Source organism: Ctenopharyngodon idella, chromosome 13, assembly GCF_019924925.1.
Source record: "Ctenopharyngodon idella isolate HZGC_01 chromosome 13, HZGC01, whole genome shotgun sequence".
Classification (NCBI taxonomy): Eukaryota; Metazoa; Chordata; class Actinopteri; order Cypriniformes; family Xenocyprididae; genus Ctenopharyngodon; species Ctenopharyngodon idella.
Genome location: NC_067232.1, coordinates 32,881,317 through 33,145,389, shown reverse-complemented (window position 1 = coordinate 33,145,389; position 264,073 = coordinate 32,881,317). Strand labels below are relative to the sequence as shown.

The 264,073-nt window shown below is 37.5% G+C and overlaps 4 protein-coding genes and 1 long non-coding RNA gene across 7 annotated transcripts; 1 reads left to right on the top strand and 4 right to left on the bottom strand.

Moving 5' to 3' along the window:
• Positions 1–4,662: 4,662 nt before the first annotated feature.
• wu:fj16a03 (uncharacterized protein LOC335475 homolog) lies at positions 4,663–7,991 on the bottom strand. The gene is made up of 3 exons (XM_051916222.1): positions 7,828–7,991; positions 6,281–6,379; positions 4,663–5,085 (listed from the first exon to the last, which is right to left on the bottom strand). The coding sequence occupies exons 1-3, from the start codon at positions 7,871–7,873 to the stop codon at positions 5,000–5,002; spliced, it is 231 nt and encodes a 76-aa protein (XP_051772182.1). The 5' UTR covers positions 7,874–7,991; the 3' UTR covers positions 4,663–4,999.
• An 18,951-nt stretch (positions 7,992–26,942) lies between these two features.
• LOC127524563 (exportin-5-like) lies at positions 26,943–67,504 on the bottom strand. Its single transcript, XM_051916181.1, has 33 exons — positions 67,261–67,504; positions 66,144–66,265; positions 65,017–65,089; positions 64,784–64,921; positions 61,855–62,037; positions 61,713–61,739; positions 56,868–57,053; positions 55,911–55,987; positions 55,577–55,606; positions 55,391–55,484; positions 55,216–55,299; positions 54,980–55,105; positions 54,800–54,890; positions 49,688–49,816; positions 46,940–47,055; positions 46,696–46,851; positions 45,930–45,971; positions 45,758–45,847; positions 45,410–45,609; positions 45,204–45,303; positions 43,209–43,390; positions 42,967–43,067; positions 41,783–41,879; positions 41,518–41,653; positions 40,875–40,973; positions 39,385–39,431; positions 37,165–37,268; positions 37,016–37,075; positions 34,181–34,281; positions 33,980–34,087; positions 32,366–32,503; positions 31,450–31,614; positions 26,943–27,573 (listed from the first exon to the last, which is right to left on the bottom strand). Exons 1-33 carry the CDS (start codon positions 67,360–67,362, stop codon positions 27,424–27,426), a joined length of 3,654 nt encoding a protein of 1,217 aa, XP_051772141.1. The 5' UTR covers positions 67,363–67,504; the 3' UTR covers positions 26,943–27,423.
• Positions 67,505–71,429: 3,925 nt separating this feature from the next.
• LOC127524584 (uncharacterized) lies at positions 71,430–74,462 on the top strand. Its single transcript, XR_007933097.1, has 4 exons — positions 71,430–71,643; positions 72,576–72,718; positions 73,101–73,232; positions 74,272–74,462. It is a non-coding gene; the product is annotated as an uncharacterized LOC127524584 (long non-coding RNA).
• Positions 74,463–82,110: 7,648 nt separating this feature from the next.
• On the bottom strand, positions 82,111–243,569 carry wdr11 (WD repeat domain 11). 3 transcript variants are annotated; one of them, XM_051916179.1, is made up of 29 exons: positions 243,353–243,569; positions 239,751–239,862; positions 231,561–231,714; positions 225,916–226,089; positions 225,235–225,427; positions 212,608–212,773; positions 206,355–206,514; positions 203,598–203,802; positions 198,434–198,534; positions 197,249–197,428; positions 189,575–189,659; positions 182,165–182,271; positions 174,420–174,495; positions 172,226–172,334; positions 169,758–169,882; positions 168,664–168,811; positions 166,734–166,840; positions 166,432–166,546; positions 163,090–163,261; positions 159,897–160,005; positions 158,076–158,138; positions 157,775–157,840; positions 157,382–157,571; positions 153,055–153,150; positions 149,993–150,158; positions 149,279–149,376; positions 148,373–148,518; positions 147,132–147,211; positions 82,111–82,348 (listed from the first exon to the last, which is right to left on the bottom strand). In XM_051916179.1, the coding sequence occupies exons 1-29, from the start codon at positions 243,448–243,450 to the stop codon at positions 82,146–82,148; spliced, it is 3,804 nt and encodes a 1,267-aa protein (XP_051772139.1). In that variant the 5' UTR covers positions 243,451–243,569; the 3' UTR covers positions 82,111–82,145. The 3 variants fall into 3 exon arrangements, with proteins under 3 accessions (XP_051772139.1, XP_051772138.1, XP_051772140.1); XM_051916178.1 differs by lacking the exon at positions 82,111–82,348 and adding an exon at positions 144,160–145,914; XM_051916180.1 differs by lacking the exon at positions 82,111–82,348 and adding an exon at positions 144,160–145,914 and having other exon boundaries at positions 206,412–206,514.
• On the bottom strand, positions 85,585–143,794 carry LOC127524564 (exportin-5-like). Its single transcript, XM_051916183.1, has 33 exons — positions 143,110–143,794; positions 141,488–141,609; positions 140,208–140,280; positions 139,979–140,116; positions 133,037–133,225; positions 132,872–132,898; positions 131,076–131,261; positions 128,051–128,127; positions 127,735–127,764; positions 127,541–127,634; positions 127,378–127,449; positions 127,142–127,267; positions 126,962–127,052; positions 123,197–123,325; positions 121,948–122,063; positions 121,708–121,863; positions 117,803–117,844; positions 117,631–117,720; positions 117,205–117,404; positions 116,999–117,098; positions 114,927–115,108; positions 114,693–114,793; positions 114,141–114,231; positions 113,847–113,982; positions 107,537–107,635; positions 107,128–107,174; positions 104,247–104,350; positions 104,094–104,153; positions 93,405–93,487; positions 93,207–93,314; positions 92,572–92,709; positions 91,803–91,967; positions 85,585–86,995 (listed from the first exon to the last, which is right to left on the bottom strand). The coding sequence occupies exons 1-33, from the start codon at positions 143,209–143,211 to the stop codon at positions 86,846–86,848; spliced, it is 3,624 nt and encodes a 1,207-aa protein (XP_051772143.1). The 5' UTR covers positions 143,212–143,794; the 3' UTR covers positions 85,585–86,845.
• Positions 243,570–264,073: the final 20,504 nt, after the last annotated feature.

Sequence of the window (264,073 nt, the reverse complement as noted above, 5' to 3'; positions counted from 1 at the left end):
TCAGAGAAAAAGAATCAATATCAAAGAAACGTGAGCGCAGCTGCTGAAACAGATTCCTCTAGTGCTGCTTGATGAACGAGAACCTAAATCATCAATATTACACCAGAAGAGACATTAAAACAGCTCTCAAACCAGCTTGAAATGCTTTGTATGTGCAGTCTCTGTGTACAAAGGCATGGTTTACACACTCAGATTTTAGGATGCTGTATTGGCGTATGGGATTGAGAAACCTGGTACAAATACACATTTACAGTCATTTGGGTTTCCTTCCTTTTTTATTGTGAAAGAATGACAATCTTGTGATGTGTATAATACAATACACATCAGCATTCAGATACTCAGTATTGAAGGATGTCAAGACTCAACTGCCTCACATTCATATGTGTCTGATCCAGGTGATTTTAAAGTGCATGAAATGGATGTAATAGTCGATTAGATGGCTTTAGCAATGTTTAGATGGGTAGATGGAATGATACCTGATTGTTTCTGTGGTGTTGGTGTGTTTATGCAACATTTGCGCTGTAGACGGTGAGTTGAACGCCCCTCAGCTGGTCTGCAGTTAACTTTTTATACCTTTTTTATGTACGCTTTATGGACTACTCCTGTTTTTTAAGCAAGTGGGAAGGTTTTCACTGAGATTGCCTTAGTTAGATTGTCCACGGACTTCCATGTTGTTTTTAATGTTTTTGTCTTGTCCTATACACTTAAGTCACACTTAAAATGTATGAATTTCAAAGCATTAGTTAGGGAAGTGTCAAGTAAATACAAGTGGCGTTTGTGATTCTCATACATCCACTAAAGTCACCAGCTGATGAAAAGTCATTGATAAATGCCTCAGAAAAGCGATGATTCATATTAATGCATCTAATGTAATGGCATTCAGACCATTTTTAGTATGACTTAAGTATCGAAATACTTTTGGGGCCACTTGCCTGAACGTCTGGCCTCTTAAAACTTCAGCACACCATTGAAATCAAAAAGGAAACTCTCAGAATCTTTACACAAGTTGCAGGCGAGTGTGTCACTCTTTCACAGACCTTTGTTGCCATCTTTGTTGTTGCATTCAGGGCTGGCTTTATTGTGTATATATCGGTGTACCTGTATGTATATAACTATTTTGTGGGGAGGGCAGTGCTCTGAAATGCAAGGGAAATGCTTCATGTTATTTAGAGATTTAGGAGCTTGTTTTCATCCATGAGAAAAGTGAGGGATTGTTCGCCTTGTGGCATGAGTTCAGATGCGCTGTGGCCGGCGTCGCTCGGTTTGGAGACTCCAGGGCTTTTCACTTCCAAGAACATATTCGTTTATCTGAAAGCGGTTAGCCGAATGGAGCGTTGCTTACAGTAATGATTTTTGAATGTCACAGATGATTTCCCTTTGAAAAGAATGGTGTGTTGGAAGTAGTAATGGTGAAGGGTTTGGGTATTTTGAGAGAGTATCCAAAAACACAAGAGTGAAGCTACACAGAAACCATTGATATCAATGTATTGCCATTTGCCATTGAGATGTTTTTATATCTGCTAATATCCAAGAGCTAATTTCCAAAACCTACACGGGGAGAGAGAGGAAATGCAAACATCCAGGTCTAGGTTCCCAGCTGGTGATTGTGTCTACAATGTTGGAGAACAGTTCTGGACTTCCAAATGCTTTGCTGTTTGCAGGGTGTTTGATTATATACTCAACGAATAAAGGTGCGGAGAAAAAGCTAAACTTTTTTTGATGAAAAGAATGACCGTTATGAAAACCACAATGATGATCCTGATTATGCAAATGATGCAATGATGTTAACGAAATATGAAAAGACAAAACTTTTTTTTTTTTTTTTTTTTCTTGTGACAAAGTTTGAGCCAATCTGTCTCTTATGCATTCCTGCCAATGGGCAGAAAATACTGAAGAATTTAGAAAATAAAGAAACATTTTAAAAACTGTTGTTGTGTTTTTTCTTCTGGAGTCGCCTTCAGAAATGTATCCATTTAAAGATCTTTCATTAATGTTTTACACCTAAATTAAAAAAAATACTTTTGACAAATGTTTAAAATAGTGTACACTCATGATCAGCTGAATATTACGTTAGCTCTTTAACACACTATAATTCAACACTTTGGTTATGTTATAAATTGGTCATGGGCGACAAATGCACCTGTGTGTAGCGTATTTCCACAGTGGCATGTGTAACCGAAAACCTCAGCAAGAAATGCTTTTGCGTGTTTCTACATCCACACCAGTAGGTGTCAGTATAAAGTCCAACACCACTGTTGTTTCCACAGAAGTCTACAATAGTTGTTTTCTTATTTTCACAACCCAGGGCTGCATTTGAAATCGCATACTCTCTTGAGTAGGTACTTATTTTGAATAGGTAATTACGGTGGCCCAGTAGTGCACAACACAACGAAATTAAAAAAGCAAACATAAGTTCACAACACAACGGAAACAAGCCACAACACAACGGAAATGCTCCCGACCACTAGGGGGCTCTCAGAGCTCGGTAAAGTTAGTTTTCCTTGCCAATGTTCTCTAGGGTCGGCAGTGATATCAATACCACGATTAGTTTCAACAGTATATAACCACTGTATATCGACATGAAATATTAATTCAAAATCAACTATGTGCTCAATAGCTTCATATTTATACCTGTGAATGATTTGACGCGCTACCACGGCGCATGATGAAGGGAACGTCTGCCAATTCCACCAAGTGGTTAAAACGTATAATTTGTATTGATTAAAATTACTTTTAACATTTAAAAACAGACATGTTTAAATTCCAAAGCTTGTCAGTCTTACCGACAGGAACTAACAAGCTTTGGAATTTGGACATGTCTGTTTTTAAATGTTAAACAAAGTAATTGTAATGAATACAAATTATTCGTTTTAACCACTTGGTGGAATTGGCAGACGTTCCCTTAAATCATTCACATGTATAAATATGAAGCTATTGAGCAAGTAGTTGATTTTGAATTAATATTTCATGTCGATATACAGTGGTTACATACTTAAAACTAATCATGGTATTGATATCTTTGTAAGACTGTCGACTTTATAGAACAGTGCCAAGGAAAACTAACTTTACCGAGCTCTGAGAGCCCCCTAGTGGTCGGGATCATTTCCGTTGTGTTGTGGCTTGATTTCGTTGTGTTGTGAACTTATGTTTGTTTTTTTAATTTCGTTGTGTTGTGCACAACTGGGCCACCGTATGTAATTACTTCTCGACCGCTAAAAAAGTACATTCTATATAGTATGTGTGTGTAGAATGAATGTAATCCGGATTTACTACAGTTATCATGCTGTCATTATCACGTGACCTACCAGCATCAGTTACGTCGCTTCACTGCCATTCACAAATCCTCTCCTGTGGCCTCATATGCACACTTCAGAATCTCAGTGGAAGTAGTAGGTCATCAGGTACTTTCTTATGTCACATACTGTTTCTTATGTCACATACTGTTTTTCACCTACTATCTAGTACTTAAGGAAGTATGCAATTTTGGATGCAGCCACGGTAAACTCAAACCCCACACCGCCCCTGATATCACGGAATATTATGTATGCAATAATTATAATAACTACGTCATAATATATACCATTACTGTAATTATTAATTACAGTTTATGATGTTTTGTTGACTAAGTTTGGGAGGAGCACGTTCAGATAACCTAATTAACACGAGTGGAGTGCATTCAGTTCCATTATCAATGTTAGAAACAGTTGTGCTGCTTAATATTATTTTATAACCTGTGATACTTTTTCAGGATTCTTTGATGAATAAAAAGTAAAAAAAAATATCAGCATTTATTTAAAATAAAAATCTTTTGTAACAGTATACACTACCGTTCAAAAGTTTGGGGTCAGTCATTTTTTTTTTTTCTTTCTTTTTTTTTTGAAAGAAATTAATACTTGTATTCAGCACAGATGTGTTAAATTGATAAAAAGTGATAGTAAAGATTTATATTGTTAGAATAAATATTAATATTTTGAATAAATGCTGTTCTTTTTAACCTTTTATTCATCAATGGATCCTGAAAAAAGTATCACAGGTTCCAAAAAAATAATAAGCAGCACAACTGTTTCAAACATTGATAATAACTGAGTATCAAATCATCATATCAGAATGATTTCTGAAGGATCATGTGACACTGAAGACTGGAGTAATGATGCTGAAAATTCATCTTTGCCATCACTGGAATAAATTATATTTTAAACTATATTAAAAAAGAAAACCATAATTTTAAATTGTAATAATATTTCACAATATTATTGTTTTTTCTGAATTTATTATGAAATAAATGCAGCCTTAATGAGCCTAAGAGACTTCATTCAAAAACATTAAAAATAGTAATGTTTCCAAACTTTTGACTGGTAGTGTATGTAAGTGTGAACTCATGAATCATAATTAGTGTTAATGTGCTTTGTGCCCTTTGAGATTTTCACTCGAGTAGCTGTAACTAAAATTTATGATACACGTTGCTTGCAAAAACAAAAATTGTAATATGCAGCTAATTTTGAATGACCGTCAATGGAGAAAAATACTTTTTCATAGTCATTCCAGCCAAACCTTGACCCCTCAGCTGTAAATTAAACAGACATAAAAAAAAAAAAAAATGTTTGATGTACCTGTAAACTTTGAAGTTTGGACCAGTAAACAAGCAACATTGCAGACCTTGAATGATGTTTATGTTCTTTAGTGATTGCTTCAGTCAGTGTTACAGAGTGAGGTTGTGTTGTGTGCACATTTCTCTCTGACTCAGAAAAACTGCCTGTTCTCTTCTGTACAAATAAACCTTGATTTATTGATTTCAGGATGACTAATATCATTTCGTCATGCTGTATTATAAGCATGCATGTAAACATAGACAATTTCTATCTACATTAAAGAGCACAAACTCACAGTCTAATTATCATAATTGATTTTTTTCCTACTTTTTTTTCATGTTGTTGCATTGGTGTTAATTATAAAATGTAAATGAAGATGACAGGATAAAGGAAGCTGGCTGTTAGCAGGATCAAGCGTTGCACCGGTTTTCATGACAGCATTTCCAGCCTTTCCTTTGACAGAATTCCACGCTGACGCAGCCTTTCTCTCCAGTCCCTGTGGAAGAAATGTCACATTTTTAACGAAGATTTGGAACGTTTCAAATTTGTATCACAGTATTATCTTCCTTTTCCCAGATGATGTGTTTGAAATATCTAGAGTAGAGGGAGGCCAAGGGCAACTGTCATGCGATTAATGTCCTAAAATCAGTTAAGAGCGATGACGAATCAGATTTTTCTTTTCAGTAGTTCAAAGTTTTGATGACTTTGAAGTTGATGTTTTAGTACACTGGGTTGTTGGTTAAAATTTAATATGATTGTGAAAAGGTACACTTTAGTTACTTGTTATGGAAATAATATACTTTAATTGAGTCCAAACTGAATGTAATGTTTTTTTGGACACTTACTTGCATGTTAATTACTATTAAAAGAAAATGCATTATAGTTTAAATTGATAATAAGTTAGCTGAACTGATCCACTTAGAAGTACATCTTTGTTTGTAATTTCATTCTATTGTCTTTGAAATATGGTTAAAGTTTTCTGCTGAATTTACTGATAAACACTGATGGTAAACCAAAATATATGTAATTTCTATTTAAATATATTTTTAATTACACATTTAAAGATTAAGTTGCAATTTAGCACATTTATAATATATTAACTTTAAATGTAATATTGAATAACAGAATACAGTTAAAATTATAAGAAAGCACTTTACACATGCTTTACAATATGTGCGTTAAGAAACATTCATCAAAGTGTACACTTAAGCAGCCTTTTATTTAATTAATATTTTCTGCAAGTACAGTTTTTTGAAAAGAAAAATTGATTTGTATTGCACTACAAGCGCACACTACAAGGATCTCCCTAGGATTTCTGCTTTAAACACATGTGATCCTGACAGTTTACAGGATCAGGACCACAGGGATGCAGATCATTACTCTGAGGTGTTTTTATTTGAGATACAGTTACAGTTGCCATTCAACCATTACTTCTGACTTCAATAGTATGATCATCAATAGTATGATCAAGTCTTTCTCAATGGAAATATTTTAATGGTGTTATTATTGTTGGTACATATAAGTGTTTCTATAAAGATGGCAACATTTTAAAATGTTACAGTTGCCCCTGATCTCCCTTACAACTTTGATGTTTCCAACAGAAGTCACACTGTGATGAAATCGTTCCATTCTGATTGCACTGATTGTGTAATGCGGAATCAAGCCGCCCTTGAGTCTGCGCACTTGTTTACCTCTGGTATAGCAGGCCTGAGGAACTTTACTCCTGCAGTACAGCACCATGTTCCTCACCATCAGGAAATCCTCCCCATAGCACTCGATGTTATAATCCGCTGCACCACAAACAGACAAATGGACCTTTAGTTTGTTTAGTTTGTTATCAAAACTGTACAATGATGTCAGGAAGGTTTCAGACTTTAAACAATGTTACTACATTAAAATACCAAATAAACACTGTACCATGCCACAGGAATATATTATTCTTGATGTAAATAAGCTAATCTGATGTTCAAAGGTTTGTTTTACAAAAAAAAAAAAAAATTCAAATAAATGTTGTTCTTTTGAACTTTCTATTAATCAAAGAATTTTAAAATAAGACGCATAGACGTGAAAAATGTACTATCCGACCTTAAATAGTTGTAATTCATGACCTAAGACCTAAGGTTGAGCTCAATTTAAAGAAGCACTCGGCAGATTAATGTGAAAACACCTGAAAAAATGAAAGTGTAAATAAAAGTTATAGAAGTTTAAGTTTACTGTAAGGTAAATGTACTGTATTTTAAACTATATGTAAATTGAAATAAACAAATAAACAAATATCAAAATAAACTGGTCTCTAAAATTGCTATAAAATCAAAGCCATATGTCTAACCAAGTTGTGTTCCAAGTTGATATCGCAAAAATGTATTTTCCTATGAGAATTTGTTTGCCCGTTGTTCCAAAAATATCCTCCATTGAATTTTTCTCCATTGAATTGTCCTCCTGTCACAAATGAATACATTTCTGTCACAATATCACTTCTATCACAAAACATTCACCAAATATGGAACCTTGTATCTCAGACCTTTCCAATGATATATTTTGTCAAAATTAGAAAAAGTTTTGCTTATAAAATAATGCAGTAAATTTTGTAATATGAAACATGACACTGGAGCCGCTAAAAGGGTTTAAAGTATCGTTTCCATTGTGACGTGATGTCCAATTTCAAAACGGCTTTCACAGGATGAATTTTGAGTTTTTAAGCCCTTCGAATGATAAATTATGATGATTTATAAAGGCAATAAAAAATTCCAAGTTTCCTGCTAAGCATTAAAAATCTTACGCACCACAAACTTTTGAACAGTAGTGTTTATCCTAAATTACTATGGCATTTTTCCCCCACTTATCATCTTAACTATTACATTTTTAACTCTTAATGGTCACACTTTACATTCATGTTTCTGTGTATACACATACATACTGATTAATACTTAATGGTGAAATTTTGAATTTACACTGCAGTTTTTCATTACTTTGTTGTAATATCACATTAATTCACCTGACCTGACCGTTTTTGGATTGTGGGGAAACAGCAGCACCTATAGTAACATGCAATATTTCAAATAAACTTGACGCAGTAATATAAAGAAAGAGAGTGTGCAAGAGAAAAACCAGCTGATGCTGTAAAAATCCACATCATTTCATCTATTCTCAGCAAGTTCAGCAACAAAGTTCCTTCAGCGGACAGCAAACGATCTGATGTGATTTATCAAACAAGAAATGCAAGCAGTTTCTGACTTACCCATGCAGAGAGGCAGCAACAGCAACAGAACGAACCAGGCCTTCATTGTGGATCTGTGTTTTGGGGATGCTGTGTCACTGTTGTCCAGCTCCTTTGAAATGTCTGTTGGAATCTGAACTTTTGGTCTTTTATAGTGTTGTTGTGGATACGCAAGGGCGACGTGTTTCAAACACACCCATACACACAGTGTGCAAAGTGTAAACAGTCTTATCTCCTGGGATACTTTTAGAAACAAATAATGACGTGTGATGAATGAACAATGAACAAAGAGTCACATATACATTGAAAACAAATTGGTGTAAAAAAATTAACTCAGAAATTGCAGGTAAATTTCACAAACAATTACAAAGAAACAGCAAGTAACACATTGAATTAAACAAGACATTTTGAAGTAGACAGACTCACTGTCTTCTATCTCTACGAACTAACATTTAAATAATTCATTTGATATGATGCACTTATTGTGTACATACATGTTTTTATACTGTACTTTAAAAATACCTGCATGTAATTACAGCTGCATTCATTTCAGTGATTACATCTATAATTACACTGTTGACCTTCCCTTATCCCACTCTTAACCTACCCATACCACCAAACCTGTCCTAACCTTACCTGTTACCTCATTAGCAGCCCAAGTGTTTTACAATAGTACAATAGAATAATTACATTGTAACAAACAATTAATTTGAACACAAGTACATAGTTAAACACATCTTTTTTTGTAAAACATACTCCAACAGGCTTTGCTTTATTTAGTTCAACAACTGTACTGATAAACCCTGCTTTGTTGTTCACATCACACTTTTTTTAATTTATTTATTCTTTTTTTTTTTTTAAAGTTGCATAATTATGTAATATGAATAAAACTGATCTATTGGTGTATACAGAGCAGTTAAAATAAAACCATTTAAAGGCACAATATGCAAGCTTTGGACGCGCCGAGAGCCGTGGCCCGTGGGAGCGAACGCTAATGAGAGACACCTGTGATTCACACCGGCCTCGGGAACATCTGAGCTTTTATTATGCTGCAGTCAATCACTTCTGCTCTTTTCATTGCATATGTGGGGTAACACAGCGCTATTTTAAACAATAATACTAAATACTATTGACTGTTTTGAAAGTTGTGTTAATGTGACTCACTCACGTCACACCTGTTGAGACACTCGTTGCACATTGCAGTAAGCTAGATCGATATTAGAATATTATTAAAGGGGACATCGGATGCCAATTTTCCACAAGTTAGTATGATTCTTTAAGGTCTTCATGAAAAGTCTATAACATACTTTGATTAAAATTTCTTAATGGTTGTGTAAAAAAAAACACCCTTTTTACCTCGTCAAAAACAGCTCTGTTCACAGCAAGCTGTTCCAGTGCATGTCCCTTTAAATGATAATGAGCTACTGTTCACCCCACCCCTATCTTCCGCGGGCGGGCTGTAAACACTATTTGGCAGGTATTGCATTGAACTCACCATTCTTATTTATGCAGTTATAAATGCTCAAAATACTTGTTAGTCATTAACTAACACCTTTATAAACCTTATTGTAGTGTTACCATGTTATCTTTACATAAAATGTACACAGTTTGTAAGACAATCACCTTAATGCATTGTTCATTATAAACATGCAGTTATGAATTACAGTGAGAAGGTTCTAAATAGAAATGACGACATATGTTTGTTCGACTGTATTATTTTGATAATGAACAAACTGCGATGTCACGTTTGCAGCGCTTTGCTGTGCGTGCGTGAGGCGCCGGCGCGATCAAACAGCAGTCTTTGCAGGGGACTTGCTCATCATCATAGCAATAGTTCGTGGCCAGGTCAGATTACGTCAGAGTTTGTTGGAAAATCATACCACACTGCTCAGACATTCCCCGACCCAACAAACGCCAATTAAACATGTTCAGTCGGGTGAAAACAAACTCCAAACAACGGCAACAGATGCCGACAGGGGAATCACACTGGCTGCGTCTCATTTCGGAGGCTGCGTCCTGATCCAACAAACATGTTTGTTGGTGTTTATCTGTGCGGTGTGAACTGGCCTTTAACTTTAGCCGCATTTGTCGTGGAACTTGCTAACTAGCACATTATTAGGAAAGGAAATTTGCAAAGATTCAAAAAAAAAAACCTATACCTATACATTACTCACGTCTTCTGGAGGAACTGATCCATCCTTCAGGAACTTTTTAGCAAAACATAAACTTTTTAGCGCAGCCCAGACAGCAACATAGTTTGGCCCAGATCTGGCCCACATCTGGTACACACCACATCATACTAACTTGTGGATTACACACGGACCAGATGTGGGCCAGATCTGGGCCGACACTATTTTGCTGTCAGGGAGACATAAATGCATATAGGTAGATCCGGGAGCGCATTCCCTTCAAAAACAAAATTAATCCACTGCGTCTTCAGCGGCTCGAGAGTAAAGGACGACTGCTATGTTCATTCTTATATCCAATAACAAAACGCCTCAGTTTGGAGACATTCTTGTCTACACCTGCGCTCACTCAGGGCAGGTCTATGCTAAAATGGTCAACAGTCGTGGGAGGAGCCTGTGCAAATTTACGTCACTTAGCCAAGAATCTGTGAACAGCTTGATCTGACAAAGTGCTTATGATTTGTGGGGATTAAAAAAAGCACTGGGTGGATTTTTATCATTATAAGGTGGTTGTGTAGACACACTGCCAACACACATTTATGTCCAAACTTGAATTTTGAAAAGTGAATTTTGCATCCGATGTCCCCTTTAATAAAAGCTGGATGTCTAAATGACTGTTGCTAAATGACATGCAATTAATTATAAAATGCATGATGGAGAAAGCTCTCTCTGATTATGCAATGTTAGCCACCTGACAAAATAGTGTTGTCTCTGAGGCGTGGTAAAACATAGTAAATCAAGAAAACAATTCAAAACTAACCGTGTTGAGCTGTATAACAATGATCAGTTTGTTGATAAATGTATCCATTATTGCTCACCTGCCTAATAAAACACAATATATTAAAGCGTCTTTGTTGTTTCTATGGTTTCTTTGAAAGTAAATCTGGAAATCGAGGCACGGATATGATGTCAGTGACAGGCGATGCAGTTACACGGTTCATGTCCTGGTTAAAATTGCTGATTTCTCTGGATTTAAACGTTGGAAACATTTGAGATAATGTAAGTACACAAATTATATAACACTGTTCTAGTAGTTTTTGAATATTTTCATCTACAAATCTTACATATTGGGCCTTTAAGTAACAAGCAGATTTAATGCTTGGATGATTTAACGTTGATGATTGCAAGAGTTTCACTTTGATCGATGAGAACACCAGCACTTCCTACTGTTGACACTTCTGTGGTGTGTGAAGCCAGACTGATGACAGAGACAGCTGCCCTTCACTATCTCTGTCACTGCTCACATTTCTGAGATCTTCAGCACTACAGAGTGATAACATTGTGTTTATCTGTGTTTACTCTAAACACAACACTTTGATGCAGCGTCATTTAAAAACACCTCTGATGCGGGACGTCCTGTGCTGTGTGAGATATATCTGTGCTTATGTGAATCCAGTACATGATGATCAGATAATGAATGAGCTGCTTGTAACTGGGAGTTAAAAAGGTTAAGATGTGCCTGCTGAGGTAACCCTTATTAAAGGATTAGTTCACTTTAAAATGAAAATTACCCCATGATTTACTCACCCTCAAGTGTATATGACTTTCTTTTTTCAGATGATCAATCGGAGTTATATTAATAATCACCCTGATGTCAGTTACGCTTGTTTTGTAACTCAAATATGGAAGGTGTGGGACGTAGTGTAAGCGTTTTGAACTGCTAGAGGCGTTACACTTTCTTCGTAAGTTAAATACAGAAGGCAGTCTGGCAGAAGCTATTTATTTTACTTTATAACTTGTTAAATATGGATATTTTTTTACACAAACACATCGCTTCACTTCAGAAGGCCTTTATTAACCCCCCGGAGCCGGAGCTGCTTGGTTAACTTCAAAGTCATTTAAATAGCCTATAATGTTTAATGAATCATGTACATTCCCCTATAGTGAGACAAGTGGGAACAACACTTTTGGAAATTTTTTGACTCTGATTTGAGAAGAAATGTTGGATAATGAAATACCATCTAGGTGCATTGCTTTAAAGGCCATATAAATGGTCATGAGACAATAAATGTTATGCGATGTTAACAGAGTGTGCTTGCACAATAGCCTATAGAAGACAATGTTAGCATGTTTATTTTAAATTTTTTGGAGCAAAATAATTTTGCAAATTTTGGCTATTTTGGTCGTACGGGAATGTTACCAACACCAAGCGTCACGTGCTATCAGAAATTTCCTACTTCCCACTTCTGAAGTTGTGACTACGAGCTCATCGCGTTCAAGTGATTTGTTATCAGAAAGAATAAGAATATTTCTAGGGGAAATCTTATTAAAGCCCAAATGCATTGAAAATATTTAATTTTGATTAAAATGTAGTTTACGATATAAACATTCACCGATAGCCAGCTTGCTGATGATTCTGGAATTTTGGTCAAATTTATGCTATTTTAACTGTGTATATGCTTCAAATGGTTATTCATATATGTAAATACTGTATGGACTACCTTAACAACAAGACAAGGCAAAGTAGCTGATGTGGAAAAAACTAATAAAGAATATCAGTCACAGCAGTGATCGTTCTCCCCTCCGCCATGTTTAAAGTTTATGGTTCGCCCAACTCTGAAACTCGAATAACCTTTCAAAATGATCTCAGAGTTTTCCAGTAGTAAATACGACTTGAGAGGGTATTCATGTCCAAATTCTGATTAGGAAACTCATATTTACAACAATTCCAATTGCCACAAGTGCGTCACTTACAATAGGCTTTGAAATCTAGGTTATGTTTACCCAAATCACTTCAAATTTGATCAGAATGATGTCAAGACTTTTTTAAACATGCTTTTCAAATGCCAGGTGTTAAAAATTATTCCAAGGTATTGAAAATCTGGGATCATTTGTAGTTTACTGCCATTAACTAAAATATCATGTTGAACTTCTACTCTTTTTACTTGTACTAAACATGTATGCAGTTTTATGAACATTTAACATTAAACAGCACTGAGTGAGCCAGTCAGAGATTTTTGTTGTTGCAGAAGATAACTTAAGCACCACCTAGTCTCTAGTTTTACCGTTCATGTGAATTATGGTATCGTCTGCATACAATTGGATTTTTTAAATCTGGACAGGCTTCTGTAAGATAATTTACAGTAGATACAAACTATTAGGGGTCCAAGGACAGAACCCTGAGGAACTTCGTTCGAACAGACTCTTGAGAAGGATACATGCGTTTCAACCCAAATATATTAAATGAATCCATTACTTTGCATTAGTGTCACAGGACTCAGAGAAGGAGACATTAGAGAAGAAGATGAACTTAATGATGTGGTTTATTGACAGGTAAATGGATATACAGGAAGAGCAGGTGAGTAGCAAATGATGGAGCACACAGGGGAAACACTTCTTAAGAATTACAGTTCTCTGTATTGCAGGACAGATAAGCTCACAAAGATGCTGGGCAATAGGGGTGAATACACCACACAGGGGGAGGGATCAAAGGCGATGATGCAGATGTAGGAGCAACAAGGCAAGTATCCACAGGTAAATGGTGAAGGTAGCCTTAAGCTGATGCCTAAACAATGACATACCCAGACCATGTGTTTGTCTGAAGGTTGAGCTTAGATGCAGTCCTTGATGAGAGTGATTGGGAAATAGGTGCTGCTGATTAGAGTCCAGGGAGTGTGAGCAGAGTGTGCTGGGAATATTGATGTTCGATTCTTGAACAAATTGTTTTTTAAGCCGGTAACCGGTCGAGCCGGTTCACAGAATCAAATGTTAGTTTTGGGTTGATGTCGCAAGACACACATTCAAAGTAGCACACAAGCTCCTTGTGAAGCACCAAATGAGCCAATAAGCATGCCCAGACGGGTTATTGAACCAAGGAACCAGAGTGCGAAGAAACCGTCCTACATTTCATCTTACAATCGTTTCTGAAATGTGTGTACGTGTGATTCAGAGAACAAACGTACACACAAAAATCGTGCATACGCGTCTCTTCCAGAAGTGAAATTTATAAATCGCAAATTATCGTGAAATTGTGCACAGATGAATGGTTTCAGATCTCCATGTTGTAAATGGCGCCTAATTAATGTCATTAACATATTAAAGAGCACCAGTTAACATCCAAATCCTTCACTTGAGAACGGCGAGTGGCAAGAATTGCTTAGATTTCCAAATACCTGCAGTAAAGTGAGTACGTCTGCAAATCATGATCATGTTCATGGATGAGCTAAAGTATTAAAGTTTTATTAATGTTACTGTGGTTGGAAGCAGGGTGGGCCGAGAGCCGTGGGAGTAGAACGAGGACGGTTGAGCGAATGCTAATGAGGGACACCTGTGCGACACACCGGTCTCGAGTCCAGTGGAATGACGGCAGTGAAGGGGAAGAAAGGTCCCGGGCCTGGGACATTTTACATAGCTGTTATTTATTATACAGAGTTTAGCTCCAACCCTGAAAAACTTAACTGCCTGTAGCCTTCTAGTAATCATGAACACCTTGATTAGCTTGTTCACATGTATTGGATTAGGGTTGGAGCTAAACTCTGAGGACAGTGGCCCTCCAGGACCGAAGTTGCCCATCCCTGGCCTACAGTCAACAAGCCGGACAACTTTCAATATTAAAAACATAAGATCCTCCAACTGGGATTCTGCCACTTTTATTTATTCTTCTCCTTCAAGGGGATTCATACATTTCTCACCAAACTTGGTCAACATTATGACAAGATAGCAATGAATGGTGTTGGCCTGGTGACAGATTAAATAATTAAATAAAAAATGAAGAAGGAAGAATTTCATATCTTACAAGAACATTATCTGATTTAAAACCGGTGTTGTATGTTTTGTCATGGGGGCTGATTATTCTGAGAATAAAATGGAGAATAAAGCTGTCACTGGGGCAGTACCCTTTCAAAAGGTAGGGTGAATTCAGGTTGATTGGGACACTTTTTCCAAGTCATCTCAATGGAAAAAAGTGTCCCAATCACCCTGAATTCACCCTCTACACATTTGTACCTTATTAACCCCTAAAGGGTGCAAATTAGTGCCTTAAATGTACATATTATTACCTAAATGGTACATATTAGAACCTTTTGAAAGGATACCGTCCCAGTGACGGGGGTGGGGGGTGTTGGGTGCTGTGAATTACCACTTGTAATATACTATGGGTTCAAGTGTACTACAAGTGGTAACTAAATACATTTTTTAAATACAGAGATAGTATGATAAAAGCACATTTTAGTTCATATTTCATGGTGTCTCAAAATAGCACAGTTGAGTACACTTAGATGTTCTTAAGATTATCTTAAGAAGTACTAAAGAAGAATTTTTAGTATATTAAGTACAAAATTTAGTATATAAATTAAAAAAATTACAAAACTGGTTAAATACTTATCAAAACTTGTCAAAAAATGTTGGATAATAAACGATGTTCATTCATATCACCACTGAGCTGCATTAAACAGTCTGTGTAAATACATTAAATGCCACTTCAGATTAATGTTAATTTAGTTAACTATAGATTGGTGCAGGGATGATGCATTTTTGTAGGCCAAAACCCGAAAACGAGTTAGCATTTTAGCACTTCTGTTTCCATCGCCTGAAGTCAATGGGTTTTTTGTTAAATGGCTAAAAGAAGGTCTGTGGTGAGCACAAGCTCAAGACACTTTAATGTTTTATTCTATGACATAAAATACACTTGTTATCCCACTCGTGTCTTGAAAAAGGTGGTTGCTAAAAAGTGGGACTACAGAGGCTGTCGGGGACATTAAACGTCATCACGCTGAACAGGTAAACTCAGTCTACTTTTACAGCCTCACTGTGCTTATAATCGTGATCTTACAAACTATTCTAACTCAAACTTTAAGGGAAAAATGTTTTTTTAGATTAAAACTGAAAGTGTTGTGGAAGCTTAATGGTGGTAATGTTGGGACCATGGTTTAGTTTGTTTATAGCCTACCTTTAGCTTTTTACTTCTGGTGATTGTATTCATAAAAGTTTATTATCTTGATCAACAAAACGTAAATATCATGAACTTTTGTTGATCACAGCGCTTTTTTTTTTTTTTTTTTTTTTTTTGTGATAATCCAAAAGCCTATGGAGAAATCCTATTGGGATTTTGTTGAGGGAACCAGTGTGATGCTAACTGCTGATTGGCCTACAAATTTACATCATCCCTGCACCACTCTATATCAACATAGAATATCATAGACTAAAATGTAAAAAATAAAAACGTTACAGATTTCTCTCTTTGATTTTGTCAAAGTAAAAAGAGGAGACAAAATATCACAGACTGTTTTTAACAAGCCTCTACTATGAGCTTTAATGCCAGCGGTTAAATCCCCCAATCTGAGCTTTTATCTTAAAAAGATACATTTTCTGCCCAGAAACTTACTTAATCCTTGCAATCTGGCAACCATGTGCACATGCCTAAATCTGCGATCAAACCTTCTCAGCGATGAACTGTAATAAATCCAAACATGGATCTTGACTGAATGCACTTGTAATAAATAAATGCAAAAAAAAAAAAGAAAAGTTTTTTGTTATGTTATGTTTGTAATGTTATTTGGAATTATTGGAATTTCTAATTAGGATTTTCACTCTTTCAATTTTTGAGAGAAGCTTCTTGTTTTCATAATGTAGAGAGCAAGGGCCTCATTTATAAAATGTTGCACAGAAACCGTCCTAAATTTGATCTTACGATCATTTTTCAGATGTGCGTACATGTGATTCATAGAATGAACGTACACACAGAAAACGAGCGTACGCCTCTCTTTCAGATGTGAAATCTATAAAACACAAATGATCTGGAACTAAATGGTTTCAGTTCCCCGCATTGTAAACGACACCTAATTAATGTCGAGGGCATGCCATGATTTTTTTTTTTTACAAACACAGCACCAAAATTCTAGCAACTTTAGGAGTCATATTTATTGATTGATTTTTTAAAATCAGAATATGTAACAAACATTAATTCAGTTAGGACCACTTTCGTCAAATGTACATTTCATTATTCAATATTTCATTGACTAAAACTAGACAAAATGCTCAGACATTTACCCCCAGTTTCACTGACAAGGCGAAAAGGTCCCAGACTAAATTGCATGTTTGAGCAGTTTTAACTGAAAGCATATTTTAAAATATGTCAGTGAAATTGTTTTGTCTCAAGATGTACCAGTAATGTTTTTTTTTTTTTTTCTAAGGCACGTTTATAAAAGCTACTAAATGTCTTAATTGAACTAAGGCCTAATCCTGGCTTAATCTAAGCCCTGTCTTTGAAACCAAGCCCTTGTCGACTAAAACTTGACTAAACGGAAACAGCACAAGGTTGACTAAATTTGATATAAACTAAAAAGTACTTTTGACACAGGACTAAGAATAAAAAATAGCTGAGGAAATTACCACTAGTTTTAGATGCAGCTTCTGTGCCACCTCTGCATTGCAATGATGGATTTTACTGATACTAGTTTCAGTTGATTGGTAGAGTCACTGAAAGTTCACTATTAATGTCTATTCACTACATATGATATATGTTGTGAATTCCTTGTTTTTTCCCTTTTATGTTTTGTATCATTTTAAATGTCTCTGTGTGATTGGTAAAATGGTCCCAATTTCACAGAAGTAGAACTGATCATGACGAATATTTAAAAATTAAAATTCTATTCTCCTGTTATGGGTGGTGTCGCTTTAAAGTCTAATCCCTGATCCTCGCCCCCGAAATCAGGTGCAACGCTTTGGGGCATATTAATACAAAATTCCAATAATATTTGGGTAGTAAATATTTACAGCTCTTTAATCTGGTCTGGGTATGGAAAAGTGACGGTAACACTTAAGTATGGGGAACAATTCTCACTTTTAACTAGCTGCTTATTAGCTTGCATATTGGCTGTTTTTCAGTACTTATAAAGCACATATTAATGCCTTATATTATTATATATTAATGCCTGTATTCTTCTGAAATTATTATGGCTAGTAGATTAAGTGGAGTCTGTAATCGGATTTCACGTGGTTTATGTGACTTTCTCACGCCACGTAAAATGTAAACATGTCAGACGTTGTTGGAAACATGCTGAAAGTCGCTGCAGAAACAAGGTTGTGTTGTTGCAAAGTGCCGGTGTCATGACAAATCGGGTCCTCCTTCGAAATCGGGTCTCTATCAACTAACAGTTAATTATTATACCAAGTACATACAAACTATCTTAATTTAAAATAAAGCTTACCATATAGTGCAAAAAACAAATTGAACGTAATTTATTTCATTTGATAAACTGTTAATTAATAACAACAACAATAAAAAGTAGCAAATTAAGTGAATAAATTAAAATCATTACATTCTTTTTATAACTGATATATTTGGACATTTAACACTTAATTCAACATGTAATTACATTAAAGATGATTGTGAATACATGTAAGTGCAAATGCGTGTATAAACTAAGGCTAATCGGGTATCTATGCTATGCTAGTACATAAGCTAACTAATACAGACATTAATGGTCATTATAACGTAGTTCAAACAGCTTTATCATAACATGATTTTGTAGGAATTGTAATCAGGCACTAAAGAGAGTATGTATTGAAAGTAAATTGTGCCAATGGGATCACTTGATCTCCATGTTGTTGTTGTTGTTGTTGTTTTTGGCGTATGCCTACCAAAGCAAAGTCATTGCCATAGAAACAAATGCAGATATTGTGGAAAACATAAGAGCACCATGCGACAAATCCGATCTGGACAGTTGCGATGCACAGTGTGGACAGGCAATAATTTAGATCAGATTCTAATCGGATACATTCGGATTTGGACTTGCAGTGTAAACATAGCCCTTGATTTTGGTCTATCATGGACTTAGCAAGTTGCTTGAATGCGACTAAGAAAACTACACTTTTTGTTATGAGCAAGCATGAGGCAGCCAACTTAAAGGTATTAGTTAAGTAGTTAGGTAAAAGACCATTTGTCAAAAGCTGGGTGCACACTGTGCAATTTATAATAGTCCTTTACGATTGTTGCTTGTCAGACTGTACAAACATGATCCTCATGTCACACTGGGATCTCAGCTGTCATTTACAGTATGTCATTTACAGTATGTGAGACTGTACGATAGTCAAGACGCTTTAAAAACGGACGTGCGCATCCGGAGTTTTACATCATTAACCCATACACGTTCGGTGACTGTGAGCTGCATTACACGCGGGACCGAAATGGTGGCTAACAAAAAAATCTCTTGAAAAAAAGTCAATTTGACGTTTGTCATAGGAGAAGTCACACTGCAGGACTGTGCGCCAAATCTTCTGATACTGCCAGAATTTTGTCGGAGATGAATCACTGGTCATTAACTGGCTGTTGGTGAACATGTCAAAGTAATGACCAAAGACTACAGATTTTAAGATCAGAGAAATTTTTTAAGATTTTCAAAATCTGTTTCAGATGACCAAATCATGGCCAAAATCGTACAGTGTGCACCCAGCCAAAGAACAGACTGGCGAGATCCGCGACCGGCCAGTGTTGTGCCGAATTCTGACCCCCGCCAAATTATTACCCCCCTAGTATTGGTAGGTTTAGGATTAGGTGTGGGGGAGGTGTTTAGATTAGGGGTGAGGTTAGGATTAGGCAGAGGGTAGCAACTTAAAAGAGGGGGGTAATAATTTGGGAGGGAGTCGAAATTCGGCACAACACTGGTGTTAGACATTGAGTCCCTAAAGAACGGATAATTAAAGATTAAGAAAATACAAGAATAATCAAATATCCAAATCACAACTAGACTAAGTTAATAATCACAGTATAAATTTTAGAATCATTTGAAATTGTAGTCAGATTAACCCTTGTGCATCAATCTAAAAACGAACAAAAATCATTTTTGTTTACATAATGCTACTGTTGTTATATATATATATACAAACCCGATTCCAAAAAAGTTGGGACACTGTACAAACTGTGAATAAAAAAGGAATGCAATGATGTTCAAGTTTCAAATTTCAATATTTTATTCAGAATACAACATAGATGACATATCAAATGTTAAAACTGAGAAAATGTATCATTTTAAGGGAAAAATAAGTTGATTTTAAATTTCATGGCATCAACACATCTCAAAAAAGTTGGGACAAGGCCATGTTTACCACTGTGTGGCATCCCCTCTTCTTTTTATAACAGTCTGCAAACGTCTGGGGACTGAGGAGACAAGTTGCTCAAGTTTAGGAATAGGAATGTTGTCCCATTCTTGTCTAATACAGGCTTCTAGTTGCTCAACTGTCTTAGGTCTTCTTTGTCGCATCTTCCTCTTTATGATGCACCAAATGTTTTCTATGGGTGAAAGATCTGGACTGCAGGCTGGCCATTTCAGTACCCGGATCCTTCTTCTACACAGCCATGATGTTGTAATTGATGCAGTATGTGGTCTGGCATTGTCATGTTGGAAAATGCAAGGTCTTCCCTGAAAGAGACGACGTCTGGATGGGAGCATATGTTGTTCTAGAACTTGGATATACCTTTCAGCATTGATGGTGCCTTTCCAGATGTGTAAGCTGCCCATGCCACACGCACTCATGCAACCCCATACCATCAGAGATGCAGGCTTCTGAACTGAGCGCTGATAACAACTTGGGTTGTCCTTGTCCTCTTTAGTCCGGATGACATGGCGTCCCAGTTTTCCAAAAAGAACTTCAAATTTTGATTCGTCTGACCACAGAACAGTTTTCCACTTTGCCACAGTCCATTTTAAATGAGCCTTGGCCCAGAGAAAACGCCTGCGCTTCTGGATCATGTTTAGATATGGCTTCTTTTTTGACCTATAGAGTTTTAGCCTTTACATTTAACTTTTCCGGCCTCTTATTGCTACCTGTCCCAACTTTTTTGGAATGTGTAGCTCTCATGAAATCCAAAATGAGCCAATATTTGGCATGACATTTCAAAATGTCTCACTTTCAACATTTGATATGATTCAACATCTATTGTGAATAAAATATACGTTTATGAGATTTGTAAATTATTGCATTCCTTTTTTATTCACAATTTGTACAGTACTTTTTTGGAATCGGGTTTGTATATATATATATATATATATATATATATATCAGTTATTTTACATACACTACGTGCTAAGCAGAATTTTTGGGGATTCTTACAGTTTTGGATATGTCAATGATTAGCAACAACATTACTTTTGATGCATTAGTATTATTATTTTGTACAGTGTCAGATAAAGACAAACAAACAAACAAAAACTACCATTCACATACACACATTTCTCACTACACACATACCAACACACCCACACAATTACAGCTGCATCATTTATTCAACTAGCCTGCAGTGCTCTATAATACAACAGAAGCAGAAAACAGGAAAAAGAAAGAATTTACTCCATAGGCCAAACCTGAGAAATGGCGCCATCTAGTAGAAAATAATTTAATAAAAATTTAATAAAAATTTGAAGCCTTGCCAACAGAATGAAAGCCTAAAAAAAATCATGATTTTATGCTTAAATGGTACTGGGATTCAATTGTTCAGTTTTAATTGGTTTAAATGGGGACATTTCAAGGTCCTGAGTGTAACTATTTTGTGTACCTAGTGTAAAATAGATTTATGTAAGGAAATTAGGGTGAAATATTAAAATTCCAATGAAAATACACACTTTTGGCAAAATGTACACCATTTACATTAACACAGGCAAAAAAAAAAAAAAAGAAAAAAAAAAAAAAAAAGAAGTCTCTGAGGACACATAAGGGTTAAGCAGAGCCAGAATCAAATTTAAACTAAATTGTAATAAATGAAGGGAATTTTACTGAAGCGGAAGTAAAAGTCATACAGGCAGTGCATGTTCACCCATGCCACTGGATTCTGTCATTGGGCCAATAGGAAGTCCTTACAGCCCTATTATCAATAAAATGCATTTATTATTTAAATGAAAGAATTTGACAAGATAAGCTTAGAACAAATTGCCCTTATGAAGGATGAAGGTAAAAATGCCTCTGGAAAACAATTTAATTCTTAATTGCGTTAAAACAATTACATGGATTCTATGTGAAGAAATGTCTTTATCCATCTATTATGCTGTGCAGACTAAATGCTCAGCTGCACTGACACACACACACACACACACACACACACACACATATATACAGGTGCTGGTCATATAATTAGAATATCATCAAAAAGTTAATTTATTTCACCAATTCCATTCAAAAAGTGAAACTTGTATATTATATTCATTCATTACACACAGACTGATATATTTCAAATGTTTATTTCTTTTAATTTTGATGATTATAACTGACAACTAAGGAAAATCCCAAATTCAGTATCTCAGAAAATTAGAATATTGTGAAAAGGTTCAATATTGAAGACACCTGGTGCCACACTCTAATCAGCTAGTTAACTCAAAACACCTGCAAAGGCCTTTAAATGGTCTCTCAGTCTAGTTCTGTAGGCTACACAATCATGGGGAAGACTGCTGACTTGACAGTTGTCCAAAAGACGACCATTGACACCTTGCACAAGGAGGGCAAGACACAAAAGTTCATTGCAAAAGAGGCTGGCTGTTCACAGAGCTCTGTGTCCAAGCACATTAATAGAGAGGCGAAGGGAAGGAAAAGATGTGGTAGAAAAAAGTGTACAAGCAATAGGGATAACCGCACCCTGGAAAGGATTGTGAAACAAAACCCATTCAAAAATGTGGGGGAGATTCACAAAGAGTGGACTGCAGCTGGAGTCAGTGCTTCAAGAACCACTACGCACAGACGTATGCAAGACATGGGTTTCAGCTGTCGCATTCCTTGTGTCAAGCCACTCTTGAACAACAGACAGCGTCAGAAGCGTCTCACCTGGGCTAAAGACAAAAAGGACTGGACTGCTGCTGAGTGGTCCAAAGTTATGTTCTCTGATGAAAGTAAATTTTGCATTTCCTTTGGAAATCAGGGTCCCAGAGTCTGGAGGAAGAGAGGAGAGGCACACAATCCACGTTGCTTGAGGTCCAGTGTAAAGTTTCCACAGTCAGTGATGGTTTGGGATGCCATGTCATCTGCTGGTGTTGGTCCACTGTGTTTTCTGAGGTCCAAGGTCAACGCAGTCGTATACCAGGAAGTTTTAGAGCACTTCATGCTTCCTGCTGCTGACCAACTTTATGGAGATGCAGATTTCATTTTCCAACAGGACTTGGCACCTGCACACAGTGCCAAAGCTACCAGTACCTGGTTTAAGGACCATGGTATCCCTGTTCTTAATTGGCCAGCAAACTTGCCTGACCTTAACCCCATAGAAAATCTATGGGGTATTGTGAAGAGGAAGATGCGATATGCCAGACCCAACAATGCAGAAGAGCTGAAGGCCACTATCAGAGCAACCTGGGCTCTTATAACACCTGAGCAGTGCCACAGACTGATCGACTCCGTGCCACGCCGCATTGCTGCAGTAATTCAGGCAAAAGGAGCCCCAACTAAGTATTGAGTGCTGTACATGCTCATACTTTTCATGTTCATACTTTTTAGTTGGCCAAGATTTCTAAAAATCCTTTCTTTGTATTGGTCTTAAGTAATATTCTAATTTTCTGAGATACTAAATTTGGGATTTTCCTAGTTGTCAGTTATAATCATCAAAATTAAAAGAAATAAACATTTGAAATATATCAGTCTGTGTGTAATGAATGAATATAATATACAAGTTTCACTTTTTGAATAGAATTAGTGAAATAAATCAACTTTTTGATGATATTCTAATTATATGACCAGCACCTGTATATTTATTTATATTGTGCCCCTCCACTAATATTGGCACCCTTGGTAAATATGAGCAAAGGTGGCTGTGAAAATAAATCTGCATTGTTTATCCTTTTGATCATACATTAAAAAAAAAAAAAAAAAAAAAAAAAAAATCACAAAACTCTAAGCTTTCATTTAAATAAAACAATTGAAAATGGGGGAAAAGCTCATTATGAAATAAATGTTTTTCATACTTCACGTATGAAATGTTTTTCATACTTCACGTTGGCCACAATTATTGGCACCCAATTATTGCAACATCCTTTTCCCAAGAGAACAGCTCTGAGTCTTCTCCTATAATGCCTGATGAGTTTGGAGAACACCTGACAAGAGATCAGAGACAATTCCTTCATGCAGAATCTCTACAGATCCTTGTTGGTGCTTCTTCTCTTCAGTTCACTCCACTCATTTTCTTTAGGGTTCAAGCGGGTGTGCCTCATACGTCCTGAAAAGTGAAGCTGCGGGCTTTTTGATCGCCCCCCTGGTGGCTGGATGCAGTACAGGTCCTAAACCTCGCCCTCTCCATGCAAGCGAACGGGACTTGAGTCAAAACAAAAAAATAAATTACGCTTCAAATAAAATTTTCTGAAAGATGGTTTTGGTCATTTAAGGTAGTTATCATGCTGATATATATTCAATTGTTCGTTTTTGTGATAAGTTTGATTTTAGCTAGCAATTTGATACTATAGAAACGGAGGGTGTCGTCATGATTGACAGTTGTGATTGACAGCTTCTCTGAGGACTGTTGGAGCTTCAAGGGGAGATTGAAGATATATAACTAACTAATAATTTTTGATTTCTGTGTTATTTCACACAGACAAAATGAGTTGTTCAGCAGTAAACTGTCCTAACCGACCTACAGGCTCTGACGGATCACTGAACTTTTTTCGGTAATGGTAAATGTGGGCTTTATAAGCGAATTAATAAATGTTAGTTAAGATAACACACCTGACGTTAGCCATGATGGGAAAAAGCAGGTGATTGTTATCTGGCAGTTACTAATTATTTTTATGGGTATAAAATAATAACTAGCAGGACAAAACTAATAATAGCCTACTGTAATTAATTATAGAGCACTGTCTACAGCAATCGATCTCCTGTAACATTAGTTCAACTTTATTTAAAATGGCAGGACCGTTTCTGACATTTTAGAGTTGTTTCTAGTGGCATATTATATTGAGTTTATCTACTGAATTTGCTGTTTCAAAAATATTATTGCTCTAGAAACAGAATAGCCTATTATTTTATAGGTAGAATTTTAAATTGTGTATAATTTATATAGTCTATTTAAAATAAATCAATGATGACGCAGTGGTCCGGGCGGAAGTTTGATACTGCGACTCCGCCTCCGCGCTCCACTGACGATTCCTTCTGCGCATGCCCAGGCTCCAAACTGACTTTTTTTTGCGTGACATGTCAATGCCCATCGTCGTACGTTTTACATTCATTTCATTACAATGGAAGGAAGCGGCGTCACGTCGTCCATCTTTTTTTACAGTCTATGGGTTCAAGTCAGGGGACTGGGATGGCCATGGCAGAAGCTTAATTTTGTGCTCAGTGACACATTTTTGTGTTGGTTTTGATCTTTGTTTTGGATCATTGTCCTGGTGGAAGATCCAACCACGGCCCATTATTGGATTTCTATTTCAGGTTTTGATTTTTTTTATCTGTTGGTATTTGATAGAATCCATGATATCATGTATCTGAACAAGATGTCCAGGACCTCCATCAGAAAAATAGGCCCACAGCATTAAAGATCCAGCAGTATATTTAACCGTGGGCATGGGGTACTTTTTATCCATGTGTGCACCAAACCCATCTGGTGGGTTTGCTGCCAAAAAGCTCTTTTTTTAGTTTCATCTGACCATAGAAGCCGGTCCCGTTTGAAGTTCCAGTCTTGTCTGACAACTGAATATGCTGGAGATTGTTTCTGGATGAGAGCAGAGGATTTTTCTTAAAACCCTCCTGTACAACTTTTTTGGGATGTAGGTGCTGTTTGATAATTTTTTTTAGGCTTTCTGAGACTCAAGACTCAACTAATCTCTGCAGTTCTCCAGCTGTGATCCTTGGAGAGTCTTTGGACATTCAAACTCTCCTCCTCACCGCGCATTAGAATGATTTAGACACATGTACTCTTCCAGGCAGATTTGTAACATCTTTAGTTTATTGGAACTTCTTAATTATTGCCCTGATTGTGGAAATGGGGATTTTCAATGCGTTAACTTTTTTCTTATAGCCATTTTCTATTTTGTGAAGCTCAACAATCTTTTGCTGCACATCAGAACTATATTCTTTGGTTTTACTCATTGTGATGAATGATTAGGGGAATTTGGCCTTTGTGTTTACACATATTTGTACTCCTGTGGAACAGGAAGTCATGGCTGGACAATTTCATGCTCCTAGGCACCCTGGTGTGCTAACAAAAAAAAAAAAAAAAAAAAGGGAATATACTTCAGAGGTATTTTACTCATAAGAATTTCTAGGGGTTCCAATAATTGTGGCCAACATGTATTGAAGAAAAACATTTATTTTATGTGATTTTCCCCCCATTTTCAATTGTTTTATATAAATGAAAGGTTAGAATTTTGTACATTTTTTGAATGAAAGATCAAAAGCATAAACAATGCAGATTTATTTTCACAGCCACCTTTGCTCATATTTACCAAGGATGCCTATATATATTTCTGTCATGACAACTCTCGGAGTGTTTGGCATGGTAATGGGTATGACAATGTAGGTATGTTTGGTCTTGGCGGAATAGATCTGCTACGCTGCTGCTGCTTTATTGCTGCTGCTACTGCTGCAGAGCAAGTACGGGACTTTCTACTGCCAATACATACACGACACGCTGCTGTGAGCAAGTAAGACATGCTGCTGCTGTACAATATGCGTACATGAAGTACCCGTAGCAGATCTATACAGGTGGAGCTGGGGAAGGTGGAGGGTTTCTGAAGCACGCTGCGCTGCTAAGCAAATGCTAACTCATGTATTTAATGATTAAGCACGCAAGCTCATTGGCTACTAATACAGTAGGAACCAATCATCTGTGACCTATAGATAATGATGTGATTAATAGTAGGTTGAGTTAAAGGACCTATTAGCCTGCCCATTAGAGTATGTGTGTGTATATATACATATATATATATATATATATATATATACACACACACACACACACACACACACACAGGCTTGTCACAGTAATTAAATATTTTATGTAGACTTTACCTTTTTTCACAACTGAGAAAAAGAGTCTATTCAATCACTGAAAACTGTCCAGGTATACATTTATTAAAAACTGCAGAGTATAAATCACAACACTTTTTACATAATCTGTACACAGACATGTCAAATTAGTGTCGAGTTTGTTATTTATTTAAAAATAGCTCATTGTCTCCTATTGGAATGTAGTGCTGGATGCTGGTTTTGCACATCAGATCTCCAGAACAGATATGATACTGTATAATTAACAAGACTTCTCAATCTTTTTTTTTTAAAGTTTTTTTTTTTTTTTTTTGAATGAGGTGCTCCGACAGCAAGATTTTATTATTCTTTAAATAACAATTATACAGATCCATTACATAGATCCATACAAAAGAAGAGAAACAATGTACACCCAAATGACAAAACACAAATGTCCTTGCTGTATTTCCTCATTTCAATAAACCATCCATGTCCATAAAAAGGACTTGCAGACTGGATACTGTACTACACACAAGAGTAGTGAGGGTGTCGTGGAGCTGTGGTTCCCTCAGCAATTGTCACGGTCAGGAGAGAATAGAGAGATCAGACCTGCAGAATCAGTGTTCTCCAGCACATCTTTCGTAGGCTTTGGCTTCTTAAACAGAGATGGAAGGTTTCGGATGTGTACTTCCTTCTTGAACTGCTGTCCAAGGGGTTTCTATCAGCACACACACAAATGGACCAATTGATTAAATATTGTTAATCAAATGTCAACATTTTAATCAAATGCAATTGTGTATAATAAATCAAAGATATTACACCATTTTAGCAAACCAGGAAATTATTTTTATGCAAATTTTAGACCAATTTTGTCATAAAAAAAATAAAACGTTCATATTTTATGTTTATTTTATTAGCAAGGTTTACTAGGTTGAACTGTATGAATGATTAGAGCTGAGCAATACAGGATAAAATCATCAGGGTCCAAGCACCAATGGTCCATGTGGATGATTAGGTGATCCCTTCATTTTTCCCATAGGGATTTTTAAAAAATATTTAAGTATTTTGAGAGCATAGGGAGATCAACTCCATTACGTCATTCTCTGTGCTCAGTTTACCTGCAGAGCTCTTTTGGCGTGATTTGCTCACCACAATTCTTTGATTGGTGGAATTTTCGTTACAGCATCATTGGTAGATTTTCACCAAGAATTCCACTGTAAAACACGATTATTAGTGGAAATAATGTAAACTGAATGGATTAAAAAAGAACCTCAGAGCTCAAAGCAGTTCTGTCTTTAAAGGTTTATAAGGGATTGTTAAGAATCAATTCCCCTATAAAGAAAATGAATGGAACCTGAATGTTGCACTCTTCGGGTTTCAGCCTATTCCTGTATTGCTGCTAAGGTGTTCTGTGTGATTTCAAGGATGTTGCTCTATAATTCATGTGTTCTTACATATTTCTGGGTGGTTGCATAAAGGCCCCAGTCAAAACAGCCCACTCCCACCTTCATGTTGTTTTGGATTACACTGACTTTTATTGTATTGACAAAACAGTTAAAACATTCATCAAAATAACTTTATTTTGCAAATTCAAATTTGGAACAACACAAAGTGAGTAAATGATAGAAGAAGCCAAACACAGGGCAGTGTGTGGCATCCCCAGCCTAGGATGTGGAAATGTTTTGTATTGCCTTAGAGTGGGGCTTAAGACCTTTCCGTCCTGCAAGGTTTGAAAAGGCCTTCAATGGAACTATTGGAGTCAGCTTCTAAAAGAAGTCTGACTCTTCAGTTGATTTTGTTGCTCTTAACATGCTTTAAGTCAGGGTTGTCCAATCCTGCTACTGGAGGGCCAACGTCCTGCAGAGTTCAGCTCCAACCCCAAATAAACACACCCAAACCAGCTAATCAAGGTCTTGCTTGGCATACTAGAAACTTCTAGGCAGGTGTGTTGAGGCAAGTTGGAGCTAAACTCAGCAGGACAGTGGCCCTCCAAGACCGAGTTTGGACACCCCTGCTTTAAGTGAATTGATGATTTGCATGCCTTCTCGATGAGCTCATCTTATATGGATTTTTCTTCCGGTTAAGTTGTTGCAACCATATGTTGGGGCATGTTCCTGAGGTCGGTTCTACTTTTCACTCTCAGTTTTTGGAATTCCAGTCATTTTCTCCTTTACCTTATCAGTTGCAGGGGGATGAGAGACTGCCCATAGCTTTGTCCTGTGAGGATTTTATTGTAGTCTAATGGTAGTCGGACTTGTAACCCGAAGGTCGCGGGTTCGAGTCTCAGTACCGGCAGGAATTGTAGGTGGGGGGAGGGAATGAACAGCGCTCTCTTCCACTCTCATTACCCACAACTGAGATGCCCTTGAACCCCCAATCACTCCCCAGGCACCGCAGTAAAAAATGGCTGCCCACTGCTCCGGGTGTGTGTGTGTGTGCACTTGGATGGATGAAATGCAGAGCACAAATTCCAAGTATGGGACACCATACTTGGCTACACATCACGTCATTTACCTCAATCACACAGGACAGTCGCTTAAATCAGATCAGTGGTTGTAAATAAGGTGTTGCGGCTACAAAACAAAGGATGTGGTTCCTCTTGCCTGTGAGGCATGCGGACGGTCTTCACATCTTGGTGTTCAGGCTCAATCTACTAGTTTCCTCATAGGTGTTATCTAAGGGTGCACCTTTGGAAGATATTTGTGTGGTGGCAGGCTGGGCATTTTCACACACTTACCAGGTTTTATAATTTGGATGTGTGACTCCTGATGCAGCGTCGAGTGAACCCATGAAAGGGAACATCTCGGTTATATAGGTTTCCTGATGGTGTGGCGTCTGAGAGGGCGGTGTTATCACCATCAGCAAATGAGCTGATGTTGTTCTATACCAGCTTCAGACAATCATCACACCTGGAGGATATTCCTATAACATCAGCTACTGACGTATCGTATCATTCCCTACTCAGGACTTTGTAGACTAGACAGCCTTTGACACAGATGCTAAGAAGACCATGAGAACCAGACAAATACCCCTATGGCCAGCTTCAACTCCCCTCCCACTAAATGCTGGTATAATGAATCCTGATCTTCAAGCAGAAGGAACTGGAGGAAATATTCTGAATGATATCAATCCACAATCTGACTTGTGTGATGCAGCCTGCAATCATCACCACACCATGTTCATTCACCTGGCCAGAGGAGAACTGGTTCCCCGACTGAGCCTGGTTTCTCCCAAAGTTTTTCCCCCCCCCCTCCATTTCTGTCACCTGATGGAGTTTAGGTTCCCTCCTACTGTCACCTTTTGGCTTGCTTAGTTGGGGCCAGCTAATATTCTGCGATATTATAGACCTGACTGCACTAACACTACCGGATGAGAACTGAATTGAGCTGGATGATGACATCACTGTCTTCTCCAGAGCTGCTTTATAGATGAATTAAACTCAATCCGTAATTGATGAACACAGTTATTGAACCAAATCGAATCAACACTGAACTGATTTCAACTGAATAATGACTTCACTATTCTTTTTACAGCTTTTTGCTTTACTGAATCATTATATTCCTGTTTATCACTGTAAAGCTGCTTTGAAACAATCTATATTGTATAAAGCACTATACAAATAAAGGTCACTTGACTTGATTTGACTCAGGAAACCAGGGTTACGTATGCAACCGAGACATTATAGGCCCGTAGGTTTTATTGAATGCAGAAATAATTTTAGAGAAAACAAAAAGGGCTTATTAGGAGACGTCAATGTCATCAGACATAAGGGATTGCTGAATATGATTCTTAATCAACTCCCTCTGCAAGTGTTAGAACTCAGGCCCTCTTTCACCTCAATGGCTAAAGACGGCACCCTCAATTTCTCTGAAGCCATCCCTATTAACATCTGGTCTCAACAGGGTAGGCTTGGTTTCACTCTATGCAAAGGACTTGTGGTTGTTCACTCGGGACCCAGGAGGCCAAAAATGATGCAGCTAAGAAAATTCTTGTAAGTGCCCTACTCTTTCATTTTACTGTTTTAGGGGTTGTCATTTATGTGTTGATATTCTTATAAGAGAGCTGAGAGACTGGAATAATTTCTCAAAATTGGTTGAATAACACTTCCTTTAAAATGCTAGGACAGCTTACCAGTTTTGTTTTGTTGTTTTTTTTTTAATAAACGTTTTGCCATGGCTTATTTCTTTTGCAGTCTCTCCCTCTTCTTGTTCTTAAATCTCTTTAAAAAAGTGTTTTGACACCATCTTTTCCTTATTTATGTGGGAAGGCAGGATCCCCAAAGTGCAGGATCCCATAAATCTATCCTTGAACAGCATAAATGTAATGGAGTTTTCCAAATGCCATAACACTGCTTCGGTTGGGAACAAGAACATTCAAGCTGTATTTCCAATGATAATCTCAGGTATTGATTATGCGCTTAGTTTAATTTAAGTTTGAATATAATCAAGCATGACTTCAATAGCCATAATGAAATTCACAAGAGATTATATACCTCTTGAAAATAAATTATTTTTGAACAAACAAGTGTATTCCATGAAAAAAAAAAAAAAAAAAATTGTCTATGTATTTATAAGAATGTTAAAAGTGGCCATACCCCGACAGCGCCTGCAATGAGCCGTCTAAACTGCTCTTTCTTTTTCTTCTCTCCTGCCTTTGTTACAGCGGGTTGGATGGCCTTCTGATCAAACTGCTCCAGGGCATCAACTTGGATATCAGGGATCTGATTCATGACGAAACGCAGCTCAGCATATCGAGGCCTCTGTAGAGAAATATCAGAATGAAAATGTCACTTCATTGTTAATGCATTACATTTTCTCACCAATGCATTCAGTCACTACTATGGTCATTTAAAGGTGCATTCTTTAAGTACTTTTGTGTACATGAAGTACCAATAACAGTGTGTTAAGACACTGCACTTCAATCGACGTGGATCAGCATGATCGTCTTTAACTATTATCAGTTTAATTTTCATAAAAGTCATAGAGTGCGTTGTTTCAACATGGAGAAATAAAGGGGGGGGGGGGGGGGGGGTGGAGCGTACACAGTTAAGACTTGGATAAGACTTTACAAAAACACCAAAGTTTAAATTCCATCTGGCTAGCGTGCGTCCTATAACGTTTACGCATTAGGTCAGTAGATGGAGAGTAGGCGGTCTTTAGTAGCTGTTTGAACACATTTGACCACGAGTGCTTCCACTATGAAAGCAATCCGGTCCAATGCGTTTTCCACTACCTCTGGAAGTGGTCGAAACTGGACAAGTTCAAAACATTTTAGACCCCGTTTACACTTATATTTAGCATCGTTCACTTGTGATCCGATCGACCAAAACAAAATCTTAATACCAGGTGTAAACAGGCCTGATATTCAGCAGTTTAGCTGCTTTGGGCACCAGTAACACTGACAAAAAGTGAACTTTTTACTGTGGATCTGCACTGATATATGTACAAATGCACTTCTCATACTCCACTGAGAAATGTGCAAGTTATGATAGCTAGGCTGGAATGACGCACTAGAGACTCGTAGATGAGAAAGGCCAGCTGAGTTAGCGCAGCATTGCAGCCTTCGTGTTGTCCATGCATCTGCAGACCCTTCAGTACACTGGTGTAGATCCACGTCACAGCCTCCGGGAGCAGGTTACCACCAAGCACCTGCATAAGAATTCATTCACATACACAAAAGTATTTTCAAAAGGCAAAGGATTCAAATATAAAATAGCTGGCATCTTTATTGCGGTTAACTGTATATGTTTGAAAATTTGGTAACACTTTAGAATAACTCACGCTATGAAGCATTAGTTAAGCATTAGTAAATAGTTAGTTCATCATTTATAAAGCATTAATAGACATTAGTAAGCAGTTTATAAATACACCTATAAATACTTTGTTCTTGATTTATAAGCATATCTATAATGTGTTTAATAAATGTATTTTCATACTTAATTTAGAAATTATAAATTGATCATTAATAAAGTATTACATTATTTACAAACCAGTTATTTAGGAGTTGACAGTGGTTCATAAGATCATTTATAAAATGTAAGTAAATGATTAATAAACAATTTAAATGTACATTTATACATCTTATTATTTAGACATATAGTAATAGTTACTCAGTGTGTTAATAAATGCTTTATTAATACATATTCCTACTGTAATTCATGATTAATTTGGGTAGTTAACTATTTTTGTGAGCTCATCTAAAGTGAGGACTATTCATGCCTCGTAAAGCTTTTATAAAGGAGATTTAAAGGATACAGAACATAGAAATATTTATTTCAAGGAAAAAAATGAAACTTTACGATGGGTAACTTGATATAAAATTAAAAGTAAACCTCCGCAATTTCACAGAAAGTAAAAATCTCTGTACTCCTCCAGAAAACATAACTGTGCAGTAAAATGAAACTAAGCTTTTGCAATCTGATATAAAAATACATTTCTGTAAAGTCTAAAAATTGCTGAATAAAATTTTACCAGTGCCAACACTGGATTACAGGAGTGCCAAAATACAACAAATAATGTTTTTATAAAACTTTATTTTTTCACAAAACTACCTTAGTACTAACTTTAAAACATCACTTTAAAAGATCACTGAGCCTTTAAATCTTCTTTGTAAAGCTTTACGAGGCATGAATAGTGCTCACTTTAGATAAGCTCACAACAATAATTAACTGACAACTACTCAATGTTTTATAACTACCTGAATTAATCATGAATTACAGTAGGAATATGTATTAATAAAGCATTTATTAACACACTGAGTAACTATTACTATATGTCTAAATAATAAGATGTATAAATGTATGTTTTAATAGTTTATTAATCATTTACTTACACTTTATAAATGATCTTATGAACCACTGACAACTCCTAAATAACTGGTTTGTAAATAATGTAATACTTAATTTAGAAATGATAAATTGATCATTAATAAAGTATGAAAATATAATTATTAAACATTATAGATATGCTTATAAATCAAGAACAAAGCATTTATAGGTATATTTATAAACGGCTTATTAATGTCTATTAATGCTTTATAAATGATGAATTGACTGTTTACTAATGCTTCATAGTGTGCAGTTATTATAAAGTGTTACTGAAAATTTTATTAAGAGGGACAGACACCTGTTTTAGCAAAGTCCAGCAGAGCACACCAGCAGTCCGTTGACAGTTTATAGTGTCTTTCCAGGAAAGGGAGTTAAAACATATAGTCAGGAGGTTCATATAAATATCCTGAAAAGGAGATGAGAAAATGTTTTTTATTCTGATCACAGAGCTCAGCTGTAGAAGCCACCTGATGGAGCTCACAAAGAAATGTTTAGTTACCTCACTTCGGAGAAGGCACTTGCCCAATTCTGAGAGCTCATCTGTAGGTGTATTCATTTGAACCCCCTGTGAGGAATCCATCGACACCATCTCCTCGTCTCCTGAACAGAAGAAAAAAAAAAACTTGCATCACAGTACTCAGTAGGCTTTCATTCTACTAGTTTAGTCTGAAACAGAGCATGGTTCATATGAAAAAAATGGTAATGTGACTGCTTTCCTGTGGACTAGTGAGTACTGGAACTGTGGCATGATGCACATGAAAACAACACACTCTGGTCCACACTTGTTCAGACAGTAAAATAACCTGTGAATCAGGGGCATTTCCTCTGAGGATGCAAGGGAGGCAGTGCCTCCTCAAAAAAAATATGAGAAAATAGACGATGTTACAAAAATAAAACAATGCAAATATTACAAAATGTGACATTAAAAAGTGTATGAATGACTCTTTTTCTAAAGTAAAACTGTCCAACAGTGACACCAGCAGGCAAAGTTACAGCGGGACGCCGCATCTCTCTTGCCTCCCCTGATACCATTACATTTCAACAGACCCCCTAAAGCGTGCGCTGGGTTTAGTGGGAGGTAATTGAGAATGAATGGGGGAAAGTCACGAGAGAGAAGGCAATGCCTACATCGTGCTATGACTGGATAGGATTGGTTCACGCAATAAATCCCTCCTCTTGTTTTCGTGCGCTAATGGGAAAACTAACTGAAAAGTAAGTAAACAGCTCAGCGACAGAGATATCACCACTTTATGTCACATCAAAATCAAACTTAAAATGGCCTGAAAACATGATGATGTTTGAGTTCTTTTCAGTGAGCAATCAGCTTGGTGAAATTAAAGTTACGTCTTCGTGTCTTGACAGTGTTTACCGAGTTTGATGACTGATGATCCGAAAATAAGTTTACTATTAAAAAGAACAGCTGAACATCAGTTCACAAATAAAATTATTGTTTAAATTGTTATTGCCTTTAGTTATTTAGGAATAAATGTAAAAATACTTAACGAACACTAACTTGATGAGATTTATACTTGATTTTAATAAATAGAACATTAATTACATTAAATTGTTAGTTCACCCAAAAAATGAAATTTCTGTCATTTCTTTCTCATGTCGTTCCAAACCCGCATGACCTTCATTCATCTTCAGAACACAAATTAAGAGATTTTTTGATGAAATCCGAGAAGTTTTATCATCCCCCATTGAAAAGCCACGTAATTACCGTCATTCAATAACGAGCTGGCGTTCTGACGTAGAACCTAGAAGCGCTGCACTGTCTACACAACGTAAACAGCGTAGGAGACATGGACGAGAAGAAATTGTTGAATAAAGTCATTATTTTTGTTTTGTTTTTGCACACAAAAAGTATTCTCGTCACTTCATAACATTAAGGTTTAACCACTGTAGTCACATGGACTATTTAACGATGTCTTTAATACCTTTCTGGACCTCAAAATTTGCAATGACGTTGCTGCCCATGTGTGGTTCAGAAACCCTTGGATTTTATCAAAAATATATTCGTGTTCCGAAGATGAACAAAGGTCTTACGGGTTTGGGTCAACTTGAGGGTGAGTAATTAATTACAGAAATTTCATTTTTGGGTGAACTGAACCTTTAAGGTTGAACCACTGTAGTTACGTGGACCATTTTAATGATGTCTTTACTACTTTTCTGAGGCTTGAATGTGGTAATTACATTGCTTTCTATGCGAGATAAAAAAAAAAAAAAAAAAACACCTCTCGGATTTCATAAAAATATCTTAATTTGTCTCCTCAAAGCAGCAGAAAGCCACATTCAATGTGATGCAGTGTTATTCACTCTGGACCAAATAATGGTACCAAATTAATTAAAAACACAGCTAAATTCGGTTGTCAATTCACCTTTTAGTGCTTAATCCTGTTCTGTATACACACAGCTCAGTAATTTACAGGCGTGACAACCGCATTCTACAACCCAATTAACTCCCAAGAAATACAGGTAGTGACAACCGCATTTACAAAAATTCTGCACAGTGTGTACAGAACCGAACTGAACAACTAGTTGTTGATAACGCAGTTTAACGTGCATCAGAAATGTTTCTTCTTTATGTGCAGTGCAAGAAATCACAGGGAAAGTGGTACAAGCCTCATTCGTGTTGCCAGATGTAGTTAGATAAACAACGAAGAAGAACAAGCTCAAAATGAACTGAAATAAATCCAAATGCTTTATGCTGAAAATAAGACCAAAATATCAGGACCAGCACCGGCTCACTTTAATAACTCACTAAACTTGATAGCTTTATGAGCCAAGCTTAAACAACAAGCCCAAAAACGCTTATAATAAGTGGACATGGCAACACTGTGAGAGACGCTCTGCAAAGCAGCCTTTAAGCATAAGAAAAACACGACGCCTCCGTCGACTGTGCTTTAGTTAAAATTGCTGGATTTCACAAGTCTTTTGTTGCTGTAATATTTCTTTGGTCAGAAAAGCAGATACCAAACACGTGAGATGGCAGAGCGTTGCCATGGTTACCACGGTGTCAATCATCGCAGTTTCGGGAGTTTCCGTACACGCACATACTTTCAAAAGGATTCTAACTTTATAGATTTTTTTTTATATAAAAATACCAAAAACATTTGCACAATACTGTACCTAATGCTGATTAAATTCGGTAATTGTGTCCTTAAAGCAAATATTAAATGGTTTTCTCTTTCTATCCTCATAACTGAAAAGAGCTCAAACTAAAATCTCTACAGACAACAGCAAGAGACAATGAACTATTTTGTGTTTTGTTATTAAATTACCTTATTAGTTCAATAATGAACAGAATACAGGGAGAATGTGATCATTAACTCACCATCTGCGTCCTCTTTGTTTGCAGATAGCTCTGGACATTTTCTTGTAATGCAAGTCACACCTGAAAACACATTTACAAAGTTTTTTTTTCTTTTGTATTAAAAAAGTTAAGCAAAGTTGAAAGGCTTCACATGCATAAGAGAAACTCACTTAGCAGGTCAATGACCTCTCGCGTGACCAACCGCAACAGCTGCTCCTCCACCATTTCCTGAGTCACATGGTTCTCCTCATAGGCCTCCTCCTCCTCCTGAGCACTAAAAAAAAATAAAAAATAATAATTAATATAACAAGAGTATTAATAATAATGTTGACTTGAGAAACCTAATATATTCTATTTAAACTTACAACTAGGGCTGTCAAGCGATTAAAGTTTTTAATCTAATTAATTACACAATGTGGCAATTAAACTAATTAACCCCAAAAGATAACTTAAAGTCATTATTGTGTTAAATGAGAAAAGCATCAAATAGACATTACAAAAAGTAGCTTTAGAAAAGAAAAAAAAACATGTATTTGATTCAACATTTGATTGGCTACAACGACCATGAGGCCATGAGGGTGAGTAAATGATGACAGAATTTTCATTTTTGGTGAACTATACCTTTAATGGGTTTTTTATTAATATGGAAATATGATTTTTTTCTTTTTAATGAAATGATACTCTAAATAAGAAACTAACTGCCAGTAGGTGGCAGTAAAAATGTCTTAATGAGTAAGTCCTTGAGTCATTCATTCATTTGATTCGTTCAAACAGCTGATTCATTCAGGAATTAAATAATTGACTCTTTATGAATGGGCCATTGAATCATTGGTTCACCTGATTGATTCGTTTAAAACTTGGATTTATTCAGAAAGGAAACAGCACTGTGTGTTGCTCGGAGACGCACAACAGTTCTGCTCTGGATTTATAGGTAATATTTTGTTTGGCAAAATTGAGCAAAACAGAATATTGTCGTCTAAAATATAACACAATATATTAACTTATTTATTGAACTGTTGTATGAAATCAATATCACATTTGCACTCGTACTATTCGGGACAAAAACAGCACTCATGTGATACTGCACTTGTTACCCATGTGATATTGCCTAACTATATCATGATATAAATATAAGACAAAAACTCATACAAGGGCATTTTTGCCCTGATATCTTGAATTTTAGGGGCATTTAACTGCATTATATAGGTTCCATCACGCAGCTAGTTGTTGGCCTGCCTCATGTTCATCACCAATCAATTTTATTAAATGTATGATGAAGTACATAGGTCTGGGGCGGGTCGAGTGTGTTTAATGCATGATTTTTTCCCATAACTAAAACAACAGTCCTACTTACAACATCAGTATGTTGGCAATCTCACGCCAATATAATAATAGTTTTATTTAAACGTATTATGTTGGCTTAAGAAAGCTAACATACTGAATGTGTGCATGATGCTGCTGTATGGTACTGAAGTGTCCATTGTAGCGTGTTGCATAGCAATGCCCTGTTCGCTTTGACGTGTTCATGACATGCTTAATCTTTGAAGATCTAAATGCAGTGAATTTTTTGATTGTACTTATGTAACCGAAGCTGACTTGAGATAACCAACATTCTAATGCTGTATTTAAACATATTATGCTGGCTTAAGAAAGCTAACATACTGATCTTGTATTTAAACATTACTATTATGTTGGCTTGAGTCAAAATGAAACAGAAGTAGTGACAGATCTTCTGTACTGTGACATACATCCGTGTGAAACAGATTACCGAGAAAAAAAGAAAAAAAAAGAACCTGTCAGCAGTCTCAATATGTTTGCAAGGAGCAGCGCTGATGCAGTTGATATTACAGACAAGAAAACAGATTATTTGTCAAATCTGAATGATGTTTTGGAAACTTTTGGCACTATTAGTTGAGGAATATATTTTGACAGATCATTCATATGCTTAATGATTTAACGCACTAGCACTGCTGTAGTTTGTATAACAACACACCTAAAAAGCAGAATGTTTCTTCTTTATTGACAAGAAAACTCATTCCACGTCAAATTAGAATATCTTATTTCACATCATCTGTGATTGCATTTTTTTTTTTAAAGATATGTCAGTCTGCAGTCTACCAATAACATTAAAGTGACAGCACTAGGAACAGCCACAAGTGACTTGAAGTACTGAGACAAGTGACAAGCAAAGACACTGGCTGTGTGAATGGGGCTTCAGTCAGGTCTTCCAGAGAATAGAAAATTCATGTCAGTCACTCTTTTAATCTCAAACACACACATACACCCGAGGCAGGGGTATTCACACAAAAAGTGTGAGAAGAAAGCAGTGTTAAAATTGTCAGAACTGTACACAAATATTTATAGTATTAGCCAACACTCAAATATCTTACCATAGACTGGTCCTTTGGTTGATGACCTGCCACCGAAAGCTCAGTCTCTATTTTTAACAAAGTAAAAAAAAAAAAAAAATAGGAGACTGCATTAGGCAAACAATTTCCTGTGCTGCAAGCAATATTGGTTGTTTCAAGTCACCAAAAATTACTGAAGGACGTAAAACAACAGTGAAGTGAAACGGTCTGTGCAACCTTCAAATTTCATAGTAGGAGTGTGCAATATTGAAAACAGAACGATATCTCAATATTTTATAGGATTTTGTTGATATTAACACCTTGGCTGGTTTAAGCCTGTCCCAAAAATGTGCATATTTGTTTCTAGCAATGGTTAGTTTCACAGCAGCACCAAATTAATGGAAATGAACTTTTCCATTAAGGGATGATTCTGCTCCATGAAATTTCAGGAGCATCTTTACCTTCATAAAGGCAATTGTTCTTAACCTCGGAAGTATACATAATCTTTTATTTGAAATTCACTTTAAATCAATACATTAAATTAGAATACTAAGACACTCTCTGTAACCAATCAAATGAAATTAGTATCAACAAAATATCTTTGCACAGTAGAGGCACAGAATCTGCATCTGAAGTGATATTTAGTTGTATTTCAGTCATTTAGTTGTATCTCGGTGGTGGAATAAATGCTTTAAACCGCAGTTACAATTGCAAAAAAACAAAAAAAATTTGATTACATTAAATTACATTCACTTACAATTACAAATTACAGTTATTTTATAATAATTATGAGATGGTTATACAGGTCTATAAAATCATGTATAACTATTAGCAAGTTATTCTTAGTCATTATTACTGTAATACAGTAGTTATCAGCAGCTGTTCTAACAATTTTACTTTGTTTCAAGTGTTTTTAGACAATGAGAAATGCAACATAAAACAAGTAATAATAATATAGACAAAGTCACAGTTAATATAACAAACAAAAAAACTATTTAAATAGCTCATTTAGCTATTTAAATATTGTTTTTTTGTTTTTTTTTGTTTTTTAAGTTTCGAATGAAAAATGTTTTTATACCAATGCAAATATAGTTGCTGTGCAGTTTACCATTTTGCTTACTATATTTTTATAAGTTCATAGTCCTCATTAAGTTTTTTATTACAGAAACATAAAATAAATTTGCTTAAAAATGAACTTCATAATAATAATAATAATATGGGATTTTAAATTGTGCTTTAAAATACCTTCATAATCATAGGATGTTACATAGATTTATAAAATCATTTTTACTATTAAAAATTTACCAGTCATTCATACAATAGCAATAGTTGTCCTATAGCCATGTTAATGTCTTTTCAAGTAACTTTTTTAAATGGGTTTTAAATACCTTCATAATGTGATGGTTATATTTGTAAAATCATATTTGAACTTAGTTATTATAAATTTCTCTCAGAATTGCAGTAATTATCAAGTAGTTGCCCTAACCATTTTAGGTCTTCCCCCCAGATATTGGGTGTGATGTGAAGTTTACCTGCTGTAGATAGGCAAATAATGGACCCAGCAAAGGACAGAGGAGGCTGTCATAGTACTCATGAGGACAGGACATGACCAGCTGCTTCATGAACAGACGTGAAAGACGTTAAGGAAAACAACAAAAACACACTGTAACCTACAGCACTTCATTCATGAGTCACTGACCACAGGAATCCAAATCGAATTACATTATTGATGTCACTTACAAAGTCTGAAAATGACAGATGGGTAACACTTTATAATAAGAGCACCTAAATAATAATACCACACAGAAATAATGATACTGTGTGGTTGAAAATACTGTTTGTGAAGCTGTTTTATACCTATTCATGACAACTGCTCTCTCTGGGTCAGAATGCAGATCTGAATGTTCACTGTGATCATATTTGTCAAAGGTTTAATAGTCATAGAGCCGAATCATGGATATTTAGGAATAAGATTGTGTGGTTATTTAAATCGAGATTGCGATCTTTTAGGGATCAATCATGCAGCTCTACTTTTGAGTATAAGTATATTTAACTAATAGCGCAAAAAAAAAAAAAAAAAAAAAAAAAAAAAAAAAAAAAATTATATATATATATATATATATATATATATATATATATATATATATATATATGATAAATATGATAAAGGATATGGACTAGGGGACGAAGCCTGTGGTCTGGAACACTGTCTAGATGGATGAAGGCAGAACCAACGATCTGCTCAGCCAAGCCTTCTATTGCATAAAAGTCTTGTTGCAAGCAGGGACCAGCATTCCCAAGCACTTGGTAACTTTAAAAAGAAAATGAGAAAAAGAGACAAGGGTAAACAGGATTGGGAATGTGAGATTGGAGTAGAGTTTAATCTATTAAACAAACAAACAAAAAAGAAAAATCAATCATTAAACTTGATTGTTCCAACCAGTTTTCGTAGAGTGAAGAGAAGAAGCCTTGCATGCGTTCAACAATGTTTCTGTACACTGGAGAGTCGTAGGAATCTAAAACTGGTTGAGGAATTCCTGTAGGAAACAACAGGAGTCATTTCTTTAAGATAACTGGGGTTTGGTGTTTAAAAGACAATTAATATTCAGTAATATCAATTCATCCAAAACGTGGGCACAGAAAGCCGCCTCTCATACTGTATAGTGCGCGATATTGAACTGAGTTCTCTTCCTCATCTTTTTGCACATGAACGGACAAATACACACAAAAATGTCAAACTATCCTCGTAAACACAGTCGTTATATCTTAAGTGAAAGTAAACAGTTGACAAAATGCATGTGCAACAGTATATTGGATCCGTGCATCTCTTAAAGTGACAGCAGCCTAATATTCCTGCTGCCGTCTCTATAATAACACTAATCAAAGAACAAAAGACAAAGAAAATTCACTGGCTGTTCTTGACTGAATAACTTTAACTATATTTGTAATGTATATTTTATTTTAAAAAAGCAGTGTTATTTTACATTTTATTAGTTTCTGTACATGGATACCTGAAAATCTTAAAACACTTTATTTCAATCGTATCTTTGTTCTGTTGTATTTATTTGTACGATTTGTTCTGTTTTAATTACTGAGTGTTTCCTTATCTTTAATAATGCTTGAAATTTATATTAGTTAGGCTGGTTGTTTTTGCTATGTTATTTTTAAACTATAGACAGAAGTTCCTTGTGTAAGTGTTCTTTAGCCTGTTGATATTTGCTCAACCACAATGATATGTTTTGCAATAAGACTTGATATCTAATTTTTCTTTTTCTTTTTTTCCCCCGAATCTAAATTAGGAATCGATAAGCTGAATCAGAATTGGAATCAGAATCGTTAAAATTCAAACGATACCGAACCCTAAATTTGAATAATAATTATTTAATAATAACGGAATAATGATAGTATTGTCTTTTGTAGAGCTGCTTTACAGCTGTATTGAACCCGTTTCATAATTGATGAAATCTGCAAAAGTAACTGTTATTTTCCTGTTTATTACTGGGAAGCTGCTTTGACACAACCTACATTATATAAAGCACAATATATAGGTGACTAGAATTAACCAGTAACAGCAAAACATAAATAATGGTGTTTGTATCAGGACAGGACAAATCAGAAACCTACCTAAAACAGAATTCTTCTCCATATCCATAATATCATAAACTCTGGTAAAGGTCTTGCTAAGCCGGTTGACGTTCTCTGGCAAGAACAAGCTGTTGTGGGTCCTGGAAAGATGAAGAACATGAAACTACTTCAAACAGTGTTACAATAGCAGAAAAAGAGTACATATACACAAGCTAACCATGATTATCACATATCTAATGTCTTATTTTGGAAGCAAAATTTCTAGAAATGACCTAATGTACCTGATGAGGGCCAAAAGGTTGGGCAGCAGGGCCTGCAGGGGCTCTGCACAAGGGTTTCTGTAGATGGGGGTCCCATCAGAGGTAGTGCTGACCACAAATCCGCCTGCTTTTGCCTCCTCAGGATCAGCAGGCCAACGAGCACGCTTCACAACCCCAAGCATGGTGTACACACAAAAACTAATCTGCCATAAGACACAAACCAATCAAAGCCACTCATATTCACATCTATTAGACCACCAACACTACTCATTTTCGAACTCTTCCTAATCAAGCACATGTGATTCAACTCATCAGCTCATTATAAGAGACTCCAAGATGACTGATGACTTAATAGTTCTATTAGGAAATAATTAATCAGTCTAGAATTATTGGGGAGTTTATCTGCATAGAAAAAAAGAAAGAAAGAAAAAAAACCCTGAAAAATTACTTTTTACTCTGAAAAATTTTTTGAGTGTGAAATCCTTTTGGTGTTGAACAAGTCTGGAAAAACTTGACTTTTTATAAAAAAAAAAAAAAAAAAAAAAAAAAAATTACTTGGATTTACTCTTTACAAGAAAAAACTAAAATCAAAAAGATTTTCACCAAAATTGGCTAACATCATCTTCAGACTACGCGGGCAAAAAGTTATTAAAAGCTTTTTGATAAACCAAACCGTTCTAAACCCAATAGCGCAAACAAATTTGATGAAGAGCATGCCAAAATGGACGTGATGCTATATCTAACGCTTTAGCATATCAAGATGAGTCTCAGGTACACGTCATCATAAGCATGAACCACGGCTACATGCAGTGTTTCGACACAGCGCCACCTACTGGTCAGGAGATATGAAAAATGGCTAAATGAGTCAATTTTCTTATGTAAGCCATTTTAAATTTTGTCGTAAAATGCTGAATTTTATAAATGGATTAATGTATCGTTAAAAGAATCAGTATGTTTCATAAGGACCATGACCTGAAAAACTGACCTTCTGTTCAAAATTTATAATGAAATTAAAAAAAAAAAAAAAAAAAAGCTAAGAGCTTTTGATTACTTTTGCCTATTGCCTATTAACTCATACCAAGAACAATGATACCAATTATGCCAAATTCGGTAGAACTTGCTGTCTGCCATTTTGAATTTCTTTGAAAACCTATTTTTTCAAACTGCTCCTAGACCCTTGGTCTGATTTTCACCAAAATCGTCTCAGATCGCCTTCAGACCATGCTGGCAAAAAGATATCAAAAGCTTTTTGATTGACCAAACCATTCTTGAATAATGCATCAACAAATTTGATGGCATGTTGCTAAGCTGATTCTGATGGTGTATTGACAACAAACTTTTTGTGTCATTGTTACCTCACACTGACCATACTACATTCATTTGGTAACAGCATCACCTATTGGTCAAAAGTGATAAGCAATTTGTTTATATTACAAGTGATTGTATTTGTGATTTTTTAGCCATTTTGACTAAAATAATCTAAAAATGTCTTTAATCACTCGTTGCTCTGAAGCTCCCAGCCATGCTTCATGACTCATCATGCCTTCTTTGTGCCCATTCTTTTGTGCTGCTTGCAGACATATTCATTATTATAATTTTTATTGTGATTATTTTTTTAAAAAAATTAAGAAAATAAGAAATATATACTATTGTATAATACTATTGTACTATAAAATATAAAAAGTAATAAAAATTAATTATATTTACTGTAAAATTACAAAACTAATATTTATGTCTTGATTTCTGGTTTTGCTGGTTTCAGAGTAATGGCACTGTATGTTCATTAACACACATGCAGCTCACAACGTCTCATTCACAGTAAATGAACCAAGCAGCTCTGAGACACTAAAATACAGTGTATCATGAACTACACGTGTAAATGATGCACTTCACTCCAGTATCACATATAGTATTTACTTAATTAAATCAGAACCTGAGCAATCTGATAATCACACTAAACCATACAACTATAACGATTTTATTTCAATATATCGTACAGCCCTAGGGCACACCTACCCGTGACCTGTTGATACCCATCTGGTCCTCTGTGTCAGGGTCACTGATCACCTGATCAGCACCAACATATGCCAAGAAGGTAGCAGGGTTCCATAAAACGCTACACAACACAGAAATGAAAGAAGGATCACACATCATTCATTCATTTCAACATCAGTTTAATAAACTCAGAAAAGGCCAGTCTGGGCAACAACATCCATTCATACCTCCTCATCTCCTCTGACAGCCACTGTGCAGTAACAGGTGCCATGAGTTCCTCCAGGAAGGCTTTCTGCTTGTTATAATCTTTAAACTGATTGCTGATCAGTATCAGGGCTTCTATAAGAGCACACTTCTCCATTTGTGTCAGCAGCATCTCATTGGAGAACAAGTTCTTCACATGCTCATACATCATGTCAAAGCACGGCTACAATGCATGAAAAATAATCTATTATCATTAGGGCTTATATCAAAAGAGAATGCTAATATATCACATTATGGCTGACATCAAATCCTTTATCAAACTTTTGCATTGTGGAGGACTGTATTTTTTGTACCTGCACGCTTTAACATACCAGAATGAAGTCTGAATAATCTCGACACATCCTAATGATGGAGGAACAGGCATGTCTTCTGACGTTCTTAACAGCTCGCGTTCGAGGTGCCTGAACACATCCACTGAACGTCAACAAGAGTGTTTGATTAGAGAATGATATGCAGATATGATTACAAGTATGGGCACCTTACCTTGCGTTCTTCAACCAATTCAAACGTGATAGCAGGAAATATCTTAGAAGGAAAAAAAAAAAAAAAAAAAAAACATCTGATGATGGTAGGTCTTTAACATATCTAAAATGCACTAAGTGAAACATGAACAGGCTATAAATAAATAAATAAAAAAACTATGTAAATACATGACTTAAGCCTTTTTATAAATTCAACAGCAGTGAGGACAGAAAATTAATTGCACTATACCATCTACAATGCATTGAATAATCATACTAATAAAACTAAATGTGATATGGTGATTTAAATGATGATTGCATTTGAGGAGTGCCGGAATGGTCTTTAAATGGAGGGACAAAAATCTTTCAGGTTTCATAAAATATATCTTCATTTGTGTTTGGAAGTTGAATAAAAATCGTATAGGTTTGAAACGACATGAGGGTAAGTACATGATGACAGGATTTACATTTCTGGGTGAAATATACCGTATAAATACAGTAAGCTGAGCCTTGGATATAATTAACTCTATATCTCGAACCATATCGTTTACATCAACAATACATATCGTCACATCTCAATATAACAATGTAACGTTATAACCCTAGTGGTCACATTAGCAAAACTGGGCAAAAAATGCCCATTGTCAATAGCGTAGTGAATTTGTGTGACCACCTTGATTTCACAGATCACGCAGATTCATATCGGAATGCAAAATTTCGCAGAGCAACATTAAATATGCCCGACCTTAGTGCTTTACAATTTTGAAACAGCAGATTATATCCCTCACCTTATAGAGTACTTGAGGCAGGAAGTGAGGTTGGTGTTTGACGAAGGGAAACAGAGTGGATATGATGGTAAGAACACAGGACAGAATGAGAGGATCTCTTGTCTCATAGTTTACAACCATCTGCAGCAGCTCCATGCCCTCATCTATGGGAAGTTTCTACAGGAGTGGAAAAAAAAAGTCTCAATGCAAAGATACGCTTTAAATCCATCACTGCTGCACCATGAAAGAAATTGTTTGGTCTTGCCTCTTTTTCGAGGATTTTGAAGAGCTGTCCAAATACACTTTCAGTGAAGAAAGTCATGGCATCCCACTGAACCGCTGAAGGGGACAAAGCAGAACAGAGACCCTTTTCTGTCTTAGCTTCAACAGATAACAGTATGATACAAATGAGTCATGTTAAATGAACATTCCAAGGTAAAACACAAAATTTGCAACAATGTTGATTACCATCAGTCGATTATTGACTGTGGTAACCAACATTGTTGGAGCTTAATATGAATAATGGTGTTTCAATTGTGAACATCGCTGTTTTAAGTCTATGAATAAAATGAATGAACATGGACATTTGTAAACAAATGAGGCACCTCCTCATGAATGAGAATGGGAATCTTTTCATTTCAGAATGTGAATCAAACTCAATCTCATTCCACAAGGAGTCAAAGCGTGCTGTACACTGATTAGCCAAAACATTAAAACCACCTGCCTAACCAGTCCCTCCAGGATTTCACGAGACTTTTTTCAGATTTTTGCAGCCTTAAGCCCAGAACACACCAAGCCGTTGCCGACGAACTAGTGGCGATGAAAGCAGACTGCGGGGTTGGCTCACGTCGCCAGCGTCTGGGTCCAAAGTTGCCCTCACACACCAAACCGATGCTCAACACCCGACAGCCAAGTAGCACATCCGTTTTGCGTCTGCGCAAGAAGAAATGCCTTTCTGTACCAGCAGGTGGCAGTAGCTGAACAGCCAATCAGAATGATCAGATGGCCCGACTGACTGACGAGCTCCGCTGTGAAGGCTGACAGGTAAAGCACTAAGCTTGAGTTGAGATGCAGATAAAATTAACTTTTATTATTATCATTCATAATGTCTTAATATAAATTAATAAATATTAAAAATATATATTAGGGAGTGGAAATGGCTAATAAGCCAATAAGTGTTCCTCTCTGTAGCCATCTATTACAATGGTAATTTATTGTCTTTTTTTTTTATTTTTAAATAAGTGTTTGCTTTCTTACATCGTGAAATTTTAATTTTTATAAATGGGGACATCCTATGAAGGATGAACAAATAATGTTTTGGTCATCACATTAAAAATTCTTTCAACATTCAACATTCAAATTGGGTAAAATTTAAAGCTTTGAACTGCTGGGAAAAGTTGTGTGAAGAATGTAAAAGGACTCAAAAACAGTTAGCTATTTCTGTTAGTGATACTACGTTAAATCCATGGTGAATGTTGGTTATTTGTGGACTTGGTGATTTGTGTTCATGGCACAATGTTTCTCATGGTTTCCACATCTGCACTGTTTGATCTGATATCTGTGGTTTAAAAGAGGATTATGCGCCGAATTTGAATGCTTCTCACAAGATTTCACAGCGATGTTATTGATTTTGCGGCAAATTCAAGCGCTATCTTCACTGGATCTCCCAGCACTTTGTAGTAACAGTTTCACGTGATTAAGATCGGCCCGCTGCTCTGAGCTCCCATCGCGCTGTCTATTATTGGCCCGAGCAGATAAACGGTCCGAGCTGCGCAGCTCAAATGAACAGCGCGGATTTGTTCCGCTTTCGTTTCGTTTGTCCAATGTAGCCCTTCTAGATCGGTCTTCACAAGAATGCAAGGTTGTTCTTTCCATTCTTGGAATTGAGAAACAGCCATTCTTTGACTGAATGCGCATTGCGATGGGACGTGTCACAGGACACACGGGACATGTCTATGCCCCAAATCTGCAGAAAATCTGGGGCAATTAAGAAAAAAATGCAAGCTCCTCCAAATATTGCAGAGTTTGCTTGATTTTGTGATAAATTCACCGATCGCAGAATCATGAAATCCTGGACTGTCTAATTTCATGTAGGTCTCCATCATGCAGCCAAAACAGCTCTGATGCATTGAGGCATTGACTCCACAAGACCTGTGAGTGTATTCTGTGGTATATGACACCAAGATATTAGAAGCAGATGCTTTAAGTCCTGCAAGTTGTGGGGTCTCCATGGATCGGATTCGTTTGGCCAGCACATCCCATAGATGCTCAATCAGATTGAGATCGTCATGGTCTTCAAACCATTCCTGAACCAATTTTTGCAGTGTGTCAGGGTGTATTATCCTGCTGAAAGAGGACATTGCCAGCAGGGAACACCATTGCCATGAAGAGATGTGGTCTGCAACAATCTTTAGGTAGGTGGTACGTGTCAAACATAAGCATAACACTTCCTCCACCAGCCTCCCATAGTGTATTCTGCTACCATCTCTTCTCAAGACCATCTCAAGAACTGACTGTTCACTTGCTGTCTACTATATCCAACCCTTTGACAGTGCCAGTGTCACTTCACCTGTCAGTGGTTTTAATGTTGTGGCTGAACAGTGAATGTAAATAGCATAATCCCCAATTTATAAATGTGACCACAGTGAAATTCTTTAAAAGGATTTACAATTTGCATATTTTACTGGATAACATAAGACTGATTACTCTGATAAAGCAGAAGCTTACGTATTTGTGTTGCACTCTTTGACAATTTGCTCAATAGGACACAGACTTCATATAACTTGTATGATGGTCTCACAAACCAAATTTTAAATGACGTTTGGAACCTGGCATATAGAGAGGTTTAAGAATTATAGCTGTGTGTCTGAAAAACGTGTCTAATTATTGTGGCAAAAAAAAAAAAAAAAAAAAAAAAAAAAAAATCAGAAAGCAGCAGCACATTTACAAAAACAGCACAATTTTGGCAGATGAAAGACTGCCTACCATATGAAAGTGTAGTAACAATACTCACGTGTTGAATTCCCAGTATCTATAGGTGAGTTGATCTGATGCTGCGCCCACTCCCTTGCAATTTGAAAGGCCTCAAACGGGACAATTTTACAAGCCAGACGAACTGTTTCCCCCTGCTGAGCCCTGAAAGCTGTTTAACAAATATTGTTAAGGGGTTAACCAAACTGTTGCACATTTTTAAAGAAAAAAAAACAAACAAAAAAAAAATCGATCTTTAAAAAGACAGGTTGTATTCATTCTCGCTTTGTGATAATTCTGAAATACAAACCATTTTTTTTCTGCCATTTCTTTATACATCACACGGGGCATGCACTGGTTGGTGGGGAAGTTTTTTTGTGTTTGATTTTAATTTAAGATTTTAAACTTGCTGTAATATTTTTTTAGAGCAGAGCTTTCTTGCTGACCTCCAACGTATGGCAGATTTGTGCAGTCTCTTTCTAATGGTTGGTATTACTTCTGATGGGTAGCTCGTTTGTTGTTGGCATGATGGTACTTCAATGCTTATTACTAAACCAGATTAAGTTTATTGAGGTTTATATTAAAGTGTGGCTTTAACTACCGGCTACTGGCTAGTGGCTACTCTTTAACAATATCCTACTAAAATGTATTGGTTTCTAATTTTAGGCCCTTGATGTAGTGATAAATGTAGGAGTGTACCAAATTTTTCCACAAAAGAAATGGCCATTTGTCTAAAGCTACACTATGTAACTTTTTTCATAAAAGATAACAAAATATTATTAATGGGAAAGTGCAAAAAATAAAACCTTTAAAAACAGTTACATAGTGTAGCTTTAAGCTGTACAAATCATTACAATATTACATTCCAAGTGTCATTTGATAAAGTCAGGGTTTTTCCTACATTTAAATTTTTTTGGCGGCTGCCAAAACGAATTTTTGTTCCGGCAAAGCCTTATTTGATCAGTTATTGAGAGTTGTTTATTAGTGACGGACAGAACGAGCAGAGAGCTCCTCCCCCGTGCACGCGAACTCTCTCTGTCTTCAAAGTAAGCACTGTCTTTGCACTCTCTCTTCCTCGCACATAATAATCTAAATCAACTGACACGATGCTAAAAGTTCGTAACACCGAATCCATGTTTCACGAGGCGCATTCAGAGAATGTTTCCTGAATAACCACTGGGTGTGAATAGTGCTCAAAAGAACGTCACCTCATCTTCTCTGACAGGTGTCCCGCACATGCAGCTGACATAAACCACACTTTCAGTAAACAAAAAGAAAATCCTATCCAGTGATGAAGTTTTCTGTGTTGACAAATCTTTTGCGATGTCCTAATAACAGTCGCGATTCGCACGCAACGAGTCAACGTCCGCTAATGTCCGATTCACGACCTAATGACTCATTTGAACAGATTTATTTTAATGAATCATGAAAACAACTGATCTGCCCACACGGTCTATAACGAATCATTTACTCGAACAACTCTGAAATGAGAACATAAGTGTGCTTACCCCATTTAGCAAGAGTGGTTAGTAAAATTAGCCTTAATAATTCACAGTATTTTCTGGTTATTTAAATGACAATGTGTAGTAAATTAGGCCTACCTATAAAATCAGTTAGTTTAGACTGGAGTGAGGTGAAACCAGAACAAAGCAAGTTGTTGTTAGCTAGGTGCATTCAATTGTATATGGTAGAAAATTTAATTATTAGTTAATGTAACTTTTTAATGCTACTTTTTAATACTGATCATTTATTATTATTATTATTATTATTATTATACATACCAAAATCATTTTCAGGTCTAACAAAGAAGCATCTTCTCTTACAAAGCTATGAAATCACAGATTTTTTTGCAAAGAGGTCAAGAAAGAATTACAGTGAGAGTGACAGGTACTTTATTGTCATTATTGGGCTCGCAGATCACGTGGGTAGGGCACTTTTTACTGTTTGTGTCGATGACCATGTCTGTCACCACCGAAGACCATTTTTGACCCAGGAAAAACCCTCAAAGTGCACCTATTGTGCTTTTGTGATTTTAAAGGTTCCTAATTTTGTTTTGGAGGTCTCCTACAGATAGCATAAAACAAACAAACAAAAAAGCATTAATTTTCTCATAATATACATTGTAGAATCAGCTCTTTTCTCCCAGTGTCTGAAATGGTTTGATCAAAGATTGAATCTCTTTAAACCCCTCCTTTCTAAAAGCCTGCTCTGTTCTGATTGGTCAGATGGCTAATAATGGTTTTAAGTATCAGGGCATAAAAATCATCTGGCCCTTAGCAGGTCTTAAAATTAAGCAAATACAACCTCAGTTGAACAACACATGACATATTACACCGTGTCATTTGTTTAGCAAAAACTAGGCCAAAATGGAGAAGACGTGTGACAAACTTACTTATGGCGCTTTTCCACTGCGCGGTACCACTTGGCTCGGTTCGGCATGGTTTGGCGTGCTTTACATTTGGTTTCCTTTTCCACTGCAGTTTAGTACCGCTTCAAAGTGGGTGGGATAGACTGATCGTTATAGTTGCGCCACCTCTACTGCCGTGGATGCTTGTCTACCAACGAGTCTACACCTCGTCTACTGACCACGATACAGCCATTTCTTTTTTCAAGTTGCGTGCAACGGTCATTAAAAAAAAAAAAAATAATAAGTCGTGCAAACAAATGATACTGCGGTGGCTTTTACTGACTATTTAAATCTAGCGGGTTTGGTGTCTCAAATCCAATGACGCTGGTAGTGACGATTCTCTCTGACCAATCAGTGATCTGCAGTGTTTACACGTCACATTTAGTATCGGTACGGCGTGCTTGGAACCTCAACCAAGGTGGTACTATTTAAGAGAGCTGTCCCATGCAGTGAAAAGGACCAAAAAGTGAGCCGAACCGAACTGTACCATGTAGTGGAAAAGCATTACAGCTTCCATAGGAATTAAGTCAGGCGCTGCTACTCAAATACCTTTGATTAACTGGTCATCAGCAAGTGTGACCAACCCTATCAAAGCAGAAGTTTTGGCAGTTTGCTGGTCTGGAGCCTTCAGGTGTGTGTTAACACAATGCCAAGGAGGAAAGACATCAGCAATGATCTTAGAGAAGCAATTGTTGCTGCCCATCAATCTAGGAAGGGTTACACGGCCATTTCCAAACAATCTGAAATCCATCATTCTACCACAAGGAAGATTCTACAGCAAGAAACTCTACAGAGTTGTGAAGTTGCTCTCTCAAGACTCTGAAGCTCTAAAGAGAGAAACAAGGAAGTTCTGCAAACACTGAATTTGGGAAGTTTGAAAACTGCAACGGAGACAACGACGACAAGTTTAGCCCCCATCTTCAAAATATCTTCTGCACCAACTTCAAAATCTTCTCATCAGAGACCCTCCAGATCTGTGTGTTCCAGACTGCCCGGATCTGCACTGACTTCAGAATCTAATGATCCTTCATTCTGCATGTTCCAAGAAAAGGACCTTCTCTGTGCTTCAGGAGTTCAATGTTCAATACTTTGTGTTCAAGGCAGTGAAATGGAACTCCTTTCTTCCCACTGCAACCCTCCCGGCTCAACAAGTGGAAGACGTCACCCTCGGATTCAGCACGACCAGGCAGACATGTATCACGTATCACTTACCAAACCTCTTTCTAGAGACCTTGGCATTAGTGTATATTGTCAGTATATGATTATCTAATTTGCATTAGATTTGGCATAGCTGATATCAGTTGATAACAAATAATCTCTCGATTTCCATTCAGTAGTTGTTAGTTACTCTTGTCTATCCTTTTGTTAATAAAATCCTTTTATTACACTTATCTCACAAATCCTTCAGATTGGTCAGATGACGAACTTTCTCCAATTTATATAATTGTAATTTAGTCAACAATCTTCCTTCTTTATTGTCAAGGTGAGATTCCTTGGCTGGTGCCTCGAAATATTGGAAGGAATCACCTGATGCTTTCATACTCACCTTAGGTGATTGTGAAAAAGTACGTAAAGTACGTCAAGATAATTTGTATTGTGAAAGTCACAAGCCAAGCGCAACATCATTTAGTCTATAAATGTCTTGCTCATCCGAAAGATAAAACTCACTCTTCCAACCTTTTACAAACAGTGTCAATGGCTTTGGAATATCAGAAGAAAAAACAAAGACATTAGACAAGAGATGGTCTCACCCAGCTCTCTCAAAGCACAGAGCGGTATATACAACAGCACATTTATCTTTTGTGCAATTAAACTTGGATTAGTTCTGAAATTTTATTCAATGTCTTTTGTATTCCACGTTCAAGGACTTTGTATTGTTTATGCAATTCTAAAATGTATTCACATAAAAGCATAATTAGCGCAATGTGCAATATACTTGCTACCACCCTCACCTCAACTGCCACATCAAATTCAATCACATCAAATTCATCATACTCCTACAAGTCCATGTTCTCTCAAGCAGTGAGTGGGCAGTACCTGCTGGTACCATCACAAGGTACAAAATCAATAACGAGAACCTCTCTCAGTCCCTGTGGTGAAACAAGCTACGGATTGATCTGACTGCACTGACACTATTGGACGAGAACTGAAATGAGCTGGACAATGACATCACTGTTTTCTGCAGAGCTGCTTTATAGCCAAATTGAACTAATCTGATAATTGATGATCTTTGACAATGGAACTGAATCAACAGTGAACTGGCTTCAGCTGAACAACACTATTTTTTTCTTTATAGAGCTGCCTTACAGCCGAATTGAGCTATGTTTGCATCACTGAATCATCATTTTCCTGTTGATAACTGTCAAGTGGCTTTGAAACAATCTGTATTGTATATATTATAAAAATAAAGGTGAGTTGACTTGATTCTGCAAGTTTTAGATCACAGATATGATCTTCTGTGCTGCTAATATCGTGTGCATTTGATTGTCAAGGATTGGGAAAATTATCAAATAATTGCAAGATTGCAAATTTTTGGTTTCTGTTCAGTACAAGAATTGCATTGTTAAAACATAAAAAAATTAAAATAAGCAATGTTGTCAGTAAAAGGGCTTCTGTGTTATGTTGTCATCAAAAAATAAGAACTTAATGTTCTCTGCATTGATTTTCTTTTAAGAGGGAGTGTAACCTTTAAAACTGATGCAATAACAGTAAGTTTAGCTAACTAGTTACTAATCAATAATAACTCACAATTAAAGAGGCAGTTGAAATCTTCATCACTATCAAAGTCCACTCTGGAGAATTCACAACCTGGACAATCATTCTTGGAGGGAAATCCAGTCTATAAAAGGCAAACAGAGCAATTAAGTGTGATTGAGTATGATAGCAATTAGTCAAAACTGCTCTGTGTCTGGGATACACAGCACTTACTTTCACAAGATTGATCTTTGCCACTCTTAAATATTTTATGGCCATTTGGCCAATTACAGGATCCTTTGATAAAATTTCATGTCGGAATAGGTTTCCCCAGGTCATTTGTGTGGACGACCTTAGAAACTGTTTTGAATAATATATAAATACATGATTAAATATGGAAAGCAAGATTTAGTAAAAATTCTTGAAGGTTGACCAATGAGTTTCACAGAGTAGCTATAATGCAGTTCAACCTGGCTGGGATGAGTAGTGAAGGCAAGAAGAGCTTCCATATATTTATTCAGGTTAACAGGAACTTGCACTTCAACATCTGAACCCTAAAGAGAAACATAAAAATCTTCTGCATTTCTCATAAAAGGAAAAAAGGATAAATGATACACAACAGTGATGCTCATGCGATCATCTCACCACTAGAGAGCAGATTTGGCTACCCAGGGCACAGAGAACCTGACACAGCCTCTTCAAAAATGTGTATCTTCTTTCCACAACGGCACCTGATGATCTGAATGAGACAATGGACAGTTTTGACAGTAGTGAACTCAGTTGCTCTAAACTAAGCTTGAGTTGGTTTCGAAACAAAAAGTGAAAACTCACTGTTTACACAGAGCTGCACCATCTGCCGACCTACATTAAAATAAAACCCAAACAGCAGTTTGCAGTCATTTCTAACAGTATCTAAGTCATTTAAAGCAGATCTTTAAAAGCAAAATCTAAAGCAAATCTGCTGCTGGAGGGCCACTGTCCTACGGAGTTTAGTTCCAACCATAATCAAACACACCTGAACAAGCTAATCAAGGTCTTCAGAGACACTATAAAATTGCAGGTAGGTGAGTTTGATCAGGGTTTGAGCTAAACTCTGCAGGACAGTAGCTCTCAAAGGCCAGATTTGAGGAACCATGATTTAGAATAAGCTAAGATATTTACTTACTGTGCAGCAGACAGGATGTAGTTCATGGCGACTTCATCAAAGAGTACCATAAATGGCTTCCTCTCCTCTAACTTTCCCTGTGGAAGTAAAGAATTTGCTCAAAAGTGATCAAAAACTGATCACTCAAACAAACTCTTGACAATAAATATCACTATAATTAACTTCACACAACATAGTGCTGCTAGTTATTAGTAGTCTATTTTCCACCATTAGAAACTTCTTCCAAAAACACCAGTATGGCTATATATGCCTTTTATGGCCTATTTAAATCAGCCTTCAAATCTTCGATTTTTCCAGTTAAGGTTAATTCTAACTTTTTTGCTGGATTTTGCCGTGTTTGCACTGCAGAAACTAGGTAAATTAGCTCCTTCTTCAGAGTTGGGTCTAAACCAGTACTATAGGAACTATCAGTGATGAGTGTACGTTGATTGGTCAAACGCATGTCATCCCCGGCACCCGGCATTTTTAAAAAGCTGTGTAAACATATTTACTTCACAAACATGGAAAACAGCAATAACGGCATTTAGCCTACCTAACTTCGAATGCAACCAGGTAAATGGCCAGGGGTAGAAATAAGTTCCCAGGGAACTATCCTAGTGGTTAGTTCCTAGAATTATTCGGTGCAAAAGCCCCTATAATGTTCTCTCTCTTAAAATGTAAATGACTGTAAATGTCAACATCATATAATGTCTAAAGCCTGGGACACACCAAGCCGATGTCAAAGAACCAGACTTGGTATATGGGCTTATTATTAGAGTCTTATTGTACATTTTATGACTGCAATATTTCACATTTTCCAATGTCATGTATGCAAGTGAAAAGCGTTAGTGTACTAGACTTCAGTGACAACAATAAGTTGCAGCATAAATAAGTAAATGAATAAAAGTGGACAATTTTATTTCAGAAAAGTGGCTGAAAAGAGAAAGTTGTATAATGTAAATGGCAGCAGTCACTCACTTTTCTACTAATGGCAATTAGCAGACACTCTGCAGCCTCCAACTGAAGATCAGGTTCGCTCAGCAACAGGCACAAGATCTCCAAAAGACGGCAGTTTTCATTGGTGATGTGGCTCAGAGCAACCCAATCGATGTAGCCAGCCAGAGTGTTGAGAGTGGTCACACCAACTCGCCAGTGAGCTTTTGTCTGGGAATAAAAGACAAAAATCACAGCTAATTTTATCTGACAAATTCGCTACTAGACGAGGAACACAGAGCAGATAGATTATATTAAGAAATTCAAAGAAACATTAAAAATTAAAAACTAGAAAAAGGTTAAATACAATTACTCAAAAAGCAATTATGGGGCCAAGCATGACAGCATCAGATCCTTTTTGGCATCTAATGTGTTTATTCATTAGATTGTCCATCAAATGTGTTTATACATTATCCAAGAATCGTTTGATATATTGAAAAGCTTTTAATAACTTTTAGCAATTATGGTGTAAAGATCATCGGAGCAAAATTTGGTGGATATGCATAAACAATTCAAAATGCTTGACACGTAATATGACAAAATCGGACAAAAGCCAAGTTCGTCCACTTTACACTAAATCCGTTGGTAAAATACATTAATCTTGTAACCCAAGAATTTGAGAATGTCAATCATTTGAGAACTTATCCATCAGAAAGATAATTACTGTACAATACTGTTCATTTTTATCATCTGTTCATTTCTCAAAACACATGAAAGTAGGCTTTTCCCCAAAATTCTACTTGCCCTAGCTCTGTAACCAACAGAATCACAAACTCATTTTTACAGCGAAATGCTATCATAGAGGACTTCTATGTGTGAAAATTGCAGGCTCCTATCTGCAGGCTCCCATCAATGCCAACTTGAAAGGGAATTAAAAAAAAAAAAAAAAAACCCGCACACTTATACATTCTTGCCCTCACACACACACACACACACAAACAAACAAAAATTGAATTTCACAAATCTGAAAACCTGAATGTTTTGAATGCGCATTATACTTACACCTTGGTAAGGTAAAACCAGGGCAGAAATGGCCTTTTATTACTAAATTATGTAAGTTTTTTTTTTTTTTTATGTAAAAATCCTATTAACATTGTAAGTACAAATCAGGAAACACTGTTACATTTATAAAAAAATAAAAAAAATAATAAAAAAAATCAATTCATGACCACCTTTAAATTTTTTTCCTTTTTTCTTTTTTAAAATCTTACTGGACTTTCTTAAAGAAAAAAAAGAAAGAAAAAAAAAGTGTTTTCAATGATGATATTCAAGCTCATTTCAAACCTTGAAAATATAACCGTTAAAATCTTTTGGTTACTGATGTAACCCCAGTTTTCTGATAACATGAAGTGAGGTATCTCACTATGGGAACACCTCAGGCGTGACCGATTGTGGAAGCACCAATGACACCACATCTGCCAATCATGGCAGACCAATCGCTGCAGCGAATATAAACTGTATATATACTGCAGCTACCTGCCGTTTCATCATTCTCTACATATCTCTTCTCCATGCGGAACAGGCGAGGGCAATGTTGTGATATATCTCACTTCATGTTATCAAAGAACAGGGGTTACATTAGTAACCTAAAGTTCTCTTTCTAACATTCATTCGGTATCTCACTATGGGATAAAGACAGCTCCCTTATTGCCAATATGCTGACAAAGCAGACTAATGTTTGGGCTATTATCTGAATCACTGCTCCAGATTCACAAAACAGAATAATATCAGAAATTTGCCCCTACCCAAACCTATCCAAGTAGCCATTATACAACCTGACTACTCACCCAGAGTGGGCCAGAGAGGGTTCAGTCACATCCAGTCTATAGAATCAAACAAATGTGTGCAGAGAAGACCAGCTGGCCGCCGCGCAAATTTCTTGGATAGAAATGCCTCTAAATAGAGCCCAGGATAGACATACCTCTAGTAGCCCAGGATGTAGCCATAACTCGTAGTCCTCCTGGGGGCTCTATATTTGTGTTATTGTAACATAACACAATAACCTCCACCACCCAATGGGAAAGCTGTTGACAGGAGGTTTTCCCTTGTAAGAGTCAGCCTATGAGACAAACAGCTGGTTGCTCTTACGAAGTGTGCAGGTTCTCTGTGCATACGCATACAGCGTACAAACCGAACATAAACAGTGCAACCTCTCATCCTCTGGAAATGAAAAGGGTGGTGGATGAAAAGCTAGCAGGTCCACTGATTGAACTGCACCAGCGTGATCACACACTTTAGGCACAAATGCCGGTTTAGATCTAAAAGTTACTAGTTCTGACCACCTAGTGTGAACATCATACATGAGGAGTGAACTGATAATGCATTTAGTTCGCCCACCCTTTTGGGTGTAGTGAGAGCAAGTAACAGAGCTGTTTTAAAAATGAGCAGCTTCAAGGCAATGTTAACAATGGGCTCGAAGGGGGCTTTAGAGAGTGCGTTCAGGACCATGGACAAATCCCAAGGCAGGACCAGTGGCTTTAATACTGGGAGCAGCCTTCATGCTCCTCTCATAAATCGACAAACGAGAGGGTGCTGGCCAATAGTACCCGAGACAAGACCAATACAACATGCCAAGATAGCGGACAGATAAACCTTAACCATAGAAAAGGCTCTGCCCTTATCCAGAAGGTCCTGTAGGAAACAGCACATCCAAAACCGAACACAAGAATGTGACAATGTTCCCATCTACGTACCATCCCTCAAACACCCTCCATTTGATATTATATAAAGAACGTTCTGAATGGTCTCAATCACTTTTGGGGGTAACCCAGCTGCATTCATATTCAGCCTCTCACAGGCCAGGCCCAGAGAGCCAGTTTCTGAGGGAAGGGGTGGGATATTTCCTCCTGTGTTTGTGAGAGGAAATCCCTGCGCACTTGCAATGGCCATGGCTAGTCATAGAGCAGTTGCGCACTCTCCGCAACCCAGTCTCCCTGGCCAGTATGGTGCAATCAAAAAAGTTACATGTCTCCATTCTCGAACCCTCTGTAGTGTCGGCTCGATCACCATTGTATTGTCCGTCCTGAACAATAAATGGTGATTCTTAAGAAAGTGCACAAAGTGTCTCAGAGCTAGAAACACTGTCAGTAGCTCTAGAAACTTTATGTGCTTCTCTCAGTGCAGGAGACCAAACTCCTTTCACTGTTCTGCCCTTAAACACCGCACCCCCAGCCCATCAGAGATGCGTCTGTTGTCACCACTTTCCTCAATACAATAGGGCCCAGAGGGCATCTTGTTCTGAGAAAAGATGGGGCTCTCCAATGACGAAGAGCGCTCATGCATTCTGGTGAGACATGCACTCTGTCGCTAACGGATCTTCAAACAGGGGGAGAAGGAAGGGTGACACACTCTCCATCATATTGCTCCACGAGCTAGCGGCCTGCGGACAATCCAAAGGTTCCTTTCTGGGTTGAGCAGAGAGGCATGGGTCCAACTTTCCAGCAACTGCCACACGATGTCTCCTTTTTTGGGATTTAGCCGAGAACATTGTGCAGTGGAGGCAGCCCTTGGGGTTGGATAGTGGTGCCTGAGTGTGTTTAGCGCCCAAACAGGAGATGCAGAGACCATGTGAATCTTTTGCAGAAATCCACATTCCACAAGCGCAAGGATGTGGAGAACGATCTCTTCCTCCGGGGCTCTCCGGCTCTTTTGCAGTGGCCATGATGGAGCCTGCAGCCTCTTCATACAGTAAACCCTCCACAACGTGACAACTACTACAGAGCTGTGCTGAGATCAGAGAGCTATCCTTTTTCCTTATTTTTGGTACGTGATGGATGCCTCAAAAAGTTTGAAAAAATGTTGGAAACTTTAAAACGTTAGTTATCTCACTCTAAGTGACAAAGTCACTCAAAAGCATAAGGAATATATTGTGTTTGAGACGATACCTTGTGGCTCCATCTATAAACTGTTAAGCAATAATTCCCAAAAGCTGCTGGGGATAGTTTCCGAAAATCTTCCATGGGGAAAAGAGCAAGAATGACGAAATGGGAGGCGGGACTCTCCGATCGCTGCAGCGATTGGTCAGCCATGATTGGCCTGATGCGTTCCCATAGTGAGATACAGAATGAATGTTAGAAAGAGAAAACATTTTCCAAACTTTCCAAACTCTGTTAGATGTAGGACAGTTGACTAGAAGTCAGATTTTCTACAGACTACATTCGAAATTGGCTCAGATGCTAACAAATCCAATCTTATAAGCATTTTAGCTATTTGCATGAATGCAACAAAGTCTGATCTGATTCAAAGTCTGATTCTTTTTCTAACTGTTGCAAATAAAAACACATTTTATATTTTAAAAAGTTTTTAAATATACTATGTAATATATAAAAAGTAATATATATAAAACTTTTAAAAATATAAATTGTATATTTATTTATGCTGGCGCTGCATTGTCACGGGAACATCCCAGCTGAAGATAATGAGGAAGTTACGCTGCTCCTTTGGCCAAGTGCATTCCAACTGGCTACATACGGCATGCGCATGCCCTGCTCACATAGGAATGATCACATATGGCATAGGGATGATCACTTCCATTTGGAATTTGCCCCATGAACCGTTCGTTACGAATATGCGTACCATTACACCCCTACTGGGTTCTAGCTCTTTCATTTAAGCTTTGGTCAGTTTAAATCCTGGGTTAACAAAATCCTAGGTTATCTATATCCATGTTTCACATTTTTTCCATTTGTTAACCTGGGTAATTAATTAATCCTAGAAATTCAAGTTATGTTTCACACTGTACATATTTGGCCCCTAATAAGAACAGCACTAATTTTAATAAAATTCTAATAAAATTACACCTGATAAATACTGATGAATAGCCCTACTCACCTTCAATTCCAGACCAGCAACGCATTTCTAGAAAACAACATGAATAAATCTATTCAAATCATATAACATGACAATATTCTATAGAAAAAAAATAATTCAAAAAAATGTTTTGCATGTGGCCATGAATGTCTGAAGAACTCACCAACTTGTTGTATTCATTCACATGAAGCTGCAGAATGCCAAGCAGGAAGGTGAAGATGCTGTCCATATTCTGCGTAAGGGTGTGCTGGATATCTCGTCGTCTTTGAGTGGGTAATGTCTGAAATGTGATCACGTCCTCAGCTAACCGCAGCAGTACAAGCATTACGAGTTCTGTCTGAGCATCCTGAAGAGAAATACAATGATTGTTTATTCAAATAGACAATGATTATTTTACATCATTTTTTACTAAATCTGCATGAAAATTGGTCATTAAGTACCCGATGAACAGAATGTTCTCACACTGACTCCTGAAGTTTCCTGCAGAGTTTAGTTCGAACCAGGTGTGTGAAATTTGACAAATTATATCTCAGGATTTTCTAAGATTTTGCCAATAACAATAATTAGAGAACATTTTGAGTGTTTGTGTGTTTGTATCTTGGCTGGTTTAGGCCTGTTATGTCCCTGCTGAATCCCAAAGATTTTCATTTTCTTCATATTCTGTACAGTAGTCTATGGGAGCTTATTTCTGCCATGGAATAAAAAAAAAAAGGTAATTGCGCCTCTTTATCTCACAATTCTGACTTTTTTTCTCACAATTGTGAGTTTACATCTCGCAATTCTTACTTTTTTCTCAGAATTGCGTGATATAAAGTCGCAATAGTGTGTTATAAAGTCAGAATTGCAAGTTTCCATCAAATTGTGAGAAAAACGTCAGAATTGTGAGATAAGTCGCAATTATCTTTTAATTTTTTTTTTTATTCCTTGGCGGAAACAAGCTTCCATGGTAGTCGGTACACAGCCCTGACAGAAATTAAACTTCTCATTAAGTGGTGATGTTTGCCAGCTTAAATTGATTTTCAAGGGAATTTTTACCTTTATAATAAGGGTATTATATTTTTCTAACCTTATGTTTGCATGCAGCTTTTGTGTCACATTTTTACATTTAATCGTAAATAATTGGAATAATAAGACATCATAGGCGGCGGCGTGAGCGATCCAACATCATCTTTATTTTACTTATTAAGCACATGGGACAAAATGAACGTATTTATGAGTTTAATGATACTACTATATGCAATACTAAATATAATGTATATTGGGACAAATTTTTGGTAGTCCTCAAAATGCCCAATTTCGCCAGTAGAACAGATTTAAAGGCTGAATAATTCCAGTAACATCCAATAAAGCTCTTGACTGTCAGTCATCTTAAAAATTATCAAAAAAATAAAGCAAAATGATCATTCTCATAAAGATAATCGTGTCTCAATTATCAAGTCTCATAACTAGGTCTTAATGTAGCAGCAGCCTAACTACTGTTGTCCGTTTCCTAAATGTTAATTAAACAACAAGAGAAAAAGAGAGAATCACTCACTGCTCTTGACTGAATAACCTTAGGTGGCTATAAGGATCAGTGTGCATTTAATTAATACAGTGAAGACTTTGCAACGTTTTATTTTTATATGCGAATATTCAATTTCTGTAGCATTTCTACTACTAATTTAGTGTTTGATATTAATTACCTAGACTCTGGCGGCCCGTCATAGTCTAATCTGTGCCGCCAGAGATTCATAATGAACCAGAAATATTTTAAAACTTCTCATAACAACACAAAATGTCTTTAACTTTGTTTCGCGCCATTGCTTTGGCAAAGTATCTGCCAAACAAACTAAAATCGAAAGCGCGATAAGGCTTTGTGCCCTTACCAATTCGCAAAAGACTGCAATTTAATTCAATAAGTATATAGTCTGTTTGTGCTGCGTTTCAAATTGAAGTGCATGCTTTGTTCACGTGTGCTTTCACGTGTTTTCCGCATCCAAGCACGGCTCAGTTCACAGTGAACTCCATCTCTGCATGCCTTTAGCGTACATTTGGGAACGTAACGGGCACCAGTAATGCATTTTTTTCTTCCCATTTGTTAAATTTCCAACATTTCTGTAGTAAGATGATTACAGAATTTCACTAGATTTGTAATGAGATGTGTTTGTAAACCTGTTTTCACAGAAACAGTAGCTTTCCACCAAAATAAAAGCTCAACTGCATTTTACGTCAAAATAAAAGCTCAAGGGCTCATCTCTTATAAGTGTAGAAGTTAGGACAAAAGTATTGCAATTTACCTACTGTAGTGTAAATGAAATATTCATTTTCATTTATATTACAGTGCATTTGTTTTACAATATAGTTATTACTTTATTATAAAATTATTATTATTATATTCTAATTGTTGACTTCCTAAAACACCAGTGTGAATGTAATGTAGACTAAGACACTATATCACAACTAAAATAGGGTTGAGTAACCTCAAAAATTCAGGTACAGGTCAATTCACCAACTTTTTTCACCAACTGTTCAATTTGCACAATGAACATTGGTTGAAGCTCTTAATTTTGTTGCGTCAGATTGATTAGTCTCACAAAATCCTATGGGAAACACTGCACCTTACTATTGTGCCTGTTTTAAAAAAAAACAAAACAAAAAAAACAGGCACAATAGTTTTGTTCTTATTTTTAATAATAAAAAATAACATGATTACCTACTGTATATCATTGCATCGATGCATATTATTGTGAAATAAAATTACTCATGTTTTGAAATAAGATTGGGGTCATATCATCCTCACTCTGAAGACAAGGGACTAAATTATATATTAAAAAAATGTTCACACACTAAATGTAAACTCCGGAAAGTTTATTTAAAAAAAAACTGTCCCTGTTTATAATATACTTTCTAAACCTTAAGTTCAGTGTGCGGACATCCATTCTTTTCTTTTTTTTTGTTGTTGTTGTCAAAGCCCAATTCTGGGTTTTGGATGTGCACCTACTTTGTATTTTTTGGAACTAAACTCTGACAGGAAGGCATTAATTCAGGAGCAGGATCAAGCAGCCATAATTATTATTATTATTATTATTATTATTACAAAAAACTCTTGATACCCCCATAGCAGTCAGAGCCTCCATCTCCTTCAGCATGTCAGGCCAGTGCTGCGGCCACTCTCTCTTGATCATCTCAACTACTATGCGTGAGAGCGCATCCTTAACATGACATTCCTCTTGCAGAATTGGATGTGTACCCTAAAACAGGAAATTAAGCCATTTAAATAAATAAGCAATCTTCATAAAGCATGCAATAAGAAGACTGAGAAGAGATACACTTCAGAGATGCTCACATCTGACAACAGGCCCATAGTGCAGTTCTTCAGCTGGAGCTTTTCTTGTGGAGCCATGTTATTCCACCGAAACCTGCTCATAGAAGAATGTGTTCAGTTTAGTGTTCAATGTTCACTATAGCTATGTTTCCATCCACCCATTTTGGGATATCGCATAAAAAAAAACCTAGATGGAAACGCACAAAATTTCTAAAAATGTGCATAAAAAAAAAAAAAAAAAAAAAAAACCTGTACAAAATATTCATGATTCTGAAGCTAAAAATACAGAATTATTTTAGACGAGTATGCTGGCACTCTGTCACTGACTAGATATATTTAAAATAATGCAGGCCACTTTTTACTGGTAACACAAGACATTTGGCATTATCAGGACCCACAAATATTCCCTCATTGCATTATTATACATTATATTCAACATTATATATAGTAGTTTAATGTAGTACTGTCACTAAAACTCTGTAAACTAAAATTTTTTCCTCACACAGTAATTTTCATTTTGGGTGAACTATGCACAACACATATTGTCACTATCCACGATACATAATGTTGCATTTTTATATTGCGATATATTGTTACACCCCTAGTATAAACTATGAAGGAAAAACATTTACCGAATAAACCCCTTGATGCACTAAGTCACCAGACTTTGTCTCAACAGAGGATGTGACTGGATAACTGGACTAATCAACGGACCAATTTCATTGCACAGCATTTCAAATGTTGGTTTGATCATTCTGAAATTCCTAAGCCAAAGTCTGTCATAAAAATGGTTCAATTCCCTTCCAGAAGTGACTCACACGATTGCGTTCCCAAACACCAGCATCCGAATGCAAGAGAACAGGGCAGTGTTTATTGCATTTCATCTGCTGCTCTGAGGCGCAAGTTATTTATGATGTACAAAAAAAGAGCCACAGTGGCTTCACCGACTACAGAAACTTGCAATTTTATTACAGATATTCTGCACCAATTTCCCAGGAAGTGATGATTTTATTCTCTTAAACACATGGGGTGCTTTATTCGCAAATGTTTTATGCACTACTTTTGCACACAAGTTAAATTCACAACTTTGGATGGAAACATATCTTATGATGTACATACACACACACTAAAGTGTTTGAGACACTTACTTGACTACATGCTCCAGTATCTGCAGCCCAAAGTGTCTGACCACTGCAGTCTGGGATTTCTCCGCTAACTGAAGACCACATTCAACGCAGAAGGGGCTTTTCTCTTTGAAATCTTCAATAAACTACAACAACACAGAAAAAAAAAACTATCAAAACATTTAACAACAGGATCTAGTACGGCTGCAACGACACAAAATTCATTGATCAGTATGTACCTCAGTTTTGGGGTGACTGTTTGATACAACAGAGAACAGAAAATCTGCCTTAAAATAATTTGTTTTATAAACAAAATTCTAAGCACCGTCATATACAATTAAGTTTACATTATGTATAGAATTTCTAGAACTAAATTACAATACAAAACTACAGTTTACAGATATTCTGAGTTAACATCCACATTCTGCACAACATTCGTCTAGTGCTGTGGTTCTTAACCTTTTAGACTCGAAGGTCCCCCATAGTGCAACACAATTTTCAAAGGCCGCCCAATATAAGATAATATATTTCCTCTGATTGATATTTATGACAAAGCTTTTATATATATATATATATATATATATATATATATATATATATATATATATGATTAGTATCATTTTTAATAATAATATTTTAATTTAAATAAGTTTAAGTCATCCTGCGACCCCCTTGCAAGTTTGCTGAGGTCCCCTATTGGGCCCTGGGCCCCTGGTTGAGAACCACTGGTCTAGTGCGACCTGCTGATCAATTTATTTAAATTTTGCAATGTCAATAAACGTAATCAACCGCGTGTGTGTCTGTATCCACTTGGCTGCATCCTTTGAGTAAATATATGATCATGTGAATGTGCATGCAATATTTTATGTTTGCAAAATACTCATTGACACAATGTCGCCTATTGCTACCTTAATTATGTTTCCTGATAAATGTTGATAAGGTTAGTATTATGAAGTAACACATAACAACATACACATAAACAAAACAAGACTTAATCGTTTGCATTATTGAATAAACATGAATGAAATGAAAACGGAAGTTGCCGTAACAACGTTATTCAAATGTGACCTCCATAATATGGATATAGGTATCAATACATACATAATAACCTGTTAATAATATTTGATAGACGATAATTCACCTTAAGGGCCTCCAGGCGGTATGTCTGACTGGATTCTGCCTCCATCATCACATTCACAGCCTTTGTAAGCTCATCGCACAAAGCACGTATCGGTTCGGCCATGGCTTTTAAGCACGTCCAGCAGATGGGATGTAAAACACCAGCAGACTAGTAAAACGTATTGCACGCTTCGCTACTAGTTCAGCCTCTGTAGATGTGCATTACACAAAACGTGGTAGGTCTCTGCTGTCTGTGGACCGCCTTAATCAAGATGGCGGAAGTTACGTGACCTCTGGGGATTGTAGTTTTTAATGTTCTTGACAAACGCTATAGTTTTACGTTCGCTATTCGCTGGATACGCGCTTTTCCTATGGAGCTATGATTATGACAATACTATTTGAATTTGAATTGTGTACATTTGAATTATAGACAAGTGTAATTTAATAAAATTGAATATTATGTGGCATTTTACATAGTTCTGAATTTGCTTTTTTAAAACTTGAATATTAAACATTTGAAATATAGCACAACTGAAATGTTTTCGGTCCATGTAGGTCCGTGTATCTTTTGGTCATTCGTTTTTTTATTTAATATTGAAATCGAAAAATGAAAAAACGGCACTTTTTTAGTTTTTCTTTTTTTTTCCAAACAAAACAAAAAACAAGAATTCGGCTTGATTTTTTGTTTTTCGTTCAGGGGTAGAAAATGAATAAACAACTTGATTATTTGATCTGTACATGTGGGCGGGAATGAAACACCCCTTTTTTGCTGATTGGTCAACCAAATATTAAACGGTGCCGTCATCAGTTCTTCCGCAGTTCAGCGCAGCAGAATAATAGTCCTTCGCTGCGATGGATTTAACGCGTTTATTGCAACTACATATAATCTTTTTTTTAAATTTACATTTAATCTTAAGGCGAGACACTACAGGTGAATAGGGATTTTTTTTAAATTAGAAGATATCACTGTGAAACTTCTCCAGTTTATTACTGGCATAAACATAAGAAAAAAATGTATTACAAGTTTTGTGTAAATTTATGTTTTAATATGCAAATGAGGCCTTATATACTTAAATATACGCTCATTTGCATACATTTCCAAAAACAAAATCTGGAAATTGGAAAGGTCCAGGTTTAAAATTCTTGGTTCTATTTGTTGACATATTAGATGAAAGGGCTTTTACAGAGGGGATTCTGGATATCTTATTTTGTGCTTTAGTTAGATTAGATTTAAATTAGAGAATACTGACAATAGCCTTAAAAAATCTATTTTCGCCATGTTTTTTTGAGTAAAAGGACCTATAACTCAGGATAGGAATGATATATCAACAAATCCCTCTGTAAAAGCCTTCAGAATATAGATAGGAATAAAGCTGTAAAGTTTGGTGTATGTAAGTTCTGCTGAAGTGGAGATTTCTGACTCAGAGCAGGAGAAAAAACTAATTTTGAGAAAACGGCCTTTAAACATTTTTACTGTAATTGAAATCTATAGACGCAAATAGATGAAGTGCTATAAGATATACACTTAAAAATGTATTTTGGATGTTTTCTTTCCACCAGTCTGAAAAAACACTTTATGAAAAGCCCAAAAGTGCAAAATCTCAAAATTGACCGGTGCCTGAAAAAACAGTGTTTTTGCCTGTAGTGTCTCCCCTTAATCTCTATCTCTTTCTCATCAAACAGCCAGACTAACGAATGACTTGACACATAGGCTACCATATCGAGGCAGAGCCTATATAGATGTTTTCTTCTGTGTGTCCATAAATTCGCCAACTTACGCGTCTGTAGCTCAGAAATATTATTATCATTATAATAGTTTATCTGAGAAATAACAATTTACTAAGCACCTGTACTCACAACTACCTAATATCCAACACCTTTGGCACACTGCCTGTTTTATTATTGCTGACCACCTATCAAAATCTGTGTGGCAATGCTGCGCGACTCACGGGACAGACAGAGATATAGTGAAGCCCAGACCAGTATCAATTTAAGTCATCATACACAGAAGTAATAACTTTTGTTTTAGGCAATACGCTGAGATTATTTAATTAATATTAGGCCTAAGTATTGGCCGGCTAACTGATGGCAGAACGGTTATTTTCTCTGCCAACTAAACTTCCAAAGCAAATAAAGTCACAGAACCGTTGAGCGACTGACTCGCAGTAGGCACAGAGTTGTTTCATTCTTGAATGAATAACAGTCTTTGAACAACCTATTAATATAGACGATGATTCAGTGACCAATTAATTGGACAGCCACTTGATTTTATTCCTGAATGAATCGAATCCCTACTCGTTTTGAACGAATCGACAAATGAATAAATGACTCCTTCCTTAACACAATGACTTACCGCCACCTACTGGCGATATTAGGCCTCCTTTCATAATCCAAGTATCATTTCATTTCGTCATTTCATATTTCTGAATAAAAATGTTGTTTAAAATATTAATCTTATTATATTATAGGCTACAGTTGTAATTAATGTGTAAATGTATTTACTGTAAGTAGCTACATCTGAAAGCATCATTCAGTTGGTTGATAGGCATTAAATATGAAAACCTTTCATCTTTGGTTTATTGTACAAAGTCTTATTTCAGGGTTTTATTCATATAACTCAAACAAGTTCACCTTAAAATCATTAGCCTATGACAAATTCATATTTCACTAAAGTCAATCAGGGATTGAAACAGGGATAACGGCATTATGATATCCATCTGTTGTATGAATAAAAATCATAATAGAACTATAATAGATGTGCTGTGAACATTAACTACGATACGATGTCATTTCTTTTCATATCTGTCATATTATTTCAAGTTCCTCCATTGTCTAAATCTCAGAGTATTGCCTTAAAAAAATGTTATGCCATCTGTGTATGATGACTTAAATTGATACTGGTCTGGGCTTCACTATATCTCTGTCTGTCCCGTGAGTCGCGCAGCATTGCCACACAGATTTTGATAGGTGGTCAGCAATAATAAAACAGGCAGTGTGCCAAAGGTGTTGGATATTAGGTAGTTGTGAGTACAGGTGCTTAGTAAATTATTATATCTGAGATAAACTAGTATAATGATAATATTTCTGAGATAAACACGCGTAAGTTGCCTAATTTATGGACACACAGAAGAAAGCCTTGTCTAGGCTCTGCCTCGATATGTGTCTCAAGTCATTCGTTAGTCTGGCTGTTTGATGAGAAAGAGATAAAGATTAAGATTAAATGTAAATTTAAAAGAGATTATATGTAGTTGCAATAAACGCTGCAATCCATCGCAGCGAAGGACTATTATTCATGTACATGTAGGCTACAGATCAAATATTCAAGTTGTTCATTTTCTACCCCTGAACGAAAAACGAAAAATCAAGCCGAAATCTTGTTTTTCGTTTTGTTTGAAAAAAAATGAAAAACGAAAAAGATGCTGTTTGACCAAAAACGAATGACCAAAAGATACACGGACCAAGGCTGTACTTCACTCATGCCCTTGCTCTTATCTTGTCCTAAGTGGAGCCCTACGCCTGTCAATCACAGTCATATACTTTCAATCTTAATTGAAACATAAACTACACACACAAGCACAAATGTTCATTACAAAATTAACATTTTAATTTCAAAACAAATTAATTAGATTAACGTGTTAAGTGGGAGGACACTTGGTGACTTTAGTCTCATTAGCTATGTGAACACAAAAATCATGGACATGATTCAGATATGTTAAAGGGTCAGGAAAAAGGGTCAGCTCCTTCGCTGTTAAAAATGGCCGCCATAGGAAATTAATGGGAAATAAGAAAACATACAAAAACTCTGAGAATCTTTTGGTGGTACAAACTACAAATCAACCACTGTGCAGGAAAAAGTTTCTGCATATGTGAAATAATCAAGAATTCAGCCACTATGCAGGAAAAAACAGCAAGTAAGAAGTTTACACACGCACACAAATGAACTGGTGTGGCTGTAACACTGAGCCAAAAGACTCAAATAAGAGGTTGAAATCAGATCTGATTCTGAATCAGATTGATTGATGTAACCCGGGTAACCCAGCCCAGTAAAGAGAAAAAAAGTTAAGAAAAGGGGGGGGGGGGGGGGGAGAGAATCTAGAAGAAAAAGAGATTCATCCAATCACTGATCGTGCTGCAGTGAGAGACACCCCTAAGAGCCAATAGTAGCGGCGCATTCACAAGTCCCGCCCACTGGTCGCGCCGGCGCTGCTTTCAGCGTGAGCATATGAGAGAGAGTCAGAGCAGATCAGCACAGACCGTTTCTCCACAAAATCCATTGATCTAACCGGAAATGTGATTGAAAGTGGAGCTTTTGAAATCGATGCGTCAGCCTGAAGTGATGTGGTCGGAGAGAGAGAAGAGAGAGACGGAGCGGATCCCGGAGTGGATCCCGGAGTGTATCAGCACTGTGAGTAATCTTCCTTGTGTGAATAAAGATACGATTCTGTTTTGCTTTAGTGAGTGAAATTCCAGATATTAATCCGAATATAATGTAAATGACATGTCGAAGTTTCTAAAATGATTAATTCTGAGCCGTTTTGAGTAGGCCGCGTGCACACAGCGCGAGCTGAACTGATTAACGTTAGCACATGGGCTAAAGCTAACACGCGTAAACATGAAATGCGACAAATGTGATATATGAGTGTTTGTGTTTAATATCTGCCTATTAATGTTTAATTTGACTGTGTCAATTTGAGATAGTCATATGATTTATGGAAATGTCTGAATCAAAAGTTAATTGTGTTTTTCAAGGCCTGTCTTTCTTTCTATGTGTGTGAACGTGATGATTATTGTTTATTCTGGTCAATAAACCTAAATATAACTTTCACTTTACAATAGGGGGTCAAATTTTGTTACACACTTTTAGCAATTTTTAAATAAAACCTGCACTAATTAAACATAGTTGCTAGCTTCTTATTGTTCAGTTTATTTAATTGGTGAAGTACGTTACTACACAAAAATAATATATGGTTTGCTAAATAATGGCTAAAAGGCGTTTACTGTACATTCAGTTAATCATCAATTACTAGCTTATTTTTGTTTATTTATCGCATGAATGTGGATCCTTCAAATGTTTAATAAATTTTAAATAATGGCTAATATGCCCTTACTAGCCTATATGTTAAGTTTATCATTAATTACTAGTGTGTTTGTGCTTAACACATGCATAATTGTGGACCCTTAAAGTATTACAGATCTCTTTTGAGATCTGCCTCCCTTCCCTTCAGGTACAGTCATTTTATGTTCATCTGTTTACATTTATAAAGGTAAGAAGATATATATCTGTCTAAGAAGATGAATGTGTATCATTTCCATCTCTTGTTTTTTGTTCCTTGACAGACCCAAAGGAGAAGGACAGTGGATTCCCAAACCACAGAGAAATGAATGACTGTTGATGAGTATCAAGCACAACCTTGACAGAGACTCAGAAGAGGCTGAAAAAAATGGAGGAAAACGAAAAATTGAGAAATGACGACAAAAAAGTAAGAAAAATGTTCAGAGGCGCGTATTAGTTATTTTACTGTTGTGGTAAATCAGCAATCAGCCATCAAACTGTTTGGTGGTTTACTTCAAAATTATTGTAGAACTGCTATTGTTTCAATGTTATTATTCAACTTGCTATGTAAATTTGAGACAAAGAATTTAATAATTATTGGTAATTAATTGCATTATTATCAAGTATATGACAAGAAACCTGAAAGTTATCCAACCTCTAACATCTGGCATGATGGCTTTGTAAAATGCATCATTAACATTAAATTCATCAGCTTAGATGACCATATGTACACTGGAGGTAGTCGAGTTGGTAAATAGGTATAAGAGATTGCTTTATCATATTTTATTTTGTTATATTTTTGTTGCTAGAGCTACCAAATCTGATAAATGAAGTGAAGATTGCCCTGAAGTCTCAGTGTCCGTCAGCATCAGTCAGCTCTGACTTGGAAGATGGGACAGGATTTGCCACAGAGTAATTACAGAGCCCTTCCAACAGAACAGGTAGTGTACTAGTTTATCTAGTCAATGAAGTGCTGAAACCCTGTTGTTGTTGTTATATTCAAAGTGATCCAGTGGGAGTAAGTTTAGGTTAAAGGATTAGTTCAGTTTGAAATTAAAATTAGCCCAAGCTTTACTCGCCCTCAAGCCGTCCTAGGTGTATATAACTTTCTTCTTTCTGATGAACAGAATCTGAGAAATAATAAATATTCTGACGCATCCAAGCTTTATAATGGCAGTGAACTGGATCAACGAGTATAAGGCCACACGGCTCCAGGAGGGTTAATAAAGGCCTTCTGAAGTGAAGCGATACGTTTGTGTAAAAAAATATATCCATATTTAACAAGTTATGAAGTAAAATATCTAGCTTCCGCTATACCGCCTTCCATATTCAAGTTACGAAGAAAGTGTAAACTGGCGTCACGTCAGTTACACTTTTTCCGTAAGTTGAATAGGGAAGGTGTAGGACGTAACGTAAGCTTTTTGAACTGCAAGAGTTTTACACTTCCTTTGTACATTGAATACGGAAGGCGGAAGCTAGATATTTTACTTCTTAACTTGTTTAAATATGGATATTTTTTTTTACACAAATGCATCGCTTTGCTTCAGAAGGCCTTTATTAACCCCCCCAGTGGAGCACTTTTATGATGGATGGATGTGGATGGAGAAACTTTCTTCAGCTCATACTCATTGATCCTGTTCACTGCCATTATAAAGCTTGGATGCGTCAGAATATTTATTACTATTTCTCAGATTGTGTTCATCAGAAAGAAGAAAGTCATATACACCTAGGATGGCTTGAGGGTGAGTAAATCTTGGGCTAATTTTCATTTCAAAGTGAACTAATCTTTTAAGTGTCTTCCTCAGTGCCACAATAGTGGCAATTCCTGTCAAACTCACAACTTTTTGGTTCCATTTGGAAGTCCAGATCCCCAAACATGCTGCTGTTGATTTGTCTAACTTGATCTGTAGTCATGGACTGTGGGCCACTTTGCTTCCTAACAACAGCAATGTTTTGCCTTTTTATTTGTTTGTCTCACAGGAGCAACGTTGTAGAAATTGTCCTCATGTGGTGCCCGCCAGCACTGGTGCAACCATCAATGCCAAACTTACTGAAATTAGAGGGAAGAAAACACAAAAACATCCGAAAACCTTAATGGTCTTTGATGATTGATAGCCGTGACAGTGTGTTCGACGTATTTTGTTGTTGTTGTGTGTTTGTGTTCAGTTTGATATCAAGTTGTAATTCTAAATGACTCTTGTGCAGTATAATTTGATTGTCTCTTTGATTGTGTTGAAATAAAAGTATTTCTGATGCAAAATTGTGCAAGTAATTGACTGAAATCATAAATGATTTGTATATGCAGAGATATTGTAATATTGACTAAAATCACATAAGATAATTATATGTAGAGATATAATAATATTATTGTTGTAATATGAGAAATAAATGAAAACATATAAAGCTTGAAGAACAGGCACATAATTTCCCTATTAAAAACATAAAATCTGTATAAAATTCATGTGAACAAATTATGCAAAATTTAACAATCCTATATGACTCGGATATGATTCAATCAAGAATTTTAAATGATTTGTATAGGAAATACCATGATTTCCAATCATATACCATTGCATACTGTTGTCATGTAAAATTCATATAAGACTTTTACAGTATTCATATATGGCCTAAAAATCCCATATATGTTGTATGTGTGATTTTTAGTATGAAAGTGGCCAATAATCTGTCTGATTTTGTATATGACGTATTGAAGTAATATAAAACACATAAGGTAATTCTGGCTGATTTGAGTAAGGAAGATATATGATTGCTGTATATGAAACATACGGGTTTTTTCATATGGGGAGTTATGAATTTGTGGTTTTTAATTTAAATTTTAACCATTTAATCACTGTAAAAATTATTTTATGGCTAAGTAAATAAAACAATTTTTTTTAAAAATGAACAATTTTTACTTGCAAATATTAGACATCCAACAGACAAGTAAATCTGACTTGTGATGTCTCTGGCATATTTACACGAATTAATAAAGTACTTGAAGTAAATTTAAAAAATCGTGTAAAATGTACGTCTTGAAGCAAGGAATCTGCGCATGCGCGGAAAGAAGGAAACACGCAATCATCGAGGGCTTCTCCAAATTCCATTCCATCTGCTTTCGACAGGTAAGCAACAGTAAAAACTGCATTATATTAGGGATTTTTTTTTATTTAATTTATTTAGCAAATGTAATTTTATTCGATGATTGTGTTGTCATCACTTAATTCTGTACATCTAAAGTTTAGAGTGTTCTTAATGACGAGTTAGCTTCGTGAAACGTTAGCCATATATTTTTAAACTTTACGTTTTACATATATACGGCTAAAACCTTGAAATGATTACTGAAATCGTGATCTTTTTGTTTAATATTTGTTATTTTGCAGCGACGAATCAACAATAACGTTATATGAGCATGTTTTCGTTTCCTCATTTTAAGTAACATTAAATCGTGCACGATAGAATTCATTCTCTCATTCATTTGCTAAATCGTGCATACTATTTATTAAACAGTTCCCTTCTTTTACTAAATCGTGACTACGTTGTAAATTATAATAATTCGTTGCCTTATTTAAATCAAACCGAGTGAACAAAATAGTACAATGTGGACAAGATTTACTAAATCGAGGGAACGAATTATTCATTCGTGGTCACGATATATTTATCCGCATGTTGTGTGCCACATGCTAGCGTTAATGTGAGGAAATGGAGACCAGTACTTGTACTATGGAGGTAGATTTGTAGCTAATCTCCAAATAAATAGATTATGATCCACAAATAAATGTAAAAATATTCACAAAAAAAAAAATCATCGAAAAAATAATCGTATGCACAAATGAATAGAATGAGATCCACAAATATATGTTAGTTTCACAAAAATGAATTAAATTCACAAATAAATAAAATGAGATTAGCTAATAAAAAACATATTCCCAAATATGTTTTTATGTCACAAGCACAAGTCTGCCTGCATTTATTTGTGAATCACCTCACGCATTTGTGGATTCTGAAACAATTCTAGGTCATGACTGCAGACAAATCCACACATAGGTCGACTCCACCCACCGACCACTCAAGCTAATCAGATAATGGCCATGTTGCGCTGGCCAATCGCAGCACACTCTCGCTACAACCAATCAGGTTTTGCTTTACAATCGGGGGCTGGAACAGACTCTTAAAGGAGCTCTGTACTATTCCACCATGGGTGCATCATTAGAATTGAGCTGAAGCTGTTTGTGTGATAAAAACACCCCGTTTACAAAATGTAACAGACTTTATTGTGATTAATCTTTTAATTTGTTTTGGTAAAGTTTCAGCCATCATTCGGACAGGGTCCGCTACACAAAAGATTTTTGGAGTATATTCTTTATATTTCCATCAGGATCAGTGAATCGGGATAAAGGTCTGTTTCTGGCCTGTGTCTGTTTTTCCACAGCTGCCTTGCTCACAAACTTCACTAGCCTGTGTTTTTGTACTTTGTTTATATCTGGATGATACACCAAATACGCCGGGCTGTTCTTGTCGTAACCTACAAAACGACCCTGGTCACACCTGGAATCAAACTTTCCCTTGTCCTGTTTGTACGTGTAGCATACAGATCCAAACTTTTGCATTTTAGACACATTAGGCTTCTTGTTTGTCAGCGCCTGTTAAAACACCTGTTGCGTACCATTGCTGCTGTTTGTACTGCGTAGTGCCATAGCTGCTTTGGTAGTGCACTTTCAACTATGCACCTACCCATCTCAAAAGAGTACGCCAACCCCTCTCTGCAGTTCCGTTCCCCGGTGTGGGGAATACGGAGCTGATGTTTCATGTCTGATTTTGTTTTTCCTCAACAGTGCTTGAAAATCACTGCATGTAAACTCTGTTCTGTTGTCGGATCTGATGCACCTCACTTTCCCGTAAGGGGATACATCTGCTAGGAACTTTTCAGTAGCCTGTACGGCAGGGGTCTGCAATTAAGTTTGGCATCGGGCCAAAAAAAAAAATTCGCCACTAGATGGCAGGCCAGAACATAGTCAAAGGAAATGAATTGATGTAAAATGCAACTAGAATTGCCTGTGACATACTGTTACAGTGTCTTTTGTAACTGGTATTGAGCTGTTACTCTGGGACAGTACAGTCATTAACAAAAGCCACATTTGTGTAGCGGTGTCCGGGTTTTACACTGGATAAATTAATAAAGCAGAGTAGTGACACATAACCTGGCAAGTATATTCATTCACCAACTTGCAACACAGACCGCCTTGTTAAAACACATATGGGAGATGCGGAATGGATAAAAATAACTCAAAAAATAAAAGAGGACTTTAATAAGCCCAGTAATGGCATGTTTGAGTCATGCTCTTAACCAACTATGTTTTATTTCCTCTTTCCATATTGTGAATAATAAATGTGTATCATTTTAATTTGCTTGTTACACAATGGAGCCTTATTGTAATAATTATTTGACGTAGCCAACTTTTACACATAGAATTATTCCTTGGCTTCCTCACGTACTAAACTGAATTTTTTTTAATTGTTTGTGTGCTGAAGGTACGCTATTACGTCATGTGCAGAGTGATGTTAACATTTTAGCTAGTTGGTGAGAGAAAAGAGTCTAAAGTGGAAAGTTAACAGCAAAAATAGGGCATACAAAGAAGAATGGAAAGACAACTATGCATTCATCCTACCTAGTTTTGTGAATGCAAAGCCGGTGTGTCTTATCTGCAACGAAGTTGACGCTGTTTTCAAAGAATATAACACAGTGTCTACACCGGATGCGAGCGGCGCGTTGCGACGCGTCAAAAGATAATAGAACCCATTTTAATCAGTGATATTGTCCACACTGAATGCGGCGCGGTGCGGCGCGAGTCACGCGACACAACACAACACATTCCTGACAGTAAACGGATTCTCCGTTCTGTTTCTGACGTAGCCTAGTCCAAGTGCTTTGCAACAGTCGGTTTGTCGTGTTCAGTGTAGACAGCTTTTGTTGAGGTGCGGCGCAATGCGACGCAAAAAAAAGGCGAGTCTGGTGTAGACGCGGTGATAATATTAGAGGCGAAGACGAGACGAAGATCTATTTCAGAACCAGCCGCTATCAAAATAATCTGGCTGCGGGCGCGGGCCAGATATTATTGCTGGTGGGCCAGTTTTGGCCCGCGGGCCGCCTATTGTCGACCACTGCTGTACGGTGTCACTTTTCCTCTTTAGGAAATATACGAACACTGCGCTCGAGTAATCGTCAGTGAATGACTGCACATATTTGTAACCGTCTATCGACTCTGTGGCTACTGGACCTGCAAGGTCTGTGTGTATCATCTGTAAGGGAGCCTTTGCTCTGGTATCAGGGTCCCTTTTTCTGGTTTTGGCAAACTTACCCTGAATACACACCTCACACTCTTGTTCGGGTCTGCCTGTTTTACCCTTGATCTGCATACCTTCAACAACATCCTGCAACTTAAGAACATCATCATAGTTACAGTGGCCTAAAATCTCGTGCCATGTTTGTATGTCGTGACATGCATTACACTTATCTTTAGATTCAACTGTACGTCCTCCGTTGTTCCGCCATGTTAGCACGCGGTCCGTCGCGACTTTCTAAACGGTGGAAAACAACAAACTCCTCCGAACAACTCCTGGGCCCATAACCTGTTGAGTTGTGCTACATTATTGTTGCAGCTAGCGTTGCATTCGGAGGAAAAGAGTGGACGATAGAGATGGATCATCTTTAGCCGTTCTTGGCATATTTATTTTTCTAGCTGCCGACACATCAGTCTCACGGTCAGACAGCCTTCAGTGAGAGACAACCGTAAATCAACTGGGACAAACATAATAACGCAAATGCGTCTTCTGTAGTTTACACTGTAGTGCCCCCTTGTGGCATACACATATGCATAATACAGAACAGTACAGCATTATATTAATATACAACTGAGGACATAATGAACATATTTTAACAAACGACGAGTCAGTGGCAGTAAACGGATGTCCCGTTCAACAGTAGCTATAATACCACACTTGCACAATATAATATTGTATAATACCAAATATGAATCAGTGATGTACCAGTACGAGCCTCGGCGTCAATGCAGCTATGGTTTTGGATAATGCAAATAAAGAGGTTGCAAAGCTGAAAAATACATCTTTGCTGGTTTGCTCATGTCCGTCGATGTTTGATTGATAAACTGGGAAATGCTGTTGTTATGTGACGACATTTTAATCTATTTTGCAAACTCGCATTTTATCACAAGGTTAAATCCAGTTAGATAAGTTAATAGCTAAATATTGAGGCTTTCTGTTCAATCTTGAATAACGTGACGCTTCCATAACGCATCTGTATCCAATAAACCTGTTGTTCCCATAGAGCACTGTTTCTCTGGCATTTTTAAATGGCACATAAAATATAATAGTTTGGCTTGGCTTGACACACAGTCTAATGGTCTTACGAAATATAAATTTTAAACATCTTTTTACCGTACCATTGTTTAAGAACCCTCTACTTCCTTTAAGCCAATGCAGGATGACACCGCCCCGATTGTAAAGCAAAACGTGATTGGTTGTAGCGAGAGTGTGCTGCGATTGGCCAGCGCAACATGGCCATTATCTGATTAGCTTGAGTGGTCGGTGGGTGGAGTCGACCTATGTGTGGATTTGTCTGCAGTCATGACGCTAGAATTGTTTCAGAATCCACAAATGTGTGAGGCGATTCACAAATGCACAGAAAGCAATTCACAAATGTAAAAAATAAATATCTTTACATTTATTTGTGGATCATAATCTATTTATTTGGAGATTAGCTACAAATCTACCTCCATATTGTACGGTCATGCATTATGTTTTAATGTGTTTGATCTGTTTTGGTACGTTATAGTCTATAGTTACGACGTTTCGTTGTTGAGTTCTTTTAATCACTTTATTTAACACAAGTTTTGTGTGATCTCGTTCTGGGCGACAGGCTGAACAGTGAAAACTGTAAAACACAGATGCTCCAGGGGGTTGTCTTTAAGTTAGTCACCGTTTCAGCAGTGTTTCAAAATTCCCCGTTTCTTTCATTATAAAATGAGTGAAATGAATAATGTGGATGCAAATGCTAATAACTTTTAATTTAAAAATACTTGCTGTTTATTGATTTGTTTTTTTTTTATTTATTTATTTTTTGTCTGTTTTCTTAATCTCAGAATCCTTTGTGCCTTCTTTGCTGTAAACCGGTTGAGAGGGACAGAAGAGAGAGACTGAACACAATGAATTGTTGCCCTTAAAGGGTTAGTTCACCCAAAAATGAAAATAATGTCATTAATTACTCACCCTCATGTTGTTCCACACCCGTAAGACCTTCATTAATCTTCGGAGCGCAAATTAAGATATTTTTGATGAAATCTGAGAGGTATCTGACTCGTCCATAGACAGCAATATAACCAACACTTTCAAAGTCCAGAAAGGTACTAAAGACATCATTAAAACTGTTGACGTGACTGCAGTGGTTCAACCTTAATGTTATGAAGTGACAAGAATACTTTTTGTGCGCAAAAACAAAACAAAAATAACGACTTTATTCAACAATACAAAAGAACAGAAGATATTGTTGAATAAAGTCGTTATTTTTGTTTTGTTTTTGCGCACAAAAATATACTCCGTTCTGAAGATAAACAAAGGTCTTACAGGTGTGGAACGACATGTGGGTGAGTAATTAATGACAGAATTTTCATTTTTGGGAGAACTAACCCTTTAAGTCCACATAGGGGTAAAGTTGATTTTTATATTGATTCGAGCATTTTGATATGAGCACCTGAAGATACTGAATTGATTGTTCATGAAAATAATTTATGTGAACCTGTTGTTGAGGAAGAACAAGAGTTTGTCAAAATAATCAATAAGTTGGGTTGCCTTTATAAGAATAAGAAATTATTTTGCTTCAAGAAAGCTGACCATTGTTGACAATTAAGTTTTTAATGTAATGAAACCATAGTAAAGTATGCATACATCATGGTGGTAATTTGACTGGTAATTTGGTGATTTATGGTGATTTAAATATTGGATTACAGCACTGATTTTTATATATTATATTTAATAATTACACTGTCAGAAAAAAAAGTGTAAAATGATATCTTTATGGGTACAACAGCTTGTCACAGCAGACCCCTTCAAGGGGCGTCTCTAACTTATTTAATATATACCCTTAAGGTACTGAAATGCACCTTTTATGCGTAAATAAGCTACAGCGGGGGTTCTGCTCCAGTGACAAGCTGCTGTACCCATAAATATATAACTTTTTTTTTTCTGAGTGTAGAAATACAATAAACCTCGAAAGGCTGAATCCCTATAATTATCTTAACTGTCACAATCATGTCAATTATTTAACATAACAATAATTGTCTTTTGAAAAAAATCATTTCTAAGTGCTTTTCTGTGGATTTTGGCATGAAACTGGAAAATGTTTCATGAGATTCATCTAGTTCTTTTCTATATTCTGTCTTTTAAATGGTTCCCTAATCTGAAATTATAAGCATATTTTGTGTCAAACACATAATAATCCATTTTAAAGGTTCTTAAAACGTATTTTTTATTAATTCTAATCTTTATTTTGTGGTTTGTTTTAATTTACTTTATATATTTGGTCAATAAAATAAGTGCAGGAAACAGGCTTGGAATACATTACAGCAGGATAACGGGAATGTTTTCGGATACAACACACCTGACAACCAGCGGAGAGGCGTAAAAGACAACTATGAAACCAGACAAACCATTTGAAACTACATGAAAAGATGAGTTTGTGTTTGTTGATTACTTGTATGCTTGTGGGTGTGATAAGGACGAGATTTGAAGATACTATGAACCTATGGTTTTCTTTATATTTCCTCTTTTTCCCCACTGGCAAGTCATTCTATGTTCACAAGAGGTCTGTCCTCCTCCTCCTCGCTGGGACTGGGCTCTGGCCCCATACTCTCTGTTTGGGAAAGCTCATCCAGCAGCTCCTTCCCTCTCTCTCCAGCCCGAGACGCCCAAAGCACGGCGCCCTGTTTCAGCCCGATGGAGCGAAGCAGCTTAGCGTAGTCCACAAAGGCTGCACCTATGAGCTTATGTGGAGATGCTGTGGTTAAGGAAGACTGGGAATAAGAAAGTAATACAAGTAAAAAGAAAGAAAAAAGTTTAAAAGATCAAGTTACCGTTATCTCTTGATACTTCTTACAGCCTACCTTGACCCCTAAAAGTATGTGGAAACTTAAGTGGACGCCAAGACACTTAAGCAAAGGGTGTTTTATAAGCCAGTGGTCCATTTTCAAGAGTTTTGAATTACTTAAAACTTACATTTTTTTTAAAAAGTGAATTATGTAAGATTTTTTTTGTTAAAATACATTTTCTTAACCCAGTTTATTATTCAATGACTACTATTAGTACGCCATTCATGGGTTTATCTCCCCCAAAAGTGCAAACGTTGAGCCTCCCAGACATCATCTAAACATGACTGATGCGTTACATGGGAAATGACATTCAGCTTCGGTTACAGAAGTGGAAGCCAAAACTTGCTGCATTTAGACCTTCAAAGATTGAGCAGATCCTGAACACGTTAAAGTGAACGGAGCATTGAGATGCTTCATGCTACAATGGACACTTCAATACAACATCATCATGCACCTGTTCAGAAAGACAAATGTACCAGTTTAAAATATTTACTTTGATGTTTCCAGTGTAGACAGACTCGAACAGTTGTGGCACGTCATGTCAAAAAATGAGCCCAGTGCAGGTATGTTAAATGGGTTTATTGTTAGCGAGACGCTCGTGTTCACTAGACTACTCAATTGCTTACTCATGACACATATCAACACAGCTAAACGTATTCCTAATATGTTGGACCTTTATTGAAAGTAGCTACGTTTCTCTGCTACCTTTTACCTGTACTTTAACTTTTAAAGCATTGCTGCATCTCAAATTCGTGCCTTAGAAGTATGTACTCTTTCTTTGAAGAAAAAGTAGATCCTTATGAGTGTGTAACAGAATATTAGGCAAGCTTTGGGACATATAGTACCACTAAAATTGCTTTAATTTACACTACTCAAACAGTTCCTCCTACCATATTACACAGAAAACAAGTAGCATGTTGATCTGCCAGTTGTGTGGGTCTTTTGGTTGTGGGCAATATTAGTGTGCACAGATCCATACAAAAATAATTAGTAGAAATAGTAGACTATCCAGACACTTTTTCAACATACTATGCTTTGGCTCACTCTTATTCTAATCTCACATACTATTTAAGATGGGCAGTATTAACACTGGGACACAGGGCATTTGAGTGTCAAAAAAATTGTATACTCTCCTATACTCATATATATTTTTAAAAGTGCAAGACTTACTCCTCTTGAAAATGAAAATTCTCTCATAAAATGCTCTCATTATTCACCCTCATGCTGTCCCAGATGTACATGACTTTCTTCCTTCAAATGAACACTTTTTTTTTTTTTTTAAGAAAACTATAATTACTATAGATAGTAATTAAAAACTTGACGAGTCAAAAACCACACAAAGCGAACACAGCAGTAACCAATACGACCACAGTGGATGAATCAATAGCTGCGTTCAATTTAACCATAAGTTCCACCATGTCAAGTGAGTTTCCAAACCGAAAGGAATCCGAAATAAAAGGTGGTGGAAAAAAGTTGAGGCTCCAGCATTTTTAAGTTTAATTAGTCCCAGGTATGGTTTTTATGCGGTTGTTCGCAGGTGTAACGTGTGTGAGACGTGATGGTTGCAGCAATGATGGTAAACATTGCAATGGACATTTATCACACTGTTTAGCACTTTTAAATGTATATTAATTAAATTAATAATAACATACACTAATATTTATAAAAATGCACTTAAATGTATTATATACACATGTACAGTATCTCACAAAAGTGAGTACACCCCTCACATTTCAGCAACCATTTTATTGTATATTCTCAAGGGACAATACTATAGAAATGAAAACTGGATATACTTTAGAGTAGACAATGTGCAGCTTGTATAGCAGTACAAATTTACTGTCCTCTGAAAATAACTGATTTAATTAAACTCATTGATAAATGACTTGTCATGTCATATGTTTGTAGCAGGGTGTTCCGAATGAATGCATTTTGTCAAGTGAAGTGAACTTCAGGGAATAGAGCAGTGAACACTGTATAGGGACCCTGTCAATCGGAACACAGATAATGTCTTCTGAACTGAAATGATAGGTGTCAGAGAAAGAAAAATAGTAATATTTTTGACTTTTTAAACTATAAACAGGGCTTCAAAATTAACACTTGCCAAGCACCAAATGAGAGTAAAAATGTGTACGGTGTTGGTGAGTATATGAAATGTCAATCACCAATTGGCCGGTATTATTTTTATGAATTCTAACAATGCAATGTTTTGAGAATGATAAAACAATAATAACGATAAAACAAACATGAAGGACGCTCGGGACAGTTAACAGGCCAGCGCTGCATCGACTCAAGAGTTTAAGCCTGGGCAATTTAAATATTCAAGCGAAAACATCAATAAAATGTGATCACCAATTTTCTTCAATAATTTTACTTAACAGAATCCAAAATTCAATGTAACCTCTTATTTGCATTTGAAAGGAAAAGTATATACCCATCCAGGAATAGTCCTCTGTCGAATGGGGTTGTGCAGTCTGGCAAAATGAAGACAACATGTTTCCCCATCCACCGACAGAGGGAGATTCTGAGGGCTCCTGGCTGGCTCTCCAAATTGTGGTAGAAATTCCCCTGACTAAAGTTAACCCTGACACATAAATATAGCTACTCTGACTGCATTGGAAACCCAAATGGCTAAGACTAGAAATACTAGTATTCTGACCGCATAAGATGCCTAAAAATTATAGCTATCTGACTGCATCGGTAGCCCCAGACTCCTTGCACACAGAAATCTTACAGGATTATTACAATTAATGGCAAAATAAATGTTTGGAAATGTATACTGATATTTCCTAGTGACACACTACAGCAAAAGATATAAATAACTGGCCTAAAACCATTTGTTTTTAGTGAAATTACTAACATGCCTAAGACTTTTGCACTGGGCTTTTTCAGATCTTTCAGTCTAATGGAAAAGATATGCTAAAAAAAAAAAAAAAAAAAAAACTGTCATAAAAATATTATATATTAATATTTTTTTCCATTTTTACTGAAGTTGCTTTTTAGCAACATTGGTCCTGATCAAAACTACCAAAAATAATTTGTTTACATAATGCCACTGTTGTTTTTTTAATAATAATAATAATAATAATAATTATAATAAAAATCTGTTATTTTACATATACTACATGCTAAGCAGATTTTTTTGGGGGGATTTTTACACAGTCTTGGATATGTCATATATGTACAATATCGATTTTGATGTATTATTAATATATATATATATATATATATATATATATATATATTTTTTTTTTTTTGTGCCGCGCCAGATTTAAAACAAAACAAAAAACTACTACTCACATACACACATTTCCCACTACACCTACACAATTACAGCTGCATCATTTATTCAAGTAGCCTGCAGTGCTCTATAATACAGCAGAAGCAGAAAACAGGAAAAAAGGAATACATTTACTCCATAGGCCAAACCTGAGAAATTATGCCAACTAGTAGAAAATAACAAAAAAAAAAAAATTTTTAAGCCTTGCCAACAGAATAAAAGACAGAAAAAATAACACAAACAACAAAAACATGATTTTATGTTTAAATGGTACTGGGATTTAAATGTGCCATTTTAATTGGTTTAAATGGGAGCATTTCAAGGTCCTGAGTGTAACTATTTTGTATATCTAGTGTAAAATAGATTTATGAAAGGAAATGATGGTGAATTATTACAATTCCAATAAAAAATACACATTGGCAAAGACAAAAATGGACACATAAGGGTTAAGCACAGAGTCGCAATCAAAAACAATTTAATTCTTAATTGCGTTAAACTAATTATATGGATTCTATGTGAAGAAATGTCTTTACCCATCTATTATGCTGTGCAGACTAAATGCTCAGCTGCACTGACATGTTATATACAGGCTTGTCACAGTAAATTAATATTTTACACAGACTTTACATATCACAACTGAGGAAAGAGTCTATACAATCACTGAAAACTGTTCAGGTATACATTTATTAAAAACTGCAGAGTATAAATCACAACTCTTTTTACACAATCTGTACACGTCAAATGCCAATTAATGTTGATTTTGTCATTTACTTCAAAAATTGTTTTGCACATCAGATCCCCAGAACAGATATGGTACTGTATGATTAACAAGACTTCTCAATCTTTTTCAAAAGGGTTTTTTTAATGAAAAAAAAAAAAAAAAAAAAAAACTTTTGACAGCAAGTTTTTAATATTCTTTAAATAACAATTAAACAGATCCATTACATAGATCCATACAAAAGAAGAGAAACATTGTACACCCAAATTACATGAAACACAAATGTCCTTGCTGTATTTCCTCATTTCAATAAACCATCCATGTCCATAAAAAGGACTTTCAGACTGGATAATGTACTACACACAAGAGTAGTGAGGGTGTCATGGAGCTGTGGTTCCCTCAGCAATTGTCACGGTCAGGAGAGAATAGAGAGATCAGACCTGCAGAATCAGTGTTCTCCAGCACATCTTTCGTAGGCTTTGGCTTCTTAAACAGAGATGGAAGGTTTCGGATGTGTACTTCCTTCTTGAACTGCTGTCCAAGGGGTTTCTATCAGCACACACACAAATGGACAAAAATATTGTCAATCAAAAGTCAACATTTTAATCAAATGAAATTGCATATAATAAATCAAAGATATTACACCATTTTAGCAGACCAGAAAATTATTTTATCTAAATTTAAGACCATTTTTGTAATGAAAAAATAAAACATTCATATTTTGTATTTATTTAATTATCAAGGTTTTCTAAGTTGAACTGTATGAATGATTAGAGCTGAGCAATACAGGATAAAATCATCAGGGTCCAAGCACCAATGGTCCATGTGGATGATTCGGTGATCCTTTCATTTTTCCCATAGGGATTTTTAAAAATATTTAAGTACAGGTGCTGGTCATATAATTAGAATATCATCAAAAAGTTGATTTATTTCACTAATTCCATTCAAAAAGTGAAACTTGTAAACTATATTCATTCATTACACACAGACTGATATAATTCAAATGTTTATTTCTTTTAATTTTGATGATTATAACTGACAACTAAGGAAAATCCCAAATTCAGTATCTCAGAAAATTAGAATACTACTCAAGACCAAACTTTACACTGGACCTCAAGCAACGTGTGTGCCTCTCCTCTCTTCCTCCAGACTCTGGGACCCTGATTTCCAAAGGAAATGCAACATTTACTTTCATCAGAGAACATAACTTTGGACCACTCAGCAGCAGTCCAGTCCTTTTTGTCTTTAGCCCAGGCGAGACGCTTCTGACGCTGTCTGTTGTTCAAGAGTGGCTTGACACAAGGAATGCGACAGCTGAAGCCCATGTCTTGCATACGTCTGTGCGTAGTGGTTCTTGAAGCACTGACTCCAGCTGCAGTCCACTCTTTGTGAATCTCCCCCACATTTTTGAATGGGTTTTGTTTCACAATCCTCTCCAGGGTGCGGTTATCCCTATTGCTTGTACACTTTTTTCTACCACATCTTTTCCTTCCCTTCGCCTCTCTATTAATGTGCTTGGACACAGAGCTCTGTGAACAGCCAGTCTCTTTTTCAATGACCTTTTGTGTCTTGCCCTCCTTGTGCAAGGTGTCAATGGTCGTCTTTTGGACAACTGTCAAGTCAGCAGTCTTCCCCATGATTGTGTAGCCTACAGAACTAGACTGAGAGACCATTTAAAGGCCTTTGCAGGTGTTTTGAGTTAATTAGCTGATTAGAGTGTGGCACCAGGTGTCTTCAATATTGAACCTTGTCACAATATTCAAATTTTCTGAGATACTGAATTTGGGATTTTCCTTAGTTGTCAGTTATAATCATCAAAATTAAAAGAAATAAACATTTGAAATATATCAGTCTGTGTGTAATGAATGAATATAATATACAAGTTTCACTTTTTGAATGGAATTAGTGAAATAAATCAACTTTTTGATGATATTCTAATTATATGACCAGCACCTGTATTTTGAGAGCATAGGGAGATCGACTTCACTGTCATTCGCGGTGCTTCATGGGAGTGGGTGTTTTCAGCAGAGCTTTTTTGGCATGATTTGCTCACCGCAACTCTCTGATTGGTGGAATTTTCAGTACAGCATCAAAGGTAATGCAATTTTTCACCACAAATTCCACTGTAAAACACGATTACTAGCGGAAATAATGCGAACTGAATGGATTCAAAAAGCATAAACAACTGATTAAGAACCTTGGAGCTCACAGCAGATCTGTCTTTAAAGGTTTATGAGTTAATGTTAACAATCAATTCCCCTACGGAGAAAATGAATCAAGTTTTTACTTTTGGAACCCGAATGTTGCACTCTATGGGTTTTTAGCTTATTGCTGCATTGTTGCTAGGGTGTTCTGGGTAAATTCTAGGATGTTGCTCTACAATTCCTGAGTCTTCTTACGTATTTTTAACAAACTGCTTTGCAGTTGCTAGGGTGTTCTGGGTGGTTGCATAAAGGCCCAAGTAAAAACAGTCCACTCCCACCTTCTTGTTGTTTTGGATCACATTGGCTCTGTTTACACCTGGTATTAAGATGCGTTTTAGACGAGAGAGACACATTCCTGTTAACACTTGATGTTTTAATATATCTCTTTTGTCACTTCTGTCCTAATTTCTTCGAGGGGAGGGGAGGTATGTTTTTTTTTTTTTTTCAGATCTTTTGATCTAATGGACGAAATAAGCTCAAACAATTTACATATGAATGCACCAAAGACGACGGAAAAAAACACGGAGAGCAGCAGCTTTCGTTTCTGCTCTGACATCCGCAAGACCACTCTGAATGCTCTGAGTGCGTGTTAGAAATCAGGAATGATGAGAGAACATTGTGCTTGGTACGTTTTTCATCCTCAAACCAAACTTGGGTCTTCAGTCGACAAAGTTTAAATCCCTTCTGGCTAGCGCACTTCCCATAATGTTTATGCGTTTGTCAGTAGGCGGAGAGTATGTCTTTTGTGGCTGCTCGAACATTCAGTTTTTTAATCTAGTGTCTCTCCTTAAGAAGATTCCTTAAAGAGATTCGAATCAAAACCAATCTACTGTCTTAAGGTATGTTTACACGATACCAACTAAAATCGAAAAACTTTTTATGCATTTTGACCATTCATTTACACAACAACGGAGTTTTGGGGGCCTGAAAATGCAAGCTTTTGAAAACAGGTTTCAAAGTGCAAAGTATGTAAAACGATAACTTTACCATCTCCATGTAAACAACAAAACGTGAATTTGTGAAAACGGTGGTGTCAAGTGCATGCGTATTACGTGTCCTGTCTATAGGCGTGGGGTGTTTCTTTACAAAGTGACATCGCCAACTACTGGTCTGGCAGCAGAATACAGTTTTAGTTTTAGTAGATCTATGTGAATGGTGATCACTTTGACAATGTTGTCATCTGTCTTTAGTACATCGTTGTCATGTAAACATACCCTTAGGCTCGGGGCAGTGTGTGGCATCCCCAGCCTAGGATGTGGAAATGTTTCATATTGCCTTACAGCGGGGATCTCTGATGCATTCTGGTCTCTTGTCAGAGATAACAAACAGCATTCTGAATGCCAGAGCTCCCTCTATGAAGAGGCTGTTTGCATCCAAGTGAAGGACACACAACCCTGATCCAGTTTGGACCGAGTTTGGACACCCCTGCTTTATTGATGGATTGATGATTTGCAGACCTTAATGATGAGCTCATCTTATGTGGATTTGTCTTCCAGTTCCAGACTTCCTAAGTTAGGGCATGTTCCTAAGGTCGCAACTACTATATTTCACTCTCAGTTTTTTGGAATTCCAGTCATTTTCTCCATTGCCTTTTCAGTCGCAATAGGGAAGAGAGGCTGCACAGGCTTTACCTTTACTACACATGCCAGTCGCTTAAATCAGATTAGTTGTTTGTTTGTTTAGGTGGTTGTAAATAAGGTTTACAAAAAGGATGTGGTTTCTCTCACCTGTGAGGCGTGCAGACTGTCTTCACATCTTGGTGTTCAGGCTCAATCTACTAGTTTCCTCACATGCGTTATTTAAGGGTGCACCTTTGGAAGATATTTGTGTGGTGGCAGGCTGGGCATCTTCAAACACTTTTATCAGGTTTTATAATTTGGATGTGTGACGCCTGATGCAGTGTCGAGTGAACCCATGAAAGGGAACATCTTGGTTATATATGCAGTTCCCTGATGACGTAATGTCTGAGAGGGCGGTGTTATCGGCATCAGCAAATGAACTGACGTTATTCTATATCAGCTTCAGACATGAATGATATCAATCCACAATCTGAGTTATTGAACCAAACTGAATCAACATTGAACTGATTTCAACTGAATGACATAGAATTGTCTTTTTATAGCTGCTTTACAGCAGTGTTTAATTCTGTTTGCATCACTGAATCATTAATTTCATGTTTATCACTATAAAGCGGCTTTGAAATGAAAGATTGTGTGTATTTTTTACTAATTTTTAGTCAGATGCATTTACATTTGTGACTGTGCCTCAGATACAATCAGCTCTATCTGTGTCTGTAAAGGTGTGAACCAAATGGCCCATAGAAACTGATGGGTGTGAATGACAAAGAAACAGCATTGCTCAGAGCAGATTGCAGGGTAGATCAATCTCCTATAGAAGGTCCTAATGGTTTTCTATTGTTTGTAGCCAATTTGTCTTTATGTATAAAGTTCTGTTCCACAGATAGAACTTTGGGTTGAGATTATTTGAAGGATGACATGCTAACATCGCTGCTGAAGATTTGCTACACTACAACCTTCAATAAATTCTTTTATCCACAAAAACTCTGGTCAAGCTTACTTATTTTATGTATTAGAGAAATCAAATACATTGGCGAACCCCTAAATAACCGCTCGGCCAAATACAGAGATATCTAACAAAAACAATCTGTATTGTATAAAGCGTTATATAAATAAAGGTGACTTGACTTTGGAAACCAGGGTTGCATATGTAACCGAAACATTTCTTTGAACAGCAGAAAACATAATGGTGTTTTCCAAATGCCATAACACTGTGTATTAATCAGACAAGATGCGATGCCATGACACACCATAAAAGGTATCTTTCCATGTTAGAGTTTTTGTCTTAACCAGCCGAGGAGCGACAGGGGATTAAATTTTTCTATTTCTTTGATGTTTCAGTTCAGAACATTCAAACTGTATTTTCAATGACAATAATTATCTCAGGTATTGATTATGTGCTTAGATTAATTTATGTTTGAATATAATTGAGCATGACTTCAATAGCCATAATGAAAGTGACAAGAGATTATATCTTGAATTCATCTTGATAATAAATTCTTTGTGAACAAGTGTATTCCATGACAAAAAATAAATAACATTCAGTATGTATAATAATGTTAAAAGTAGCTATACCCCAACAACGCCTGCAATGAGCCGTTTAAACTGCTCTTTCTTTTTCTTCTCTCCTGCCTTTGTTACAGCGGGTTGGATGGCCTTCTGATCAAACTGCTCCAGGGCATCAACTTGGATATCAGGGATCTGATTCATGATGAAACGCAGCTCAGCATATCGAGGCCTCTGTAGAGAAATATCAGAATGAAAATGTCACTTCATTGTTAATGCATTACATTTTCTCACCAATGCATTCAGTCACTACTATGGTCATTTAAAGGTGCATTCAGAAGTACTTTAAGTACTCAAACGCTGTAGCTCATTCATGTGGATAACATGTCAACAAGACTCTGTGCTCTGCGAATTACATCTCATAATGTACCTCAAACTGAGTAGTGTATCGCTGAGAAACTCAAGTAGTTCTTGTGATGGGTTGAATAACTATTTCTTCTAATGTTTCATCATCGGACTCGCGCTCAGATTGATATGGTAAAATCGATGCCATTGTTACTGTCTTAGTATCTTTACAGTGTGTAGAATTGCTGAGCTTTAGGAAGCATACGGCGCTGAATCAGTTATGGTAATGGGCGTTTGTTTCCAACTTGCACTGTACGTGGTAGACCAATCACAACAGACTGGGCTGTCTGAGTCGTCAGAGCAGAGGAGTATGCCATTGTACTAATAGTAATGAACTTTTTACTGTGGTGCTGTATTAATATATGTACAAATGTGCTTCCCATACTCCACTGAGAAACATGCAAGCTATGATAGCTGAGCTGAAATGACGCACTAGAGACTCGTAGATGAGAAAGGCCAGCTGAGTTAGCGCAGCATTGCAGCCTTCGTGTTGCCCATGCATCTGCAGACCCTTCAGTACACTGGTGTAGATCCACGTCACAGCCTCCGGGAGCAGGTTACCACCAAGCACCTGCACAAGAATTCATTCACATACACACAAAAAGTATTTTCAAAAGGCAAAGGATTCAAATATAAAATAGCTGGCATCTTTAGAATTCAATTCTAATCTCATTGCAGACTGACAGAAATATTGTGGTGAATTCTGAATGTTTGAAAACTTTATTAAAGGGATTATTCAAGCAAAAATGAACATTCTGTCATCATTTACACACCCACGAGTTGTTCCAAAACTGTATGCTGAACACAAAAGATGATATTTTGAAGAATATGTTTAACCAAATAGGGCCCCATTGACTTCCATTGGATTTTTTTTTCATTACTATGGAAGTCAATGGGGCCCTGGGCCTGTTTGGTTACACATATTCTTCAAATTATCTTCTTTTGTGTTCAGCAGAAGAAAGAAATTTGTTCAGGTTTGGAACGACTTGAAGATGAGTAAATGATGACAGAATTTTTACTTTTGGGTGAACTATCACTTTAAGAGAGACAGACAGGAAAAATCAGCACCTGTTTTAGCAAAGTCCAGCAGAGCACACCAGCAGTCCATTCACAGTGTACAGTGTCCTTCCAGGAAAGGGAGTTAAAACATATAGTCAGGAGGTTCATATAAATATCCTGAAAAGGAGGGGAGAAAAAAATTACTCTGATCACAGAGCTCAGCTGTAGAAGCCACCTGATGGAGCTTACAAAGAAATGTTTAGTTACCTCACTACGGAGAAGGCACTTGCCCAATTCTGAGAGCTCATGAATCCCCTTTGAGGAATCCTTTAACACCATCCTCTTATCTCCTGAACAGAAGATTAAAAAACAAAAAAAACAAAACAACAACCTTGCATTACAGTAATCAGTAGGCTTTCAAACTACCACATAAGTCTGAAACGGAGCATGGATCATATATACAGTGGGTACGGAAATTATTCAGACCCCCTTAAATTTTTCAGTCTTTGTTATATTGCAGACATTTGCTAAAAACATTTAAGTTCATTTTTTTCCTCATTAATGTACACACAGCACCCCATATTGACAGAAAAACACAGAATTGTTGACATTTTTGCAGATTTATTAAAAAAGAAAAACTGAAACCTTTGCTGTGACACTCATATATTTAACTCAGGTGCTGTCCATTTCTTCTGATCATCCTTGAGATGGTTCTACACCTTCATTTGAGTCCAGCTGTGTTTGATTATACTGATTGGACTTGATTAGGAAAGCCACACACCTGTCTATATAAGACCTTACAGCTCACAGTGCATGTCAGAGCAAATGAGAATCATGAGGTCAAAGGAACTGCCTGAAGAGCTCAGAGACAGAATTGTGGCAAGACACAGATCTGGCCAAGGTTACAAAAAAACTTCTGCTGCACTTAAGGTTCCTAAGAGCACAGTGGCCTCCATAATCCTTAAATGGAAGACGTCTGGGACGACAAGAACCCTTCCTAGAGCTGGCCGTCCGGCCAAACTGAGCTATCGGGGGAGAAGAGCCTTGGTGAGAGAGGTAAAGAAGAACCCAAAGATCACTGTGGCTGAGCTCCAGAGATGCAGTAGGGAGATGGGAGAAAGTTGTAGAAAGTCAACCATCACTGCAGCCCTCCACCAGTCGGGGCTTTATGGCAGAGTGGCCCGACGGAAGCCTCTCCTCAGTGCAAGACACATGAAAGCCCGCATGGAGGACTCCAAGATGGTGAGAAATAAGATTCTCTGGTCTGATGAGACCAAGATAGAACTTTTTGGCCTTAATTCTAAGCGGTATGTGTGGAGAAAACCAGGCACTGCTCATCACCTGTCCAATACAGTCCCAACAGTGAAGCATGGTGGTGGCAGCATCATGCTGTGGGGGTGTTTTTCAGCTGCAGGGACAGGACGACTGGTTGCAATCGAGGGAAAGATGAATGCGGCCAAGTACAGGGATATCCTGGACGAAAACCTTCTCCAGAGTGCTCAGGACCTCAGACTGGGCCGAAGGTTTACCTTCCAACAAGACAATGACCCTAAGCACACAGCTAAAATAATGAAGGAGTGGCTTCACAACAACTCCGTGACTGTTCTTGAATGGCCCAGCCAGAGCCCTGACTTAAACCCAATTGAGCATCTCTGGAGAGACCTAAAAATGGCTGTCCACCAACGTTTACCATCCAACCTGACAGAACTGGAGAGGATCTGCAAGGAGGAATGGCAAAGGATCCCCAAATCCTGGTGTGAAACTTGTTGCATCTTTCCCAAAAAGACTCATGGCTGAATTAGATCAAAAGGGTGCTTCTACTAAATACTGAGCAAAGGGTCTGAATACTTAGGACCATGTGATATTTCAGTTTTTCTTTTTTAATAAATCTGCAAAAATGTCAACAATTCTGTGTTTTTCTGTCAATATGGGGTTCTGTGTGTACATTAATGAGGAAAAAAAATGAACTTAAATGATTTTAGCAAATGGCTGCAATATAACAAAGAGTGAACAATTTAAGGGGGTCTGAATACTTTCCATACCCACTGTATAAAAAAAAAAAAAAAAATGGTAATGTGACTGCTGTCATGTGGACTAGGGAGCCGAAGGAGGTGATCTGAGTTCGGTTGCGCTGGAACTGTGGCACAGTGCATATGAAAGCAACTCACACTCTGGTCCACACTTGTTCAGAAAGTAAAATAACCTGTGCATTCGTTTTAGCTGATGATGACATTAGTAGTTCCAAAACACACATACAAGCGTGAGCAAGTGTGCAGTAATCAGAGTTTCTAATCAATTGCTCGTAATCTGATGTCTCTGCAAAGCAGCAGAAAGCCACCTTCAATGTGATGCACAGTGTTGTTCACTCTGCAGCACATAATAGTACCAAATTAATTAAAAACACAAAAACATATAGAACTGCATTGTGTTCTCCATTACTTAAACTGTGCATATTTGTGATGGCGCAAGATGAGTATACCAGGTTTCATCAAATCTAATTTAATGCTTTTTAATGGCAATTTTTAAATGTTTTAATGCCATATATATATGCCGCTAAATGTTGATAGATGATGACATACGGCAATTAGAAAATTCATCATGTCATTGTTGTATTCGCATTCTGCCAAGTGTCAGCCCTTTACATTTGTTTGCTTCTCTGCTGCTACCTTTTTGCTCATATAATATATTTTAATACAGCCAAATTCCCAATAAAATTGTTTTTGTTGTCATTCAATATGAAATGGTGACTGAAACGCAGCCCATTAAGACTACATACAGGGCTTGACATTAAGCCATTCACTTGTACGAGTAAAACAGTTGCTTGTCCGGAAAAAAAAAAGTTTTTTTTTTTTTTGTGGTGGAAATATAAATTTGTACTGAAGCAATATCCTTTCAGAATATTGCAGCTTTGACATATGTAAATCTGCATATTTTTGACTGATTACAACTGCATTAAATAATGTTATGGGATTGTTTTAAATATTTTTTGAAAATACAAATATGAAATGTTGGGGGGGAAATGATGCTTTTAAAAATGAAACTAAACCACCAGTAGGTGGCGGCAAGTAACCATCTTAATGAGTGAGTCATTGATTCATTCATTCATTCAAGCGATTCATTCAAATGGCCGATTCGTTCAAAACGCTGAATCATTCTGTAATGAAAACAAGGCTGAGTGTTGTGTTTTGGTTCTGCTGTGATCTTTGTTTGAAACCATTTTCGCTGATAAAATAGAACAAAACCAGTCAATGTTCCTTCTAAAATGTAAGTGGCCTAATATTAACTACTCGTTAATTGAACTGTTGTATGAAATCAGTGTCACGTTTTTAATGCATTCTTGGTCGTGTAGTTTTGGTTACCAGTATCAAGTTCCAAAAACTCCACATTTTGAATTTTTACTGCAGTATGTTTAACCAAGTTTCTTTTTGTGTGCTTCGCTCATGTTTCCATTTCTCCTCCAGATGGTGCGCGAGCCTCAACAGTACAACACCTTGTTATCGTCAGTAGCCTACATTATACAGCGTATTATTATCAGTCACTCATGTTTTGGTGATTCCCAAGTTGCTGTGTTTTTTTTTTTTTGGAATTGACATTTAAATCAGGTCCTTGTCCAGTCGGGAAAGTAAAATTCGAGCCCTGACATGTTAAACCAGCACTAAAATCCTGATATAATCGAGACGTTGTCTGAAAAAAAAAAAAAAAAAAAAAATCACCATACACATAACATAAACATTTGCAGTGATTTTGGCTATATGTACACGTAAAATGATCACTCAGGTTAGAAGCAATAGTATCTATTTTATTTGTTCTGACAGAGCGCACATCTTCAACTGTATGCGCTGCTGAACCAGAGGTGCGCCTGCGGCAGGGAAGCAAGATCTCGCGCTCATGTGGTAGTACCAGGGGGTCTCGGAAGCTAGATCAGGTTAACAAGTCGCTATATTCGTCACAATGCACTTTCTTAGAAAAAAGTTGCAAAAGGGGTCTGAAAAGGCGCTAAGTTGGCAACACTGATGCAGCCTTCCATCTCCAGGTCCCAGCCCGCCGCTGTCCAAACCGGCGTTACGGCAATTTTGCACGGACCGGAGGCAATTACCAAACTGGTTCTGTGTGCGTATCACACCAATGTACATATTTTGCGACAGCAAATCAAAGTTATTAATTATTTAGGCGTTATTCAAAATAAACTGGTAGTATTATTTTTCTTCAAAACTATCTAAAAAATTTAATGCCTGTAGAAATAAAAATGTAATGCTTTTTAATGCCATTTAAGGCCTTAATTTTCGGGAAATCCATTTAATGACTTTTAATGCTTTTTAATGCCCTGTGGATACCCTGGATAGAATCAAGTGAATCTAAAACTAGTTCAATGTTTCGGGAACTAGTGAACACAAGGTGATTCTTATCAGCAAAGTCTCTCACAGGCATGAAACTGAGGCAGGCAGGGGTTTCCAAATTGCAAGGGAATGTGAATAAGAGTTATGGTGTGCTAAATAAATATTAGTGTTTTGTATTGCCCAGTGGAGGCATTCAACTGCTCATAAGATAGATGGCCTGAGGGAAGAAACCATTCTTGTGCCTGGCTGTTCTGGTGCTCAGTGCTCTGTAACGCCGACCAGATAGCAACAGTTCAAAGAGGAAGTAGCCTGGGTGTGAGGGGTCCAGAGTAATTTTGCCAGCTCTTTTACTTACTCTTGATGAGTACAGTTCTTGTAGAGTGGGAAGGGGTGTACCGATGATTCTCTCAGCAGTCCGGACTATCTGATGTAGTCTTCTGAGGTCTGATTTTGTAGCAGAGCCGAACCAGACAGTTACAGAAGTGCAGAAGACAGACTCTATAGGTGCGTCCCAATTCACATACTTATGCACTATTCTATGACGTTTTTAAGTAAAGATAGTGCAGTTAGTGTGTTCACACTGAAAATTCCAAGAAGAAAAAGTACACTTTAAATACCCGAATGATGCACTAAAAAACGAAGTGTGGAATGTTGGACACTTCATGCACTCAACTGTCGCAGCTTTATTTACAAAATAACCTTATACAATTAACGCACTACATGGATGAGTACATAGTGCATAAGTACATAGTGTATAGTGTGTCGTTTGGGACGCAACTTATGACTGCAGAGTAGAACTACAGAAGCAGCCCCTGTGGCAGGTTGAACTTCCTCAGCTGGTGAAAGAAATACAACCTCTGCCGGGCAATGAATGTAGTGTCGCCTGCAAACTTGAGGAGCTTAACAGAGGGGTCTTTTGTGGGGCAATCGTTGGTGAACAGGGAGAAGAGCAGTGGGGAGAGAACACATCCCTGGGGGGCGACAGTGCTGATGGTGCAGGTGTTGGATGTGAATTTTCCCTGCCTCACTACCTCCTGCCTGCCTGTCAGGAAGTTGATGATCCACTGACAGATAGAGATAAGTACAGAGAGCTGGGTTAACTTAGGCCACGTTCACACAGCAGCAGAATACAGTTGTCAGTCCTGTATTTGAGTCCCTAATACGGTTACGTTCACACGCAGTACGGTTATTTATGGGAGTGACAACCACATTCTATAACAGAACTCACACCCGTCAATTTTCAAGACTCACAAGCGCATTCTAAGAAAATCCGCGCTGTATGAACGGAACCGGACTAGACAACTAGTTGTCTGTCACGTCATACAGTGCAAGAGAGCCGCTCTTCTAAGGGGTTACATGTGTGGTTTCGCTTTCAGTACTTACAGCAACGGAGATATGAGCTGTGAGTGGCTCCTGTCAGTTTTGGGTCTTTTTGCACAATTCAAATGCTGCAGCAAAGATGATGCAGCAAAGGACGTGAGATGCGAGTGCAACGGTTAAAGATTCCGGCTAGCGTGTGTTTACATTGATGCTGCTGTCGGTTAATTAAGTTTTGATGGATGAACTCGTGGTTCAAATGCTATCTTGTCATGTCAATAGTGATAGGAGTTTTCAGTTTTATGGACGTCGCCATCTTTGATATTACGTTGGTCATTGTCGTTATGGTTACTAGTAAGAGAATAGGGGCTTGACTCTCCTTGCATGTTCATACAGACAGTGTTAGAGAAGCTACTGTAAGTTGCTGTGTGAACGGGACATTTCGAGACTCACACCTGTAAGTAAATGCGGTTGTCAATCTCAAAAACTGAGTGTAAACATGGCCTTAGTCTGGAGGAGTGCTGGGATGATGGTGTTGAAAGCAGAGCTGAAAGAGCTGACAGGATCCTCAAATAAGTCTGGGACACAGACTATGTCAGAACACAGACTCATTATTTGCCGGCTCCTGCATCAGCATCACACGCATACGTTGTGCTCCTCACGTGTACAGCGTCGGCAATACTGAGCCGGCATTCTGACAGAACCTGGAAGCGCTGAACGTAAACAGCGTAGGAGAATGAAACGGAAGAGAAGAAATCGTTGAATAAAGTCGCTATTTTTGTTTTGTATTTTAATGATGTCTTTTAATGGTGTCTTTATGCAGTTTGGTTCTTTCTCATTATTTGGCTCAGTGGCAGCATATATAGGTTGAACAGGAGGGGTGCAAGTATTGAACCTTGAGGGACTCCGCATGTCATGGATGTCCACTCAGACTTATGGTCACCGATACTCACATAATAACCTCTCTCTTCTAAGTATGACCTGAACCATTTAAGGACCATCCCAGAAAGCCCAACCCAGTTTTCCAGCCTGTCAAGAAGTATGTTGTGATTGACAGTGTCAAATGCAGCACTGAAGTTGAGTAGTACCAGCACTGACATTTTACCTGTGTCGGTGTTTAGGCGAATATCATTTATTATGAGCGCTGTCTCTGTTCTGTGATGCGGTCGACAACCAGATCGAAAGTTGTCAAAGTATCCATTCAAGCTTAAGAATTTGTTCAGCTGATTGAAAACAACTTTTTCAATGACCTTGCCTATGAAAGGAAGATTTGAGATTGGTCTGTAGTTGCTCAATATGGTGTTATCCAGATTGCTTTTTTTCAGGAGGGGCTTAACCACTGCAGTTTTCAGGGTTTTTGGAAAAGTCCCAGAAAGAAGCGAGGCGTTTACCACTTCTAGGAGATCTGCTTTTAAACAGTTAAACACACTTTTGAAAAAAGATGTGGGAAGTGTGTCAAGGGTGCAGGTTGATGTTTTAAGGTGCTGTACTGTTTCTTCCAAAATTTTACCATCAATTGCTTCAAAATCAGACATAATAGCTACTTTCTGAGGTTGTGATCTGATCTGTTTTACAACAGTGCAGCTCAAGGATGTGCTGATCACCTTTCTGCTATTATTGATTTTCTCAGAGAAGAAGGAAGCAAACTCACAGCATTTGCTGTCTGAGAGCATTTCACTGGGAATCTGACTTGGGGGGTTTGTTAGTCTCTCTACAGTAGCAAAAAGAGTGCGGGTGTTGTTTAAGTTGCTGTTTATAATATTTGAGAAGAAGGTCTGTCTAGCTTTGCATAGTTCCACATTGAAAGCATGAAGGTTATCTTTAAAGATGTTATAGTGGATTTCAAGTTTTGTCTTTCGCCACATGCGCTCCGCTTTTCTGCATTGTCTTTTCATATTTTGCACTGCTGTTGCCATATTGAATTCTGCATTATCTATGTGGATGTTAAAGTTCCCAGTAATAGCAAAACAGTCAAACTCTGAGGAAATTGTTGATAACAGTTCTATAAAGTCCTCAACAAATGCTGGAGAGTATTTTGGAGGCCTATAAATAACTATAAGTAGAATGCGAGGAGCACCTTTTAACACCATACCCAGATATTCGAAAGACAAGTAATCAAATGACACTTGCTTGCATTGATAGACATCTTTAAATAGAGCAGCTACACCTCCACCTCTCCTAACAGCTATGCAGACACTCATAAAAGTTAAGTTAGGAGGGGCTGTTTCATTGAGGATTGTTGCACTGCAGCTGTCTTCTAGCCATGTTTCATTTAGAAGCATAAAATCTAGGTTGTTTGTGGTTAAGTCGTTGACTAGAAGTGATTTATTTGTAAGCGAGCGGATGTTTAAAAGTGCTAACTTAACTGTAGAGACAGAAAGTAAGACTGTTATCTTAGTTTGTCATGTAATTGGCAGCAGATTAGATGGGTTTGCCAAAGGGCTTGAGAAGGCCTTAGGCTTTCTATCACGTAATAAAACAGAAATAGAGAAAGCAACAGGCTCACTGGGTTCCCGCTTGTTTTGTAAACATTTGACAAAGTCACTGTTATCATAGCGGGGACCCGACACATATCACTGAGAGCTGTTATCAGTTGTTTTTGGTTCACCTAGAACAGATAGAGGAGGGTGTGGGCCCTGGCATTGAGGCAGAGGCCGAAGAGCTCTCACAGGAGGAGGGGGAGGGCGAGCTGGGCCCACAGGCTTTGGAGGTTGTGGGGCTCACCGCTTTTTTGTTGATATCTGGGGGCTCGCAGCAAAAGAGAGGGAGAGTTTGGTTCCAGCATACACCAGTTCCTCCATTTTCTCTGAGAAACACAGAAGGGGGGGGATGCTGGAGAGAGAGATAATGTGTCCGGTGAGAGGGGCTGTTGCTCTAATGTAATATGTTGTCCTGGCTTCCCTGGCTGTTTTCCCAAAAGTCGTCCTTGGGTGCTGAATCTTGGAGCAGCTCTAACACGTCACTGTCTATCTGCGGTGAGCTCTGTGGGCAGGGCTCAGTCGGGATTGTGTCCATGAGCAGTGGTTGTTGTGGCTGTGTGGTGTTATCATTGTCCTTGTGGGATGTGTCTTCAGGTGCTGAAATGAAGTCCTGTGGTCAGTTGCACTCTTTTCAAGTGTATGTGTGCTATTCAGGTTGAGTGGATTGGCACATACTGCTGAAGGATGATGGAGGGAGAAGTAGATATTGTCCTTTAGCACTCCTGAGCCCAGTTTGTTTGGGCACAGGCCATCATGTGTGAACATTTGTCTCTGACTCCAGAAAAGATTGAAGTTGTCGATGAAGTTCAGTCCCTTTATGTTGCAGGTTTTTTGCAGCCATGTGTTAAACACAAGCAACCATGAAAATCTATTTGTTCCTCTTGCTGAGAGTGGTCTACTGATGAACGGCTGAACTTTCAGTCTTCTAGGCATTTCAAAATGTTAATTGAAATCCCTTTTAAGGAGTTCTGACTGCTCTTTCCGAATATCATTCTTCCCGACATGAATGATTAGTCGATTTTCAGTCTTATATTTCATCAGAATGTTCTTAAGTTCCCTGTTTACATCAGAAACTGTTGCTTGTGGAAGGCAGCATGTAGTTGTATACCTGCTGCTAATGTTTCTGATTATGGAGTCACCCACTACCTACTAGTCCTGGGCTCAGCTGCACTACGAGCTGAGTGCCGGTGTCTGCTCGGCCTTGAGCGGCAGTTAGCATCAGTGTTAGCTGCTGGCTGATTTGATCTGTGTCCGATCATGTTTGGGGATTCCTCACCCACATTCATTAATATTTCAAATCTGTTCTCCAGATGTATTGGCGGTGGTAGGGAACCAGTGTTTGGGGTAGAGTATGCTACTGCAGCAATATGTGATACTCACGACAATCTGATGTCTCGAGTGCCTTTGGGTCTCGCTCCCTGTTTGTGCTATCGATTAGTATGTTGATCAGTTACGGCACTCAGTATGGCCTGTTTAGGAGCACTAGATTCATGGGACTCACCGGCTGTATGCTGAGGACGTCCATGACGAAGTTCTGTTGTGTGTTCCGTCTGGTTTGGTAGTCCCGCAAGTAACTTTGTTTCAAGAACTGCAATCCTTTGTAGAAGTCTGTGGCAGTTTGTGCAGCAGGTAGATTCTTCAACCAGAAGAGGCATATTCTTTCTAATCCTTTTGAATGTAGGCAGCTGTGTTTTCCCTTCTCCGGAATGTAAGCTGATGGCTGCTGTCAGTGGGAGGCTGGTCGGATAAAAATTCCCCTTCTTTGTAGCATTCTTCCAGTTAAAAATTTGTTGGTGCCAAGATTTGTCGTTTGAGCACTGTGCTGATTTGCTGTAGTTAAAATTAAGAAATAAAATATAAAAGCAATAGAGCAAAGCGCGGAGCTGTAAGCAAGAGCGTCCGAACAGTAGCGAAGCAGGAAGTAAAAAAAAAAAAAAAAAAAAACTTTGCTCCTTTCTTCATTTGATTTTTGCTCCAAGAAACTGGTACATAATATGCATTTGGAGTGGCATTCTGCACTTTTCTTCACACATCCTCTTCTTTTATGTGATTTCTGAAATCTCACTAGATTATTGGTTCAGTTAGCCTTGTTTTTCAGTAAGGTATTATCACTTATTTTGAGTGACATTATATATTATTACCGAAAAAAAAAAAAATCAAAAAGTATCAAGCTGAGTTGTTTGCTCATAAAGCTCCTTCTCTCTCTGTCCCTCACTCCTATATATATGTATACAAAGATTTGGATTCTTCTAGAAAAACAGCTCTAGAAAATTCCAGAAAGTTTTCAACAGTCCTAGAAAGTTCCAGAAAGTTCTAAACACTTCAAGAAAGTTTTAGGAAGTGCTACTTACTTATAAGCAGTACCATTTGTTATTGTTCCAATTTTTTAAATGGGGTAATTTTAGATGAATTAGGGACTTTTTCATTGTTTTTAATTAATTTAAGTAATTAAGTTAATTGATTTATGATACAGGAAATCTTTTTGAAAATCTTTTGAAAAATAGTCAAAAAGTTATAACCCTAGTGTACATATTTGATAAAAGGAAGTAGGAGGCCTTATGACAATCTGTTCATTAGCTTATCCAATCAACTTTGAAAGTCTTTGTTCAATGATAAATGAATATGTATGGTTTTACTGAATAAATACTCTGTTTTGCTTCAAGCTAATTTTGTAGCTCTCTGAGATTGTAAGAAAGGTTGTAAGAAAGACTACCCTAGATCGTAATTTCAGACAAATTATGTTTATTGAATTTTTATTATTGAGTGGCCTGACTTTAATTTTATTGTTGAATGTACACCACAAATTGTGATCATTAACTCACCATCTGTGTCCTCTTTGTTTGCAGATAGCTTTGGACATTTTCTTGTAATGCAAGTCACACCTGAAAACACATTTACAAAGTTTTTTTTCTTCTTTTGTATAAAAAAGTGAAGCAAACTTGAAAGGCTTATTCACATTCATAAGGGAAACTCACTTAGAAGGTCAATAACCTCTCGTGTGACCAACTGCAACAGCTGCTCCTCCACCATTTCCTGAGTCACATGGTTCTCCTCATAGGCCTCCTCCTCCTCCTGAGCACTAAAAACATGAATAACAACAATATTAATAATAATGTTGATTTGAGAACATACAGATATTTTATTTAAACTTACAACATTAGTATGTTGGTATTCTCACGCCAACATAAAAATAGTTCCGTCAGTCGGTCACGTTCAACATTACGTCGACGTCATCAACGTCAACTGAGAGCCCAATCACCTTCGAGTGTAAACTAATTGAGCCAATGCACATTGGCTTGCAAGATTTGCATCTCACTCTCTGCCCCGCTCAGTGGGTATAAATACGGAAGCAGTTGGAAGGCACATTTGTCTTTCGCTTCGGAGCCAAGCGGATCGTTGTTTCTGCTTCTACAGTCTCCTAAGAGTGTCGACTTTAAAAAAAAAAAAAAGAGTTCCTCAGGAACAAGCCTCTTTCCCGGTGTTAGTGTGACGGTGCTTGCAGCGGTGGTCGCGAGCTCACAAGTTCACAGCACTGCAAGAGAGTTGGGCGTCTTCGAAGAGATTGCTGTTTATATAGCTGAAAGCCGGTTGTTGCGTTTCCAACAAGTGTGAGCGCCCACTGCAGGCTTCAATAGTGCAGTTGTACCTCGCCATCCTGCCAGTTGCGCCATGGCCACTTCCCTGCATGCTTCAGCACTGAAAGAGAGCTAATTTTCCTAAAAGAGCAACACGGGTGTGACACTGCGTCTTTTTCAAGATGTCATTCCACCTGCGCGTTTCTGGATGCAAGCGTTTCCTGGCGCCAGATGACGTCATGATCGCTGTATCACGTGTTTGGGCATTAGGCACGCTGAGCCTGGGTTTGTGGATGGCTCATGTTCTTACTGTGGGAACAATTACCACTCCCTCCGCTGGAGGAGGGCCGGGTGGAGAATCTTGCGTTCAGTTTTCTTTCTGTTCCACTGCTGCCAAATTTTGAATGAAAGAGCAAATTCCTCTATCTCTGGGTCCCAAGAGGGTGCGGTTGGCGGTGTGTGACGATATGCCTTGCCACCCTCAGCTCCCTCTTCTTTTGCCAGTGGGCAACAGTGCGTGTGTCAAGACCGCAAGGATGAAGCCATCTCGCACACCCTCTGCCCAACCGTGGAACCAGGTAAGTGTTGCCCTGCACACTCAGACTCCACATCGGACACTATGCCGTCCGGGTTGCATCTTTGTGCAACGCACACTCATACCTCACTTCGAGCCGCTGTGCCGTCCGAGTCGGGTCCCTGTTTTCCGCCTTGCTGCCCCACTGCGGGTACATCTGTGGTCCCGCTGGTCCCAGTTGCATGGTATATGAGGGCCTGGCTAACACTCCCCAGCCCCTTTCGCTGGCTTACCCGGACCATCAGACTCGGCTATGCGATCCAGTTTGCCCGGCGTCCCCCCAAGTTCCGGGGCATCCAGTTTAGCTCCGTGCTGCCCAGTGATGCTCACATCTTATGGGCTGAGATCAAGCCTGTCCCTCTAGCCGATATAAAGAAAGGGTTTTACAGCCCCTACTTCATTGTACCCAAGAAATGCGGTGGGTTACGGTCAATCTTGGACCTGTGAGTTTTAAATTGGGCCCCGTTCAAAATACTAACGCAGAAACGCATCTTTGGGTGCATCCGTCCCCGAGAATGGTTTGCAGCAATTGACCTGAAACATGCGTACTTTCATGTCTTGATTCTCCCTCGACACAGGCCATTCTTACGCTTTGTGTTCAAGGGGCGGGCATAGCAGTATAAAGTCCTACCCTTTGGGCTGGCCATCACCTTGCGTTTTCACGAAGGTCACGGAGGCGGCCCTTGTTCCTCTGAGAGAACGTGGCATTCGCATTCTCAACTAGGTTAACGATTGGCTCATACTGGTCCAGTCATGAGATCAGTAGTGTGAACACAGGGACATGGTGCTCAGTCACCTCAGCCAGTTGGGGCAGTTAAATTAGTTAAATGAAGTCTTAAAAGAATGTAAAGAGTTGTGAAAAAATGAGATGTGTGTCAGATCCACATCATGTGCGGCATGTGTGACCTAATAAACCTGCTGCTGTCTTTGATTAAGGATAATCAAAGAACAAGAAAAAAAAAAAAAAAAAAAAAAAACAGCACTGCTTTTGACTGAATAAATTTTGTAACTTTAATAAGGATTAATCTATATTTAATTTATAATATATGCTGCGAAGACTGCAAAGTGTTTTATAACTTGATAATCTCTGTATATATCCTACCTGTTAGACTTACCTGAAAATCTTAAAGCACCAATTTTCCAAGGTTACATGGATCAAAAAAACAACAACAACAAAAAAAAAAAACTTTTTGTGCATTTTGATAGGGCAAGTAAAAAATCCGAACCGGTGTGACTGAACAAAAAGAAAAAATTGAGCACTGATATATTGAAGGCACAGGTAAATTTGACATTTATTATAATGGGTTTATGTGAAGATTGTTAAGTTCATGTAATTCAAAAGTTGTTATATTTTTTAAACCCTAATAAATATTAAAATGTATAGATTTCAATTACACTGTAGTGATGAATGGTTATAATTAATCACAAAAATTTAGAAAAAAAGTCAATTTCATAGAGTCATCAGTTGCAGTGACTTATTGAAATTTCAGCTACAAAGTCACTAGCGGTGTGAATGAGGCTTCAGTCAAGTTGTCTAGTGAAAAAAAAAATCATGTCTGCATTACAACTGCAGCTTCACTCTTTCAATCTCAACCACATACACCTGAGGCAGTGGTATCACAAAAAAGTGTGGTAAGAAAGCAGTGTTAAAATGGCCAGAACTGTACACAAATATTTATAGTATTATCCAACACTAAAATATCTTACCACAGACTGATCCTTTGGTTGATGATCTGCCACCGAAAGCTCAGTCTCTATTTTCAATGAAGTAAAAAATAGGAGATGGTATTAGGCAAACAATATCCTGTACTGCAAGCAATATTGGTTGCTTCACTTCACCCAAAATTACTGAATGACATAAAACAGTGAAGTGAAACAGCAATCTTCAAACTTCATAGTAGGGATGTGCAATATTGAAAACAAAATGATATCTCAATATTTTATGGGATTTTGTTGTTGAATGAAATGATGGCATGTGTTCCCTGTCAGTCAATGTGTGTTTGCATACCACTGCGCAGATGGTTCATGCAGACATCAGTTGGCAAAAGTTAGCATTTCCCAGATCTCCTATTGTACCTTTAAATGAGCCATTTATTGGGTGTGATGTGAAGTTTACCTGCTGTAGATAGGTAAATAATGGACCCAGCAAAGGACAAAGGAGGCTGTCATAGTACTCATGAGGACAGGACATGACCAGCTGCTTCATGAACAGACGTGAAAGACGTTAAGGAAAACAAAAACACACTGTAACCTACAGCACTTCATTCATGAGTCAATGACTATGTTTACATGTGCACCAATAATGCGATTATGTCTAATAATCAGAGTAAGGCCTTAATCAGGTCGAAGATCTTAATCGCAGATGTTTACATGATACAAGCAGAACTCTTCACTCTAGTTTACATGCAATTTTCATTATTCTGATTTTTTGCTAATAAGTATGGTTATACCACACTCAGATTGGCATACAGTATGCATTTAACCGGCCATTGTTTTAATCTGCTTGCATCAAATTCAAAATACATTTTTATGGACGTGCTGGATATTAATCGGCGCCATGATAAACATTGCAATGCCAGGTTTGCCTACTCTGCCGTTGTGTTCTTCGCTCCATCTGGATGAATACGAAGCAGAGACTACGCAGCGAGTTGTGCTGACAGTGTTTAGCGATTTGGAGAAGAGAAATCTCAGAATAATGTCACAGAGTTCATTCATGAAATTGTGTGAACAACACACGGCAACCGAGCAACAAGCGCACTTTGGTCAGAACGGTAATAATGAGATTAAGGTGTTTACATGCCTGTTTATAGTGATTAAAATTGGCGTACGCCACATAGTTTAATGTGAATGTTTACTACGATTATGAGCTTAATCACATTAGTTTGATCGAAGTATTGCGTTTACATGAGGTAAAGTTTAATCGCAATATTGCCAAAATCCCATTATAATCACATTATGATGGTGCATATAAACGCACTCAATGACCACAGGAATCCAGAACTAATTACATTATCGATGTCACTTACATAGTCCAAGGTGAGTATAAGTCTTATAATGACAGATGGGTAACACTTTATAACAAGGACACCTAAATACAGTAGTCAACATTTGAAGTGGATCAAAAAAGTTAAAGTTGTCCTAAGAACTAAGCTGTCCTAAGGAGAAGGTTTTAGGACAACTTTGATGAAAGGTATTGATCCACTTCAAATGTTGACTACTGTAATCGCCTACTAATGAATTGATACTTGCTTCAAAATGAATCAAAAAGAAAAAATAGCTAACCTCAGCTATCTCTCACTAGCTCATGACTTATTTTTCACTTAGTATTCAGCCCAGTTAAGTCATGTTATGCATGCTATTAGGTGGCTTATCAAACAGTCAGAGAGTTGAGTGAGTGACCGTCAGAATTTATATTTACAGTGGGTACGGAAAGTATTCAGACCCCCTTAAATTTTTCACTCTTCGTTATATTGCAGCCATTTGCTAAAATCATTTAAGTTCATTTTTTTTCCTCATTAATGTACACACAGCACCCCATATTGACAGAAAAACACAGAATTGTTGACATTTTTGCAGATTTATTAAAAAAGAAAAACTGAAATATCACATGGTCCTAAGTATTCAGACCCTTTGCTCAGTATTTAGTAGAAGCACCCTTTTGATCTAATACAGCCATGAGTCTTTTTGGGAAAGATGCAACAAGTTTTTCACACCCGGATTTGGGGATCCTCTGCCATTCCTCCTTGCAGATCCTCTCCAGTTCTGTCAGGTTGGATGGTAAACGTTGGTGGACAGCCATTTTTAGGTCTCTCCAGAGATGCTCAATTGGGTTTAAGTCAGGGCTCTGGCTGGGCCATTCAAGAACAGTCACGGAGTTGTTGTGAAGCCACTCCTTCGTTATTTTAGCTGTGTGCTTAGGGTCATTGTCTTGTTGGAAGGTAAACCTTCGGCCCAGTCTGAGGTCCTGAGCACTCTGGAGAAGGTTTTCGTCCAGGATACAGGTGCTGGTCATATAATTAGAATATCGTGAAAAAGTTCATTTTTTTATTGTAAATTATTTTAAAAAATGAAACTTTCATATATTCTAGATTCCCTACATGTAAAGTAAAACATTTCAAAAGTTTTTTTTTGTAAATTTGTTGATTAGAGCGTACAGCTAATGAAAGTCCAAAATCCAGTATCTCAAAATATTAGAATATTTACATTTGAGTTTCATTAAATGACCATCCCTACAGTATAAAATCCGGGTATCTTTTGTTTTTTGAAACCACACTAATGGGGAAGACTGCTGACTTGGCAATGGTCCAGGAGACAATCATTGACACCCTCCACAAAGAGAGTAAGTCACAGAAGGTCATTACTGAATGGGGTGGCTGTTTACAGAGTGATGTATCAAAGCATATTAAATGCAAAGTTGACTGGAAGGAAGAAATTGGGTAGGCAAAGGTGCACAAGCAACAGGGATGACCGCAAGCTTGAGAATACTGTCAAGTAAAGCCGATTCAAACACTTGGGAGAGCTTCACAATGAGTAGAATGAAGCCGGAGTCAGCACATCAAGAGTCACCACACTCAGACATCTTCAGGAAAAGGACTACCAAGCCACTTCTGAACCAGAGACAACGTCAGAAGCATCTTACCTGGGCTAAGGAGAAAAAGAACTGGACAGTGAACAGTGGTCGAAAGTCCTCTTTTCAGATAAAAGTAAATTTTGCATTTCATGTTGAAATCATGGTCCCAGAGTCTGAAGGAAGACTGGAGAGGCACAGAATCCAAGCTGCTTGAAGTCTAGTGTGAAGTTTCTGAAGTCAATAACGATTTGGGGGGGGCGTGACGTCTGCTGGTGTTGGTCCATTGTGTTTTATCAAGTGCAAAGTCAATGCAGCCATCTTCCAGGAGATTTTGAAGCACTTTATGCTTCCATCTGCTGACAAGCTTTATGGAGATGCTGATTTCCTTTTCCAGCAGGACTTTAGCACTTGCCCACAGTGCAAAAACCACTTCCAAGTGGTTTGCTGATCATGATATTACTGTGCTTTATTGGCCAGCCAATATGCCTGACCTGAATCTATGGGATATTTTCAAGAGAAAGATGAGAAACAGTCGATCCAACAATATACAGATGATCTGAAGGCTCAATAGTGCCTCAGCAGTGCCACAGGCTGATCACTTCCATGCCACACTTCACTGATGCAGTAATTTGTGCTAGGAGCAAGTCATTTGCTGTAATATGTCCTGCCGATCAAGTATTGAGTGCACAAAAGAACATACTTTAAAGAACTTTAACTTTTCTGTTTTGCAAATCCATTTTTTGATTGATTTTAGGAAATATTCTAATATTTTGAAATACTGGATTTTGGACTTTCATGAGCTGTACGCTCTAATCATCAAAATTAAAAAAAAACAACTTTTGAAATGTTTTACTTTACATGTAGGGAATCTAGAATATATGAAAGTTTCATTTTTAAAAATAATTTATAATAAAAAAAAATGAACTTTTTGATGATATTCTAATTATATGACCAGCACCTGTATATACTTGGCCGCATTCATCTTTCCCTCGATTGCAACCAGCCGTCCTGTCCCTGCAGCTAAAAAACACCCCCACAGCATGATGCTGCCACCACCATGCTTCACTGTTGGGACTGTACTGGACAGGTGATGAGCAGTGCCTGGTTTTCTCCACACATACCGCTTAGAATTAAGGCCAAAAAGTTCTATCTTGGTCTCATCAGACCAGAGAATCTTATTTCTCACCATCTTGGAGTCCTCCATGCAGGCTTTCATGTGTCTTGCACTGAGGAGAGGCTTCCGTCGGGCCACTCTGCCATAAAGCCCCGACTGGTGGAGGGCTGCAGTGATGGTTGACTTTCTACAACTTTCTCCCATCTCCCGACTGCATCTCTGGAGCTCAGCCACAGTGATCTTTGGGTTCTTCTTTACCTCTCTCACCAAGGCTCTTCTCCCCCGATAGCTCAGTTTGGCCGGACGGCCAGCTCTAGGAAGGGTTGTGGTCGTCCCAAACGTCTTCCATTTAAGGATTATGGAGGCCACTGTGCTCTTAGGAACCTTAAGTGCAGCAGAAATTTTTTTGTAACCTTGGCCAGATCTGTGTCTTGCCACAATTCTGTCTCTGAGCTCTTCAGGCAGTTCCTTTGACCTCATGATTCTCATTTGCTCTGACATGCACTGTGAGCTGTAAGGTCTTATATAGACAGGTGTGTGGCTTTCCTAATCAAGTCCAATCAGTATAATCAAACACAGCTGGACTCAAATGAAGGTGTAGAACCATCTCAAGGATGATCAGAAGAAATATGAGTGTCACAGCAAAGGGTCTGAATGCTTAGAACCATGTGATATTTCAGTTTTTATTTTTTTAATAAATCTGCAAAAATGTCAACAATTCTGTGTTTTTCTGTCAATATGGGGTGCTATGTGTACATTAATGAGGAAAAAAATGAACTTAAATGATTTTAGCAAATGGCTGCAATATAACAAAGAGTGAAAAATTTAAGGGGGTCTGAATACTTTCCGTACCCACTGTATGTGTGTTGTATGGAAGTCTACATTTGTTATTCTATTGTTAAAAGGAGGAGAACCTTCTAAACGAACAACTATAGGCCGATTTCTAAACTTTGCATTTTGTCTAAGGTTTTTGGATCTCTCATTAGTGAGCAGTTGATTTCATATTTAACTGAACATGACATCTTATCACATAATCAGTCAGGCTTTAGGAAATAACACAGCACAACTACAGCTGCTACCAGGGTTCTAAACGATATTGAGGCACTTGATAGAGGTCATTATTGTGTTTCACTCTTTATTGACTTGTCTAAGGCTTGCCACACTGTTGATCTCAGTATACTGAAAACTAGACTGAGACTAAATGGATTGTCAAATGATACAATTTCTTGGTTTGAAAGCTATTTAGTGGACAGGACACAGTGTGTGCAGATATAAGGCCATTCATCCACACCTTTATATATTATGAGGAGTGTTCCTCAGGGGTCCGTTCTGGGGCCTTTACTTATATAACTAAAATAACTAGTTTATATAAATACTCTTTCACGTATCATGGTACTTACACAATGTATGAATGAGTCTGTGAATGAATTTATTAAAGAATTAATAAATGGGATGAATTAACTTGTGTACTGTATTGTTGTACGGTAGTGTTGTACTGTGGCAATTTTTATCAACACATGCAGCCTTAGGGGCCGTTCACACAGAACGCATTTTTACATTCCAATGCGCTACTTTACTTGTAAACACACACTAGATGGACATGTATGACCGTGGAGCTCGCATTGTGTCTTTTGCAGCGTCTCGCGCATGACACGGCATTCTAAAAACAAGACCCTTTCCCCATTCCACTGCCCGCTTCTTGCGTTTTTCTGTGTGAACAAGCCTTTATCCACATAAGCTTTTGCCTTAGTCCTAAACCTGAGTTCATAGGCAAAGCTCATGTAGTCATAGGCCTATATGTTTAAAATAAATGAAGATTATTGTGGAATGGTCAGTTGAAATGCTTGTGAACTGAGGATTATTACAAATTGAATATACCCAAAAACTACATTTAAATATTTTTTCCTATTATGATTTATTCTCATCAAAGAAGCGAATGACACTCGAAACCTGTGCAAGGGATTTGCGCTATTGTTGAATCAGAATACGAAGCAGTCACATGGTTGTGTGTGAAAACGAAGCTTTGGACGTCACAGATCACGTGGTTATGGCAAAATGAATCAAGCTCTGGTACAGTGCTTCACTGTGAGATGTATAGTTTTTTTTATACAAGCTTCAAAGCCTCGGAGTCGAACGTCACATCACTACTCTTTCCCTCTTGTTTTACCAGTTCGCTGTGTTAACTTGTACTTCCATATGCTTTCTTGTTCATTGTTTTAGTTAAAGATTTCATTGTCTGTAGTGTTCTTGTTTGTTCCAGTTCTTGCCTCACAAACTGAGCACTCCAGCCTGCTCACACCTGGGATTGGTCACAGCAGCCACTCTCTCAGCTTGCCTGTCATTGTGATTCATTTCCCTGCCTAAGGTAAGACTGTGTTCACCTCCTCTCCTACCGTCTACCGTAGACATCAGTGTTCATATTCAAAATAGAAACTTTTATCCCAGTACTTCTGTGATTACTGTAACACAGAAATAATGATACTGCGTGGTTGAAAAGTCTGTTTGTCAAGTTTCATACCTATACATGACTGCTCTCTCTGGTTCAGCAGCAGCACAAACACAGATCTGAATGTTCACTGTGATCGTACAAGTTTTAATAGACAAAGAGTTGAATCGCTGTCAGTTAGGAATGAGATTGCGTGGGTGTTTTAACGATTAATCGTGCAGCTCTACATTTTAGTAGAAGTATTTTTAACTAATAGCAAAAAAACAAAAAAAAACATATATGATACAAAGGATATGGACTAGGGGACGAAGCCTGTGGTCTGGAACACTGTCTAGATGGATGAAGGCAGAACCAATGATCTGCTCTGCCAAGCCTTCTATTGCATAAAAGTCTTGTTGCAAGCAGGGACCAGCATTCCCAAGCACTTGGTAACTTTAAAAAGAAAATGAGAAAAAAAGACAAGGGTAAACAGGATTGGGAAAGTAGATTACACCATTGGAGAAGAGTTATTCTTTTATTGTTATTGGAAAAGAAATATCTATTAAACAAACAATAAAGAAAAATCAATCATTGAACTTGATTGTTCCAACCAGTTTCTGTAGAGTGCGGTGAAGAAGCCTCGCTCAACAATGTTTTTGTACACTGTAGAGTCGTAGGAATCTAAAACTGGTTGAGAAATTCCTGTAGGAAACAACAGGAGTCATTTCTTTAAAATAACCAAGGTTTGGTGTTTAAAAGACAATATTCAGTGATATCATCGATTCATCTGCACTAGCGGATGACAACACAATTTGAATAATAATATTCAATAATAACTGAATAATGACACTTGTTTTGTGTAGAGCTGCTTATACCTGAATTGAACTTGTTTCATAATTGATTAACTTTGCAACACTGACACTTTCAATGAACTGAACTGAATTAACACTGAACTGACTTGAGCTGAATAAATGACACTATTGTCTTCTGTAGAGCTGCTTTACAGCTGAATTGATGAATTCTGCAACAGTAACTGTTATTTTCCTGTTTATTATTGGGAAGCTGCAATAAAAAGCGCAACATAAATGTGACTTGAATTAACCAGTCACAGCAAAACCTAAATGATGGTGTTTGTATCAGGACAGGACAAACTAGAAACCTACCTAAAACAGAATTTTCCTCCATATCCATATCATCATAGACTCTAGTAAAGGTCTTGCTAAGAAGTTTGACGTTCTCTGGCAAGAACAAGCTGTTGTGGGTCCTGGAAGGATGAAGAACATGAAACTACTTCAAACACTGTTACAATAGCAGAAAACAACAAGCTAACCATGATTATTTTCACATATCTAATATCTTATTTTGGAAGCAAAATTTCTAGAAATGACCTAATGTACCTGATGAGGGCCAAAAGGTTGGGCAGCAGGGCCTGCAGGGGCTCTGCACAAGGGTTTCTGTAGACGGGGGTCCCATCAGAGTTAGTGCTGATCATAAATCCGCCTGCTTTTGCCTCCTCAGGATCAGCGGGCCAACGAGCATGCTTCACAACCCCAAGCATGGTGTACACACAAAAACTAATCTGCCATAAGACACAAACCAATCAAAGCCACTCATATTCACGTCTATTAAACCAGTGTTTCCCAACCCTGTTCCTGGAGGCAGACCAACACTACTCATTTTCGAACTCTTCCTAATCAAACACATCTGATTCAACTCATAAGTTCGTTAGAAGAGTCTCCAAGACCTGAAATGAGTGGCTAAGATTAAGCGTGAAGTTATTCAATCAAATGCAGTGAGTGATTTTCTGTTTTTCTTTTGTTGTTCGATTCATATTAACAGCATATAGCAGTAGGTACTGTATATTACCCTGCTTTCACTTTAATACACAGATCTAATATACACATGCGATTTTGCTGTTTACGTTCACAGACATAACCGACTGTGTTTATGTGAACTTTGTGTGTTTTTGACATAACCTTGTGTGTATTTGACAGTTTAAGCACAATAAGACGTGACAGAGAACTTAGTTTAATACTCATGCAGTGCACAGTCTGACATCCAACTTTTCTGTGTGCATGCTTTGGATGTGTGGACTCAGAAAACCATATATCAGAAGTTCAGACTGATATTTAAAATGCATGCAGATAATAAAAACTTTCACGATGATGAAGAACTGCAATGTCACGTGAGCGTGACCGTGATTAGAGATGATAATCAAAACCAAACATATTATTTAGTTTTTGGCAGATACTATTATTCCAAGGCAAGAGCTGTAAAGGCTCCACCCTCTTCTGGAAAGTGGGGTGGGGAGTAGCAGCTCATTTGCATTTAAAGATACATGCACGAAAACAGCATGTTTTTCCTTCCACTCAAAAATGGGGAATTAGAACATGGTATAATATATACCTATATAAATGATCTATGGGCTATTTTGAGCTGAAACTTCACAGATACATTCTGGGTACACCCGAGACTTATAGTGCTGAGACTTATACTTGGGGAACAGTATCACTTTTGCACCTTAATGCAGTTTTAATAACTCTTATATTATTGAGCATGCCCTACAATTTAGCAACAGTAGACTGTATTTTACGACAATCACTGATCTAGCTGATTTGGAGATTAAGTTTGGGCTTTTAGGGAGGAAAGAAAATGTACCGCTGCGAAGGAAAGAGATGCACTAAAACATCACAGCCCTAGTTTCTTGCTGTAGAGTTGCTGTCATTGCAATGTCTCGGTAAAAATGTTGCATATTGATTGTCCTTTTCAAATACCAGGTAGAACTGTCAGACCAGTGAATGTAGTGAAGAAATTTTAGTTGTCTCACGAATAAATTGTCTAGCGTGTTGTGACTCATCTTATTTGATTGCTTTATAGAGACCACCGATCAAACTATATAAAGTTGTTATCAGCTGATAACAATCGGCGCCCCGATCAATCAATAATAAACCCAAGAGCATGAACGAATTTGATGAAGAGCATGCCAAAATGGATGTGAGGCATGAACTGATGCTACTTGCAGCATTTCGGCACAGTGCCACCTACTGATCAGAAGTATGAAAAATTGATATTTTTGCTTAACTTCTGACCGGTTTGCCCAAAATTCTTAAATCTGGTCTTTTTTGTTTCAGTGCAGAACACAGTCGTATCATACACAATTTTTTTCTCATATGAGCCATTTTGAATTTTGTCGTAAAATGCAGAATTTTACAAACAGATTAATGTATTGTTAAAAAAAAAAAGTATGTGTCATAATGACAATGCCCTCCAAAAACTGACCTTCTGGTCAAAATTTATAATGAAATTATTTAAAATGCTAATAGCTTTTGATTAATTTTGCCTATTTTAATGATTCCTTGAGTCATACTAAGAACAATGATACCAATTATGCCAAATTTAGTAGAATTTGCTTTCACCAAAAAAAAAAAAAAAAAAAGGCTCAGATCAAACGGTAAACCATCAAGCTTACATTTTGACAGGTTGCTGGCAAATAAACAAATGCACTGCCAGTTTCAGAGTAATGGTCAGCACCAACATACGCCAAGAAGGTAGCAGGATCCCATAAAACGCTACACAACATAGAAATGAAAGATGGATCACACATCATTCATTCATTTCAACATCAGTTTAATAAACTCAATAAAGGCTAGTCTGGGCAACAACATCCATTCATACCTCCTCATCTCCTCTGACAGCCACTGTGCAGTAACAGGTGCCATGAGTTCCTCCAGGAAGGCTTTCTGCTTGTTATAGTCTTTAAACTGATTGCTGATCAGTATCAGGGCTTCCATAAGAGAACTTTTCTCCATCTGTGTCAGCAGCTTCTTATTGGAGAACAAGCTCTTCACATGCTCATACATCATGTCAAAGCACGGCTACAATGCATGAAAAAGAATCTATTATTGTAAGCATTTATATCAAAAGAGAATGCTAATATATCACATCATTTCTTGTGGCTGACATCAATTCCTTTATCAAACTTGAAAATGATCTGTTTTGAAATCATTTTCCAGCATTAAAACAAACAAATTATAACTACAATTAAATAGCATGTTTTGCATTGTGGAGGATTATTTTTTGTACCTGCACGCTTTAACATACCAGAATAAAGTCTGAATAATCTCGACACATCCTAATGATGGAGGAACAGGCATGTCTTCTGACGTTCTTAAGAGGGTGCGTTCGAGGTGCCTGAACACATCCACTGAACGTCAACAAGAGTGTTTGATTAGAGAATGATAAGCAGATATGATTACAAGTATGGGCACTTTACCTTGCGTTCATCAACCAATTCAAATGTGGTGGCAGTAAATATCTTAGAAGGGGAAAAAAAAATGTTGGTAGGTCTTTAACAAATCTATGATGCAATAAGTAAAACAAATACAGGCTATTAATAAATAAAAAAACAACAAAACAATAGGTAAAAAATATGTACAAGCATGACATAAGACTTTTTATAAATGCAACAGCAGAGAGAGGACAGAAAATTATGGGGAGAAGGGGAGAGAACATGTGGGTTAGAAAACATTGTGATACAGATTCAAACTCACATTGTCATGGTTACGCAGCTGTCTAGTTAACTTTTGAGTTTTGGTTTAGTCCACATTGTTTTCTGTTTGACAGTCTCTCCTTGCCTAATCAGTTGTCATTGTCCTTGATTGAGTTAACCAGGTGTTGTGTGTTACTTAAACAAACTCTATGTGTATTTAAGCCCTTAGTTTACTCAGTTATGTGTTACATGTTGTCTATGTAATGTGGTTGTGTTTTCTGAGCTTCTGTGGATTATTATACAGGTGCTGGTCATATAATTAGAATATCATCAAAAAGTTGATTTATTTCACCAATTCCATTCAAAAAGGGAAACTTGTATATTATATTCATTCATTACACACAGACTGATATATTTCAAATGTTTATTTCTTTTAATTTTGATGATTATAACTGACAACTAAGGAAAATCCCAAATTCAGTATCTCAGAAAATTAGAATATTGTGAAAAGGTTCAATATTGAAGACACCTGGTGCCACACTCTAATCAGCTAATTAACTCAGAACACCTGCAAAGGCCTTTAAATGGTCTCTCAGTCTAGTTCTGTAGGCTACACAATCATGGGGAAGACTGCTGACTTGACAGTTGTCCAAAAGACAACCATTGACACCTTGCACAAGGAGGGCAAGACACAAAAGGTCATTGCAAAAGAGGCTGGCTGTTCACAGAGCTCTATGTCCAAGCACATTAATAGAGAGGCGAAGGGAAGGAAAAGATGTGGTAGAAAAAAAGTGTACAAGCAATAGGGATAACCGCACCCTGGAGAGGATTGTGAAACAAAACCCATTCAAAAATGTGGGGGAGATTCACAAAGAGTGGACTACAGCTGGAGTCAGTGCTTCAAGAACCACTACGCACAGACGTATGCAAGACATGGGTTTCAGCTGTCGTAAATTTTGCATTTCCTTTGGAAATCAGGGTGCCAGAGTCTGGAGGAAGAGAGGAGAGGCACACCATCCACGTTGCTTGAGGTCCAGTGTAAAGTTTCCACAGTCAGTGATGGTTTGGGATGCCATGTCATCTGCTGGTGTTGGTCCACTGTGTTTTCTGAGGTCCAAGGTCAACGCAGCCATATACCAGGAAGTTTTAGAGCACTTCATGCTTCCTGCTGCTGACCAACTTTATGGAGATGCAGATTTCATTTTCCAACAGGACTTGGCACCTGCACACAGTGCCAAAGCTACCAGTACCTGGTTTAAGGACTATGGTATCCCTGTTCTTAATTGGCCAGCAAACTCGCCTGACCTTAACCCCATTGAAAATCTATGGGGTATTGTGAAGAGGAAGATGCGATATGCCAGACCCAACAATGCAGAAGAGCTGAAGGCCACTATCAGAGCAACCTGGGCTCTTATAACACCTGAGCAGTGCCACAGACTGATCGACTCCATGCCACGCCGCATTGCTGCAGTAATTCAGGCAAAAGGAGCCCCAACTAAGTATTGAGTGCTGTACATGCTCATACTTTTCATGTTCATACTTTTCAGTTGGCCAAGATTTCTAAAAAACCAGCACCACTCCCGACCCAGAGCACAGCCAGCCGCCAGCGATGTCAGCGTTGGAGCAGCAGCCAGAGCCCACCGCTGATTTGGAGGCCAAATCCGCCACAATCATTGAGCCAGAGTTAACACTAGAGGCTGATTTCATCATGGAGTTCAAGCCCAACGCAGAATCATTCAAGGTGTGTGAGCTAGCAGCAATGTCCGTCATTGAGGGCATGTTGATGGAGTTCATGGAGATGGAGTGAAGCCTGGGCCACACTCCCGCCGCTGAGGTAAAGTTGCCACTGGTCTTTGGATTTTTTGAGGAATGTTTATAAGACATCTTTCTCCAGAGTCTCCCATCTCCACTGTTTCTGTCCTGCCTAAGATCTCCTTTGTCTCCTGTGTGCCCACCCAGAGCCCCTCTCCCACCTCTTCCTCAAAAGGTCTATCAGTTCTCCTGTCCTGCCTTCGCTGGGTTCTGTCAGCCCCTCAGCTCTTCCTCAGCTGGCTCCATCCTATGCTACTCATCCACTTTGGGTTATCCAGACCCCAGGTCGCTCTCAGTCAGAGGATCCCGTCTCCGTCTCTAGCCATCAAGCCCCGGGCTTCACCTCAGCCCTCTGACCCAGTGGTTTACCTTGGTGCAACGCTCCCTCAGCTCCACCATGGACTGCCATCCGTTAGGCTCCTTCGGACCTAACCTCATTCCATTATCGTCCTGTCTCCACCTCGGACTTCCGAGTCAGCGGCTTTGCCTTGATCCTTCACCCCTCTAGCTTCGCTGGGCTCCTCCTTCCTTTTGGTTCAACCATTGTCCTTGCTCGCTCCGTCTCTGCCCTGGTCTGCCAAGCCCATGCCTTTGCCTCAGTCATGCCCTGCCTGCGGCTTCACCTTGGCCCTTTGGTGTCACCCTGGCTCTTTGGCTGGTCAGCTTCACCTCAGCCTCAGTCAGTCGGCCCCCTGGTCCTGTCTGTGCACCCAGGGTCTACACCATGGCTCCCCCCTCCATCAGCTCAACCATGGATCTTTTTTTGCTGGTCTCTGGCTCTTCTCTGGTCTTCTCCTGCTCCTAGTTCCTCCCTGGATCCTCCCACCCTCCACTCCCCCATGAACTGTTACGTCTATTTTTTGTTTTGCCCGTCTCCAGCCCCACGTTCTCCTCCAGAGCTCCCTCCCACCCTCCCTCCTTTGATGTACTCTTTTGCGGTGCGAGGGTGCACCTTCCGGAAGGGGGAGCTATTGTCAGGGTTATGCAGCTGTCTAGTTAACTTTGAGTTTTGGTTTAGTCACCGTTTTCTATTTGACAGTCTCTCCTTGCCTAATCAGTTGGCATAGGCAATGATTGAGTTACCCAGGTCTTGTGTGTTACTTTAATGATCTCTGTGTGTATTTAAGCCCTCAGTTTACTTAGTTCTATGTTCCATGTTGTCTATGTTATGTGGTTGTATTGTCTCCTGCGCTTCCCCTGTGTTCATCTGTGGATTATTATATTAAAGACTGTTTCCTTTTGAGCCATTCGTCTTGATTCTAGATTATGAGCCGTGTATACAGCGACAGCGTATACTCCGACAGTGAGCTGAAATACAAACCTGCCTCCTCTCACTCACTTGTTTCATTTGCTCCGGATGAATATTGTTGGTGTTACAGGTGTTACATTAAGTAAAACAATGAGACATCCTAAACCTACAATTTGTTTGACATCCCTAAATGAGGGGTTTAGTGTGTGCAAAGCACTTTGCTGTCAGCTCTGGCACAAAAATTGCTTATACCTAAATGTGAAACTCTTTTCACCTTGTTAGCTTTTTCCATTTCCTTTTATTTCGGCATTTCAAATCTCTAAAGCTGCGATCACATTAGCGAAACTGGGCAAAAAAAAAAAAAAAAAAACCCATTGTCAATAGCGTAGAGGTGTATGAATCATTCTCACACAGAAGCTCAAACCAAGCAGCTTTCTGTTGGTCAGTGTGGCGAATTTGCGTCATCAACTTGAACATGAGCGAAATTTGTATTTGGAACTTTTTCGTTCTTAAGCAAAACTTCTGATCACGTAGATTCCAATCAGAATGCAAAATTTTGCAGTGCAGCCGTAAATATGACCGGACCTTAGTGTTTTACAATTTTGAAACAGCAGATTATATCCTTTACCTTAGAGAGTACTTGAGGCAGGAAGTGAGGTTGGTGTTTGACAAAGGGAAAGAAAGTGGATATGATGGTAAGAACACAGGACAGAATGAGAGGATCTCTAGTCTCATAGTTTACAACCATCTGCAGCAGCTCCATGCCCTCATCCATGGGAAGTTTCTACAAGAGTGAAAAAAGTTTCAATGACAAGATCTGCTTTAAATCCCTCACTGCTGCACCATGACAGAAATTGGTTGGTCTTGCCTCTTTGTCAAGGATTTTGAAGAGCTGTCCAAATACACTTTCAGTGAAGAAAGTCATGGCATCCCACTGAACCGCTGAAGGGGACAAGGCAGAACAGAGATCCTTCTCTGTCTTAGCTTCAACAGATAACAATAAGACAAAAATAAAGCCATGATCAAGGAACGTTCTAAGGTAAAACAAAAGTACCAGCAATTACCATCAGTCAATTATTGTCTGTGGTAACCAACATTAATTTGTATAATGGTGTTTCAATTGTGAACATAAGTCTATGAACATCTAAGTCTATGAATAAAATTAATGAACATGGACATTTGTAAACAAATGATGCAACTCCTCATAAATGATAATCTGTTCATTTCAGAATGTGAATCAAAGTGTGGTGTCACAGACTGATCAGCCAAAAACATTAAAACCACCTACCTAACATTGTGTAGGTCTGCATCATGCAGTCAGAAAAGCTCTAATGCATTGAGGCATGGACTCCACAAGATCTCTGAGCGTATCCTGTGGTATCTGGCACCAAGATATTAGGAGCGGATTCTTTAAGTCCTGCAAGTTGCGAAGTGGGGCCGTAGCAGCAAACCCACTGTGAAATGATCGTGCTAAATTTCTGACACTGTCAGAAAATTATCGCAGGCTATCTTTGGTCAAAAGACCGTGACAATGGGCATCCTTGTACCTCTCTCACTGTACAATGTAGGACCACTGTTTAGGAGCCATAACCACAGAAATCGCCACAAATGGTCATCTTTCGTCTGGGACAGCCACAAAATTGTACAATGTGTACCAGGCATAAGACTTGCTGTTTTGGAGATGCTCTGACCCAGTCATCTAGCCATCACTATTGGGCCCTTGTTAGAGTCACTCAGATCTTTTCACTTAACTATTTTTTCTGCTTCCTACATATGAGATACAAGAACTGACTATTCACTTGCTGCCTCCCACCCCACTGACAGGTGCCAATGTAACGATATAATCAATGTTATTCACTTCACTTGTGGTTTTAAAGTTGTGGCTGATCAGTGTATGTACATAGAATAATCCCCAATTTATAATTGTGACCACATAGTGAAATTGTGTAGGACAAGGCAAGGGTGATGGGTGAAAGTAAGAGTGTAGCTGTGACAAAAAAAAAAAAAAAAAAAAAAAAAAAAAAAATCAGAAAGCAGCAGCACATTTACAAAAACAGCACAAACTTTTGGCAGATGAAAGAGTATCTACTATATGAAATTGTAGTAACAATACTCACATGTTGAATTCCCAGTATCTATAGGTGTGTTGATCTGATACTGCACCCACTCCCTTGCAATTTGAAAGGTCTCAAACGGGACAATTTTACAAGCCAGACGAACTGCTTCCCCCTGCTGAGCCCTGAAAGCTGTTTAACAAATATTGTTAAGGGGTTAACCAAACCGTTGCACATTTAAAAAAAACAATACAAAATCTATAATCTGTAAAAAGACAATAATTTAGGTTGTATTTATATTCTTTGTGATAATTTTGAGATTCAAACCATTTTATTTCTGCCATTTTATTTCTGGTGGGGGATTTTTTTCCTGTTATTCATTTTCCTAACCACAGCAAATTTAATCACATCATATTCATCATACTCCTACAAGTCCATGTTCTCTCCTGTTCTCTCCTACCTCTGGACAAGGTACACAATTAATAACAAGAACCTTTAATCTCTCTCTCTCTCTCTCTCTCTCTCTCTCACACACACTCCTGTCAGTGGTGCTAAATTATTATATATATATTTTTTTTGGTAATCATTGCTGCTTAGCTAAAACATGGAAATTCAGCATTTAAAGCATGCCATTATGTAGGTCTGGGCAGGGCCGGCGCTACCTATAGGCAGAGCAGGCAATTGCCTAGGGCCTCGGGTTCTTTGTTCATTGGATATAGCTGAATTGTCATTTAATGTCGAACCAATATGTCGCCTTGTCAGAGTGGGTCCGAAGTACTTGCCAAAACAAACACATCCTGTGGGTGATGCGAAGCAAAATGCTAAGCTTGCCATAAAAAGCCTGCAAAAGTAATGATTTTGAATGTGACAAAAACAGCAAGGAGACATTTTAATTGTTTATTAATAAACTAGTGTTTTCTGAATCAGTGTCGGCTGCGAAGATGAAGTTGACATTACTGACTCTTGTCATCTCCGTGGACGTGCCTAGAGAGAGAATGCACATTTCATTCGGATGATCATCAGAGAGTAGCCCATTTCTTTTCGTTTTGAATTATTTAGTTTAAAAGTAGACATTTCAAGTTTCTATAGATTTTCTCATGTCTGTGAGGCAAGCAGTCTATACGCTGAGTTTCGGTTCATTTAGTCTATAAGACGCACTCCAATTCATGTGCAAGTGATTGCGCCCGTGCCTCCATGCCATGATTATATTGTCTGCTATATTTGCTTCTTATTTATTAAATCCAGGCAATTGGTTGATTAAACATTGATTAAAATTAAGATACAATTTATACAAAACGAAATACACTTTAAAGAAAGGCTTTCTACAAAACAAAACTTAATAAAGTGGTCAAAATAATGTCTGACCCACTCCATGTCTCCCGATATATTGCGCATCTTATGATGTTTTCTATCTTACTCATGCTGTTCACTTTTCATAATCAAATAGATTAAATTTAAAAATTACATTATAATAGGTCTATTTAAAAATAAATATTAAACTAAATAAGTTTTCTTTAATGGCTACCAACACGTATAGTGTACAGAGAAATTTCATTTCTATTTCATTTATTTAACATATTTTATACTGGGGGCATCCAAGTTATTTGACTTTTTTTTGTTTGTTTTTTTTTTAAAGTAAAACAATAGTTACTTTCCCTGGTAATTAGTTACTTTTATAATAATGTAACTCAGTTATTAACTCAGTTACTATTTGTGAGAAGTAACTAGTAACTATAACTAATTACTTTTTTAATAACGTGCACTGCATTTGACACACACGACTCACAGAAAAGAAAAGAAAAGACAAAGATGCGCACCAATATCAAGTTCCCTTTCACTCTTGAACAAACAATAACACACAGAATTATGCCTGTTTTCTGGAGTATCTTCATAAGAGTAGTCTCAAAAGAGTTAAATAACGTCTTAAATGAACTGTCTATCAGTTAGGAAATATATATGGATACATTTATTTAGGGCCAGGCCACAGATAAATAAATAAATAAATAAAAAAAAAAGTTATTTATTTTTTTAAAGTTGCTGCTTTAAGTTGTTTCTTCATTAATTTGGAGAGTAACGGTAAAATTATTACAATATAAAAATATTAAAGAGGGGAGAAGAGTCAGGGGCCTCCAACATAAATTTTGCCTAGGGCCTCCAAATGTCTAGAACCGGCCCTGGGTCTGGGCGATATGGCCATTTTTTTTCTATTTTCCTACATTTTTCCTATTTGAATTAAAAACAAATCTGTATTTAATTTAAAAAATGTTATTTCACATTCTGCCCAATATGAACGCAGCCGTGTAGTCTTTGCTATATTATGCGCAAAGAAGGGGTCAAATTACATTAGGCCAACATTCTAACATTGTAACACTACAATCTAAAAACAAAATGTTTTTTAAAGCAGATTCACTAAACTAAAAATAAAAATAAAAAAAAGCACAGACTAATTATTAGGCTATTTTGATTACCCTACAATAGTCACTTTACAGTTACTGCCATCATAAAAATCACACTTAGTTGTAGGTTTGAAATTCTACATATGGCACATTTATGTTCGCCAACAACAAAAAATATTCAACAACAAATATTTTTAGCAAACTGTATATTTCAGTCAGAATTGTTGCACTCCTATTGTGCTCCATCTGTTTGGCGCGCATGCATGTGGCGGCGCTTGTTCGTGGAAGTTTGCGCTTGCAGAAGGCTCGTCTACTCCTGACAGAAAAACGGAAATATTTTCTCGACTTTTTAAAATTTACAGATGGAGAATATGTCTTTGAAATGTAAGTTATGCACTTGAGGAAATTATTGGACGTCACTTCAGCTTAAAGATTGTTAATAGAGATATGTTTGTTTCCATCAATCGCTGCACAAGTTAAGGTTCCGTATGATGATGAAAGCGTGTTAGTGCTAGCCCTCCCTGCAGTTCGAAAAAAAAATCTTTGAATGGAAGTCTATGAGAACGAGAAGAAATCGCCCAAAAAGAGGCGGTACTCCACAGAACTTGACTGCTGACTTGACGCTGATTGGACTATATTTCCAGAGGCAGAACAAACAGTCTAGAGCAGTGACAGCTAGCTTAACACTGTGGTTGAATGTGATTGAAAAAATCCGTCCCTTTCTCACTTTGGTGGTTTTTTGTGCATCGCCCTATCGCCCTAATGAAGAAACCGCCAACAAGCTACGGATTGATCTGACTGCACTGACACTACTGGATGAGAACTGAGCTGGAAGATGACATCACCATTTTCTACAGAGCTGCTTTATAGCCGAATTAAACTATTTTAACAACCATAAACTGAATCAACATTGAACTGACTTCAGCAGAACAATTCAGCAGAGCAAAACACTTTTTTTTTCATTTTAGAGTTGCTTTACAGTCGAATTGAGCTATGTTTGCATCGCTGAATTGTTATTTTCCTGTTGATCACTGTAAAGCTGCCTTGAAACAATCTGTATTGTATAATGCGCTAAAAAAATAAAGGTGACTTGACTTGATTCTGCAACTTTTAGATCACGGATATGAACTGCTGTGTTGCTAATATCGTGTGCATTTGATTGTCAAGGATTGGGAAAATTATCAGATAATTGCAGGATTGATTAGTTTCTGCTCAAACTGAATGTATTGTTAAAAAACGCAAAATTTAAAATAAGCAACGTTGTCAGTAAAAGGGCTTCTGCGTTGTCATTTTGTCATCAACTAAATAAGATATTTACTGTTAATCAGCATGAATTACTCTGCATTGATTTTATTTTAAAATGGGTGCTTAACCTTTAAAACTGATGTGATATCAGTTAGATTAACTTACTAACTAACCAATAATAACTCACACTTAAAGAAGCAGTTGAAATCTTCATCACTATCAAAGTCCACTCTGGAGAATTCACAACCTGGACAATCATTCTTGGAGGGAAATCCAGCCTGTAAAAGGCAAACAGAGCAATTAAGTGTGATTGAGTATGATAGCAATTAGTCAAAACTGCTCTGTGTCTGGGATACACAGCACTTACTTTCACAAGATTGATCCTTGCCGCTCTTAAATATTTTATGGCCATTTGGCCAATTACAGGATCCTTTGATAAAATTTCATGTCGGAATAGGTTTCCCCAGGTCATTTGCGTGGACGACCTCAGAAACTGTTTTGAATAATATATAAATACATGATTAAATATGGAAAGCAAGATTTAGTAAAAATTCTTAAAGGTTGACCAATGAGTTTCACAGAGTAGCTATAATGCAGTTCAACCTGGCTAGGATGAGTAGTGAAGGCAAGAAGAGCTTCCATATATTTATTCAGGTTAACGGGAACTCTAAAACACTGAAGAGAAACATCAAAATCTTCTGCATTTCTCATAAACGGAAAAAAGGATAAATGATACACAACAGTGATGCTCATGCGATCATCTCACCACTAGAGAGCAGATTTGGCTACCCAGGGCACAGAGAACCTGACACAGCCTCTTCAAAAATGTGTATCTTCTTTCCACAATGGCACCTGATGATCTGAATGAGACAATGGACAGTTTTGGTTAAAACTAACAGAAGTGAACGCAGTTGCTCTAAACTAAGCTTGAGTTGGTTATAAGAGAAAACATAAACTCACTGTTTACACAGAGCTGCACCATCTGCCGACCTACAATAAAATAAAACCCAAACCGCAGTTTGCAGTCATTCGAACAGTATCCAAGTCATTTAGAGCAGGTTCCTCAAATCTGCTCCTGGAGGACCACTGTCCTACGGAGTTTAGTTCCAACCTTAATCAAACACACCTGAACAAGGTAATCAAGGTCTTCAGAGATACTAGAAAATTGCAGGTAGGTGAGTTTGATCAGGGTTTGAGCTAAACTCTGCAGGACAGTGGCCCTCCAAGGCCAGATTTGAGAAATCCTGATTTAGAATAAGCTAAGATATTTACTTACTGTGCAGCAGACAGGATGTAGTTCATGATGACTTCATCAAAGAGCATCAAAAATGGCTTCCTCTCTTCTAACTCTCCCTGTGGAAGTAAAGAATTTGCTCAATCAAAAACACTTCAATTGATCACTTAAACTTTTGACACTAAATAGCACTACAATTAACTTCACACAACATAGTGCTGCTTGTCAGGGCTTGACATTAACTTTTTTGCTCACCAGCCACTGTGGCTAATGGATTTCCAAAGTTACTAGCAACTCAGCATTTTCTCTGGCCATATTGCATACTGCAGTTTCCCCTGCATTATGTTGATTATTAGGGACAACAAAATTGATTATTTGTCATATTTGAATGATGTTTTAGTAATTTTTGACAGTATGAGTGAGTTTAATTGAGTCCATGTGGTGTGACATAACGCCTCTTCCTGGGAAGGCGCGTCCTCGCGCTGTAGAGAGAAGGTGAGGAGGATGAGGGTCTGGCGAAACAGGAAAAAGGATACAGGAGGAAGCTCTGGATGTGAACGGCTAACCGAGAGGAGGCTGAACAGAAAAGTCCAGGGTGATGAAGGTGGTGAGAGCCAGGGAGGAGCCTTGTGCAAAGGCGTACTGGTGGAAACCCAGGCCACAGCCAGAACTGCGCTCCACGGTGGCTTTGCCGGAGAGAGGAGCCATGGTGGTATGAGTCCTGACGCCACCATGGGTCAGAAGGGGTAGAGGGCGAGAGAGCAGTGGACGGCCCGCAAGTCAGCAGTGAAGGTGTAGTGAGGTCTGACCCAGGTGGAGTTGACTGACTGAGGGAGCCCAGCGAGGCAGAGTGGCCAATAGTCCACGCTGGAATTAAAGGTGGGAGGAGCGCAGGCGCAGGAGCCATGGCGATGGGTCGAGAAGAAGCGAAGACCGCTGAGGCTGTAGGCGGAGTCACAGGTTCTTCTCGTCCAGGAGGAGATGGCTCCCAGCAGGTCCGAGGTGAACTAGTCAACTAGTTGATGATGACATCATTAATGAAAAAATAAGGGGCCGTTTACACAGAACACTTTTTTTTCATTCCAATGCGCTACTTTTCCATTGTTTTTCTATGTAAATACGTGCTAAACGGACATGTATATGACCATTGCGCTCGCGTCTTGTGCAGTGTCTCGTGCATGACATGGCGTTCTAAAAACGCAGCGCTCAACTTTTAAAAAACGCATCTCGAGACCTTGCCTTTTTTCCCCCTATTCCACTGCCCGCATTTCGTGTTTTTGAAAGCAAAAATGCGCTCTGTGCGATTTTTTCGCATTTGCGACTGAAAATTACTGCGTGAGACTGTAAAAAAGTATTTAGGAGCACCAGTGCGACTGACCCGATCAGGCCAAGTTCTGTGGGGGTGTTAGAGGGTGAACCCTCAGTTGAAACTAATAACAGCATATTGGCCAAACAGATTTTGCCAACGCGCCAGTGTGTATTTGTGTTTGGACTGTGATTGTGGAGAGAGAATGTTTGATTCCTTGAGACACAATGGCCAATCAGAGGCACTGAAGTTAAATTCCACTCACCGCTCAAAACGTTGGAGTTTGTTCAGTGCTAAGTTATTCAAGCTCGAGAATCCTCTCATTATAACAAACAAAGTTCAGACACGATGTAAATAAGAGATTCATTGTGCAGTGTTTACAGCTTCATTAATTATAAGGGAAGTTTGTGAGATTACGATGAACTGAGATGAGACAGCGTTTTAATGAAGGGAGTTTGCAAATGTAATATTGATTTTATACAACAATTCAATAAACATGAAGTTAATATTAAGTGACTTACATTTTAGGAACAGTATTGTTAGATTTTGCTCCATTTCGTTACCGAAAATAGTTCCAAACAAAACTACAGCTGAGCCGCTGCGCATCTCCGAGCAAACGCAGTTGTCTCGTTTATGAATGAAGTTTATTTATGAGTCAATGATTCAATGACCCATTCATAAAGACAGTCACTTGCTTTGTTCCTGTATGAATCAGCCGTTTGAACGAATCGATTGAATGAATGATTCGGTGACAAAGACAGTGACTTGCCACTCCTACTGGCAATTTTAGTTTCATTTTTAAAGAATCATTCAGTTATTTAAATCATTAAATATTTCTTTATTCAAAACCGTCATTAACATTAATCTCATAACATTGTTATCATGTATTTAAAAGCATTCATGCCAATTCTAATTCTTGCATTAAACAGTAGGTAAACATACCTAAATGCCACCTTTTTGTTCTTCTGTGCCACCTCTGCAGTGCAAAGATGAATTTTTTTGATACTGATTTTATTTGATTGGTAACTTATTCTTCCTGGTGTCCAGAAAAAAAGCAAGTGAAATGTCCAAAGTCATGTATGCAAGTCAAAAGTGTTAGTGTTCCAGACTAGTACACTAGTATTTTATAGTATTTTTTAAATAAATAAGGGTGTACTCACAATAGTCACGGTTTCCTTGAACCTATCCCGAGTACGACTGTCCCCCCTCCCCACTCCCCCTTGGCCTGTGCTCACATTGCACTTAACGTTCCGGGCTGGAGCACGCTTACGTCACATATGATGCAACTTTTTGTTTTGAAGAAAACAGGAAGAAAAGCACTTTCGCTAAGATACTGCCTAATAGATTTATCATTTATGCCGCACAGCGATTTTCACTTGCACCTATCAGAGGATTATTACGAAGGCAACTGATGTTAATGGAGGAATTTGCAGCTTTACTCGCAAACTACAATTCCTGTTCATCAATAAGGTGAGAACCAGACCCGTTTAAAGCCAAATACACTCAAATTAAATTAATTGAAAAGTGCACTCTCCAAGCAGAAATAAAGATGTTTGTTGTCGTAATAATGACAGTAGCGCATACAAAAGTAGTAGCTGTTCCATGCTCCGGTGCGGTTAGTGATCACACTGCATGCATACTGCGCCTGAGCCCAACTGAACTGTGCTCTTCCAAGTGGGGTGGTTAAGTGATCCGCAATTTTATTTTAGAAAAGCGGCTAAAAAGAGAAAGTTGTGTAATGTAAATGCAGCAGCCACTCACTTTCCTACTAATGGCAATTAGCAGACACTCTGCAGCCTCCAACTGAAGCTCAGGTTCGCTCAGCAACAGGCACAAGATCTCCAAAAGACGGCAGTTTTCATTGGTGATGTGGTTCAGATCAACCCAATCGATGTAGCCAGCCAGAGTGTTGAGAGTGGTCACACCAACTCGCCAGTGAGCTTTTGTCTGGAAATAAAAGACAAAAATCACAGCTAATTTCATCTGACAAATACACTACTAGATGGTGAATGTAGAGCAGATAGATTACATTAAAAAACTGTAAGAAAGCATTTTAAAACTTAATTTTTAAAGAACTTAACTCATTCCCCACCAGTGTTTTTTAAAAAAGTTGCCAGCCACTGCCTGCGTTTTTGATCATTTTCACAAAAATGTATGGCTACCAGAATATTTTGTTGTATGAATATCTGAATATGCAATATATCAAAAGAAAGATCAGATCTACTGCTTTATAAACAAACAAGCAAACAAACAAACAAACAAACGTTCTTCATGCATTTTTTTTTTTTTAATCAACACTTGAATGGTGGGTAAGTTTCATAAAAAACATTTTGAGCAAAAAGCTGGGAAAATCGCGTTTTTGTCAAAGACTACACATTCAGATTGGTTTCAGAACGATGATCAAAACATAGATGGAGTAGATTCAGTCCATCAACACTCCCAAAGCTTCACAGTCCTATAGCTCGTCCTGGGTCGACATTTCATTCACTGACATTAGGCAGTTTTGATTTATATGCTGTTTAATGTTGATGATCGCATTTTTTTGCATATGATTAAATGTGATATCGCTTGTTTCTGCATCTTCTTCGCATGTGTTTTGATCAGTAGATCCTTCAGATGAGAGAGATAAAATATGCATTCCTTCAACCGTATTTAAAACATATTATATAAAGGCCATAAAGTAGACATTGTCATAATTCATCGACTCAAGTTCATTAGCAATCGCTTGGCATAAATGTGCGCTATTTATTAATTGGGAATCACTTTGAACCAGTCAGAAGCGCTGCTGCGCGTTCTACAGGCTTGCGCAGCAGCGCTTCAGACTGCTTCAGTCCGCTTTTGTGACATATCCACCGCGTCTCTGCAGCGCACGTGGGAATGTCAGCAGTAGTAAACAGTTCTCACGCAGACAGAACGAGCAGGTATGAAACACGTAGGGCGAGGGGAGATTTTCCACTAGTTATACGATCGCGAATGGTTTCATTATCTCGGGTGGATAAAAAAGTATAAAAGGATAAAAATAATAAAAGCAAAAATGTGTCTCCAAATATACTTGGGTGGCCATTAATATACCTGGGCGGCCCACCCAAGTAAAGTCTATGTGTGGGAAGCACTGCTAACGGTTTGAATATCGGTTAAAAATAATGTTTGAAATCAAGCATTTTCCAAACTTTCCAAACTCTGTACAAACCCTGTTAGATGTAGGAGAGTTGACCAGATCTCAGATTTACTCAGATGCTAATAAATCCAATCTGATTAATGTGTTTTAGCTATTTGTATAAATGTAACAAAGTCTGATCTGTGCCCAAAATCAGTAAAAAAAAAAAAAACAGAAAAAAAAAACTAATTACTTAGTGTAAATGCAGAGTTAGTTGTGTCTGGACTTTACATTCAAGCAAATTGGGGTCTCTGGGTTCTAGGACTTTCATTTAAGCTTTGGTCAGTCTAAACCCTGGGTTAACAAAATCCTGGGTTATCTTTATCCATGTTTCACACTGTTCACAACCCCCTCCAAAAAAAAATTATACCTGATAAATACAGATAAATAGCCGACTCACCTTCAATTCCAGACCAGCAACACATTTCTAGAAAACAACATGAATGAATCTATTCAAATCATATGAACGTGACAATATCCTGTTGCATGCACCAGACTGTAGAAAAAGCACACAAATCATTTCAAAAATCTTTTGCATGAGATCTTGAATGGCTGAAGAACTCACCAACTTGTTGTACTCATTCACATGAAGCTGCATAATTAAAATGCCACGCAGGAAGGTGAAGATGCTGCCCATATTCTCCTCGAGGGCGTGCTGGATTTCTCGCTGTCTTTGAGTGGGTAATGTCTGAAATGTCATCACATCCTCAGCTAACCGCAGCAGTACAAGCATTACAAGTTCTGTCTGAGCATCCTGAAGAAAATTACAATGTGACTGTTTATTCAAATAGACAATGACTATTTTACATGTCATGCAAAATGCTCATTGAGTAGATCAACAAAATGTTCTTAAACTGACTCCTGAAGATTCCTGCAGAGTTTAGTTCCAAACAGGTTTGTCAAATTTGACAAATTATATCTCAAGATATTCTAAGATTTTGCCAATAACAATAATTAGAGAACACTTTGTTGAGTGTTTTTGTGTTGGTATCTTGGCTAGTTTAGGCCTGTCATGTCCAGCTGAATCCTAAAGCTTTTCATTTTCTTCATATTCTGAGGAGTAGTCTATGGGAGCTTATTTCTGCCATGGAATAAAAAATAAATAAATAAAAAATTGTGACTTTATCTCAATTCTGACTTTTTCCCCCTCAGAATTGGACTTTATAACTTGCAATTGTGAGTTTAAATCTCGTGATTCTGAGAAAAAAAAAAGTCAGAATTGCGAGAAATAAACCTGCAAATTTATATCCTGCAATTCTGACTTTATAACTCGCAATTGCGACTTTATATCATGCAATTCTAACGAAAAAAGTCAGAATTGCGAGATTGTCATGTTTTGGGTTTGTTTTCAACCTGTTTTTATGTTCTGTTCATTGATAATCTTCTAGTTTTTTATTTAGTTCTGTCATCCTCTATTCCCTGCCTATTTGTCACCATGGTTTCTGATTGACTTGAGTATTCTCTTCAGGTGTGTCTTGTTAATTAGTGCCTTTGTTTGCTGTGTAAATAAGCCCTCAGTTTCAGTTAGCTCCTTGTTACGGTATTAGTCTTAGTTAAATGCTATATTGTTTGTTTTTATGCTGTTAGTTTTTGCCTATATATCCCTGAATTGCTTGGCTTTGTATTTAAATAAATTTAAAAAGTATTTCTTCACTCCTTCATCAAGAGAGTCTTTAAGATACAGCGTAACAGAATACCAGAACCCATTACAGATGGATTTAGCAAAAGCCTTCATTGTATTGGTGGCGAGATGAATCTTCATGAAGCTTTGAATGTTTCCAGCCAGATGTGTTTAAAAGTAGTTTATTTCTCGAGACTTCAAATGCACTCAGAGACACCTGATGGTCAATGGAAATATGGTGCAGGAAAAAAATTGTCAAGAGTGTGGCGGCGCCAAAATGTGTTCCATGGTTCATGATACATTAGCATACACACAAACACATGTAAATAAATAAATAGTACTGTGAAGTATTTATGTTCAGTCTTGTTTTATCATTTTTCAATTTTGTAACTGGGTAGTGCTTTTGTTTAAATAAAAAGAGTTCTTTAGACTGAATAAAAGAATGTGAAACTGATTAAGGTGGACTGGACAGAGAGAAGTGGAAGTGCTTGTGTAACATGAGAGGGAAAACATCGTTCCGCCAAAAGTGAACCCCTTCTCGAAGCTCTGCACTCAAACATGGTTTCGAACGTCACCGGTGATGTCATTTCACCAAAACAATACAAGCCTCCATACGGAGCTCTGGCAGGAAGTACCTGATGCTCTCGACACAAGCTTCGAAGCCCCAGTATCAGGCATAACATCATTATTTCATTGTTCTCCACCACTAAGCACTTCCTCTCAGGGAATACTCCCTCAAGTTCTGTGAGTTGGCTGAATTCTCAAATCTGGATGATACCAGCCTTAAAACTATCTATTTGGTCGGTGCACAGGGTGACCAATCACTTGACTTACCAGTGATGAGAAACTACTCGTGGAGGGTAGACGCATCTCTGTATGGATTCATTCCAAGTTCCTGCTCCAACCCAAAAGCCCACTCCAGAGTCCGCTCGTAAGTCTGTTCCAGTGTGTGAAATCACAGAGTCTGTTCCAGTGAGTGGAATTCCCAAGTCCGTTCCGGAGGCTACAATTGCCAAGTCTGCTGCATAAAGGGAAATTCTAGAACCAGCTCTTCATGCCAATTCTGACGCTATCGAAGACGCGGTCCTTTCCATCTATCACCAATCCAGTGTTGGCTCCAACCCCTGAGTCCACTCCAGCCCAGTGTCAGCTCCAGACCTAAGTTCGCTCCAATCCAGTGTTGGCTCCAACCCCTGAGTCCACTCCAGTCCAGTGTTGGCTCCAACCCCTGAGTCCACTCCAGTCCAGAGTCTGCTCCAGCCCCTGAGTATGCTCCAGTATAGTGTCGGCCCCAGCTCCTGAACCTGCTCCAGTACAGTGTCGGCTCCAGCCCCTGAGTACAGTCCAGTGTCAGCTCCAGAGTCCGCTGCAGCCCCAGTGTCAATTCTGACGCTATCGAAGACGTGGTCCTTTCCATCTATGTTTCTGCTGCTATGCGTGTCTGGGCCACACACACCCCCACTCCAGCCCCTGAGCGCAGTCCAGTGTTGGCTCCAGCCCCTGAGCACAGTCTAGTGTCGGCTCCAGCCCCTGAGTTCGCTCCAGTCCAGTGCTGGCTCCAACCCCCTGAGTCGGCTCCAGCCCCAGAGCTCAGCCCAGAATCTGCCCACGCCCCAAAGCTAAGCCTAGAGAGTGCAGCGCTAACCTGCAGTGACCGTTTATGCAGAGACTATTAGTTCTGTGCCACCAGCGCCACCCTGGTGGCTCTCTGAGCTGTCTACACTTCCCAGGCTCCCTGAGCTACCAGCGCCTCCCTGGCTCCCTGCACTGCTGGCACCATCCTGGCTCCCTGAGTTACCAGCACCTCCCAGGCTCCCTGAGCTACCAGCACCTCCCAGGCTCCCTGAGTTACCAGCACCTCCCTGGCTCCCTGAACTACCAGCACCTACCTGGCTCAATGTATTGCCAGTACTGCCCTGGAGGATTCCTCTCCTGTCTAAGCCACCCCTCGTCAGCCTCCAGGGCACCCACCCCTGTGGACTTATGGTGCAAGGACACACCTTCCAGGAGGGAGGTATACTGTCACATTTTTTTATGTTTTGTTCATGTCTGAGTTTCATTATTAATCTGTTAATTAGTTCTGTCATCCTCTGTTCCCTGCCTGTTTGCGGTTGGTGAGGTCTGAACGCGCTCTGACAACGGAAGTGATGTCTCGCACTCATTGAAGTATAAGCGCGAGACATTACTTCCGTTGTCAGAGCGCGTTCAGACCTTACCAACCGGATGCGCAAGGACATAGTGGTGTTTTAGAGGTAAAAATGATATAAATACTGTTCGGTTTCTCACACAAACCGATCGTTTCGTGTCTTAGGACATCAATGTGTCATCACGAGCCGCAGGGTTTAATTTGGATTTGTTTGTGCGTGTTTTTTTATTCTCATAGATTGTTTTACCGTTTCAATGCATTATACGACTGACAGACCGCAACGGTTGGAGTTAAAAATCATCATTTGTGTTCTACTGAAGAAATAGTCACCTACATCTTGGATGCCCTGGGGGTAAGCAGATAAACATCAAATTTTTGTTTTTGGGTGAACTATCCCTTTAAGATACAGCGTTACAGAGATAAAAAGTTGCAATTATCTTTTAAAAAATTTTATTCCATGGCAGAAACAAGCTTCCATTGTAGTCAGTTCACAGTACTGACAGACATTACATTTTTCATTAAGTGGTGATATTTGCCACCTTAAAAATGGGGAAATGTTTACCATTATGATTGTCAAAATCTTACATTTAATCATTAAAATTCAATTGGAATAATAAGCCATCATAGGAGGCGATGTAAGCGATCCAACATGATCTTTTTTTTTTTACTTGTTAAGCACATAGGACAAAATGTTTTTAGAGTTTAATGATACTTCTATATGTAATAATGAATGTAATGTATATTGGGACAAATATTTGATAGTCCCCAAAATGGATTTCACCAGTAGAATAGATTTAAAGGCTGAATAATTCCAATAACATCTAATAAAACTTTTTTTGACATGGAAAAAAAACAAACAAACAAGAAATAGTACTGTGAGGCTGGACGTCCATTCGCAGTGTCTTTATCTCTTACATGGGGCTACAGCCTGTTCCTCTCTCTCACACCGCTGTGGACATAGCATCATCATTGCAAGAGCAAGCCGAGTGCAGAGAGATAGGGCCATCATGCCTTTACAGTGAGGGCAGTCCAAACCACTCCAGGCAGAAGATGCAGTGGTTGTGGGGATCTTCATCTTCGAGAAGTCCCCTGCAGGATGAACAAGCGTCTTGAAGCGTCGTAGACATTCTTCTCATTGTCCAATGACTCGCAGTCACAGCAGGAAACAAGTGTCGTCCTCTGGATTCTCATTTGTCCAAGGGTAAGCAGGCTTCTCTTCGTATTCCTTCTTGAAGGAGAAAGATTTTGAGGAAATAGGGTTTAGCTCTGCGTTATATAGGCAGAGGCGGCAGAGCCTCTCAGCGAGCTCAAACACTATTGGCCAGTGCTATACAATGACGGGATTCCATGCGACTTCAGTATTTTTTAGAGGAATGGGTTTCCCCATAGCATCAACTACTGACGCAATGTCTCAATCCCTCCTGTCAGGGAACCAGGGTTACTTGAGTGTATTAAAGGTTATTATTTTGGTAGCACTTTATTTTACAGTCCTGTTCCCCATGTACACAATTTTTTTTTGTCATGCTGATTGAAAGTCTCTTCACATCCTGATAGCAGTCACTAAGTTAAGTGGTCTAAACGTATTTATGTATATATCTTGCCTGTGGTAAGCATAGGCCTAAAAATTTTCGCCCAATTATTGCATTTGGTCAGATTTCCTCACCTCCACGCACCCTGCTTGCACAGACACCACACGTCATCATCGTGTTTCATGCTATGAGCAACCGAAACAGCAGCCACCTTTTAAAGTTCCTCCTGAACCAAAATGAGCTTATGCTGCATTCATGCCATAACTACTGTAATTTGGAAGAGATGGAAACCTGTGACGGTATACTATACGTGACTCGAATTTATGCGTTTCAATGGCAACACTATCAACACCGATATGAATCTTCAGCAGTCAGGTAGTACAGGTCAGTGCTCTTTAAGTTGTATATGTTCATTATTATTGTAATGGTATGTGCTTTGAGACATGAGGTAGTTTAACGATGTCTCTCGTGACGCTTTTGTTTACTCCCTGCTGTATAGGTAAGGAGGCGTGGCTTTGGAGACGCTATGAAGGGAGGGTGGGATCTTATGCTCAGTTTACAGTGCATGAATGCAGTGAACTCCATCTTTGCATGTGTTTTACGTGCATTTGGGAACATACGTTTTTTTTTTTTTTCATATTTGCATAATTTCCAACATTTTTGTAGGATGATTACAGCATTTCACAAGATTTGTAATGAAATGCGTTTGTAAACCTGTTTTCAGGGAATTTTTTGTTTTCTGCCAAAATAAAAGCTCAACTGCAGTGTCCATGTAAATAAAAGCTCAAGGGTTTATCTCATGCAATTGTAGTAATTAAGACAAAAGTATTGCAGTATTTCCCTACTATAGAGTGCTAATGAAATATTCATTTTTATTTATTTTGCAGTGCATTTATTATACAATATAGCAATTACTAAATTATAAAATTATTATTATATTCTAATTGTTTGGCTTCCTAAAACATCAGTGTGAATGTAAAGTAGACTGAGACATTTTGGCTCTGTTTACACCTGGTATTAAGATGCGTTTTGATCAATTTGATCACAAGTAGATGAGGGAGACACATTCTTATTTACACCTGGTGTTTTAATCCATCTCTTTCAACCACTTCTGTCCCGATTTCTTCAAGGGGAGGGTAATTGTATGGGATTTTTCAGATCTTTCAATCTAAAGAGCAAAATAAGATCAAACTATTTACATATGAATGCGCCTGGAGAAGACGAAAAAACATACGGAGAGCAGCAGCTTTCATTTATGTTCTGACAGCCGCAAGACCACGCCAAACACCATGAGTGTGTGTTAGAAATCAGGAATGGTGAGAGAAAATTGTGCTTGGTATGTTTTTTTGTCTTCAAACCAAACTTGGGTCTTCAGTCAATAAAGTTTAAATCCCGTCTGGCTAGCGCGCTTCCCATAATGTTTACACATTAGGTCAGTAGGCGGTCTTTTTTTGCTGTTCGAATGCATTTGACCACATGAGCGTCTACACTACGAAAGCAATCCAGTCAAATGTGTTTTCAACTACATCCGGAAGTGGTCAAAAGTGGACAAGCTCAAAACATTTTAGACGCTGTTTTAGACGGCTTCTTAATACCAGGTGTAAACAGGGCCTACACTACAAAAAAAAAAAAAAAAAAAAAAAAGTTGAGTCCCCTTAAAAATTCACAAAATCCCGTGGGAAACACGGCATCTTCCTACTGTGCCTGAAAAACGATCAAAAACTTGTAATATTATTGGTATCTTGGTATTTTATTATATTTGTCCTTTTGTTTGTAATTTGTTTCTTTGTTGTTATTTTTAATAAAAAAATAAAACAAGAATAACTAGAAGAATATCATTATTGTGAAAGAAAATTATGTATATTCTGAAATAAGATTGTGGTCATATGGCCCCCACTCTCAAGACAAGGGTTGGAACTAAACTATAAAAAAAGCAGAGATGTCCGCACACTGAATGTAATCTCCAGAAAATATATTTAAAAAAAAAAAAAAACCTGACCCTGTTTTTAATAAACTTTCTAGACCTTAAGTTTAGTGTATGGACATCCATACTTATTTCATTATTTTTTGTCCTGCACCAGAGCACAATTCTGGGTTTTGGATGTGCACCTACTTTGTATTTTTTGGAACTAAACTCTGACAGGAAGGCATTAATTCAGGAGCAGGATCAAGCAGCCCTCTCCTACAACTTCAAGCCAAAACTCTTGATACCCCCATAGCAGTCAGGGCCTCCATCTCCTTCAGCATGTCAGGCCAGTGCTGCGGCCACTCTCTCTTGATCATCTCAACTACTATGCGTGAGAGCGCATCCTTAACATGACATTCCTGTTGCAGAATTGGATGTGTACCCTAAAACAGGAACAAGCCATATAAATAAATAAGAAATCTTCATAAAGCATGCAATCAGATAATTGAGTAGAGACATTTCCAAGATGCTCACATGTGACAACAGGCCCATAGTGCAGTTCTTCAGACGGAGCTTTTCTTGCGGAGCCATGTTATTCCACCGAAACCTGTTCATAGAAAAATGTGTTCAGTTTAGTGTTCAATGTTCACTATAGTTATATCACATAAAAAAAAATCTGAATGGAAAAAATGTGCATTAAAAAACAAAACAAAAAAAAAAAACAGATTTTTTTTTATCCAATAAGAACACATGCATATAACTATAAAGGAAAAACATTGACTGAATAAATCCCTTGATGTGCTAACCCATGTGACTTCGCCTCAACAGAGGATGTAATTGGATAACTGGACAAACAGTAGAGTAGACCAATTTCAGCCCTGTTTACACCCGGTATTAAGATGCGTTTTGGTAGATTGGATCACAAACAGACAAGGGAGACACATTCTCATTTACACCTGGTGCTTTAATCTGTCTATTTTGTCCACTTTCAACCACTTCTGTCCTGACTTATTCGAGGGGATCTATGGGTGGGTAAATGTATGAGCCTCAAGACCAGCCAAAAGCTGCAAGTGTGTGTTAGAAATCAGGAATGGTGAGAGAACATTGGTACGTTTTTCGTCTTCAAACCAAACTTGGGTCTCCAGGCAACACAGTTTAAATCCCGTCTGGCTACAGCTCTTCCCATAATGTTTACACTTTAGGTCAGTAAGCCAAGAGTAGGCGTCTTTTGTGGCTGTTTGAACACATCTGACCACATGAGTGTTTCCACTACAAAAGCAATCTGGTCAAATGCATTTTTGACTACCTCTGGAAGTGGTGGAAAGTGGACAAACTCAAAACATTTTAGTTTACACCTGTATTTAGCGTCGTTCACTTGTGTTCCGATCGACCAAAATGCATCTTAATACCAGGTGTAAACAAGGCCTTCACTGCACAGCATCTCAAATGTTGGTTTGTGGGTTTGTGTTCCCAAACACCAGTATCCAAACGCAAGAGAACAAGACAGCGTTTATTTTGTTTCTTCTGCACACTTCTGCTGTGAGGCACAAGTCATTTATGATGTATGAAAAAAGAGCCACAGTGACTTCACCGATGGCAGAAACTTCTCATTTTATTAGATATGCTGCACCAATTTCCCAGGAATTGACAACTTTATTATCTTGAACACATGATTTAGAAACAGTCCTTTATTTGCAAATGTTAATACGCAATACTCAAAATTAGCACACAAGTTAAATTCGCAACTTTGTATGGAAGTATAGCTATTGATGCACACACACGCACACACACACTAAAGTGTTTGAGACACTTACTTGACTACATGCTCCAGTATCTGCAGCCCAAAGTGTCTGACCACTGCAGTCTGGGATTTCTCCGCTAACTGAAGACCACATTCAATGCAGAAAGGACTTTTCTCTTTGAAATCTTCAATAAACTACAACAAGAAAAACTATTAAAACATTTAACAACACAACAGCATCTAGTAGGGCTCATGGCATTAATAGCATTCATTAACACTTAGCTAAGTGTGGCTACTAGCATGTTTTAACATGTTTCTAGCATGTTTAGCACTCGCTGTCATATTGTAGTATGTTGCTAGTGCATCACAGTGTTTAACATGTCACTTCCTGTTGCCAGCAGGTGGTGCTATGACTATAACTGAATACGGGCATGCAGATGTGTTCAGGGCAGGACTCTTATCAAACATGTTAAGTTTGTTCAGATTGGGTATTGCATGCAACTTCCTGTTTCATTGCATTAATAGCATGCTTTAGCATTTAGCTAAGTGTTGCTAACATATTTTAACATGTTTCTAGCATGTTGCATGTTAAGTTTGGGGCAGATTGGACAATGCATGCCTGAGTTACAGCAACTTCATGTTTCATGGCATTAACAAGCATGCATGCATGTCAATTCCTGTTGCCAGCAGGTAGCACTATGACTACAACTGAATATGGGCATGGGCATGTGTTCAGGACAGGACTCTTATCAAACGGGTGAAGTTTGGGTCAGATTGGACTGATTGTTTGCCTGAGTTACAGCAACTTCCTGTTTCATGGCGAAACATCAAAATTTGTCAGGCAGCCAGGAACACGCTCTTTGACGAAAACTCAAGATCTTCGCAATTTAGCATCACAAAGGCCTTATGATTACGCTCACCAAATATGAAGACGATTCGATTAAAACTCTTGGAGCAGTTTGTTAAAGTAGTGATGGGAGAAGCTAAGCTTTTCAAAGCTTCGAATCAACTGAAAATTGCTTCGCAAAATGATTCACTGTTTCGAAGCGTTCAAGACGCCACACGCTGGTGACACCTGCTGGCCAGAACAGTGTATTTGTAACAAAAACACAGGCCAAACATGCATAAAAACAGCTTTTACAAACACACTGCAAATGTTTTATTGAAAGTAAAATCTATCCAATGCAATTAACTAAATGTAATAAGATTAAATATCAAGTGTCTGTATATGTGTTTTTTTTTTAATCAGTTTTCAGGGCTTGTTTTGTTTGTTCCAAAGATGGCTCAGCTAAACAGGCCAAAAAGAGACTTAACTACTATCCCTTTTAATTATACAAATGTCTAATTAAAACGTCTACGGATGTATAAAACTGATCAGAGATCAGGTTAACCATAGACACTTGTTCAATGGTTCGTCGCTGGGGGGCGATGAATCATGCGGCTTCACTGAGATCGCCCCCCAGCGACGAACCATTGAACAAGTGTCTATGGTTAACCTGATCTCTGATACCGAATTTCGTACACGCACGTGAAAAGTAGCGGGAGGGGCACTTCGTTGAAATTTTGTAGGTCGCGCTATGGAGCCATTTTGCCACACCTAATTCTGAAACCCATATCAGATGTAAAATTTCGCCAGTTCTGACGCGTGTGCAAAGTTTCATGAGTTTTCGAGCATGTTTAGTATTAATAATTCACCTTAAGGGCCTCCAGGCGGTATGTCTGACTGGATTCTGCCTCCATCATCACATTCACGGCCTTTATAAGCTCATTGCACAAAGCATGTATCGGTTCGGCCATGGCTTTCAAGCCCGCCCTGCAGACGGACACCAGTAGACTAGTAAAATGTTATTGCACGCTTCGCTACTAGTTCTACCTCTATGGATGTGCATTAAACTAAACTTGGCAGGTCTCTGCTGTCTGTGGACCGCCTTAATCAAGATGGCGGAAGTTACGTGACGTATGGGGATTGTAGTTTTTTTTAAATGTTCCTGACATTAAAAAACTACAAGTTAGTAAAAAAGTTAGTTTTACATTCGCTGGATATGCGCTTTTCTGTCTCTGTTCTATAGAGACGACATTCTTACAAATATAGATACAACAGTTAGTTTAAATAATATTTAACAAATGTATATGGGCAAAATTGACTACATTATTCGGATGTGTCCGTCTAAAAAGTCCTTCCACTTCGTTTTCAAACATGCCAGATCGCTTGATTTTTTTTTTTTTTTTTAGAAAGAACTTTGCATCATATTTGCAAAAACGTATGAAATTGGCTCCATTCTACAAGTTTAACCTGCGTTATTATTATTTTGACGATGTCTTTCCTTGACCAGCAGGTGTCATCAGTACACAGTGTTTCGAGCTCGAGCGCTTTGAAACCGAATCATTTTGCGAATCAATTGGTTCAGTTGATTCAGTGTCTAAAAGCGCTGTTTCTCTCCCATCAGTGCTGATAAACGGCAGGCAGCACAGAGCTGGAGTTCTTTTGACATATTTGTTACAGGAGTTTATCCACAAACACTGCTTAGTTTTTAAGAACTTAAAAGTTTAGTAATTGCTTATTTACACTCGTCCCAGATTTACTGACATCTCAGGGCTTGGATCACACAAAAGCAAAAGTGTAGAAGATTGCAGTCAGCCATGATTAAATTATTTCATGAGCCTTTTTCTCCTTCCATATGAAATATGGCCCATTAATAAAACTGAGCTATTTTATAAATAAAAAAATGAGAGGAAATCAAAATGGATGGTACAGGCTGTATTTATTACTTTGCATATATACATGCAGTATATCCATACAATAAGCTCAAACACCTGGAACATTAATTACAAATGTTTAAATAGGAAGATTTAAATGATAAAGTCATGAATAATTACTCACAATCATACCAAAACAAGGCAGGACATTCCAACAATCATAATTCAACACATGAATTAGTCATTAAAAAAAAAAAAAAAGGAAAACAAACTTTCATTTTTATATCAGACACAAAGGTGGTGTCACAAATGTGAAGTGTTTGTAGTCACATCTCATTTCAACAGGACAATATCCAAATACAGCAACTCTCTGAGATCTGAAGCTATGTGGAAACATCATACAGACAAAACACTGCATCAAACTTAAACTGTCTACAGTATATCACACAGCAAAACAACTGCATGAACAAGTGCAATACAACTACAAAATTAAGTTAACGGCTGAGGGAAAAAAGGGGCAAATTCACATCTTATATTACATGAATACAGCCAAAAACCACAATCAACTAATGAAAGGCATATACAACATTACTGAAGGAACAGCATCTGAATTATATCACATGGAGGAGTGAATGAGTTGTTTTTCATTTTTAATTTAAATTTTAACCATTTAACTATCAAATAACCATATAATAACCATTTATGTAACGTACAGTGATGCTCATAAAACCTTTAAAGAATGTCATAATTCACCCTAATTATATTTTGTTTAAAGAAAGAAAGATATAATATATATATCTTTAGGGGTACAGCAGCTTGGAGCAGAACCCTTGAAAGGACATCTCTGAAGCTTATTTACCCCTTGAAAGATGCATTTTAGTACCTTAGAGTAGTAATATATACTAAAATGCACCTTTCAGGGGGTAAATAAGCTACAGCGATGTCCCTTGAAGGTGACAAGCTCCTCCACTGACAAGCTGCTGCTGCTTTTTTTCTGAGTGTAGAAATACAATAAACCTCAAAAGATTGAATTCCTATAATTATCTTAAGGGTTACAGCCATTTCAATAATTTAACATAATAATCTTTTGAAAAAATATAATTGCTTAGTGCTTTTCTGTGGATTTTGGAGTGAAATTGGATGTTTCATGAGATTCATCTAGTTCTTTTCTATATTCTGTCTTTAAATGGTTCCCTAATCTGAAATTATAAGCGTATTTAGTGTCAAACACATAATCCATTTTAAAGGTTCTTAAAATGTGTTATTAATTATTGTCATTATTTATTTATTTTTTGGTTTGTTTTAAATCACTATGAAAATATATATTTGGTCGATAAAATAAGTGCAAGAACAGGTTTGGAATACATTACAGCAGGATAACGGGAATGTTTTTTCGGATACAACACACCTGACAACCAGCGGAGAGGCGTAAAAGACAACTATGAAACCGGACAAACCATTTGAAACTACATGAAAAGATGTGTTTGTGTTTGTTGATTACTTGTATGCTTGTGGGTGTGATAAGGACGAGATTTAAAGATACTATGAATCTTGATTTTTATGGTTTTCTTTATATTTCCTCTTTTTCCCCACTGGCAAGTCATTCTATGTTCACAAGAGGTCTGTCCTCCTCCTCCTCGCTGGGACTGGGCTCTGGCCCCATACTCTCTGTTTGGGAAAGCTCATCCAGCAGCTCCTTCCCTCTCTCTCCAGCCCGAGACGCCCAAAGCACGGCGCCCTGTTTCAGCCCGATGGAGCGAAGCAGCTTAGCGTAGTCCACAAAGGCTGCACCTATGAGCTTATGTGGAGATGCTGTGGTTAAGGAAGACTGGGAATAAGAAAGTAATACAAGTAAAAAGAAAAAAGTTTAAAACGATCAAGTTACCGTTATCTCTTGATACTTCTTACAGCCTACCTTGACCCCTAAAAGTATGTGGAAACTTAAGTGGACGCCAAGACACTTAAGCAAAGGGTGTCTTTTAAGCCAGTGGTCCATTTTCAAGAGTTTTGAATTTCAAAAAACATTTTTAAAGGTGAAATATGCAATTTTTTTATGTTAAAATAGGTTTTCTTAACCCAGTTTATTATTCATCACTACTATTAGTACACCACTCATGGGTTTATCTCCCCTAAAAGTGCAAACGTTGAGCCTCCCAGACATCATCTAAACACTGAGAGGTCCACTCAGATCCATCAATCTCTTTCCAGCTCAACCTATAGCGTGTGTTTGGGGTGTGGCTACTGGTAGCAGGCGGAGCCAGAGTGTGTTTAGCCGCAGTGGGACCATGACTGATGCGTTACATGGGAAATGACATTCAGCTTCGGTTACAGAAGTGGAAGCCAAAACTTGCTGCATTTAAACCTTCAAATATTAAACAGGTCCTGAACACGTTAAAGTGAACGGAGCATTGAGATGCTTCACGCTACAATGGACACTTCAATACAACATCATCATGCACCTGTTCAGAAAGACAAATGTACCAGTTTAAAATATTTACTTTACCCCCAGTTTCACAGACAAAGTTTAAGCTGGTCCCAGACTCAATTACATGCTTGAGTTGTTTTAACTGAAAGCATATCTTAAAATATGTCAGTGCCATTGTTTTATCTCAAGATGCACACCAGTAATGTTTTTTTTTTTTTCTTTTTTCTAGGGTAAGTTTATAAAAGCTACTTAAATTTCCTAAGGCCTAATCCTGGCTTAGTCTAAGCCCTGTCTGTGAAACTGGGCCATAATGTGTCCAATGTAGACAGACTCAAACAGTTGTGGTGAAGAGAAAGACTGGGAAATGTTTAATTGACTAAAATTTTGTCAACATTTAGGAGAACATTAGCATATAGCCTCAAGCTAACAGACATGACCTAATATGATTTCATAGGATCTTTATTATTTTAGTTTGCAAAAAATGTGTATAAAGTACTAATGATAATGGAAAAAAACTGCAACATTAGGTTTAAATTTAATAGTGCCCTGCTGCATTTTGCTGTTTGAAAAACTGGAAGATGCATCAGAAGGATATTAACGTCGTCATTTGTCTCCATCACACCATATTTCAAGCAGGCTTCGAGAAAGAGTGCAGCACGGTCGAAATATCTCATGCTGTCGGGAAATATAAAGATATATTAGAGAAAAATCTGAGCATCGTGTCCTTTATCATGCACATTCAAATGTAATGGTGTTTAGGAAAGGATATGTCGATCAATATTGTTTGTGTTTGGAAAAAATGCATAATTCTGAGTGACACATTGAGACAAATTCTCACTTAAAAATTCATTATGCAATTTTAAATGAAATGTTCACCCAATCATTTACCCTCATGTTATTTCAAACCCATATGACTTTTAGAACACACAAAGCAAAAGTTCTGAAGAATTACCATGATGTTCCAAAAAAACAAAAAAGCACTATAATGTAGTACAGTATATTCCAAATCTTCTGAAGACAATATCTTTGAGTGATGAACAGATCAAAATGTTATTGCTATTCACAGATAATCTTTCTCTCTGCTGTAGCTCTTACATCTCATTCACATTTCTGCATATTCAAAACTTGGCATATGTCATGTTAAAGGGGTAAGTTCACCCAAAAATGAAATTTCTGTCATTAATTACTCACCCTCATGTCGTTCTACACCCGTAAGACCTTCGTTCATCTTCAGAACACAAATTAAGATATTTTTGATGAAATCCAAGAGGACGAGAATACTTTTTGTGCGTGAAAACAAAACAAAATAATGACTTTATTCAACAATATCTTCTCTTCTGTGTCATTCTCCTACGCAGTTTAGGTTCAGCGCTTCCAGGTTCTACGTCAGATTGGCGGCTATTTTAACAATGTCTTTAGTACCTTTCTGGACCTTGAAAGTGGTTGTTAAATTGCTGTCTATGGACGAGTCATATACCTCTCGGATTTCATCAAAAATATCTTCATTTGTGCTCCGAAGATGAACAAAGGTCTAACGGGTGTGGAACGACATGAGGGTGAGTAATTAATGACAGAATTTTCATTTTTTGAGTGAACTAACCCTGTAAGATGGATGTTATTGATGCCACACCGACATTCTACAAAACATTTCCTTTTGTGTTCCACGAAAGAAAGAAATTCCCATACGGTTTTGGAACAGCATGAGAATTTTGTTTATGTATTTATTTATTTATTTACTATTATTCCTGTGGGAGTTAACAAACTAAACCACAACATGGATGAATGGTGACTGAATGGGCTAGACAAAAAAAATCAAGAAGGAAAAGTAATGCCCACCTGTGAAGCATCTCGCCCACTTTTTGAAAGCATCCTAATGAGAGCAGGACCAGGATGGCCTTTGACTTCAGATTAACCTGAGGAGAACACAGATGCTCTGCCCAGCGCTTCAGCACATCTGAACCTTCTGCTGGATTCAGACGCACCTGAGAGAGAGACATTAAGAAATATGTGATTCCAGAGCATTAATCTTCCTTACTATTCACAGATCGTTTGATGCATATTGATCACAATAAACTGCAACCTAATTGGCTAATTGTTTGGCTGCTCCATTCTAACTGGCTGGCTTCCACATCATTTTCCAGTGTCAAGAGGAAGGAAGCTTTTTATTAGTCCATCAGGAAACAAAGTTAAGTTTATATAAGAAAGCAGGTGGATATAATGAGTGCTACCGCAGAAAATCTGCACCTGTTACTTCAGAGAAATGGAAACTCACAAAGCCTATGCACACTTTCCCACTTGCCACGTCTAGTACTGTGGCATCCTCAATTTCAGATTTATCTGTCTTTGGAGCATAAAAAGCTGTGGTTGGTTGTCTAAATAGGTAGTTATTGGCCAGAACAAGCTGCAAAGACTTTTTTGTCAATAGTCAAAAGTCTGGTTTCTCAGACATGACCTTACTTGCAAAATCCTTTAGGATTTACTTGAAACATTGTAATTTATACAGTACTACAACTACTCAACTTCAAAGTGCTTCTCTTTGTGTTCGTGATTTGAAGTCTCTAAGAGTGTAGACATGTTGTAGTAGTCGTGACATTTGAAGTAGATTCATCGTCTGCTTTACGTTTACCTGGTAGTTCTTTCTCAAATCCTTTCTCTTATATTTATACACAGCTACCTGCACTGTGAATATATCATGAACATTTGAAATATCAGCCTGCTCTAGAATGTGTTTGCTCGAGGTACCTTCGCCAGCCAGGCAGCACGGTTCCACTCTCCATATGTCTGCAGATAACGACAAGCATCTGCCGCTTTGTCAATCAGGCAGAGCAACTGCACACCCTCTGAGAGTCAATAGAGGGAGAAAATGAAACACAGTCAGAAGCATTTGTGTGGAATAGGGCTGATGTGCTCTTGTCATGTCTCGTTAGTCTCTGAGTTAATAAACTCATACTCTGGCAACAGCCAGAGTATGAGTTTATTAAGAATGAGAGAATGCATCAATAATTTTAGTAATTCAAAAAAGTTATTTTTTTAATGCAGAATATGCAATATATCATTTATTCACTTTCTTTATGAATACAAAACAAGTATTTATCTTTTCTTTTTTTTTGAAATAAGAGCTGGACATGTTTTCATGACATTCACCCAGGCAGCCTTCTAAGATAGCATGTTTTGACTAAATTCAGGCAGCACTGCATGTATAGTATCTATTATTGATAAGGCAATCCCAGAATACAGTACAATAACGTATATTGGTCTCACATAAAGCTGTTGTATGGCTTGTATCCTATAAAATATCGGGATATATGAACTACTTTTATGATACTTTCTTTTTCTTGAGTTTACAGCAATTGATCAATGTCTGTTTTCATTGTATGAAAAAGCACAGCTTGGACAAGCTCCTTTAGTGTTCTATAGAAGAAATAAACCATACAGCTCACACAAATAATACCCCACCTGCCAGCTTGCCATTGGCGATCATGTTTGTGGCCACCAGTTTAATGGTGCTCTGAGACGGGCCGGATGAGGTGATGGTGGTCACCAGACAGGCTTTCAGAGAGTCGCAGTAGTAGCTGGAGTTATCTGCACTGGTCTCCAAAAGCAACTGCACCGCACGGTCCGTCTGATGAACAAAGAGAATACAACTGTTTATTCTGAATATTATTTGTGAACTGATATGTTTTAAATTTTAATTAATAGAACACTGATGTCATATTCCGGTTGGCCATATTTGATAAAAGTAATAAGACTAATGCACAGCTTTCAGAGGCTTTAATCAATCATGTTGTGTTCACCATCATTTTTGAGATCACTAGTAATCTATCACTTCTTTCAAGTAAATACTCTTTCATATTAGTTTTTCTACTACAGTTCTCCAGATGCCCTTGTTTACGACTCTCTAAAGCATTCTTGAAAGGACAGCTATGAATGATGGATTTCCACCCTACAGGTCCTTCAGACAGCAGGAGACTGCAGAACAGAGTCATGTGTGAGGCGTGCCAGTTTGTGTACTGTTCATGGGAAAAACAACTACTGAACCATTACCCATTAAAGCGGCCCAGGCATATTAACGGCCACCAAAGTATTGTATATTTGGTGACCCATTTTTAATTTTTTATCCATCTAAGAGAACAACACCATCTGCAATCGATTAATTAGTTACTGATCTCCTCTAGCTCTACCCCTCCTGTACATGTACTTATCGTGAGAAGGGTATACTGATAATCACACATGCACTGCAGAGAAATATACACTCCGTCCGAAATCGAATAATTCCCTACTATATAGTATGTGAAAAACAGTACGCCGAAAGATTAGTATGTCCAAATACATAGTATTTGAAAACAGCTGACGAAAAGAACAGGATGACTTCCACTGAGATTCTGAAGTGTGCATTAGATGGACACTTTACTATCCCATGAGGCCACGGGAGAGGATTTATGAGTAGCAGTGAAGAGACACAACTGTTGGTGGTAGGTCACGTGACAGTAACAACATGGCAGATGTAGTATGTCCGAATTTCATTCATACTACCCATATTCATACTATATAGCAGATACTTTTTTAACAGTTGCAAAGTAAATTCAAGGTTAGTAACTACTCAGACAGTATGTGATTTTGATGCACTGATAGAGAGAGAAAGATGTTCTCCATCTCACTTGCACAAAAACATTCAGTGTTCCTCAAAATGAATAAAAACAGTGAAATGCAATCTCAGAATTTTATGCAAACCTGTAATAATTAACTATATTAAATTACACAAATATACTTTATGTATACCAATGTCTTTGCTGTTGACCTTCAATGATCTAATTCAACCATACTAATAGATTTAGAAATAAGAGTGTTGAACTTCCTTCTCCTGTATCCTATTCTTCTTTAATCCAGAATGGCAGCACAGCTGAAAGGTTTGTTTGAGCTGCTCCCTCTACTGTACAGGAGTAAATATGCTTTTCCTTCAGCCTGAGACATGTAATCAGATTACTTTTTTCAAGTAACTAGTAAAGTAACACTTGTAATGCATTACTGACAAACACTGACAAAAGTTATACAGTATCTCACAGAAGTGAGCACACCCCTCACATTTTTGTAAATATTTTATTATATCTTTTCATGTGACAACACTGAAGAAATGACACTTTGCTACAATGTAAAGTAATGAGTGTACAGCTTGTATAACAGTGTAAATTTGCTGTCCCCTCAAAATAACTCAACACACACAGCCATTAATGTCTAAAGCGCTGGCCGCAAAAGTGAGTGCACCCCTAAGTGAAAATGTCCAAATTGGGCCCAAAGTGTCAATATTTTGTGTGGCCACCATTATTTTCCAGCACTGCCTTAACCCTCCTGGGCATGAAGTTCACCAGAGCTTCACAGGTTGCCACTGGAGTCCTCTTCCACTCCTCCATGACAACATCACGGAGCTGGTGGATGTTAGAGACCTTGCGCTCCTCCACCTTCCATTTGAGGATGCCCCACAGATACTCAATAGGGTTTAGGTCTGGAGACATGCTTGGCCAGTCCATCACCTTTACCCTCAGCTTATTTAGCAAGGCAGTGGTCATCTTGGAGGTGTGTTTGGGGTCGTTATCATGTTGGAATCCAATATGTTGGATCATGCTCGGCTTCAGTATGCCACAGTACATGTTGGCATTCATGGTTCCCTCAATGAACTGTAGCTCCCCAGTGCTGGCAGCACTCATGCAGCCCCAGACCAAATAAGTTTATCTTGGTCTCATCAGACCACAGGACATGGTTCCAGTAATCCATGTCCTTAGTCTGCTTGTCTTCAGCAAACTGTTTGCGGGCTTTCTTGTGCATCATCTTCAGAAGAGGCTTCCTTCTGGGACGACACCCATGCAGACCAATTTGATGCAGTGTGCGGCGTATGATCTGAGCACTGACAGGCTGACCCCCCACCCCTTCAACCTCTGCAGCAATGCTGGCAGCACTCATACATCTATTTCCCAAACACAACCTCTGGATATGACGCTGAGCATGTGCACTCAACTTCTTCAGTCGACCATGGCGAGGCCTGTTCTGAGTGGAACCTGTCCTGTTAAACCGCTGTATGGTCTTGGCCACCGTGCTGCAGCTCAGTTTCAGGGTCTTGGCAATCTTCTTATAGCCTACGCCATCTTTATGTAGAGCAACAATTCTTTTTTTCAGATCCTCAGAGAGTTCTTTGCCATGAGGTGCCATGTTGAACTTCCAGTGACCAGTATGAGAGAGTGAAAGCGATAACACCAAATTTAACACACCTGCTCCCCATTCACACCTGAGACCTTGTATAATGAAATATGAACTGCAGCAGTGACCAAAGTGTCCACATTACATTCAAACTAGTGTTTTTAGGAATATTAATAATAATAATAATAATAATAATAATAAATGTATTACTATTAGATATTATCTATTACAATTGCAATACAACTTGTAATTTCATAATAAGTATATTAATAATTTTACTTTACCCTACAGTGGTATGTAAATTCCATCAGAAGTGTGCAGTTACTTACTTGTCCCAGCAGCAGCAGCTGGTCAGCACACTTTTTAGTGTGTTCATAGCTGGATCTTTTCACTTCTTGTAGACGAACTCGCTCCAGCTGAAACCTCTAAATGAGAGAAAGAAGAAATGAGAGAAGTCATTTTGTGTTCCGCAGATGAATGTTCTGGGTGACATGTCTTAGTAATTCATTACAGTAATCATACTAGTAAAGCATTACTGCCCAACACTCCCCCCATTTGTCTGGTTTCACACTCACTTGATTCTATTGAACCCTGGTGCATTTGCATTCATGTAATCACAAACGTGCATAGCACATGATAGAAAACAAAAGTTGCGTCAATATATTGTGATTTATTATTCATTTGGTGCTTTTATATACAGCAGAGTGAATGACATTTACGTCAACTGTGAAAAGCGGCTTTTTTGCTGCTTGCAAACAGAATCTTTTGAGGAGAAGGTATATATTAAACTTATATTTCAAAAGAATGCACAAAATCCTGTTTTGATCTGATCCACATTAAGAGATAAAAGCAGCCAAATCAGGACTGAGATGATTTGAAACTCTTGTTCCACATTGAAGAGAATGTTTCTAAGGATAGGTGTACCTTATTGATCCCTCAGTGGAAAGTCATATTTTATTCTTCATATTATTACTAGAGAACTGGCAGAGATTAATTTGAATTATCAATTAACACTTCAAATGACACTCGACTCGTACAGCTTCATTCTGCTGTTTTTCATTTTTCTGTCACACAAACTGCTAAAATATGCAGTGTGATTTTACAAAGCAACTTTGAAAGCCTCATTGCCAGCTTTATCTCGCAATATCTCAGCAAATAAATCAGAAAATAATGAAATCAGCAAATAATGAAATTTAGATGGTGTCTTTAAAAACATTCTTGTGAGAAGCATAACATTATCAGACAGACCGCTTTCTCAACAACACATTGGAAAAACAAACTTTGCTAATCGAGCCCTGCAGATAAGTCTCATTGCATTCTGTGCAATTCAGATCTGTAATAATATGGAGGGCCATTTCTCAATTTTGCAGTTGAGAGCTTTACACCTCAAGACAAAACTTGTCATGCTGCTTTCAAAATTCAATGCATTTTCCCATAAAGGGGTACTTCACGGCTGGAAAAATGAGCTTTCAATCAAACTTGGCTGCCTATATAGTAAAAAGGTGACAAAAAATTGAAATCGGCTTGGGAAAACCTGACTTGGGAAAACAGAGAAAAAAATCTTTCATTTGACAAACAGGTAGGAAAATCTCAAACCCCTAAATGCACTGGGCATGTTGCCGTCCAAGGCCAATCCCACCAGTCTGCTATGGATATGCTTACCAGAGTCAAATACCACCTTGCTTTAGTAGGAAATACTTCTTAGCAAACTTTGTCATAACGTTGTGGACCTGTATTGCTCGTGAGTGCAAGAATTCAAAGAGTAAATGGGAGTGAGTTACAAACCTATGTGTTTGTAGTAAACATTTTAAACTGGATGACCACAAACACAGTGGGGAAAACGGAGGGGAAAAAATTGAAAGAAACAGCCGTTATGTCAGTTCTGCCCAGACCCCTGAAGCAAAACACCGTCGTGTACATGTAAGAAAGCTGTTGCCATTTATTGCTCCATTTTTACCATAATGCTGTTTTAAGAGTAGACGTAGTCTGATACAATGTGTGTTTTGTATATTTCAGTGATGAACCTACCCTTACAATAGCTGTTTTGTTAATAACCCTCTGTCGATCTGACTGTTCGTGGGCGGGGATACAAAAATGCGAAAGTATAATCTGTAGCTTTGCAGCCACAAAGTGATCAGAAGTCAGTGATTATTAATGAGAGTTGGTGGCACTATGGATGTCAACGAGTCAACAACCATCGTCTATGTGACAAAGTTGAAGAGAATACAAGACAGATGTGACCTGGAGCAGTAAGTAACCACCTAGCCACCATCCAGAACAGTATAGCAACACCGTAGGAACCACAGAGAAGGCACAGTGCACCAATAAACACATGGAACACCTTATTAACTGCATAACAACGCCCTGGCAGTCACATACACAGGGTTCCCACTCTAAGCCAAATGTCAAATTCCCTGACTTTCACTGACTAAAAAGCTGAATTTCCATGACCTATAAAGAATGGAAAAACAGGTTGTGCTGAGCACTGAGCAGACAAAAATCAGCCACAGACAGTATTTTAAATCCATCCATTTGCAAACTTTACAGACGTTCACAGACGTTTTAGTACAAAACTAAGTTAAACACTCTGTATGAGTCACTACTAAAAGACACTACTTTTTTTTTGTGCTTTTACCCGTTAAATGCACTTTGATATTTTTCTGTACTATTTTTACAGAAATGTATTTATAGTTTTTATGTTTTCAGGGGTTAAAAGCTTTAGAGGATTTTCTGTTTCTCATCAAGTTCATCATTCAGTCTTTTGATTTCTTCACGTTTAGTTTTTGTAAAGACCATCTTAGACTGTTTGACACTAGGCTACTTCTGTAAATGGTTATGATTATTTAAGTCTGAAATAAATAATTAAGAATTATTAAATAATTAAGTCCCATAATATTTTTCCTTCAGAAGTAATGTTGGTAGTTTATCCAATGTGCATTTATTAATTTATTCATTCTACCATGGTGAATAAACAAAGGTAACGGCTACGCATGACCAATTTGAAAATTCTGTGCGACTGCCACTAGGGGGCGAAATGTGACAATCGTGCAGTGAAAAGGCGGCTTACCGTGTCCTTTTTTTTTTTTTTTTTTTAAGCTTACCGTGTCCTAACCAGACTTGACAAAGCTACAAGACAACAACATCAATTGTAAATCACAGCCAATCATAACAGCATGTGGGCGGGCTCTGTTCGCAGCTAAACACGAAAACCAAACGAAATTAAACTAAACAAAATTAAACCATAAAACATTATTCAAAATACATACTCAGTGACTGATACAATCTTTGTCATGAAATACACTTGTTTGAGCTTTGCTTAATATTAAAATGGTTTGAGCTTGAATATCATTTTGCATGACTTTAATAGCCACTATGAGAGCAACAATGGATAATTTACCTCAGAGTTTGAAAGAAAATAAAAAGAAACAAGAATGTTCAAACTGTAAGTGATAAATACTTTTCTTTGTGCATTTATGTCCTTGTTCCCTCTCTATGACCTGAACTATTAGCTGCAAAATCCCAGAAATATAGAAACCATTTCAAAAATAGAATCCTTTGTCGTGTCGCGGCTGGTTAGGACAGTCTTTGAAGTGGTCATTTTGTAGCCAAAGCTCTTGAAATGTACATTTTCCTGGCATGTTTGCCTTAGTTAACAGGTACAGGTGACTGCATTTGACTTAAGTTGATGAGCGGGAAGGGAATAAAATGCCGCTGAAAAATAGCCTAATCATAACAATACGCAAAACACGTGGAACAACGCAATAAAAAAAATGCGCTATAGAAAAATTACATTTTGATAAATGGAAACTAAAATTTAAAGAGACAAACAAAAATCCCTGATATTCCATAACTTGGACAAAAAAAAAAAAAAAAATATATATATATAATTCCCTGACTTTCAATGTCTGGAATAGACCTTTTAAAATTCCATGATATTCCAGAAATTCCATGACCCGTAGGAACCCTGCACACAACTTTTAAGTTTTGCACTCACAAGCGACAAAAACTTTTTTGGTTTATTACGCACTTTCTCACAATAAAGCAAGTGAGTTCTGTATAATGGAGTGTTTTTAATTTTAGGTGTAAACTGCACAAATCCAATGATTCAAATAACATGACAGTCTCTCTCCATTTAGGAAGAATAACTGACTATTATAATTAAACCCCTGAAGTCCTGCTGAATATTGATGTGCTAATATTCAGAGTCTCTCTCTCTGAAGACCTCTCAAGAATAATTGTGTCATAAATTCACTAGTATACTTCTAATCCCAGTCTAATTACTTATGCTCCATTGATGCCATTCAGTAAACTGTAGAATAGAAGTACAATAGCACATTCTCTGAAGTAGATTTGAGTGGTGCTTTCTCATGCTGGCACAATGGTAGGGTGTTTTGGGTGGCTGCTCGGTACATGTCCAAAGTGTCTCTATAGCCTTGTTCAGATAAATGACGTCTCTATTGCCGCACACTCACCACCACCGATTATCCACTCGGCTACAGTTAATAAAAATGTGACAAAAGCCCAAATTCTGAGGCAAATCGGTGCTTGTTCACAATCACTATGTATGAATTTTTAAATTATCGCTACAAGGACTCAATGCATTCTTGGTTCTGAGGCTGTAATATCCTCTTCCATGCGTATGTCAGCAGCTCATACCTGGAAGAAGGAGCTTTCACACAGGGTGTCATGGCAGATGTCCAGGTGGCTGCCAGGGGTTCTCTGGGGGCCCTCAGCTGCTGTTTGGCCTTCTGGGGCAGATCCGCTGGGCTTGGAGCTCTGGGAAAAGGACTGGATGTAATGAGCAGCTACTGTCCAGAACTGAAGGTCTGATTCATCACCAAACAGCCTGATAAAATATTAATAATAATTTGAGGAACTCAAAGGCAAAACAACAACAACAACAAAAAGGTGAAGGTGCTTGAGCCACTAAATATGTAGCCTACAATTAGAAAGTCTTTACAAATACAATATGGTTCTATCTAATTTAAAGCTGAACTGGAACGGATTCTCAGTTAAAATGGCACACGACTCTGCTGAACAGACACTTGCCGAGACACAAGGAGGCAGCGTTGCAGCAAATTCAGATTTGGATCCTGGAGAACACTTTTGATGTCACTGAGTGAGGAAAAAAAAAAAACTAGTTAGACATTATGCAGAATAAAAACATCATGTGAGAGAGGGCATCATGCGCTCTTCACATAAAACAGCGTGAGCCATTTGAGGATAATTTTGTCCCTGCTTTTATTTATAGGTACTTCTTTGAAGGCAAAGAAATGGCTTTGAATAGCCATATTTGAATTACAGAATTATTATAGAAACAGTGCTGTGCTTTTTCTGGGAGTGAACATACTTAGAAAGAGAGTTGAGCTGTTCCTGGATCAGTCCCTTGATTTCATCTTTCTCTATGTAGTCTCTAAGGATGAAGCACACAATACAAGTCAAAAGAGTTCATCTTTTTTCTGGAATCAAGTTGCTGTTCTTGTAAAAATGCCTGTTCACACCAAGTCTGCTAAGAATAGATTAAAACAGACCAACTAAACAAAAATAAACTGTCAAAACAAGGGTTACCAGACATTTTGATTGATCAATGGATTTCCATAACTTTTCAGGCGTTCATGATTACATTCTTTAATGAAGGCTTGTGTGGGAAACTTTTATTTGTCTGTCAGGCACCAACTGATTCAATTTATAGATTTAAAAAATTATACTTATTAGCGTGTAAATATAATAAACTCTGACTTTATATAATCTCTCGAAGAGCGCAATATATAGGTGAAAAAGGAAGGACAAAGTTTTTTATATAATTTCCATGACTTTTCCAGATCTGGAAATCATAATTCAAGAATTCACTCTGGGAATCTGCAAATCTATTCACAGAATTGTATCTAAATGCCACAATAATAATGGAAAAAGATCAAACAATACATCTGTGTGAAGGGATTCATAGAGATGCACATTTCCCTTAAAAACATTGATATGCATGTCTGTGATCTTTGTGAATAGGCTTTTATATTGAACTCTCCGAAGCATGAATTATGAAATCACAAAAGGAAAACAGTTTCTTGTTCTTCAAAACAAGAATATAATCATTTTCAATCGCTTATGTCATGGTGTTTTGAGAGAGTTACACATTAATCAAGCGCAAAATAGGAACTTTCCAGACAGAATGTGATGAAGCACGACCCGTTTCTGAAATGATTGGCTTGTGGGGAGGATTTACTCTACACAAGCACTCAAAATGAGCAATATTTTTAATATTTTAAATTCCTGATATTTCCAGGTTTTCCACGGTCACAAGAACCCTGTAGGAAATTCCATTTAATGGATATGAATTAATGATAAGTAAATAATTAAAACTGGAAAGCACCCAAGGGGATCAAATTGATGCATATGAATCAACATGCCATTTTTGCAACTGCAGGGAACATGTAACACAGTAAGGATTAAAAACAGTAAATGTACATCCATAAAATGTACAAGCAAGGTGTTTTTAATCTACATGGCAATGAAGCTTCACTGACAATAACTTTATTTTCACATTGCTCAGCATTTCATTGAGATGTTCTTGTCTCTATAAAAACTGTGCCAGAAGGAAAGGTCTGAAGTGCAGAAATTAAAAAGTTCCAAATCTTAAAAGCCTTCAACTTGGAAGCACATTAAGTTTTTAATGGGAACAGTTAATACGTGAGAGGTCATGTTTATGCGTATGGTTGCACACACAGAGAGTGTTTGCTCATTCCTGTCACTGCTGTGCACTCAATTACAAGGCCATTTTTACTGTTTACTAAACTAATTAGGTCAATGATATGATTCCTGGTTGTTAGAGAAAGGGTAAATAATATATTTTGGTTTTATAATGCCTTGGTGATCAGTAATTGTGTCTTGTATTTGATGTTATTAATGGGGTTGACACTTCATGAAAATAAACAGGCTACCTTCGAATTATCAGCCCCACTGTACTGTACTGGAAAATTGATGAAATCAGCAAGATTTTTTTAACTAAGCTTTTTACTTCTCTCATATCTCTGCTCTAACACCTACGGAGTAAAAGGTCAGATCTTGTCAGCGGTATTAGAGAAGACATGGTTTTCACAACATACTGGAGAAAATTGTGCTGTGAAAGACTTTTGAATGGAAACGGATTTGACAGAATAATGAAGCCGTCACGCACATGTGAGTGATGTCCATGGTGAATGTATCAGACCACGGCTGCAGCAGCAGAAAGGCCTTCAGTGTGAGAGCAGCACGTGGCAGCAGGAGATAGGGACACCATACTGGATCTGAAACAGAGACAACAGAGGCATTTATACATTAAACATACAAGTCTAATAGAATTAGAAAACCTTTATTGTCATTGTACAGCAGTACAATGAAATTTAGTCTCATTCAAAAGTGCACACATACAAAAATTTACAATTTAAACAAATGTAACCAGTGCAAATATGACAAATATATACAGTAAACCAGTGCAATGTAAAATAAATAAAAAAATAAAAAATTCTAACCAAACAAGTCTGTCTGATGGCATGATCCACTTAAACAAAGTTCTAGCACTGAAAAATAAAATTTCATATGTAAAGTGTACAAACTGAGAAGATGAATGGCCCCCCAACACATTTATCAGCTATCCTAACCAGGTCAAGAAAAAGTCGGAGTTTGCAATATATTTTTCCTCCCCTACCTCGAAAAACTTGCTGTGACTGGGTGCACTTAAATTTCCTGTATAAGGATGCTTTCCTGTCACATATCACACATGTGTACTTCAATAAGCTGACAGAACGCAGGTTACATTTATATGCCGGACAAATTCGGTTCTGTCGATCGGTTTATTCTTAAGCCGTTAAAAATGGTTTAATGTGTTTACATGACGCACAAGTTGTCAGCTGTTTATTAAAGGGTTAGTTCACCCAAAAAATATAAAATTCTGTCATTAATTCCTCACCCTCATGCCGTTCCACAGCCGTAAGACCTTCGCTCATCTTCAGAACACAAATTAAGATATTTTTGATGAAATATCGATGACTCAGTGAGGCCTCCATTGACAGCAAGTTAATTAACACTTTCAATGCCCAGAAAGCTACTAAAGACATATTCAAAACAGTTCATGTGACTACAGTGGTTCAACCTTAATGTTATGAGGCGATGAGAATACTTTTTGTGCTCCAAAAAAACAAAATAATGACTTTATTCAACAACATCTAGTGATGGGTGATTTCAAAACACTGCTTCATAAAGCTTCGAAAGCTTTACGAATCTTTTGTTTCGAATCAGTGGTTCAGAGCACCAAAGTCACATGATTTCAGTAAACAAGGCTTTGTTACATCATAAGTGGTTCGAAATTTCAAAATTACACGATTCGAAACAAAATATTCAAAAGGCCTTTGAAGCTTCATGAAGCAGTGTTCTGAAATCGCCCATCACTAGTTATTGTTGAATAAAGTTTTTTTTTTTTTTTTTTTTTTGGCGCACAAAAAGTATTCTAGTCACTTTATAATATTAAGGTTGAACCACTGTAGTCACATGAACTGTTTTAAATATGTCTTTAGTAGCTTTCTGGGCATTTGAAAGTGTAAATTAACTTGCTGTCAATGCAGGTCTCACTGAGCCATCAGATTTCATCAAAAATATCCTAATTTGTCTTCCGAAGATGAATGAAGGTCTTACGGGTGTGGAACGACATGAAGATCAGTAATTAATAACAAAATTGTCATTTTTGGGTGAACTAACCCTTTAAGCATAATCGGTTTAAGAATATGCTTGCAAATGCACTCAGTAAATTACCCATCACCATTTACATTAATAATTAGATTAAATAGAACCTTTTATTAGTTAGGCTAGTAGTTTTTGCTGTGGTATAAAAATTTAAATCAAGAATTGTGCAATTTCACTAGTATGTAAAATGTTACTGTCATAACAACCTTATTTATTAAAATAAAAGGTTACATGGGTCAAAAACAATGAAAACAATAACTAAATGTGACAATTATTTTAATGGGTTTTTTTGTGAAGACTGATTTAGGTTTATTAAAATTTGTTATTTTTTAAGGTCTATAAAATGTTAAAAATGATGGCTTTCAATTAAACTGTAATGTTGAATGGCTATAATTACTAAGTTCATGCCCAGAAATTAAGAAAAATAAATCCATTTAATATAGACATCAGTATCAGTTCTGGTATCGGTGATACTGGCCATCATTCATAGTACTTGTTGTTACAATTGTTACAGTAAACAATTTAAAATGTAAATTTATGTTGTTTCTACATTCTACATTACATTGGAGAATAAATGTGAAATTTTTACAATATAAAAATATATTACAAATTTTAATGTTAGGTGAGATTAATCACGATTACAGAAATATTTGTGATTAATTGGTTTAAACGACTGACAACACTAATTTAAACTAATTATAACTGTTGTAGACAAAGCCTAAAATACAAAATTTGCCTTTATTAGACATTAGAAGAAATTACATTTACATTTAATCATTTAGAAGATGCTTTTATCCAAAGAGACTTACAAATGAGGAGAACAATAGAAGCAGTTAAACCAACAATAGAGTAACAATATGTTAGTGCTCTGACTAGTCCCAGTGAGTCTAGCACAGATTAAAAAAAAACAAAAAACCCACAAAATTTTGATGGAATAGAAATTTAAGAGAATAGTAAGTGTTAGTATTAACAGGTCATGTGTTAACGTTTCTTGACAATGGCTAAAGACTCAGCAACTCGGGTTGAGTTAGGCAGGTCATTCCACCAGCATGGAACAGTCAAGGTAAAGGTCTGAGAAAGTGAATTTGTGCCTCTTTGGGATAACAACACAGCTTATGCACCACATAAGAAGCAGTGAGTTTAGATATAGTGGTGCAGAGCCAGTTGTTTTATTGAAGGCAAACATCAGTGCCTTGAATTTGATGCGAGCAGCTATTGGCAGCCCGTGCAAATTGATGAAGAGAGGTGTGACTTGCGCTCTCTTCGGCTCCTGCAAACCACTCCTGCTGCAGCATTCTGGATCAGCTGCAGAGGTTTGACAGCAGAAGCTGGAAGGGCTGCCAAGAGAGCATTACAATAGTCCAGTCTGGATAGAACAAGAGCTTGACAAGGAGTTGTGTAGTATGCTCCGATAGGAAGGGACTAATCTTCCTAATGTTGTATAAGGCAAATCTGCAGGACCGCCATTAACTAAATTTAATTAACTGGCTGAATCTCACAAGAACAGTCAAGAACCCGCCCAGGTCCCTGGATCATATTTCTCCCCAAACTTAAAACAAAATAAAATACATTTAGCAAAAAAGAAATGAAATCGATTTTAGGACCTTTACCAGCTTTTGAACCTGTGACATTTTTCAGCAAAAAACACTCACCTGTCAGGTCCTGCTCATCCATTCTGTAACTGGCAGACTTCATGGCCATCTCCAGCACTCTCACGCAGCCATCATCTGATGCCAGCACCACTTTATCTGACGTACACCAGTCGATATCCAGAATCCTATAATTCACGTTCCGTCCCACTCTGATGCTGCTCACCATCTGCACCTGTAGAAGTATGTGACAGCATTATCTTAAAAGAAAAATACAGACAGTAAAAAAAGTCCAAATGCTGATTCTGGTAGATTATCAGCACTCTTAGACTACAGGACCGCAAATACTGTAACTGTTGTGCATTTAATATAACTATAAACACACTTCAGAGTTTCCCATAAAATCTTGTATTCTGTCTAAAACCCTTGAAAGAGTTAAATGTGTTAAAGGATTAGTTCACTTCATATGAAAATTAGCCCAAGCTTTACTCACCCTCAAGCCATCCTAGGTGTATATGACTTTCTTGTTCCTGATGAACATAATCGAAGAAATATTAATAAATATCCTGACACATCTGAGCTTTATAATGGCAGTGATAGGGTTCAATGAGTATTAGCTGAAGAAAAAGCTTCAATCCACATCCATCCATCATAAATATGTGCTCCACACGGCTCCGGAGTGTTAATAAAGGCCTTCTGAAGCGAAGCGATGCATTTGTGTAAAAAAAATATCCATATTTAAACAAGTTATGAAGTTAAGTATCGAGCTTCCACCAGACCGTCTTCTGTATTCAACATATGCAGAAAGTGTAAAACTCTTGCAGTTCACAAAGCTTATGCTACGTCATGCGCCTTCCCCATTCAACTTACAGAAAAGGCTTAACTGACGCGATGCCAGTTTACACTTTCTTCGTAACCTGTATACGGAAGGTGGTCTGGCGGTCTAGCTCGATATTTGACTTCATAACTTGTTAAATATGGATATTTATTTTTTTTTTTTTACACAAACGTTTCGCTTCAGAAGGCCTTTATTAACAGCTGTGTAGAGCACATATTTACGATGGGTGCATGTGGATGGAAGCATTTTCTTCAGCTCATATTCACTGAACCCTATCACTGCCATTATAAAGCTCGGATGCGTCAGGATATTTATTAATATTTCTGCAATTATGTTCATCAGAAAGAAGAAAGTCATATACACCTAGGATGGCTTGAGGGTGAGTAAAGCTTGGGCTAATTTTCATTTCAAAGTGAACTAATCCTTTAAATCAGCTTTTTTGAGGGTGCTTTCACTCTTGGTTTGATTTCTTGGTCCGAACCAGAGTTCGATTGCTCCCCCCTCCTTCGCCGGTCTCTAGAACATTTGCGATATAATGTGAACAAAGAACACGGGGGTCCATTTCTGCTGAAGGCGAGTAGAAATGAGATAAATTGTATACAAATTTCTTGTTATGTTCCATTGCGCTTTAGTCAAATGCGCTTTATAAAAGCATGGCTCTACAGCAGTGGCCAAAAGTTTTGGCAGTGACATAAATTTTGTGTTTCGCTAAGTTCACTGCTTCAGTTGTTGTGGGTTTGATTCACCTTGTTTCTAGATTATTGTGCAGAGTGATCAGATGCATTTTAAATAATTGCAAAAAGCTACATTGGCCCCGAAAAAAATTAACTTTATCACAAAAACCTAAATTTCACTGTTTTTTGGCTCTGGTACAAAATGACTACCTAACATGATTTCACTAATCAAATCATCAGCACATGGGAAAGTGTAAACAAGTACTAGTCCGGAGAAATCACTCTATCATTCTGATTGGATTATAAGTAGGGAAGAAGTGCTTCCAATCATTCTGTTCTTGTGTTAGCAATTGTTACCTCTAAAGAAAGACATGCAGCCACAATCACTTTGCATCGAAATTGCTGCAAAGAATATTGCATCTGAAAGAACCATTTACCGGATCATCAAGAACCTCAAGGAGAGAGGTTCAGCTGCAGTGAAGAAGGCTTCAGGATGTCCCTGAGTGTCCAGCAAGAGCCAAGAGGAATCAGCTAAGAAATCATGTCACCACCAGTGCACAGCTTGATCAGTATCGGCAGCAGGAGGGAGTGATGCATCTGCACAGTGAGGCTAAGACTTTGGACAACGGCCTGGTGTCAATAAAGGCAGCAAAGAAGCCACTTCTCTCCAAGAAAAACATCAAGAACAGACTGCAGCAAGTACAAGGATTGGACAGCAGAAGACTGGTGCAAAGTTATTTTCTCTGATGAAGCCCCCTTCTGACTGTTTGGGACATCTGGAAAATCGACTGTTCAGAAAAGAAAAGGTGAACACTACTATGAGTCCTGTGTCATGCCAGCAGTGAAACATCCTGAGATCTTCCATGTGCGGGGTTGGTTTTCCTCCAAGGGAGTGGCTCTCCAATTCTGCTCAACAACACTGCCATGAATAAAGAATGGTCTCAAAACGTCCTGCAAGAGCAACTTCTCCCAACAATCCAGGAGGCAATTTGTTGACGAGTTGTGCATTGTCCAGCATGATGAAGCACAATGTTAAACGGCAAATGTGATAATCAAGTGGCTCGGAGATCATTAAATTGAAATTTTGGATCCGTGGCCAGGCAACTCCCTGGATCTTAATACCATTGAGAACCTGTGGTCAGTCCTCAAAAGGCGAGTGGACAAGCAGAAGTCCACAAATTGTGGTCAACTCCGAGCACTGATGGATGGCCATCAGTCAGGATTTGGCCCAGAAGCTGATATCCAGCATGCCAGAGTGAATTGCAGAGGTTATGAAGAAGGGTCAACACTGGAAATATTGACTCTCTGCATATATTGAATGTTTTTGCCAATAAAAGCCTTTAAAAATTATGAAATGCTTATTGTTTTCCAGTATACCATTGAAACAAGGTGAAAAAAAAAATTATCTACAATTACTGAAGCAGCAAACTTTGCAAAACACAAAATTTATATCACTGCCAATACTTTCAGCCACGGCTGCATACCGATAGTTACAGATCTAAAAGGAAGAATCTGGTTCCTTTTCTCAATAAGAGAAATCACATATAAACCTCTCAAGACAGACCTACTATTAACAGTGGAATTGTTAATAGTTAAGGCACTGTCTTGTCTAATTGGTGTGAAATGTGCATGTGAATCAGCTGGACCATTTCTGCTAAAGAAGCAAAATTTAGTTTTGTCTGATTTTATTGTTGTTTCAAATTATGCTTTTAAATATGTTTACACTTTAGTTGTATGATTATTGTCTAGATAGAAAATGGCTGCTTAGGAGAACTGGCGGCAGAGCGGACTTGCTTCAAAGGGACTTGAAGCAAAATTAAGCAGTGGTGCTTCTGTATTTGCAAAAATGAAGTAGTGATGCATTTTCTAAATAAATAAACAACACACACACACCTCTTTGGTATCCCAGACCTCAGCTCCGTCTGTGTACATCACCAAGAGTTTTTGGTTTCCTTTGCCTGGAGCAAAACGAATCTTCTTTACCCACCCGCGGTGTGTAGGTACACCCCTGAAAAATATAAATGAGTGTGACATTTTATCAACACAGTAAAAGCAACTCGAGTGTGTGATGCACACAATTGTAGTTTTCCAACTCAGACTCTGATGATGTGTCTGGCTAAGAAAGTAGTTCACCAAGTTTTGGAATTTAATCAGTTTACACACATACATGACATGTTTGATATATACATTTGTACCTTGAAAGACGGGCCTTTAGGTCCCAAAAATTGAGGTTTCCATCTACATCTCCCAGAACTAGAGTGTCTCCTTTCCATGCAATACAGGCAATACTCCCCATACTGCCCTGAAAGACAGTAGAACAGCTTTAGTTTCTTGCATAAAAGACATAGGACACAGTTAATATGCCACAATACCAATAGAGTTGTCACAATGTTGCATTTAAAGAAAAGCTTAAAGAAAAACAAAGTTAAACTCCAAACTAAAACATATAGAGTGATGACAGATGCCAACAGATTCAAAAATACACATCTCAAAACGTGAAGTCAGATGGCTGAGAGTCTGTTCCAAGTTATGTTGTTATTATATTGCTAAATATTACATTTTTTTTCAACTGCATCCCCCATAGGACAACTTTGTCCAGATTTGTTTTTTATCCATTAAAATAGTCTGTTCATTTCAGATCTTCATCTCCCTATTTTCCTTCCTTGTTGAATATTTTCCTTATTTTCCAATATTTTAGATATATTATTTAATTAAAATTAAAATTGAATTAACAGAATTAATACAACAAATTAATAGAACAGATGAAACCAAGAATATGAGTTCATGTGTCTGGTTATGCTGAAGACAGATATATAGGTCGCTTACAAATTCCAACAGTGAAATAAATCTGAACAACCAATCAGAAATAACCATTGTGGCTTGTGAAAAAAGCCCTGCAGGAGATAAAAGGATAATGAGGATGAGGAAGGGAGCAATTTTCTCTTCATATCCTCTTTCATCTCAAAAGTTTGAAATGGCAGATTTTATACAAAACATTGGGAGGAAACGTACGAGCATGTACAGATATATCCAGGATATTCCATCTCCAGGACTTTACAAAATGTTCTGCTGAAAACAGACTCTGCTTTCTTCATATATGACTGATTCTTGAGTAATGGGATAAAAATACAAAAATAAAAATTTATGCATTCAAGGGGTCATGAACTGCATTGTTTTATTGTTTTATAATGTTTCCTGGGGTGCACTTATAATGTTAGCATGCCTTTTACATAAAAATTTTTCATAATTTAGAAATAAAAGGCATTGATTTTAGCCCTCTTATTTGAACGCTCTGTTTTAAGGGGCGTGTCTGCTGTGAGAGTGTAAACACCCACTGCTGTGATTGGCTGACATCTTTGCCTATGAAATTACTATTACTATTACAGCTCTCAAGGTTAACTAATCGTGAAAAGCACTGCATTTAGATCTATGGCATTATATTTAGATCGTGGCATGAAAGGTTGCAGTGATGAAGATTGTAGCCGATCACAGACATGTTGTTGAGCGCATGAAAGCAGTGATCTCGTCATTGCAACTCAATTTCTGCACGAATGCTTTCATCATAACTAACAGTGCAAACGCAATGTAACTAAGAGATTCGTTGAATAAAACAGTTCTGGCACGATTCCAGTCACTGATAAACTCGTGCTGTTTGATTGACAGCTCCAGCGATTGTAAAAGGAGCGTTCTTTGATCGCTTTCTTTATATAATTTAATCACCGTTTAAATAACAGATTATTTTCATCCTACTAAGAGAAACAACGTGAAGTTGAGTGTTTAGTCACTTTACTGACACATAGACAAAGAACATCTGACCGTACATGCAGGGGCGGCCCTGACCAATTTGCTGCCCTAGGCAAAATTTTCTCTGGTGCCCCTTGCATCACAGCCCATTTCACCCCGACATTGTGTTCATGATATTATTTTTTTTTAAAAATGCTGATGATAGTTAAACAACACAAAATTTGTCTTTGTGTACTTTTGTGATGATTTATAAAAAAAAAATTAAAAAAAAGATTATCGAATAGGAGAAAAAAACATGAGAAAGTGTTAGTAATGAAAATGCAACAAGATTACTGGGTAATGGATGCATACAAAAGATGCAAAACACATAAGGACACTCACATCAGGTGGAATACGTGCCCCATCTTTCACGGTGTTGCCTTCCACAGTGATGTGATAGACCTGGCCGTCTGTGTCAGTAAACACGAAGTGTTCTCGAGCCGATATGCCCTGACTCATTTCAGACTTACTCTCAGCATCCTGCAACATACTGACAGACAGCAACAGAGAGTTGTTATGAGTTATGACTGAAAAAGCAAATCACTTAGACTCAAGTGTGTAAAGTGCAGTACCAAAGTACCAATTTACCAATGATTAGTGAATCAATGCTAGACTCTTTTAAAAAGTCTCTGGGAAAAAAAAAAAAAAAAAAAATCAAAATAATCCAAAATAAACAATGTAAAAAAATCTACAATGTATCCATCATGCAATTCCAAAGCAGATTGCTTTTTCATTACTAACACTTTTTACTTAATTTATTCCATGAAACACAAAATAAGAAATGCTGAAGAACATACTGTCCACCCTTTTCTATACAACAACAGCGGACTCTAGAGCTTTAAAATGATAAAAAAAGCGCAAAAATGTCATAAAAGCAGGCCGGAGGACTTGTGTGCTAGATTCCTTATTGTGTTCTGAAGCTTCAACAAACAGCTTTTTTAACAAACAGACTAAAATTTAAGTTCACCTGAAAGTATTCCCCTCCTCTGTAATCTCATTCATACTTCAGTATATTCAAACTTGCCATGGTGCAACTGGTCACATGAGAACCAATGTTATTTGTCATCAATGTCATCAAACACTGTGCAATGCATCTTCAAGTCTGAATGTGCATAAGTGCAAATAACATTTGAGCTGCAGCGGAGAGGAAGATTTTCATTGAATAACAACTTAAATTTTAGTGAAGAGATCAGAAATAGGTCAAAATTATTTGTCAAGTTAATTATCAATCTGTCTGTACTTCAGAAGTTTTGTAATATAGTTCAGGGGTTATATACTGTAGTAATTACATGCTGCTCTTATGTAGATTCGGGAGCTTGAGAGCCCCTGGTCATTGCATATTTTCATTGTTCAAGAAATCTTTTTTTGTGTTCTCCAGAAAAAGAACAAGAAGAAGATGAGTAAATGATGACAATTTTCATTTGAGTCAATCAGACCTGATAACAGAGGACTCCACACTGCTCTGCTCTGCATCAGCGAGGGTGGTCTGTCTGGCCATGGCCTCGCGTGCAGCAATCTGCTTTTTCTTCAGACTTTTCAGGTTATGCGAAGGAGACCACTCCTGTTTACACACAAATAAAGTTATCATGAGTCACTGCACAGATAGTAAGCAAACGCTCAAAAACACACATGGCTGTGGAGAAAGTTTTTAATGGAGGATTAAATGTTTTCTCTAAATGGGTCATAAACTGCATTTGATCATTTGCATTTGGTCATAAATTATTATTAGCAGTAGTAGTGGCTCAATCACGAAGCCTTTAATTCCTAAACAAAACCTCAGAACTTCACAAAATTAGAGAATAAAACAAATGATTCTGAAAAAGCATACAAACATATGTGGAGATCAGCAATAGGTGGTTTATGAGGATGTCATGTGTGTGTCTTTATATATCTTATATACATCCAATTGTTTTTTTACTATGTCTGCTTTAATATATATATTTCCCCTCAAGCAGACATAGTAAAAAAAAAAAAACGGTAACACTTTAGTATAGGGAACACATATAAACTATTAACTATGACTTTTCCCTCAATAAACTCCTAATTTACTGCTTATTAATAGTTAGTAAGGTAGTTGTTAAGTTTAGGTATTGGGTAGGATTAAGGGATGTAGAATATGGTCATGCAGAATAAGGCATTAATATGTGCTTAATAAGTACTAGTGAATAGCCAATATTCTAGTAATATGCATGCTAATAAGCAACTATTTAAAAGACCCTAAAATAAAGTGTTACCAAAAAAACAATTGGATTTAAAATGTCAATTTCATAAATGTTACACACATACAGGTATATTCATGCAGTATTGCCTTTGCAGTTTTATTTTATATTCTGAAGGTTTTTACAGAGGTGTCTGCTCATATATAATTTGATTTTATACAACATTTTAGGTGGTGGAAATAATTTTTGATTTATGGAGTGATAAAAAGACATGCAAAATCCCTTCTCTAATCAAGTATGGTGATATCTATTAGATAAATGTTCTTTTCCCAGTTCACCTGGGGTGTACTATTATTTTTCATTGGCTTTTTTAGGCCGAATGTTAAAGGCATAATGCAACAACAAATATAACGGTAAGCATCTCCACAACTTCATGAGACTTTGAGAATATGTATTTGTTATCACCAGTTTTGGAACAGTGCCACCAACTGATCACGAAATATGACAAAAAGTCTATTTTTCTTATAATTTCAAAAATCTTTTGCTTAGAATTATGAAACTGGTCTCTTTGGATTCTGTGGGGCATACCGAATCAAACATTACCCAATTTTCCTATGTCGGCCAAGTGCTACCTAGATTTTACTGTGCTTTAAAGCACCTCAAACTCTAATTTCTGATCACTAGAAGTCACTGGCACATATTTAACCCCTAGGAAGTAATCAAGATGCAAATGAGCTGGCAGAGAGGTTGCCAGGAGAGAGAATGCATTTATTACTAAGGTTATTGCTGGGGTTATTTGCGAGTCATCGCTAGCGGCGCCATTACAATGTTTACTGCCCCTGCAGTCAGAACCACACAGCGACTTTGCCCTTCAATGAGTTTGTGTGGTGATGAAGCCAGCCTCTTTGTAGGAGAAAGATTCAGAGTAATCTCTCTGTTCAAGAACTTGGAATAAAACTGCATACTTAAAGGGTTAGTTCACCCCAAAAAAATTGTCATCATTTACTCACCCTCATGTTGTTCCAAACCTGTAAGACTTTCGTTTATCTTCGGAACACAAATGAAGATATTTCTGTCCCTCCATTGACAGCTATGCAATTGAAACTTTGGGTAACACTCTCAGTTCTCGCTTTTAACTAGTTGCTTATTAGCATGCATATTACTATTACTATTGGTTGTTTATTAGTACTTATAAAGCACACATTAATGTCTTATTCTGCTTGACCATATTCTACATCCCTCAATCCTACACTATACCTACATTTAACTGCTACAAAAACTACTTTACTAACTATTAATAAGCAGTAAATTAGAAGTTAATTGAGGCAAAAGTTGTAGTTAATAGTGAATACGTGTTCCCTATACTGAAGTGTTACCACACTTTGATGCTTCAAAAAGTTCACAAAGAGATCGTAAAACGAATCCATATGAATTGAGCGGTTTAGTCCAAATTTTCTGAAGAGAGGTCGATTTATATGATGAACAGATTGAATTTAGGCTTTTATTCACATATAAACATTGATCAGCGAAAGTTCAGTTCACTTCTGCTTATGTTCGCTGATCAGTGTTTATATGAACGAAGGTCTTACAGGTTTGGAACGACATGAGGGTGAGTAATTAATGACAGAATTTTCATTTTTGGGTGAACTAAGCCTTTAAAAAGTACAAAAAGTGATGTAGATGGACAGATACATAAAAGTTATAAGCAATAAGCAATACGGCACATTGTGAGTTTGATACAGTACCAGGGCAGTGACAGTAGGGAAGTTCTTGGCCATCTCACGCAGCAAGGTTCCTGTGCGGACATCCCAGAGCTCCAGAGGTTTATCTCTGAACACCACCACCAGGTACTGCCTAAAGAAGACCACATACACATACGGTTACTTCGTCCTCGGGACTTACCTGAAATGTTTTTTTAGATCCAAGAGTATATCCTACATTAAAAGTAAGCAAATCAAACTCTTTGGAATTCTACTTTAGAATGTTTGGTAACACTTTATTTTAGGGTCTTTTAACTAGTTGCTTATTAGCATGCATACTACTCGAATATTGACATTCTTAATCCTACCCAATACCTAAACTTAACAACTACCTTACTAACTATTAATAAGCAGTAATTAGGAGTTTATTGAGGGAAAAGTCGTAGTTAATAGTTTATATGTGTTCTCTAAAGTGTTACTGAACGTTTCACAATGTAGCTTCATTAAAAGTTAACACTGATTAACCGATTGACCAGTGGCTCAGTGGGTAGAACTGTTGTCTCACAGCAAGAAGCTCCCTGGTTTTGAGCCAGGAGGCCTTTCTGTGTAAAGTTTCCATGTCCTCCCTGTGTTGGCGTGGCTTTCTTCCGGGTGCTCCCATTTCCCCCATAATTCAAATGCAGGAAGCATAGGTGAATTGGAGACACTAAATTGTCCATAATGTGAGTGTGAATGTTTGGCTGTGTTAGCCCTGTGATGGACTGTCCATTTGTTCAGGGTGTTTTCCTGCCTATGGTCCGAAACATAGTCTCTACATAACTTAATAAAATGGATAAATTAATGACTGACCAACAAAGACTTTCTGGACCATTAGTGGCACTAAATGGAATTGTAAAAATAGTGATGATTTCCAAACAGGTTTCATCCATCGTCTACACGCAGGTACTGAATTGAGCTGGCACTTGATACTCTACAGACTATACCAAAGTCCCTTTCAAGGAAAGTCTGTTCACTCGGCAGCCATATTTGCAACACCTCCGGGCAGCTACTTTGGGCATCCAAGACGAAGTCCTATCTATTTGAATGGGGGAATCCTGAAATCTCAAAAACTGCTTGGCAAACTCACAATTAAATAACATATTTCAAATCAGCAACAAAATCTGACATGAAATGTCCCATATATGTTGTTTCTTATGCTCAAATAGCGTTAAAAAAAAAAAAAAAAAAAAAAAAACGTATTTTTCAGACGAGTCTAGCCGGAAATGCGCATGTGCAGTCCTATGCGCGAGTCTTTATTAATCAGCGTTTCTGTATGTGTCTGCAGTATCAGAGTGCAAGCATTTACTCTCTCTTTATTGACTACGGTGGGATGAATAGGTACCCTTACACCAAGGTCTGTCTGAATACTTAATTCTGATTGGCTGGAATGTGTAAAACTTTGAAAAGCAGAGGTAGTTCCAGTCAATGTATTTATTGGGTTTCCATGTCCCGTGTTTTCAAAAACATCACTTGATTTGTAGCTAAAATACCTGTTAGTCATTTTTACCTTTCTAGTTAAATTTTGCACTGCAAACATTAATGACAGCTTTAACTTGTCAGTAGAAGGATTTTGGGGTTTAGGAAACAATTATGGGTCATTTTCACCTTGACATAGCCTTGTTGGAACACAACACATCCATTTGTAAGGGTTGCATACAGTGTAAATATTTCAAATTTGAAGTCCAAAATGGATCTAAAAATTCACATTCACAGAGAGTTGGAACGCTACAGAGTCACCGTGAGACTCTCCAATGGAAATCAATATTGTCTGTCATTTGTTGTAAAGAGTGAAAAGGTGTCTTTAGGGTTGGCTGATAACCAGCAGACACTGACTCGCTCATGCTTGACTGAATGGTTTCAAACTGCAGTTTGGAAAGTGATAAAGGTGAAAGCTTTGAAATGATGGCAAACAATAAATAAAATCCCCTCTACTGCAAGGTTACACAATCAGACACATCAATCAGGATGTCCCTGGGTTAAAGTAACTGCAATGTGAAAGAAAAGAAGAGAGGAAGTAGACAAAGCTGGTGAAAGTGCACCCCAGACACCTTTCAGGAAATAATTCCCGAGAGTAGTTTGTGCATGTCCGTATTTGTCACCACTAACCGTTAATCACTGTTGAGGGAAACCACTGGCACTAAAGTGTTTAAGTGCTCACTGAGGTGTTTGCGCCAGAGTGAAAAGCATTTATGTTACTTACTTCAGATGTGACACTTTAATCATTTCAATGGCTGGTTCATCATTCCCGCGCTCACCTCGAAATGCAAAGCACCGGCCTGAGAGAGAAAGCACAAATTACTCATTATGTGTAAAATGTTTAGCACAAACAAACAAACAATAAATAAATGTAATCCGAAATATATAACAAAACATACAAATTATGGACCTGCTTAAAATTATTTCCTTTGTATTGTAGATTTAAGGCCCATTCACCACAATAATGATAACTATAACGATAACAATAACTATATTTGCGTCCACACCAACGAACAATAACGGTCTGTTTATTCCAAGCTCATGCGCTGCGATTTCAAAATGTGTACGTTTTTGCTGTTCTTGTTGCATTTACACGGCTTTAACCAGCAGATGTCCTCAGCATGCTATGTTTCGAGTGTAATAGCTAGTGTAATCGATCTAATCTAACAGTGAATTTAGCTGAGGAAATCAATATAGTGGAATAAAAACAACGCCTAGTCTTTTTTACTGCAACTTGTTGTCAAAGACAATGTTGTCGAAACTAGCGCTGGATACCTGAGGTAATTATGTTACACTGTTTGCCTAGCTTGGCATAATGATCTCATCGTTAATACTTCTCATAATTTATTCTGAGGGTATGACTAATTGTTTTCCATATATCCATTTTCTTTAAAGTACCCTTGAAAAGGGGGTTTGACTTGTCAAAAAGTGGTGGCTTTTTCTTGACCTCGGCGATTAACTTCTCCGCAATGTCGCCTGCCATTTTAAATGTGCAAGCCCTTAAAATTAGAATGGATTCTGATTGGCCGTCAGTGTTTTATGTTCAACAGCTGGGGAAAAAAATCATTCTGAAAGTGATCCAATGATATCGTTTCTCTATATCGTTATAGCTGTGGTGTGGACTCTATTCTTTTATACTGTATTTAGAAGGATTTTTAGAACTATATCTTTATCATTATCGTTCTTGGTGTGAACGGGCCTTTAGGTTGTGTGTTCACCAAAGTGGTTTTAGCCAGCTAAGGCGCGCTTCAGAAAATGCATTTTGGTGTCAACTGGCATCAAGTGTTGTCTGAAATCCCTCACTTGTTCATTATTCACACTATTCCCTCAATAATCAACGCCATATTGTATAATTAGGTATACAATAGGTACACAAACAGAGTAGCAGACAACTTATTACACTTCACCAGTGGTTCAAGTCACACCCAGTTCAGGACTTGGCACTTCTACCAATGAGCTGTTGATATAAATTATGTTTGGTAAATAAGAGGCACACCAGGACCAGGATCAGGACTGAGAACCATTTATTTACATTTATTACTCATATAAACATCCCTTACCCAAAATGAAATCACTGCCTTAAACGGCTTATTGCTTCATTGTCTTTCTATATGCTACAACTCATTGCATACAACTCCTGATTGTTTGGAAGAGTGTTATGAAGCAACATTTAAAGCAGGGTGGTTAATAAATCATGCATGTCCTCTTTAAGCACAAAATTCTAAAATACTGCAAAATGATTGGAAAAAAAAAAACCTGGCAAGGATCTATTTGAAGGGCAAGTGTGGGAGAATAGTTTATGTTATCTGTGTATATGATCACTGCTGCCAGAGTATCAGATTAGGAAATATAAATATAATATTTAGGTTCCGCTTGGTCATGTGATAAGTCCAAGTGGCGGAAGTCTGTGCAGAAGATCCGGACAATCTGGTACACATGGATGGAAGATCCCTGAAGAGAAGATTCTGAAGTTGGTGCAAGGTCCTGAAAATGGGGGCATAAGCTTGGTCGTTGTTGCCATTTCCAAACACCCCAAAATTCCCTTCTTGCAGAACTTCCTTGTTTCTTTTTTTTTTCTTTTTTTTTTCTTTGTCTCAGAGAGAACCTTTTAATCCTTCCTAAACAGGAGGGATTTGCAAATTGGCTCCTTTCTAATCTAGCATTGTGATTGGTTGTTGTTGTCATCAGAGGTGGCCACAGTATGGCCCTCCTCTGGTGTGAGGGTTATTTGCATAGTTTAAAGTTCACAATTAAAACAGCATCTTTAAGGTTTTACCTATGCATATCTCACTTTTCAAACCAATTCCATATTAAGGCATTGTGCTGAACACATAGGGCCAGATTTACTAATAGCTTGCGCCGGCGCAAACCTCTTTTGGCGTTAAAAAACTACTGTCGGGATTTACTAAAGACACGCAGTGCAAAATTAGCACTGAAAAGGCGTGGACTGAGTTGTTTTTGCGGCTGACCTTACTGCATATGCATTTGTAGGAGTTTCCCTTTCAGATGCAAAATTTATGGGAGGAGAGTATTTAAACGAATCACACAATGCAATTTACTAATGTTTGTGCTAGTCAATTCACAGAGGAAGACGTTATCCGTATATATTACATGTAACAAGTTGCGCCTGTGTCGACCCGCACCTGATGAGCATCAACTCTGCTTATTTGCGACCCAACACTAATTTGCGCTGCTCTTGGTCATTGCGCTGCTCTTGTGCGTTGGTCATTATGTAAATGATTTGACTCAGTCTTTGTTCTTTATTTTGTGTGTTAGCAGTAGATGCGCAAAATTTGCCACTCCCATCGGCGCATTTGTGGAATTGTGTTATCACGCTAATTTGCCCCGTTTAGTAAATCTGGCCCATAGACTCCAAATATGATGCGCAATGTTGAACTTTGAAGAAGTGTCCTTCCTTTGTGGCTTCAGCCATATGGCAAAACTATTTTTTTCCAGGCAGTTTTTCCTAAGGAATTTATGATCATTCACACTTGTGGATAAGAATGAGGGACAAAAAGCAGTTTCTGTGATTGAGGGGGGTGCTCTGTGTCGATGATAAGCCCCCCACACTCCCTAAGGATGTTGTTTTATCTGAAGGCAAAAGGCATTTGTTTGTGTTGTCCACAAAACCCCATTCCCATTAAATTGAAACCTTTCCACATCATTGTGTGGAAATGGAATTTCAAAATTTGCCATCCTCTCTGCCTGCTGTCCACTATAATGGTTATAGAACCATAGCAAATTCATTTGGATGTAAAAAGCTTATTCTGTTTGAGTACCATCTGTATATTTTTGATTTGTGTGCGTGCTATAATTGACATATGTAAGTTACTGTTTATACTCTCTATCACAGTCACAAACTGTTATGTTACCTTTATTTTTTTTTCTTTTGTGTGTGGGTTGCTGTGATTTGTATGTATAAAATGCAGAAAATTGTGCTAAAATTAATAAACAAAATTGACAAGTCAATTTATGAAAAAAAAAAAGACCTTTATCTTCAAGTCTCCTCCTCTCTCGACTCATTAATGATTTGAGAGTTTGCAGAGCCCTGATTTGTTATCCAGATAGTCAAGTGTTTAGCTAGTGTGTGAAGGACTGTGTATCTGTATGCAAGTGTGTGATATTCACCCAGACATAGTTTGTGGAAAGACTGGTCTAATTAAGGTCCTGTTCTAATGAAGACAGGGAGCTAATCAACCAAGAGTGCAGACAGCGGTGGAGAGTTAACAACAACAAAACACTGATGAAAAGGCCATGCTAGGATTTGCATGTCGTACATCATCCACACACACACAGAGAGATGACCCAGAAAACACTCCACACCAGTCACAAGCAAGCTGTCTTAAACAGGCCAAGTTCTGTAAACATAAAACAGAATCAATCAAAACCACCTCACCTCACTAGACATGTGCCTGTAGGCCTGTCGTGATAATCAATATATCGACTTATTACACAATATATGGACATGAGCATAAGTTTTGGTGACGTGATATATCGCCCATTGTGTTTACATGCATGTTTCTTTACATAAAAATGAATTTCACAAACATTTTAGCCTGTCGCGCTGCTCTGTCATGTCGTTTGACAACAACAGGAACTGAGCGTATGCGATTACCTGTGTCTGTCCTTCAGGTCAAGTCATATATTTGTAAAAAATCAGTTTGCCATCAGTTGTCAGAAGTTAAAAGCGATATCTTTGTCATAGTATCCTTTCAACGTTTAAGGGGATTTCCCATGACTTTAAGGGGATTTCCCATCAGAGCTGTTCAATGCATTGAATCAATGCCATTTATCTCTATGAAGTGAAACATCAGCTTCATCATTACCCAGATGACAACTGAGCCTTGTGAAGTGGCACTCGAAGTTAAATTAATCTGAACACCTTGTTTAATTTATAAATGAATCAGTGTTTGTAAGTGTATTATGAACAATTTAATGATGACTCACTCATAAAGACAGTCCCATGCCGCCACCTACTGGCATAACAATATAACCGCTCTGATTGACAGCCTGTTTACCCACTCAAAATCACAGCAAGGGAAATTACTTTACCACGACAGCCATATGTGCAAGTATTCTGTAATATGATTCATCGTGGTAATGAACATGCACGGTATTGTTTTCATGGGCACTTTAAAATATTGTAAACGATTCTAGATACCTTATTACGAATTGTTTTTATTTTTAGAATACTTTTTACATTAACCTGTTAAATTTAACAACACTGTGCATGCTGTGTTAAAGAGGTAAAAAAAGATGTGCATTCTGATGTTAACAACCCCAACATGAACAAGAAGAATGGCAGATTTAGTGAAGGATACCGAATGAACAAAAATGCAAATTCACACTTTGACAGTAGGTGGCGCTTAGAGAAAGGCAGAAATAATGCGGCCAATGTGGCCCCAGCAAACATAACAGACTGCAGAACTGTGTTTCTGACACTGCTTGTCACAGAGAAGAAGTCAAAGTGTATTCGAACAGCCCTACAGTATTTGATATAGAGTTTATAAAACCACACCAAATACTTAAACACTTAAAAGCTTTATATTTTTTTTCAAACATTTGTTTACACTTAATCCAAGGAAAAGCGATTAATCAGGAAGCGGCAGTACCACACAAGTTTTTTCTTAATACCCTGTTTCTGTAGTTTAGATTAATATTTGCTGCTAGAGAGGATTTATTTGTTTTACTGTGCATTGCTATTTCCTATTTTTATTCTAATTTGTATTTTGATTGTATTAGTTTGTTATTAAAACAATGGCAGTCAGCAAGAATAAGCTATTTGTTGTTTTGGTAAAACACTTTACTTAAAGCCTGTATAATGCATTATAAAGGCATTCATAATGTACGTTATAATGCATTATATCTTTTCATAAATATTGTAACCAAAGTTAGAATGCATTATAATATTCACAGATTCCTTGTTACATCTGAAATTGGTTGTGTTTTAATACTTTATACTTTCTAAAGGTGTATTATAATGTATTATAACTGTGGTTACAATTATTCATGAGACCACACAATACATTACAAGGCATAATTAATGCATTATACATAAAGGCTTCTGTAAAGTGTTACTGTTATTTTTATTGCTCATTATATCTATTGCACTTAAGTGACAAACAGTAGTTTCGATTTAAGTCATTTGCATGCTATTGCCTTTTGGTTTGCTAATTATAAAGGTGTGTACAGCTGTATTCTCTCAAGCTTAGATAAGCCATATATTTAATTGGATTATGTGTCATCGTCAGCCTTCCTCGTGTCAAGACCTACCTGCATGAGTCCACCGAGCACTTAAGTATCATATTCAACATGTTTTCAGTACATTCCTCTCTATAAAAAACTCTCTAGACCCAGTTCCCTCACACCTCTCTCTTACACTTCTACCGCCACTCACACATATCAAAAACATCTCTCCTCACAGGCATTTTGAGAGGTATATAGGGATGCTAAAAAACACACCAGCACCCCAAACGTGCGCCAACGCGTGAGGTCCCGATCAATGCTGCTTGCAGCTTTAATGATTTCATTAAAATTTAATGTGAGATTTGCCTAGAAGGCCTAGTTTATAGCCTGAAAAAGAGATGTACTGAAGTGTATGACTGCTAATCAGCCTGTGAATCAACTGTTCAAGTGTATGAATATTCATTAAGTTATTACACTGGATGCAAGGTTTCCAAGCAACGCCTGCATGACCTAACTAATTTTGACACTCTATAGCTTAACTAACAAAAACTGAACAATACAACTGAACATAATGAGAGCATAGGCGCCGGCCCCCGAGCACCCACGGAAATGGTCGAGCACCCACGGAAAAACACAAGATATTCTCCATTAATTTTAACCAATAAAAAAAAAACAATTGCAGCTTTCAGGCACGACTTTATTCTCATTTTTATAGTTCATTTAAGGGCGTGTCTATGGCGTTATTTTAATGACAAATGTTATAAAACTTGAGAGTGCATCCATGTAATGAACGAGCACGAATCTCTCCGCTCGCAGGCGGATTTCCTTCACACTCGCACAAAACTGGATACGCGCTCTCAAATAGTGGTCTCATGCCTCTGCTCTCTCTCAGATATTACGTGTGCTTGCTCAAACTTCTCTAGTTATTTTATTACTTGTTATTTTTGATAAATAAATAGGTATTTATTGAATTATTTTATTTAGTGAACCGCTACTGATCATCAGGTAGGATTATATCAGCGAGAGCATGGATAGAATGTGCTTTTGTTTGTTTGGTAAAATGTATGTGCAGTCCATGCATTTTTTTCTTTGTGAGACACAAATAACTTTTGTGTAATGAATTCATCAAGTGCACCATCGTGGGATGAGTTAAAGGGTTAGTTCAGCCAAAAATGAAAATTACCCCATGATTTACTCACCCTCAAGCCATCCTAGGTGTATATGAGTTTCTTCTTTCAGATGAACACAACCGGAGTTATATTAAATAGTGTCCTGGTTTTCCTAAGCTTTATAATGGCAGTAAATAGAGGATGAGATTTTGAAGCACAAAAAAGTGCATCCATCCATCATAAATGTGCTCCAGGGGAGCCTTCTGAAGTGAAGCAATGCATTTGTGTAAGAAAAATACCCATATTTAAAAACTTAAATAACTGTCTTTCAGCAGATGGCCATACGCTTGTCGACCAAAAGAATAACCCCTGACGTGATGTAGGAGTATCGTAATCTTAGACGCCTCTCACGGTTCAAACAAATAGGGCTGGGCAACAAACTCAAGCTCCTCTTCTCTTATATCAAAATCCTCCAACATTTCGCTTTAGAAATTCTTGTTTTAGACTTCAAATTCATGACCGGTGTTTTGTTTTGCTCTATCCTCTGAGCTTCCACGTTTGTCAGTGCGTCATGCATCGGGTCAGGGGTTACTCTTCTGCCACAAATCAATGCGTACGGCCATCTGCCGAAAGCTATTATAGTTAATAAAGTTTTAAATATAGATATTTTTCTTACAAAAACCCATCGTTTCACTTCAGAAGGCCTTTATTAACCCCCAGGAGCCATGTGGATTTCTTTTTTTTTTTTTGGGCTTCAAAATCTTATCCTCTGTTTACTGCCATTATAAAGCTTAGGAAAACCAGGACATTATTTAACATAACTCTGATTGTGTTCGTCTGAAAAAAGAAAGTCATATATACCTAGGATGGCTTGAGAGTGAGTAAATCATGGGGTAATTTTCATTTTTGGGTGAGCTATTCCTTTAAGGCTCGTTCACACAAAGGACAATAACTATAATGTTTTAATAACAGTTCTAATTCAATGAGAAAAAGTGACATCCACATCACAGCTATAATGATAAAGACAAGGGAATAATATTGGAATCACTTTCAGAACATTTTTTTTCCAGCTGATAACAATGATCACTGACAGTCAGAATGCACTCAGGAGATCGAGCAATGTCCAATCAGCATAAATACCAGTGTGTAATGTATGAATCAGTGTGTGCTTTACCTGTGCGCAAGTCCACATGCTGCAGTTCATTCCTCACAAGTCCAAGGTTATTGGGAACAGAGGTGGCGAAGGACAGGAAACTAGTCAAACTAACCCATTCGATTCCTCTGCAAGAGACAAAGATATCAAGGGAAAAACATTAGAAGAAAATTTCTTAATCCCCACCCCCTCTCTCTGACCTCTAGAAATAATTGTGCTATTTTTGCTACTGTACGTTTAAGACATTACGATTGGCTAATCTGCTCACATTAGAAATAAGTGACAACTTGTGACCTGATGACTTACTTTCTTTTTTGTGTGTGTGTGTGAATTAATACTTTAATGTGCCCATGTCCCTGACATCAACAGAATGACAATTTCTTAACAGAAAATGTTTGCAGGTTAGTTTCAATAAGTACTCTGGGAGGACTGGAGAGGGAGCTTATAAATTAGAGTATGGCTATAAAGTACTTTGAACACTTCTATTTTAAAACATGTTCAATGATATAGCTCCTTAACAGACTGATTCTACAGGTGCTACACAAACTGACTACGTATTCCGAATTTCCTCTTTTTCCACTTACTGCATGTAGCACAACAACATCCCCAGAATTCTTATTTATGCTCTTGAAAACTCAAAACATGAAAGGCCTTCATTATAATTCGAAACAGACTGAAAAAAAAAACAAAAAAAACAAAAACAATGAGTCTGGAGAAAGTCTGTGTTCAGTAAAAGCAGAAAGAATGATGGACTGTCTAATGAGAGCGCTGGGCGGTGTGTCCTGGCTGGGGGATCCAAGCAGAGAGCACTAATGAGACACAAAATGGCCACATGATTAATTAGGCCACTTCTCCTGGAAAAATGCAAATGATATGGAAATGAGGAGCCTCTATGGATTGAGGGCACAGGGCTGGGGAAAGTTTTAGACTTGCATGTGTGGCATGATGACAAGTGAGCAGTAGCGGCTCTTGACCGTACATTTAGGTAGGGCAGATTCTGGGTATTAGCGCTAGTTTATGACATTCTAACATTCTAATCGCTGAACACATGCAGACACACTTTCAGCAGAGGTCTAACATCCTTGCGTTATTCAGCCTGAGGGAGGTGCTGTAATTTTGATTGACAGGCATGCATAGAATGCTATTGACTTAATGTAGTATTTATTGCCTACGAAAGTTGCTTTAGAATGATAGAAGTTGTGGAGGAATTCCGGTGAGGAAAACAAAGTCATTTCTATTCTCAGAACAAACATAAAACAAACACAACAGAACTATATAAAGACTATTCGCATTCGCACTTTCATTAATTTGATACGAAGAACAGACATGCCAACTAGTTACTGACCTGATGCAGACTACACATCAGAAGCGGACTGATATCGGACTGAGGTTTGATTAAGGTAACGTGAAAATAAACGGGGGAGTCTGAAATCTGCCCCAACAGCTATCAATTAGAGTGCGCTGCAGTTCCATTTTTCACCACAGATTTGCATAGGAAAATAGTGTGGCGCTGTAGAGCCGAGGAGCCACTGTCTGCCCCACTTGGTATGAAAATACATGCCTGCCGAAGCCATACGCTAAATATTAATATATCCTGCTCACTTTACGACTCACCTTAGAGAATCCAAAAATATCTGTTACAGAAAGCTAAACACATTAACAATTTATTATTGATTCGGTTTATATACAGTTGCGATCAAAATTATTCAACCCCCTTAACCTGCAAGACATTTTGCTTCTGAGAACAAAACTTTATGAAAACAATTCATCAAAGGCATCAGTAAACTATTATACAAAGTTTATTAATACACATTTGAGTGATTCTAAAAATGTAAAGTTGATGAAAAATGAAAAAAAAAAAATCAAACTGGCTCTAAACATACGTGTACATAATTATTCAACCCCCAAAAGTCACATTTTGTGCAGAATCTTTTATTCTTTTAGCTTCTGTCACCTCTCTACTGCAATCTTGGCCCATTCCTTGCTTGAAAAGCTTCCAGATCACTGATAATGTTTGGTTTCCATGTTACCACTGCTTTCTACAAATTCCACCAAATATTTTCAATGAGATTTCAATCTGAAGACTGTACAGGCCACTTAAGAACTACTCAAGCTTTAGTAGATTTGGATGTATACTTTGGGACGGCTGTCCTGCAGGAAAGTTCATCAAGCTTCAGTCTCTGCACCGAAGGCATCACCATCTTTGCAAAAATGGCTTGATACTTCAAAGAATTCATGATGTCCTTCATACAGTCAAGATTTCTACTTCCTGCAACAGCAAAGGACCCCCATAACAAGACTGGACCACCTCCATGTTTGACCATGGAGAAGGTGTTCTTCTGCTCATAAGCTTTGCCTTTTTTGCACCAGACGTACCGCTGATCCATGGGTCCAAAAAGTTCCAGTTTGGTCACATCCCTCCATAAAACATTCTTCCAACTCCTTTTATTCAAGTCAGCCTTTTATGTTCTTCTTGGTCAAGAGTGGCAAAGCTGCAAAGCTTATGAGCAGAAGATATTTGTCCCCTCCACTCTAGGTTTATATATACAGTAGGATATCCTGGAAGCCATTTCAGAGAAAATACATAAATAGAGATGCTGAATACTGTCAACATTTTTGAGCTCAGCCCTATTTATATCAGCCCCTGTAAATCAAGTGGGTTGATCCAAGTCTTCTGATGAGACGAGATCGCTTTATATGATGAACATCAGCGTATATACATAGGGCACTCAAATTTGGTACTTGACGTGCAAGAACCAATGTTATGCAGCACTTTTGAGCTTCTGCAAGAACTAACGAGGCTTGTTCTCAGGAGTCAAGCAAGTATGGTTAGGCTTTTGTTTATTATTAAACTCTTAAATTTGAATGTTCTATGTTTGCTGATCAATATTTATATGAGAGTAATAGCCAAAAATTTAATCTGTTCATCTTATAAAGAGATCATTTTATATGGATTTCATTTACAATGTCTTTATGAATGTTTGAACTGGGTGAATAGACTTTAAGTGGAGGGACAGAAATCTCTCATAGTTCATTATAAATATCTTAATTTGTGTTCTGAAGATAAGCGAAAGTCTTATGGGTTTGGAATGTCATGAGGGTGAGTAAATGACGTAGATGAATTTTCATTCTTGGGTGAGCTAACCCGTCAAACACAGTGTAAACGCATGATCAGGGGAGGCCCCGATATACTTCAAGTGGAATTGAAGAACGAACTGACGTTTCGAACAAAATCTGGCCAAAACGAAGTTCATTTCGAGTTTGTTTTGGTAGCTCACCAAAGTTTTGGCTAGCATATTCGAACAACCATTCCTCCATGATGATTACACAATTGGTGGGTGTGTTCTGGGGCTCCACCGCTGCCAATGTTTGCTGTGTGTTTGTTGACAGAGGATAACGCTGCCTCCAGCAGAGCAGACAACATTTGAATGTTTGAAAACCGTATACTTTTTTTTTTTTTTTTTTTTGCCCCAAAAGAACTTCGCTTGAAGTATATCGGGGCCTTTGATTACTCAGAAATGTCTATGTGTTACTTTTTGGCATATAGAATACAGTAAGGCATTAAACAATGCTTTTGAAACAGAATATGTCATTGTAGCAGTGTTGACAAAACTTCCTCTGTTTAAAACCTTCACTAATTAAAATTAACCAAACATGCTGAAAGTCATCCATTTCACAAGGAAGTGCCACAACAGATACAATGGATAGTGTTTGTTTTCAATCAATTGCTTAACGACATAATTGATTAAATCTCTCGCTTAGTTTATTAGGGGGGAAATGGCGTCTGCTTAAATAAAGAGAGAGATAATTAATAAAATGAGGGCAGCCGGTGTGTCATGGGGTCTGATCTCTGCAGTGAACTCACGAACAGAATCATTAACTTCATTTTATGAGTTTAAATGCAGGGCTGCTTCATCATCTCTTGAGATTGTTTTTGACAATCCTCAGTGAATCATAATGCAAGTTGGAAACACTGCGGCATTATATTTTTAGGGAACACGTTTACAGGAAACCAAAATTCATAAAATGAAGATGTTCACTGTAATTATGTGTGTGGATGTACATACTATATTACTATGTCCTGTGTTTCAGAATAATCCACTTGTTAAATCTGGCTTGACACGTCACTGTTTCTGGGTCCAAACGCTCTACGAGATACCAAAAGCAAACAGCAAATGGTGCTAATATTCATGTAATACTACCAAAAAAACATAATCCTAACCCTTGAATCATTAAAACATTGGTGTCTGGGATGCAGTGAGCCTGGAGACTGTAATGTACAGCATGAGTTTATTAAAGTTTAGCTTAAATGTGTGATATGAATAAATAGTACTCATAAACAGCTGTTGAGATAGTATTCTCAACTGAAACAAGTAGAGGCTTGGACCTGGAAACAGTATCACGACTTAACAAGCAGATAGTAAAGTCATCAAAACTATGAAAAACTGTTGAAAATAGAACGAAAATGGCAGGGGTGTCCAAACTTCCAGCAGAGTTTAGCTCCAACACACCTGCCTGGAAGATTCTAGTGATCCTAATTCTGCATTCGAGTGGTCTGAGGTGGGAAATGTCCCACATCCGACCCCAGTGCATTCCATTCAATTACACCACAAGATGGCACCATGACTCAGCAAGAACACTTCATGTGTGCCAATTACGGCAAAATCATTAAATAAAGTAATGTTCAGGCTGTCCCCAAATCTGTCATTTGTTATTCAAAACTTTTCAACTATCTAATGTGAAATATAATGGTATGCAGTTCCAGATGTTAATGCTAGATACAGTAGCTGTCTATCTAGTAGCTTTGAACAATGAAAATAGATGAAAATGTGTTCGTGAGGCCAGCAGGAGGCTCTAACCCTGCGTTCTGCACAGGTCATGCAATGCTCCAGACAGAGATATGAACACTACACTGTATAAGAAAAGCACATTGGCCTCTATCCATCATGGTCCCCTATTCATCCATGTATACACATAGATTGGTTTCATCAACCTGGTTCCTCTCCACTGATCCATGTTACACCTCTCTTTATCTCTCTACACTGGCTAGTGGTTGCTGCTCACATCAAGTTCAAGACGTTGATGCTTGTGTAAAACAGCCACAGTTTCTGCACCCTCCAACCTCCTCTCCTGCGTATGAGTCTACATCCCCTCCAGAAGCCTGCGGTCAGTGCGCTAGGCTCAACGCTACAGATTTTTTACCTTGTTTCTACAGCAACTTTCAGCATGTTTCCTATAACAACGACATGTTTACGTTCTATGTGGAGTAAGAAAGTGACATAAACCACGCAAAATCCGATTAGAGCGGTTAGACTGAAATGGGTTTTCAGAAATGAGATTTAAGTAGGATTTTTAACCACATATGAATGTAGCTCAAAACAGATTTTTGCCGTTCACACTTGCTAAATATGATCGGATTCCAAACGGATATGCACAAAAAATTTGGAGTGACAGTCTAAGGCCGCATTTACACTGCAAGTCCTAATGCACAGATCTGATCTTTTGACCATATCCAATTTTTTTGGACGACGTGCTTACATTTCTTTTAAAACTGACCTGTATCCGATGTCTTCTTTTTACATTGCACTTGGCGAAACGTACCAAAAATAGCATATACGACATCACAAATCAATTTCAATAGAACACTGAGTTTAATTTATTGACATGAATTCATATAGAAACCCTTTTAATGCAATAGTTACATCCCTACATCAAAATAATACAAATTCTTCACGACAGTATACGAACGCAGCACCACTGGAAGCGTGCGAGTGGAATAATACTCGGGTAGATATTTGTTAAACATGTCACAGCTTCTGGTTCAAATCCGCCATCCTATACTAGGTTTTTTTAGTCATTAAAACCAATGCGTTCATAAGTGATTGTATATCAAGGGCAGGTACAAGTTTGTGTGCTTTTTATTTTGTGGTTTCACATGGGAGGAAAAAAAAAAAAAAAAATCGGAATTGGGTTACTTGAACCATGCAGTGTAAATGGGGCCTAAATGAGCCTTTTAAGACCTAATGCAAAGATCTAATATACTGACACACCTCCAATTTTTCCCCCTAACTGTTTACATTCATTTACCACATTACCGGTTATGTTTAATTGGGATACTGGCCAAAATGGGCATCTTGACATAATTTTGTGTGTATTTGTCTGTTCAAGTGCAAGAAGACGCAACAGAGAAGTGAATTTGGGGTGGTACCCGAGGTGGTAATATATATATATATATATATAGCAGTTAGAGTGGGAATCATGGCTTCATCTGGGCAGCTTCCTTGCAATGCAGCGTTTTCAAAGTAATGACACTTTAACTAATGCGCTCAACCACAAAATTAGACAATGCCGATTTCTGCATAATGCATTATGAATTATGATGCAACATGGTTCGTTAGGTTGGACTGCTTTCTCACCACAAGTGAACCGCTCCAGAGTTCATTTTCAATTTGGTCAACACCACCTTGTTCAAGCACTCTCTGACCAATTATGTTGGTGTGGATCTGAGCATGATTTTTCATATGCCTAAACGAAACTAAGGGAGAAAATGCATCAGGTTCTGAAACAAATGCTACAAAGGAGCTAGGTGTGAAAACACTCTAAGTGCATAGTGTATAGTACGTCATTTGGGACACAGCCCATGATCCAGTTGCATAAACTGCTTATAGTAGTCTTAAAAGATAGTCATCTAATTAGTTTCTTCAAGATTTGTCATAACTTTAAGCCAGTTACATGAAAAGTTAGATAGGTCTGAATCTGAAATGTTAAACTGATTACCCCTTGGCTAACTGCTAGTTGGTCAAGCTAGTTCTTGAAGGGTTAGTTCACCCAAAAATGAAAATTCTGTCATGAATTACTCACCCTCATGTCGTCCCACACCCATAAGACCTTCGTTTATCTTCAGTTTGATATGCGTTACGAACCACAGATTCAAAACAAAAGATCCGTAAGGCTTTGAAGCTTCATGAAGCAGTGTTTTGAAATCGCCCATCACTAGATATTAAGTCGTTATTTTGTTTTTTTAGCACACAAAAAGTATTCTCGTCGCTTTATAACATTAAGGTTGAACCACTGTAGTCACATGAACTGTTTTAAATATGTCTTTAGTAGCTTTCTGGGCATCTGAAAGTGTTAATTATCTTGCTGTCAATGCAGGCCTCACTGAGCCATTGGAGTTCATCAAAAATATCTTAATTTGTGTTCCGAAGATGAGCGAAGGTCTTACAGGTGTGGAACGACATGAGGGTGAGGAATTAATGACAGAATTTTCATTTTTGGGTGAACTAACCCTTTAAGACAGTCTTAACACAGTGATTATGTTTATGCAGTTGGCACCGAGGATTGAACACCAGTGTTCTATTGTATGATAGGATTCTCATGTCACATCATGAATGGGTGTAGATATATAATTATAGAGTAAAGGTTTCTTACCTGACCTCACAGGAATGGACACTCAGCTCTTTGTGCAGGAGGCCACTGGTCAAGTTGTACACCAGCACAGAGCCATTGCTTGTACCTAATGGGCAAACACGAAAAATACACACACATGAATGCTGTAATAGGCTAGTTAATATGATTGAATCATCATTAAGGCATTAACAATTATTTGCACAGTTTTTGTTGTTGTTTTAATTAAATCATTTCATTATCCTTATACAATTGTTTGCCTTTGATTACAAATGCATAATAATAATCATACAAACATGTCAAACTACATTTGCTTAAGTAATTTCTGATGATACTGTTCATAACACAGCCTGCTCAGACTGAACAGAACATCATTCATCCTGTCAGTGGAGGAGAGCAGAAGTTGATAGATGTGGCACTGAGAGGAAAAATGAGAGAAGAGTGACTGAGGAGTCTGAGAGGAAGTGAAGTGTTTCAGAGAGTTTCAGTGATGGGACAGAGCCGAGGCGGCATGACAGTTGATTTTGATGGTACATTTTTCTCTAATTTGTTAGAGCAGAAATGTGCAGATAAAATGATGTCCCTTTTCAAAGTCTTGATTTTGTTTTTGGGGTCTACTAGAATAATGTGTTTAAAAAAAAAAAAAAACATATTCTCCATTGTTGCAGCTCCTCTCTTCCCAGTCTGTCAGTAACACTCTGTTTAGTTCCTGTCTCTATGAAGCCCCTCCTTCTGAAAAGCCCAATGTGCTCTGATTGGTTGGCTGGACCAGTGTGCTGTGATTGGTCAAGCGCTTCGAGCGTGTTTGGGAAATGTCTCGCCCCTTATCATAACCGTGAGTCTTAACACACCACTAACTAACTCAACCCGGCCCCGCCCCTTTATTCTGCATATGAATTATTTAAATGACGAATATTGTGACGTGTTCGTTCCAGGAAGAAAACTCAAGACTACAATGGAGGTGGTCTCAGGGAGTTCGGAAACAGAGAAACTGATATAGAGCATAACTTTGTGCTTTGTAACTTTGCAGAGCTTTTTCATCCTCAAATAGCAACATTACACACTAAAGAAAGATGAACATGGGGGAAAAAAAGCATAATAGGACCCCTTTAATCAATGAGTTATGATTATATTTATTGGAGTTACAGATCCTTGCATAATTATTAATAGGTTGTTTGCAATCACGTGGTTCTGGTGACGTGCAAAATTCCAGTGGAGGGCAAGCAGTGAAAATTATCATGGAAGAGATGGGGAAAAGTCCGGACTGTGCTGGTTTAGAAAGGTATAAACAGAAAATCACAACATATGTTGGACGTGATCCTTACGTTATGAAGAGGAGCGATTTTTCTACTAAATTGAAAGACTTGCCTGCTATCGAGGCGGTAGATATAGAGAATGTGAAACTGCCGTCACGCCGTGTTCAGTTCTAATTTGGTTTGTTTATATCGTGCTGCCTTTCTGCTAGTGACGTTAAGGGCAGTATTTTAATTTTCTGTCGTGATTGTGAAAAATGTCGCCATTGTAGGTCATTTATGCTGAATCGAGAATTGCAATAGGAACTCACATCATCGTCCAGGGAAAAAAAAATGGACGGTGTAATACAATTTTCGCCTTGGTTGAGAAAGTGAGGGAATACGACGTTTAGCAAATGTAATAATGTCACTGAATAAACCCACTGCCTTTCACTCAAAATAATCACATACTTAGCTGAGTTTTGTATCTGGTTTTTGTGTAATAATTAACATTACATTTGCGAGTATGACTCGCTTGCTTGTGAAACATTATAACTTGCACGCAGCCACTTCAAAACTGTTCACGAGCTTCTATGGGTTGGATTTTGGTTGTCATTTGTTGAAATAAACACAAAAATACAGTGTGTCATGTCTGTCCCCTGAATGTGACCCTCCGATTCTCCTTCGTGGCCATATGGGAAAGTGAATATTTACAAAGAAAACATTAAAACTACAGTTACATTTACACGCTTCCAACAAATAAATGGATCAACTTCTGTCAGCTTGTTGAACACATTTATTTTATTTGGACATTTTCTACCATATGAAGGCTGAAGCAGCAGCGCGTGACGCTGTTTTCACGGTAACCAGATCAACATTGTGAACAGAATTCTACAAAACTGAAGTGAAAACACCAAATTATTATTCAATGGGATAAAATATCTTCTCTTCCATGTAAACGATAGCATGAAGAATGTGAATGTTTAACCAAGTCAAAAACAAAAGTTAAGCAGGTATCCATATTCATTTCAGTATTAGCAGACGCAAAACGCTATAAAAGGCGACAACTTTTAAAGTTAAAAAGTTATAAAAAACGGTATAAGTTATGTAAACGATATAAACACCTTCTGGGTTCCCGATTTCAACCATAAATGACGCAAAACATACAAATTTTGAGTTTTTGATAAGATTCCTATATAGAAAAATCACTCCCTGCCCTCCAGACTCATTCGCACTGCTGCAATGACGTCATGTGCAAATAACCTATGTGTTTTATTAAAATGTGATTATACATCAGTTGAATTCAATTGAAAACAATCGGACAAGTGCAAAAGTCGTGACCAGAAAACAGCTGCGACACAGACCCAATGCATCAACTAGAGGCACAAATAATTGAAGTGTCTGTGCAACCCATAATCAAACTGCATTTCAAATTGTGGGGTCGCTGTGACACCCAGTTCTAAAAGAGATATGTGTGCTAAAGTCCACAGAATCATTTGGCAATAATGGGCTGGATTTACGCAGGGAATATGTACTATGGCTATGTGTGCACAGTCCATTCAGAGAGACATAGATAATTTTCCATGAAATCATGGAGCTTTTTAAGACGAGACAGTAAATTCAGGTCTGAGTGCATCAGACAGCTTAGCATTCACTGCATCATTTCTATCAGAGAAGACCAGGCTCTTGGTTTTAGTCTAAAGGCCTTTATGTAGACTGAACTGATTGACACTGATGCATCCAAAATTGCACAATTGTCTGGCTTCAAATGTCACACCAGCAGAGCCCAGTCGCATATGGACCTTCATTCCCTCAAGTGCGCAATGACCACTTGTCAAGATCACTTCTTTGAAGTTTTGAGGAGGTTAAAAAAAGGCGCCATTGAGAATGATTTGGCAACCGTCCTTGTGCATTGAGGCAGAAAGAGAGTTTGAAGTTCTGTATCATCCCTGAGGCAAAAACTGTGCTATGGAGTTACTTTAGAAATGCATCTGTCAAGAGGGATTCCCGTTACAGGGTATTGACAACTGCAGTGTGCTTGTTCAAGTGGATGTATAAGTGCACCCGAGGAGCTACAAAATCTCATCAAGATTGCACCGCTGCGTTGACTTCAATAATGAGATGACGAGTAGAGAAAATAAGACCACCAATCACAGAGCTCAAATTACAATTTGCAAGATCCGTGGACCAAACTGGGTGAAACCTCATTTGAAACATATTGATATTTCTATAATGCGATAAAACAGATTTCCACATATTTAGGAGGTCTTTAAGCTGTAAAATATTTTCCATTTCTCTGTTACTGAGCAACAGATGTAACTCAATTAGAGCTGTATTTTTAGCCACAGCCAGCTCAAATCATACATTAGTCTACAAATTGTCAAAGTTTCATATGTTTTGTGACTTGTGCACTTGAGTTTTTAATATCTGTGCAAAGCTTTCAATCTTTACAGAATCTTTAATTAAGAGATGATTGAGTAAACAGAACAGCTATGGCCTTGCCGGTTTGAAATGCTGTGATAAATGACGTTTGCTTAAGATTTTAGCACAATTTTGTCATTTCAGCTCATATGATTTTGTTCTCTTGGCTCATTCACTTTGCTGTCAAAAAATCAGGTCACGCTCACAGAAAGACTGGATATGTTACTTGTGTGAAAAACAAACTCCCATCAATATGTGCACTCTTGATACACAATATGCTACAGTAATTTTGAAAATGGAATATCTATAGTTGAACTATATCTTTTAACTGGCAAGCATGTCATATTGGGGTGTGTGATTTGTATAGTCTACGATAATGTTGTAACTGTTGTTTTAACTGATGTTATATAGAGTATGTAACCCTACTTTACCCCATATAAGAATGCAGTTAGAACAGACCTTTATCACACTTCCTATTTCCAGTAAGTGAAGCAGTGTATCGCTACTTCCGGTCCTATCGCAACACAATCAAAAACTAATGTTTACTGCGGTTTACGGTGTTACTGCAGCATATCCGGCTGCTCTAATTCTAAACAACGACACCCTTACCTCAGATTTTCCGACACTTAAAGAATTGAGGGAAGCATGGGTGAGACTAATACGGCGGGATGAAGGTCCTTCTTCTAAAATAATACGTGGGAGTATGTTCGTGTGTAGTATGCATTTCGAAATTGAGGATTTTTAGGCTTACATCTCATATCTTCAACCTGCTGAAATGTTCCTTTCCAAATATCCATTCTGAATAAGAAATACATATATTCCCCAACTAACCTGCCGCAGTCAAGCTCGTCTTCCCATTAATAGTGTTTATCTCTTACTGATCATATTTCATACCTGTTGAATTTACATTTTTAATTGAATTCGACTGAATTTGACCCTTACAAAAATTATAATAAACCCTTATGGCTTTATTGCAGTAAAAATGTAGTAAGCATGTTTTTTTTTTTTTTTGTTTTTTTTTTTGCAGATTGATTACATTTGTATTACCACAGTTTTACTACATATAACATGGTTAAACTATGGTTAGCAAAACCATGGTTAATTTTCGTAAGAGCAGTATTAAAATAGATGAATGAATGCGCAGAAACTGTGAAAATCTTTGAATATTAATTAAGAATATTGGAATAAATATGTGAATTACATACATTAAAATGATTGTCAATGAAAAATGACACAGAATAACGACTAAAATATTTAATACAAATAAATATGTTCACTCTGATCATATTCATCAGTTCTCACACACACTGCAGCGTCGCAGTTGCTAGATTAGACGAGCACTGACACCGTGTGGTGAAATAATCGCGTGTGTTTACAAGCCACTGCTTTCTCAGATCGGCTTATGTTGGATTGAAACTACAAGTTCCGTACACAGTAATCATCAGAATCTCTTCTGCTCTCTCTGAAAATGTCCAGATTTTAAACTCGTCCTGCAGAAGCTCATTTTAAGAGGCATTTATTCAACCAGGTGATTACAACACATTGAAAATACACATAACCGTAACCAATTCCACTGTGATAAAGGTCTATTCCTCCAAAATTCAAGATATGGGAGCAAAAAATTCCCTGAATGAGTTGTCTTATGTTCAAATCATACAATATAGTTCCTCAGTATCACATGAGTAAGAGTGCAGTTTTTTCCTGAATATCAGCACGATTGCAAATGTAATAATGATTTTATACAACAGTTCAATAAACAAGGAGTTAATATAATATGTGTGAGCTTCATTTTTAGACAACATTGACAGCATTGTATTTTTTTTCTCTATTTTGCCAATGAAAATAGTTCCAAACAAAGCCAAAGCAGAACCATTTTGTGTCTCCAAACAACACACAGTGGTGTTTTGTTACTAAATCAATCTGCCTTTTTAAAAGAATTGGTTGAGTCAATGATTCAATGGCCCGTATATATAGACAGTCACTTCATTCCTGAACGAATCAGGGATTTGAATGAATTGACTAAATGAATGACTGTAAAGACCTAGACTAGTTTTTTTTTTTTTTTAAACAATGTTTGACTTACAATTCTTAAAGTCCCCCTGTGGTGAAAATCAAGTTTCTAATGTTCTTTATATGTCTATGCAAAACGTGCAAATTCATCAGTCAACACCATTGCTGAACATTTTCTCCTTAAAACTGCAGCGAAACAAACACAGTCTCAAAAATGTGGTTTGAAATCACCCCTCTATATCACAAATATGTTGCAATCAATCATGTCAAAATGTGGGCGGGCTTCAGCATATCATTAACTATGCTGCGATGCAGGGGGTCTCAAGAGAAGACAGGTTATCCCGGTATATTTTTCTGTTGATATGAAAAATCATGAACATTTAGCAATTTAGCGGGTGAATTATGTATATGATGTACAGTCAAACCAATATTTATTCAGACACCTTGAACATCTCATTTATTAATACAGTTTATTCACTATAGTTTAAAAAAATGGTAATAAAATATGACAAGATCTCAGAGTTAAACTGTGTCAGAAAAAAATTATCTTATTTATGTCAGATAACACTTAATTTTTTGGTTCCAAATTTATCATCAATTTAACTGGTAGTCCACTGTATGAAGAATTTTTGGGTATAATATGTCACAGTTTACTTTATCTTGCTATCCTCACTTACATAAATGAACTATAGTGTCCTGCACCCACTAGTAAAAATATATCAAAAATATAAAAAAATGTCTGAATAATTTTTGGTTTGACTGTATATTACGATGTTTTGATGAACAATATGCCTTTCTCCACTGACTTTTTATGATGTTCAAAGCATTTGTAAAGATTCCGATTGTTAGAAGGTAGCTGCCTGACTTCGAATGGGATGGGACTTCACTTGACGTCTGTGATTTTGTGTGTCAGTTTGTTCAGGACTAACATATGTTTATTGCAGAACCGGGAGTGTGTGTTTTCTAGAAGTGCGCTTTACCAAAGACTATAGAATAACACAAGATGTGTCACTCGTATTGTTTTGAATGGGAGAAAGTGCAACGCGCAATATGGCGGAATAAGTCCCGCCTTCTAAATAAGAGCCAATCGCCGATTGGTAAAGTCATCTCGTCACTGCAGCGGCCTTTAGAAGCTCCGGTTACTATAGAAACAGTTAGATGCATGCCTCCGAAATGAGACACAAGAGACACGCACTTAGTCACTTAGCATGCGCATTAGCTTGATCAAGCCTGAAAAATACAGTTTTTTGTCATGATTCGATCGTTTAGAAACAAAATTTATGAGACAGTTGTTGTCAGATTTCATTGGTGATTTCAAGTATGAAATTTAATCGAAAGCTTGGCAAACAGCTTTGGAGAATTTGATGTTTCCCCATTCAAAAATATAGGAGCTGCACTTGCATGCCTGAGAGTCGTTTCAAAGATGGCTGCAGATGGCTGCAGATGCTTACAGAAACTTCTTTTACATTACTTTTTTCATTGAATGCTGCACATACTGAAAGGTAATAATAGAGATGCTGGGGTTGACATCTCTTTTGATAACCGAATCTCTGATTGGACCTACTGTAGCCAATCATTTTCTAAAATCAGAGCAATGAAGGGAGCAATCATACATTAGCTGAAGCACTTCCAGAAAAAATGTATACTAGTATTGACTGAAGACTAATGTGTGTGTGTGTGTATGTGTATGTGTATGTGTGTGTGTGTGTGTGTGTGAGATGGGGGGATTTTAGTGAAATTAAGGAAATTTTAAGTTAAAAATAACCCACTTTTACAGAATAACTCCTGGTCAGTTACATACAAAAAGCATTTGGGCCAATCTCAACATATTCTGGGCTTGACGCCCATGGCACAGACAAACAGCACCCAAGAAAAAGCCAGGAAGCCACTGTTCAGGTTTGTAAAGTGACTCTATCTGTTCTATTTGATGAGAGTTGAGATTATACACCAGTACTTTGCCGTGTGTGTGCATGTTTAAATGTCATCTGTAGAATGGAGGTGAAAAGTGTCTGGCCTCTGCATATGCAGTACTCACCCACGGCCAGTAAGGGCTGGTAGTGGTTGATATTCTTGGTGGTGAGTGGAGGACACATCCGGAGGGAGAAGGGAGGCAAGGGCAGGCCAGACAACAGCCCTGTCAACAGGAATTTCAGATGTACTTCCTGTTGATCTGCCTGGGGTCGTGGGGAGTCCACTCCAGAAATCAGACTGTGACCTGGAACAGGGACAGATCACATAATTGATCTAAATGAAACAACAGAGCAGCTCTTTGAGTTCCTTGAGCGAAAAGAGAAAAGGTGGCTATTAAATCCAGATCGTTAATTCAGCTATTACTCTGTCCTGTGGAATATATGTAAACATCTCTTATGTGAAATAGCTTAGGACAGTACTAAATAAAAACAACATGCAACTTTTATGACCCTCTTATTTTATTAAAATGATTAACACATTAGAGATTCTGTAAGCGGCATGTAAACTTGACTGCAACTATAAATGGATTTAACAGTAACAAAACGAACATGCATGATTTTTTAATGATTTTAAAGAGACAGAACATGTAGCCTGAAATGGCATTAAAATGTTGACGTAAATTATTGTAAACCTTTAATTCATGAAATTCACAGTCTTTCTTACTGCTTAAAGCAAATAACTTTTTAATAAATCAATTGCAAATAAATTATTAATATACTATTAACTTGTACAAAAATATTTGATATTTGACTGACACCCACAGTCCTGCTCAATTTGGGCACTGCATTTATGGTACTTTTGCATTGTTTATGATGCTTGAAAGCCTCAGTCCCCATTCGATGTAACTGCATAGAAAAGAGTAACCAGAATAATTCTTAAAAATCCTCTTTTTGTGTTTCATGGAAGAAAGAAAATCATACAGGTTTAGAACTCTTCTTTAAGACCCAAACGCCCACCCAATGCCTATGATTAAAGACATAACAGGAGATAAACCAGCCCACAGGCTATGAGTGTTATCAGTGCTGGGCTTCTGAAAGGGAAAATAAGATGTGCAGATACTGTAAAAGACAGACAGCAGAGTGAGGCCTCGGGGTCTTCAGCCTGGAAATATCTCCTCAAGTCAAAGGCTAGGAGAATGAAGCCTGAGACGGTTTAAATGAGTTATATTTAGAAGCCAGGATAAGGCAAGCATGTGGAAGAAAAGAAATGTGTGTGGGGGTGAGAAGGGAGGTTAGGATGGCTATCTTACCGATCATTGTATTCAGGGAAAGATCCGGGATGCATTTTTGATTCTGACGTAAAGGTGTCCCACAGAAATTCACAGGAGAATACAAAGGAGGCAAGCCAGAACTGAGAGAAAGAAAACGTATTGTGGGTGAATCTCACAAAACATGAAAAATACTATACATTTTATTAAAACAAACTTATAAACAGTATAATAAATCTGACTACAGTTCCACAGTTTAAATAAGAGTATGAATTTTACTTAATATTCAACAATATTATTGATCTGACTGCACTGACACTATTGGATGAGAACTGAACTGGACGACAGCATCACTGTTTTCTGCAGAGATGTTTTATAGCCAAATTGAACTAATTTAATAATTGATGATCTTTAAAACGGAACTGAATCAACATTAAGCTGACCTCAGCTGATAAATGACACTTCTTTTTCTTCTTAGGAGTTGCTTTACAGCCTAATTAAACTCTGTTTGCATCATTGAATAATTATTTTCTTGTTGAGCTGCTTTGAAACAATCTGTATTATATAGTGCCATAAAAATAAAGGGGACTTGACTTTTAAACGGGTCATGACGAGAAATCAAATTTGCATTGATCTTTTGACATATAAGAGGTCTTTGTACCACTAAAAAAAATCCTGCATGTTTCCTAGCTTAAAACATTCTCCTCATTATAAACAAAGCATGTATTTAATCAAGCTCCAAAAATGGCTCATTTTGATATTGGGGGATCTGTGACGTCACACGGCAAATACATAAATTACATGACTACCTCCAGAGCAAGACATCGACAAATAGTTTTACATCATCATACCATAGACCCCGCCCACTGGCGTTCAGTCACTTAACGGCTGACAGATTTGCCTACACTGGATGTGAGCGTAGTGTCAACAGCAAATATAACCAATTATAATCACTGACGCTGTCTACACTGATACAGTATACAGATGTGCGTTCAGTTTCTGAAGCCATTATAATGACTGACGCTGTCTACACTGATACAGTATACAGATGTGCGTTCAGTTTCTGAAGCCATTATAATCACTGACGCTGTCTACGCTGATACAGTATACAGATGTGCGTTCAGTTTCTGAAGCCATTATAATGACTGACGCTGTCTACACTGATACAGTATACAGATGTGCGTTCAGTTTCTGAAGCCATTATAATCACTGACGCTGTCTACACTGATACAGTATACAGATGTGCGTTCAGTTTCTGAAGTCATTATAATCGCTGACGCTGTCTACGCTGATACAGTATACAGATGTGCGTTCAGTTTCTGAAGCCATTATAATGACTGACGCTGTCTACACTGATACAGTATACAGATGTGCGTTCAGTTTCTGAAGCCATTATAATCACTGACGCTGTCTACACTGATACAGTATACAGATGTGCGTTCAGTTTCTGAAGCCATTATAAATCAGACGCTGTCTGCGCTGATACAGCATACAGATGTGCGTTCAGTTTCTGAAGCCATTATAATCACTGACGCTGTCTACACTGATACAGTATACAGATGTGCGTTCAGTTTCTGAAGCCATTATAATCACTGACGCTGTCTACGCTGATACAGTATACAGATGTGCGTTCAGTTTCTGAAGCCATTAAAAATCAGACGCTGTCTACGCTGATACAGCATACAGATGTGCGTTCAGTTTCTGAAGTCATTATAATCACTGACGCTGTCTACGCTGATACAGTATACAGATGTGCGTTCAGTTTCTGAAGTCATTATAATCACTGACGCTGTCTACGCTGATACTGTATACAGATGTGCGTTCAGTTTCTGAAGTCATTATAATCACTGACGCTGTCTAACGCTGATACTGTATACAGATGTGCGTTCAGTTCTGAAGGCCATTAAAATCAGTACGCTGTCTACGCTGATACAGCATACAGTATGTGCGTTCAGTTTCTGAGTCATTATAATCACTGACGCTGTCTACGCTGATACAGTATACAGATGTGCGTTCAGTTTCTGAAGTCATTATAATCACTGACGCTGTCTACGCTGATACTGTATACAGATGTGCGTTCAGTTTCTGAAGCCATTATAATCACTGACGCTGTCTACACTGATACAGTATACAGATGTGCGTTCAGTTTCTGAAGCCATTATAAATCAGACGCTGTCTACGCTGATACAGCATACAGATGTGCGTTCAGTTTCTGAAGTCATTATAATCACTGACGCCGTCTACGCTGATACTGTATACAGATGCTCATTCTGTTTCTGACGTACTCCACGAGCTTGAGTCTGTCGACAACAGGACAAACGGAAGAGTGAAAGAATGTTCGCTTTGATCATCCAGTTTAACAGCTTGTTTGTGTCTCTGTACAGACTTCAGAAGGATCCCAGTGTCAGAAACAAGTGGATGGTTTATTTTAATGGCGTCCCGGATCGGGTCGGAAGAGTATATGTTTGTTCGGAGCATTTCGTTTTATAAACGAGGCAGTGTAATGGAGAGTTCACAAGCTGACAGCAGCTGCATCACAAACTGTAAGTAAATTATTTCACAATGCTTTGTCTGTAAATGACGGTTTTATATGGATAATGTTTTCAAAACACTTTGTAAAACACTCACCTGCAATAGCGAGGGAGCATTGATACATTATTTCATATGCAGTGATGTTAGCCAATCATAACAGTGGCCGTTTACTGATAAGCCTTAAACAGGGTATCTACAGATATGAACAAGTTAAATTTAAGACTTTTAAAGATCTTTTTAATACCACCTTACATGAAATTTAAGACCAAACCTATGATGGAAATTTAATAATCATGATAATAATTAATATATTATATAATATATTAAATGTATTAAGAGAATTGTTATTATTAAAGTACCTGCGAAAAGTTTGGAAACAATTATTAATGTTTTTAAAATAAATCTCTTCTGCTCACCAGGGCTGCATTTATGTGATCAAAAATACAGTAAAAACAGCAACGTTGTGAAATAATCTTACAAATAAAAAAAAGTTTTCTATTTTAATATATCATAAAATGTAATTTATTCCTGTGATGCAAAGCTGAATTTTCAGCATCATTACTCCAGTCTTCAGTGTCACATGATCCTTCAGAAATCATTACAATTTGATTTGATGGTCAAGAAACATTTCTGATTATTATCAATGTTGAAAACAGTTGTGCTGCTTCATATTTATGTGGAAATGGTGATACATTTTTTTTAGTTTTCTTTGAAAAATAGAAAGTTCAATGAACAGCATTTATTTGAAATTATATTACATGTATTACATTTATTAAAGCATTTATTAAATAGAAATATTTTGTAACATTTTAAATGTCTTCACTCTTCACTCACTTTATCACTTTAATGTATGACGAATTAAAGTATTAATTTTTCTTTTTTAAATCTTACCACAAATGTTTGAATTTCCACAAAAATGTTAAGCAGCAAAAACTGCATTTTAACATTGATAATATAAATAGTGAATGTTTCTTGAGCAGCAAACCAGCATTACTGAAGAATCATGTGACACAGACTTCTCTTTGTAAACAACAACAGAATTATAAACGAATCTAATGACGAATGTTGCGTTCCCAAATGCACATTTAAACGTCACAAACAAAGTAGCATTTACAGTGAATCGAAAATGAGAAAACAGCACTGTTACAGCAAGCCTGCATCGCGTCAGACTATTATTTATATAATTACATCACAACCGTTGCGAATTTTATATTAAATTCTCACCACCATTCATAATAAAGTTACCCGGCGAGTAACATGTTTCAGCGCTGATTCTACTCGCATTTGACGCGTTGAACCATTTGAACTCTTTTAGGGACCGTTCATATGTCGCGTCTAAAAACGCACGGAAAACGTGCCCGGACCGCTTTCTCCTTTCCAAAGTTTGCGCTCTGGTGGCGTCTGTCATTACTAAGCAACCATGAGCTGCGCTCTCCATGACGACGCGGTAGTTTGTTTCAGCAAAGGATATATGGATTTCCAGCACCGAAAATCACTTGCAGTAGCTCTGCTACAGCAGATTTATTTAAAAATGGTTATTCGTGAACAGCTCTGATCAAATATTCCTACATCTTGGCTGAGCTTTGTCCTGCAGATGGCGCCGCGAGGCGCGCTTTCGTGCAGCGGACCCTGGACCATTCCGTCGATGACGTATTAGAAAACATAAAACATAACCCACATAAAACATAAAACATCTCAACAATTTTCGTCGCATTACCGCAAAAGATTGCCTCGTAGACATTTCCCGGCACCGGCCTCAACCACCACGAGTATTCATCTTTCTCGAGCCATTTATCATTAAATTTGCACTTACCCATTAAGGCTACTGCTACCTCAATTCCCCGATGACGCAACGCAATAACTACCGCGAGAAATAAAAAGCTTCTGTCCAATGATCAGTCATTGGGTCGGTCAGACTATAGACATTTTTGTGGTAATGCGATGAAAAATATTTAAGACCTATTGAATCTGAATTTAAGACATTTTAAGACTTTTTAAGGCCTTTTATTAGGAAAAATATATTTAAGACTTTTTAAGGACCCGCGGCTACCCTGCTTAAAGGAGCCTCTTTAAAAACTGATCATTCCAGACAGAGGGTTGGAATAAAGGTTGGAAATTATTGTTTTTCCGCATATATATATATATATATATATATATATATATATATATATATAAAAACTTATAACTTATTTTATAACTTGATTTTGGGATTTGAAATATGACTTGGACATGTTAAGTTTCATAAGATTCATCTTTTTATTGTGCTTTTATAAACTGGCTGTAAAAAATCTAATCAGAATTTATTGGTGCGTTTTATGTAGGGTTGTCTTGATATAAACATTTAGTAGTCGATACCAATAACAGTGAAATTATATTCTCAATAACAATTTCACCAACTAACACCACTGGCTGAGTCAGAAAGTAACATGTTAAATATGTCAGATTAATTAAATTAGATTAAAACTGTGTGTAAAATTGATGCTCCAAGAAGTTATATCAAGTAAAATCAGCAAAGGCTTCATTATAGTATGATTTGTAAGTCTGCTACATCTCTACCAATGTAAATCAATACTACCAACAGGGTTTGGTGCTTTTTTTAAATTAATTGTCAGTGTGATACTATGAAACCCACCATTTTCATATTTAGTACTTTGATATGTTAGAAAAATTGTACCTCAGATTGGATGAAGATTTACTGGGATGAGCTTTGAGCTCCCACAGCATCACCCTTCCATCACTGACCACCAGGGCGGCACTGTTCTCATTGACAGGACAGATCACCACTCGGTAGGGCCGCACAGTCTTAGTCACACGGATGCCGTCACACTGGGAGCGGAGATCGTATACCAACTCTTGTACATTCTGCTCTGGATCAGTCACTGGAACAACAAAACACAACATATTAAAAAAAAAAAAATGAGTGAGTCAATATATTCTAGAAATGGTCTATAAAATGTTGTGGAGAGTATCATGTCTTTTAACATGAATATATGATATGGAAATCTAAGTGCTGAATGTAAAGCAAAATTGTCTAGTGGTTAATAGAGCTGCACGATTCTGGTTAAATTGAGAATCACAATTTTTTTTTTTTTTTTTTTTTTTAAACAGATCACAATTCTCCCACGATTCTGAACAGACAACTAAACAAAATAACATGTAATTTACTAGAGGTTCTGACAAAACGTTAATTGCTGCAGTCTATTTAAAATGTTCAATTAATCTGAATGAATCATTTTAAAAAACGGTTTGAATGATTCAATGACTTACTCATAATACTTCACTTGTTTCTATGGTTGGGAACCGAGAACCGGTTCTCATCAGGAACCGGTAGTGTTTTTTGAAAAGAACCGGAACCATGCAAGATTTCTAAGTTTCGGTTCCGAAAACGGTTCTGGTGTGATGGGTGGGCGAAGTGCGGGGAGCGTATCCTTTAATAGAGACATCTCACATCATGAATATTATAGCAATGAATGCACTGAAAAGCCCTCGCGCTACTCATATACATCAGATTTCAATGCAGAGAGAGAGAGAGGTGCCCAAAGCTGCACGATTAATCTTTAAAAGATTGCGTTCTCGATTTCATCACCCACATGATCTAATTCCTAAATGACAACAATTCACCCGTGTATATTAAACCTTTGACAAAAATAAAATCGCGACATTCAAATCTGCGTTCGCGCTGCCGTTGATCTAAATAGAGTTGTCATGTGTAGATATAAACAGCTTCACAAACAATCTTTTTCATTATTTCTGTGTGACAAATATTCCAATTATAACAGAAGTATACAAAAGTTTATTATTCAGATAGAAACGCTGGTGTTTATGTATAATAAATTACCTTCTGAAAGTAACTGGACTTCAAATAACGACTGTATCGATTGCATTGTTACGCCACTAGGTGGCAACAAATTACTGTTAAAAATGTGTCTATCACTGAATCATTCTTTCAGAAACAAGTCTTTATGAATCCAACTTACAAAAATATTCTGTTTCATCTGTCTGAATCTTACATGTGTGTTCAAGCATCTTATCTAATTTGTGGTAACACGTTACAATGAGGTTCATTTATGAACTAACCATGAGCAATACATTTGTTAATGTATTTGTTAATCTTTGTTAATGTTAGTTAATAAAAATACAGCTGTTCTTAGTTTGTTCATGTTACTTCACAGTGCATTAACTAATGTTAACAAATACAACTCTTGATTTTAATAATGTATTAGTAAATGTTGAAATTAACATTAACAAAGATTAATAAATGCTGTAGAAATGCAGTTCATTATTAGTTCATGTTAATGTAGTTTACTTATGTTAACTAATGAACCTTATTGTAAAGTGTTAGCGAATTTGTTGAGATTAACAGTCTGTTAAATTCATTTTACAAAAATAATAAACACAAAAAGGACTGTTTGAGTCGAGTATTGTGCATTTTTCCCTTACTACTATTTTTTTATTAGTTGTTTAATTATTTTAATGGAACCGGAATCGTTAGGCAGAACCAGAATCGGAACCGGAAAATTTCTCACGATTCCCGACCCTACTTGTTTCATTATTGGATGAATCAGCATTTTTGAATGAATCTCTTGAATGAAAAATTCAATGTCTAATACATTTGTCAACAGTCATTTGTTGCCACCAGGTGGTGTAACAATGTAATCGATACAATCATTATTTGAAGCGGCAAGTTACTTTCAATGATTTGCTCTATTTTGATCGCTACCGTAGACATCAGTGTTAATATCCGAACTAGAAAATTTTATCTTCTGTGATAATATGAATATTTGTAACACAGAAATAAAGAAACTGTGGTTGAAAAGACTGTTTGTGAAGCCGTTTCATACCTATACTGTACAATAACTGCTCTCTCTGGCTCAGCGTCAACACTGACACAGATCTGAATGTTGCGGTGTGATTTTGTCAAAGGTTGAACAGACAAAGGCAAATCGTTGTCATTTAGGAATGAGATTGCATGGGTGTTCGAATCAAGATCGCGATCATTTGACAAATTAATCGTGCAGCACTAGTGGTTAATGTAGAAAACACGACCAAGCAACTAAATGATATTTATACATTAAAAATAATCAAAAAGCTTTACAGAAGATTCTTCTCATCCCCTACACTCTCAATTCCAGTTGTTACCATCAAAGAGTTGTTTTAGGCAACTATGGGCAAGGAAAAACGTGTATCAGTTGTCATTTGTACCAACTGCTGTTAAAATTTTTAATGCTGAGTCATGAGGTCGAACTGAATTAGACATGGATTTGTAGGCATATATATGTACATATGGGAATGTATATTTGTGTGTGTATTATAAAATGTGTGTGTATATATATATATAGTTTGAATTTTATATAAATTGTCATATTGATGTCTGTACGTTGAAGCCAGAAACAAATTTCCACCTTGTGATGTTATTGTGATGTAAAATTACTTGAATGTCCCAACCCCAGACTGAAGGACAGTTGTGAAGGAACAAGGCCTGTCTTGCCTGTTTCATTAGGAGAAGGTGTTGTGGAGCGACACACACGCAGCGTGATGCAACCATTCTCATGGAGGCAGTAGAGAGCATCTCTCTGGGCACAAGGAATCACCTACACACACAAGACAGAAAGCATTAGAGACTTCAATGTTTCCCCAGCCAAAACTGAGACATCATATAAATTCCAAAAATATAGTCTGAGTGGCACATAAGGCACAAAAGATTATTTTATGGTATAATGCAATATAAGCACCAAATATGAAGTGCTTTTGTTGATCTTATTGCTATTTTTACACAACCTGTTAACTGTCACCCCCTTTTTAGCACAGATCTGAACTTAAGTGGATGTAATTAATGAATGGTTTGGAATACAGACCTAAGGTTGGTTAAGAAACTGCAGGTTATTGCAAAAGTGATAGCACTTGAAAAAAGGAAAATGTAAAAAAGTTACAGAAGTTAAAGATTACTGTAATGCCAATGGACTGAAGTAAATATTTTATTATTCTATACAAAATATATATTTTACAAAAAAAAGGGGCTAGAAAAATCTACTGTAAGTCATGTGTCTAACCAAGCTGTGTTGAAGTTATCACAAAAATTGAGCCTGCTAAAAGGATTTAAATACCATTTCCATGGTAAAGCAATGTCAAGTTCAAAATGGCCTTCATAGGAGGATATTTAACCATTTACACTTTTGGATGATACCTAATTTATGATTACTAAAATATGTGATAGAAAAAAAGCAATATAAAATAGTGTTCAAAGTTTCCCACTACCAGGACACTGACAGTTATTAGACAGACATTTCTTTCTGGATGAAGGACCACCACCTTCAACTCAAACTTGTGAAGACAGAACTGCTTGCGGTCCAACCCAACCCAACACTTCATCACAACTTCTCCATTCAGCTAAGTTTGTCAAACATAACTCTATCCAGGACAGCCAGGAACCTTGGAGTTGTGATAAATCAAATTTCACAAACCACACTGCTAGAACTGCCCGGTCCTGCAGATTTGCCTTATACAATATTAGGAAGACCAGACCCTTCCTATCGGAGCATACTACACAACTCCTTGTTCAAGCTCTTGTTCTATCCAGACTGGACTATTGTGCTCTTTTAGTAGGCCTTCCAGCTTCTACTGTCAAACCTCTGCAGCTGATCCAGAATGCTGCAGCAGGAGTGGTCTTTAACAAGCCAAAGAAAGCACACGTCACACCTCTCTTCATCAGTTTACACTGGCTGCCAATAGCCGTTCGCATTAAATTCAAGGCACTGATGTTTGCTTTCAGAAAAACCACTACACCTAAACTCACTACTTCAGACTTGCAGTATGTGCCCTCTAGAAGTTTGCATTCTGCAAGTGAACGGCGTCTTGTGGTGCCATCACAAAAAGGCACAAATACAAAATCACTTTCACGGACCTTTACCTTGACTGTTCCCTGCTGGTGGAATGACCTGATTAACCCCGGGCTGCTGAGTCTTCAGCTATTTTCGTCAACACTTGACCCTTTAATACTAACACTTATTAATATATTCTGTATATCTATCTATTTATTTTTTATTTATTTATTTTAAATCACCTTGATACATGTACTGTGCTAGACTCTATGCATATTACAAATTGTGCTAACATACTGTTACCCTATTGTTGGTTTGATTTGCTTCTATTGTTCTCCTCATTTGTAAGTCCCTTTGGATAAAAGCATCTGCTAAACGATTAAATGTTATCAGGCTAAAGGAATATTTCACCCAAAAATGAAAATTGTGTCATTAATTACTGACCCTTAGGTCATTACAAACCTGTATGACCTATTTCATTCTTTTAGAATCATTCTTTTTTAATACGATCACACTTGGGTAGAACAAAAAAGAAGTGTATATCAGGTCAGAGTTGATATCACTGATGTCAAATGCCATTGGTTCTCCTAAACCTAAGCTGTAACCAAATGTGGTTCCTCACACCAAGCTTATCGCAGAGCTTCAGAAGACATCACATGAGTCATAGGACTACTTTTTTTCCCCAATTGGTTAATGGAAAGAAAAAAATAAATCAATATGATTTTGAAAAAACATGATGAGTAAATAATAAGAGAATTTTCATGTTTGGGTAAACTATTATTTTAACAGTATCCGTTTTGTATATTTAAACGGACCTATGTCTGTATACATATAACTGCCTTAATGTACTGAATATTAAAAACAAGTGGTTGTTGTGAGAATTTGGGTTCTGGTAACAGAAGAACTAGGACAAATGTGTGAGCTTCCAGTGTGTGTTATTGGCTTATGCCAGGCTCCCACGGTCAGCCTAGATTCAGAGTATGAGAGCTTGCAGCTGCACCATCAGTCATGCAAATTGCCTTCCTGACAAGTGCTTTATAACACTTAATGCATATGCGTGTGTGTGTGCGTGTGTGTGCGTGTGTGTGTGTGTGTGTGTGTATGCATGTTTACATGTTTTTACATTGTACTTATATTTTAAAAACACCTGCATGTAATTACATCTGTAATTAATTTCTGTAATTACATTTATAATTACACTGTTGACCCATTCCTTACACCTTAACCCACCCTTAAACCTACTCATACCACCAAAGCTTTCCCTAACCTTACCCGTATCCCACCTCAATAACAGCAAAAGTGTTTTGCAATTCAATATGAACCCAATAAGTACATTGTACTTATTTTTTGATGTAAGTACATAGTAGTTAAGGCCACTTAATATAAAGTGGGACCAAAAAAAATTCAGGACATGTCGAGGAGGGAAACGGGCGTCTCTCAAAATCACTGTTTCACGAAACGTCCCATGTAGACAGTCATAGACTGTATTTTTTTACTTATTTGCTAGCCTGCACCATTCAGTGTCTAAGGAAATTTGCCACCTTGAATTAGCTAGCCGTAGTATGGAGCCCCACATACAGTGCTGCTTGAAAGTATGTGAACCACTTGCAGAATCTGTGAAAATGTGAATCATTTTAACAAAATAATTTTTTATTTAGTACTGTTCTGAGTAAGATATTTTACATAAAATATGTTTACATATGGTCCACAAGACAAAAAAGTAGCTGAATTTATAAAAATGACCCACTCTAAAGTTTGTGAACTCTTGATTCTTAATACTGTGTGTGGTTACCTGGATGATCCATAACTGTTTTTCTGTTTTTGTTTTTTTGTGATGGTTGTTCATGAGTCACTTGTTTGTCCTGAGCAGTTAATTTGAACCCTTATTTGAACCCTTTCCAGCAGTGACTGAATGATTTTGAGATCCATCTTTTCACACTGAGGACAACTGAGGGACTCAAACACAACTAATAAAAAAGGTTTAAACATTTGCTGATGCTCCAGAAGGAAACACGATGCATTAAGAGCTGGGGGTGAAAACTTTTGAACAGGTTAAAGATGTCCAAATTTTTATTTTGTTTAAATATCTTTCTTTCTTTTTTTTTTTTTCATTTAGTAACTGCCTTTCGGAAGCAACAGAAGACACTTAAATGCTTGCCAGAAGACAAATTAAGTACAATATTCCTTGAACTTCAAATTCAAAAAGTTTTCACCCCCCGGCTCTTAAAGGTGCTCTAAGCGATGTCACGTGTTTTTAGGCCAAAACATTTTTTGTCACATACAGCAAACATCTCCTCACTATCCGCTAGCTGCCTGTCCCCTGAACACGCTGTAAAAAATGCAGTCTCTGTAGTCGCCACAAGCTCCAAAAACGGCAACAAAAACAAACTGGTGCAGTCTGGACCACGAAACATAATAAACGGTGCTCCAGCCAATAACCGACAAGAATGATTTGGGGGAGGAGTTTTGGGGTTAAAGAATGCGTTACTATCAACAAACTACTTTATCATTTATCTAGACTTCTAATTAAAACGTACTTTTTTATTTAAAAGTACATCAATTTACTCACAATGAGCATGAAGTAGTTGGTTGAACCATCGTTACCACAGCAGCGTCAATACGCAAGCTACTTCCATTTTAAATGCGCGTTCATGACTGTTTCAGGAAGCACGGAGGGGAGGGGGAGGAGGAGGAGGAGGAGGAGGAGGAGGAGGGAGGGTCTAGCTAGCCTCTGTTTTGTTTGACAACACTTCGAACGTCAACAGGAAGTTACTCCACCCAGGATCGCTTGGAGCACCTTTAATGCATCGTGTTTCCTTCTGGAGCATCAGTGAATGTTTGAACCTTTTTTAATAGTTGTGTTTGAGTCCCTCAGTTGTCCTCAGTGTGAAAAGATGGATCTCAAAATCATTCAGTCACTGCTGGGAATGGTTCAAATACGCATAAGATGCTGGAAAACTGAAGAATTTTTGGGACCTGGAGGATTTTTCTGAAGAATATTGGGCAGTTTAACTGCTGAGGACAAACAAGGGACTCATGAACAACCATCACAAAACAAAAAAAACAGTCATGGATCATCCAGGTAACCACACACAGTATTAAAAAACTAAGGGTTCATAAACTTTTGAATTGGGTCATATTTATAAATTCAGCCATTTTTTTTGTCTTGTGGATTTTATGTAAACATTATTTTATGTAAAGTATCTTACTCAGGAGAGTACTAAATAAAAAAAATGACATGCATATTGTATGATCTCCATTATTTTGTTCAAATTATTAACATTTTCACAGATTCTGCAAGGGGTTCACAAACTTTCAAGCAGCACTGTATGACATGCCGACAAAATAGATCTGGTGACCACTAATTAAGAATTTGTTCCCACGACTTATTAATTTGTTCCCTCATTTTATCAGAAAATGTTGTAATGCCTGTTTTCATTAGTCAGTGAATGCATCTAGCTCTCAACATGCTCAGTTTTTGAGAACATTTGAAATATTACAGCAATGTCCAGTCAATATTCCCTGTTGGCATATTACATGTCACCTGTGTGGTGTTATTCTGGGGATCATATTTCAGAAATAACACATCAGAATATGATGTGCCTACCTTTATTTTTAGTAAATATTGCTCCGAACATCCAAAAGTAACCTGTTGGTGGTACCAAAAGCAACTCACTTTGTAAACGCTGTTTTTAAAAGGTGCTATATAAATAAAGCTTTACCTACTTTCTTATAATACAGTTACACTTGGCTCGGTCTCAGCTCTGAAATTCCATACTACTCAAATCCTTATTAGTTAGATAATGTTATTGTTAGATATCTATCCACAGTGTTGCTATGCCTGCTGCTTGTGTTATCAGAAAGTAGCTTATAGATATGTGTGGTTGCAGGTAGGGGCTTTTTTTTAGGAAACAGTCATGTATTTTGGCTTCAAGTGTTTGGCCACCACAGAACAATAGCACTTCGCCCATATTTATAGTGACGATATTATTCTGTCTGTTTGACAGTATCTCTGATAAGAGCTTATCTATCTGCTTGAATGAGTGCAGTGAATGAAGTGTCAGAGGCGAGCAGTCCTGTGTGCCTTTAAACATTTCTGCTTATGTTCAACAGAAGGAGAAATAATCACATCTCACGTCTTCACATGAGGAGCACTATCTGTGTGGCATGAGTGTCTGTTAACGGACACCACAGTGTTCATGGTGCACAAGAAGCAAAGCAATTTACGATAAAATGCACAAGATCTTTTTAATGTGCACACGTTCTGTGTCTTGCACCGAAATGTTATTGGTTCTGCACATGAGAAAATATGCATTTATTTGTGTCATTGTGTGCACTGTACTGAGAGCCCTGTATCTGTTCAGTTCGGTACAGATACATCTTCTACAACTTTTTCAAATGGCACAATGTACTTTGTTAAAACACAAAAAGTCTTAAAGGGTTAGTTCACCTAAAAATGAAAATTATTCCATGATATACTCACCTTCAAGCCATCCTAGATAAGACTCTTCTTTCAGCCAAACACAATCAGAGTAATTTTAAAAATATCCTGGCTCTTCCAAAAGTTTATAATGGGAGTGAATGGAACCCTCAATTTTTTAACCCCCCCAAAAAAGTGCATCCATCCATCATAAAAGTAATCCATATGGCTCCAGGGGGTTAATGAAGGTCTTTAAAATAACTCAGATTGTGTTTGGCTGAAAGAAGAAAGTTACATACACCTAGGATGGCTTGACGGTGAGTAAATTATGGGATAATTTTCATTTTTGGGTGAACTTACCCTTTATAAATCACTTTATCAAACTGAAAAAGGTACCTATTCTATTACAGGCATGCCGACTCTTACATTCCCACACACACACACACCTGTATAAAAGGCACACCGGAGCGCTCGATGGCGACCACTCCAACGGTCTGACTGAGCTCCAAGTCTAGGATGAGGATCTCTCTGGGGTACAGCAGCAGCATGTGGTTCCTCTTAGATGGCAGATATGACAGTTGGAGACAGTCATTAAGAGTCACTGCTTCAGCCCTGCAAACAAACATACACACATAGCCAGGTCACAATTAAAATAATTTATCCTGCCGGCTTCAATGTTTATCTATGGCCCAACCAGCTTTTGCGTACAATTCTACAACACAAATCAGATCACTATGCATCTTTATCCAAAGGTGTTCAATGGTAAATGGTCTTGTGTAGGCAGTTGCTGTGGGGTAAATGGTGTAGTCACTTTTTCAATACTTGATCTTTTCGTGCTTCTTAATTAAAAAACGCTTCACAATTCCATTGTGTTCCAGTCATGATATGATGAGTGTTTTATTCAACATGAAATTTTCCAAAAGAAATGCAAAGGGAAGCAATCTAATATTATAAACAACAACAACAACAACAACAAGCAACAATTAAAACCTTTTGTCTGCTGGCATCTTTCACTTCCACATACCAATTTGTGTCCTTGACGTCATTTTGTAGAGATGTAAGGTTTATCATCTATATGCAGAACACTACCCAACCAGTAGTCAGTGTGCTGAACCCTGCTCATATAAAACTGAATGGCTCAATTGGATTGGGCAACAAACTGCCCATTGTTCGTTCATTGACCATCAGATGCACAAAAAAACTGGAAAACAACTCGATTTCTGTGAATCGAGATAGTTTTAAGTCTTAGGGGAAACAAAATTGTATTTAAAAGATACCAGGTTGATGAATGCTAGTAAGGAAAAACTAATCACTGGATTTGTAGATTAATAAGCCTACACACATTTCCACTAATTTGTTTTAGTTTTTTTCTGATGAACCACTATGTAGTGAATGTGTTCTGCAGGACATTGGTAGTCAGTGTCAATATGTTATTTTGAGTTTGGGCAAAGGACCCAATATTCTGATACAAGTGAAACTCAAGAACAAACAAATGTGACTTTTTTAAAATGAATTTTTGTGTTTTTGTGAGTTTTTGTGTTTTATATCATATGATATAGTTAAGCAACATCACACAAAGAAAGTGTTTTCCCCAAATAACAGCACGATTGCAAACTGATTTTATACAATAGTTCAATAAATAAGAATTTAATATTAAGTGACAGACACCATATTGCCAGTTTTTGTTCTATTTCGCCTGTGAAAATAGATCCAAACAAAGCCAAAGCAGAACCGTTTTGCATCTCTGAGCAACAGACAGCAGTTTCGTTAATGAATGAATCAGTCCTTTTGAACGAATCAGTTGAATGAATGAGTCAATGGATTCACTCATTAAGAGAGACTTGGCACCACCTACTGGCGGTTTTTATTTTAAGAAATAATTTTATATATCAACGTATTATCACTTTTTTTTTTATCTCTCTAAACTTTAGCCTATTAATGCAATTGTGACTGCAGGTTACAAAAAATAAATTTAAAATCAATTTAAACTGTGAACTAACCACCACACAGAATATGAAGAATATGAAAAGCTTTAGGATTCAGCTGTCTTTGGCAGTCCTTAACCTGCCAAGGTACCAGCACAATAACATTGATGATGAAACTACTATATGGAATATAATAAGTGACAAATAATGCACATCCATCACAATATTCTGGTAGATTCTAAAAGGAGTTTAACACCACAGGGAGTCACAGAATGAGCTTCCGTGGCCATTGATACAGTAGATCATAGTATCCTCAGTCGTTTAGAACATTGGGTCGGCATAAAAGGCTTACAGTGGTTTAGGTCTTATCTTATAGATAGGACTTTCTCTGTAGCGCTGGGTAAGTTTACTTATTCCTCAGTATCTACTGTTAGTGGTGTACCTCAGGGGTCCATATTGGGCCCGCTTCTTTTTAATTTATATATGTTCCTCTTAGGGAGTATTATCAAGAAGCATAATATTTATTTTTATTTTTATGTGGACAACACTCAACTCTGCTTTGAAAGCTGGTGAATGTTCAGCCTTTGCTGGGCTGTCTTTATGACATAAAAAATGTGGTTGTCAAATAATCTTCTCAAACTTAAGGACAAATGAGCCTGGCAAGCATTCTAGCTGTTATAAGCAAATAAATTCAGTTAGCTTTTATCAGCTACAAATTATTTCTAAACTCAAAATGTCTGTCTTTTTTATGATTTGGAGAAAGTTATTCGCGCCCTCATTTCATCGCAATTGGACTATTGCAATTCTCTGTATTTTGGTCTTCCTCAAACTTCTCTTTCACGCCTCCAGATGGTCCAGAATGCTGCTGCAAGGCTGTTGACTTCGACAGCTTTGCCAATACATTAGAGTTTTAATAGGTTTGCATGTTTTCTTTTAGTCCATTTTATTCCTCTTAACATGTTATATGTGTGTATGTATTTAAATGATACATGGACTGTGAATAATTACATGAAACAGAAAATAAACTGGAACAGATGTTTTGTCCATGGCAATGCTTTTTTCACTACTGTAAAGTGACGTGACTGGCAAATGTTTTCCATGCACAGCATGCAGACTCAATTTTTTTCCATTATCTTTTATTATTTATTTTATCAATTTGTTGTTGCAGCCCTAGAAATTATCATCTCTCCTACTGAAAACTGGTACATAACCCTGACACACACTAATGTTGCTCTGGGAGAACCATAGATGAAACACAAAAGCATGTATATTACACATGCTGGGATCCAGTAGCTTTCAAAATCCATGAGTGAAAACATACAGATGGAAAAAAAGAAATGTAAAATTGTTTCTAGAACAACAACAACAAACTGTAAACAGCTATTGACAACATTCATCTAGCCTAGTTGTATGCTGCATTGTAATATTCCTGCAAAAGTATCCCAAGCAGTCAGTAGCAGCGTGCTGGTTCCCTTGACAGAGAGTTATCAGTGGTTATTTCACTTTTGAGCACATCTGAGCAATTAAATAAGACATTGAAAAGTGCAATAATTTCTTGAGTAAGGGTGAGAATCTTTAGGCACCTCAAGATTCGGTCTGATTTCGATTCTGGGTGTCACAATCTGATTCCAAAACCATCCCCGGTCTACAATTTTTTATTACTATAAATAATTAATTAATTAATTTAAAAACTTTATTATTATTTAATTACTTATTTGATTATAAGTACTTTTTTTAAATTATTACAAATGAATAATAAATGAAAACTATTGTATGAACTAAATATAGCTTCAAAACATACAAGCAAATAGTCAGTAATAAAGAAGAAACACATTACAAGCAATCAAGTGAGGGCCAAATGTGTTAATTAATCTAACTGTGGTTGTGAACACAACCATATTAAGAACTTAAATGCAGAACTGACAACGCATTTTGTAAAAATAAACAAAACAGTACAGTACACTTTTATATTTAATATATGATAAAATCAGTCAAAACATTGTGTGAATCTCAATAAATATTTCCATGTCACATTTGACCACATAACTCCAAGAAAAGAAGCAGGCCTGAACAGCATGCAGGAGAAAATATTCTTGCAGACTCCCTAGTCCCTAATTATCTGTATGGTCATTTAAAAAAAAAAAAAATCAGGCTTAAAATGCCAGAACAAAGGAAGTGCAAGACAAAAATCATGATTAAAGCATTTGTTTGGAACTAAGAGCAGGAAATAAGTCAATGTTGGAAGGGAGTGTGGGATTGGTCAGGTCTCAGATCTGCTGCTGCTGTCTGAAATTCTGAGCTTATATTAGAAACTGTGGTCCTCCATAACAGTGTCCCCTGAGCTGAGTCTCTCATCCTTCACTCCTACATGCGCATTCAGAAGAACACAAGTATGCTCTTGCTCTCTCTCTCTCACACACACACACACACACACACACTTGTTCTTCTTTAGCAACCACTTTGTCGATTTTACGCTACAGAGGCAAGTTGTGTCTAAAAAGGGCCCTCGAGGCTTGTGTGGCCTTCAGCTTGTGAAAAGAAAAACCAGAGACAGATATCAGGCTTTAACCATAACGAGGAAAAAATACACACTACCCACAGCGACAGCATCATTAAAACCCGAAGTCAAAGCTGACCCAACTATCATCCTTGTTTACAAAATTGCTTGAAGCAGAGTAGGCAGAGTGAAGTGAATAAACTAATGACTACAGCTAAAAATACACAGACATTATGTTCTCTTTCATAGGTGCACCGATGCTGCGACAGTAGCTGACGCTAAGGAACATCCCTGGGTGGTACTGCTTGTCTGAAGCCTGTATCGACACATGACAGTTCACTGGCTAATGGCGCCGTCACATCACACACACTATGTATTGGAGCGCCCGCACCATCTCGCCTCTGATTTCTTCTTCTTAAGAAGAGACTTATCTGGCCTGTGCTTTCTTCAAGGTTATTGCATTGCGATTATTTGTACTTCAGCATCTGCATTTGAGCCGGATTTTACATTCTCCTTGTGGCAAAGTACAAGATCTTGGAAGCAGCCTGAGCAGCTGCCCCCTCTGACTCCACCAATGTTATCGGTTCAGTGGAGCAGGGGTATGTTAGCATGGATAAGTTGGCTATGTATCTTTCTCCATCCATGGCTTCTTCCTGGGAGTTGCAGCCTCAACTGCCATCAAAACCTTGCAGGATAGGAAAGTCTTACATGGCTGCTGGTCAGGCTGGTACAGTGCTGCACACTATGGGCCCTATCATACACCCGGCGCGATGCAAGTGATTTTTGCTAGTTTCAGCCCGACGCAGTCATCAGTTTCACATCCTGCGCCACGTTGTTTAAATAGTAAATGCATTTGCGCCCATGGGCGTGCTGGTCTGAAAACGAGGTGTGTTCAGGCGCATTGTTGGCGTTTGCTATTTTGAGGCAACTGAAATAGACTGCGCCATTGACCAACAAAAACCTGCTCTAAAGTCAATGGTGCAGTATTTTTTTGTTATTTAAAGAGCGCATTAGTAATATGCTCCTATAGGCGGGTGCACAACGCAAGTACACTCTGCTTGTTACACACACAGGGACACGCAGCAGCACACAAACATGCCAAATATTAAAAATAAAAGGATTACAATGTAAAAGATTATTATTGTGTGCATTTAGATAAAAATGCTTTGATGGAATCTGGCTTGTCCTGTAGACGGCTTTAACCTCGCGCATGAGCAGATCCGTTTCCTCACTAGAGAAGAGTTCAAGTTTTTCAGCTTGCAAATTCCACCATGTAAATAGCAAATCCATCATGGCATGAGCGCACCTGGCTTTTAAAGGGAATGGGAGATGAGACTCTGATTGGTTTATTGCACGTTATGCCCAAAACACACTCATGACTCATTAAGAGATTAGGGACAACCCTTTTTTCCTGTCGTTAAACTAGCAAGAGAGGATTTGGACACACCCTAAGTGCACTTGCACTGTGCGCTTTAGACCATGCACTTAAATTGTTAAAATAAGGCCCTATGGCTATGTCACAAGGGTTACCAAGCATATCTTTCACAAGGACATGGATGACGGAGATGGTTTGACCCCGGAGGCTGCCAAAGATCTCCATCGCGCTACTGATCCCACACAGAGTTAAAGTGCTAAAGAACATATTTGCTCTTCTTTGTGCCACCCTCTAGAGTCTGGGGTCTGTCTTTTAGGGAATATATCTTTGGGTAAACATTCACTTGTTCTAGTTCTATACACAGGATGGGATGGTTAAGACCTTTCCATCCTGTGATTGTTCCTTCATGGGACCTGTCTGTGGTCTTAGACGGTCTTTCAGGGTGTTTGTTTGAGCCCCTGGAGTCAGTTTTAGAAAAGTTTCTGACTCTAAAGCTAGTTTTGTAACTGGCCTTAACATCCCTCAAGCGCATTGGAAAACCTGCAAGCTTTATCAGTGAGCACATCATTCTTGGGTTTCGCCCCTGATGAGAGACTGCATAAGCTTTGCCCAGTAAGGGCATTGAAGATTTACGCTGACCGCACAACCAAGTGGCGTAAATCTGATCAGCTTCATTTGTTTTGGTGGTGGCTGCAGAGGGCTAGTTGCTCCAAAGCAAAGGATGTCACACTGACCAAGAGATGCTATCTCTTTGGCCTATAAGGCATGCAGTTTGGCTCTAGGTGTTAGATCTCACACTACTATAGATGTAGCCTCCTCTCAGGCTCTTTTTAAGGGAGTCCCTTTGGAAGACATTTGTGTGGCGGTAGGATGGTCCTCTCCACACTTGTGTCAAATTCTATAATTTGGACATGGACTTGACTACTGGTTCCAAGGTCCCATCTGTATGGACCATTGTCATTTTCATGTTCAGCAATGGAGGCTCACGTAGCATGCAGTGGTGGTACAGGGCTCCCATAGCGTCAAGTACTGAGCGTCAAATAGTGAACCTATGAAAGAGAATGTCTAGGTTATGTATGTAAGGCCTGCCATACTCCTCTTTCTGCTAGGCTTCTTTCAGTGGAAAGGGGTGATGCCCATTGATGCACCACTATATCCAACGCATGTGACGCAACGGATGAAACAATGAATTGGTGTGTGTCTATACGGGCTTTAGACAATCTGTACCACCCAAGGGTGTTCCCACAGCGTCAGCTTCTAATGTAGTGTTTAGTTCCCTATTTAGGGAACAAGGGTTACAGACATTTTTATAAAGCCATTCATAACTCCATAATATAACACAGTGTAATGTACTATAGCTTTTCATGAATAAATAAACAATTTCAATACATTATAATGCTTTCTTTTTCTTGGCTACACCATTTAAACAGTATGATGGATTAATAAAACAATAAGCCACTTAAGGCGGCAAGTTACACTGCAGGGTGTTCTTAGACATGATGCAAGAGTGTCTACAACCTAGGATTGAGTATCAAGAGTACAGTTTTTCGATTCTGATTCATAAACTCTTGATTCGATTAATTTTAACATATGAAAATTAAGAACAGGGCCCAAACTATGCAACTCAATTGGTGTCAGTCACTTTCATCAAACAGTATAAGCTCTGAATAAGTCTATAAAATGCATGTAATACATAAATCAAAACATTTCATGCACAATAAACTCCAATGAAAGCGTAAACAAATGTTCTTTCAAAATAATGAGAGTAACACAATAATGACAGAAAAAGCATTCTAAATGTAATCTATTTAAAACAAATCAATTATTACAATTAACCGAGCGGTCTACATAAGTACTTTGGCAACAGGCTCTTGCAATGCTCGTTTGTAGTGACAACAAAAGTGATATGACAGCGATGCCATAGAGGCTGTGAGTTTCCTAAGTGAACGAATGTGTAAATAAGCTAGGAAGATTCTGTCCTCAGGTCACACAGACACTTAAGATGTGCTCAACAAGAGAGATCATTCTTGCTGATTAATCAGGACAGATTGTTGCTTCTTGGTTTTGAATTATCTTATTTTGTTTAAAGATCATATTTTTTCATTTAGCACTGCCCTTCAGAAGCTACGAAAGATATTTGAATGTTTCCCAGAAGACAAAATAAGTACGATTTTACCCGATCACCCGATTCAAGAAGTTTACACCCCCCGACTTAATGCATTGTGCTTCCTTCTTGAGCATCAGTGAATGTTTTCACCTTTTATAATAGTTATTCCCTCAATTGTCCTCAGTGTGAAAAGACAGATCTCAAAATCTTAGTCACTGCTTGTAAAGAGTTCAAATTTGCAGATGATGCTAAAAACAAAAAACAAAGAATGTGCAGGACCTGGAGGATTTTTATAAAGAACAGCCGGCAGTTTAAGTGCTCAGGACAAACAAGGGACTCATGAACAACTACCACAAAACATAAAAACAGTCACTGACCATCCAGGTAATAAGACACAGTATTAAGATTCAAGGGTATGTAAACTGTAAGTAAACTTTTGAACTTGTTCATTTGTGTTAATTCAGCTTATTCAAAAACAGCTTATTCAGGACAGCCCTAAAAAAAAAAAAAAAAGTGATTTTAATGATCCCTCTTATTTTGTATGTTCTGCAAGGGGTACAAAAACATATGAGAATAACTGTATGTACAGTGCAAAAAAATTGATCTACACCATAATGACAAAGCAAAACACAGATGTGTGATAACTTTGCAAATTTATTAAAAATAAAAAACTGAAATAATTTCATTGCATAAGTATTCATACCCTTTTCTGGGCCACTTGAAATTTAGCTCAGGATCATTCCAATTTTGCTGGATTTGAGATGTTTTAGATTGGGGTTAACCTGCGGTAAATCCAATTGACTGGACATGATTTGGAAAGGCACACACCTCTCAAAAGGTCTAACAGCTGAAAATGCATATCAGAGGAAAAACAAAGCCATGAGGTCAAAAGAACGGCCTGCAGAGCTCAGTGACAGGACTGTGTTGAGACACAGATCTGGGGAAGACTACAAAAAACATTCTGCTGCACTGAAGGTTCACAAAAGCATGTAGCCTCCATAATCCTTAATGGAAGAAGTTTGGAACAACCAGGACTCTTCCTAGATCTGGCCTTCTCAATGGAGAAGGGCAAGGCACTGTAGGTCCTATACTAAGTCTATGGTTAAAACACTACTTAAAAGTCAAAAGCTGCAAATGCATTTGCTGCAGAAACATTTGTATAGAGGACAGTATGGAGAGCAGACAGGAAGTGCTGTGGGAGAGTGCGATGTGAATGAACCACGAGCCGGGATTCAAACTCAGGTTGCCCGAGTGTATGCCTGAGTGCTGCCCACAAGGCTACTGGCTTCAGCAATTCATTATCAAATTCCTTGCTAGTTCTTGTTTAAGTGGTGTAAGACAAGCATAACTATTACTGTTGCTCAAATTTAGGATTAGGGATTTTTTCAAATCAATACGGGACTCGATTTGTCCTGTATTTTACATAGGCCTACACAGCTGAATAAACCCTAAAGGGTTTTGCAGTGTGGAGAATACTCAATAGCAAATAAAATTAAATCAATTTAACAATAAGTAGTAGAGAAGCTTATTTGTATGTGATTGCATTTTAGCGTCTTTTTATGTCCATAGCGATGGAGTCTCGAGATCAAGCGCCGTAAACCTGGGTGTTTTTAAACACATCGAACTCAAGAGGATCTCCAAATATAAGGCTGAATAGGGGGAAAAAAACGTCCGTGTCCAGTAACTATACAAGGCGAACTGCACAGTTTGCCGAAAAGTATTTTCAGTTGCTTTTTTTTTGTTTTTTGGATAAAATATTAATATCTATTAATATAATATTCCATACATTATCAGAATGTAAGATAATTATTATTTTTTAGACATTATTAGACAGAATAATTAATATTATAAATAACGTTATTTAGATTGGTATTAAGATTATAAAGGTTTTATTATTAGAATGTTATTAAGATTATAAAAAATGTTATTTAATATTTTATCATTCATAGGCTACATAAATAATCCTGTCATATACAATATGACATTTAGAAAAGTAGTTTAAAAAGAGTTAATTTAGATTTTAAAAAAATGGGACAAGCAATTACATATAGTCCAAATTTAAGTAAATGAATTAAATATTAAAAATTCATCCCACCCAAGAAACAGCTGCAGAATTGTCTAAAAAGTAATAAATTGATCCAGACAGAATGATTGCTTAAAGCATATCCCGATAGAATTTTTTTAAAAATGATAAAATAATCAAATGTAAAATAATATTAAAGGTATTCTGTTACAAGTTCACATACTTTTCCCTATGTTTTATCTGTCAAGTTGTAATGTGTTGAAATATGCAGCTTGTGTCTCATTCTTTATTTGTGTCCTTCAAGTTTCTTTTTTTTACCTTAGGGGGTTCGGCATCAATGGGCGTCCCTTATTTTGCCACACTAAAGGTGGCAACCTAAGATGTACTACATCCACCATGTTGTCATTATCACGTGACCTACCAGCGTCAGTTTTGTCGCTTCACCTAAATTCATAAATCCCCTCCCATGGAATCATGGGATAGTAAAGTGTCCATTGAATGCACACTTCAGAATCTCGACGGAAGTCGGTCATCCATTTTTTGAATACCATGTATTCAAACATACTGCTCTCATGGAATGATGTTTTTCACATGCTATTAGAGAAGTAATCGATTTCGGACGAAGGGTCAGAAGAGGCTTCTGTACATGCCAGAAAGAGGGAGGAAAATGGTCATGAAAAACTAAATTATGTCTAATTTTGGTGCAAAACTTGACTGCTATTATAAGGGGACTTCAAAGGGGAAACAATAAAACGATACAAAAAAAAAAAAAAAACACATATGAGACCTTTAAAATTCACTCCACAGTTGTGTCTCTCTCGCTATTCATTTCATCTAAATTGCAGGACTAATGGTGAACTAATGAGATCTGAAGGGGGCTTTCTTCTGGTTTAAAGGATGGAAATCAATGCTGGGAATAAGGTGAATCAATCAAACTGCAGGAGGCAATGGGACGTGGGTTGGGGAAACCCGACTGCTAATAAGAAAGCAGTGAACAGAAGGAGACTGAGACAAGGTGCTCCACTAAGACCTCCTATCATTCAGACAGTGAGAGACACGATCGATGGAAAATAAAACCACATGAAAAACTCCCACTGACATCAGAGCAAAACAATGTGCACATAGATGGAAGAAGATCAGAAAGAATCAAACAGACAAATATAGTTTGACTGACTGAATGTCAGAGAGGACAGAGACAGACAGATCCATGGCCATCCCCCACTCTCACTGAAAATGAGCAGCTGCCTCAATCCACTTCTGTCTGTGCATTAATCTAGCAGGCAAACAGTGTTCCTGTAGCTGCAGAGCTTTGGGGCTGCATAATACATTTCATTTTCATAAAATGTATTATTAAATCACAGAGAAGACTAGAATCATTCATACAGGATGCATTCTTACATTCAGAAACAGCTGGACAGAGGATATATTCAGATGAAGCTCAACAGATCACAGGGGTCTCAAGCTTTATATTGCTTTTAATTGTTTGTCTATAAAAGCGCAGACAAATGCAAAAGCAAAATAAAATGAAAGGACATCACACGCAAGTGTAAATTGTTAATTAAGCCTACCCTTTGTTCAGATTTCACTTGACTGCCAACTTAACTACACTGCCTTTCCATTACAAAATAAATACTTTCATTAATTAAAATTCAAAAATATAAATGAGCACTAAATAAAAACTAAGCATGATCCCAGCTGTAAGCCATGTCACACTGTAGTTGTCTCAGTTGTCTTTAAATGTCAGACTGCAAGACAGTCAAGACTCGATCGCACACAACGGACTTGTCTGGAGTTTCACATCATCAATCCGTGACACGTTCTGTGACGATGAGCTGCATTTAAATGCAAGATTGAAATGATGGCTGGCAAACAAATCAATCTCTAGCATCAATTTTAATCATGGACTTTCTTGAAAAGAAAAATGGGGGGGGACGAAGACGATGTGTGAGGAGCAAGTTGTGGTTTGTTGTTGTCCTAACAGGTAGGAGATTTAGGGACGGGGCAAGTAATGTCCTAATAAGGCAGCATTCATTTATGATTTTAATAAATATAATCATATACACTGAATATGTTGTTATTATTGCACACTGTTTTGCATACTGTTTAATTAAAATATACTATAGTACACTGCGGTGCAAATAGTATCTGCCACTATTTGCTCTAAGTATAAATAGCATGTAACAACTATTTACACTGCTATTAAAAAGTAGTGCTATTACACTGCTATTTTCACTTATGCTGGGTACACACCACAAGATAATCGGGCTGATTTTGGGCTGATTTCTCCCCTTCCAACAATCCTAGGTAATGTCCCGATTATCTTGATGGTTCTACAGATTATCTTATCAGATTTCCCTGTGGTGTGAGGTGTGTTGAGAGTTACTGAATCTGCTCAGAAGAACGTCAGAGCCGCCCCGATTGCGATCAGAAATCCTGATGTGTGAGGTGAACCCTGAGGACTTTAGGAGTTTATCACGTGAAACGGAACAATATCCAATCAGAAAGCAAGCTGACAGAAGACAGAAGCAGAACAAACGCAGTGATGGCTCAGCACAAAGTTAAATGGATTTGGACAGCAGAGATGGAGGATCAGCTTGTCGATTTGCAGCAACAGTGCCTGTAAAACATACCAGAATCATTCCAAACCCTACCATCACAATTTCTTCATGCCTACCGTCCGTCTTGTTTATTCTGAAGTCTCGAGAGATTTTGTGAGATTTCCCATGTTCACAGTAGAACTCTGGTTGAAAATCTGTTTGTGTGTGGTGTGCTGTCTTTGTCACATCACGGCACATCACACACTATAGGAGCAAAACGACTAAATCTAGGATTTTTTGTCCCCATGTTTGTGGTCTCTCACATTTTAAAAATCTTATAGTGTGTACCCAACATCACTGTAAATTGCCGCTGCCTTTTAAAATACTGTTAAATAGTAGAGGTAAGTAGGGTCCTGAGCTATTTTTCAGCCCCATTCCCTCCCAGTTAAAAAACAAAGATAATACACGGTCAAACAATGTCAAACAGATACAGAAGACAGACCTGGAAATATTCAAAACCCTCTTTGCAACTTCTTTAAAATTGTCATTCAAACATTCAGTATGTGCAGCTCAGAACCCTATGGTGTTTTTGGGGTGTGCTAGACTCACGTGGGTTTCTCATTGGTGATGAGCACTTTGACCTTATTGAGGGCTTTTTTGGCACCGGTGGGTTGAGCCGCAGCAGGTTTGCTATGGGCCGGGCTGGAATGAGGACTCGCAATATAAACCTTCTTGCCTCCACTGCCCGGCGGTTTAGAGTGAGAGAAATCAGTGATGAACACTATACCCTCACTGGTCAACACTATGACAGACAGGAAGGAATAAATGGCAGAAATTAGATAAACAGTTTAGCAAATGGATAGTTACTTCATTAAACTATAATAAACCATATATTATGTACTAATAATGACTTTTATTCAGGATGTACAATACCATTTGGTACTGAACACAGGTACTGCAACCAGTATTTTAGCAATGTTGAAAGGTTCGGTAAAGTAATAATGATTTTTAAAGTTATTCCAACATTGTATTGAGTGAGAAATAACGATGGGATTAATTAGTGAGTCAGACAGATTTGTGAGCAAATTCAATTCACTTTCCTGGAATTGTTTTTGTTTGAATTTTTTTTTCATTACAACAAAGTGCCCAAGCTGTGTGAATCAGTTTGAACATATCAAAGAAAAAGAATAAACTCAAAAGAACAATTAGTTTGCAATTCGAACATAACTAATATCTGTTAACACATCTGCGCATCACCAATTACTATTAATAACGTGATAGAATACACACATGCCAGATTGGAGGGCTCAAAGGGGTCAAAGGAGAAAGACAGGATGTTCTCAGCATAGCTCTTCTTCCACAGCTTGGTCCCAGTGTCTCCGTTCCACAGAACAATATAGTTGGGAGGGTGGACAGCCAGAAGAAGATCGCGTGAAGCATCCTGAGCCCACAGCCAGTCCATATCTGATGCAAAGTTCACAAGTGAGGAGAGATTTGCATTCATTCATTCTTTTGTTTTCTGGATGTTTGTTTATTTTTTATTGCCATATCAGCAACTATGGCTATTTTCATGACAAGATCAATATATTAAAAATAATTAAATAAACAGAATTAGACAAAAAAAAAACAACAGTTGATAACCAACTCACATAAACATAATAAACATTATATAAGATTTTTCATTTCAATATTTGATAATTCCTGATGAAACATTTTTAAAAAACATCCATTAAAGAACTTTCTGTGTAAAAATGTTGTCTAGTGACATTCAAAGCAGTACATTCCAGCAAAATATGTTTTATAGACAGAGGGGTTTGACAAAAATTACAAACTAGTGGTACAACACCTTTCAATAAAAACAAATGAATAAGTCTGGAATGACCAATTCGGCTGGAGTGAATCTCACAAAGCTTTTCAAGGACATGTCAGGGAGAAAAACAAATAAATGATATTATGCTTGAAAATAAAGCTTTCTTACAATTTCCACTCACTGACAAATTTGGTCACAAAAACAATAATATTTTTAATATTATTTTTTTTTTTTGTCCATCAAAAATTTCTTCTGAAGAGATTACTTTATATGATAAAGCTTTTAAGCTTTTTTCATATCTAAACGTTGATCAGTTACCATTACAATTATCTCACAAATATTTGCTAACTCAATGTATTTGTTTTTATGGTGAGGTAATTTGGTAATCTTACACACAGCACAAGGAAGCTTGATTTCAAATGGTAAATTGAATTTAAAAAAGACAAGTAAACAGTAATAAAATAAGAATAAATGAACAAATTACTAACAATAGCACAAATAAATACAATAGAACAAAGATAGAAATTAAATAGACTGCTTTCTTTTTTTCAGGTAGGTCTAACAGTAGTAATCAGGTGAGAAACTGAATAAAGAAACAAATTAATCGAATGTAAAATAACATTGGATAATAGGCCTTTTTCACAAGAATCGGAAATCATGTGACGCGGGGTAAAGTTAGTTCCGCTATGAGTCTACGGCTATTAGATTGATATGCTCTTTTCTCAAATATCGCTTCTTACCTTTTCTGTTTTGTCTGTTTTCCAAGTTGCTGTTGTATAATCTACAAAGAAATTATTTTCTACTTGTTTGTAGCTTATACGGCCACTCAGACCGTTGCTCGAATTTACCGGCAGCTGGATTTTTTTTACCAGCTGTCATACAGTAAAGGCTACGCAGCTACTCATTCAGCAATTCCCCCGATCGCATTACGTACGACGAACATTATTTATATAATTTATTCATTAAAAAAAATTAACTCCCAATATATACTTCAATGGGGGATATGAAGTTGTGAGATACATAATATTGTTGTGAGTTTAATACGTTTTAAAAATATATAGCATGTATTAATCTCATATGGCATTACATCCCACATTTAAGCATATGTTATAATTAATCCTGATGGATTAAAATGATTAAACTAAGACATAATTAATTTCCAACACCACACTGTACACAGCTATCAGTCTTTGCATTAATGTTGCAACAGCACAATAATATTGTGCATAATACACACTTTAAGATGATGATGATGACAGGAAAGTATGAGTGAGAGATGACTGAAGTGTTTATCTATATCCAGAAATATCCAGGGTGCGAGCGGTCCTGTTTCATGAATCAGAGGATCAGGCTTGCGTGATAAGGGAGCTGCCAGCTGATCATTTCCCCAGCACGTCGCGAAAAACACTCTATCCCAATGTGCATACTATCCACCCTAAATAGTACTGAATATTACTAATGTCACATAGACTACTATTTAGGATGGATAGTATGCACGTTGAGACGCGGGCACTGTCTTTACAGCACATGGAGCGCGATAATGCACAGCCGCGCCAAACAGACACAAAGAATATAACCAGTTTAACCGCCATCACTTCGAATTATTTATTTAATTTAGCTCTTAATGAGAGCTCTGTAGTCTCACCAATAATTCACCAAGACCGTTCAAACATTTTCATGACATTTAGTTCGTAAAACGACTGATTCCCAAGCTGGTTCTGATCGAGGCTCGGCTACCTATCACTGTGATCGGAAAAACTTTTACCCGGCGTAGATCATTCCGGAAGCCAAAAACACGGAAGTGTGAAATAGGCCTGTCTTCATTGTAAAAATGAAATACAGATTAATCAATTAAAGTTACAGAAGTTAATCAGTCAAGAGCAGTAAGTGATTTTTTCTTTGTCTTTTGTTGTTTGATTAACATCAACAACATAGAGAGTGGCACATTTATTCGGCTACTGTCCCTTTAAGACATGACGAACGCACGGACACATTCTTCCTGAATAATAATACTCACCCAGATGGGCATTGTGACATTGTTTCTGAGTGTATCTGACCATTAATAAACCGTGAAAAAGAGCTTATTTTGGCACTTGTATGTCAAAGGCGGCTTTATTATGTGTCTGCGCTTCGTGTGAGCACGAAATCTGCGGGAATGAACAGAATTATGCGCAATCCCGCGCTGAAATTCAGACCCGGTCACACCAACACTATTAAACCGGAGAGCATAACACGATTGAATGAGAAGAGGCGCGTGCGTCTCAACTTGCTGTCAGAGAGGAGAACAAGAACGCGCTGCTGATATCCGTGTATCGATACTGCAGGAAGGAGTATTGGTATCCTTTCAGATATTTCAGTATCGATACATATCGAAATATCGATATTTTTGACAGCACTAGGCTGTGTACACGGCTTTTTAAAAATGGCGGGTCCTGGTGTCAAGACTGCGAGATATGCAGAGGACTTCTACCCGGCAGTCAAAGCGGCATTACGTCGTGAAAGTGCGGACTCAGAGGAAGACCGTGAGGGTTTAGGGTGCCATTTGGGACAGGGCCGTAGTTGTGATTCGCCTCTCACAACGTGGCATGCTCATAACGCACCTCTTAAACATGCAGAATACTGTAAGTGGATATTTTTCCCTGTAATCGCGCCTTTGAACGATTACGAAATCATGGCATCTGTAATCGTAATCGCGATTAGAAATTCGATTAATTGTGCAGCCCTAAATAGTAGGCTAAATCGTGTGCACGATTTACTTATTCATTCCCTCGATTTACTAAATTGTGCGCACGACATACTAATTCGTTCCCTCGATTTGCTAAATCATGCGCACAATTTACTTTTTTTCCCTGCATGTCATGTGCGGGGCTCCGTAGAAAAGTGTTTTGGAAAAACAAGGAAAAAGAAAAAAAGAAAAAAAAACAAAAAAAAAAAAAAAAAACTTTCTTGTGTGTGTGTAACTACTTTCTTCCATCGAAGAATCATAACTGTCGTTAATAATTAAACAGATGCATAAATAAATTTGATCGATACATTTACTTAGAAGTCCATACATAGACCGTTTTTATTCTTATGTATTTGTTTCCTCTTTATATAAAGCTCTTTGAATTACCATTGTATAGAAATGTGCTATTTATATAAAATTGCCTTGCCTTGCCTAGATCATTATCAGATGAAGTACATGACATAAATTTACTACATTTGACTGGTAGTCTATATAAATATCAAATAAAATCATATATAATATGATTCATGTACAATATATGGACAAAAGTATTGGGCCACCTGACCAACAGGGACTTCAATAGCAACATCAATAGCATTTCTAAATACATAGACATTAATCTGGAAGGCTTTCCACAAGGTTTTGTGTTTCTGTGGGAATTTTTGCCCCAGTAGAGCACCAAACTTTACAGTTGGCACAATGCAGTCAGGCAGGTAATGTTCTCCTGGCGTCCGCCAAACCCAGACTCACCTATCAGACTGCCAAACAGAAAAGTGTGATTCGTCACTCCACAGAACACATTTCCACTGCTCCAGCAGCACAAACTATGGAATTTACGGCTATGGAATCAGCAAAGCGTTGACGACTTTTATGCACCTCAGCACTCTGTGACAAGTTCGCTCTGTGACTTTACACGGTCTTCCATTTTGTAGCTGAATTGCTGCTGTTCCTAAACACTTTCATTTTCCAATAATATCACTTACAGTTGACCGGGGAATATCTAGCAGGGATGAAATTTCACGAATTGACTTATTGCAAAGGTGGCATCTAGGGGTGTGATGAAACTGTTAGCTCAGGGGACGAGACAAGACGAGACACGAGATTGAGTTCACAAGACGAGACGAGATTTTTACACAGTATTTTTAAGAAATCCTCACTGACAAAATACATGACTAGAAAAACAGTCTGCAGGTGCATTTGAAATGTTTTAACTGATCATCTTGTAATGAATGTCATTTCAGTTCTACTTTCATATGCAGTAAAAGACAACAATACTCAAGCACTGTAAAAGGTTTAGCCACAAACTCAACTGACTGACTTCTCTCTGTATGATTTCATGAGTCTCTTCAGACCTTAATGTACATGATTTATGAGCTTCTACAACTTTTGACCTCCTGAACTCCTTTCCACAAATTGATCATAGAAATAAAAAAACAGTATAAATAAAAACGAATAACAGTTTTCTCTTAGTCTTAAGTGCAAACAATAAGTGCCACTATAATCAAAGTACTCTCTCAATATTCAAAGTGCAAAAAGAGACCAAATTTTTCCTTCAAGCATGATACAGAGCTGAGAGATGTTTACAACTACACAGCCCAGCCTAAGATAGCTTTTATATTGGGAGATATGTGCATGCATCAGCGATACGCTTTCAAAACGCAGGGAATTGAATAAACGCTCACGTTTTACTTTCGCTTCTGTGATCACGCATACTCTGTGAATAGGGAGCTGCGGTGCTGAGTGTGCATTCTGCAAGATACGACATTTGTCAGAAGCTTAGGCTCTGTGCAACGAATCCTCAGCCATAGTCTTGTCAGTCATCTCGTCACTTACTTTCGTCATGTGATCAGTGAGCTCTGATTCCTGCTGCACTATGTATGGCTCTGCAGCTCGTGTTCGATGAGCTGGATGGGATTGAACTGAAGCTATTATTCAATTGAATTAAATGTTTTTTATTTCTATAAAAAGCAAAACGACAGTGGAGGCGTAATGTAAACGTAGCGGTGGCATATTCTCCCATCATGGTAATCTCACAAGACAGTTTTTCACCTCAACGAGAAATCTGCTCACATTTTAATCTTGTGGCATGAGCTCTCGCCACACCCCTAGTGGCATCCCATCACAGCATCACACTTGCATTCACTGTCTTCAGAATGACCCGTTTTTTTTCACAAATGTTTGTAAATACAGACTGCATGGCTAGGTGCTTGATTTTATACACTGTGGAAATGGGTCAGATTGAAACACCTGAATTCAATAATTAAGAGGTGTGTACCAAAGCTTTTGTCCATATACTGTATATTTAATATTTCATATATCATTTGTTTTTCCCCCATTTCTTGCTCAACCTGCACAGAGATGGTTTATTTGAAGATGAGCTTAGTAAAAAAGGGTTCTTACCCTGAATAGGTTTGGTGTGTTCCTGGATCTCACAGTGTGCATTACCACTCACCACATCCCACACAATGATCTTCCCTGCTGCATCCGCAGATGCCAGGCGCAGAGAGTAGGGTGAGCTGAGACTGTGGTGGTAGTTTTCTCTGGACCATTTGACCTAATGCAGTAAAAACAGGACACAACAACAAAACTAAGTTTTTTCCATTTGAACATTCTGACGAGGTTGCTAAGATGTTCTGAGTGGTTGTATACATGTTGCAAAGCATTTGGTCCAGTTAAAAGTGCCCACACCTGAAGCCACCTTTCTACTACCTCCGACAAGCGACAGAACGGAAGTCATTAATTTTCAATGTAGAGTGGTACGCAGGGGTGTAGTTTGCGGGGAGATGAGGGAGGTAACCAAAACTAGCAAGTACAACCCCCCTAATTTTTATACTATGGTTAAAGGAAACATTACCGAACTAACCGAACTGAACTAGGACCAATTGTCCGCACAAAATGACTGAAGCCAATATGACTGATAAGCAAATCACCATATACAGGTGCTGGTCATATAATTAGAATATCATCAAAAAGTTGATTTATTTCACTAATTCCATTCAAAAAGTGAAACTTGTATATTATATTCATTCATTACACACAGACTGATATATTTTAAATGTTTATTTCTTTGAATTTTGATGATTCTAACTGACAACTAAGGAAAATCCCAAATTCAGTATCTCAGAAAATTAGAATATTACTTAAGACCAATACAAAGAAAGGATTTTTAGAAATCTTGGCCAACTGAAAAGTATGAACATGAAAAGTATGAGCATGTACAGCACTCAATACTTAGTTGGGGCTCCTTTTGCCTGAATTACTGCTGCAATGCGGCGTGGCATGGAGTCGATCAGTCTGTGGCACTGCTCAGGTGTTATAAGAGCCCAGGTTGCTCTGATAGTGGCCTTCAGCTCTTCTGCATTGTTGGGTCTGGCATATCGCATCTTCCTCTTCACAATACCCCATAGATTTTCTATGGGGTTAAGGTCAGGCGAGTTTGCTGGCCAATTAAGAACAGGGATACCATGGTCCTTAAACCAGGTACTGGTAGCTTTGGCACTGTGTGCAGGTGCCAAGTCCTGTTGGAAAATGAAATCTGCATCTCCATAAAGTTGATCAGCAGCAGGAAGCATGAAGTGCTCTAAAACTTCCTGGTATACGGCTGCGTTGACCTTGGACCTCAGAAAACACAGTGGACCAACACCAGCAGATGATATGGCACCCCAAACCATCACTGACTGAGGAAACTTTACACTGGACCTCAAGCAACGTGGATTGTGTGCCTCTCCTCTCTTCCTCCAGACTCTGGGACCCTGATTTCCAAAGGAAATGCAAAATTTACTTTCATCAGAGAACATAACTTTGGACCACTCAACAGCAGTCCAGTCCTTTTTGTCTTTAGCCCAGGCAAGACGCTTCTGACGCTGTCTGACAGCTGAAACCCATGTCTTGCATACGTTGGTGCGTAGTGGTTCTTGAAGCACTGACTCTAGCTGCAGTCCACTCTTTGTGAATCTCCCCCACATTTTTGAATGGGTTTTGTTTCACAATCCTCTCCAGGGTGCGGTTATCCCTATTGCTTGTACACTTTTTTCTACCACATCTTTTCCTTCCCTTCGCCTCTCTATTAATGTGCTTGGACACAGAGCTCTGTGAACAGCCAGCCTCTTTTGCAATGACCTTTTGTGTCTTGCCCTCCTTGTGCAAGGTGTCAATGGTCATCTTTTGGACAACTGTCAAGTCAGCAGTCTTCCTCATGATTGTGTAGCCTACAGAACTAGACTGAGAGACCATTTAAAGGCCTTTGCAGGTGTTTTGAGTTAATTAGCTGATTAGAGTGTGGCACCAGGTGTCTTCAATATTGAACCTTTTTACAATATTCTAATTTTCTGAGATACTGAATTTGGGATTTTCCTTAGTTGTCAGTTATAATCATCAAAATTAAAAGAAATAAACATTTGAAATATATCAGTCTGTGTGTAATGAATGAATATAATATACAAGTTTCACTTTTTGAATGGAATTAGTGAAATAAATTAACTTTTTGATGATATTCTAATTATATGACCAGCACCTGTACACTCCTAAAGTGTGATAAGATTTGTGCAAGCCATTCCTATCGTGACGTCGATGATAAAATGTGTGACCCATTTAAATTCTATTGAGAATTTACTACTTTAAAATGCTAAAACAAACAAACATCTAAAACAGCCACATAAACTATAAAGACTGATGAGAAGAGGAGAAAACATCATACTGCACCAACATAAATTAGCAAGCTTTTTAAACTACTTATGACCGCTCTTACTAGAAGTTATCACATTTTATTCTAGTAACAGTTATCGTGGTGAATCTTGACTAACTATAGATTTTTCACTAGGCTTATAGATTTATATTACATTTGTGTCATGTTGTAGCTATTGTTTCTAAATGTGTAGGCTGCTATTTTTCATATTTAATATTCATATTTTATTTTTCATAACAAATGCTATAGATTAAAAAAGAAAAAAAGCATGGTAATGAGAAGCCATCAGTGGTCTTACCTGTAAGTATAGCCTTATTGTAACAAATGCTAGTTAAACACAATAAGTTAGGCAAGTACAATCAAGAGCTTTAAAGTCTGGACATTCTTGAATTGTTGTCCAAACAATCGGTTTTCCACATGTGTAAAATGTGTTCTAACGATGACTTACAGAGAAAAACCTGTCCTTCAGATATTCTAATACATGACACAGCCGAAATCATTAAGAGCTTGATGAATTGTTAAGGAGTAGGAAATAAACAATATAAGAAAATGTACAGTAAAGTTAGTTTGACTTCCCATGGCACTTTGAAGTAGAAAATTCTGTAAAACCGATAAGGTTGATGATAAGATGTTCAGATTTTAAGCATCAGATGGTAAAAATTCAAATCCCAGACACAAGTTACAACAATGAAATCCCTAGGGAATGGATGATGCGCCAACCAATAAAACGCACATGCTAAAGACCAATACATCAGAGTAAATGTAGTATATTTAATGTTGCTTCATTTGCATTTATCCACCTTATTTTTGTAACTTAAATGTTTAAGGCTTCCGGTGTCATTCACTTCCAGTTATTTTTAGCTTTACAAAACAGCTTGATATTGCAAACTGTTATTTCTTATCATATTATTTTAATGTATTGTCATAATCGTAAAACACATTGATTTGTAGCGCAAATAGTTTTACCATTTACTGCACTTTGTTATTCTTCTCCTTATTTGCCTATAGCAGCTAATGAATCAATTCTCACACATTCACCGAAAATATTTTACTTCCATGTTGCAAAATAAAGTGGATAGGCCTGCATTTTTGCAGCTATGGTGGTGGTCACATGGTATAAAAGATTAAAGTGCACAGCAGGGACGGAAAACAAAGGCAGAGAGCAGGGCACCCTGCTGCTGGTAAATGCAGGCTATAACTCATGAGTCAAGCAGCCTGCGGCCACACAGACCAGCTTAAATAAACTACAGCTACTCAGTCAGCACTGCACCATTACACTGTAAAACATGCAGTAAAGTGACCCCGCTGCTGCTGTCTCCAATGGCCAGAAATATCATGTCATCATTTGATTACAATCATTAAGCTCTGTTTTTTAAAAAAAAAAAATTATGTTGAATTATGACTATGTTCATTTGTTCAGTGTTTTTTGTACAATGGAGTCAGCTGTGCCATGCGATCCCGAATTCAGTTCTCTTTTGCGGCGTATTGCGCTAGAATGATCAAATACACACACAATTATGTCAAAATGGCCATCGCGTGGAGTATTCACGTGAACTCAGTGGGTTGTGTATTGAAAGTCGGCATGAAACAGAAATTGCAATCATCTTTTCTTCCCTATTGTGACCATTTCTTCCCTGTATATCTGAGTGAAATGGCTTCTCAAGCAAGAAAAAATGTAGGGCAGGAATTGATTTTGGATGGTTGTGGTTTGCTATTGGTCGATCTCATGTGAGTGACAGGCTGTCCCGCCCTCGCACCAGTAAACACGTCATCAGAGAAGAGACATTGCTGCAAAAGGGAGGGGAAGTTATTCTGATTAAAGATTATGAGTCACATGAATTTAAAAAATAATGATGTGCATAGATAATTCATTTAAAATAAATACTGCAATATTCCACAAAAATAAGAATTGTCCATTTTGATTTCATGGTGACTAAATGAACAAATGAAAATCATATTTGTATCCATATATTAAAATTGTGCGTTAGGTCTTAAAGTGACAGTAGTCTTCACTGTGTGAAGGCCCTATGTAAAAACCTAGATATACTTCGAGCAAAACTAAAGAACAAACTAGTGTGACGTCATTTCGAATGAAATCAGACCAAAACAAAGTTTTCTGTAGTTTGTTTTGAGAGTTCAAACCATATTTTTCGTGATGGTAAAATAAACGTTGGTATATTAAACCAGTCTTTATGCTTCAGTGAGTGTGCAGTTGTTTCCTTTTTACAAAACACCTTTGAACTGCCATTGGTCCATGGCAATTATGTAATAGGTAGGTGTGGCTTCTTTGACATGGAAATCTCCAGTTCATTTCTTCTGTTCAGTCCGTCGAGGTCAGACACGAGTAAAATCAAATCTCCAGACACAAAAAAGAAGGGGGTCTAGCTCTGCTTAATTTTTTGGTTTATTACTAGGTGGCAAATATTAGCAAACTTCACAGTTGATATAATTCCCCGCATATAGAAGCACAGTCCAATCTAGTCATCCCTAAAATTACACTATAAATTTGGTTGTCTGCTCCTCTCTTAGGATTTGGAGGCAATTTAAACAACATTTTTATTCTTGCTGCTGCTTCTCTCTATGGTCCTATTTGCAAGAGTCATTTGTTTGGGCCCTCACGGCTTTTGTTCTATGGAAAAGGGAGGACTCATGTTTTTCTGATCTATTCATTGATCGAGTTTTTTGCATCTTTGTCTGACCTTGCAGAGAAATTTAATATACCGCAGTCTCATTTGTTTCAGTTTTTTTTTGTTCATTCTCTAATGTCCTTTCTTTCCAGATTTGTCTGAACCTTCTCTATATGAGAACTGCCTAATAGAGAAACATGGCTTTAAACTATTCTATACAACTAAATTCTTCCTTCTGTTTTGCCATCTAGCTCTCAGTTTAAACATCAATGGGAGAAAGAACTTGGATGTAGTTTTGATCAGGAATGGTGGGAAAATGCTGTCGGCAGGGTTAATTCTCGTCATCCTGTGTCCGCCTAAGCTTGATTCAATTTAAGGTTTTCCATAGAACTCATTTTACAAATGTCAAACTAAGCAAGTTATTTCCGGGTACAGATGTCACTTGCAATAGGTGTTCTCTGACTCCTGCCAATCATGCTGACATGTTTTCTTCTTGTCCAGAGATGGAGGATTTTTGGTCTTCTAACATTCATATTTTCTCCGAACCATGTCCTTTGATGCTGTTTTTGGTGTCTCAGCGGTTCTAGATGAACATACAAAGAAATGCACTAATGTCCTTGTCTTTGCCTCACTGATAGCTCGTTGGTGAAATCTACTGCACTGGAACTCCTTTAAATCTCCTCCTACTTTCTCATGGTTAGAAGAACTGATGTCTTTTCTATATACACAAAAATTAAGTTTGCACTAACAGGTTCCAAGCTTGGGATCTCTACTCAATTTTGTCAAGAATACACCACCTGTCTTTGTTGACTTGTAACTTGTACTTATTATTCTTTTTATTTATTTATTTTATTATTATGTATTAGTATATATGTGCATGCATTCTTTTGTTTGATTATATATTTATCTATAACTGTCTAGGTGCAGGATTGATGTGGATGTCTATGCTTGTGCTTCTCTCTTTTTCTCGACTAAATGTACTTTTCTGATTATTCTCCAGTGGGTGGGGATGTGACTGTCGACGTAGTAAGCACAGTGCAGCGCTTCTGTGTTTACGTCCAAATGTCGGCTCAGTATTGGCCGACACTGTACACGTGAGCAGCACGACACGTCTCATGCGTGTGATGCTGATGCAGAACACGGAAGCGCTGCACTGCGTTTACTACGTCAACAGTGTAAGGAGACTGACAGGGAAGAGAAGAGATTGTTGAATAAAGTTATTTTTGTTTTGTTTTTGCGCACAAAAAGTATTCTCGTCACTTCATAACATTAAGTTTGAACCACTGTAGTCATGTTGACTGTTTTAACAATGCTTTTAATACCTTTCTGGACCTTGACAGTGGTTGTTAAATTGCTGTTTATGGAGTAGTCAGAGAGCTCTCAGATTTCATCAAAAATATCTTAATTTGTGTCCCGAAGATGAATGAAGGTCTTACGGGTTTGGAACTACATGAGGGTGAGTAATCGTCCTATCAAAATAATCGTTGTTTAATGATTCACACTTTGGTGGACATCATCTCATAGAATGCACTGTATGTATGTTATATTAATCAGAGCTTATATAGGCACACAAACTATCAGAACTCTGTGATCATGCAAATGAGTCAGCTTCTAAACAAAGGACCTTTCCCACTTGGAAATTGCGCCTTTCTCATTGGTCAAGCCAAAACTCCATTGGTGTGACCTCTATTAAACTTAAAAGCCAACACAAAGTTCCTTCCATGCTCTTGTGCATATACTGATTGCTGTTTGCGTGAGACCTCATCCGGCCCCAGAGGCCTCATCAGCAAGCCATGCGCAACTTCCTTGACCACAACAGAGTCAAATTAACAGCACAAGTTCGCCAATATTTCTTCATTTAATGGGGAAGAAAATTACAACTGCAGCAACATCAGACCGAACTTCAGTTAGTTAAACCCCTAGTTTGTTAACAAAGGTGGTTTATAATACAAAACTGATGGTTCTTTCAGCTGGTTAAATGACTCTTTTCATAGCTCCATTCCTCTGTAATGTTACGGTTTCATTCCCTTAATGTGTGATTTGTGTGTACGTGTTTGAAAAAGAACTTTGCTGTGAGTATTTCAGGGGCCTTGATATATCTGCTGCCGTCTGTGTCATTAATGTTCAAACAACAAAAGACAAATGCTGCATCCCAATCCACACACTATCTGTTCTAAATAGTATTTGAAATCAGAATTAGTGTGTCCCAAATCGTAGTATGTTGAAATGAGTATTCCAAAGATAACTAGGATGGTTTACTATTTCCAGTTAGAATCCGAAGTGCAAATCCATGCACACTCTAATGGCTAATATTACCCACAACCCATTGCATTTTGGATGAGGATTCGATTAGAACTACAAACACGAATAAAAATGTTTAAAAACTACAAACATGGTGGATGTGTGAAACTGATGATTGAGTGGAGAGCTTAAGATAAAGTGGTTTGAGTGATTAATAATCAGTAAAAAAAATATGTATTCAATGTTATCCACATTATATTTCATCTGCAACAACGTAAACTTTTTTTTAAAAGATATTTCGGTCATTAACTTTTAAATGCATCATTATGCATATACATGAGGAGAGTCTCCACATGAAAGACCCACGACTGGCAGATCAACATGCTTCTTTTCTCTCCGATACGGTATGAAATTAAATGAAATTGAATGTCACAATCAACTGTGACAAGAAGATTGACAGGATGACAGGATGCACGTAACTAAGCACCAGAGTGTCCCAAAGCTTGCCTACTCTTCTGCTACACACTCAAAAGTATGTAGTTGAAAAACTTTTAATTAATTTCTATCTTTGTTCTATTGTATTTGTCCTGTTGTTCATAATTTGCTTATTTGTTCTTATTTTTAATAACAAAAATAAATAAACAAATAAACTATATATGGTGATATATATTGCTATAGTGAAATAAAAAAAAAAAAAAAAAAAAATACTAATATCATGAAATAAGATTTTTGTCATATCACCCACACCTAATTCCCTCCTATTCCCAGGTCTGTAACCATGGGAACACTGGTTCTTTGAGAGTGTAGGGAAACCAACTTGATTATGTCACTCTCAATGCTTTAGACAGTCAACGGTGTAGACAGCCTTTTGCCGTGATTCTTGTTACCAAGGTTAACAGAAGCTTCTCTGGTGATGAATATTCTGTTGGAATTTCAGCAAATTAACCAAGGAAAGCACACGTCTACTATTCAGCTTTCAGTTTAATGTGTGACTGTGACAGTGTGTGAAAAATGGAAGAATATATATTTAAAACCCACCTTGACCACATTGGCTTTGTGTCTCTCCAGGACCTGAATGGTCTGAGCCGTATTTGGGTCAATGATGAGGATACTAGAGTGACAGCCTTGAGCAATCAGACCCTGCCATCCCCTGAGCAAAGAGAGAGAGACGAAACAGATAAGGAAGATGAAAACAGTACCAGGGTGAATCTAACAATGTCAAAGGTGAATGTATAAATACATTTACTAAACAAATCATATAATAAAAGCCTGCATCACCGAAAATTATCGGCCGAAAATGGCATTTTCGGTTTTTGGCCGAAAGAGAAAACTTTTTTTGGCCCTCAGTGTTCAGTGCTCAGTTACTCTTGCACAGCATTTTTTGTAATTTTGCGAACGGCACTGCTTCTGAAGATGCACAACTTCGAAGCGACTTTGGCCGAGCAGGTAAGTCTAATAATAGCTTTGTAGGACTATACTTTATTTTGATAATTGTTCAAAAAATAAATCTGTCAAATCTTATTCTGTTGCATAGAATTGAATGAAGAATAATATATTGATATTTAATATTATTTTAATATATTTTCTGTCCAATTTTGGTGTGTTACTTTAAATAAAAACATTATTTTATTCAGATTCAATAAAATTACTGAATTTAAAAAGTCTAATATTGATATAATTAATACAAAAAAAACTAATTTAAAATGAGAAAATAATTGTTAAAAAAAGTCATTTTCAGGTTACATAATAAAATAGACAGTTATTCTCAAATGAAAATTAAACTGTTGATCTAGCCAAGTCATCAACAAATATATAGATATAAATAAATTATATATATATATATATTAAAAAAATGCATGAATCAACAATAGGGCTGCATGATATATCGTTTTTAACATTGATAGCATGTCGCTGTGTGCATGATGTCAAGTATAGGGATTGTAATTGATACGTGATCTGCTCTGACCCCGGACCACATGATTCTCAGATTAATTGCAAAGTTTAACCATCATAGAGTGAAAGTTTCATGTGTTTTATATCCTGTCAGTTTCAACATTCAAGTGATTTTAAACCATTTAAGTGCATAAGAGCTGCAAAGACAGCATGCAAACACCGAATTCAATTCTCTTTCAAGTCTATTTGTGCTTGAACAGACACATATACACAAAATTGTCAAAATGCCCATCTCGACAAGTACCCTCGTCAACACAGTCGCTTATGGCTTACTGTACGTGAACATAAACAATTGAGAAAGAAAACGAATGCGTATTATAATGGATCTCTGTATTCGGTCTTAAAGTGACAGCAGCCTAATATACCCGCTGCTGTCTGTGTCATTAATGTTAATCAAACAACAAAATACAAGGAGAAAATGACTTTTGTAGCTGTAACAAAGATCAATATTTAATGTATACAGTGAAGACTACGCAATGTTATTTTAGATTTATCTGTATCTTGTTCATTTCATTGGTATCTTTGTTCTACTGTATTTATCTATGTTTGTAGCCTAATTTGATTATTATTTTCGATGCAGATACACAAAATCAGCCCAATCATTCTAAAATGATTCATTCTTTTTTATAAATAGAGCTATTCAAGTCATCTGGGGCCTCATTTATAAAGTGTGCGTACGCACAGATTTGATCTTAGAGTGTGCGTATGCTTAAATCCACGCCAACGCTCATATTTATAAAAACGGTCTTTGACGTGGAAAAGTGCTTAGTGCCACGTCATGGTCTGAGCAGACTTACGCACTTTTCCTTGTCAGATTACTGCAGGTTTTTGGAAATCTAAGCTATTCTTGCAGCTCGCCATTTTAAATAAAAGGATTTGGACAATGACTGGTGATCTTTTATATGTAAATTACATTAATTAGGTGTCGTTTACAACACGGGGAACTGAAACCATTCAGCTGCGCACAAGTTCAAGATCATTTGCGATTTATAGATTTGAAAGAGAGGCATTTTCTGTGTCTATGTTCATTCAATGAATCACACGTACGCACATCTGAGAAATGATCGTAAGACCAAATTTAGGACAGTTTCTGTGCAACATTTTATATATGAGGCCCCTGGTGAACCTATTTTCGTAGTGTTGTCAAAAGTACCAACCGCGATACCAAGTCGGTACTGAAATTTAAAAAATGTGACACCTTGAGTGCTGTTGAGTGGATTCGTAAACACCTCTGATTGGCCATTGTGTTCACAAGCTCATCAGATATGTCTGTGATTGGCAATGACAATGATCAACAAACAGGAGCGTTTGAAAGCCTGTGTGTATATATGTAAACGCTCGGTGAGGAGTGTCATTGATGCCTATTTACAACATGTTTTTGAAGCGTTGATCATTGTAGCCAATCACAGACAAATCTGATGAGCATGTGAACAAAGGCCAATCAGAGGTTATGAATCCGCTCAACAGCACTCAAAGCATCACGTTTTTAAAATTTTACTACCGACTTGGTATCGAGGTCGGTACTTTTGACAACGGTATTTCATGTTGCAATATATAATCATAGAAAAACAAAATAATGCAATGTCAGCTTTTTTCCAATACTATGCAGCCCCAGTCAACAATATTCAATGATAGAAAGGCAAGTTAGAGCCTCAAATTCACCTAGTTTATCCCCACACAGCACACATCATAAAGGAAAATATATTTTTCAGCCAGATCTCAAAGCCTGTTGAAGTAGACCAGACAAACAAAATAACCTAAAGCCAGATCTGATGAAATTGGGTTTTCAAGGTTTCAGAGCATTTCAAGGCAGCAATGTTTTGCAGTCACACTGAATTAAACTGACAGGACATCCATTAAGAAATACAAAATAATGGACAATGAAAGACACGGTATCGTAGGATAACGCTGGATTACATTGTTATGATTCTAAAGACGAAGTTAAGTCCACAAAACAAAACAAAAAAAGAAAATTAGCATTATGATTGACAAAGTGGCCAGTAACTTAAGGAACTGAGAAAAGGGGAACAAACATTTCTGTTAAAGTATTGCAAGTTACTTACTCAAAATCCACACAAAAAAAATAATATTTGAAAACAGAAAGTTTGCATTATGATTGATAAAGTGGCCAGTAACAAGGGGGGAGAAACATTTCTGTTAAAGAAGTCACAGTTATCTGTCGATGCTACTGAGCATTGTGGCTATTGAAAAGAGTAAACTGACATTAACTTATTACAGGAACATACATCCCTGCTGCAGTAACCGCAGTGGTGACAGCCTCATACACAACTCAAACCTTACCAGAAATGCCAACCTCAGAAAACATGTTTGTGTGTGTGTGTGTGTGTGTGTGTGTGTGTGTGTGTTCCCATCAGCGTCATACAAGAATATGTTCAGTCTAAACTGAAGCACTGTAAACAATAAATACGAGATTTGTGTGTGCTGCAGTCTACACTGACTTCACTGTAACAATAATCTACTTCATCACAATCACTTATCACAACTTTACATATTTTTCTATAACAGTATAATAAGAATTTAAAATTCGGAAACAAGACAATTGGAAAAGCATTGGGAAACATGTCTACGAAAGCAACGTGTTGTTGTTGATGCTGAAAACGTCCAACTCTGTGTGTTAGACTCATGATTGTATGTGTTGACAGTCTGCAGAAGCTAAAGCTACTCACCAGTCCACTGCTGTCTTGTTCTGTAAATTAACGGTTCCGGTCAGTGTTCTTGCAGCCAATTTAATATTGACAGTGTACGGAATCATGGTTGAAGCCATATGCCAAAGCTACATGAAAAAGTGGAATGTTTTGGTTCGTTTTAAATGTAATGAATGATCGAGCTGTATTATTAGGAAGTGTTTGCGGTGCGTCTCATTACTGTTCCGTTCAGAAAATGTTCCGTCAAATCTATAGTTCCGCCCCGTGTCACTATGCAGTAATGGTCATGTACCCATCATATGTGTCTTAAGATATTGCATAAAAAACATTAAACCCACTATTTTTTTCTTTTATCATAGTATCACAATTGAATATATTTAGGCATTTTGTGTAATATCACTTTAACTAACAAGATCCAGTACCCTAATAATCAATTCAGAAAACGAGCATCACGAATTGTAAGCCTGATATAGCTTATTTACCTTAATTTCTATTCACTTGAGTTATTCACTTCCTTATTTAGCTAGTTTATTTATCATCAGTCATCGTGGCATTTTCTTATCAGCTACCATGCAGGCTGTTTAATTTGACTGGCATTGAATGTGTGATTGATAATCTATACAATGTCAAATCAAGTCACCTTTATTTCTATAGCGCTTTATACAATACAGATTGTTTCAAAACAGCTTCACAGTAATAAACAGGACAATAACAGAATCAATGATGCAAACTTCACCAAATATGAGACAAAATCTGTCGTAAAGCAGCTCTACAGAAGATAACAGTGTTGTTATTCAGCTCAAGTCAGTTCAATGTTGATTCAGTTCAGTTCAATAACCATTTTTATGTAGCAAAATTCAACAATTATGAAACAAATTAGATTGAGCTATAAAGCTCCAGAAGACAATAATGTCAGTATCCAGCTCAATTCAGCTCAAATTTTGTTCTCTGATAGTGTCAGTGCTGTCAAATTGATAATACTAAGACATAATTAGACTGAGCAAGCCAAAGGCGACAGTGGTAAAGGAACCCAAACTCCATCAGATGAGAGAAATGGAGAAAAAACATTGGGAGAAACCAGACCCAGTCTTGCTCCTCTGGCCAAATGAACCAACACGGTATATGATTTATGATTCCAGGCTGCATCAAGTCAGATTTGTGGATTGATATTATTATCCAAATGATTATAGATGCCTATCATTGCACTTCATAAAAAATGAATTACAGTTTAGTCACAAGCAGATCATTAACAATTTATGCTTGTTACCATTTAATTTAATTAGCATTATAACATTTTCATACCTTAAAACTTTCTCTTAATATACACTAACAAGAAAGTATCTAAAAGTTTCTTTTACACGTTTTTTTTTTTTTTAATACCTTGGAATACCATATTAATTTGCATTTAGTCAAGCTGATTTATAGTCATCTCTAGAGAGAAGTAGCAATATATTTAAACAAACAAACAAAAAAAATGTTTACTTTACTAAATACACTTTTGTATGATTGTAAGGTAATCAGGATGATGGTGAGCGATTCAGAGAAACACTATCAGATGAGTCCCCAATGGGCTGTTTAGATTTGAGGATGATGAATATTGTTTTTTCAGAGATCTATTATTAAAACTTTACAATGAATATTTGAATAAATTATATTTATTATTATTATTTACAACAGCTATAAAACTGCAATGATTACAAATTATATCAAAGTTATTATATCAAAATGTGTTGTGGATATGGGTGTAATGAAAGCATAATTGATTCATTATATTGCACTAATTATTTTAGTTGCTTTGCTTGTAAAACAGTTAAATATTGGGTTTTAGCCAAGCTCGTACAGAGCCCTGATATAGAAACTGTAATAGAAACACACTAAAACACTTACAACAAATAGTTGGTTAGCAAAAAAGTTGGTATATTTAGAGATGGTAAAGTTTCTACATTTCAATTGCTTTTGCTAACATCTGCATTGTTTCTAATTTCACCCACATGCCCTCTTTGCAAAAATTTCTTACAAAGAAAGGAATATAAGCTGTCACAGAGACTTGTAATTTCTCATGACACCTACTGTATATCACGGATCAGCAGATGCAGAGGAGGAGACTAAACTTAATTGCAGGGTTTCATGATGTAAGTGATAATACAGGCAAAGGTAAGTATCGGCCTCACTGCTATCTGTCATCAACTAGGGATATTTTATGCACACTATCACTTAGAGTGAAGCACAGGGCTTAAATACATGAAGAGTTAATCAAACTGAACAGAAACAGGTGTGTGGAAACTAATTAACAATCAAGGAAACTAACTATGAACTCAGGCAGACAAAACAGGAACAGAACACAGTGAAACGAAACAAAAACTGAACATACACGTTACATTACACTCTCACCTCTGGGAAGGAGCGTCCTCACACCATAACATTCAAACAGAAGAGGGAGGGAGGGAGGGACTCAGGTGGAGGACGTGGAGCTTGAGAGGGACGTAACCAATCATGGGCAGGAAGAACCATCCATGGGGGAGTGGAAGGACGGAGGAGCCATAGAGGAGATTTGGCTGATGACGCCAGGGGAACGACTGATGGAAGAGGAGTCCAGGGTGACACAGATGGTCCTGGAGGCTGAGGCGGAGCCACAGTGGTCAGCATCCAAGGTGGAGCCAGGGTGCCAGAGGACTGAGGTGTAGCCGGTGGGACTGAGGACCAAGGCAGAGCCAGTGGTAAGGCGAAGGGATGGAGGGACGAAGCATAGCTGAAGGCCCGTAAGTCCGTGGCGCAGGCAGAGCGACGTCTGACCAAGGTGGAGCTGGAGAAACTAGGGAGCCCAGTGGAGCCGTAAGGATGATGGTCCATTGTGGAGCCGAGGGAGGGAGGAGCCAAGGTGGAGCCGACAGATCGACGGGCCGAGGTGGAGTGATGGGATTGACTGCTGGAGGCAGAGCCAGGGGATGCACTTGACTGGGTGGAGCTGGAGACCGGAAGACCCAAGGCTTATTCAAACAACAGGGCTGAAGGGAACCAGCGGAGACGGGGCAGAGGAACTGGCTAATTTTGGAAGAGGAGGCGGGAGAGGGATGCTGGGTGGGAAATCTGGAAACACAGGAGACTTTGAGCTGGGTGGAACCAGCAGGGACGGAGAATCAGGGAAAAGAAAATCCTCTTCCAAATCATCCTAAAAATTTGCAGCAGCCAATGAACACTTAGGAGATTGTAGGAGAACAAACTCAACCAACCACTTTAAACTAAGACGATAACGGACAAGGGAACTAAGGAAACACAGGGCTTAAATACATGGAGAGGGAAATCAAACTGAACAGAAACAGGTGTGTGGAAACTAATTATCAATCAAGGAAACTTACTAGGAACTCAGGCAAGCAAAAAAGGAACAGAACACAGTGAAACGAAATCAAAACTGAACATGCACGTTACAGTTTTAGAGTGTCTTTGTTACGCGTTACATGTATTACTACGGAAAAATAGGTATAATTATATGCAACTAAACCAAACCCTAATTGATATGGGTAGTATGAATGAAATTCAGACGTACTACATCCCCCATGTTGTTACTGTCACGTGACCTACCAGCCTCTGTTGTGGCTCTTCACTTCCATTCATAAATCCCCTCCTGTGGCCTCATGGGATAGTGAAGTGTCCATTGAATGCACACTTCAGAATCTCGCCAGAAGTAGTAGGTCGTCCAGGGACTTTTCGTCTACTGTTTTTTGAATACTATGTATTCGGACATACTCCTCTTTTTACGCATATATATATTAGGGAAGTATTTGATTTCGGACACAGCATAAGTGTTAAAAGACCACTATATGATTAAACAAAAGATCCCATGAGAGTTCATAAAGAAAGGAAACCCTCAACAAAAAAGCACTAGTCATGACTTGTTTCGACTCTTTACTGAAAAGCACTTTACAGTAAGTCAACCTTCACTATTATTATCATATATTTGAACAAACTCTCAAAAACAATTATTAAAACACATATTTTGATTTTACTCTTCTGAAATTTTAGAGCAAAAATGACTAAGACATTTATCTGTGACTAAATCCATACCATTCTATACAAAACACTGGAACGCAGAAGGGTAAATCTCAATTTTCTTTCTTCTCATGTTTCAACATCCATTTCTTGTAGGTGGCTTTCCCCTAACAGAGTGGCAGCCAAACACCTCGCCCCCGGTAAGGCAAATCAATAAGTCCAAAGAAGTGAGGGTTTTTTTCTTGGTTTTTCATCTCACAGGGTTTAGGTCTTAATAACCATGCTAGCCTGAGGAGCCGGCCGCTGGTGTGTGATGAAAGGTCTGTAATGAGAACAGTGAGAAAAAGAATCATACATCAGATGGAGTTAAAAGTTAATTAGCTGCTGGTTGATTCAAACTGATCACAGAACTCTTGCTCACCATGGCAACTTTTGCAGCATAAACGGTGCTCAAAGAAAGGCCGCCTTTGAATCTTCATAGCCAGCCTTTTCAATTTACAGTGTTTTCAATCGCTTTGGTACAATTTTCACAAGAGATGCATTTTGAAAACTCTACACTGATAACTCTGTCATGAGGTCATGAGGGTCGCATACTGTCCTTGCCTTCAATTGTTCATACAACTTTCGGGGCTGTTTACTTGACACCGTTTTCAACTAAAAATTACACAACAACGCCGTTTTGGTAGCCTGAAAATGCAAACTTTTGAAAACAGGCTTCAAAGTGCAATTTTTTGAAAACGATACCGTTGTCGTCTCCGTGTAAACTGCAAAAATGCGAATCTATGAAAACGAGCCTGGTCTCATTATAAAAATGTACCTGTGGGAACATTTTCGCGAGTCGCAAAATACGTACCAATATGTACACTGCAGTTTCAATGTGAAATGTCCACTGAGTGGCACTAAAAGCATGCTCATTTTTTTGCCGGAACAAATAAACGTGAATATGGTACGTTTTTATGACTTTGGTTTTTATACGAATCATCGCAGTTCTTGATTTGAATTTTGTCCTGTGAGTGGCGCTAAAAGTGAAATGCTCCATTGCGTTTTAAAATAACATACCACCTACACTACACCTAAACCTATCCGATAGTGTTAACAAAAGCAAATGTGACATAAAAAGCATCCGTAATCATGCAGTTTTAGCCTCTTATCTTTGAGTTCTTTTACCGTGACTCATTTTTCACCGGATTCGTACCCAAGGCTTCTTCATCCTAAGTACAACTCTGTGTCAGCTGAGGTACCGAGCAAGCTTGTTATGTCAGAAAAGCGGAACATATGGAGCTGGTTAAGCGATGCAAAGTCCAAAATATATTCGTTTACAATTTTTTGATAAAAAACATTTTGAAGTCATAACATAATATTGTGCAAGGAGACGTAAAAACAAGTCTTTATTAATCCATAATCCGACCCTGTAATCGTAACTGTGTATGTAAACTATTAAAAGCGGTTGCTGTTTTACTGCCTCTAGTGTTCATTTCTGTTGGAAACTGCAGTGATATGTACGTATTGGTACGTATTTTTGAGACTCGCGAAAACGTTCCCACAGATACGTCTTTCCATGAGACCATGAGATTGTGTTTCTGTGAATGTGTGAGACTTCCGATTTATTAGCCGCTATAAGGAAATAATGAGAAGAACATCAAAGTGCAGTAAATTGTAAAAAATAAGGTGGATAGGCATGTCTGCTTGGCGCGAAAGCGCTGCATAAGAATGCGTATGCGCAGGCGCATAATCTGGCACGCTTAATACAGTGTTTTTAGTCATTTTCGCAGATCCGTGTGACCGGGGATAGTTTTGATAATGTTGTCATCTGTACAAAGAAAAAACTTTTCTGTTTTTAGTGCATCATTGTCATGTAAATGTACCCTTAGATTCAAAAACAAGATTATTTGTGAAATGTAATGAAAACCTCTGGTTTTTAACCTTTGGTTTCTCCTGCTCTGCTGACAAACACTCACACATAATCTGTACATGATATATGAACAATTGTGCCTGTGTATCATGTGGGTCATGACCTGGCTGTCACAAACGATCTCCATCTGCCTATCTTCAACAGTCCGGCCATCTAGTCAAACTACATTTCCCAGCATCCCTCCTGTCCCTCAGCTGCACTCACTCAACCATCAGGACCTGTATAAAAGCACAAACCTCAAAATCACTCTTTGGCTGCGTCTGAAAACTAGAAAATGCTGCCTTCCGAGGACACATTTCAAGGTAGGAAGGCATCAAGGCATGTCTGAATCCAATGTTAGCTTCACTTCCTGTCTCATGAGATGCGCTCATCTGATCGCTTTTTGAAGGCAGTCTAGATTTGCTGCCTTTGATATCCCACAATCCTGTGCTTTCCATTCTGTGACAGTTGAGCTAGAAATATAAAGATGGCGTCCGAAAGTTGCATTTGCTAGTCAGTTTGTGTGCAAATCAAATGTTTTTGACCAACATTTTCCAATTTTGATGAAATTACTACTGTAGTTATTGAATATTTGTTTAGTTCTCACCAGAGCTCATGCTATTTTGCTGTAGATCATTAAACTGTTACGCTGCCTCAGAAGTCTATCTGAAATCAGTTTCGTGAGGTACCTTCGTGCACAAATGCTGCCTTACAAGTCATTGCCTGATAAGGCAGAGAGGCAACAAGTCAGCTCCCTAGCATAGGCGGAGCGTGTGTAAGGCTTAGCCTTCCCCTGGCCATGGGTCAAAAATTAACTAGGGCTTGGCCAAAAATGCAGCTGCACATTTAAACTAAATCTAGTAATAAAGTGAAAATGAAAATTAAATGAAAAGTGTCGATTGTGGCATTTAATATAGATCTGCTCATGTTGCGTTATACTTTTTACACGTTTTACAGCGTTGCGCACTATAACCAATCACGCACGATTCTGTTGATGCTCAGAAATGCAGTGTGACAGAAAGAATATGGCTTATGAATTACATGATGGTGCTCATGTTGGCATCAAATGAGCAAGCTACTAATTTAAAAAGGAACTGTTTTGTTGACATCTTAGTGGTCACTTATTTTAATTATTTTATTTTACTTTGATTACTAAAGGTGTAAATACAGTACATAAAATACATTTATATGATAATAAGGTGAGATGAATACATACAGTATGGCAGTGTTGGGTTAGCCTCTCCAAAAGTATAGTAAACATCAACTTAAATTAAGCCACAAACAGACACCTTTTCAAAGCTGATATATAAACTACAGGTATGTGACTTTCATGGCTACACCAGACTGCCTACACACTCACACACACACTCACTAGAGTGCTAATCAACCACACATGCACCCAGTTAATGGATTATCACCACTGCATATAAACCCAGCACATTCCCACAGTCTTTGCCTGTTCTTGCCATGTGTTCCTGCAGTAACTTTATACTTCCTTGTTGATTACATTCCTCATTGTTCTCCACCTGCAAGACTGTTTAGATTTCATACTCCATTCATCCACGTAATTATTCCCTCTGTGTCAGCTCACCTGTGTATGCTGTGCTCACCCATCAATAAAGAAGACACACTGTTGAGTTCATCTTCTGTCTTGGCTGACTGTTTATGTGACAACCATTTTGAAGCCATTTAATGGAGCAATATTTTATTAAATATTACATATTTTTAGGGCTGTGTGTCAAATCCACATTTGACAACAGCAGAACCCAAACTATGCAGTTCAAAAGCTATTTATTTTACAGATGAAAGAGGCAAGAGACACGAAAGGGGTTCTGAAATTGATTAATTTGAGACAAATGTGTGTGCTGGGTTTAGTGCTAAAAGCATGCTGAAAGAGATTGCCACAGTTTTTCAGATACAGGAGACACACGGATCCGTGAAAATGATTATAAATGCTGTATTCTGCTGCCAGGCCAGTAGATGGCATTTCACTTTGTAAAGAAACACTACATGCCTACAGACTGAACACAATACACATGCACATGACGTCACCGTTTTCACAAATTCACATTTTTCTAGTTTACACGGAGACAATAGTGGTATCATTTTAAAAAACCTGCACTTTGAATCCCATTTTAAAAAGTTTGCATCTCAGGCCCCCAAAACGCTGTTGTCATGTAAATGAACGGCCAAAATGCATAAAGTTTTCGGTTTTTAGTTGAAAATGGTGTTTTGTAAACGGCTCCTAAGGCCAGCGAAGGTTGAACTGAGTGTTGTTAAATGGGACGGTCTAGCCTATGGGAGATTGTTCTTGTCGTCTAGCAACTGTGACTGCTGACGTTGATGAACAGCAGTAACCTTTGTACTGGACTTCTTTGAAAGTTATATTCAACTGTCTGAAACAAAACCGGGTTCACAAACTGTCTAAATATGTTCACCTTGGTCCATTTCTGTACATAATGAACAGTATAAACAGTATATGAGGAACATATGAACAGTATATTTTTTATATTAAAAAAAAATCACATCTTAAGATACAAGACAACCTTTTTTTTTTTTCTTTAAATTAAGTTGAAACCCAATACTTGCATATAACAGTGTAATTCGGCAATTTCTTTAAAAAAATGTGCAATTAATTCTGGGATAGGCTAGGCCATGAAGGATCTCTCTGTTGTATCCTTCATTGTCTGGAAAACGCATTTCGAAGCCGCATTTGAAGGAGGCTTCTAATTCTTTAGAACTTCCGCATTATTATAAGCCAGCTCGAAAACTTCCGGTGAGATGTCGTTTGCTGGTTTTGAGCATCAGTAGTGTAATACTTAGTTTATAATCAAAATATAGTCACTTAAATAGTCAGGCATAGCATTAATTTAGTTATTCAAACAAACTTAAGACGGCATAAAAAATAAAGACGTACCTCATTGTTCCTCAGCTAAATTCAATTCGACCATCAGTTTTCACACTTTTATGTGAAAAAAAAGCTTCAAAAAATTAAATATTTATTGTGCACTTTAGTTAGATTAAATGAATGAAATGTGTGTTTTTAAAAGTGTGCTGAAATCATTGATCTCGCGCTGCACTGACTGACAGCTGCTAATTAGCGCGGTGCTCGCTTTCTGTCATGAATCACAAGAAAAGTTATTGTTTTTCTTAAGATTTTTTTGAGTATTTCATACTTCACATTGACAAAATGTATTTTTAAACCTAGTTATTTTATAATGTTTAATATTTAGTCAAAAACGAAGTGAAAAACGATTAGAGGAAATGGCTGATATATGCGCAAATAAATGCTACTTTGCCGCCACCTGCTGGTTAAAGTGGTAATTATTGTCTTTTTTATTTTTAAATAAGAGTTTTCTATCAAATGTTGAATTTCCTACATTTTGAAACGTTCGGTTTTACCGTCGGGACAATCTCAAAAGGATGAACAAAATGCTTGGGGGGGAATGCTTGTCTAATTACAGACACTGCGTTTTTGCAATCAATAAAACTGGTTTATTGGCAAATTAGGTAAATGTGATAAGTGCATTAAAATATGAATACAACATTAAAAAGTCAACCATTGATGGTTTGTGTCGATGTACAGCGACTACAGAATGAACCGCTAACAGTTCACCGGAAATGCCCGAGCTGGCTTAACGACAACCAGGAAGTAACCGTGCATATAGCCCATTGTGACAGCCTTCGCTGCAATCAGCTTTCGAATGCGGCCGCAGCCTCTTATTTGGGACACCGCTTGTGTAGCCGCTGCTCAGTGGCCTGTTGCACAAAGCCGGTTTCAGTTTCTACCCAGGTAAGTTCAAGATTAGTTTGAGCAAACTCTGGTTTTTCGGGTTTATGAAGGTGGATTGGTTTTTAGCGGGGTTTGTTGATATGGTAACTGACGCTACACGGCTAACCTGCTCCGGAGCAGGATTTATTCTGGGTTAGAGATCGCAAACCCAAACTCGACCAATCAGCTGTGAGTAAAGTGACATGTATCTGATGCAATAAAGCCACTCCTCCTGTATCTCTCGTCCAAATTAAATCAGTTTATAGTGAAAACATTTTAGAGACACAATTTCTCAACGTTTGCTGTTAATTATTCATTATATTTATATTAAATTAAAATTATGAATAATTCATGACATATTCATATAATTAGGCAGATTATATTAATTGACAATATTAAACTTTGCTTTTAAATTAAAATAAATATACATGCATAATATATAAAGCTTTTAAACCGATTAAGCTTACATGTATTCTTTTGAGCTCTTTGTGAAACTATATTAATTACTTGGTCTATTTGTTTGATTCACATGCATTAATATAGTCAGATATCTTCTTTCAGCTGCCTTCTCAAACTTTCACTGCATCAGTGTTTATTCCTGCTTTGTAAATGCATTTAATTTCATATTTTTCATAACGATCTCTTAATCTTCGGAAGAGACATGAATTGCGCGGCTCTCTCGCGAGAAGTGAATCAAATTGACGTTCTCCTTGTTCCGTGTGATTGGCTGTTTGCCGCACGTGTCAGACTTGTAGGTGCACGCGCTTTGCAAACTCTGGATTAAACCTGAGTTAACAGAGAAAGTTTATACCGAGCAGTTGAACATGATCTAAACCAGGTTGGATTTATCTGGATTTGTCAACTCCAAACCTACTCTGAAACTCAGAGTTTGTTCAGCTAGCTTCATGCAACAGGCCACTGGACTATGTCTTCTGAGGCAGCGGCAGAAACTCAGGAGGCTGGTATGAGTGGCTTTATTCTGTGCTGTTGTCTCCATTATATTGTAATTTTCTGCTTGACTGACATTTTGCGACAACACAACCTTGTTTCTGCAGAGACTTTTTAGCATGTTTACCATTACAACATCTGACTTTTTTACGTGGAGTGAGAAAATGACAATGCAAAATCCGATCAGGGGTGCGTTTCACAAACAACGACATAACTCGCTGCTTCACTACCATAGTACGAGTACGATGCATCGTTGAACAAATCAACTAGCTAGTCACGACTGTTTACTGAAACCTTATTGTCAAACCTGTCGTTCAACCACGTTGGTCAATGACGTCACTCGGGTGGTGAGTAAAAACTTATTTAAATGAATCTGTTTGAGATTGAATTAATGCTAGATTTTTTTGCTATAAATTATGGACATGTCATTAGAGGACTAATTCTCATTTGTTTTTGTTTTTTTTCCAGATTAAATCAAATGCTTGTTCTTATGCACTAGAGCATACACACATGCACACTCTTCACGGTGCTTTAAATCTCTTGACAAACTAAAATATATAAAGGACATTTGTATATATTCAAAATAAAAGATATACATTGAACTTAATGTCCGCTTGCTTATTTTGCTCAAGATAAGGATTTATTAAGTCCACATGTCATAAAAACAAGAAACTATGCTTCTACCCACAGCTCGAGAGCTGTCGTTCCAACCACACAAGTTTGCGATGCAGTTTGCGACTGTTCGTTTGGGAAACACCAAATCGTTGAACTATGTTAGTAACGATGGAACTTGCGATGTTAGTTGGCTAACGATGCTTTTGGGAAACGCACCCCAGAGTGGTCAGACTGAAACCAATTTCCAGAAATGCGATTTGAATAGGATTTCTAACAGATGTGTAAAAATCGCATTTCATGTATGTGGTCGAATCGGACATGCACAGAAATCGGAGTTGGACTGACAGTCTGAACAAGGCTTAAAGGCGCAGATGTAGTTCAGGTGGAATCGAAGAACAAACTGGTGTGACATCATTTCAAACAAAATCAGGCAAAAACAAAGTTTGTTTCATTTTGGGAGTTTGAAACAGCTTGCCAAATCAAACTTTGAAAGTTGGCTCCCGCTGGTAAACACTTTCGAACTGCAATTGGTCTGTGGTGATTACGTAAAAGTGTGGCTCTGCGGCTTGAAGTGGAGATCTTCTCCGGTTCATTTCTTCTGTTCAGTGCATCGTGGTCAGACGTCTGTGAGTAAAAACATGCACACACTGGAGAGCCACTTTATAGAAGAAATTGAAGTTAATTCTAATTGAAAGTGATGCCGACACTGTTATTTTCATATTTAATACTGTAAAACTGCTTGCTTTAAAACATTGTATATAAATAAACATGACGTGCCTTGTCTGGAATGCCAAATTGCAGACCTTGTACAAACATTTCCACATTGCTATGATCGGATACTTTCTTTACTGCTGTTTTCTCACTGCTATCATTTTTATTTTATTGAAAGGAAAGCATGCAGCACGTATTTGGTTACACTTTATTTTACAGTGCTGTAGTTACATTGTAATTACTCATAAGTACTGAGTACTATTAATTAACTACATGTACTTACTATAGAGTTACAGTTAGGGTTAGGGTTTGGTTAAGGGTTAGTTACTTGTAATCAGTGTTGGGTAAGTTACTTCAAAAAAGTAACTAACTACTAATTACATCATCAGTGGTGTATTTAAAATGCTTTTCTAATTACTCTGTCTGAAAAGTAATTGAATTACTCAATAAGTAATTCAACTCATTACTAATTACTTCTTAAAATCCCTATAAACCTTGACCGGATAGACAATAGAAAGGAAACTATTTTAATAATTTAAATATGTCAAACATGGAATAGTTTAGCCTTATAGCTTTTTAAAACATTTTAGCTTTATTAAAACATACTATACAACTTTAATTTTTTTAGTAACAAAAAGGGATCTCACAATACCAAAAATCTAGTAGTCGGTACCGATACCACCAAAAGTACACAATACTCGACACCAAAGTCGATACCACGGTAAAAATATATAAAGATACAAATGAAACAATGCTATATATTTTTCCAGGTAGGTCTAATAGTAGTAAGTAAAAATACCACAGAAATTGAATGATCAAATATAACTCTGCATAGTCATAACTGTATAAATTAAATATAGATTAATCCTTATTAAAACTTTTCTTTTGTTGTTTGATCATTTATAATACAGACATCCAATAGCAGACAGTAGCATGTTTTAAAGGCTGCTGTCACTAAGACCTAATGGATGGAAACAATATACTGTTACACATGCTGTTCACATTCACATAACCAACGCGAATATACGCCAAGACGGGCATTTTGACATAACTGTGTGTGTATTTGAATGTTTATGTGTAATAAACCGCGAAAATCTGACACTTGCGAGAGGCGGCTATGTGTGTGCGCTTTGGTCGAGAGCGCGCTGACTGAAGACCGTCTCTCAGAGAGTGTGCACAGTTTTTTCTCCCTAGGACATAGCTTATATTTTACCGTAATGTTCTTGCCTACCTGTGTCAAAAAAGTGAAGTAATTTGAATAATTCCATTCTGCAGAACAGCCACTCACTTCTGCCGACATCTTCAGACAGCGGCTACACAATTGGTTCGAAGCTGCGAACTGATGCGCAACTGCACTACAGCTAACGATTTGAAAGAGGCAGCGTTCACTTTTACCTTTAGATGACAAATTTAGATTTTAAATTCAATATTGATTTAAACAGAACTGTTGAACTAATTTTCAGTATGTAATGCAAGTACATTTTAAGTAACTGTAATTAAATGACCTAAAAATGAACGGTATTCCCTTACTTTACTTTACTTTACTTTTTAAAGTCTAAGTAATTTAATTACAGTAAGGCGTTGGGTGTAAGTACAACACCCAACACTGCTTGTAATTATGCATAAATTACTGTTAAGTACATCATGTAGTAACATGTAACTACGGCACTGTAAAATAAAGTGTTACCATGTATTTTCATCTAAACGCCACTCTCAGCTGTGTGGGCTGCGTTGGGATGTTCGCTAACAGTGCTGGCCACGTTCACACTGTCAGTTTTTGAGATTGACAACAGCGTTGTATGAACGTGCAACGATAGTCAAGCCACTATTCTCTGATAGGACTAACTGCAGAACCATACGTCATGACAGTCTGAGGACAACAGCGCCAGACAGACAGTCTGAGGCCGGAAGTGGGCGGAGCAAATTTTTCTTCGTAGGCATTGCTCCATTTTGAGCGTTTTAAAGTTTAAAACCATGTTAATGTCAAATATTTTATTAAAATGATCTGACTGAAATAGATCGATCCTCGCTTTTTGTCAATAGCTTATTTATATAAATATATATACACACACCCAAATGTTACAAGGAGATGTAATATATATATATATATATATATATATATATATGTATATGTGTGTGTGTGTGTATGAAACCCCTAACCTTTTAAATATTTTTAAAGTTAAAAGTTCATATAAAACTTGTTTTTTTTTTTTGTCTTAAATGATTAACTGAATATAAATTGAACACAAAGCTTAAACACTAAAAATGATAAACATTTATTTGACATAAAATGTATATTTTACTCAAGCATTTCATGATGAATGGACCATTTTTTTTCATAGCACATAATACACATTACACAGTTGTACACTAGATTACATGAATTAAGTAAATTCAGATCCATCAAACCAAAAAACACAAAAGTTATTTAATTTTTAATAAAATGTACTTTTTCCCCCTAAGTAGCAAAAGCATTATATAGCTACTAGCTGTGCTTTGCTCTAAAAAAATTACAAAATCAAACCAAAGAGAGTAAATTGAACAAATTATTGCACAGCAGGTACATGATGACAAATTAAATTTAAAAAAAAAAAAAAAAAAAAAAAAAATCAAACCTCCATAAACATGCAATTAATTCCAAGACTCTTTTTGTCCAGACACTCTTTAAGAAAAATGTCCATATCATCCTTAATTTGTAAGCAAAACACTAAAGGCTCTTTGGCCAGTTGTCTGTCATCATCCGTTTCAGCCTGTGAAAGTTGAAGAGGGGCTTTTTCCTGGTCTTCCTTTTTCAATATCAGAAAGCACGGCTCTGCCACTAAACCCTTGAAGACTTTTGGTTGTTGTGCAGCCGTTTAAGTGCAGAGGTCTTCTGTGATCCGAGGCTCCTTCATGAGAGAAGGGTACAAACAAATGGGATGAAATGTTGGAAGTGTATTTAACAATATTTTGTGTTGTAGTCAGGATGTAGCATAGCATGTATAATAAAGTTTTGACATTGTTTTTCTCACGTTTATATATTGGAGACATAAATCATACCCTGTCACTAATGAAATCAATTATGTTCAGTTTAAATTTTTTTTAAACAATTCGTAGGGCTTTTCGCACTGCACTTAACCCTGGGTTATCATTGTTCTAAACACCACTTTTAACCATGGATAAAGTAATACTCCACGCTAGTATATTTATGTGCTTTTGACAGTCACAGAAACACTGTGCATTGTATATAAATAGAAAATTCAGCGTGGAAAGAAAAAACAACAAATGCTGACAGAAAATGCAACAATTGCAGTGCAGAAAATAGTTCAATTCTTTTATAGTCTGAAAAGTCCATTCAGGATAAACGTGATAGTGAAGTTGACTATATGTAATATGAGGATGTGCAATGCCTGAGCATTTATGTAAACCTATTCTGTGCTTTTTCATCCAATCAGTGACACTGACACTGCAAATATGCTAATAAGGACGTTAACCCAGGGTTTAGTAATGTACAGTGTGAAACACTGCGTATGAATACTCAGGATTAATTGTTAACCCCAGGTAAATGATGATCAGTGTGAACCGTGAATCAAGATAACCCAGGATTCTGTTTACCTGGGGTTAACAATCACCCAGGGTTAACTATTTCAAGTATGAAAAGCCCTTATGTTTGTTTTTCATTCTAATGAAAAGAAGTTCATACATTTTCATATGAAACTTTTAATTTTCCCTTCTTTTTCCTACTATTAACATGAAGATCCCACAGTCAACAGAGCCAGCCAATGGAACATTCTAAAACAATAGAATATTAAGTTATTCCTGAAAAGATTTGACAGATATAGACCTTATGTAGCTCCGCCCCTTTTCAGCGTTGCGCTCGTTGTCTTTTGACTTCTGGTTTGTATTTCCACAGCGATCTTACACATTTATGAATGAACTGCTCGTTTTAAAATCTTTCCGGTCTACTGACATTTGTTAAGACATGTGCTTTACAGTTTTTCTCAATTGTTTACACACAAATATTGGTACTTGAGACACAATGACCACAACGTGTATCTCATGCACCAACCCCCTGAACCAATTCTGCTAAACTACAAGCACAATTCCTGCTTTACACTCACATTGCAGTTCTAAAACACACTTTTTTCAAAACACTACACACAATTCTCTGCATTTGGTACAATTTTCGGGCAGAAAAATCTCTTGTTTTCACAAGGAACACACTGCCATTCAAATCTGCACACTGACTCATCACATGGGCAAACACCTGTCACACATTTTTACAATTAGCAAACAGAGCTTTAACATAAAAGGGCAACAGGTGAGCTCTTCTGTTTTGTAGCAATGGATGCCAACAATGGAAACAGAGGCAGAGCCAGAGGAGTGAGAGTAAGAGGAGGAGGACGGGGAGGACGAGGAAGGCCAAGGACCATAATCTCTAATGAGATCCAAACCACTTTGGTTGACCATGTGGTCAACCATGGTCTAACAATGAGGGAGGCTGGGCAAAGGGTACAGCCAAATTTGAGCAGGTACACTGTAGCATCTATCATCCGGACTTTCCGAAATGAGAATAGGTAAGAAATCTACTCACACTAGAAAATTGCATTACTGCAAATCAATACAGTGCTCAATGAGTACAGTAGTACAGAATTGCCTGTGGACTGTTCTGTAAGACTGTAAAAATAAAGTATGTTTCGAGTATTTGGGAAATGTATTCCTACTTTTTTAGTTGTTTATCTCCCTCCATATTCCCCATTCCTCAATCCTATTGAGGTATTTTTTTTTTCTGCCTGGAGATGGAAAGTGTATGACTGAAATCCACAAACGCGTATACCCCTTCTCCAAGCTATGGAAGATGCATGTGAAGATATAGCAGTTGATGCTTTTCATGGCTGGACTCGCCATGCTAGGCGATATTTCCCCCGCTGCTTGGCCAGGGAAAACATTGCTTGTGATGTGGATGAGGTGCTGTGGCCAGACCGAAACTGAAGAGAGGATGCAGCATAGTTTTTTTTTTTTTTTTTTTACTGTAACTGTATACAGTAAATTCTTCTGTTGTTTTGTATGTAGACCACTGTATGTGCAACTTTGCGTTGGTTGGGATGTACACTGTACGTTGTTTTGGTTAGAAAAATAAAATATTTGTTACCGTGTATTTGTGTTCTGACTATAAAAACTATATCTATCTAATATATAATATATATATATATATATATATATATTACAAATACTTTACAACACACTTATGTACTGTCTGTAGTAAGTGTAACACTGAACCAAATAAAGACCAAAGTCATGATGAATGGAGAAGTGTTTTCCATTCATCATAATGTTTTACATAGAGCACATCAGTGTTCAACTGGTTCTTATAAATGTCTATTCATATGATGGTTTGTGTGTCATTTGAAACCAAAATACCATTTTGAGAAGAAAGAACATTGTTTTGAATGTAAAGTTTCATTTTGCAGGAGAATTGCGGGGTTTTGCCCATTGAGTGTGTGTTTTTTGATTTGTGTGTAGAGTTCTGAGAGTATGAGGCATGCTTTCAGAAAATGTGTGTAAACAATCAAGAAAAACTGTAAACATTACAATGCTCATGATAACTTTCATTAACTCTACAACAAGTAAATCCACTTAACCAGCTAATTATTCTTTGACAGCGATGCCATAGAAATGTACAGAGCTACCGCAAAACGGAAGTTCAAACACAATTTTATAAAGATGGCTGCGCGCTTGTTTCTCTGGTGCATAAGGTCTATAACAACACACCATCTGCTTATGTCTTTATGAAAGCCTTACAAAACTAACCTTGTTTTTGACCATCTTCCATTGTCCTGGGGTGATTCTGCTTGTCAATTTACTGCATTGCAAAATCAAACAGAAAAACTTGAATGTATAACCATAAAAATTGCATAAGAGAGACAAGTTTCGTTGTTCTAAATTCAAAATTACTACTTACTGCATTGCAAAAGCAACATTTTAAATTCAGAATATAAAAGAAACGTTCATATCTCCATGAACAACAGCCTTTTTGGAGTGAATTTGAAGGTGTGCAGCAACATGTTCCGTCTGGTCTGCTGCGTCTCGCGCATGACACGGCACAAAACTGACGGGAGCCGCTCCGGTGGAGAACAGTGACAGGTTCTAACACATTAATACCGAGTTCAGACTGCACGATTTTCAAAGTAGTCGGGTCACAGATCTTTTCACATTGCATGACTATCTGGGGTAGCATTCAGTCGCTGCTGTGTTCACACTGCACGATGGATCGGCGACAGGGGGTTCACACTGCATGACTTTACAATAGGAAGAATCGCCAACAACTTTGTCCCGGTCCGCAAACTACGTCTCAACCAAACACACACACAAGAGGTGACAAGGAAACAAAGCGAAGTCACGCGTGCAAGACCGGAGTTCTCACGTGAGACTTCTAAAAAGTTCGCGAAGTTCGGACTTGCGTCCTTGGTAGTTCGGACTTGGCAAGTTCAACTCAGGAGAACGGATTCGCGAGGACACAAGTTCAGTGATTCTTCAAATGGTACAAAAATATGTAGAATTCATTTATTTTGTAACAACAATTTTGTTCCTAAACAAATATGAGTTTGTCATAATAAATTAGACAAAAAAATAAATAATAATAATAATAATAATAATAATAAAAAAATACTCGATTGGTAACGCCCAACCAATGCGTCGCACTTTCACCAAAACAACGCGAGTGGTGCTCTACTGTTTGAATGAGAGAGCACGGGTAGCACCAAAAATGAAGAGAACCGCTGCCCAGCCGACTATATTAAACTGCTGGTCAAAGAGGGACGTTGAAAAGCATAAAGCATGTACTGAGAAGGAGGTATGAGAATATTGTGTAATAGCTAAGTAGCCTACACTACACATATATTTTAGCTAGCTAATCCATTGCAATTTAGCCATAACTATCAGTGTAACTGTAACAAGTTACCAAAACAGCCGTCTGTTTTGTTAGTTCATTTTTCTATAGTCTGTAATTATCAATGACAAAATTATTCACATCGGTGTTTGTTTTCTTCCTACATTAATCTGACTTTTGAACGCATTGGCTGAATGAACGATTTAAGTGGCTCACTCATTAAAACAGCGAATCGCTGCCGCCTACTGGCGGTTTCAATTCTTAACATAATTTCTTTCTTTTTAGAATCACTCAGTTATGTTAGAATTTGATGAATGATTATACATAAATTTCATAAAGTTATGAAGGATAGATAGATGGATGGATGGACAGGAAATAAATTATCCAAGAACACTACACATAAAACAGATTATTATTATTATTATTTTTTAATTAAAAAAATAATAACAGACAGCATACAATGTTCAACCCCCCAAATGTTGAAACCAAATCTACGCTCTTGTCTGTATGTATATTTTAGGCCCAATAAAAAGAAATGTTATAAAACATCACTCTACCTCTTTTCGTTTTATTTAAAATAAATAAATAAATAATTAAACATAATCGACACAAATGTGGTTCAGGCAACGCGTTCATTGATTATCTTCACTGCATGTATAGTATAACAAAACGACATAAATAACAACCCTGCCTCTTTTCGTTTACATTTCAAAAATATTAAACATATGGCTCAGTCAATATGTGCATACTCTGATTATCTTCACTGTAATAAAATGAAATAAAACAAAACACAACCCTGTCTCTTTTTGTTAAATGTCAATTTTAATGATCAATAATAGCCATTATAAAAGGTATAAGAATATATACTATAAGAAATAACGCAAACAATTCAGTCAAACTTACAAAATTAGCGCTTTAGTAGGCTACAGCAGTAAAGTTAAATAGCCTAAATATATAAAGTTATGAAACGTCACTTTGCCTTCAGCCAAAACGTTTTGCCAGGGAACAAATTATAGATTCATGAGACCAAAGATTGCCCGTTGGATATACAAAATGCGAATTATGTAAAGTTCAAACACTACAGAGACACCAGAGCCAGCGGCAGAATTTTTCTTCCATTTCTTGGTTCCAAATAGACCGAGAAGAAGCCCTTTTCTGAACCGAAGCCGGTCTATAGACCTTATGCGCCAGAGAAACAAGCGCGCCGCCATCTTTATAAAATTGTCTTTGTCTAACCAAAACAATCCAAGGTTCTTATTTAGTACAGTGGCTAGATTAACAAATAAACAGACATCACCAGAACAAAACATTTCATTACAGTTTAGTAGCGATGACTTTATGAATTTCTTTACTGAAAAAATCGAAAGCATCAGAAATACAGTTGTAAATGTACAACCCTTGACAGAGTTTTATGATTCAGCCTCAGTTATCGTCCCTCAAGAACAGTTGCAGTGCTTTACAACTATAGGACAGGAAGAGCTAAATAAACTTATCACAGCGTCTAAACCAACAACATGTTTATTAGATCCAATACCCACTAAACTACTGAAAGAATTGTTACCTGTAGCAGAAGAGCCTCTTCTCAATATTATTAACTCGTCTTTATCTCTAGGTCATGTTCCAAGACCGTTCAAGTTAGCAGTTATTAAGCCTCTCATTAAGAAACCACAATTAGATCCAAATGTATTGGCAAATTACAGACCCATTTCAAATCTTCCATTTATATCTAAAATACTAGAAAAAGTGGTGTCGGTCCAATTGTGCTCCTTCTTGCAAAAAAATGCTATCTATGAAAAATTTCAGTCAGGATTCAGGCCTCATCATAGCACAGAAACTGCGCTCGTTAAAATTACAAATGACTTACTTCTAGCTTCTGACCAAGGCTGTATCTCAATACTAGTGTTACTTGATCTCAGTGCTGCGTTCGACACTATAGATCATAAAATACTC

Bases quoted from the DNA above. Each gene is read 5' to 3' on its own strand.
- wu:fj16a03 (XM_051916222.1), bottom strand. From the start codon at position 7,873: ATGAAGGCCTGGTTCGTTCTGTTGCTGTTGCTGCCTCTCTGCATGG. The intron at 6,380-7,827 runs GTAAGTCAGAAA...TTTGTGGTGCAG, and splicing joins GTTGCTGCCTCTCTGCATGG to CGGATTATAACATCGAGTGC. The intron at 5,086-6,280 runs GTAAACAAGTGC...TTTCTTCCACAG, and splicing joins TCAGGCCTGCTATACCAGAG to GGACTGGAGAGAAAGGCTGC.
- LOC127524563 (XM_051916181.1), bottom strand. From the start codon at position 67,362: ATGGCCGAACCGATACGTGCTTTGTGCGATGAGCTTACAAAGGCTGTG. The intron at 65,090-66,143 runs GTAAGTGTCTCA...TTCTATGAGCAG, and splicing joins ATACTGGAGCATGTAGTCAA to GTTTCGGTGGAATAACATGG. The intron at 27,574-31,449 runs GTATGGCCACTT...GTGTGCTGATAG, and splicing joins TCATTGCAGGCGCTGTCGGG to AAACCCCTTGGACAGCAGTT.
- LOC127524564 (XM_051916183.1), bottom strand. From the start codon at position 143,211: ATGGCCGAACCGATACATGCTTTGTGCAATGAGCTTATAAAGGCCGTG. The intron at 107,636-113,846 runs CATATCCTTTGT...TAACGTCTTTCA, and splicing joins ACAGGCTTCGTCCCCTAGTC to CGTCTGTTCATGAAGCAGCT. The intron at 92,710-93,206 runs GTGCTGATTTTT...ATTCTTGTGCAG, and splicing joins GCTGGACTTTGCTAAAACAG to GTGCTTGGTGGTAACCTGCT.
- wdr11 (XM_051916179.1), bottom strand. From the start codon at position 243,450: ATGGCTTCAACCATGATTCCGTACACTGTCAATATTAAATTGGCTGCA. The intron at 174,496-182,164 runs GTAAAGCACACA...TTTCTCTCTCAG, and splicing joins GCATGTGGACTTGCGCACAG to GCCGGTGCTTTGCATTTCGA. The intron at 169,883-172,225 runs GTACTGTATCAA...GTGTGTAAACAG, and splicing joins TCCCTACTGTCACTGCCCTG to GAGTGGTCTCCTTCGCATAA.